At 48.5% G+C, this 228,305-nt stretch overlaps 1 protein-coding gene across 2 annotated transcripts; it reads left to right on the forward strand.

Annotated features, from left to right (window-relative positions):
* The first annotated feature begins 38,889 nt into the window (after positions 1-38,889).
* Positions 38,890-192,214, forward strand: STAT1 (signal transducer and activator of transcription 1). Of its 2 annotated transcripts, none has more exons than XM_063932754.1 (24): positions 38,890-39,051; positions 54,222-54,350; positions 58,982-59,126; positions 61,686-61,784; positions 63,010-63,099; positions 74,668-74,746; positions 76,673-76,764; positions 97,237-97,388; positions 118,083-118,241; positions 121,180-121,272; positions 121,493-121,552; positions 124,037-124,066; positions 126,389-126,482; positions 127,890-127,931; positions 130,985-131,068; positions 137,955-138,053; positions 140,192-140,327; positions 164,402-164,454; positions 178,289-178,383; positions 181,062-181,201; positions 183,319-183,531; positions 185,593-185,668; positions 185,754-185,856; positions 191,663-192,214. In XM_063932754.1, exons 2-24 carry the CDS (start codon positions 54,223-54,225, stop codon positions 191,681-191,683), a joined length of 2,283 nt encoding a protein of 760 aa, XP_063788824.1. In that variant the 5' UTR covers positions 38,890-39,051; position 54,222; the 3' UTR covers positions 191,684-192,214. The 2 variants fall into 2 exon arrangements, with proteins under 2 accessions (XP_063788824.1, XP_063788825.1); XM_063932755.1 differs by having other exon boundaries at positions 38,891-39,051; positions 183,346-183,531.
* Positions 192,215-228,305: the final 36,091 nt, after the last annotated feature.

The following is a 228,305-nucleotide window of genomic DNA, read 5'->3' on the forward strand; positions in this document are numbered from 1 at the left end:
CCCCTCCCTCTCTGTGTGGCACTGTAGCACAGTGGTGTGTATATGCTGATCCCCCTCCTCTCTGTGTGACACTGTTGCACAGTGGTGTGTATGTGCTGATCCCCCTCCTCTCTGTGTGGCACTGTTGCACAGTGGTGTGTATGCTGATCCCCCTCCTCTCTGTGTGACACTGTTGCACAGTGGTGTGTATATGCTGATCCCCCTCCTCTCTGTGTGGCACTGTTGCACAGTGGTGTGTATATGCTGATCCCCCTCCTCTCTGTGTGACACTGTTGCACAGTGGTGTGTATGTGCTGATCCCCCTCCTCTCTGTGTGGCACTGTAGCACAGTGGTGTGTATGTGCTGATCCCCCTCCTCTCTGTGTGACACTGTTGCACAGTGGTGTGTATATGCTGATCCCCCTCCTCTCTGTGTGACACTGTAGCACAGTGGTGTGTATATGCTGATCCCCCTCCTCTCTGTGTGGCACTGTTGCACAGTGGTGTGTATATGCTGACCCCCCCTCCTCTCTGTGTGACACTGTAGCACAGTGGTGTGTATGCTGATCCCCCTCCTCTCTGTGTGGCACTGTAGCACAGTGGTGTGTATATGCTGATCCCCCTCCTCTCTGTGTGGCACTGTTGCACAGTGGTGTGTATGCTGATCCCCTCCTCTCTCTGTGTGACACTGTAGCACAGTGGTGTGTATGTGCTGATCCCCCTCCTCTCTGTGTGACACTGTAGCACAGTGGTGTGTATGTGCTGATCCCCCTCCTCTCTGTGTGACACTGTTGCACAGTGGTGTGTATATGCTGATCCCCCTCCTCTCTGTGTGACACTGTAGCACAGTGGTGTGTATATGCTGATCCCCCTCCTCTCTGTGTGACACTGTTGCACAGTGGTGTGTATATGCTGACCCCCCTCCTCTCTGTGTGACACTGTAGCACAGTGGTGTGTATATGCTGATCCCCCTCCTCTCTGTGTGGCACTGTAGCACAGTGGTGTGTATATGCTGATCCCCCTCCTCTCTGTGTGACACTGTAGCACAGTGGTGTGTATATGCTGATCCCCCTCCTCTCTGTGTGACACTGTTGCACAGTGGTGTGTATGCTGATCCCCCTCCTCTCTGTGTGGCACTGTAGCACAGTGGTGTGTATATGCTGATCCCCCTCCTCTCTGTGTGACACTGTAGCACAGTGGTGTGTATATGCTGATCCCCCTCCTCTCTGTGTGGCACTGTAGCACAGTGGTGTGTATATGCTGATCCCCCTCCTCTCTGTGTGACACTGTAGCACAGTGGTGTGTATATGCTGATCCCCCTCCTCTCTGTGTGACACTGTTGCACAGTGGTGTGTATGCTGATCCCCCTCCTCTCTGTGTGGCACTGTAGCACAGTGGTGTGTATATGCTGACCCCCCTCCTCTCTGTGTGACACTGTTGCACAGTGGTGTGTATGTGCTGATCCCCCTCCTCTCTGTGTGACACTGTTGCACAGTGGTATGTATGTGCTGATCCCCCTCCTCTCTGTGTGGCACTGTAGCACAGTGGTGTGTATGTGCTGACCCCCCTCCTCTCTGTGTGACACTGTTGCACAGTGGTGTGTATGTGCTGATCCCCCTCCTCTCTGTGTGACACTGTTGCACAGTGGTGTGTATGTGCTGATCCCCCTCCTCTCTGTGTGACACTGTTGCACAGTGGTGTGTATATGCTGACCCCCCTCCTCTCTGTGTGACACTGTTGCACAGTGGTGTGTATATGCTGATCCCCCTCCTCTCTGTGTGACACTGTTGCACAGTGGTGTGTATATGCTGATCCCCCTCCTCTCTGTGTGACACTGTAGCACAGTGGTGTGTATATGCTGATCCCCCTCCTCTCTGTGTGACACTGTTGCACAGTGGTATGTATGTGCTGATCCCCCTCCTCTCTGTGTGGCACTGTTGCACAGTGGTGTGTATGTGCTGATCCCCCTCCTCTCTGTGTGACACTGTTGCACAGTGGTATGTATGTGCTGATCCCCCTCCTCTCTGTGTGGCACTGTTGCACAGTGGTGTGTATGTGCTGATCCCCCTCCTCTCTGTGTGGCACTGTAGCACAGTGGTGTGTATGTGCTGATCCCCCTCCTCTCTGTGTGACACTGTTGCACAGTGGTGTGTATGTGCTGATCCCCCTCCTCTCTGTGTGACACTGTTGCACAGTGGTGTGTATGTGCTGATCCCCCTCCTCTCTGTGTGACACTGTTGCACAGTGGTGTGTATATGCTGATCCCCCTCCTCTCTGTGTGACACTGTTGCACAGTGGTGTGTATGTGCTGATCCCCCTCCTCTCTGTGTGGCACTGTAGCACAGTGGTGTGTATATGCTGATCCCCCTCCTCTCTGTGTGACACTGTTGCACAGTGGTGTGTATGTGCTGATCCCCCTCCTCTCTGTGTGGCACTGTTGCACAGTGGTGTGTATGCTGATCCCCCTCCTCTCTGTGTGACACTGTTGCACAGTGGTATGTATATGCTGATCCCCCTCCTCTCTGTGTGACACTGTTGCACAGTGGTGTGTATATGCTGATCCCCCTCCTCTCTGTGTGGCACTGTTGCACAGTGGTGTGTATATGCTGATCCCCCTCCTCTCTGTGTGACACTGTTGCACAGTGGTGTGTATATGCTGATCCCCCTCCTCTCTGTGTGACACTGTTGCACAGTGGTGTGTATGTGCTGATCCCCCTCCTCTCTGTGTGACACTGTTGCACAGTGGTGTGTATATGCTGATCCCCCTCCTCTCTGTGTGGCACTGTTGCACAGTGGTGTGTATATGCTGATCCCCCTCCTCTCTGTGAGGCACTGTTGCACAGTGGTGTGTATGCTGATCCCCCTCCTCTCTGTGTGACACTGTAGCACAGTGGTATGTATATGCTGATCCCCCTCCTCTCTGTGTGACACTGTTGCACAGTGGTGTGTATATGCTGATCCCCCTCCTCTCTGTGTGGCACTGTTGCACAGTGGTGTGTATATGCTGATCCCCCTCCTCTCTGTGAGGCACTGTTGCACAGTGGTGTGTATGCTGATCCCCCTCCTCTCTGTGTGACACTGTAGCACAGTGGTGTGTATGTGCTGATCCCCCTCCTCTCTGTGTGACACTGAAGCACAGTGGTGTGTATGTGCTGATCCCCCTCCTCTCTGTGTGGCACTGTTGCACAGTGGTGTGTATATGCTGATCCCCCTCCTCTCTGTGTGACACTGTTGCACAGTGGTGTGTATGTGCTGATCCCCCTCCTCTCTGTGTGGCACTGTTGCACAGTGGTGTGTATATGCTGATCCCCCTCCTCTCTGTGTGGCACTGTTGCACAGTGGTGTGTATGTGCTGATCCCCCTCCTCTCTGTGTGGACACTGTTGCACAGTGGTGTGTATATGCTGATCCCCCCTCCTCTCTGTGTGGCACTGTTGCACAGTGGTGTGTATGCTGATCCCCCTCCTCTCTGTGTGGCACTGTAGCACAGTGGTGTGTATATGCTGATCCCCCTCCTCTCTGTGTGACACTGTTGCACAGTGGTGTGTATATGCTGATCCCCTCCTCTCTGTGTGGCACTGTAGCACAGTGGTGTGTATATGCTGATCCCCCTCCTCTCTGTGTGGCACTGTAGCACAGTGGTGTGTATGCTGATCCCCCCTCCTCTCTGTGTGGACACTGTAGCACAGTGGTGTGTATGCTGATCCCCCTCCTCTCTGTGTGGCACTGTTGCACAGTGGTGTGTATATGCTGATCCCCCTCCTCTCTGTGTGGCACTGTAGCACAGTGGTGTGTATGCTGATCCCCCTCCTCTCTGTGTGGCACTGTAGCACAGTGGTGTGTATGCTGACCCCCCTCCTCTCTGTGTGACACTGTTGCACAGTGGTGTGTATGTGCTGATCCCCCTCCTCTCTGTGTGGCACTGTTGCACAGTGGTGTGTATATGCTGATCCCCCTCCTCTCTGTGTGACACTGTAGCACAGTGGTGTGTATGTGCTGATCCCCCTCCTCTCTGTGTGACACTGTAGCACAGTGGTGTGTATGCTGATCCCCCTCCTCTCTGTGTGACACTGTTGCACAGTGGTGTGTATATGCTGATCCCCCTCCTCTCTGTGTGGCACTGTTGCACAGTGGTGTGTATGTGCTGATCCCCCTCCTCTCTGTGTGACACTGTTGCACAGTGGTGTGTATGTGCTGATCCCCCTCCTCTCTGTGTGACACTGTTGCACAGTGGTGTGTATGTGCTGATCCCCCTCCTCTCTGTGTGGCACTGTTGCACAGTGGTGTGTATGCTGATCCCCCTCCTCTCTGTGTGGCACTGTTGCACAGTGGTGTGTATGTGCTGATCCCCCTCCTCTCTGTGTGACACTGTTGCACAGTGGTGTGTATGTGCTGATCCCCCTCCTCTCTGTGTGGCACTGTAGCACAGTGGTGTGTATGTGCTGATCCCCTCCTCTCTGTGTGGCACTGTTGCACAGTGGTGTGTATGTGCTGATCCCCCTCCTCTCTGTGTGACACTGTTGCACAGTGGTGTGTATGCTGATCCCCCTCCTCTCTGTGTGGCACTGTAGCACAGTGGTGTGTATGTGCTGATCCCCCTCCTCTCTGTGTGGCACTGTAGCACAGTGGTGTGTATGTGCTGATCCCCCCTCCTCTCTGTGTGACACTGTTGCACAGTGGTGTGTATGCTGATCCCCCCTCCTCTCTGTGTGGCACTGTAGCACAGTGTGTGTATGTGCTGATCCCCCTCCTCTCTGTGTGGCACTGTAGCACAGTGGTGTGTATGTGCTGATCCCCCTCCTCTCTGTGTGACACTGTTGCACAGTGGTGTGTATATGCTGATCCCCCTCCTCTCTGTGTGGCACTGTTGCACAGTGGTGTGTATGCTGATCCCCCTCCTCTCTGTGTGGCACTGTTGCACAGTGGTGTGTATGCTGATCCCCCTCCTCTCTGTGTGGCACTGTTGCACAGTGGTGTGTATGTGCTGATCCCCCTCCTCTCTGTGTGACACTGTTGCACAGTGGTGTGTATGTGCTGATCCCCCTCCTCTCTGTGTGACACTGTTGCACAGTGGTGTGTATGTGCTGATCCCCCTCCTCTCTGTGTGGCACTGTTGCACAGTGGTGTGTATGTGCTGATCCCCCTCCTCTCTGTGTGCACTGTTGCACAGTGGTGTGTATGTGCTGATCCCCCTCCTCTCTGTGTGACACTGTTGCACAGTGGTGTGTATGTGCTGATCCCCCTCCTCTCTGTGTGACACTGTTGCACAGTGGTGTGTATGTGCTGATCCCCCTCCTCTCTGTGTGGCACTGTTGCACAGTGGTGTGTATGTGCTGATCCCCCTCCTCTCTGTGTGACACTGTTGCACAGTGGTGTGTGTATGCTGATCCCCCTCCTCTCTGTGTGACACTGTTGCACAGTGGTGTGTATATGCTGATCCCCCTCCTCTCTGTGTGACACTGTTGCACAGTGGTGTGTATGCTGATCCCCCTCCTCTCTGTGTGACACTGTAGCACAGTGGTGTGTATGTGCTGATCCCCCTCCTCTCTGTGTGACACTGTTGCACAGTGGTGTGTATATGCTGATCCCCCTCCTCTCTGTGTGACACTGTTGCACAGTGGTGTGTATATGCTGATCCCCCTCCTCTCTGTGTGACACTGTTGCACAGTGGTGTGTATATGCTGATCCCCCTCCTCTCTGTGTGACACTGTTGCACAGTGGTGTGTATATGCTGATCCCCCTCCTCTCTGTGTGACACTGTTGCACAGTGGTGTGTATGTGCTGATCCCCCTCCTCTCTGTGTGACACTGTTGCACAGTGGTGTGTATATGCTGATCCCCCTCCTCTCTGTGTGACACTGTTGCACAGTGGTGTGTATATGCTGATCCCCCTCCTCTCTGTGTGACACTGTTGCACAGTGGTGTGTATATGCTGATCCCCCTCCTCTCTGTGTGACACTGTTGCACAGTGGTGTGTATGCTGATCCCCCTCCTCTCTGTGTGGCACTGTTGCACAGTGGTGTGTATGTGCTGATCCCCCTCCTCTCTGTGTGACACTGTAGCACAGTGGTGTGTATGCTGATCCCCCTCCTCTCTGTGTGACACTGTTGCACAGTGGTGTGTATGTGCTGATCCCCCTCCTCTCTGTGTGACACTGTAGCACAGTGGTGTGTATGCTGATCCCCCTCCTCTCTGTGTGGCACTGTAGCACAGTGGTGTGTATGTGCTGATCCCCCTCCTCTCTGTGTGACACTGTTGCACAGTGGTGTGTATATGCTGATCCCCCTCCTCTCTGTGTGACACTGTTGCACAGTGGTGTGTATGCTGATCCCCCTCCTCTCTGTGTGGCACTGTTGCACAGTGGTGTGTATATGCTGATCCCCCTCCTCTCTGTGTGGCACTGTTGCACAGTGGTGTGTATGCTGATCCCCCTCCTCTCTGTGTGGCACTGTTGCACAGTGGTGTGTATATGCTGATCCCCCTCCTCTCTGTGTGACACTGTTGCACAGTGGTGTGTATATGCTGATCCCCCTCCTCTCTGTGTGACACTGTTGCACAGTGGTGTGTATATGCTGATCCCCCTCCTCTCTGTGTGACACTGTAGCACAGTGGTGTGTATGTGCTGATCCCCCTCCTCTCTGTGTGACACTGTTGCACAGTGGTGTGTATATGCTGATCCCCCTCCTCTCTGTGTGACACTGTAGCACAGTGGTGTGTATGTGCTGATCCCCCTCCTCTCTGTGTGGCACTGTTGCACAGTGGTGTGTATGTGCTGATCCCCCTCCTCTCTGTGTGACACTGTTGCACAGTGGTGTGTATGTGCTGATCCCCCTCCTCTCTGTGTGGCACTGTTGCACAGTGGTGTGTATGTGCTGATCCCCCTCCTCTCTGTGTGACACTGTTGCACAGTGGTGTGTATATGCTGATCCCCTCCTCTCTGTGTGACACTGTTGCACAGTGGTGTGTATGTGCTGATCCCCCTCCTCTCTGTGTGACACTGTAGCACAGTGGTGTGTATATGCTGATCCCCCTCCTCTCTGTGTGGCACTGTAGCACAGTGGTGTGTATATGCTGATCCCCCTCCTCTCTGTGTGGCACTGTTGCACAGTGGTGTGTATATGCTGATCCCCCTCCTCTCTGTGTGACACTGTAGCACAGTGGTGTGTATGCTGATCCCCCTCCTCTCTGTGTGGCACTGTAGCACAGTGGTGTGTATGTGCTGATCCCCCTCCTCTCTGTGTGACACTGTTGCACAGTGGTGTGTATGTGCTGATCCCCCTCCTCTCTGTGTGACACTGTAGCACAGTGGTGTGTATGTGCTGATCCCCCTCCTCTCTGTGTGACACTGTTGCACAGTGGTGTGTATATGCTGATCCCCCTCCTCTCTGTGTGACACTGTAGCACAGTGGTGTGTATATGCTGACCCCCCTCCTCTCTGTGTGACACTGTAGCACAGTGGTGTGTATATGCTGATCCCCCTCCTCTCTGTGTGACACTGTTGCACAGTGGTGTGTATGTGCTGATCCCCCTCCTCTCTGTGTGACACTGTTGCACAGTGGTGTGTATATGCTGACCCCCCTCCTCTCTGTGTGACACTGTTGCACAGTGGTGTGTATGTGCTGATCCCCCTCCTCTCTGTGTGACACTGTAGCACAGTGGTGTGTATGTGCTGATCCCCCTCCTCTCTGTGTGACACTGTAGCACAGTGGTGTGTATGTGCTGATCCCCCTCCTCTCTGTGTGACACTGTTGCACAGTGGTGTGTATATGCTGACCCCCCTCCTCTCTGTGTGACACTGTTGCACAGTGGTGTGTATATGCTGATCCCCCTCCTCTCTGTGTGACACTGTTGCACAGTGGTGTGTATGTGCTGATCCCCCTCCTCTCTGTGTGACACTGTTGCACAGTGGTGTGTATATGCTGACCCCCCTCCTCTCTGTGTGACACTGTTGCACAGTGGTGTGTATGTGCTGATCCCCCTCCTCTCTGTGTGACACTGTTGCACAGTGGTATGTATGTGCTGATCCCCCTCCTCTCTGTGTGGCACTGTTGCACAGTGGTGTGTATGTGCTGATCCCCCTCCTCTCTGTGTGACACTGTTGCACAGTGGTGTGTATATGCTGACCCCCCTCCTCTCTGTGTGACACTGTTGCACAGTGGTGTGTATATGCTGACCCCCCTCCTCTCTGTGTGACACTGTTGCACAGTGGTGTGTATGTGCTGATCCCCTCCTCTCTGTGTGACACTGTTGCACAGTGGTGTGTATATGCTGACCCCCCTCCTCTCTGTGTGACACTGTTGCACAGTGGTGTGTATATGCTGATCCCCCTCCTCTCTGTGTGGCACTGTTGCACAGTGGTGTGTATGTGCTGATCCCCCTCCTCTCTGTGTGACACTGTTGCACAGTGGTGTGTATGTGCTGATCCCCCTCCTCTCTGTGTGACACTGTTGCACAGTGGTGTGTATGTGCTGATCCCCCTCCTCTCTGTGTGACACTGTTGCACAGTGGTGTGTATATGCTGATCCCCCTCCTCTCTGTGTGGCACTGTTGCACAGTGGTGTGTATGTGCTGATCCCCCTCCTCTCTGTGTGGCACTGTTGCACAGTGGTGTGTATATGCTGATCCCCCTCCTCTCTGTGTGGCACTGTAGCACAGTGGTGTGTATATGCTGACCCCCCTCCTCTCTGTGTGACACTGTTGCACAGTGGTGTGTATGTGCTGATCCCCTCCTCTCTGTGTGACACTGTTGCACAGTGGTGTGTATATGCTGATCCCCCTCCTCTCTGTGTGGCACTGTAGCACAGTGGTGTGTATATGCTGATCCCCCTCCTCTCTGTGTGGCACTGTTGCACAGTGGTGTGTATGTGCTGATCACCCTCCTCTCTGTGTGACACTGTAGCACAGTGGTGTGTATGTGCTGATCCCCCTCCTCTCTGTGTGACACTGTAGCACAGTGGTGTGTATGTGCTGACCCCCCTCCTCTCTGTGTGGCACTGTTGCACAGTGGTGTGTATGTGCTGATGCCCCTCCTCTCTGTGTGACACTGTAGCACAGTGGTGTGTATATGCTGATCCCCCTCCTCTCTGTGTGACACTGTTGCACAGTGGTGTGTATATGCTGATCCCCCTCCTCTCTGTGTGACACTGTAGCACAGTGGTGTGTATGCTGACCCCCCTCCTCTCTGTGTGGCACTGTTGCACAGTGGTGTGTATGCTGATCCCCCTCCTCTCTGTGTGGCACTGTTGCACAGTGGTGTGTATGCTGATCCCCCTCCTCTCTGTGTGACACTGTAGCACAGTGGTGTGTATATGCTGATCCCCTCCTCTCTGTGTGACACTGTTGCACAGTGGTGTGTATGTGCTGATCCCCCTCCTCTCTGTGTGACACTGTTGCACAGTGGTGTGTATGTGCTGATCCCCCTCCTCTCTGTGTGGCACTGTAGCACAGTGGTGTGTATGTGCTGATCCCCCTCCTCTCTGTGTGGCACTGTAGCACAGTGGTGTGTATATGCTGATCCCCCTCCTCTCTGTGTGACACTGTAGCACAGTGGTGTGTATATGCTGATCCCCCTCCTCTCTGTGTGACACTGTTGCACAGTGGTGTGTATGTGCTGATCCCCCTCCTCTCTGTGTGACACTGTTGCACAGTGGTGTGTATGCTGATCCCCCTCCTCTCTGTGTGACACTGTTGCACAGTGGTGTGTATGTGCTGATCCCCCTCCTCTCTGTGTGACACTGTTGCACAGTGGTGTGTATATGCTGATCCCCCTCCTCTCTGTGTGACACTGTTGCACAGTGGTGTGTATATGCTGATCCCCCTCCTCTCTGTGTGGCACTGTTGCACAGTGGTGTGTATATGCTGATCCCCCTCCTCTCTGTGTGACACTGTTGCACAGTGGTGTGTATGTGCTGATCCCCCTCCTCTCTGTGTGACACTGTTGCACAGTGGTGTGTATGTGCTGATCCCCCTCCTCTCTGTGTGACACTGTTGCACAGTGGTGTGTATGCTGATCCCCCTCCTCTCTGTGTGACACTGTTGCACAGTGGTGTGTATGTGCTGATCCCCCTCCTCTCTGTGTGACACTGTTGCACAGTGGTGTGTATATGCTGATCCCCCTCCTCTCTGTGTGACACTGTAGCACAGTGGTGTGTATGTGCTGATCCCCCTCCTCTCTGTGTGGCACTGTTGCACAGTGGTGTGTATATGCTGATCCCCCTCCTCTCTGTGTGGCACTGTAGCACAGTGGTGTGTATATGCTGATCCCCCTCCTCTCTGTGTGGCACTGTAGCACAGTGGTGTGTATATGCTGATCCCCCTCCTCTCTGTGTGGCACTGTAGCACAGTGGTGTGTATGTGCTGATCCCCCTCCTCTCTGTGTGGCACTGTAGCACAGTGGTGTGTATGTGCTGATCCCCCTCCTCTCTGTGTGACACTGTTGCACAGTGGTGTGTATGTGCTGATCCCCCTCCTCTCTGTGTGACACTGTAGCACAGTGGTGTGTATGCTGACCCCCCTCCTCTCTGTGTGACACTGTAGCACAGTGGTGTGTATGCTGATCCCCCTCCTCTCTGTGTGACACTGTTGCACAGTGGTGTGTATATGCTGATCCCCCTCCTCTCTGTGTGACACTGTTGCACAGTGGTGTGTATATGCTGATCCCCCTCCTCTCTGTGTGGCACTGTAGCACAGTGGTGTGTATATGCTGACCCCCCTCCTCTCTGTGTGACACTGTTGCACAGTGGTGTGTATGTGCTGATCCCCCTCCTCTCTGTGTGACACTGTTGCACAGTGGTGTGTATATGCTGACCCCCCTCCTCTCTGTGTGACACTGTAGCACAGTGGTGTGTATATGCTGATCCCCCTCCTCTCTGTGTGGCACTGTTGCACAGTGGTGTGTATGCTGATCCCCCTCCTCTCTGTGTGACACTGTTGCACAGTGGTGTGTATGTGCTGATCCCCCTCCTCTCTGTGTGGCACTGTAGCACAGTGGTGTGTATATGCTGATCCCCCTCCTCTCTGTGTGACACTGTTGCACAGTGGTGTGTATATGCTGATCCCCCTCCTCTCTGTGTGACACTGTAGCACAGTGGTGTGTATGTGCTGATCCCCTCCTCTCTGTGTGACACTGTTGCACAGTGGTGTGTATATGCTGATGCCCCTCCTCTCTGTGTGGCACTGTTGCACAGTGGTGTGTATGTGCTGATCCCCCTCCTCTCTGTGTGACACTGTTGCACAGTGGTGTGTATGTGCTGATCCCCCTCCTCTCTGTGTGACACTGTTGCACAGTGGTGTGTATGCTGATCCCCCTCCTCTCTGTGTGGCACTGTAGCACAGTGGTGTGTATATGCTGATCCCCCTCCTCTCTGTGTGACACTGTAGCACAGTGGTGTGTATGTGCTGATCCCCCTCCTCTCTGTGTGACACTGTTGCACAGTGGTGTGTATGTGCTGATCCCCCTCCTCTCTGTGTGGCACTGTTGCACAGTGGTGTGTATGTGCTGATCCCCCTCCTCTCTGTGTGGCACTGTTGCACAGTGGTGTGTATGTGCTGATCCCCCTCCTCTCTGTGTGACACTGTTGCACAGTGGTGTGTATGTGCTGATCCCCCTCCTCTCTGTGTGACACTGTTGCACAGTGGTGTGTATGTGCTGATCCCCCTCCTCTCTGTGTGACACTGTAGCACAGTGGTGTGTATGTGCTGATCCCCCTCCTCTCTGTGTGACACTGTTGCACAGTGGTGTGTATGTGCTGATCCCCCTCCTCTCTGTGTGACACTGTTGCACAGTGGTGTGTATGTGCTGATCCCCTCCTCTCTGTGTGACACTGTTGCACAGTGGTGTGTATATGCTGATCCCCCTCCTCTCTGTGTGACACTGTTGCACAGTGGTGTGTATATGCTGATCCCCCTCCTCTCTGTGTGACACTGTTGCACAGTGGTGTGTATGTGCTGATCCCCCTCCTCTCTGTGTGACACTGTTGCACAGTGGTGTGTATGTGCTGATCCCCCTCCTCTCTGTGTGACACTGTTGCACAGTGGTGTGTATGTGCTGATCCCCCTCCTCTCTGTGTGACACTGTAGCACAGTGGTGTGTATGTGCTGATCCCCCTCCTCTCTGTGTGACACTGTTGCACAGTGGTGTGTATGTGCTGATCCCCCTCCTCTCTGTGTGACACTGTTGCACAGTGGTGTGTATGTGCTGATCCCCTCCTCTCTGTGTGACACTGTTGCACAGTGGTGTGTATATGCTGATCCCCCTCCTCTCTGTGTGACACTGTTGCACAGTGGTGTGTATATGCTGATCCCCCTCCTCTCTGTGTGGCACTGTAGCACAGTGGTGTGTATGTGCTGATCCCCCTCCTCTCTGTGTGACACTGTTGCACAGTGGTGTGTATGTGCTGATCCCCCTCCTCTCTGTGTGACACTGTAGCACAGTGGTGTGTATATGCTGACCCCCCTCCTCTCTGTGTGGCACTGTTGCACAGTGGTGTGTATATGCTGATCCCCCTCCTCTCTGTGTGACACTGTTGCACAGTGGTGTGTATATGCTGACCCCCCTCCTCTCTGTGTGGCACTGTAGCACAGTGGTGTGTATATGCTGATCCCCCTCCTCTCTGTGTGGCACTGTTGCACAGTGGTGTGTATATGCTGATCCCCCTCCTCTCTGTGTGACACTGTTGCACAGTGGTGTGTATATGCTGACCCCCCTCCTCTCTGTGTGGCACTGTTGCACAGTGGTGTGTATATGCTGACCCCCCTCCTCTCTGTGTGACACTGTAGCACAGTGGTGTGTATGCTGATCCCCCTCCTCTCTGTGTGACACTGTTGCACAGTGGTGTGTATGTGCTGATCCCCCTCCTCTCTGTGTGGCACTGTAGCACAGTGGTGTGTATATGCTGATCCCCCTCCTCTCTGTGTGACACTGTTGCACAGTGGTGTGTATATGCTGATCCCCCTCCTCTCTGTGTGGCACTGTTGCACAGTGGTGTGTATGCTGATCCCCCTCCTCTCTGTGTGGCACTGTTGCACAGTGGTGTGTATGTGCTGATCCCCCTCCTCTCTGTGTGACACTGTTGCACAGTGGTGTGTATGTGCTGATCCCCCTCCTCTCTGTGTGGCACTGTAGCACAGTGGTGTGTATATGCTGATCCCCCTCCTCTCTGTGTGACACTGTAGCACAGTGGTGTGTATGTGCTGATCCCCCTCCTCTCTGTGTGACACTGTTGCACAGTGGTGTGTATGTGCTGATCCCCCTCCTCTCTGTGTGGCACTGTTGCACAGTGGTGTGTATGTGCTGATCCCCCTCCTCTCTGTGTGGCACTGTTGCACAGTGGTGTGTATGTGCTGATCCCCCTCCTCTCTGTGTGACACTGTTGCACAGTGGTGTGTATGTGCTGATCCCCCTCCTCTCTGTGTGACACTGTTGCACAGTGGTGTGTATATGCTGATCCCCCTCCTCTCTGTGTGACACTGTTGCACAGTGGTGTGTATATGCTGATCCCCCTCCTCTCTGTGTGACACTGTTGCACAGTGGTGTGTATGTGCTGATCCCCCTCCTCTCTGTGTGACACTGTTGCACAGTGGTGTGTATGTGCTGATCCCCCTCCTCTCTGTGTGACACTGTTGCACAGTGGTGTGTATGTGCTGATCCCCCTCCTCTCTGTGTGACACTGTTGCACAGTGGTGTGTATGTGCTGATCCCCCTCCTCTCTGTGTGACACTGTTGCACAGTGGTGTGTATGTGCTGATCCCCCTCCTCTCTGTGTGACACTGTTGCACAGTGGTGTGTATGTGCTGATCCCCCTCCTCTCTGTGTGACACTGTTGCACAGTGGTGTGTATGTGCTGATCCCCCTCCTCTCTGTGTGACACTGTTGCACAGTGGTGTGTATATGCTGACCCCCCTCCTCTCTGTGTGGCACTGTTGCACAGTGGTGTGTATATGCTGACCCCCCTCCTCTCTGTGTGACACTGTAGCACAGTGGTGTGTATGCTGATCCCCCTCCTCTCTGTGTGACACTGTTGCAGGGTGGTGTGTATGCTGATCCCCCTCCTCTCTGTGTGGCACTGTTGCACAGTGGTGTGTATATGCTGACCCCCCTCCTCTCTGTGTGGCACTGTAGCACAGTGGTGTGTATGTGCTGATCCCCCTCCTCTCTGTGTGGCACTGTAGCACAGTGGTGTGTATATGCTGATCCCCCTCCTCTCTGTGTGACACTGTTGCACAGTGGTGTGTATGTGCTGATCCCCCTCCTCTCTGTGTGGCACTGTTGCACAGTGGTGTGTATGTGCTGATCCCCCTCCTCTCTGTGTGACACTGTTGCACAGTGGTGTGTATGTGCTGATCCCCTCCTCTCTGTGTGACACTGTAGCACAGTGGTGTGTATGTGCTGATCCCCCTCCTCTCTGTGTGGCACTGTTGCACAGTGGTGTGTATGCTGATCCCCCTCCTCTCTGTGTGACACTGTTGCACAGTGGTGTGTATGTGCTGATCCCCCTCCTCTCTGTGTGACACTGTTGCACAGTGGTGTGTATGTGCTGATCCCCCTCCTCTCTGTGTGGCACTGTAGCACAGTGGTGTGTATATGCTGATCCCCCTCCTCTCTGTGTGACACTGTTGCACAGTGGTGTGTATATGCTGATCCCCCTCCTCTCTGTGTGACACTGTAGCACAGTGGTGTGTATGTGCTGATCCCCCTCCTCTCTGTGTGACACTGTAGCACAGTGGTGTGTATGTGCTGATCCCCTCCTCTCTGTGTGACACTGTTGCACAGTGGTGTGTATATGCTGATGCCCCTCCTCTCTGTGTGGCACTGTTGCACAGTGGTGTGTATGTGCTGATCCCCCTCCTCTCTGTGTGACACTGTTGCACAGTGGTGTGTATGTGCTGATCCCCCTCCTCTCTGTGTGGCACTGTAGCACAGTGGTGTGTATATGCTGATCCCCCTCCTCTCTGTGTGACACTGTAGCACAGTGGTGTGTATGTGCTGATCCCCCTCCTCTCTGTGTGACACTGTTGCACAGTGGTGTGTATGTGCTGATCCCCCTCCTCTCTGTGTGACACTGTTGCACAGTGGTGTGTATATGCTGATCCCCCTCCTCTCTGTGTGACACTGTTGCACAGTGGTGTGTATGTGCTGATCCCCCTCCTCTCTGTGTGGCACTGTAGCACAGTGGTGTGTATGTGCTGATCCCCCTCCTCTCTGTGTGGCACTGTTGCACAGTGGTGTGTATATGCTGATCCCCCTCCTCTCTGTGTGACACTGTTGCACAGTGGTGTGTATGTGCTGATCCCCCTCCTCTCTGTGTGGCACTGTAGCACAGTGGTGTGTATGTGCTGATCCCCCTCCTCTCTGTGTGGCACTGTTGCACAGTGGTGTGTATATGCTGATCCCCCTCCTCTCTGTGTGACACTGTTGCACAGTGGTGTGTATGTGCTGACCCCCCTCCTCTCTGTGTGACACTGTTGCACAGTGGTGTGTATGTGCTGATCCCCCTCCTCTCTGTGTGACACTGTTGCACAGTGGTGTGTATATGCTGATCCCCCTCCTCTCTGTGTGGCACTGTAGCACAGTGGTGTGTATGCTGACCCCCCTCCTCTCTGTGTGACACTGTTGCACAGTGGTGTGTATGCTGATCCCCCTCCTCTCTGTGTGGCACTGTTGCACAGTGGTGTGTATATGCTGATCCCCCTCCTCTCTGTGTGACACTGTTGCACAGTGGTGTGTATATGCTGATCCCCCTCCTCTCTGTGTGGCACTGTAGCACAGTGGTGTGTATGCTGAACCCCCTCCTCTCTGTGTGGCACTGTAGCACAGTGGTGTGTATGCTGACCCCCCTCCTCTCTGTGTGACACTGTTGCACAGTGGTGTGTATATGCTGATCCCCCTCCTCTCTGTGTGGCACTGTTGCACAGTGGTGTGTATATGCTGATCCCCCTCCTCTCTGTGTGACACTGTTGCACAGTGGTGTGTATATGCTGATCCCCCTCCTCTCTGTGTGGCACTGTAGCACAGTGGTGTGTATGCTGAACCCCCTCCTCTCTGTGTGGCACTGTAGCACAGTGGTGTGTATGCTGACCCCCCTCCTCTCTGTGTGACACTGTTGCACAGTGGTGTGTATATGCTGATCCCCCTCCTCTCTGTGTGACACTGTAGCACAGTGGTGTGTATATGCTGACCCCCCTCCTCTCTGTGTGACACTGTTGCACAGTGGTGTGTATATGCTGACCCCCCTCCTCTCTGTGTGGCACTGTTGCACAGTGGTGTGTATGTGCTGATCCCCCTCCTCTCTGTGTGACACTGTAGCACAGTGGTGTGTATATGCTGACCCCCCTCCTCTCTGTGTGACACTGTTGCACAGTGGTGTGTATATGCTGACCCCCCTCCTCTCTGTGTGGCACTGTAGCACAGTGGTGTGTATGCTGACCCCCCTCCTCTCTGTGTGACACTGTTGCACAGTGGTGTGTGTATGCTGATCCCCCTCCTCTCTGTGTGGCACTGTTGCACAGTGGTGTGTATATGCTGATCCCCCTCCTCTCTGTGTGACACTGTTGCACAGTGGTGTGTATGCTGATCCCCTCCTCTCTGTGTGACACTGTAGCACAGTGGTGTGTATGCTGATCCCCTCCTCTCTGTGTGACACTGTTGCACAGTGGTGTGTATATGCTGATCCCCCTCCTCTCTGTGTGACACTGTTGCACAGTGGTGTGTATATGCTGATCCCCCTCCTCTCTGTGTGGCACTGTTGCACAGTGGTGTGTATGTGCTGATCCCCCTCCTCTCTGTGTGGCACTGTAGCACAGTGGTGTGTATGTGCTGATCCCCCTCCTCTCTGTGTGACACTGTTGCACAGTGGTGTGTATATGCTGATCCCCCTCCTCTCTGTGTGACACTGTAGCACAGTGGTGTGTATGTGCTGATCCCCCTCCTCTCTGTGTGGCACTGTAGCACAGTGGTGTGTATGTGCTGATCCCCCTCCTCTCTGTGTGACACTGTAGCACAGTGGTGTGTATATGCTGATCCCCCTCCTCTCTGTGTGACACTGTAGCACAGTGGTGTGTATATGCTGATCCCCCTCCTCTCTGTGTGACACTGTTGCACAGTGGTGTGTATGCTGATCCCCCTCCTCTCTGTGTGGCACTGTTGCACAGTGGTGTGTATGCTGATCCCCCTCCTCTCTGTGTGGTACTGTAGCAGGGTGGTGTGTATATGCTGATCCCCCTCCTCTCTGTGTGGCACTGTAGCACAGTGGTGTGTATATGCTGATCCCCCTCCTCTCTGTGTGGCACTGTTGCACAGTGGTGTGTATATGCTGATCCCCCTCCTCTCTGTGTGGCACTGTAGCACAGTGGTGTGTATATGCTGATCCCCCTCCTCTCTGTGTGGCACTGTTGCACAGTGGTGTGTATATGCTGATCCCCCTCCTCTCTGTGTGACACTGTTGCACAGTGGTGTGTATGTGCTGATCCCCCTCCTCTCTGTGTGACACTGTAGCACAGTGGTGTGTATGCTGATCCCCCTCCTCTCTGTGTGGCACTGTAGCACAGTGGTGTGTATATGCTGATCCCCCTCCTCTCTGTGTGGCACTGTTGCACAGTGGTGTGTATATGCTGATCCCCCTCCTCTCTGTGTGACACTGTTGCACAGTGGTGTGTATGTGCTGATCCCCCTCCTCTCTGTGTGGCACTGTAGCACAGTGGTGTGTATATGCTGACCCCCCTCCTCTCTGTGTGACACTGTTGCACAGTGGTGTGTATATGCTGATCCCCCTCCTCTCTGTGTGGCACTGTAGCACAGTGGTGTGTATGTGCTGATCCCCCTCCTCTCTGTGTGACACTGTTGCACAGTGGTGTGTATATGCTGATCCCCCTCCTCTCTGTGTGGCACTGTAGCACAGTGGTGTGTATGTGCTGATCCCCCTCCTCTCTGTGTGACACTGTTGCACAGTGGTGTGTATGTGCTGATCCCCCTCCTCTCTGTGTGGCACTGTAGCACAGTGGTGTGTATATGCTGATCCCCCTCCTCTCTGTGTGGCACTGTAGCACAGTGGTGTGTATGTGCTGATCCCCCTCCTCTCTGTGTGACACTGTTGCACAGTGGTATGTATGTGCTGATCCCCCTCCTCTCTGTGTGGCACTGTTGCACAGTGGTGTGTGTATGCTGATCCCCCTCCTCTCTGTGTGACACTGTTGCACAGTGGTGTGTATGTGCTGATCCCCCTCCTCTCTGTGTGACACTGTTGCACAGTGGTGTGTATATGCTGATCCCCCTCCTCTCTGTGTGGCACTGTTGCACAGTGGTGTGTGTATGCTGATCCCCCTCCTCTCTGTGTGACACTGTTGCACAGTGGTGTGTATGTGCTGATCCCCCTCCTCTCTGTGTGACACTGTTGCACAGTGGTGTGTATGTGCTGATCCCCCTCCTCTCTGTGTGACACTGTTGCACAGTGGTATGTATGTGCTGATCCCCCTCCTCTCTGTGTGGCACTGTTGCACAGTGGTGTGTGTATGCTGATCCCCCTCCTCTCTGTGTGACACTGTTGCACAGTGGTGTGTATATGCTGATCCCCTCCTCTCTGTGTGACACTGTTGCACAGTGGTGTGTATGTGCTGATCCCCCTCCTCTCTGTGTGACACTGTAGCACAGTGGTGTGTATATGCTGATCCCCCTCCTCTCTGTGTGGCACTGTTGCACAGTGGTGTGTATGTGCTGATCCCCTCCTCTCTGTGTGACACTGTTGCACAGTGGTGTGTATGTGCTGATCCCCCTCCTCTCTGTGTGGCACTGTTGCACAGTGGTGTGTATGTGCTGATCCCCCTCCTCTCTGTGTGACACTGTTGCACAGTGGTGTGTATGTGCTGATCCCCCTCCTCTCTGTGTGGCACTGTAGCACAGTGGTGTGTATGTGCTGATCCCCCTCCTCTCTGTGTGACACTGTTGCACAGTGGTGTGTATGCTGATCCCCCTCCTCTCTGTGTGGCACTGTTGCACAGTGGTGTGTATGCTGATCCCCTCCTCTCTGTGTGACACTGTTGCACAGTGGTGTGTATGCTGATCCCCCTCCTCTCTGTGTGGCACTGTTGCACAGTGGTGTGTATGCTGATCCCCCTCCTCTCTGTGTGGCACTGTAGCACAGTGGTATGTATATGCTGATCCCCCTCCTCTCTGTGTGGCACTGTTGCACAGTGGTGTGTATGCTGATCCCCCTCCTCTCTGTGTGGCACTGTTGCACAGTGGTGTGTATGCTGATCCCCCTCCTCTCTGTGTGACACTGTTGCACAGTGGTGTGTATGCTGATCCCCCTCCTCTCTGTGTGGCACTGTTGCACAGTGGTGTGTATGTGCTGATCCCCTCCTCTCTGTGTGACACTGTAGCACAGTGGTGTGTATATGCTGATCCCCCTCCTCTCTGTGTGGCACTGTTGCACAGTGGTGTGTATATGCTGATCCCCTCCTCTCTGTGTGACACTGTTGCACAGTGGTGTGTATATGCTGATCCCCCTCCTCTCTGTGTGGCACTGTTGCACAGTGGTGTGTATGTGCTGATCCCCCTCCTCTCTGTGTGACACTGTTGCACAGTGGTGTGTATGTGCTGATCCCCCTCCTCTCTGTGTGGCACTGTAGCACAGTGGTGTGTATATGCTGACCCCCCTCCTCTCTGTGTGGCACTGTTGCACAGTGGTGTGTATGCTGATCCCCCTCCTGTCTGTGTGGCACTGTTGCACAGTGGTGTGTATGTGCTGATCCCCCTCCTCTCTGTGTGACACTGTTGCACAGTGGTGTGTATATGCTGATCCCCCTCCTCTCTGTGTGGCACTGTTGCACAGTGGTGTGTATATGCTGACCCCCCTCCTCTCTGTGTGGCACTGTTGCACAGTGGTGTGTATGCTGATCCCCCTCCTCTCTGTGTGACACTGTAGCACAGTGGTGTGTATGCTGATCCCCCTCCTCTCTGTGTGGCACTGTAGCACAGTGGTGTGTATGTGCTGATGCCCCTCCTCTCTGTGTGACACTGTAGCACAGTGGTGTGTATATGCTGATCCCCCTCCTCTCTGTGTGACACTGTAGCACAGTGGTGTGTATGCTGATCCCCCTCCTCTCTGTGTGGCACTGTAGCACAGTGGTGTGTATGTGCTGATGCCCCTCCTCTCTGTGTGACACTGTAGCACAGTGGTGTGTATATGCTGATCCCCCTCCTCTCTGTGTGACACTGTAGCACAGTGGTGTGTATATGCTGATCCCCCTCCTCTCTGTGTGACACTGTAGCACAGTGGTGTGTATGCTGATCCCCCTCCTCTCTGTGTGGCACTGTTGCACAGTGGTGTGTATATGCTGATCCCCCTCCTCTCTGTGTGACACTGTTGCACAGTGGTGTGTATGTGCTGATCCCCCTCCTCTCTGTGTGACACTGTTGCACAGTGGTGTGTATATGCTGATCCCCCTCCTCTCTGTGTGGCACTGTTGCACAGTGGTGTGTATGTGCTGATCCCCCTCCTCTCTGTGTGGCACTGTTGCACAGTGGTGTGTATATGCTGATCCCCCTCCTCTCTGTGTGGCACTGTTGCACAGTGGTGTGTATGCTGATCCCCCTCCTCTCTGTGTGACACTGTTGCACAGTGGTGTGTATATGCTGATCCCCCTCCTCTCTGTGTGACACTGTAGCACAGTGGTGTGTATGTGCTGATCCCCCTCCTCTCTGTGTGACACTGTTGCACAGTGGTGTGTATGCTGATCCCCCTCCTCTCTGTGTGACACTGTAGCACAGTGGTGTGTATATGCTGATCCCCCTCCTCTCTGTGTGACACTGTAGCACAGTGGTGTGTATATGCTGATCCCCCTCCTCTCTGTGTGACACTGTTGCACAGTGGTGTGTATATGCTGATCCCCCTCCTCTCTGTGTGACACTGTTGCACAGTGGTGTGTATGCTGATCCCCCTCCTCTCTGTGTGACACTGTTGCACAGTGGTGTGTATGCTGATCCCCCTCCTCTCTGTGTGGCACTGTTGCACAGTGGTGTGTATATGCTGACCCCCCTCCTCTCTGTGTGGCACTGTTGCACAGTGGTGTGTATGTGCTGATCCCCCTCCTCTCTGTGTGACACTGTAGCACAGTGGTGTGTATGTGCTGATCCCCCTCCTCTCTGTGTGGCACTGTAGCACAGTGGTATGTATATGCTGATCCCCCTCCTCTCTGTGTGGCACTGTAGCACAGTGGTGTGTATATGCTGATCCCCCTCCTCTCTGTGTGACACTGTAGCACAGTGGTGTGTATATGCTGATCCCCCTCCTCTCTGTGTGGCACTGTAGCACAGTGGTGTGTATATGCTGATCCCCCTCCTCTCTGTGTGGCACTGTTGCACAGTGGTGTGTATATGCTGATCCCCCTCCTCTCTGTGTGGCACTGTTGCACAGTGGTGTGTATGCTGATCCCCCTCCTCTCTGTGTGGCACTGTTGCACAGTGGTGTGTATATGCTGATCCCCCTCCTCTCTGTGTGGCACTGTAGCACAGTGGTGTGTATATGCTGATCCCCCTCCTCTCTGTGTGGCACTGTTGCACAGTGGTGTGTATATGCTGATCCCCCTCCTCTCTGTGTGACACTGTTGCACAGTGGTGTGTATGTGCTGATCCCCCTCCTCTCTGTGTGACACTGTAGCACAGTGGTGTGTATGCTGATCCCCCTCCTCTCTGTGTGGCACTGTAGCACAGTGGTGTGTATATGCTGATCCCCCTCCTCTCTGTGTGGCACTGTTGCACAGTGGTGTGTATATGCTGATCCCCCTCCTCTCTGTGTGACACTGTTGCACAGTGGTGTGTATGTGCTGATCCCCCTCCTCTCTGTGTGGCACTGTAGCACAGTGGTGTGTATATGCTGACCCCCCTCCTCTCTGTGTGACACTGTTGCACAGTGGTGTGTATATGCTGATCCCCCTCCTCTCTGTGTGGCACTGTAGCACAGTGGTGTGTATGTGCTGATCCCCCTCCTCTCTGTGTGACACTGTTGCACAGTGGTGTGTATATGCTGATCCCCCTCCTCTCTGTGTGGCACTGTAGCACAGTGGTGTGTATGTGCTGATCCCCCTCCTCTCTGTGTGACACTGTTGCACAGTGGTGTGTATGTGCTGATCCCCCTCCTCTCTGTGTGGCACTGTAGCACAGTGGTGTGTATATGCTGATCCCCCTCCTCTCTGTGTGGCACTGTAGCACAGTGGTGTGTATGTGCTGATCCCCCTCCTCTCTGTGTGACACTGTTGCACAGTGGTATGTATGTGCTGATCCCCCTCCTCTCTGTGTGGCACTGTTGCACAGTGGTGTGTGTATGCTGATCCCCCTCCTCTCTGTGTGACACTGTTGCACAGTGGTGTGTATGTGCTGATCCCCCTCCTCTCTGTGTGACACTGTTGCACAGTGGTGTGTATATGCTGATCCCCCTCCTCTCTGTGTGGCACTGTTGCACAGTGGTGTGTATATGCTGATCCCCCTCCTCTCTGTGTGGCACTGTTGCACAGTGGTGTGTATGCTGATCCCCCTCCTCTCTGTGTGGTACTGTAGCAGGGTGGTGTGTATATGCTGATCCCCCTCCTCTCTGTGTGGCACTGTAGCACAGTGGTGTGTATATGCTGATCCCCCTCCTCTCTGTGTGGCACTGTTGCACAGTGGTGTGTATATGCTGATCCCCCTCCTCTCTGTGTGGCACTGTAGCACAGTGGTGTGTATATGCTGATCCCCCTCCTCTCTGTGTGGCACTGTTGCACAGTGGTGTGTATATGCTGATCCCCCTCCTCTCTGTGTGACACTGTTGCACAGTGGTGTGTATGTGCTGATCCCCCTCCTCTCTGTGTGACACTGTAGCACAGTGGTGTGTATGCTGATCCCCCTCCTCTCTGTGTGGCACTGTAGCACAGTGGTGTGTATATGCTGATCCCCCTCCTCTCTGTGTGGCACTGTTGCACAGTGGTGTGTATATGCTGATCCCCCTCCTCTCTGTGTGACACTGTTGCACAGTGGTGTGTATGTGCTGATCCCCCTCCTCTCTGTGTGGCACTGTAGCACAGTGGTGTGTATATGCTGACCCCCCTCCTCTCTGTGTGACACTGTTGCACAGTGGTGTGTATATGCTGATCCCCCTCCTCTCTGTGTGGCACTGTAGCACAGTGGTGTGTATGTGCTGATCCCCCTCCTCTCTGTGTGACACTGTTGCACAGTGGTGTGTATATGCTGATCCCCCTCCTCTCTGTGTGGCACTGTAGCACAGTGGTGTGTATGTGCTGATCCCCCTCCTCTCTGTGTGACACTGTTGCACAGTGGTGTGTATGTGCTGATCCCCCTCCTCTCTGTGTGGCACTGTAGCACAGTGGTGTGTATATGCTGATCCCCCTCCTCTCTGTGTGGCACTGTAGCACAGTGGTGTGTATGTGCTGATCCCCCTCCTCTCTGTGTGACACTGTTGCACAGTGGTATGTATGTGCTGATCCCCCTCCTCTCTGTGTGGCACTGTTGCACAGTGGTGTGTGTATGCTGATCCCCCTCCTCTCTGTGTGACACTGTTGCACAGTGGTGTGTATGTGCTGATCCCCCTCCTCTCTGTGTGACACTGTTGCACAGTGGTGTGTATATGCTGATCCCCCTCCTCTCTGTGTGGCACTGTTGCACAGTGGTGTGTGTATGCTGATCCCCCTCCTCTCTGTGTGACACTGTTGCACAGTGGTGTGTATGTGCTGATCCCCCTCCTCTCTGTGTGACACTGTTGCACAGTGGTGTGTATGTGCTGATCCCCCTCCTCTCTGTGTGACACTGTTGCACAGTGGTATGTATGTGCTGATCCCCCTCCTCTCTGTGTGGCACTGTTGCACAGTGGTGTGTGTATGCTGATCCCCCTCCTCTCTGTGTGACACTGTTGCACAGTGGTGTGTATGTGCTGATCCCCCTCCTCTCTGTGTGACACTGTTGCACAGTGGTGTGTATATGCTGATCCCCCTCCTCTCTGTGTGACACTGTTGCACAGTGGTGTGTATGTGCTGATCCCCCTCCTCTCTGTGTGACACTGTAGCACAGTGGTGTGTATGTGCTGATCCCCTCCTCTCTGTGTGACACTGTTGCACAGTGGTGTGTATGTGCTGATCCCCCTCCTCTCTGTGTGGCACTGTTGCACAGTGGTGTGTATGTGCTGATCCCCCTCCTCTCTGTGTGACACTGTTGCACAGTGGTGTGTATGCTGATCCCCCTCCTCTCTGTGTGACACTGTTGCACAGTGGTGTGTATGTGCTGATCCCCCTCCTCTCTGTGTGACACTGTAGCACAGTGGTGTGTATATGCTGATCCCCCTCCTCTCTGTGTGACACTGTTGCACAGTGGTGTGTATATGCTGATCCCCCTCCTCTCTGTGTGACACTGTTGCACAGTGGTGTGTATATGCTGATCCCCTCCTCTCTGTGTGGCACTGTAGCACAGTGGTGTGTATGTGCTGATCCCCCTCCTCTCTGTGTGACACTGTTGCACAGTGGTGTGTATATGCTGATCCCCCTCCTCTCTGTGTGACACTGTTGCACAGTGGTGTGTATGTGCTGATCCCCCTCCTCTCTGTGTGACACTGTTGCACAGTGGTGTGTATATGCTGATCCCCCTCCTCTCTGTGTGACACTGTTGCACAGTGGTGTGTATACTGATCCCCCTCCTCTCTGTGTGACACTGTTGCACAGTGGTGTGTATGTGCTGATCCCCCTCCTCTCTGTGTGGCACTGTAGCACAGTGGTGTGTATGTGCTGATCCCCCTCCTCTCTGTGTGGCACTGTTGCACAGTGGTGTGTATGTGCTGATCCCCCTCCTCTCTGTGTGACACTGTTGCACAGTGGTGTGTATGCTGATCCCCCTCCTCTCTGTGTGACACTGTTGCACAGTGGTGTGTATGTGCTGATCCCCCTCCTCTCTGTGTGGCACTGTTGCACAGTGGTGTGTATATGCTGATCCCCCTCCTCTCTGTGTGACACTGTAGCACAGTGGTGTGTATGTGCTGATCCCCTCCTCTCTGTGTGGCACTGTTGCACAGTGGTGTGTATATGCTGATCCCCCTCCTCTCTGTGTGACACTGTTGCACAGTGGTGTGTATGTGCTGATCCCCCTCCTCTCTGTGTGGCACTGTTGCACAGTGGTGTGTATGTGCTGATCCCCCTCCTCTCTGTGTGGCACTGTAGCACAGTGGTGTGTATATGCTGACCCCCCTCCTCTCTGTGTGACACTGTTGCACAGTGGTGTGTATGTGCTGATCCCCCTCCTCTCTGTGTGACACTGTAGCACAGTGGTGTGTATGCTGATCCCCCTCCTCTCTGTGTGGCACTGTAGCACAGTGGTGTGTATGCTGATCCCCCTCCTCTCTGTGTGGCACTGTTGCACAGTGGTGTGTATGCTGATCCCCCTCCTCTCTGTGTGACACTGTTGCACAGTGGTGTGTATATGCTGATCCCCCTCCTCTCTGTGTGGCACTGTAGCACAGTGGTGTGTATGTGCTGATCCCCTCCTCTCTGTGTGGCACTGTTGCACAGTGGTGTGTGTATGCTGATCCCCCTCCTGTCTGTGTGGCACTGTTGCACAGTGGTGTGTATGTGCTGATCCCCTCCTCTCTGTGTGGCACTGTTGCACAGTGGTGTGTGTATGCTGATCCCCCTCCTGTCTGTGTGGCACTGTTGCACAGTGGTGTGTATGTGCTGATCCCCCTCCTCTCTGTGTGACACTGTTGCACAGTGGTGTGTATGTGCTGATCCCCCTCCTCTCTGTGTGACACTGTTGCACAGTGGTGTGTATATGCTGACCCCCCTCCTCTCTGTGTGGCACTGTTGCACAGTGGTGTGTATGCTGATCCCCCTCCTCTCTGTGTGGCACTGTTGCACAGTGGTGTGTATGTGCTGACCCCCCTCCTCTCTGTGTGACACTGTTGCACAGTGGTGTGTATGTGCTGATCCCCCTCCTCTCTGTGTGGCACTGTAGCACAGTGGTGTGTATATGCTGATCCCCCTCCTCTCTGTGTGACACTGTTGCACAGTGGTGTGTATGTGCTGATCCCCCTCCTCTCTGTGTGACACTGTTGCACAGTGGTGTGTATGTGCTGATCCCCCTCCTCTCTGTGTGACACTGTAGCACAGTGGTGTGTATATGCTGATCCCCCTCCTCTCTGTGTGACACTGTTGCACAGTGGTGTGTATGTGCTGATCCCCCTCCTCTCTGTGTGACACTGTAGCACAGTGGTGTGTATATGCTGATCCCCCTCCTCTCTGTGTGACACTGTAGCACAGTGGTGTGTATATGCTGATCCCCCTCCTCTCTGTGTGACACTGTAGCACAGTGGTGTGTATATGCTGATCCCCCTCCTCTCTGTGTGGCACTGTTGCACAGTGGTGTGTATATGCTGATCCCCCTCCTCTCTGTGTGACACTGTTGCACAGTGGTGTGTATGTGCTGATCCCCCTCCTCTCTGTGTGACACTGTAGCACAGTGGTGTGTATATGCTGATCCCCCTCCTCTCTGTGTGACACTGTTGCACAGTGGTGTGTATATGCTGACCCCCCTCCTCTCTGTGTGACACTGTTGCACAGTGGTGTGTATGTGCTGATCCCCCTCCTCTCTGTGTGGCACTGTTGCACAGTGGTGTGTATGTGCTGATCCCCCTCCTCTCTGTGTGACACTGTAGCACAGTGGTGTGTATGTGCTGATCCCCCTCCTCTCTGTGTGGCACTGTAGCACAGTGGTGTGTATATGCTGATCCCCCTCCTCTCTGTGTGGCACTGTTGCACAGTGGTGTGTATGTGCTGATCCCCCTCCTCTCTGTGTGACACTGTTGCACAGTGGTGTGTATGTGCTGATCCCCTCCTCTCTGTGTGACACTGTTGCACAGTGGTATGTATATGCTGATCCCCCTCCTCTCTGTGTGACACTGTTGCACAGTGGTGTGTATGCTGATCCCCCTCCTCTCTGTGTGACACTGTTGCACAGTGGTGTGTATGTGCTGATCCCCCTCCTCTCTGTGTGACACTGTAGCACAGTGGTGTGTATGTGCTGATCCCCCTCCTCTCTGTGTGGCACTGTAGCACAGTGGTGTGTATATGCTGATCCCCCTCCTCTCTGTGTGACACTGTAGCACAGTGGTGTGTATATGCTGATCCCCCTCCTCTCTGTGTGACACTGTAGCACAGTGGTGTGTATATGCTGATCCCCCTCCTCTCTGTGTGACACTGTAGCACAGTGGTGTGTATATGCTGATCCCCCTCCTCTCTGTGTGACACTGTAGCACAGTGGTGTGTATATGCTGATCCCCCTCCTCTCTGTGTGACACTGTAGCACAGTGGTGTGTATATGCTGATCCCCCTCCTCTCTGTGTGACACTGTTGCACAGTGGTGTGTATATGCTGATCCCCCTCCTCTCTGTGTGACACTGTAGCACAGTGGTGTGTATATGCTGATCCCCCTCCTCTCTGTGTGACACTGTTGCACAGTGGTGTGTATGCTGATCCCCCTCCTCTCTGTGTGGCACTGTTGCACAGTGGTGTGTATATGCTGATCCCCCTCCTCTCTGTGTGACACTGTAGCACAGTGGTGTGTATATGCTGATCCCCTCCTCTCTGTGTGGCACTGTAGCACAGTGGTGTGTATGCTGATCCCCCTCCTCTCTGTGTGGCACTGTAGCACAGTGGTGTGTATGTGCTGATCCCCCTCCTCTCTGTGTGACACTGTTGCACAGTGGTGTGTATATGCTGATCCCCCTCCTCTCTGTGTGGCACTGTAGCACAGTGGTGTGTATATGCTGATCCCCCTCCTCTCTGTGTGGCACTGTTGCACAGTGGTGTGTATATGCTGATCCCCCTCCTCTCTGTGTGGCACTGTTGCACAGTGGTGTGTATGTGCTGATCCCCCTCCTCTCTGTGTGGCACTGTAGCACAGTGGTGTGTATGTGCTGATCCCCCTCCTCTCTGTGTGGCACTGTAGCACAGTGGTGTGTATATGCTGATCCCCCTCCTCTCTGTGTGACACTGTTGCACAGTGGTGTGTATATGCTGACCCCCCTCCTCTCTGTGTGACACTGTTGCACAGTGGTGTGTATGTGCTGATCCCCCTCCTCTCTGTGTGACACTGTAGCACAGTGGTGTGTATGTGCTGATCCCCCTCCTCTCTGTGTGGCACTGTTGCACAGTGGTGTGTATGCTGATCCCCCTCCTCTCTGTGTGACACTGTTGCACAGTGGTGTGTATGTGCTGATCCCCCTCCTCTCTGTGTGACACTGTTGCACAGTGGTGTGTATGTGCTGATCCCCCTCCTCTCTGTGTGACACTGTTGCACAGTGGTGTGTATATGCTGATCCCCCTCCTCTCTGTGTGGCACTGTAGCACAGTGGTGTGTATGTGCTGATCCCCCTCCTCTCTGTGTGGCACTGTAGCACAGTGGTGTGTATGTGCTGATCCCCCTCCTCTCTGTGTGGCACTGTTGCACAGTGGTGTGTATATGCTGATCCCCCTCCTCTCTGTGTGACACTGTAGCACAGTGGTGTGTATATGCTGATCCCCCTCCTCTCTGTGTGACACTGTTGCACAGTGGTGTGTATGTGCTGATCCCCCTCCTCTCTGTGTGACACTGTTGCACAGTGGTGTGTATGTGCTGATCCCCCTCCTCTCTGTGTGACACTGTTGCACAGTGGTGTGTATATGCTGATCCCCCTCCTCTCTGTGTGGCACTGTTGCACAGTGGTGTGTATATGCTGATCCCCCTCCTCTCTGTGTGACACTGTAGCACAGTGGTGTGTATGTGCTGATCCCCCTCCTCTCTGTGTGACACTGTTGCACAGTGGTGTGTATGTGCTGATCCCCCTCCTCTCTGTGTGGCACTGTAGCACAGTGGTGTGTATATGCTGACCCCCCTCCTCTCTGTGTGACACTGTTGCACAGTGGTGTGTATATGCTGATCCCCCTCCTCTCTGTGTGACACTGTTGCACAGTGGTGTGTATGTGCTGATCCCCCTCCTCTCTGTGTGGCACTGTAGCACAGTGGTGTGTATATGCTGACCCCCCTCCTCTCTGTGTGGCACTGTTGCACAGTGGTGTGTATATGCTGACCCCCCTCCTCTCTGTGTGACACTGTTGCACAGTGGTGTGTATATGCTGATCCCCCTCCTCTCTGTGTGACACTGTTGCACAGTGGTGTGTATGTGCTGATCCCCCTCCTCTCTGTGTGGCACTGTAGCACAGTGGTGTGTATATGCTGACCCCCCTCCTCTCTGTGTGACACTGTTGCACAGTGGTGTGTATGTGCTGATCCCCCTCCTCTCTGTGTGACACTGTAGCACAGTGGTGTGTATGTGCTGATCCCCCTCCTCTCTGTGTGACACTGTTGCACAGTGGTGTGTATATGCTGATCCCCCTCCTCTCTGTGTGACACTGTTGCACAGTGGTGTGTATGCTGATCCCCCTCCTCTCTGTGTGGCACTGTTGCACAGTGGTGTGTATGTGCTGACCCCCCTCCTCTCTGTGTGGCACTGTTGCACAGTGGTGTGTATATGCTGATCCCCCTCCTCTCTGTGTGACACTGTAGCACAGTGGTGTGTATGTGCTGATCCCCTCCTCTCTGTGTGGCACTGTTGCACAGTGGTGTGTATATGCTGATCCCCCTCCTCTCTGTGTGACACTGTTGCACAGTGGTGTGTATGCTGATCCCCCTCCTCTCTGTGTGGCACTGTTGCACAGTGGTGTGTATGTGCTGATCCCCCTCCTCTCTGTGTGACACTGTTGCACAGTGGTGTGTATGCTGATCCCCCTCCTCTCTGTGTGGCACTGTAGCACAGTGGTGTGTATGTGCTGATGCCCCTCCTCTCTGTGTGACACTGTTGCACAGTGGTGTGTATATGCTGATCCCCCTCCTCTCTCTGTGACACTGTTGCACAGTGGTGTGTATGTGCTGATCCCCCTCCTCTCTGTGTGGCACTGTAGCACAGTGGTGTGTATATGCTGACCCCCCTCCTCTCTGTGTGACACTGTTGCACAGTGGTGTGTATGCTGATCCCCCTCCTCTCTGTGTGGCACTGTAGCACAGTGGTGTGTATGCTGATCCCCCTCCTCTCTGTGTGGCACTGTTGCACAGTGGTGTGTATGCTGATCCCCCTCCTCTCTGTGTGACACTGTAGCACAGTGGTGTGTATGTGCTGATCCCCTCCTCTCTGTGTGGCACTGTAGCACAGTGGTGTGTATGTGCTGATCCCCCTCCTCTCTGTGTGGCACTGTAGCACAGTGGTGTGTATATGCTGACCCCCCTCCTCTCTGTGTGACACTGTTGCACAGTGGTGTGTATGCTGATCCCCCTCCTCTCTGTGTGGCACTGTAGCACAGTGGTGTGTATATGCTGACCCCCCTCCTCTCTGTGTGGCACTGTAGCACAGTGGTGTGTATGTGCTGATCCCCTCCTCTCTGTGTGGCACTGTTGCACAGTGGTGTGTGTATGCTGATCCCCCTCCTGTCTGTGTGGCACTGTTGCACAGTGGTGTGTATGTGCTGATCCCCTCCTCTCTGTGTGGCACTGTTGCACAGTGGTGTGTATGCTGACCCCCCTCCTCTCTGTGTGACACTGTTGCACAGTGGTGTGTATATGCTGATCCCCCTCCTCTCTGTGTGACACTGTAGCACAGTGGTGTGTATGTGCTGATCCCCCTCCTCTCTGTGTGACACTGTTGCACAGTGGTGTGTATGTGCTGATCCCCCTCCTCTCTGTGTGACACTGTAGCACAGTGGTATGTATGTGCTGATCCCCCTCCTCTCTGTGTGACACTGTAGCACAGTGGTGTGTATATGCTGACCCCCCTCCTCTCTGTGTGGCACTGTTGCACAGTGGTGTGTATATGCTGACCCCCCTCCTCTCTGTGTGGCACTGTTGCACAGTGGTGTGTATGCTGATCCCCCTCCTCTCTGTGTGGCACTGTTGCACAGTGGTGTGTATGTGCTGACCCCCCTCCTCTCTGTGTGACACTGTTGCACAGTGGTGTGTATGTGCTGATCCCCCTCCTCTCTGTGTGGCACTGTTGCACAGTGGTGTGTATGCTGATCCCCCTCCTCTCTGTGTGGCACTGTTGCACAGTGGTGTGTATGTGCTGACCCCCCTCCTCTCTGTGTGACACTGTTGCACAGTGGTGTGTATGTGCTGATCCCCCTCCTCTCTGTGTGACACTGTAGCACAGTGGTGTGTATATGCTGATCCCCCTCCTCTCTGTGTGACACTGTAGCACAGTGGTGTGTATGTGCTGATCCCCCTCCTCTCTGTGTGACACTGTAGCACAGTGGTGTGTATATGCTGATCCCCCTCCTCTCTGTGTGGCACTGTTGCACAGTGGTGTGTATATGCTGATCCCCCTCCTCTCTGTGTGACACTGTAGCACAGTGGTGTGTATATGCTGATCCCCCTCCTCTCTGTGTGACACTGTAGCACAGTGGTGTGTATGTGCTGATCCCCCTCCTCTCTGTGTGGCACTGTTGCACAGTGGTGTGTATGCTGATCCCCCTCCTCTCTGTGTGGCACTGTTGCACAGTGGTGTGTATGTGCTGACCCCCCTCCTCTCTGTGTGACACTGTTGCACAGTGGTGTGTATATGCTGATCCCCCTCCTCTCTGTGTGGCACTGTTGCACAGTGGTGTGTATGTGCTGACCCCCCTCCTCTCTGTGTGACACTGTTGCACAGTGGTGTGTATGTGCTGATCCCCCTCCTCTCTGTGTGGCACTGTAGCACAGTGGTGTGTATGCTGATCCCCCTCCTCTCTGTGTGACACTGTTGCACAGTGGTGTGTATGCTGATCCCCCTCCTCTCTCTGTGACACTGTTGCACAGTGGTGTGTATGTGCTGATCCCCCTCCTCTCTGTGTGACACTGTTGCACAGTGGTGTGTATGTGCTGACCCCCCTCCTCTCTGTGTGACACTGTTGCACAGTGGTGTGTATGTGCTGATCCCCCTCCTCTCTGTGTGGCACTGTAGCACAGTGGTGTGTATGCTGATCCCCCTCCTCTCTGTGTGGCACTGTTGCACAGTGGTGTGTATATGCTGACCCCCTCCTCTCTGTGTGACACTGTAGCACAGTGGTGTGTATGTGCTGATCCCCCTCCTCTCTGTGTGGCACTGTAGCACAGTGGTGTGTATGTGCTGACCCCCCTCCTCTCTGTGTGACACTGTTGCACAGTGGTGTGTATGTGCTGATCCCCCTCCTCTCTGTGTGGCACTGTAGCACAGTGGTGTGTATGCTGATCCCCCTCCTCTCTGTGTGACACTGTTGCACAGTGGTGTGTATATGCTGATCCCCCTCCTCTCTGTGTGGCACTGTAGCACAGTGGTGTGTATGTGCTGATCCCCCTCCTCTCTGTGTGACACTGTTGCACAGTGGTGTGTATATGCTGATCCCCCTCCTCTCTGTGTGACACTGTTGCACAGTGGTGTGTATATGCTGATCCCCCTCCTCTCTGTGTGACACTGTAGCACAGTGGTGTGTATGTGCTGATCCCCCTCCTCTCTGTGTGACACTGTTGCACAGTGGTGTGTATGTGCTGATCCCCCTCCTCTCTGTGTGACACTGTTGCACAGTGGTGTGTATGTGCTGATCCCCTCCTCTCTGTGTGACACTGTTGCACAGTGGTGTGTATATGCTGATCCCCCTCCTCTCTGTGTGACACTGTAGCACAGTGGTGTGTATGCTGATCCCCCTCCTCTCTGTGTGACACTGTTGCACAGTGGTGTGTATGTGCTGATCCCCCTCCTCTCTGTGTGGCACTGTTGCACAGTGGTGTGTATGTGCTGATCCCCCTCCTCTCTGTGTGACACTGTTGCACAGTGGTGTGTATGTGCTGATCCCCCTCCTCTCTGTGTGGCACTGTTGCACAGTGGTGTGTATGTGCTGATCCCCCTCCTCTCTGTGTGGCACTGTAGCACAGTGGTATGTATATGCTGATCCCCCTCCTCTCTGTGTGACACTGTTGCACAGTGGTGTGTATATGCTGATCCCCCTCCTCTCTGTGTGGCACTGTTGCACAGTGGTGTGTATGTGCTGATCCCCCTCCTCTCTGTGTGACACTGTTGCACAGTGGTGTGTATATGCTGATCCCCCTCCTCTCTGTGTGACACTGTTGCACAGTGGTGTGTATGTGCTGATCCCCCTCCTCTCTGTGTGACACTGTTGCACAGTGGTGTGTATGTGCTGATCCCCCTCCTCTCTGTGTGACACTGTTGCACAGTGGTGTGTATGTGCTGATCCCCCTCCTCTCTGTGTGGCACTGTTGCACAGTGGTGTGTATGTGCTGATCCCCCTCCTCTCTGTGTGACACTGTTGCACAGTGGTGTGTATATGCTGATGCCCCTCCTCTCTGTGTGACACTGTTGCACAGTGGTGTGTATGTGCTGATCCCCCTCCTCTCTGTGTGACACTGTTGCACAGTGGTGTGTATGTGCTGATCCCCCTCCTCTCTGTGTGACACTGTTGCACAGTGGTGTGTATATGCTGATCCCCCTCCTCTCTGTGTGGCACTGTTGCACAGTGGTGTGTATGTGCTGATCCCCCTCCTCTCTGTGTGACACTGTTGCACAGTGGTGTGTATGTGCTGATCCCCCTCCTCTCTGTGTGACACTGTTGCACAGTGGTGTGTATGTGCTGATCCCCCTCCTCTCTGTGTGACACTGTTGCACAGTGGTGTGTATGCTGATCCCCCTCCTCTCTGTGTGGCACTGTAGCACAGTGGTGTGTATGTGCTGATCCCCCTCCTCTCTGTGTGACACTGTTGCAGGGTGGTGTGTATGTGCTGATCCCCCTCCTCTCTGTGTGACACTGTTGCACAGTGGTGTGTATGCTGATCCCCCTCCTCTCTGTGTGACACTGTTGCACAGTGGTGTGTATGCTGACCCCCCTCCTCTCTGTGTGACACTGTTGCACAGTGGTGTGTATATGCTGATCCCCCTCCTCTCTGTGTGACACTGTTGCACAGTGGTGTGTATATGCTGATCCCCCTCCTCTCTGTGTGGCACTGTAGCACAGTGGTGTGTATATGCTGACCCCCCTCCTCTCTGTGTGACACTGTAGCACAGTGGTGTGTATGTGCTGATCCCCCTCCTCTCTGTGTGACACTGTAGCACAGTGGTGTGTATATGCTGATCCCCCTCCTCTCTGTGTGACACTGTAGCACAGTGGTGTGTATATGCTGATCCCCCTCCTCTCTGTGTGACACTGTAGCACAGTGGTGTGTATATGCTGATCCCCCTCCTCTCTGTGTGGCACTGTTGCACAGTGGTGTGTATATGCTGATCCCCCTCCTCTCTGTGTGACACTGTTGCACAGTGGTGTGTATGTGCTGATCCCCCTCCTCTCTGTGTGACACTGTTGCACAGTGGTGTGTATGTGCTGATCCCCCTCCTCTCTGTGTGACACTGTTGCACAGTGGTGTGTATGTGCTGATCCCCCTCCTCTCTGTGTGACACTGTTGCACAGTGGTGTGTATATGCTGACCCCCCTCCTCTCTGTGTGACACTGTAGCACAGTGGTGTGTATATGCTGATCCCCCTCCTCTCTGTGTGACACTGTAGCACAGTGGTGTGTATATGCTGATCCCCCTCCTCTCTGTGTGACACTGTAGCACAGTGGTGTGTATATGCTGATCCCCCTCCTCTCTGTGTGACACTGTAGCACAGTGGTGTGTATATGCTGATCCCCCTCCTCTCTGTGTGGCACTGTAGCACAGTAGTGTGTATATGCTGATCCCCCTCCTCTCTGTGTGACACTGTAGCACAGTGGTGTGTATATGCTGATCCCCCTCCTCTCTGTGTGGCACTGTTGCACAGTGGTGTGTATATGCTGATCCCCCTCCTCTCTGTGTGACACTGTAGCACAGTGGTGTGTATATGCTGATCCCCTCCTCTCTGTGTGGCACTGTAGCACAGTGGTGTGTATGCTGATCCCCCTCCTCTCTGTGTGGCACTGTAGCACAGTGGTGTGTATGTGCTGATCCCCCTCCTCTCTGTGTGGCACTGTAGCACAGTGGTGTGTATGTGCTGATCCCCCTCCTCTCTGTGTGGCACTGTAGCACAGTGGTGTGTATATGCTGATCCCCCTCCTCTCTGTGTGACACTGTAGCACAGTGGTGTGTATATGCTGATCCCCCTCCTCTCTGTGTGACACTGTTGCACAGTGGTGTGTATGTGCTGATCCCCCTCCTCTCTGTGTGGCACTGTAGCACAGTGGTGTGTATGTGCTGATCCCCCTCCTCTCTGTGTGGCACTGTAGCACAGTGGTGTGTATGTGCTGATCCCCCTCCTCTCTGTGTGACACTGTAGCACAGTGGTGTGTATGTGCTGATCCCCCTCCTCTCTGTGTGGCACTGTTGCACAGTGGTGTGTATGTGCTGATCCCCCTCCTCTCTGTGTGACACTGTTGCACAGTGGTGTGTATGCTGATCCCCCTCCTCTCTGTGTGACACTGTTGCACAGTGGTGTGTATGTGCTGATCCCCCTCCTCTCTGTGTGACACTGTTGCACAGTGGTGTGTATGTGCTGATCCCCCTCCTCTCTGTGTGACACTGTAGCACAGTGGTGTGTATGCTGACCCCCCTCCTCTCTGTGTGACACTGTTGCACAGTGGTGTGTATATGCTGATCCCCCTCCTCTCTGTGTGGCACTGTTGCACAGTGGTGTGTATGTGCTGATCCCCCTCCTCTCTGTGTGACACTGTTGCACAGTGGTGTGTATGTGCTGATCCCCCTCCTCTCTGTGTGACACTGTTGCACAGTGGTGTGTATATGCTGATCCCCCTCCTCTCTGTGTGGCACTGTTGCACAGTGGTGTGTATGTGCTGATCCCCCTCCTCTCTGTGTGACACTGTTGCACAGTGGTGTGTATGTGCTGATCCCCCTCCTCTCTGTGTGACACTGTTGCACAGTGGTGTGTATATGCTGATCCCCCTCCTCTCTGTGTGACACTGTTGCACAGTGGTGTGTATGTGCTGATCCCCCTCCTCTCTGTGTGGCACTGTAGCACAGTGGTGTGTATATGCTGACCCCCCTCCTCTCTGTGTGGCACTGTTGCACAGTGGTGTGTATATGCTGACCCCCCTCCTCTCTGTGTGACACTGTTGCACAGTGGTGTGTATATGCTGATCCCCCTCCTCTCTGTGTGACACTGTTGCACAGTGGTGTGTATGTGCTGATCCCCCTCCTCTCTGTGTGGCACTGTAGCACAGTGGTGTGTATATGCTGACCCCCCTCCTCTCTGTGTGACACTGTTGCACAGTGGTGTGTATGTGCTGATCCCCCTCCTCTCTGTGTGACACTGTTGCACAGTGGTGTGTATGCTGATCCCCCTCCTCTCTGTGTGGCACTGTTGCACAGTGGTGTGTATGTGCTGACCCCCCTCCTCTCTGTGTGACACTGTTGCACAGTGGTGTGTATATGCTGATCCCCCTCCTCTCTGTGTGACACTGTTGCACAGTGGTGTGTATGCTGATCCCCCTCCTCTCTGTGTGGCACTGTTGCACAGTGGTGTGTATGTGCTGACCCCCCTCCTCTCTGTGTGACACTGTTGCACAGTGGTGTGTATGCTGATCCCCCTCCTCTCTGTGTGACACTGTAGCACAGTGGTGTGTATATGCTGACCCCCCTCCTCTCTGTGTGGCACTGTAGCACAGTGGTGTGTATATGCTGATCCCCCTCCTCTCTGTGTGACACTGTTGCACAGTGGTGTGTATGTGCTGATCCCCCTCCTCTCTGTGTGACACTGTTGCACAGTGGTGTGTATGTGCTGATCCCCCTCCTCTCTGTGTGACACTGTTGCACAGTGGTGTGTATGTGCTGATCCCCCTCCTCTCTGTGTGACACTGTTGCACAGTGGTGTGTATATGCTGATCCCCCTCCTCTCTGTGTGGCACTGTTGCACAGTGGTGTGTATGTGCTGATCCCCCTCCTCTCTGTGTGGCACTGTAGCACAGTGGTGTGTATATGCTGACCCCCCTCCTCTCTGTGTGGCACTGTAGCACAGTGGTGTGTATATGCTGACCCCCCCTCTTCTCTGTGTGGCACTGTTGCACAGTGGTGTGTATATGCTGACCCCCCTCCTCTCTGTGTGGCACTGTAGCACAGTGGTGTGTATATGCTGATCCCCCTCCTCTCTGTGTGGCACTGTAGCACAGTGGTGTGTATATGCTGATCCCCCTCCTCTCTGTGTGACACTGTAGCACAGTGGTGTGTATATGCTGATCCCCCTCCTCTCTGTGTGGCACTGTAGCACAGTGGTGTGTATATGCTGACCCCCCTCCTCTCTGTGTGGCACTGTTGCACAGTGGTGTGTATGTGCTGATCCCCCTCCTCTCTGTGTGGCACTGTTGCACAGTGGTGTGTATGCTGATCCCCCTCCTCTCTGTGTGGCACTGTTGCACAGTGGTGTGTATATGCTGATCCCCCTCCTCTCTGTGTGGCACTGTAGCACAGTGGTGTGTATATGCTGATCCCCCTCCTCTCTGTGTGGCACTGTAGCACAGTGGTGTGTATATGCTGATCCCCCTCCTCTCTGTGTGGCACTGTAGCACAGTGGTGTGTATATGCTGACCCCCCTCCTCTCTGTGTGGCACTGTAGCACAGTGGTGTGTATATGCTGACCCCCCTCCTCTCTGTGTGGCACTGTTGCACAGTGGTGTGTATATGCTGATCCCCCTCCTCTCTGTGTGGCACTGTAGCACAGTGGTGTGTATATGCTGATCCCCCTCCTCTCTGTGTGGCACTGTAGCACAGTGGTGTGTATATGCTGATCCCCCTCCTCTCTGTGTGACACTGTAGCACAGTGGTGTGTATGCTGACCCCCCTCCTCTCTGTGTGGCACTGTTGCACAGTGGTGTGTATGCTGATCCCCTCCTCTCTGTGTGACACTGTTGCACAGTGGTGTGTATATGCTGATCCCCCTCCTCTCTGTGTGGCACTGTAGCACAGTGGTGTGTATATGCTGATCCCCCTCCTCTCTGTGTGGCACTGTAGCACAGTGGTGTGTATATGCTGATCCCCCTCCTCTCTGTGTGACACTGTAGCACAGTGGTGTGTATGCTGATCCCCCTCCTCTCTGTGTGGCACTGTAGCACAGTGGTGTGTATATGCTGATCCCCCTCCTCTCTGTGTGGCACTGTAGCACAGTGGTGTGTATGTGCTGATCCCCCTCCTCTCTGTGTGACACTGTTGCACAGTGGTGTGTATGTGCTGATCCCCCTCCTCTCTGTGTGGCACTGTAGCACAGTGGTGTGTATATGCTGACCCCCCTCCTCTCTGTGTGGCACTGTTGCACAGTGGTGTGTATGCTGATCCCCCTCCTCTCTGTGTGACACTGTTGCACAGTGGTGTGTATGTGCTGATCCCCCTCCTCTCTGTGTGGCACTGTAGCACAGTGGTGTGTATATGCTGATCCCCCTCCTCTCTGTGTGGCACTGTTGCACAGTGGTGTATATGCTGATCCCCCTCCTCTCTGTGTGGCACTGTAGCACAGTGGTGTGTATATGCTGATCCCCCTCCTCTCTGTGTGACACTGTTGCACAGTGGTGTGTATATGCTGACCCCCCTCCTCTCTGTGTGGCACTGTTGCACAGTGGTGTGTATGCTGATCCCCCTCCTCTCTGTGTGACACTGTTGCACAGTGGTGTGTATATGCTGATCCCCCTCCTCTCTGTGTGACACTGTAGCACAGTGGTGTGTATATGCTGATCCCTCTCTGTGTGGCACTGTAGCACAGTGGTGTGTATATGCTGATCCCTCCCTCCTCTATATGCACATGCACCATGTATCACCCAGATCTCCCATCTCCTCCTGCAGCATGCACTGTGCGCTCTGTATGTCCCCCGGCGGCGGCGGGCGGGTGAGCAGGGTGAGCTGCGCGGTGATTGGCGGCGGCGGCTGGGAAGGCCGGGCCTCCCGAGTTACTCTCACTTTCGGTTTCCAGTAATCGCAGCTCTATACATTGTATCACTGTGCTGTGTCCGGTGCTGGCCGGTCTGATTCCCCGGTGTTCCCCGTTCCTGCATTACCGGAGCCGCCGTCAGACCGGGACCCTGCTCAGTGACAGGTAATATACAATATAATATAGAATGCCCAGAGCCCCGCATTATGTGCAGCAGCCTCCAGCAATCCCCCTCCTCCTCCTGCTGAGGATCCTGGAATAGATGGGATCAGGTCAGGTCGACGACAACTATTGGTCGACATGATCACTAGGTCGACATGAGTTTTTCAGATTTTTTTTAATTTTTTTAACCTTTTCCATACTTAACGATCCATGCGGACTACGATTGGGAATAGTAACCTGCGCCGGGCGCAGCAGTAGTGCAGCGAGGAACCTTGCCCATACAAGGGGACACGGTGCACTAATTGGGGTTCCCGGTCACTGTATGGAGAAAACGACACCAATAAAACATTAAAAAGTCATGTTGACCTTTTAACCGGTTGACCTAGACCATGTCGACCTAGAGACCCTGTCTACCCAGTTACTGTCGACTAATAGTGGTCGACATAGTTACTGTCGACCTTGCATACCACACCCGGATAGATACATTATATTTATTTGCTTCCACAAATGGTGACCTGACCATATGACCGCTCGTTAGTGTCTGTCTTCTGGTTATTAGCTTGGGGTGGGGTGTATCACTTATCGCAGTGAGACCGCCCCTATTCGGCTGCACTGTACTTACCTGCCGCGACAGCTCTTCCAATATAGTGAAAAGTAAATGCATAAAGCGGTTAAGAAAAAAAAATCAAATTGATATTTTCATAGTGCTGGTAAAGCACTGCAGTCCCAACACGTTCAGTACGAGCCCGATTGCCCTGGTGGTCTCAGGCCGCACTGTCCTGTCACCGGCTCTGTACGGAGGGGGCTGCTATAGGTGCTTCCACGCTGTCCTGTCACCGGCACTGTACGGAGGGGGCTGCTATAGGTGCTTCCACGCTGTCCTGTCACCGGCACTGTACGGAGGGGGCTGCTATAGGTGCTTCCACGCTGTCCTGTCACCGGCACTGTACGGAAGGGGCTGCTATAGGTGCTTCCACGCTGTCCTGTCACCGGCACTGTACGGAGGGGGCTGCAATGGGTGCTTACACATAGCCGTGTGCAGTACTGAGATGTGTGATCAGTAACTCATCTGCCCCATAGGGTATCGGACAGCTGTAGGTTGGTCCTTTGCTAGTGCCTGGGCTGGAGCCCCGGGGGGAGTTTACCCGCTTCCATCTCCTGGAGATGTCAGGGCGCAGTTCCGGCTGCACTTACTAATGCTGCGGTAGCTCTAGAGCCCAGTTTTTAACCCTGCACCTCTGGACATTGGCCACCACACAATAAAAACACCTGAGTCCCACTCCTTACATTATTTGTCATTTTTACTCTTTATAGCAATGTCCCTTACACATTATGCCACACACTGTAATGCCCTTTACACATTATGCCACACACTGTAATGCCCTTTACACATTATGCCACACACTGTAATGCCCTTTACACATTATGCCACACACTGTAATGCCCTTTACACATTATGCCACACACTGTAATGCCCTGTACACATTATGCCACACACTGTAATGCCCAACACCATATCATGCCCCATAGTTATGCCTCTGACATCATATTATGCCCCACTCAGTAATGCACCTAACAAATTTTGTCCCACAGAGTAATGCCCCTTACAAATGATGCCCCCACAGTTATGCCCCTGACACAATATTATGCCCCACACAGTAATGCCTCTTACAAATTATGGCACACAGTGAGACTACCTATTTTTAAACTACCTTCTTGTTGTCAGGGGTTTCATGACCACCTTCCTGTCTGGTGCCAAAATGCAGCGATTTGCTAGTCTGCAATCGAGCGGTGTGGCTAAAATGGTGCGATTTGGCATAATTTTACCCCGTCCCTCAAAAAGGAGCCTGCTTCACTATGGAAGTGGGAGGGAGACGGGAGTTCAGCCACTACCCCAAAACTCGCGAGTCTCCCGCTGCTTTCCGGAGAGTTGGAAAGTATGGCTTACCGGCTATCCTGATTGGCGTAGTTCTTCGCTAATATCTTGATGGGACAGCTGCGCGATATCTCTGTTATCTACTGCAAATCCTAATAATGGGTACGGGTTTACTGCAATTTTACTAGTGCTACATTTTACACATAGACATGGAGTGTGAGATGGGGGGTAGTGCTGGGAGAGCACACAGGCAGGGCTGCCATTAGAAATTGTGGGGCCCGGACCTAACAAAAGAGACAGGGCTCCCCCCAAAAGAATGAAAAGATTCTGCCACACAGCTCCACCCCTATGTGATGTCATGCATTGTGACATTACATATAAGTGGAGCGCACTGCGGACCTACAGGAATGGATCACGGAGAGCTGATGCGCAGTTGAAGGCTTGTTTTAAGAAGTCCTCCCTGTGCATCAGCATGCTGTTGTTTCACAGCCTGGTGCAGCTCTCCAGGTATTGGTGGTAGGAGCCAGGGGCCCGGGACACCAGGCCCCACAGTCCCCCCCCCCCCCCACCCCCCCCTGAGGCTGCCCTGCACAAAGGGCATGGTGTAGCAGAAGGTGCAGTGTAGTCACGCTGTAGATCAGCCAGCACCTGACTGCTGCTTAACCATTCCAGAATGGAATACTGAGGTTTACTCAGGAGGCTCTGCCCACACCCAGCTAGCTGTTACCCAGGGTCTGTGTGGCGGCAGCCTCTAGGACAAGTACAGTTTGCAGATCATAGATTCATGCCACCTTCCCTTTGCAGTCTGTCAGCAGCAGCAGCTGTGGGAGCTAGCATGTCCTCGCAGAAGATAGGAGCAATAAGGAAGGGGGGGGGGGGGGGGTGTACAATCTCCTAATTATGTCATCTTAATAAGGGGGAGCTTAGGGGATGGATGGCGGGTACTAAATGCCCTGGCCAGTTGCCGAAAGGGGCAGATGTCTCCCCATGCAGCACACTATGCCTCAATTTAGCATAATTTTTTCTTTCTGGATGAGGCGTGGCCACGTGGGAAATCCGCACATCCAGCTTCGAGGACAGCACGGTGGCACAATGGTTAGCTTTGCTGCCTCTTAGCACTATGGTCACAAGTTACATTCCAGCCAGGTCCCCTAGCTGTGTGGAGTTTGTTCTATTTGCGTAAGTTTCCCCCAGGTACTCTGGTTTACCCCCACAATGCAATGTGGTAGGTGAACCCTAGTCTGTGTGTGTACATGTGATAGGGTATATAGTTTGTAAGCTCCGCTGGGTAAGGGCCAGATATGAATGGCCAACTATTCTGTAATTGCTGTATAGGTGTGCGCTATAGAAATAACTAATAATGGAATACATACGATTTACCGGCAGACGGGATGCAGGCTGTCAATATATCGACAGCGTCATCCTGTCTGTCTGAAGACCGGCAGCAAGTCCCCTTGCGGGCTTCCTGCGCTCGCCGTACTATAAGCCTGGCGTGGACCCTCCAACCGAATTTGAATACCCTGTGCTTGTCAGGATTTCCTCTGTCGGCATTTCACCGGCTGTTGGGATTCCGGTGTCGGTCTCCTGAACGCTGAGATCCCCCTCCATGACTCAGACTGATTTCGCCGGGACAGAGCTTGCTGAATATCTTGGCAGTGAGGCGATAGCCATCAGTTCACTGATATGACATAGTCCAAATGCGCAACAGTGTCATGTTCCGAAATATATCGGAGGAGGACGGAGGCTGCCGCAGAGGGGTGGCAAGAAATTCTAATTTTAGGGGAGAAAAAAAAAATTACTTTCTGAAAACCCGGCCCCTCCGTCATGCATTGCAAGATCATTCTAGCAGGAAGAACAAACCGTCTATGTACTAAGCCGTGGAAAGTGATAAAGTACCAGGCAATCAGCTCCTATCTGCCATGTTACAGGCTGTGTTTGAAAAATGACAGTTGGGAGCTGATTGGCTGGTACTTTCTCTCTCTCTCTCTCTCTCTCTCTCTCTCTCTCTCTCTCTCTCTCTCTCTCTCTCTCTCTCTCTCTCTCTCTCTCTCCAAACCTTAGTACATATGCCCCATAGTCTTAGAAACATCCTGTGCATTAAGTTACGGTTTCCCAAAAACTGAAATATTTTTTGTCAGATTGCAAAACAGGAAGTGGAGGAAGATTGCAACTGTATACTTTTGTTTCGGCACCCACAGACGGTTCTCCGTTCACCAGCCAAATTTCAGCTCAATGGGGTATATTTACTAAAATTCGTATTTTTCAGAATGAGGTTAAAGTTCAAACACGAATGACATCGAAAGTGTAAATTTGCAACTTTTTGAATTTATTACGACTAATTTACTAAACTGTCGTATTCTGCATTTTCGTGTTTTCCGATGTCGATGTCATTCGTATTTTTTGTCAGTGTTTTACAGGAGTGAATAGTAAAACACTGCCGACATTAACACAATGAATCTCGGCCGGATCTGTGAGATCCGTGCAGGGCTTCATTGTGCACCTTTCGTAAAAAAAAAAAAAAAAAAATTTTTTAAAAGCAACAAAAAAAAATGTGTGGGGTCCCCCCCCTAAGCAAAACCAGCCTCGGGCTCTTTGGGCCGGTCCTGGTTGACAAAATATGGGAAAAAAATGACAGGGGTTCCCCCATATTTCATCAACCAGCACCGGGCTCTGCGCCTGGTCCTGGTTCCAAAAATACGGGGGACAAAAAGCGTAGGGGTCCCCCGTATTTTTAAAATCAGCACCGGGCTCCACTAGCCAGGTACATAATGCCACAGCCGGTGGACACTTTTATAGTGGTCCCGGCGGCCCTGGCATTGCATACCCAACTAGTCACCCCTGGCCGGGGTACCCTGGAGGAGTGGGAACCCCTTAAATCAAGGGGTCCCTCCCCTCCAGCTACCCAAGGGCCAGGGGTGAAGCCCGAGCCTGTCCCCCCCCCCATCCAAGGGCGGCGGATGGGGGCTGATAGCCTTTTGAAAAAATTGGGAATATTGGTTTTAGTAGCAGTACTACAAGTCCCAGCAAGCCTCCCCCGCAAGCTGGTACTTGGAGAACCACAAGTACCAGCATGCGGTGGAAAACCGGGCCCGCTGGTACCTGTAGTACTACTACTAAAAAAAATACCCCCCAAAAAACAGGACACACACACCGTGACAGTATAAGTTTATTACATACATGCACACCTCCAAACATACATACTTACCTATGTTCACACGAGGCTCGGTCCTCTTCTCCATGTAGAATCCTCGGGGTACCTGTGAAAAAAATTATACTCACATAATCCAGTGTTGCTTGTCATCTTTGTATAATCCACGTACTTGACAAAACAAAAAAACGGAAACCCGACCACGCACTGAAAGGGGTCCCATGTTTACACATGGGACCCCTTTCCCCGACTGCCAGGACCCCCCCTGACTCCTGTCAAAGAGGGTCCCTTCAGCCAATCAGGGAGCGCCACGTCGTGGCACTCTCCTGATTGGCTGTGTGCTCCTGTAGTGTCTGTGAGGCAGCACACGGCAGAGATACAATGTAGCGCCTATGCGCTCCATTGTATCCAATGGTGGGAACTTTGCGGTCAGCGGTGAGGTTACTTTCGGTCAACCGCTGACCACAAAGTTCCCACCATTGGATACAATGGAGTGCATAGGCGCTACATTGTATCTCTGCCGTGTGCTGCCTCACAGACACTACAGGAGCACACAGCCAATCAGGAGAGTGCCACGACGTGGCGCTCCCTGATTGGCTGAAGGGACCCTCTTTGACAGGAGTCAGGGGGTGTCCTGGCAGTCGGGAAAGGGGTCCCATGTGTAAACATGGGACCCCTTTCAGTGTGTGGTCGGGTTTCCGTTTTTTTGTTTTGCCAAGTACGTGGATTATACAAAGAAAACAAGATACCCTGGATTATGTGGGTATAATTTTTTCACAGGTACCCCAAGGATTCTACATGGAGAAGAGGACCGACCCTCGTGTGAACATAGGTAAGTATGTATGTTTGGAGGTGTGCATGTATGTAATAAACTTATACTGTCACGGTGTGTGTGTCCTGTTTTTTGGGGGGTATTTATTTAGTAGTAGTACTACAGGTACCGGCGGGCCCGGTTTTCCACCGCATGCTGGTACTTGTGGTTCTCCAAGTACAAGCTTGCGGGGGAGGCTTGCTGGGACTTGTAGTACTGCTACTAAAAACAATATTCCCATTTCTCTGACGTCCTAGTGGATGCTGGGAACTCCGTAAGGACTATGGGGAATAGCGGGCTCCGCAGGAGACTGGGCACTCTAAAAGAAAGATTAGGTACTATCTGGTGTGCACTGGCTCCTCCCTCTATGCCCCTCCTCCAGACCTCAGTTAGAATCTGTGCCCGGCCCGAGCTGGTTGCACACTAGGGGCTCTCCTGAGCTCCTAGTAAAGAAAGTATTTGTTAGGTTTTTTATTTTCAGTGAGATCTGCTGGCAACAGACTCACTGCTACGAGGGACTAAGGGGAGAAGAAGCGAACCTACCTGCTTGCAGCTAGCTTGGGCTTCTTAGGCTACTGGACACCATTCGCTCCAGAGGGATCGAACACAGGCCCAGCCTCGGTCGTCTGGTCCCGGAGCCGCGCCGCCGTCCCCCTTACAGAGCCAGAAGCAAGAAGAACGTCGGCTGAAGACTGGTCTTCATTAAGGTAGCGCACAGCACTGCAGCTGTGCGCCATTGCTCCCTATGCACACCACATACTCCGGTCACTGATGGGTGCAGGGCGCTGGGGGGGGGGTTGCCCTGGGCTGCAATTAGAGTACCTTAACTTTGGCAAACAACACATAATATAGCCTAATAAGCTATATATGTGTAAAAATCCCCTGCCATAATACAATTATAAGAGCGGGAGAAGTCCGCCGAAAAAAAGGGGCGGGGCTATCTCCCTCAGCACACTGGCGCCATTTTCTCTTCACAGTGCAGCTGGAAGACAGCTCCCCAGGCTCTCCCCTGCAGTTTCCAGGCTCAAAGGGTAAAAAAGAGAGGGGGGGCACTAAATTTAGGCGCAAACTGTATATAAAAAGCAGCTATAGGGAAAAATCACTTTCTATTAGTGAAAATCCCTGATTAAATAGCGCTGTGGTGTGTGCTGGCATACTCTCTCTCTGTCTCCCCAAAGGACTTTGTGGGGTCCTGTCCTCAGTCAGAACATTCCCTGTGTGTGTGCGGTGTGTCGGTACGGCTGTGTCGACTTGTTTGATGAGGAGGCTTATGTGGAGGCGGAGCAGGTGCCGATAAATGTGATGTCACCCCCTGCGGGGCCGACACCAGAGTGGGTGGATATGTGGAAGGTATTAACCGACAGTGTCAACTCCTTACATAAAAGGCTGGATGACGTAACAGCCATGGGACAGCCGGCTTCTCAGCCCGCGCCTGCCCAGGCGTCTCAAAGGCCATCAGGGGCTCAAAAACGGCCGCTACCTCAGATGGCAGACAGATGTCGACACGGAGTCTGACTCCAGTGTCGACGAGGTTGAGACATATACACAATCCACTAGGGGCATCCGTTGCATGATTTCGACAATGAAAAATGCGTTACACATTTCTGACATTAACCCAAGTACCACTAAAAAGGGGTTTTATGTTTGGGGAGAAAAAGCAGCCAGTGTTTTGTTCCCCCATCAGATGAATTGAATGAAGTGTGTGAAGAAGCGTGGGTTTCCCCCGATAAGAAACTGGTAATTTCTAAAAAGTTACTGATGGTGTACCCTTTCCCGCCAGAGGATAGGTCACGTTGGGAGATATCCCCTAGGGTATATAAGGCGCTCACACGTTTGTCAAAAAAGGTGGCACTGCCGTCTCAGGATACGGCCACCTTGAAGGAGCCTGCTGATAGAAAGCAGGAGGAAATCCTGAAGTCTGTATATACACACTCAGGTACTATACTGAGACATGCAATTGCCTCAGCATGGAGGTGTAGTGCTGCTGCAGCGTGGTCTGATACCCTGTCAGATAATAGTGTTACCCTCGACAGGGATACTATTTTGCTAACCATAGAGCATATTAAAGCCGTCGTCTTATATATGAGGGATGCACAGAGGGATATTTGCCGGCTGGCATCCAGAATTAATGCAATGTCCATTTCTGCCAGGAGGGTATTATGGACCCGGCAGTGGACAGGTGATGCTGATTCTAAAAGGCACATGGAGATTCTGCCTTATAAGGGTGAGGAATTGTTTGGGGATGGTCTCTCGGACCTCGTATCCACAGCAACAGCTGGTAAGTCAAAATTTTTACCTCAGGTTCCCTCACAGCCTAAGAAAGCACCGTATTATCAGGTACAGTCCTTTCGGCCTCAGAAAAGCAAGCGGGTCAAAGGCGCTTCCTTTCTGCCAGAGGCAAGGGAAGAAGGAAAAAGGCTGCACCAGACAGCCAGTTCCCAGGATCAAAAATCTTCCCCCGCTTCCTCTAAGTCCACCGCATGACGCTGGGGCTCCACAGGCTGAGCCAGGTGCGGTGGGGGCGCGTCTCCGGAACTTCAGCGACCAGTGGGCTCGCTCACAGATGGATCCCTGGGTTCTGCAAGTAGTATTACAGGGATACAAGCTGGAGTTCGAGGCGACTCCCCCTCGCCGTTACCTCAAATCAGCCTTGCCTGCTGCCCTCAGAGAAAGGGAGGTAGTACTGGCGGCAATTCACAAGCTATATCTTCAGCAGGTGATAATCAAGGTACCCCTCCTTCAACAGGGACGGGGTTACTATTCCACAATGTTGTACCGAAACCAGACGGTTCGGTGAGACCCATTCTAAATTTAAAATCCTTGAACATTTATATAAAAACGTTCAAGTTCAAAGTACCTCAAGGGTGTGGTACAGGACTGTCATTACCAATTACAGCCGTTGCCGTCTGGTCTGTCCACGGCACCGTGGGTATTTACCAAGGTAATGGCCGAAATGATGATGCTCCTCCGAAAGAAGGGAGTCATGATTATTCCGTACTTGGACGATCTCCTTATAAAGGCGAGGTCCAAAGAGCAGTTGCTAGTCGGCGTGGCACTATCTCAGGAAGTGCTGCATCAGCACGGCTGGATTCTGAATATCCCAAAGTCGCAGCTGATTCCTGCGACGTGTCTGCTGTTCTTAGGCATGATTCTGGACACAGAACAGAAGAAGATATTTCTCCCGAAATAGAGAAGGCCCAGGAATTATCATCTCTGGTCAGGGTCCTCCTGAAACCAAAGCAGGTGTTGGTGCATCACTGCACGCGAGTCCTGGGAAAGATGGTAGCTTCTTACGAAGCAAGTCCCTTCGGCAGATTCCATGCAAGGATCTTCCAGTGGGATCTGTTGGACAAGTGGTCCGGATCGCATCTCCAGATGCATCGGTTAATCACCCTGTCCCCGAGGGCCAGGGTGTCTCTGCTGTGGTGGCTGCAGAGTGCTCATCTGCTCGAAGGCCGCAGATTCGGCATACAGGACTGGGTCCTGGTGACCACGGATGCAAGCCTCCGAGGTTGGGGGGCAGTCACCCAGGGAAGAAACTTCCAAGGACAATGGTCAAGTCAGGAAACTTCCCTACACATAAATATTCTGGAACTAAGGGACATTTACAACGCCCTGAGTCAAGCAGAACCCCTGCTTCAAAACCAACCGGTTCTGATTCAGTCAGACAACATCACAGCGGTCGCCCATGTAAACCGCCAGGGCGGCACAAGAAGCAGGGTGGCAATGGCAGAAGCCACAAGGATTCTTTGATGGCGGAGAATCACGTGATAGCACTGTCAGCAGTGTTCATTCCCGGAGTGGACAACTGGGAAGCAGACTTCCTCAGCAGGCACGACCTCCACCCGGGAGAGTGGGGACTTCATCCAGAGGTCTTCCAGCTGATTGTGAACCGTTGGGAACGGCCACAGGTGGACATGATGGCGTCCCGCCTCAACAAAAAGCTAAAAAGATATTGCGCCAGGTCAAGGGACCCTCAGGCGATAGCTGTGGACGCTCTAGTGACACCGTGGGTGTACCAGTCGGTTTATGTGTTCCCTCCTCTTCCTCTCATACCCAAGGTACTGAGAATAATAAGAAGGAGAGGAGTAAGAACTATACTCATTGTTCCGGATTGGCCAAGAAGAGCTTGGTACCTAGAACTTCAAGAAATTATCTCAGAGGACCCTTGGCCTCTGCCGCTCAGACAGGACCTGCTACTGCAGGGGCCCTGTCTGTTCCAAGACTTACCGCGGCTGCGTTTGACGGCATGGCGGTTGAACACCGGATCCTAAAGGAAAAGGGCATTCCGGAAGAAGTCATTCCTACGCTGATAAAAGCTAGGAAGGATGTGAACGCAAAACATTATCACCGCATGTGGCGGAAATATGTTGCTTGGTGTGAGGCCTGGAAGGCCCCAACGGAGGAATTTCAGCTGGGTCGATTTCTGCACTTCCTACAGTCAGGGGTGACTATGGGCCTCAACTTGGGTTCCATTAAGGTCCAGATTTTGGCTCTGTCGATTTTCTTCCAAAACGAACTGGCTTCACTGCCTGAAGTTCAGACTTTTGTTAAAGGAGTGCTGCATATTCAGCCCCTTTTGTGCCTCCAGTGGCACCTTGGGATCTCAACGTGGTGTTGGATTTCCTAAAGTCGCATTGGTTGAGCCACTTAAAACCGTGGAGCAAAAATATCTCACGCGGAAAGTGGTCATGCTGTTGGCCTTGGCTTCGGCCAGGCGTGTATCAGAATTGGCGGCTTTGTCATGTAAAAGCCCTTATCTGATTTTTCATATGGATAGGGCGGAATTGAGGACTCGTTCCCAATTTCTTCCTAAGGTGGTATCGGCGTTTCATTTGAACCAACCTATTGTGGTGCCTGCGGCTACTCGGGACTTGGAGGATTCCAAGTTGCTGGACGTAGTCAGGGCCCTGAAAATCTATGTTTCCAGGATGGCTAGAGTCAGGAAAACTGACTCGCTATTTATCCTGTATGCACCCAACAAGCTGGGTGCTCCTGCTTCAAAGCAGACTATTGCTCGCTGGATCTATAGCACGATTCAACTTGCACTTTCTGCGGCTGGACTGCCGCATCCTAAATCAGTAAAAGCCCATTCCACGAGGAAGGTGGGCTCTTCTTGGGCGGCTTCCCGAGGGATCTCGGCTTTACAGCTTTGCCGAGCTGCTACTTGGTCGGGGTCAAACAAGTTTGCTAAGTTCTACAAGTTTGTTACCCTGGCTGGGGAGGACCTTGAGTTTGCTCATTTGGTGCTGCAGAGTCATCCGCGCTCTCCCGCCCGTTTGGGAGCTTTGGTATAATCCCCATGGTCCTTACGGAGTTCCCAGCATCCACTAGGACGTCAGAGAAAATAAGAATTTACTCACCGGTAATTCTATTTCTCGTAGTCCGTAGTGGATGCTGGGCGCCCATCCCAAGTGCGGATTGTCTGCAATACTTGTATATAGTTATTGCCTAACTAAAGGGTTATTGTTATGAGCCATCTTTTCGTGAGGCTCAGTTGTTATTCATACTGTTAACTGGGTATAGTATCACGAGTTGTACGGTGTGATTGGTGTGGCTGGTATGAGTCTTACCCGGGATTCCAAATCCTTTCCTTATTGTGTCAGCTCTTCCGGGTACAGTTTCCCTAACTGAGGTCTGGAGGAGGGGCATAGAGGGAGGAGCCAGTGCACACCAGATAGTACCTAATCTTTCTTTTAGAGTGCCCAGTCTCCTGCGGAGCCCGCTATTCCCCATGGTCCTTACGGAGTTCCCAGCATCCACTACGGACTACGAGAAATAGAATTACCGGTGAGTAAATTCTTATTTTTTTTCAAAAGGCAATCAGCCCCCCATCCGCCGCCCTTGGAAGGGGGGGACAGCCTCGGGCTTCAGCCCTGGCCCTTGGGTGGCTGGAGGGGGGGAACCCCTTGATTTAAGGGGTTCCCACTCCTCCAGGGTACCCCGGCCAGGGGTGACTTGTTGGGTATGTAATGCCAGGGCCGCCGGGACCACTATAAATGTGTCCACCGGCTGTGACATTATGTACCTGGCTAGTGGAGCCCGGTGCTGGTTTTAAAAATACGGGGGACTCCTACGCTTTTTGTCCCCCGTATTTTTGGAACCAGGACCAGGCGCAGAGCCCGATGCTGGTTGATGAAATATGGGGGAACCCCTGTCATTTCCCCCCCCCCATATTTTGTCAACCAGGACCGGCTCAAAGAGCCCGAGGCTGCTTTTGCTTAGGAGGAGGGACCCCACGCATTTTAAAAAAAATAAATTTAACACTTTCCCACCCCTTACCACTGATAAACATGCACGGATCTCACGGATCCGTGCATGCCTATCAGAACACGGTAAAAAAAGCAGGTCTATTTTAAAACTGCTTTTTTTTACGATTTGTATTTATTCACGGCAGTGTTTGGCTATTGCCGGCAGTGTTTGTGAAACATAAATTTTAGTAAATGACCGAGTTCTATCAAATAACAGGCGTATTTGACAGATGGTGTATTCATTTGTTTTTGTTTTCTTTGACTTCAAAAAAAATATGAATGCACTCATCACTGCCGAGATTTGTTCTTAGTAAATTCCCGAGATGACACTTAGAAGAAAAAACGCAAAATCGGTCAAAATCGGGAGCTTAGTAAATATACCCCAATATCTCTGACACTTTTGAGGTGTAGCCCCTCCATCCAGGCCTCCACTGTACAATGCAGCGATTTATCGACCACCCACTTCGCTCAGGGAAATGGCCAGTGCCGGGAATCCGCAGGTAGGCTCCGAAAGACTTTGCTACTCTTCCGGTAGTCCGGAAGCGCCACCCAAGATTCAGAAGCCTCCCAGGCTTTCCATGAGCGTAGGAGAGTGTGCATGACATACCTAAAGGGTGTGTTTTGTAAATGCCGTTCCTATCCTTTATCATTAAGTAGTTCAGAAAGCTGCGTTCTTCGTAGGAAAGGGATTGTGGGGGTTCCTCTACATGTCACGTGGCATCCTCAACTGTTTATGACATCATGGAAAAGTGCGGCCCCCACGGCCCTTTCTCTACACCAATAAGCACCTCTTTATACCATGCGCCCCAGATACTGGCATGCGCGGCACTAAAGCGGCACCTACCAGTAGAACGTATTTCCCCACTGTCTCGGAATTGAGACGGAAGTTCTGAACTACAGGTCGCTGGAGATTATCTCCTTACTAGGGACATCTGGATGGTATGATGGCGGGCCATCATCGTTATGACCAGAAGATTGAATTCACTAATTAGCTGCATGATTATACAGTCCTGGCCTGGCACTCTTCTTACACAGGTTGTGCTTTTGGGTCTTTAATGTCCATTTTAAGTTAACAGGAAAATAAGTGCGCAAAGGTGGTCTGTGCCGTGTAGCCCACTACCACATGTATAGTCCCAATATTGGGTCACGTAATCTTTTATAAACTAAGAGTAAGATGGAGATGTATTAAGCCTTCTGGAGAGTGGAGAAGTTGCAGCCAATCATATTCTACCTGTCATTTTATAGAATGCACCCGAATGTTATCTAGAAGCTGATTGGTTTCTACTTATCCTCTCTACCACTTATTATGACTCTTGATGCATCTCCCCATTAAATTAGAGTGAGAGGTGTTTATATTTTGAGATGGGACCGCCGGTGGTCCCAGTGTTACGTCAGGATTTGGCCTGGCCCCAGTGTTACGGCAGGATTTGGCCTGGCCCCAGTGTTACGGCAGGATTTGGCTTGGCCCCAGTGTGACGGCAGGATTTGGCCTGGCCCCAGTGTTACGGCAGGATTTGGCCTGGCCCCAGTGTTACGGCAGGATTTGGCTTGGCCCCAGTGTTACGGCAGGATTTGGCCTGGCCCCAGTGTTACGGCAGGATTTGGCCTGGCCCCAGTGTTACGGCAGGATTTGGCCTGGCCCCAGTGTTACGACAGGATTTGGCCTGGCCCCAGTGTTACGGCAGGATTTGGCCTGGCCCCAGTGGTACGGCAGGATTTGGCCTGCTCCCAGTGTTACGGCAGGATTTGGCCTGGCCCCAGTGTTACGGCAGGATTTGGCCTGGCCCCAGTGTTACGGCAGGATTTGGCCTGGCCCCAGTGTTACGGCAGGATTTGGCCTGGCCCCAGTGTTACGGCAGGATTTGGCCTGCTCCCAGTGTTACGGCAGGATTTGGCCTGGCCCCAGTGTTACGGCAGGATTTGGCCTGGCCCCAGTGTTACGGCAGGATTTGGCCTGGCCCCAGTGTTACGGCAGGATTTGGCCTGGCCCCAGTGTTACGGCAGGATTTGGCCTGGCCCCAGTGGTACGGCAGGATTTGGCCTGGCCCCAGTGTTACGGCAGGATTTGGCCTGGCCCCAGTGTTACGGCAGGATTTGGCCTGCTCCCAGTGTTACGGCAGGATTTGGCTTGGCCCCAGTGTTACGGCAGGATTTGGCTTGGCCCCAGTGTTACGGCAGGATTTGGCTTGGCCCCAGTGTTACGGCAGGATTTGGCCTGGCCCCAGTGTAACGGCAGGATTTGGCCTGGCCCCAGTGTTACGGCAGGATTTGGCCTGGCCCCAGTGTTACGGCAGGATTTGGCCTGGCCCCAGTGTTACGGCATGATTTGGCCTGCTCCCAGTGTTACGGCATGATTTGGCCTGCTCCCAGTGTTACGGCATGATTTGGCCTGCTCCCAGTGTTACGGCAGGATTTGGCCTGCTCCCAGTGTTACGGCAGGATTTGGCTTGGCCCCAGTGTTACGGCAGGATTTGGCTTGGCCCCAGTGTTACGGCAGGATTTGGCCTGGCCCCAGTGTTACGGCAGGATTTGGCCTGCTCCCAGTGTTACGGCAAGATTTGGCCTGCTCCCAGTGTTACGGCAGGATTTGGCCTTAAACATGCATTTTCCGAACGTAAAATATACAGGGGAAATGTATCAAGCCTTGGAGAGAGATAAAATGGAGGATTTGATGATTGGTATTGTGTCGTGCCTGATGTTACAACCGGGCAGACATTTAAATGCCCGCCAAGTTGAGATGTCAGTCACCGGCCGGCGGTCCCTGCGGCAAGTATAGGCGCGGTCATAGGCAGGTGGTCCGATATATCTATAGCATGCTGCAGGGCCGGCGTCATTCAGAGAATTCGGTGATACACACCCATTGACGGGCTCACGATAAATCTGCTGTTCAATAGATCGCCCGATATATCGCTCAGTGTGTGCCCAGCTTAAGTGTCATTTATATAGAACAGACTTTGAAACTTTGGGTGGTACTTTATCTATCTCCCCGTTATCTCTCTCCACTGCTTAGTACATCTGCCCCCCAAGGCTTAGTAAATAGAACCCTTTGTCGCCCTCCAATAAGATTGATGTAGTTGTGTGTTTCAGGATGGCTCAGTGGTACGAGTTACAGCAAATCGATACCAAGTTCTTGGAACAAGTCCACCAGCTGTACGATGACAGCTTCCCCATGGAGATACGGCAGTACCTGGCTCAGTGGCTAGAAGCACAAGACTGGTAAGAGAGAAAGATGTTTCACGTATGTTGTGTATTATGGGACAGTTCATTGTGTCAGTATATGGCGGATGTCATGCTGTGAAGATACATAATAGATCACTGCCGCTGTCTAGCGTTTTTCCTGTAGAGCGTAAGCCTGCGAGCCGAGCCCTCTCACCACATTGCCTGTTTCTAGCCAGTCTTGTTTTTTCTTTTCATTTGTTCCCAATTGTAAAACGCCACGGAATATGCTGGCGCTATATTAGTAAATTATAATTAATGTTGGGATTTTATCTGCCCCTGCACCATCGCGTGATCTGCCCCTGCCCTCTGGCACAGTTACATTCTCTCATCAATGTGATTTAATAGTGGATTCCGGGGGTGATTCAGATCTGATCGGAGACGTGTTAAACTTAGCACATCTGCGATCATTTTCACAGACATGCGTAGTGTTCACTCTAGGCTGTTTTAGCAGGGCGCCGCGGCCTGCCCGTTTTTTAGCAGGCAAAACCCGCCCTGCCCCTTTTGCGGCACCCTGCTAGAACAGCCGCCCGCTTCATGCCCTCCTGGCGTGTATAGATGCCGTGCGCATGCGCGCGGCATCCATTCACGCATTGGGAGAGGGCTGGGGGAAGCCCAGCACCGACGGAGGTGCTGGGCACGCCCCCAACAGTGACGTCGCCGGCCACAGACGCTCTCTATAGTAGCGTCTGTGGGCCGCACCGCCCCCTAAAATGACGTAGGTGTGGTCACGCCCCCTAATTTGCGTGGTCACGCCCCCGTTTCGGGCACATGTGCCCCCGGAGTCCGGCGCCCTGCCCCTTTTCACTCCTAGAGTGAACACTACTGCGGGGTGTTGCCCAGCACAGGGATAGTCCACCCCGCAAGTCAGGCCCTGCCCCCGAACCCCCCCCCCCCTGCAAGGGGTGTAAAAGAATAGCACGGCGGTGATGCTTTCGCACCCGCTGAGTAGCTCCCCACCAGTGCAGCTCCTGCGTTCTGGCAGGCCGCTACTCGCCGCATCCTGGGTCGCAGCGGCTACATGTGACGTCACGCAGCCGTCGCAGCGCACCCCCGTAACGAGGGTCACAGCCCAGAGATGCTGTTAGCATGTCACTGCGCTCCCAAGGGATTCAGACGGCGATCGCTGCCGCTGTCTTGGCTATTCCATACCAGGTAGTAGAGAAACCACTATTATTAATAAACTGGTAACACGTATTGCCATGAGCAAACCTAATGCCGTGTAAAAGGATTCCTCCTGCGCCTCTTAGGATAATGTCTGTGTGCAGGTATTGGTATGTGAGCCCGCTGGACAGGATGCCGCATTTCAGTAGTCCGACATTGGCATCCCGGGCGCTAGAATGCCGTCCGGGGGGCGAGCGCAACAAAGCCCCTTGCGGGCTCACTACACTCGCCACGCTGCGGGCTCGGTAGACAAAACATATTTTTTTAATGATACATAATATCATTGAGGTTCTATTCTCCCTCAGTGGGTGTCGTGGACACCCATAGAGGGGGAATCGCCTACATCGTCGGTATTCCGGCGGCGGTATAGTACCCCTGTCGGGATCCCGGCGTCGGTATTGAAACAGCCGGGATCCTGATGGGCGGTATGTTAACCGCATACCCTTGTGCATAGGTGTTCTTTATAATGGGTGCAGGGAGTGCGGTGCACTTGGGCTTCTGAGTCCAGTTGGGCCCCCGCACTACACACTCTGCACCCAGGGTATACTTATCTTGTGCCGACAAGCGGGTATCTCCTCCTCTGTGGCGCCATCTTCCCAGTGACGGCTTCGGGAAGATGGCGCGGCGCAGTGAAAGCTCTGGAACTGTTCCAGGGCCTTTACTGTCTTTTGCGTTATCTTCCCGAAGCTGTCTGTGCAGGAGGAGGGACCTGCTTGCCGGTAAAAGGTAAGGTATGGGGCTGGGGGGCCTGCTGCTCAGGTGAGGGGCCCGCTGAGCTCTGGTTCCCTCAGGCAGTAATACGCCCCTGGACAGTGTCACTGAATGTGCAGCTTTTATAAGTTGCCCTTGTATGTGCTTTTTTTGTTGGGCGTCATCTAGTGGCCGGCAGTGCGCAAAACACTTGATTTCCCCCCATAGAGGTGAGGAGCAGCATTAGTCTTTTATTATATAGGATTTTTTCTCCTCTATAGTAGGGTGACGTCTCAGGATCTTAGCGTTAAACGTCAGCGGGGGCAACTCCAGGAAGCCGGGGCATGGGAGAGACTCCGAGCAGAGCAGACCGCCCCTCTTACAGACTGTGCGCAAAGCCATAGGTCCAGGAGAGGCTTGGGCTTTGGGCCTTTAGTTTTCTCAGGAAGCTCCGCAAGCTAAGTTTGGTATGGCTTGGCCAACATTTCTAATAGTAACAGCCATAATGTAGACTCCACAGTGTCGACAGGTACTCCGTGTCAACATCTTTCATGATATTAACTGGAAACAGATTGACGTTGACATAAAGTGTTGCAACTTTGACAAGGCACTCTAACACTAATATCTGCAATGCCGACACTGACCATACTACAATGTAATTGTAGACGGTTTGCCGACTGCCCACCCTGCAAGCTGAATATTTATTCCCTCTCGTCCTGTCCGCTCGGCCGCGTGACTGCAGTTGAATAACCTTTAGCTGATGTTGGCTCATATGTAAGAAAACAAGAATAGATCAGTCTTACCCTGCGTAAACAGCCCAAACAGAAAGTGAAAGGAGGAAAGCTATACTTAGGTTCTATTCTTGATTTGTTTGCATTAAAATTATGCAGGGATTTGTGGGCTGCAAAATGAAGAGACGTCTTACAGCTCAGAAGCCAGGCTTTGTCCCTGCACCTAAGCTGTAGCCTCAGTTTCTAGTCAGAACCTTGTGTCTCCTATCCATTTCTTAATCTGATTCATTTTCCCACAGCCGCAGGGTTTTGCTATTCAATTAGAGCACAGAAAATGACACACTGTGATGTTCTCTGTATTATATAGCCGTCATTGCATTGCTCTCTGTATTATAGGTGGTCATTCTGAGTTGATCGCTCGCTAGCAGTTTTTAGCTGCCGTGCAAACGCTATGCCGCCGCCCACTGGGAGTGTATTTTAGCTTAGCAGAAGTGCGAACGAATGGATCACAGAACGGCTACACATTTTTTTTGTGCAGTTTCAGAGTACAGTAACTCAAAACCTACTCAGCGCTTGCGATCACTTCAGACTATTCAGTTCCTGATTTGACGTCACGAACACGTCCTGCGTTCGCTCAGCCATGCCTGCGTTTTTCCTGGCACGCCTGCGTTTTTCCGAACACTCCCTGTAAACGGTCAGTTCACACCCAGAAACGCCCACTTCATGCCAATCACTCTGCGACCACCAGTGCGACTGAAATGCTTCGCTAGACCCTGTGCAAAACTACATCGTTCATTGTGCTCGTACGACATGCGTGCGCATTGCGTCGCATACACATGCGCAGAACAGCCGTTTTTTAGCCTGATTGCTGCGCTGCGAACAACTGCAGCTAGCGATCAACTTGGAATGACTCCCATAGAACTGTCACATTGATGCTCTCTGCATTCTATTGCAGTCTCTGTGATGGTCTCTGTATTATATGGTTGTCATTGATGCTCTCAGCTTTATATTGCAGTCACTTTAATGCTTTCTGTAATATATTGCTGTCACTCTACTATATATTGCAGTTACTGATGCTCTCTGTATTATATGGCAGTCACTGCGATGCTCACTGTATTATATGGCAGTCACTGCGATGCTCACTGTATTATATGGCAGTCACTGTGATGCTCACTGTATTATATGGCAGTCACTGTGATGCTCTGTATTATATAGCAGTCACTGTAATGCTTTCTGTAATATATGTGTGTTACTGTGATGCTCTCAGTATTATATGGCAGTCACTGTGATGTTCTTTGTATTATATGGTGGTCACTGTGATGCTCTCTGTATTATATACCTGTCACTGTGAGACTTTCTAATATATGGTTGTCACTGTGATGCTCGCTGTTTTATATGGCAGTCACTGTGATGCTCACTGTATTATATGGCAGTCACTGTGCTGCTGCTCTCTGTAATACATGTGTGTCACTGTTATGCTCACAGTGTTATATGGCAGTCACTGTGATGTTCTTCGCATTATATGGTGGTCACTGTGGTGCTCTCTATTATATGGCTGTCACTGATGCTCGCTGTATTATATGGCAGTCACTGTGATGCTCACTGTATTATATGGCAGTCACTGTGCTGCTGCTCTCTGTAATATATGTGTGTCACTGTGATGCTCTCAGTGTTATATGGCAGTCACTGTGATGCTCTTCACATTATAATGTGGTCACTGTGATCTCTGCATTATATGCCAGTCATATAGGTAGGGGTAGAGACACTGAGCTGAATCTTTGCCCTGGTTGGTAGAAAGCCTAGCTTCACTCCTGAGGAGGACTAGGCCCCTCTTTAAATATATCAGTGATGGGCATCTGGCAGCCCTTGGTCTGTATGAAGCCTTCACAGCAGCCTCCACCTCCTTACTACTTGTTTATTAAGATTAATGTGCTGCCCCTTTGTAGGTTAGAGGACAGGCCAGTGCGGCCCCAGAACTGTATCTTTGTATTGGCTGCCTTTGGAAAAGGAAATGGCAGTAAATATGATTCTGTTTTCCTATTTTAGGGACCATGCTTCAAGCAACGTGTCTCTTGCAACAATCCTGTTCCACGGTCTCCTGTCTCAGCTGGATGATCAGTACAGCAGGTTTTCCCTGGAGTGCAACTTCTTGTTGCAGCATAATATTCGGAAAAGCAAACGTAACCTACAGGTACTGTACATATGTGCTTTTATTACACTTGTCCATTGTGCAAACGTCACCTTTAGCCATGTCGTACATATCCGTTTATGCTGGTGGATAGAGGAGTGCTAAAGGGAATATCTATGTATGGACTCAGTATGAGATCCCAGCGGTCAGGAGACCGACGCCAGGATCCCGTCAGCCGGAAAACCGGCGGCAAGCGCAGCGTGTCTCCTTGTGTGGCGACCTTAGGTAGAGGAAGCCTATCTGAGTTTTGTTTTGTAGTCACATTTCGAAAATGTGTCTGTGAAACATGCTAAATAATGTAGCAAAATAACCCATATTATTCTATATTAAGATTTTTTTATTATTCAATTTTAAGGCCAGTGGTCTTCAGATCTGTTTTAGACGTGCAGAAATCCTTGCTGTGTTTCTTACCCCCTGAGCCAGTGGTTACATCCACCACGATGCAACCGCAAAAGGGATGATGGCTGGAAATTCCAAAGTGTGCGCTGTGCGCCTAGCAGATGACCGTCCGTTATTTTGTTGTTTTTATCTACAAAGACCAATCCTCCACGCGGGGCTGCCGCAGAGATGCACGCAAGTCTTGCCTGTTTCCGTGCTGCACACACTCCGCAGTTGGGTGATTCAGTAACTGTTGCATCTCTCCTTGTGGCTGAAGGGGCGTAACGGGGCGTTAGCACGTAGACTAAGTCTAGTGAAAGGGCGCGATGAGAGTTTTGTGGGCTACGAGTTGCGTACATGCAGAAATCCACCTGATCTCGTTCATCAGGCGATTTGTTACTACATATTTGAGGACCATATTGCGCTAAGCTGGGCGCTGTACTACATTTTCACACAGTAAATAATAAAGCAGGCAGTAACTTAAACTTACGCCCATTTTTTTTATTTATTTTTTAACCATTTGTTTTGCTTGCAAAATACACATCCACTACATAAATATGATTTCAGGGCCCTCGCTATACGTTGCCGCACACAAAAGTGTTTGATGTGCCGCAGCAATAAGGCACCAACCAGCGCCAGCGGTGCATGTGCAAGCGGCCAATCAGAAGTTGTAGTGCTGGCGACCATCACTGTCGTCACCCGGTCTCTGCACATGCCCCTAATGACTGCAGATGATACGGTATTCTCAGGTGTATATGCGCCAGCGTCCTGGACAGCTGTTGTGCGGCCACGCCTTTACAGCACTCGCTCAGAAAACACCCTGGAACAGCAGGCAATTATTCCGACGTTGGAACGAATGCCCTCGAGCCCAGATTCTGTGTATACACCGGCATGAGTTTAATGAAGGATGGAACAATCGTGTTCCGTCCTTCATTAGCTTAAACGAGGTCGCTAGCGATATCGTAAGGTTTGATGTGCAAAACATCAAACCTAGCGTCCGTCATTGGCGACTGCGAGAGCACGCAATCACGCGTACACACTGAGTGATGTAGGGGATTTGTTGTTACGAAACGGCAAATTAGCCGACATCGCTCCACTTCCTTTCCTCTAATCCCTTCTCCAAGAACAGGTGGGTGCTACTTCCAGAATGATGCTCTTACGGGTGCGTCTGCTTTTTGGGTACATGCGCAGTAACTGGGGGCACAATTAGCTGTACAAACCGGACTAGCAGTCACTCCAGGGTATCCGGACTATGGATCTACACTGAAAAGGTCTACAGTCAATAGGGCGACCACTTATGGTAGACATGCATTACGTTGAAAGGGGCAAAAGGTCAACATGTAAAAGGTAGACAGTTCAAAAGGTTGACATGATAATGGTCGACACACATATGGTAGACACACGTTTTTTATTTTTTTCCAACTTGTTCATACTTTACCATCCACGTGGACTACGATTGGGACTAGTAACCTGTGCCGATTGCAGTGAGGAACCTTTCGCTCACCATGCAAGGGGACGCAGCACACGAATGGGGCTTGTTTGTGGCAGAAAAGTGACCAAAAAAACCCCAAAAATAAAAAAAAGTGTCTACTTGCGTCTACCATTTCCACGCTGACCTTTTGACCATTAGTGGTAGACCTATTGACGGTAGACCTTTTTGGTGTAGATCTGATGATCCGCACCCTCACTCCACGCCAGCCCCAACAATAAATTACTGCCTTCAGAAACTTTATTTGGAGCACCCTTGAAACTCGTGGACCTCAGTTTGCGACCTGGTGGTAAAGATTCCCATCCTCCGAGCCCATATATCCTAGATCCCATTCTGAGACGTATAATTGGGTGATGAGACCAAAACGGGTCAAACACTTATCTGCAATCTCGTTTCACGCATCCTCGTCTTCAGTTTGTTCTTCACCTCTCCAAGAATCACGCTGGAAGATGAAGGCACTGCCATTTACTCTTACAGCTATGCGGATATATAACATCTAGGAGCCATCGTCGCTGTCACGTAGGCACTGCGCCTGAGGACTAGACTGTCGGGGAATAAAAGCAGCAGAATGTGAAGGATGAAGAGAAAAAGTTGCTTTAACTTTATTAAATTGCACCTTAATATCTTCACACCCGCGATCTGGTCTCTCTTTCTCGTTGGTTGATTAAGTAACATTTGCATGTTTTATTTTGTAGGATCTTTTCCAAGAAGACCCAGAACATATGGCCATGATCATAAACAACTGCCTACGAGAAGAAAGCAAGATCTTATCCAATGCCCACGTATATGCCAAGGTATTATGGTCACTCGGACATTATAAGAATTTCACACTATAATAACCCTATGCGTTTACTTTAATGCTTGGTTATGTTTTTCTTAGTGTAGAATATACTGTTTTCTCCCTTTTACCCAGATGACTAATCCGCATATGAACTGGGCTGTGCGCTAAGGTTACAAATCTAGGGATCTGCCGGCATCTGTGCGTCAGGAGTTGCTGAGATTGTCTGCAGTGGCCTCCAAAGTCTTACATGTAAAATGTGTCCAGTAAATAATACACAGTCGTGTGCCTACGTGAAGTTGCAAAGGTTGCAAAGATGCGCGCAGTTCTTCACCACGGGCGTAGGCGCTAGGCTTACATTGGACACATGTAACACTGATGGGTGATAGAATGATGTCATCACGTTTGCGCACCATAGAGGCGGGACAGACCACCCGGAGAAAAGGACTGGGATATGGGTAGTGGCGGCTCAAGAGGTGGGGGTGCAGCACAGTCCAAAATTCAAATAGGGGATCTGCACCAACTGTCATCCCAAAATGACACTGGCAGTTGGTGTGGCTCCCCTGTTTGCACTTTGGACTGCACCTCTGGAGCCACCACTGGGGTAAGTATAACGTGATAGGGCAAAGAAGGGACAGCTGGGACCGGTTACATTGTGCAGTGACTGTACGGTGCTTATTCTGTGGTACTGGAACGGCTAGGAACAGGTGAATGAGGGGGCCCCATGTACAACATTTCTGAGCCCAATGGGGCCCCTGGGCTATCTGTTGTACTCCACTAACTTACAATGGGCCTTATTCAGACCTGATCTCTGCTGTGCGTTTTCGCACAGCAGCCGATCAAGTCTGAACTGCGCATGCGCCGGCACCACAGTGCGCCGACACATGCCAGATAGCCGACGGCCATCTCAGCCCTGCGATCGCCTCTGCCTGTCAATCGGTTGCTGGGCGGGAGGGGGCGGGCCGTTTTAGGGGCAAGGTCTGGGCAACGCAGGCGTGCCCGGACCATGCAGGGTCACGCTGAGGCAACCCCCCCCCCCCCCCCCCCCCCCCCCAACATGTCTGAGTGCACGGCTACGATCAATTCTGAATTAGGCCCCATGTTCTGAGGCAAACTTGTGGCCTCTTCTTGTCACAGCATGGAAATACTGCCACAGTAGCTATCCTATCCTAGGACTGTCCTTCATGCACCCGATGTATGGACTGGTATAGGAGCTAAATGGTCATGTTCCTCCCTTGCAGAACCAGATGGGCAGCACGCAGACAACAGTAATGGTGGACAAGCACAGAGAGCTGGAGAAGAAAGTGACCGACATCAAGAACAGAGCTCTCGTAAGTTTCTGATACGTAGAACATAAAGTGCATTAGCTATGTTTTTAATAACTGAACCTTGAACACAGGCACAGCAGAGGTATCCCTGATATGGTGGGGGCGATGTATCAAGCCTCCGACAGTTCTTGGGGCAGTCACCTCTGCTGGCAATTGCCCTTCTTCAGGAGAAGTTGCAAAATCTGCCATGTAACCGTTCTATTCATTTTTTAATTATTATTATTTCTCTGACGTCCTAGTGGATGCTGGGAACTCTGTAAGGACCATGGGGAATAGCGGCTCCGCTGGAGACTGGGCACAAAAGAAAAGCTTTAGGACTACCTGGTGTGCACTGGCTCCTCCCCCTATGACCCTCCTCCAAGCCTCAGTTAGATTTTTGTGCCCGACCGAGCTGGGTGCAATCTAGGGGGCTCTCCTGAGCTTCTTAGAAAAAGTTAGTTTTAGGTTTTTTATTTTCAGTGAGACCTGCTGGCAACAGGCTCACTGCATCGAGGGACTAAGGGGAGAAGAAGCGAACCTGCCTGCTTGCAGCCAGCTTGGGCTTCTTAGGCTACTGGACACCATTAGCTCCAGAGGGACCGAACACAGGCCCAGCCTCGGAGTCCGGTCCCAGAGCCGCGCCGCCGTCCCCCTTACAAAGCCAGAAGCAAGAAGAGGTCCGGAAAATCGGCGGCAGAAGACATCAGTCTTCATCAAGGTAGCGCACAGCACTGCAGCTGTGGCCCATTGCTCCTCATGCACACCACACACTCCGGTCACTGATGGGTGCAGGGCGCTGGGGGGGGGGGGGGGGCGCCCTGAGCAGCAATATAAACACCTTGGCTGGCAAAAATACATCACATATAACCCCCAGGGCTATATGGATGTATATTAACCCCTGCCAGATTCCAGAAAAAAGCGGGAGAAAAGTCCGCCGAGAAGGGGGCGGAGCCTATCTCCTCAGCACACTGGCGCCATTTTCCCTCACAGCTCCGCTGGAAGGACGTCTCCCTGACTCTCCCCTGCACTACAGAAAAGGGTAAAACAAGAGAGGGGGGCACTAATTAGGCGCAGTATAATATAAACAGCAGCTATAAGGGGAAAAACACTCTGTATAGTGTTATCCCGGTATATATATATATATAGCGCTCTGGTGTGTGCTGGCATACTCTCCCTCTGTCTCCCCAAAGGGCTAGTGGGGTCCTGTCCTCTATCAGAGCATTCCCTGTGTGTGTGCTGTGTGTCGGTACGGCTGTGTCGACATGTATGAGGAGGAACATGATGTGGAGGCGGAGCAATTGCCTGTAGTGGAGATGTCACCCCCTAGGGGGTCGACACCTGAGTGGATGGGCTTATGGAAGGAATTACGTGACAGTGTCAGCTCTTTACAAAAGCAGTTTGATGACATGGGACAGCCGGCTACTCAGCTTGTGCCTGTCCAGGCGTCTCAAAGACCATCAGGGGCGCTTAAACGCCCGCTATCACAGATGGCAGATACAGACGCCGACACGGATACTGACTCCAGTGTCGACGATGAAGAGACGAATGTGACTTCCAGTAGGGCCACACGTTACATGATTGAGGCAATGAAAAATGTTTTACACATTTCTGATAGTACAAGTACCGTTAAAAAGGGGTATTATGTTTGGTGAGAAAAAATAGGATTTTGGTACTTACCAGGTAAATCCTTTTCTTTGAATCCATAGGGGGCACTGGAGTACTCTTGGGATATGGACGGCTTAGCAGAAACAAAGGCACTGAATATTTAAATTTAGAACTCTCCACCCCTCCATATCCCAGAGTACCTCAGTGTACGACCTCAGTGTTTTTTACTGAGCGAACAGGAACTATAGAGAGGTTGACAATGGAGAATTCCTATAACATAACGGACAACAACAAAGTTGACACATAACGTTACTGTCAACTAAACAGTTGACACCATAACCGATAGACCTTTATAATTTGAACCAATCGGTGAAAATGTGGTACCATAAGCTCCTCTGAGCTTAATACAACCCAGGTAAAACTGCTCTGGGTGGGCGTCCAGTGCCCCCTATGGATTCAAAGAAAAGGATTTACCTGGTAAGTACCAAAATCCTATTTTCTTTTTCATCCACTAGGGGTCACTGGAGTACTCTTGGGACGTACCAAAGCTTCCCTCGTGGGCGGGAGAGCTGTTTGACACCTGTAACAGTAGGCGGCCAAAGCTAGATGCTGATGCCGCAAACGTTTCAAAACTTGTAAACGCGCACAAACGTGTGCACTGAAGACTATGTAGCCGCGTCGTAGAAGCTCCACGACCAGCTGGTCATGACATTCCCACAGAACCTGTGGGATGAGCTATTACTGACGTAGGCGACTGTAACTTAGCCTTAAGGTAAGCCTGACGTGTAGTCAGTTTTATCCAACTGGATAATGTCTGCTGAGAAACTGGCTAACCCCAGTTGGCAGCATCATAGAGAACAAACAACGTATCCGTATTACGAACTGTAGACGTTCGGGACATATAAACGCGTAATGCGAGTACCACATTCAGAATTCTAGAATGTGCTGTCAACACAGGAAACACTATTGGTTTATTGATGTGAAAAATAAGAAATCGGAATTCGTCCGAAGTTCCGCTCTGTCATGAGGAAACCCAAATACGGTGGCTTGGAATACAAGGCACCCAAATTTGAAAACAAACCCCTTGCCGAAGCTAAGGCTAGAAGAAAAAACGTTTTCCAAGTGAGAAACTTAATCCCCATTTGTTGTAAGGGTTCAAAATATGAAAACTGTAAGAAATCTGAACCCAGCTTCAAGTCGCATGGCTCTGTAGGTGGGATAAATGGAGGCTGCACTCTGATGACACCTTGTAGAAAGGTGTGTACCGACGCAATAGAGTCAAACGTCTTTGAAAATAAATTGACAACACAGATACCTGCACCCTCAGTGTAGATAAACGCAGTTCTCCATCCCACCCCGTCTGTAAAATAACAGAATACGGGTAACTTGAAAGATGATGTCGGAAACTTCCGAGCTTCACACCAACCTATATAGGCACACCAAATTCTGTAATAATGAGCTGCCGTAACCGGCTTCCTAGCTCGTAACATGGTTGGTATAACCGATACTGTAATGCCCTCTCTCTCTTCTTAAGAGGGCGGTCTCAACAACCACCCCGTCCACCGCAGCCGCGGTACATAGGTAAATAGGGGTAAAAGAACGGTTTCTGTTGTAACAGGTTGGACGTAGTATGAGCAGGCAAGGATCGTGTGCGAGTATTCCTTGGAGATTCGAGAAGCAAGCTCTCCGAAACCCATGAGATATCACTAGTATGACTGTGACGAACTGTCTTATGATCCGTTAGAGCAGCGGAAAACGGTGGACCCAGATACACGAGGAAGTACGACCACGCGAATGTGAGAGCCTCCACCGCCACTGCCCTTGTGATCTGTCGTTCTGTACACATACTGAGCGTTTGTAATTGTGGCGAGATGCCATCATGTACATCTGAAGGTAACCCCACCTGTGGATCCACATGTGAACCACCTCTGGATTTAATGCCCAGTTTTCTGGATGAAAATCCCGACGGCTAAGATCATCTGTCTAACAGATGTCCACTCCCGGAATGAACCCCGTCGACAATATCACCTTGTGGTATTCTGGGCAATTGAGGATTCGAGCTACCTCCCGCATTGCCATGCGGCTTCTCGGTCCTCCCTGGATGTTGTGTATGCAACTCCCGTTGCGTTGTCTGACTGCACTTGGACAGACTGAAAGCGAAGCATGTAGTGCATTGTAAATTGCACGGAGTTCCAGGACATTTATAGACCGCAATCTGTCGTGATCCGTTTTAGAACCCCTGTCGCTGACCTTTTTAACTACAACTCCTCAACCTCTGAGACTCTCGCCCAGAGTATAGACACCCTCGCCCCCCTGTGGGAAACGCGAGTGAAACCCGGCAAACTAAAGCGCTTCGAAAACACATAATTGTTCCTAATAGGCGAATACACCAATGTATCGCTAGTGTGCGTGGCTTTTGCACTAATTGTACTAGATGGTATAATCTGTTCTTTCTGGTGTAGTAGGTAAATTCTTTGATTTACCGTATCTGGAATCATACCTAGGAATTGAAGTCGTTGAGACGGAATTAGATGCGATTGTTTTTGAACTTGACACTGCAACCGTGGTGTACGTTAGTAGCGCAAGTAAGAGGAACCTCTGTTGAGACAGAGCTCTTATGAGCAGATCGTCTAAGTATGGAACGATTGTCACTGCCAGGGCTCTGAGATGAGCTAACATCACACACATCACTTTGGTGAATACCCGAGGCGCTGACAAGAGGCCAAACGGTAGAGCCTGAAACGGTTAATGGTTGTGGCGTATTGCAAAACGCAAGAACCTCTGATGAGGTGACCAAACCGGAATGTGTAAGTACGCATCCTGGAGATCTAGCGCAATCATGCAATCTTGTGGCTCCAAATATGCAAATACTAACCGCAGAAATCCATTTTCAAACTGTAGTAAGTGACTTGCTGATTGAGACTGCGACGGAGCCCTCCGGCTTCTGTACCACAAACAGACGGGAATAATAACCCTGACTCTGTTGGTGTACCAGGCCTGGAAATAAAAACAGCTGAAACCAGCAGAGACTGAATGGCAACCTGCCAAAACGCCTAATTTCGTCCGACATAGGCAGTCTTGTCTTTTAACCTTTAAATAGCGGATACATCCATGAGTGGATGTCTGGAAACCCGGCAAATGTAACGTGTAAAGGCGCGCTCCCACAATTGGAAATTCGAGATGGCCTAAGAGGCCGTCAAGCCACTGGCTTGTTGACTTTAGCGCCCTGGCGTTACAAGGCGCGACTGTTTTTGTACCACAGCCTTGAAAAGACTGAAGTCTAAAGACTTTAAACGCCGGACCAAAGTATTTCCGTTTTGATACCGGAGGAGGCAATGGCTAGACTTTACCCCCGCCTTAGCCTGAATAACAAATTTAGTACCAAACAACTTCTGGCCTTGTCGTGCTGAAACTAGCGACGATAAAAAGCGAGAATTGAGGTAACAGGCGTCAGCAGAAGCTTTACAGAGATACTCAGCAGCTTCTTATTAACGATAAGTCTAACGTGATCGTCATTGTTTCCATACACAGAGCGCCCTAGTGACCCAAATGTATCTTGGGTATTTATAATGTTTGACACAGACGAATTCACCAATGGCGGATTCTCCCATTTAGATGTGGAAACGGGTAAATAGACTTAAATCTTAGTCAGATATTCTAAATAAGAAACTCATTGAAGATCTGTCGTTTATTAAATTCGACGGATTAGACGTTAGAGTCTCCTTAGTCTCTGTAAAATTGAGACATTGACTCACTGGTCATTAGCAATGTATGGTTGCCCAAACCCCACACTATCTGACTGCTGGTCTAATGTGCCCTCCTCACTCGTAGTTATCGCTGTGAGGTTTGACATAGAATTTGTCAGACTGCATTAAATGATAAGACCAGTTAAATTAACACCCTGGTACCCAAAGGGAAATTTGACCTTTGGAAAGTCTGAGACTCCTCCGTTAGAGCTGGCGGAGTAACTTCCGAGACTCCGATCTTACCACTCCTGTCGAACGGAGTCAATTTGAATTGCCAATGCTTAACATAGGATCTGGGAATGAACCGGCTTCCGGAGTGGAAACCTACAACGCAACTGAATCTGTGGTAGATTTATGTACAGACATTGTAGTAAACCTTGTTTTTAGTCTGTGTTGGAGCCTTACTCCTTATACACACAGACAACACAATAGCCAAAGGCCAGACACTTGCACAACCCAGTAAAGTCTTTACTTAAGGTGTGTAATATATATATATATATATATATATATATATATATATATATATATATTTATGTCGAAATACAGTTCACATGGCTAGCCTATGTGAAACCTGAACCAAAATTCCCACTAACACCCCTGCGCCTCCGTGTGGAGTAGAGATGTATGGCAGGAATGTTCTGGAATTACAAACTGGAAGAAACAGGAAACATGATTAAAATGGCCCCCATGCCATGCTTACACTGAAAATCACAGGACAGGTTACAATACCTGCTGCAGTGTTAATATAGGCTCCATAGCCTATTATACAGTGATAATCACTGTCTAGTAAACAGTAATAAACACATGCATGTTACAATACATGCCTTCAGTGTTAATATAGGCTCAATAGCCTATTATACCCTGCATAATCACAGGCAGGTCACAATCCAGTTAATATAAACACTGCCTGCAGTTAATTTTGTTTTAACATTCCTATAGATATGGCAGCCTGCTATTTCCCCTTGCAGCCGCGCTGTAATCAGCCAGGTCCCCCCCCCCTCTCTGTACTCCCTGTAGCTCTGTGTTAGCGGTGAGCCGGGAAGCTCATTGCAGGGAGGCGAGAGACACATTCAAAGTAGCGGAGGGCGGCTGGCCGGGGCGCGTAGCTGTCGCTAGCCGAGCTGCGGCGGGTCTCCCCCTCTGGGCGCTGCACTTTCCATACAGCGCTGACGGAGCGCCTGGCGGCAGACGGAGCGCTGGACGGAGCGGCTGGGCTAAGTGGCAGTGAGCGGTAGTGAGCAGGCGCACCCAACGGACCCCACACAGTGGGGCGGCAGCCTGCGCTGACCGCCCTGTTTCCCCAGCATACCTTTTGTAGGAGGTCTGCGACGGGCTTCTAAGCTCAGAGCTCTCCGGTCATAGCTGCGACGGGGCTTCTATCTGTAAGCTCCGTCCAGCTGTTTGATCACTTCTTCATGGCTGTGACGGGGCTTCTTTCTGTAAGCTCCGTCCAGCTCTTCTGCCATCTAATCACTCCTTCATGGCTGCGACGGAGCTTCTATTTGTAAGCTCCGTCCAGCTGTTGCAGGAGCAGTGGGCTGCCTGTGGCTGTGAGGGTGCTCTTTGTGAGGACCGACACGCCATGCGCTGCCCGTGCAGCGGCACTATCCCGGACCCATGTTTTTCAGAAACTGGGAAGGGAAGTGCTAAGTGTAAAAAGTAAAAAGTAAAAATGAAAAATTTATAAAAACTTCCACCAAGTGTGGGAAGTTCCCACAAGCCTTGTTATTGCTGTGAGCACGGAAAAAACACTGAGGTCGTACACTGAGGTACTCTCGGATATGGAGGGGTGGAGAGTTCTAAATTTAAATATTCAGTGCCTTTGTTTCTGCTAAGCCGTCCATATCCCAAGAGTACTCCAGTGACCCCTAGTGAATGAAAAAGAAAACTACCTGTAGTTTTTCCTGCATCTGAGGAATTATATGAAGTGTGTGATGAAGCGTGGGTTTCTCCCGATAAAAAACTGATAATTCCTAAAAGGTTATTGGCATCATACCCTTTCCCGCCAGAGGAAAGGGCACGTTGGGAAACACCCCCTAGGGTGGACAAAGCGCTCACACGCTTGTCTAAACAGGTGGCACTGCCGTCTCCTGATACGGCCGCCCTTAAGGAACCTGCTGACAGAAAGCAGGAGAATATCCTAAAATGTATATACACTCACACGGGTGTTATACTGCGACCAGCAATCGCCTCAGCCTGGATGTGCAGTGCTGGGGTGGCTTGGTCGGATTCCCTGACTGAAAATATTGATACCCTGGATAGGGACAGTATATTACTGACTATAGAGCATTTAAAAGATGCATTTTTATATATGCGTGATGCACAGAGGGATATTTGCCGACTGGCATCAAGAGTAAGTGCGCTGTCCATATCCGCCAGAAGAGGGTTATGGACGCAGCAGTGGTCAGGTGATGCTGATTCCAAAAGGCATATGGAAGTATTGCCTTATAAAGGGGAGGAGTTATTTGGGGTAGGTCTATCAGACCTGGTGTCCACGGCAACCGCTGGGAAATCCACATTTTTACCCCAGGTAGCCTCTCAACATAAGAAGACGCCGTATTATCAGGCGCAGTCCTTTCGGCCCCATAAGGGCAAGCGGGCAAAAGGCTCCTCATTTCTGCCCCGGGGCAGAGGGAGAGGAAAAAGGCTGCAGCAAACAGCCGGTTCCCAGGAACAGAAGTCCTCTCCCGCTTCTGCCAAGTCCTCAGCATGACGCTGGGGCTCTACAGGCGGACTCAGGCACGGTGGGGGCCCGTCTCAAGAATTTCAGCGCACAGTGGGCTCACTCACAAGTGGACCCCTGGATCCTTCAGGTAGTATCTCAGGGGTACAAATTGGAATTCGAGACGTCTCCCCCTCGCCGTTTCCTAAAGTCTGCCTTACCGACGTCTCCCTCCGACAGGGAGGCGGTATTGGAAGCCATTCACAAGCTGTATTCCCAGCAGGTGATAATCAAGGTACCCCTCCTGCAACAGGGAAAGGGGTATTATTCCACGCTGTTTGTGGTACCGAAGCCGGACGGCTCGGTGAGACCTATTTTAAATCTAAAATCTTTGAACACTTACATACAGAGGTTCAAATTCAAGATGGAATCACTCAGAGCGGTGATCGCGAACCTGGAAGAAGGGGATTATATGGTGTCTCTGGACATCAAGGATGCTTACCTCCATGTCCCAATTTACCCTTCTCACCAAGGGTACCTCAGGTTTGTGGTACAGAACTGCCACTATCAGTTTCAGACGCTGCCGTTTGGATTGTCCACGGCACCCCGGGTCTTTACCAAAGTAATGACCGGAATGATGATACTTCTTCGAAGGAAAGGAGTTTTAATTATCCCTTACTTGGACGATCTCCTGATAAGGGCAAGATCCAGGGAACAGTTGGTAGTCGGAGTAGCACTATCTCAAGTAGTGCTGCGGCAGCACGGTTGGATTCTCTATATCCCAAAATCGCAGCTGATCCCGACGACACGTCTTCTATTCCTAGGGATGATCCTGGACACGGTCCAGAAAAAGGTGTTTCTCCCAGAAGAGAAAGCCAGGGAGTTATCCGAGCTAGTCAGAAACCTCTTAAAACCAGGCCAAGTATCAGTGCATCAATGCACAAGGGTCCTGGGAAAAATGGTGGCTTCCTACGAAGCAATCCCATTCGGCAGATTCCACGCAAGAACATTCCAGTGGGACCTGCTGGACAAATGGTCCGGATCGCATCTTCAGATGCATCAGCGGATAACCCTGTCCCCAAGGACAAGGGTGTCTCTCCTGTGGTGGTTGCAGAGTGCTCATCTTCTAGAGGGCCGCAGATTCGGCATTCAGGACTGGGTCCTGGTGACCACAGATGCCAGCCTGCGAGGCTGGGGAGCAGTCACACAGGGAAAAAATTTCCAGGGCTTGTGGTCAAGCCTGGAGACATCACTTCACATAAATATCCTGGAGCTAAGGGCCATTTACAATGCTCTAAGCCAAGCAAGGCCTCTGCTTCAAGGTCAGCCGGTGCTGATCCAGTCGGACAACATCACGGCAGTCGCCCACGTAAACAGACAGGGCGGCACAAGAAACAGGAGGGCAATGGCAGAAGCTGCAAGGATTCTTCGCTGGGCGGAAATTCATGTGATAGCACTGTCAGCAGTGTTCATTCCGGGAGTGGACAACTGGGAAGCAGACTTCCTCAGCAGGCACGACCTCCACCCGGGAGAGTGGGGACTTCACCCAGAAGTCTTCCACATGATTGTAAACCGTTGGGAAAAACCAAAGGTGGACATGATGGCGTCCCGCCTCAACAAAAAACTGGACAGGTATTGCGCCAGGTCAAGGGACCCTCAAGCAATAGCTGTGGACGCTCTGGTAACACCGTGGGTGTACCAGTCAGTGTATGTGTTCCCTCCTCTGCCTCTCATACCCAAGGTGCTGAGAATTATACGGCGGGGAGGAGTAAGAACTATTCTCGTTGCTCCGGATTGGCCAAGAAGGACTTGGTACCCGGAACTTCAAGAAATGCTCACAGAGGACCCGTGGCCTTTACCTCTGAGAAGGGACCTGCTCCAGCAGGGACCCTGTCTGTTCCAAGACTTACCGCGGCTGCGTTTGACGGCATGGCGGTTGAACGCCGGATCCTAAACGAAAAAGGCATTCCAGACGAAGTCATCCCTACTTTGATAAAAGCAGAAAGGATGTAACCGCAAAGCATTATCACCGCATCTGGCGGAAATATGTTGCGTGGTGCGAGGCCAAAAAGGCCCCGACGGAGGAATTTCAACTGGGTCGATTCCTGCATTTCCTGCAAGCAGGAGTGTCTATGGGCCTAAAATTAGGATCCATTAAGGTCCAGATTTCGGCCCTGTCGATTTTCTTTCAAAGAGAACTGGCTTCAGTGCCTGAAGTCCAGACGTTTGTTAAGGGAGTGCTACATATACAGCCTCCTTTTGTGCCTCCAGTGGCACCCTGGGATCTGAATGTTGTTTTGGGTTTCCTAAAATCACATTGGTTTGAACCACTCAACACTGTGGACTTAAAATATCTCACATGGAAAGTGGTCATGCTGTTGGCCCTGGCTTCGGCCAGGCGTGTGTCAGATTTGGCGGCTTTATCCTGTAAAAGCCCTTACCTGATTTTTCATACGGACAGGGCAGAATTGAGGACTCGTCCTCAATTTCTCCCTAAGGTGGTTTCAGCGTTTCACCTGAACCAGCCTATTGTGGTACCTGCGGCTACTAGGGACTTGGAGGACTCCAAGTTGCTGGACGTAGTCAGGGCCCTGAAAATATATGTTTCCAGGACGGCTGGAGTCAGAAAATCTGACTCGCTGTTTATCCTGTACGCACCCAACAAGCTGGGTGCTCCTGCTTCTAAGCAGACTATTGCTCGCTGGATTTGTAGTACAATTCAGCTTGCACATTCGGTGGCAGGCCTGCCACAGCCAAAATCTGTAAAAGCCCATTCCACGAGGAAGGTGGGCTCATCTTGGGCGGCTGCCCGAGGGGTCTCGGCTTTACAACTTTGCCGAGCAGCTACTTGGTCAGGGGCAAACATGTTTGCTAAATTCTACAAATTTGATACCCTGGCTGAGGAGGACCTTGAGTTCTCTCATTCTGTGCTGCAGAGTCATCCGCACTCTCCCGCCCGTTTGGGAGCTTTGGTATAATCCCCATGGTCCTTACGGAGTTCCCAGCATTTACTAGGACGTCAGAGAAAATAAGAATTTACTTACCGATAATTCTATTTCTCGTAGTCCGTAGTGGATGCTGGGCGCCCATCCCAAGTGTGGATTATCTGCAATACTTGTACATAGTTATTGTTAACAAATCGGGTTATTGTTGTTGTGAGCCATCTATCCAGAGGCTGCTCTGTTATCATGCTGTTAACTGGGTTCAGATCACAAGTTGTACGGTGTGATTGGTGTGGCTGGTATGAGTCTTACCCGGGATTCATAAATCCTTCCTTATTGTGTACGCTCGTCCGGGCACAGTATCCTAACTGAGGCTTGGAGGAGGGTCATAGGGGGAGGAGCCAGTGCACACCAGGTAGTCCTAAAGCTTTTCTTTTGTGCCCAGTCTCCTGCGGAGCCGCTATTCCCCATGGTCCTTACGGAGTTCCCAGCATCCACTACGGACTACGAGAAATAGAATTATCGGTAAGTAAATTCTTATTTTATTTTGTACTGTGTAACCGTTGTACTGAAGCAGTGATTAATGTATTCTGTATGTCTGTGTAACGCTGCTTAAAAATGTGAAAATTTGTCGTAGGAGGTGGAACAGGATGTTAAAAACCTTGAGGACCTTCAAGATGAATATGACTTCAAATGCAAAACTATACAAAGCAGAGGTAAGGTGCTGGCTGGTGACAACAACACTTTCTCTATATAAGAGACCTCCATGGGATGATTTCAGTCATCGGCGGGTAGAGGGGTCTTCATCAGTGAAAGTTTTAGGAACCTTCTCCAGCATTCACCATTATCTTATACAGTCACCAAGACCAGTGAGTAATGATAGTAAGTAACCCTTTTGTGTGGTTTGGAGTAACTATGGGGGTAATTCAGACCTGATCGTTCGCTAGTGTTTTTTTGCAGTGCTACAATCAGGTCAGAACTGCGCATGCGTATGCACCGCAATGCGCAGGCGCGTCGCACAGGTACAAAGCGGAACGTTGCTGTGCGATGTGTTTTACGAAGAATCTATTCACACAGCCGATCGCAAGGAGATTGACAGGAAGAAGGCTCTTGTGGGTGGCAACTGACCGTTTTCTGGGAGTGGTTGGAAAAACGCAGGGGTGTCCAAGCGTTTGCAGGGTGGGTGTCTGACGTCAATTCCGGCCCCGGACAGGCTGAAGTGATCGCAGCGGCTGAGTAAGTTCAGGGCAACTCAGAAATTGCACAAAGTTTTTTTGTACCGCTTGGCTGCACATGCGATCGCATACTTGCACAGCTAAAATACACTCCCCGGTGGGCGGCGACTGTGCGAACGCAGGACTGAAAAAAACTGCGATCAGGTCTGAATTACCCCCCTATAGCCATCATTATAGGTAACGTAAAGCAGCTGTTGTTTAATAAAAAATCCTTGCTCAGGACACGCGGACACTCTCTCAGACTAGAAGAAAGGAAGTTTAATACCATACGAAGGAAAGGGTTCTTTACAGTAAGGGCAGTAAGGTTTTGGAATTCTCTGCCAGAGATGGTAGTAATGGTGGTCGATAAGTTTAAAAACGGATTAGATAAATTCCTAACTGAAAGAAATATCCAAGGGTACAGCATTTAAGATACTGTAGTTTAAATTAGAAAAAACATGAATTATAGTGGCTGTAAGACTAATAAACATAACTTCATCCGGGTCATTATAGTAAACTATAGTTATATTCAGATTATCGTAAGGCTTACATTACAGGTTGTACACAATGGACTTTTTGTCTTTTTTTAACCTCAGCTACTATGTTACTACTATGTTAGCTGCTGCAGCGCTGTATGCTAGTCAGCTTTGTGGGTGGATCTTACGTATTTCCGCGCGGCGCATGTTACGGAGCTTAGCGCATGCGACTACGGTCAGTTGGGAGTCACCGCAACTAAGACGCATCTCCACTTCCAGCTGACGGGACGTACCTGGATGACAGCGGGGTGTGTGCACGTTGGCCACGTGGACTGGAATGTGTGGTGGGAATGGAGCAGCAGAAGTGCGTCTCCTCTCAGGCGGGTCTCTTGCATCAGCTGTAGGGTGTACGGGTACAAGTGCGCACTGATTATGGCTAGAAAGCCAAGCACATCGACAGTTGCGGTCACATAAATGCGTACAACTCTGGATGCAAGGCAATTTCTGCATGGGGTTCCGTGCAGCATTGTGGGTGCAATTGTAGGACCCCTGGGCAGTGGTAGGAATACGTATGCCTGGACAGATCTAGCCAATGAATAATGATCGTAAGTAACCCTTTTGTGTAGTTAGGAGTAACTATGCTCAGACAGCGGTGGTGGCACTTGTCTAATGGCTACAACTGCTTGGCGCGAATTACTGTCTACCGCACGGCTTCAGGACCAGAGGCCGGAGCCTGAGCTGGCAGTGTCACTTACATGATCTTTATGCTCTGCTGCCGTGACTGTGGCGGCTAAGGGTTGTTCAGAAGGGGGGCGGGGGGGGGGGGGGGGGGGAAACTGTTGGGACGAGGGCTGCCTGATTACTAAGTGTGCCGCTATTGGACAATGCTAGTAAATCAGACTGTAATCTCTGCCGCCCTGTAATCTGCGTTTCATCTGTGTTCGCTCTACAGAAAACGAGCACAGTCTAATGGCACAAACTGAGCTGAAACAGGAAAAATTGCTTCTTACCAACATGTCCATCACAGTCACCATTAAACGAAAGGTATTTCTGTGTTGATGCATTATTGTGTCATTAGATTTCAGAATGTGCATTGAGTGGAATATTTGCTTTGATAAATGATAATCTCATTTGCATCTCTCTCTCAAACTCAAATCCTGTGCTCTATGGAATGCCAGAAGTGTGTGTAACTATATGGTCCCCAGCCATGACCTTTTCATCTCCAGCTCCCTGCATCTCCTGGGCATCCCAGAAACTTGGATTACTCTCTGACACCACTTCTCCTGCTGCTCTCTCTGCTGGGGGCCTCACATTCTCACACACACCCCGAACCGGGGGTCGCCAGGTTTGGATACTTTTACCCTCTAGCTACTTCTACCAACTCATCTCCCCAGAACCATCCCTTACATTCTCTACATTTGAGATCCATGCTATACACCTCTTCCAACCGGTCCATCTACGAGTAGCTGTCATTTACCGCCCCCATGGCATGCCCTCCAAATTCCTTGACAACTTTGCTTCCTGGCTTCCTCACTTCCTCTCTTCCGACATTCCCTCTATTATCTTAGGCGACTTCAACATCCCAATTGATATCCCCACAAAATCATCTGCCTCTAAACTCCTTAACCTTACTTCTTCTCTTGGTCTCTCCCAGTGGACCTCCTCACCCTCCCATGTGAATGGGAGCTCACTGGATCTGGTCTTCACTCACCGCTGTAATATTTCTGATTTCTCCAACTCCCCTCTTCCCCGTTCCAACCACCACCTGCTCTCCTTTAACTTGTCTCTCTCTGCTTCCCCATCTCTACCTCCTAAGGCTACCATCACTAAGTGTAACATTGAGGCTATTGACACCTTGGTGGTCATTCCGAGTTGTTTGCTCGCTGCCGTTTTTAGCAGAATTGCGATCAGGCTAAAAACCGCCATTTCTGCGCATGCGTATGGGCCGCAGGGCGCACGCGCTAAGTACTTTCACACAAAACTATGTAATTTTACACAGGGCCGAGCGACGCTTTTCAGTCGCTCTGCTGAGTGATTGACGGGAAGTGGGTGTTTCTGGGTGGTAACTGAGCGTTTTCCGGGAGTGTGCTAAAAAAACGCAGGCGTGCCAGACGAAAACGCAGGAGTGGCTGGGGAAACGGGGGAGTGGCTTGCCGAACGCAGGGCATGTTTGTGACGTCAAACCAGGAACCAAACAGTCTGCAGTGATCGCACTCTAGGAGTAGGTCTGGAGCTACTCAGAAACTGCAGGGAAAATTTTAATAGCAGAACTGCTAACCTTTCGTTAGCAATTCTGCTAAGCTAAGATACACTCCCAGAGGGCGGCGGTTTAGCGTGTGCAAAGCTGCTAAAAGCAGCTAGCGAGCGAACAACTCGGAATGAGGGCCCTTATCCCTATCCTCCCTGTCCAACTCACTTCTCTCTCTCTCATGTACTGAACAAGCCACTTCCCTATACAATGCCTCCCTTAATTCTGCTCTTGACTCTGTCGCCCCACCAACCACTGTTCACCCTCGCCGATCGACACCTTAAACCTTGCACACCAAACGCACCAGATATCTGCCATGTACTGCCGAGTGGCAATAGAGGAAATCACGTTCTAAAGCAAACTTCCTCCATTTCAATCTTATCTTTTCATCCTTCAGTGCTGCCCTTTCCCCCGCTAAACAATCATACTTTCTCTGACGTCCTAGTGGATGCTGGGAACTCCGTAAGGACCATGGGGAATAGCGGCTCCGCAGGAGACTGGGCACAAAAGTAAAGCTTTAGGACTACCTGGTGTGCACTGGCTCCTCCCCCTATGACCCTCCTCCAAGCCTCAGTTAGATTTTTGTGCCCGACCGAGCAGGGTGCAATCTAGGGGGCTCTCCTGAGCTTCTTAGAAAAAGTTAGTTTTAGGTTTCTTATTTTCAGTGAGACCTGCTGGCAACAGGCTCACTGCATCGAGGGACTAAGGGGAGAATAAGCGAACCTGCCTGCTTGCAGCCAGCTTGGGCTTCTTAGGCTACTGGACACCATTAGCTCCAGAGGGACCGAACACAGGCCCAGCCTCGGAGTCCGGTCCCAGAGCCGCGCCGCCGGCCCCCTTACAGAGCCAGAAGCAAGAAGAGGTCCGGAAAATCGGTGGCAGAAGACATCAGTCTTCAACAAGGTAGCGCACAGCACTGCAGCTGTGCGCCATTGCTCCTCAGGCACACTTCACACTCCGGTCACTGAGGGTGCAGGGCGCTAGGGGGGGGCGCCCTGAGCAGCAATAAAAACACCTTGGCTGGCGAAAATACATCACATATAACCCCCAGGGCTATATGGATGTATTTTAACCCCTGCCAGAATACAGCAAAACGCGGGAGAAAAGTCCGCCGAGAAGGGTGCGGAGCCTATCTCCTCAGCACACAGGCGCCATTTTCCCTCACAGCTCCGCTGGAAGGACGTCTCCCTGACTCTCCCCTGCAGTCCTGCACTACAGAAAAGGGTAAAAAAGAGAGGGGGTGCACTAATTTGGCGCAGTTTGATAATATCAGCAGCTATAAGGGGAAAACACATTTTCTCTATCGTCCTAGTGGATGCTGGGGTTCCTGAAAGGACCATGGGGAATAGCGGCTCCGCAGGAGACAGGGCACAAAAAGTAAAGCTTTCCGATCAGGTGGTGTGCACTGGCTCCTCCCCCTATGACCCTCCTCCAAGCCTTAGTTAGATTTTTGTGCCCGGCCGAGAAGGGTGCAATCTAGGTGGCTCTCCTAAAGAGCTGCTTAGAGAAAGTTTAGCTTAGGTTTTTTATTTTACAGTGAGTCCTGCTGGCAACAGGATCACTGCAACGAGGGACTTAGGGGAGAAGAAGTGAACTCACCTGCGTGCAGGATGGATTGGCTTCTTGGCTACTGGACATCAGCTCCAGAGGGACGATCACAGGTACAGCCTGGATGGTCACCGGAGCCTCGCCGCCGGCCCCCTTGCAGATGCTGAAACATGAAGAGGTCCAGAATCGGCGGCAGAAGACTCCTCAGTCTTCTAAAGGTAGCGCACAGCACTGCAGCTGTGCGCCATTTTCCTCTCAGCACACTTCACACGGCAGTCACTGAGGGTGCAGGGCGCTGGGAGGGGAGCGCCCTGGGAGGCAAATGAAAACCTATTTGGCTAAAAAATACCTCACATATAGCCTCCGGGGGCTATATGGAGATATTTAACCCCTGCCAGAATACACTAAAGAGCGGGAGACGAGCCCGCCGGAAAAGGGGCGGGGCCTATCTCCTCAGCACACAGCGCCATTTTCCTTACACAGCTCCGCTGGTCAGGACGGCTCCCAGGTCTCTCCCCTGCACTGCACTACAGAAACAGGGTAAAACAAGAGAGGGGGGGCAAAATAGTGGCAAAAATTATATTATAAAAGCAGCTATACAGGGAGCACTTATTATAAGGCTATCCCTGTCATATATAGCGCTTTTGGTGTGTGCTGGCAAACTCTCCCTCTGTCTCCCCAAAGGGCTAGTGGGGTCCTGTCTTCGTTAAGAGCATTCCCTGTGTGTCTGCTGTGTGTCGGTACGTGTGTGTCGACATGTATGAGGACGATATTGGTGTGGAGGCGGAGCAATTGCCAAATATGGGGATGTCACCTCCTAGGGGGTCGACACCAGAATGGATGCCTTTATTTATGGAATTACGGGATAGTGTCAACACGCTAAAGCAGTCGTTTGACGACATGAGACGGCCGGACAATCAGTTAGTGCCTGTCCAGGCGCCTCAAACACCGTCAGGGGCTGTAAAACGCCCTTTGCCTCAGTCGGTCGACACAGACCCAGACACAGGCACTGATTCCAGTGGCGACGGTGACGAATCAACCGTATTTTCCAGTAGGGCCACACGTTATATGATTTTGGCAATGAAGGAGGCGTTACATTTAGCTGATACTACAGGTACCACTAAACAGGGTATTATGTGGGGTGTGAAAAAACTACCTATAGTTTTTCCTGAATCAGAAGAACTAAATGATGTATGTGATGAAGCGTGGGTTGCCCCCGATAAAAAGATGCTAATTTCAAAGAAGTTATTAGCTTTATACCCTTTCCCGTCAGAGGTTAGGGCGCGCTGGGAAACACCTCCTAGGGTGGACAAGGCGCTCACACGCTTATCTAAACAAGTGGCGTTACCCTCTCCTGAGACGGCCGCACTTAAAGATCCAGCAGATAGGAGGATGGAAAATATCCAAAAAAGTATATACACACATACAGGTGTTATAATACGACCAGCTATAGCGACAGCCTGGATGTGCAGTGCTGGAGTAGCTTGGTCAGAGTCCCTGATTGAAAATATTGATACCCTGGATAGGGACAATGTTTTACTGTCTTTAGAGCAAATAAAGGATGCATTTCTTTATATGCGTGATGCACAGAGGGATATCTGCACACTGGCATCACGGGTAAGTGCTATGTCCATTTCGGCCAGAAGAAGTTTATGGACGCGACAGTGGTCAGGCGATGCGGACTCAAAACGGCATATGGAAGTTTTGCCGTATAAAGGGGAGGAGTTATTTGGAGTCGGTCTATCAGATTTGGTGGCCACGGCTACAGCCGGGAAATCCACCTTTTTACCTCAAGCTACTCCCCAACAGAAAAAGACACCGACTTTTCAACCGCAGCCCTTTCGTTCCTTTAAAAACAAGAGAGCAAAGGGATATTCATATCTGCCACGAGGCAGAGGAAGGGGGAAGAGACACCAACAGGCAGCTCCTTCCCAGGAACAGAAGCCCTCCCCCGCTTCTACAAAAGCCTCAGCATGACGCTGGGGCTTCTCAAGCGGACTCGGGGGCGGTGGGCGGTCGTCTCAAGAATTTCAGCGCGCAGTGGGCTCACTCGCAGGTAGATCCCTGGATCCTGCAGATAATATCTCAGGGGTACAGGTTGGAACTAGAGACAGATCCGCCTCGCCGTTTCCTGAAGTCTGCTTTACCAACGTCCCCCTCAGAAAGGGAGACGGTTTTGGAAGCCATTCACAAGCTGTACTCTCAGCAGGTGATAGTCAAGGTACCTCTTCTACAACAGGGAAAGGGGTATTATTCCACTCTATTTGTGGTACCGAAGCCGGACGGCTCGGTAAGACCTATTCTAAATCTGAAGTCCTTGAACCTGTACATAAAGAAGTTCAAGTTCAAAATGGAGTCACTCAGAGCAGTGATAGCGAACCTGGAAGAAGGGGACTTTATGGTGTCCTTGGACATCAAGGATGCGTACCTCCACGTTCCAATTTACCCCTCACACCAGGGGTACCTCAGGTTCGTTGTACAAAACTGTCACTATCAGTTTCAGACGCTGCCGTTCGGATTGTCCACGGCACCTCGGGTCTTTACAAAGGTAATGGCCGAGATGATGATTCTTCTTCGAAGAAAAGGCGTATTAATTATCCCATACTTGGACGATCTCCTAATAAGGGCAAGGTCCAGAGAACAGCTAGAGAGGGGATTAGCACTGTCTCAAGAAGTGCTAAAACAGCACGGCTGGATTCTGAATATTCCAAAATCCCAGTTAATGCCGACAACTCGTCTGCTGTTCCTAGGGATGATTCTGGACACGGTTCAGAAAAAGGTTTTTCTCCCGGAGGAAAAAGCCAAGGAGTTATCCGAGCTTGTCAGGAACCTCCTAAAACCAGGAAAGGTGTCTGTACATCAATGCACAAGAGTCCTGGGAAAAATGGTGGCTTCTTACGAAGCAATTCCATTCGGCAGATTCCATGCACGAATTTTCCAGAGGGATCTGTTGGACAAATGGTCAGGGTCGCATCTTCAGATGCACCAGCGGATAACCCTGTCTCCAAGGACAAGGGTATCTCTTCTGTGGTGGTTGCAGAGTGCTCATCTATTGGAGGGCCGCAGATTCGGCATACAGGATTGGATCCTGGTGACCACGGACGCCAGCCTGAGAGGCTGGGGAGCAGTCACACAAGGAAGAAACTTCCAGGGAGTGTGGACGAGCCTGGAAACGTCTCTTCACATAAACATTCTGGAACTAAGAGCAATCTACAATGCTCTAAGCCAGGCAGAACCTCTGCTTCAAGGAAAACCGGTGTTGATCCAGTCGGACAACATCACGGCAGTCGCCCATGTAAACAGACAGGGCGGCACAAGAAGCAGGAGTGCAATGGCAGAAGCTGCAAGGATTCTTCGCTGGGCAGAGAATCATGTGATAGCACTGTCAGCAGTGTTCATCCCGGGAGTGGACAACTGGGAAGCAGACTTCCTCAGCAGACACGACCTTCACCCGGGAGAGTGGGGACTTCATCCGGAAGTCTTCCACATGCTGGTAACCCGTTGGGAAAGACCAATGGTGGACATGATGGCGTCTCGCCTCAACAAAAAACTGGACAGGTATTGCGCCAGGTCAAGAGATCCGCAGGCAATAGCTGTGGACGCGCTGGTAACGCCTTGGGTGTACCAGTCGGTGTATGTGTTTCCTCCTCTGCCTCTCATACCAAAAGTATTGAGAATTATACGGCAAAGAGGCGTAAGAACGATACTAGTGGTTCCGGATTGGCCAAGAAGGACTTGGTACCCGGAACTTCAAGAGATGATCACGGAAGATCCGTGGCCTCTACCTCTAAGGAGGGACTTGCTTCAGCAGGGTCCCTGTCTGTTTCAAGACTTACCGCGGCTGCGTTTGACGGCATGGCGGTTGAACGCCGGATCCTAAAGGAAAAAGGCATGCCGGAAGAAGTCATTCCTACTTTGATTAAAGCAAGGAAGGAAGTAACCGTGCAACACTATCACCGCATTTGGCGAAGATATGTTGCGTGGTGCGAGGATCGGAGTGCTCCGACGGAGGAATTTCAACTGGGTCGATTCCTACATTTCCTGCAATCAGGATTGTCTATGGGTCTCAAATTGGGATCTATTAAGGTTCAAATTTCGGCCCTGTCGATTTTCTTTCAAAAAGAATTGGCTTCAGTTCCTGAAGTCCAGACTTTTGTTAAGGGAGTGCTGCATATACAGCCTCCTGTGGTGCCTCCAGTGGCACCGTGGGATCTCAATGTGGTTTTGGAATTTCTAAAATCTCATTGGTTTGAACCACTAAAAAAGGTGGATTTAAAATATCTCACATGGAAAGTGACCATGTTACTAGCCCTGGCTTCGGCCAGGAGAGTGTCAGAACTGGCAGCTTTATCTTACAAAAGCCCATATCTGATTTTCCATTCGGACAGGGCAGAACTGCGGACTCGTCCGCATTTTCTCCCTAAGGTGGTGTCAGCATTTCATCTGAACCAGCCTATTGTAGTGCCTGCGGCTACAAGTGACTTGGAGGACTCCAAGTTACTGGACGTTGTCAGAGCATTAAAAATATATATTGCAAGGACAGCTGGAGTCAGAAAATCTGACTCGTTGTTTATATTGTATGCACCCAACAAGATGGGTGCTCCTGCGTCTAAGCAGACGATTGCTCGTTGGATCTGTAGCACAATCCAACTTGCACATTCTGTGGCAGGCCTGCCACAGCCTAAATCTGTAAAGGCCCACTCCACAAGGAAGGTGGGCTCATCTTGGGCGGCTGCCCGAGGGGTCTCGGCATTACAACTTTGCCGAGCAGCTACGTGGTCAGGGGAGAACACGTTTGTAAAATTTTACAAATTTGATACTCTGGCTAAGGAGGACCTGGAGTTCTCTCATTCGGTGCTACAGAGTCATCCGCACTCTCCCGCCCGTTTGGGAGCTTTGGTATAATCCCCATGGTCCTTTCAGGAACCCCAGCATCCACTAGGACGATAGAGAAAATAAGAATTTACTTACCGATAATTCTATTTCTCGGAGTCCGTAGTGGATGCTGGGCGCCCATCCCAAGTGCGGATTATCTGCAATAATTGTACATAGTTATTGTTAACTAATTCGGGTTATTGTTAAGAAGCCATCTTTCAGAGGCTCCTCTGTTATCATACTGTTAACTGGGTTTGATCACAAGTTGTACGGTGTGATTGGTGTGGCTGGTATGAGTCTTACCCGGGATTCAAAATTCCTCCCTTATTGTGTACGCTCGTCCGGGCACAGTACCTAACTGAGGCTTGGAGGAGGGTCATAGGGGGAGGAGCCAGTGCACACCACCTGATCGGAAAGCTTTACTTTTTGTGCCCTGTCTCCTGCGGAGCCGCTATTCCCCATGGTCCTTTCAGGAACCCCAGCATCCACTACGGACTCCGAGAAATAGAATTATCGGTAAGTAAATTCTTATTATATAGTGGTATCCCTATATATATACCCTATATATATATATATATAACGCTCTGGTGTGTGCTGGCATACTCTCCCTCTGTCTCCCCAAAGGGCTAGTGGGGTCCTGTCCTCTATCAGAGCATTCCCTGTGTGTGTGCTGTGTGTCGGTACGATTGTGTCGACATGTTTGAGGAGGAAAATTATGTGGAGGCGGAGCAATTGCCTGTAATAGAGATGTTACCTCCTAGGGAGTCGACACCTGAGTGGATGGGCTTATGGAAGGACTTACGTGACAGTGTCAGCTCTTTACAAAAGACGGTTGATGACATGAGGCAGCCGGCTACTCAGCTTGTGCCTGTCCAGGCGTCTCAAAGGCCATCAGGGGCTCTAAAACGCCCGTTACCTCAGATGGCAGACACAGATGCCGAAACGGATACTGACTCCAGTGTCGACGATGAAGAGACGAATGTGACTTCCAGTAGGGCCACACGTTACATGATTGAGGCAATGAAAAATGTTTTACATATTTCTGATAATACAAGTACCACTAAAAAGGGTATTATGTTTGGTGAGAAAAAACTGCCTGTAGTTTTTCCTGCATCTGAGGAATTAAATGAAGTGTGTGATGAAGCGTGGGTTTCCCCCGATAAAAAACTGATAATTCCTAAAAGGTTATTGGCATCATACCCTTTCCCGCCAGAGGATAGGGCACGTTGGGAAACACCCCCTAGGGTGGATAAAGCGCTCACACGCTTGTCTAAACAGGTGGCACTACCCTCTCCTGAGACGGCCGCCCTTAAGGAACCTGCTGACAGAAAGCAGGAGAATATCCTAAAATGTATATACACTCACACGGGAGTTATACTGCGACCAGCAATCGCCTCAGCCTGGATGTGCAGTGCTGGGGTGGCTTGGTCGGATTCCCTGACTGACAATATTGATACCCTAGACAGGGACAGTATATTACTGACTATAGAGCATTTAAAAGATGCACTTCTATATATGCGTGATGCACAGAGGGATATCTGCCGTCTGGCATCAAGAGTTAGTGCGCTGTCCATTTCTGCCAGAAGAGGGTTATGGACGCGGCAGTGGTCAGGTGATGCGGATTCCAAAAGGCATATGGAAGTATTGCCTTATAAAGGGGAGGAGTTATTTGGGGTAGGTCTATCAGACCTGGTAGCCACGGCAACTGCTGGGAAATCCACATTTTTACCCCAGGTAGCCTCTCAACATAAGAAGACTCCGTATTATCAGGCGCAATCCTTTTGGCCCCATAAGGGCAAGCGAGCAAAAGGCTCCTCATTTCTGCCCCGTGGCAGGGGGAGAGGGAAAAGGCTGCAGCAAACAGCCAGTTCCCAGGAACAGAAGCCCTCTCCCGCCTCTGCCAAGTCCTCAGCTGACGCTGGGGCTTTACAAGCGGACTCAGGCACGGTGGGGGCCCGTCTCAAGAATTTCAGCGCGCAGTGGGCTCACTCACAAGTGGACCCCTGGATCCTTCAGGTGGTATCTCAGGGGTACAAATTGGAATTCGAGACGTCTCCCCCTCGCCGTTTCCTAAAGTCTGCTTTACCGACGTCTCCCTCCGACAGGGAGGCGGTATTGGAAGCCATTCACAAGCTGTATTCCCAGCAGGTGATAATCAAGGTACCCCTCCTGCAACAGGGAAAGGGGTATTATTCCACGCTGTTTGTGGTACCGAAGCCGGACGGCTCGGTGAGACCTATTTTAAATCTAAAATCCTTGAACACTTACATACAGAGGTTCAAATTCAAGATGGAGTCACTCAGAGCGGTGATTGCGAACCTGGAAGAAGGGGATTATATGGTGTCTCTGGACATCAAGGATGCTTACCTCCATGTCCCAATTTACCCTTCTCACCAAGGGTACCTCAGGTTTGTGGTACAGAACTGTCACTATCAGTTTCAGACGCTGCCGTTTGGATTGTCCACGGCACCCGGGTCTTTACCAAAGTAATGGCCGAAATGATGATACTCCTTCGAAGGAAGGGAGTTTTAGTTATCCCTTACTTGGACGATCTCCTGATAAGGGCAAGATCCAGGGAACAGTTAGAAGTCGGGGTAGCACTATCTCAAGTAGTGTTGCGGCAGCACGGTTGGATTCTCAATATTCCAAAATCGCAGCTGATCCCGACGACGCGTCTTCTATTCCTAGGGATGATCCTGGACACAGTCCAGAAAAAGGTGTTTCTCCCGGAGGAGAAAGCCAGGGAGTTATCCGAGCTAGTCAGAAACCTCCTAAAACCAGGCCAAGTCTCAGTGCATCAATGCACAAGGGTCCTGGGAAAAATGGTGGCTTCCTACGAAGCAATCCCATTCGGCAGATTCCACGCAAGAACTTTCCAGTGGGACCTGCTGGACAAATGGTCCGGATCGCATCTTCAGATGCATCAGCGGATAACCCTGTCACCAAAGACAAGGGTGTTTCTCCTGTGGTGGTTACAGAGTGCTCATCTTCTAGAGGGCCGCAGATTCTGCATTCAGGACTGGGTCCTGGTGACCACGGATGCCAGCCTGCGAGGCTGGGGAGCAGTCACACAGGGAAGGAATTTCCAGGGCTTGTGGTCAAGCCTGGAGACATCACTTCACATAAATATCCTGGAGCTAAGGGCCATTTACAATGCTCTAAGCCTAGCAAGACCGCTGCTTCAGGGTCAGCCGGTGCTGATCCAGTCAGACAACATCACGGCAGTCGCCCACGTAAACAGACAGGGCGGCACAAGAAGCAGGAGGGCAATGGCAGAAGCTGCAAGGATTCTTCGCTGGGCGGAAAATCATGTGATAGCACTGTCAGCAGTGTTCATTCCGGGAGTGGACAACTGGGAAGCAGACTTCCTCAGCAGGCACGACCTCCACCCGGGAGAGTGGGGACTTCACCCAGAAGTCTTCCACATGATTGTGAACCGTTGGGAAAAACCAAAGGTGGACATGATGGCGTCCCGCCTCAACAAAAAACTAGACAGGTATTGCGCCAGGTCAAGGGACCCTCAGGCAATAGCTGTGGACGCTCTGGTAACACCGTGGGTGTACCAGTCAGTGTATGTGTTCCCCCCTCTGCCTCTCATACCCAAGGTACTGAGAATTATAAGACGGAGAGGAGTAAGAACTATACTCGTGGCTCCGGATTGGCCAAGAAGGACTTGGTACCCGGAACTTCAAGAGATGCTCACAGAGGACCCGTGGCCTCTACCTCTAAGAAGGGACCTGCTCCAGCAAGGACCCTGTCTGTTCCAAGACTTACCGCGGCTGCGTTTGACGGCATGGCGGTTGAACGCCGGATCCTGAAGGAAAAAGGCATTCCAGATGAAGTCATCCCTACTTTGATTAAAGCCAGAAAGGATGTAACCGCAAAGCATTATCATCGCATTTGGCGTAAATATGTTGCGTGGTGCGAGGCCAGGAAGGCCCCTACAGAGGAATTTCAACGGGGTCGATTCCTGCATTTCCTGCAAACAGGAGTGTCTATGGGCCTACAATTGGGGTCCATTAAGGTTCAAATTTCGGCCCTGTCGATTTTCTTCCAGAAAGAACTGGCTTCAGTTCCTGAAGTTCAGACGTTTGTCAAGGGGGTACTGCATATACAGCCTCCTTTTGTGCCTCCAGTGGCACCTTGGGATCTCAATGTAGTTTTGGGGTTCCTAAAATCACATTGGTTTGAATACGGACAGGGCAGAATTGAGGACTCGTCCTCAATTTCTCCCTAAGGTGGTTTCAGCGTTTCACCTGAACCAGCCTATTGTGGTACCTGCGGCTACTAGGGACTTGGAGGACTCCAAGTTGCTGGACGTAGTCAGGGCCCTGAAAATATATGTTTCCAGGACGGCTGGAGTCAGAAAATCTGACTCGCTGTTTATCCTGTATGCACCCAACAAGCTGGGTGCTCCTGCTTCTAAGCAGACTATTGCTCGTTGGATTTGTAGTACAATTCAGCTTGCACATTCTGTGGCAGGCCTGCCACAGCCAAAATCTGTAAAAGCCCATTCCACAAGGAAGGTGGGCTCATCTTGGGCGGCTGCCCGAGGGGTCTCGGCTTTACAACTTTGCCGAGCAGCTACTTGGTCAGGGGCAAACACGTTTGCTAAATTCTACAAATTTGATACCCTGGCTGAGGAGGACCTGGAGTTCTCTCATTCGGTGCTGCAGAGTCATCCGCACTCTCCCGCCCGTTTGGGAGCTTTGGTATAATCCCCATGGTCCTTACGGAGTTCCCAGCATCCACTAGGACGTCAGAGAAAATAAGAATTTACTTACCGATAATTCTATTTCTCGTAGTCCGTAGTGGATGCTGGGCGCCCATCCCAAGTGCGGATTGTCTGCAATACTTGTACATAGTTATTGTTAACTAAATCGGGTTATTGTTGTTGTGAGCCATCTATTCAGAGGCTCCTCTATTATCATGCTGTTAACTGGGTTCATATCACAAGTTGTACGGTGTGGCTGGTATGAGTCTTCCCCGGGATTCATGAATCCTTCCTTATTGTGTACGCTCGTCCGGGCACAGTATCCTAACTGAGGCTTGGAGGAGGGTCATAGGGGGAGGAGCCAGTGCACACCAGGTAGTCCTAAAGCTTTTCTTTTGTGCCCAGTCTCCTGCGGAGCCGCTATTCCCCATGGTCCTTACAGAGTTCCCAGCATCCACTACGGACTACGAGAAATAGAATTATCGGTAAGTAAATTCTTATTTCAAAAACCTAATCTCCTCCCAGTCTTCCAACCCCCGGCTCACCCTCAACTCCCTTCTCTGCCCACCCCTATCTCCTCTCCCCCCCCTCACTCTCTGATCTTGACTTTGCCACTTATTTCACATCCATAATTGACTCCATATGTCAGGACATCACACCAGACCATCAGCAACCAACCACCTCCTATCCCTTATCACCCCCTCCCCATCCCTCTCACCAACTCTGACATCTTTCTTCCCTGTATCTGAAGAGGAAGTCATGGTCCTCATCTGGTTATCAACCCCCTCCACCTCCCCACTTGTCCCTATCCCCTCCAGCCTCCTCCACTAACTCTCTCTTTCTGCCTGCTCCCATCTTGCCCACCTCCTCAATCTCTCCCTCTCATCAGGTACTGTCCCCCCTGCCTTCAAGCATGCACTCATCTCTCCTATTCTTAAGAAACCTACCCTTGATCCAGACACCCTCTCCAACTACTGACCCATCTCTCTCCTCCGTTTTGCCTCCAAACTCCTTGAGCGTATTGTCTACAACCGCCTTACTTCCTTTCTTTCCTCACACTATTACTTGACCCATTCTAGTCTGGCTTCTGTCCTCTCCACTCCACTGAGACTGCCCTCACAAAAGTCTGCAATAACCTCCTATCTGCTAAATCTAAGGGACACTACTCTCTGCTTATTCTACTTGACCTCTCTGCTGCTTTTGACACTGTGGACCACCCTCTCCTCCTGCAAATTCATCACTCCCTTGGTCTGCGTGATACTGCCCTCTCCTGGCTGTCCTCCTACCTCTCTGATCGTTCCTTCTCTGTCTCCTCTCATGATGCTACCTCCACCCCCACTTCCACTAACTGTAGGTGTCCCCCAAGGCTCTGTTCTTGGTCCTCTCCTTTTCTCTCTCTATACATCCTCTTTAGGTGAACTCATTAGCTCTTTTGACTTCCAATATCATCTCTATGCTAATCACAATCAAATCTTCCTTTCCTCCCCTGATCTCTCCCCGGCTCTCCTCACTCGTATCTCCAACTGTCTCTCTGCTACCTTTTCCTGGATGTTCCAGCGCATTCGTAAACTTAAAATGTCTAACACAGAGCTGATCGTCTTCCCTCCCTCCTGCATAACCTCACCTCCCACAATCTTATTATCTATAGATGCCGATGGCACGACTATCTCCTCTAGCCCCCAAGTGCGCTGTCTTGGAGTAATCCTTAACTCCTCCCTCTCCTTCAAACCACACATTCAGCACCTCTCACAACCCTGTCATTTTCATCTCAAAAACATTTCCAGATCAGACCCTTTCTCACCCAGGATGCCACCAAGACCCTCATCCACTCACTGGTCATCTCCAGACTGGACTACTGTAATCTCTTCCTGGCATCCCTCTCTCCACTCCAGTCTATCCTCAATGCTGCAGCCCAGCTCATCCTCCTCACCAAACGCACTACATCCACCTCCCCTCTCCTACAAGCCCTTCACTGGCTTCCCTTCCCTTTCAGAATCCAATTCAAATTTCTCACACTCAATTAGAAAGCCCTCACCCACTCCTCTCCCATTTACATCTCTGACCTTATCTCCCTTTACACTCCCACCCGTCCTCTTCGCTCTGCTAATGCACGCCGCCTCTCCTGTCTTCTGATTGCTTCCTCCCACTCCTATCTCCAAGATTTTTCACATGCTGCTCCCTTTCTCTGGAATTCCCTCCCTCTCCCCCTCAGACTCTCCACCTCTCTACAAAACTTCAAACGGGCTCTCAAGATCCATTTCTTTACCAAACCCAGCCAACTCCTATCCTAACCCTCTGTCCCATACTCACTGTCTACCATGTGTCATCCCTGTCTGTCTGCCCCTCACCTTTAGAATGTAAGCTCTCACGAGCAGGGTCCTCTTCCCTCATGTGCTTTTACGTCTCTTGCTTAACTTATCTTCTTTTCAATACTCCCTTTGATGGCACCAAATCCTTCAGTTTTCTGCCACCCTGATCCTTATTTCAGTGCTGTTTACTGACGCAGCTATGTTTATATACCCTGTACTTGTCCTATATTGTATTGAGCTGTAAGTCACTGTCTTCACGTTTTGCTTATTTGTTTACTCTGTAATTGGGCGCTGCGGATCCCATGTGTCACCATATAAATAAATGATAATAATGATAGTAATAACATGATACTATTACACAGTCCACTTGCGAGCTGCGCGTTGTTTTAAAAAATAAATGATAAAGCTGTAACTAGGTTGTGAACAAGGATAAGGAAGAAATAACTAAAAAGCTCCTTGAGAAGGTCTCAGCCTGTGTCTGCAGGTCTCAGCCTGTGTCTGCAGGTCTCAGCCTGTGTCTGCAGGTCTCAGCCTATGTCTGAAGGACTCAGCCTGTGTCTGCAGGTCTCAGCCTGTGTCTGCAGGTCTCAGCCTGTGTCTGAAGGTCTCAGCTTGTGTCTGAAGGTCTCAGCCTGTGTCTGAAGGTCTCGGTGCATGTGTCTGAAGGTCTCGGTGCATGTGTCTGAAGGTCTCGGTGCATGTGTCTGAAGGTCTCGGTGCATGTGTCTGAAGGTCTCGGTGCCTGTGTCTGCAGGTCTCAGCTTGTGTCTGAAGGTCTCAGCTTGTGTCTAAAGGTCTCAGCTTGTGTCTGAAGGTCTCAGCCTGTGTCTGAAGGTCTCGGTGCATGTGTCTGAAGGTCTCGGTGCATGTGTCTGAAGGTCTCGGTGCATGTGTCTGAAGGTCTCGGTGCATGTGTCTGAAGGTCTCGGTGCAGGTCTCAGCCTGTGTCTGCAGGTCTCGGTGCATGTGTCTGCAGGTCTCGGTGCATGTGTCTGCAGGTCTCGGTGCATGTGTCTGCAGGTCTCGGTGCATGTGTCTGCAGGTCTCGGTGCATGTGTCTGAAGGTCTCGGTGCATGTGTCTGAAGGTCTCGGTGCATGTGTCTGAAGGTCTCGGTGCATGTGTCTGAAGGTCTCTGTGCCTGTGTCTGCAGGTCTCAGCTTGTGTCTGCAGGTCTCAGCTTGTGTCTGAAGGTCACAGCTTGTGTCTAAAGGTCTCAGCTTGTGTCTAAAGGTCTCAGCTTGTGTCTGAAGGTCTCTGTGCATGTGTCTGAGGGTCTCTGTGCATGTGTCTGAAGGTCTCTGTGCATGTGTCTGAAGGTCTCTGTGCATGTGTCTGAAGGTCTCGGTGCATGTGTCTGCAGGTCTCGGTGCATGTGTCTGCAGGTCTCGGTGCATGTGTCTGCAGGTCTCGGTGCATGTGTCTGCAGGTCTCGGTGCATGTGTCTGCAGGTCTCGGTGCATGTGTCTGCAGGTCTCGGTGCATGTGTCTGCAGGTCTCGGTGCATGTGTCTGCAGGTCTCGGTGCATGTGTCTGCAGGTCTCGGTGCATGTGTCTGCAGGTCTCAGCCTGTGTCTGCAGGTCTCAGCCTGTGTCTGAAGGTCTCAGCCTGTGTCTGAAGGTCTCAGCCTGTGTCTGAAGGTCTCAGCCTGTGTCTGAAGGTCTCAGCCTGTGTCTGAAGGTCTCAGCCTGTGTCTGAAGGTCTCGGTGCATGTGTCGAATGTTTCGGCACTAGTAATCTGCAATTTAAAAAAAAACACGTTTGTCTTTTTGACTTTAATAAGGAAATTGTAATCCCATGGTTGGATAGAAAATAGTCCACCTCCTCTGCACTGTTGTGGTCAAAAATAACCAGAACGGAGATTTGTGAGTAGATTACAAGCTAGGTGCTATGTCTGCCCAGCCCCCTGCTCTCGTCATTGCACATCTTAAGGCCACTGGCATTCCGAGTCCCCAGGATCTCCGACGTACTGGCTCCATTGTGCCAGTGTCCTGCAGTGTTGCAGTGTCCTGAGAAGGACGTGCCGCCAGCGGGTGTCCTGGCGTATACCTGTATATAGCATTACTGTGACTTTCAGTTATGGGGGTTGTTTTGATTCAGAGATGGAATGTGCATTTATTATGTTGTTGTAAAAATACCAGTTTACCCTCCAATACTCTATGGCAGCCATTACTATGGGTAGCTTGCCCTCTACGTATGTACGGATAGACAGGTAGATATTAGAATGAATGCAAGAAAAGGTAATAAATAATACCCAAAAATATTCAGGCGCTGTGAGGTGAGGTGCTCCGCTAAGTAGCAGCCAGTATATAGAGGGAAGTCACTCCCAATGTACAACAAGAAAAAGATAGGAGGGAAGGCTGCGCTCCAAGAGGAAAGAACAATGTGATTACACTAAATGTGTTAATTTAAAACAATTTATTAAAAATCAATTCATTAAAAACAGTGTTCTGTGCAATGATTATTATGCCACATAAATTCATAAAAAAGAAAAATAAGTTACCCTAGATACTGGGTCAGGACATATAACATAGTGCAATATGGGGGATCCGTTCCAAATAGTGCCCTTGAGTGATGTAAAAGTCCAGTAAAAGTCCAATTTAGAGAGTCTTTTTCTTATATATGAAATTAGAGAGTCCAATATTATGTCCATACACCACTAGAGGATTGAATAGCGTGTCCCATAAATAGGTGAGTACCTCATGCAATGCAGTGATTAGATGGTGCCTCTCTGTGACTCCTCTGGATGACTGGTAGATGGTGAGGGCTGGTTCGGATCCAAGTGAAGATTGTCCTGTTCCAATGGGTAATTTCTGACGCGTTTCGCTGCATAGAGCTTGCAGCTTTTTCAAAGGTATCAGAATATTAGAATTAATCAGGATTGTGTATAATGTAGCTCCCCCTCTTCCCCTGTGTCTTTTCCTGTGTGTAGTAATATATAGGTCAAGCAGGGTTCTGCTGTTTCCTGTAGTGCAGGGGCTTATTGTATATTGTTGCTCCCCCTCTTCCCCTGTGTCTTTCTTGTCTCTAGTAATAGGTCAGGCAGTGTTGTATTTTCTGTAGTGCATGGGGTTTATTGTATAATGTTGCTCCCCCTCTTCCCCTGTGTCTTTCTTGTCTCTAGTAATAGGCGTTGCAGGGTTCTGTTTTCTGTAGTGCAGGGGCTTATTGTATAATGTTGCTCCACCTCTTCCCCTGTGTCTTTCTTGTCTCTAGTAATAGGTCAGGCAGTGTTCTGTTTTCTGTAGTGCAGGGGCTTATTGTATAATGTTGCTCCCCCTCTTCCCCTGTGTCTTTCTTGTCTCTAGTAATAGGTCAGGCAGTGTTCTGTTTTCTGTACTGCAGGGGCTTATTGTATAATGTAGCTCCTCCTCTTCCCCTGTGTCTTTCTTGTCTCTAGTAATAGACGTTGCAGGGTTCTGTTTTCTGTAGTGCAGGGGCTTATTGTATAATGTACCTCCTCCTTTTCCCCTGTGTCTTTCTTGTGTCTAGTAATAGGTCAGGCAGCGTTCTGTTTTCTGTAGTGCAGGGGCTTGTTCTATAATGTTGCTCCCCCTCTTCCCCTGTGTCTTTCTTGTCTCTAGTAATAGGTCATGCAGCGTTCTGTTTTCTGTAGTGCAGAGGCTTGTTGTATAATGTTGCTCCCCCTCTTCCCCTGTGTCTTTCTTGTCTCTAGTAATAGGCGTTGCAGGGTTCTGCTTTCTGTAGTGCAGGGGCTTATTGTATAATGTACCTCCTCCTTTTCCCCTGTGTCTTTCTTGTCTCTAGTAATAGGTCAGGCAGTGTTCTGTTTTCTGTAGTGCAGGGGCTTATTGTATAATGTAGCTCCTCCTCTTCCCCTGTGTCTTTCTTGTCTCTAGTAATAGGCGTTGCAGGGTTCTGCTTTCTGTAGTGCAGGGGCTTATTGTATAATGTTGCTCCTCCTTTTCCCCTGTGTCTTTCTTGTCTCTAGTAATAGGTCAGGCAGTGTTCTGTTTTCTGTAGTGCAGGGGCTTATTGTATAATGTTGCTCCCCCTCTTCCCCTGTGTCTTTCTTGTCTCTAGTAATAGGTCAGGCAGTGTTCTGTTTTCTGTAGTGCAGGGGCTTATTGTATAATGTCGCTCCACCTCTTCCCCTGTGTCTTTCTTGTCTCTAGTAATAGGCGTTGCAGGGTTCTGCTTTCTGTAGTGCAGGGGCTTATTGTATAATGTACCTCCTCCTTTTCCCCTGTGTCTTTCTTGTCTCTAGTAATAGGTCAGGCAGTGTTCTGTTTTCTGTAGTGCAGGGGCTTATTGTATAATGTACCTCCTCCTTTTCCCCTGTGTCTTTCTTGTCTCTAGTAATAGGTCAGGCAGTGTTCTGTTTTCTGTAGTGCAGGGGCTTATTGTATAATGTAGCTCCTCCTCTTCCCCTGTGTCTTTCTTGTCTCTAGTAATAGGCGTTGCAGGGTTCTGCTTTCTGTAGTGCAGGGGCTTATTGTATAATGTTGCTCCTCCTTTTCCCCTGTGTCTTTCTTGTCTCTAGTAATAGGTCAGGCAGTGTTCTGTTTTCTGTAGTGCAGGGGCTTATTGTATAATGTTGCTCCCCCTCTTCCCCTGTGTCTTTCTTGTCTCTAGTAATAGGTCAGGCAGTGTTCTGTTTTCTGTAGTGCAGGGGCTTATTGTATAATGTTGCTCCACCTCTTCCCCTGTGTCTTTCTTGTCTCTAGTAATAGGTCAGGCAGTGATCTGTTTTCTGTAGTGCAGGGGCTTATTGTATAATGTTGCTCCACCTCTTCCCCTGTGTCTTTCTTGTCTCGAGTAATAGGTCAGGCAGTGATCTGTTTTCTGTAGTGCAGGGGCTTATTGTATAATGTTGCTCCACCTCTTCCCCTGTGTCTTTCTTGTCTCGAGTAATAGGTCAGGCAGTGATCTGTTTTCTGTACTGCAGGGGTTTATTGTATAATGTTGCTCCACCTCTTCCCCTGTGTCTTTCTTGTCTCTAGTAATAGGTCAGGCAGTGTTCTGTTTTCTGTAGTGCAGGGGCTTATTGTATAATGTAGCTCCTCCTCTTCCCCTGTGTCTTTCTTGTCTCTAGTAATAGGCGTTGCAGGGTTCTGCTTTCTGTAGTGCAGGGGCTTATTGTATAATGTTGCTCCTCCTTTTCCCCTGTGTCTTTCTTGTCTCTAGTAATAGGTCAGGCAGTGTTCTGTTTTCTGTAGTGCAGGGGCTTATTGTATAATGTTGCTCCCCCTCTTCCCCTGTGTCTTTCTTGTCTCTAGTAATAGGTCAGGCAGTGTTCTGTTTTCTGTAGTGCAGGGGCTTATTGTATAATGTTGCTCCACCTCTTCCCCTGTGTCTTTCTTGTCTCTAGTAATAGGTCAGGCAGTGATCTGTTTTCTGTAGTGCAGGGGCTTATTGTATAATGTTGCTCCACCTCTTCCCCTGTGTCTTTCTTGTCTCGAGTAATAGGTCAGGCAGTGATCTGTTTTCTGTAGTGCAGGGGCTTATTGTATAATGTTGCTCCACCTCTTCCCCTGTGTCTTTCTTGTCTCGAGTAATAGGTCAGGCAGTGATCTGTTTTCTGTACTGCAGGGGTTTATTGTATAATGTTGCTCCACCTCTTCCCCTGTGTCTTTCTTGTCTCTAGTAATAGGTCAGGCAGTGATCTGTTTTCTGTAGTGCAGGGGCTTACCTCCTCATCTCTCCCAGCGACGCACATTCCGACACCTAAGCTAGAAGGATATCCACCCGTTATCAGCGAGTTCTTCAAAGAATAGGAATGATCAGTAATTATAATTTTCTGTTTTCTTTTTGGAGTGTAGCTTGTGATCATTATTAAACTTATTACTTGACTCCACCAGGAAATTGTTCACAAAATATCGGAACTGCTAAATATCACAGAGCATATACAGAGAGCCCTCATTAGTGAAGAACTGGTTGAGTGGAAATGCAGACAGCAAATGGCCTGCATCGGCGGTCCACCAAACGCTTGCCTCGATCAACTGCAGAGCTGGTAAGTGATTGGCTCCATTCCGGGTATTCGCACCTTCCGTAACCGGATCAATATTGAATGGGATTGTTTTTAAGTTTGTTTCGTGACTATTTTGTATAAACAGGAAATTCATAAAAACTCTGCGGAGCTATATAGAAACCACTTCAATCCATTTATATATGTGCGTTCAGGCACAAACTGTGCATGCGTATGCACCGCAGTGCGCAGGCGCGTCACACGGGTATAAAGTGGATCGCCGCTCAGCGATGGGTTTGTGCGACGGATCCGTTCGCACGGTCGATCGCAAGGAGATTGACAGGAAGAGGGCGTTTGTGGGTGTAAACTGACCGTTTTCAGGGAGTGGTTGGAGAAACGCAGGCGTGTCCAAGCGTTAGCAGGGAAGGTTCCTGACATCAATTCCGGACCAGGACAGGCTGATGTGATCGCAGCGGCTGAGTAAGTCCTGGGCTACGCAGAGACTGCACAAGATCTGTTTGTACAGCTCGGCTACACATGCGATCGCACACTTGCACAGCTAAAATACACTCCCCTGTAGGCGGTGACTATCTGATTGCAGCAGTGCAAAAATCGCTGCCCAGCGATCAGGTCTGAATTAGGCCCCTAGAACCCTCTGTACTGAGGCAGACACATAATCCTGCGCACATGGGGATGCTTGGTTGGGCCAAGATAATAGCAAACACAGTGGTGCAATACGTATGTAGGTCACTATACAGGGTGCCCAGTGTATAGGGTGCCCACTATACAGGATGCTCAGTATACAGGGTGCCCACTATGCAGGGTGCGGTGAATTTCAAATTATTTCTAAATAAACATTTCAGTGCCAGCGTTAATATATACTTTGGACGCAAGGCGCATCTTATAAACATATACGATAAAAGTACGCTGAACGTCGCAACACTATATCCCTTAGGAGAAAGCAAGCAGTCGCACACATTGTAAGCTGAGGTCCAACGCTCAGATATATATATATATATATTTCTATTTCGTCTTAGAGGATGTTGGGCCGCTCAAAGAACCTTGGGGTATAGACGGGATCCGCAGGAGACATGGGCACTTTAAGACTTTCAAAGGGGCGTGACCTGGCTCCTCCCTCTATATCCCCCACCAGACTCAGTTTTAGAAATGTGCCCGGATGAGACACAGGGCACTAGGAGGAGCTCCTAGAGTTTCTCTGAAAGACTTAATGTTAGGTTTTTTATTTTGGGGAGATCTGCTGGCTACAGACTCTCTGCTTCGTGGGCAAGAGGGGAGAGCAGTCTAGACCCACTTCTGATGAGTTCCAGGGCTCTGCTGCTGCTGACAGGATGCCTTCAGCTCCTGAGGGGAGACGAACGCCGGGCTCTCCTGGATGCTCCCTCCCACAGCTTGCCGTCCCCCCACTTCAAGCCAGAAGACAGGTGAGTATAAGAGGAAAAGACTTCTCTTCATCTAAAGACGGCATATAAGAGGTACCGCGCACCGGCTTTGCTCAGTGCGCGCCTGGCTCCCAGACAGTACACATCGTGGGTGCAGGGCGCTGGGGTGGGGTGGGGGGGGCGCCCTGGGGAGCAAGTATATACCTCAAATAAGGCTGGCATAGGTCTACAGTGCCCGGGCACTGCCCGCAAACCCCCGCCAGGATAAAAAAATATAACAAAAAATGCGGGAAGAAGCGCGCCATGTTGGGGGCGGAGCTTCTTCCTCACTGCTTACTCGGCGCCATTTCCTCCTCCTCACAGCAGCGCTGGTCCTTCCTCACAGCAGCACGGACCAGAGGGGCTAAAAACGAGGGGGGGGGGCAGTTTTTATTAAATATAAAAATGTATTGTCGCTGAGGTGTGGGCTGGATTGTCCCTCTGTGTTCCCTGACAGACTTTTCTTTAGGTGCTGTCTTATATATGGCTGTATATGATGTGTATGTACATAATGTTTATAACTATATATGTATATATGTTCAATGGGGAAATGTTGGTGCTTGTGTGTCAACCTATCTGAAGCCGAAGTTCCTCTCAGGAGGAAAATATAGTAGGGACACAATAATGTTATGAGGGTAGCCGGGTCGGCACCGCCGATGGCTCAGGGGTTAACTACTTGCAAAGTGTGACTCTCCCATAGTCAGATTTTAATTATGAGATCTATAAAAGATTAGTTTTCTTGCAGATCCAGGACCCCACGGGGTCTCAATAATGTAGTTGCCCAGTTGACTGACACAGGTACCGACACGGGCTCTGTTCATGTGTCTACTATGCTGATTCCAGATTAGATGCTAAAATGGCAGTGCGATTTCAGTACATTGTTGTAATAAAACTGTGTTATATGATAAGGAAAGGAAACCGGTGTTTACATTTCCTCACTCTTCTATACTGAACGCTGTTTTTGCAGTAGTCTGGGACAGCCCTGACAGAATAATCTCCACTCCTCGTAGGATTACAGTGAAGTCCCCATTTTTCCCCTGCTGAGGGAAAACGTGGGGATTGCCCCCCAAAGGAGGACAAAAGTCTATCTCATTGTAAAATCAAGTGGCTCGGCCAGCCTCTGGTACAGCAGCCCCCAAAGACGCTACGTTACTATACATTATAACGGTATACAACTCAGTCTGATTATACTTTCTGTGTGGGTGGGTAGCGCCATTGAGACGCAGACAGAGAACTGGTTCTCTGATTTGGGATGCCCTGGATAGGGATAGCATCCTCTTGACGCTCAGTTATCTGGGACGCTACAGCGTTCCAATTGAAAACTGCGAGGGACATTGCCCTTTTATTAAAAGGTGCCATGTCAGTCGCTGTTAGGCGTGATTTGGGGGTTCACCAGTAGAATACTGTTGCTACCTCTAGGAATTATAGGGACTTTCTACCATATGAAGGTGGTGTTTTTTGTTTAGATACAAAGGCCGCAGGTAAGCCGTCCCCTGTTTGTTTACGGTAGGTTCCTACGCTACTACAGATGACATACCACTATCATCTACAGTCCGATATATGCTAGAGAGGACAAAGTTTTTTCCTTCCTTACTTCTAGGGTAGGAGAAAGAAAATAAAAATAAATAAATACATTAAAAAAAAAAAAAAAGAGAACCCGCCTCCTCGGGTTCCCTGGAGCAGAAGTCCTCCCCGGCTTCTGCCAAATCCACCTCATGACGCCGGGCCCCCCTTTTAGGGGCCCGCACCGGTGGGGACACGTCTACAGCTTTTTCAGTTAGGTCTGGGTTCGCTCGGGTCTAGACCCTTGGGTATTGAGTATTGTGTCCCAAGGGTACAAACTGGTGTTTCAAGACGTGCCCCCTCAACGTTTTTCATATCAACCTTACCTGCTTCGCTGCAGGATAGGGCGCTGATCTGCGGTGCAGTACAAAATCGGGTTGTGGTCCCGGTACCCCTAGCGCAACAGGGGCAGGGCTTTTATTCATGCCTGTTTGTGGTGCCGAAGCCGGACAGCTCGGTAAGACCAATCCTCAACCTGAAATCTCTCAATTTCTTTCTGAGGAAATTCAAATTCAAGATGGAGTCTCTCAGAGCGGTGATTTCCAGTCTGGAGGAGGGGGAATTTATGGTTTCATTGGACATAAAGGACGCTTACCTTCATGTACCCATTTATCCTCCTCACCAGAGTTTCCTGAGGTTTGCAATCCAGGATACACATTACCAATTTAAGACGTTGCCGTTTGGTCTATCCGCAGCTCCGAGGATTTTCACCAAAGTAATGGTAGAAATGATGGTTCTCCTGCGCAAGCAGGGTGTTACAATTATCCCGTACTTGGACGATCTCCTGATAAAGGCGAGGTCCAAAGACAAATTGTTACAGGACATTGCAATGTCCCTGTCCGTTCTGCAACAGCACAGCTGGCTCCTAAACTTGCCGAAATCACAGTTAGTCCCGACAACACGCTTGGCGTTTTTGGGCATGATACTGGACACGGTCCAGCAGAGGGTGCCTCCCTATGGAGAAAGCTCGGGAAATTCAGAGTTTGGTAAAACTCTTGCTGATACCGAAAACGGTATCCATCCATCAATGCATTCGATTGCTGGGAAAGATGGTAGCGGCATACGAGGCCCTCCAGTTCGGGAGGTTCCATGTCAGGGTGTTTCAGTGAGACCTGTTGGACAAGTGGTCCTGATCCCACCTGAATATGCACCGGAAGATAATTCTAGCTCCCAACACCAGGATTTCCCTCCTGTGGTGGCTCAACAGCTCTCACCTCCTTGCAGGACGTCGGTTCAGGATCCAGGACTGGATCTTGGTGACCACGGATGCAAGTCTCCGAGGTTGGGGGGCAGTCACTCTGGGGTGACCTTCCAGGGAAGATGGTCAAGTCAAGAAACTCATCTTCACATCAACGTTCTGGAACTGAGGGCCATTTACAACGGCCTTCTACAAGCGGAACATCTTCTTCGAAATCTGCTGGTTCTGATCCAATCGGACAATGTCACGGCAGTAGCTTACATAAACCGCCAAGGCGGCACAAGAAGCAGAGCGGCAATGGCGGAAGCCACAAAGATTCTTCGCTGGGTGGAGAGGCATACAAGCGCTCTGTCGGCAATATTCATTCCGGGAGTGGACAACTGGGAAGCAGACTTCCTCAGCAGACCTGAATCCAGGAGAGTGGAGCCTCCATCAGGAGGTCTACACGCTGCTAACAAATCGATGGGGGGGTTCCCCATATAGACATGATGGCGTCTCGCCTCAACAAGAAACTTCCGAGGTATTGTTCCTGGTCCAGGGACCCTCAGGCGGACACGGTGGATGCACTGACAACACCCTGGGTGTTCCCCTCAGTGTATGTGTTCCCTCCGGTTTCTCTCATCCCAAAGGTGCTGAGGCTTCTAAAAAGAACAAGCATACCGGCGATCCTTGTGGTCCCGGACTGGCCAAGGAGAACTTGGTACCCGGATCTTCTGACGTTACTGGTCGACGATCCCTGGCCTCTTCCTCTGCGCGAGGACCTGCTGCGGCAGGGGCCGTTCGTCTATCAAGGCTTACAGCGGCTACATTTGACGGCATCGCGATTGAATGCCAGATTTTAGCCCAAAAGGGTATTCCCAGTGAAGTCATACCTACTCTTATCCTTGCCAGGAAGGGTGTGACGTCGAAGCACTATCACCGTATTTGGAGGAAATATATTTCCTGGTGCGAGTCCAAGAAAGCTCCTTTGGAGATATTTGACCTTGGACGTTTTTCTCCATTTTCTACAAAATGGTGTGGATGCGGGCCTTAAATTGGGCTCCATTAAAAGTGCAGATTTCTGCTTTGTCCATTTTCTTTCAGAAACAATTGGCCTCACTTCCTGAGGTGCAGACCTTTGTGAAAGGGGTGTTGCATATCCAACCTCCTTTTGTGGCACCTTGGGACCTTAACGTGGTGTTATCGTTCCTTCAGTCACATTGGTTTGAACCTTTACGTAAAGTGGAGTTGAAATTCCTCACTTGGAAGGTTGTCATTTTATTGGCATTGGCATCCGCTAGGCGGGTGTCAGAGTTGGCGGCCTTGTCTCACAAGAGCCCTTATTTGATCTTCCATGAAGATCGTGCTGAGTTAAGAACTCGGCAACAATTTCTGCCAAAGGTGTTTTCCTCTTTTCATATTAACCAACCTATTGTGGTGCCAGTGGCTACTGGCGCTTTGGCTGAGGATAAGTCTCTGGATATGGTCAGAGCTTTGAAAATCTATGTAGCCAGAACGGCTCCATTGCGGAAAACAGAGGTTCTGTTTATTTTATACGCTCCCAATAAGATTGGATGTCCTGCTTCCAAGCAGACCATTGCCCGCTGGATTTGTCAAATAATTCAGCAGGCTCATTCCAAGGCAGGCTTGCCGTTACCGAAATCGGTGAATGCCCATTCCACTAGGAAGGTGGGCTCCTCCTGGGCGGCTGCTACTTGGTCGGGGTCAAACACGTTTGCTAAGTTTTACAAGTTTGATACCTTGGCAGATGAAGACCTTAGTTTTGGTCTATCGGTGCTGCAGAGTCATCCGCACTCTCCCGCCCGTTTTTAGAGCTTTGGTATAATCCCCATGGTTTTTTGAGCGGCCCAACATCCTCTAGGACGAAATAGAAAATAGGATTTTGAATACCTACCGGTAAATCCTTTTCTATGAGTCCGTAGAGGATGTTGGGCGCCCGTCCCAGTGCGTACTGTATCTGCAGTGTAGTTCTGGTTAAACACAGTTGGTGTTATGGTTTTTTTTCAGCTTCTTGCTGAATCTTGTTCATGTCCGTTGACATGTGTTCAGTTATCTGCCTTGTTGTACGGCATGCTTATGGCGTGAGCTGGTGTTGTGCTCACCTTTGTTGTTAAATCCTTTCCTCGAAATGTCCGTCTCGCCGGGCACAGTTCCAAACTGAGTCTGGTGGGGGATATAGAGGGAGGAGCCAGGTCACGCCCCTTTGAAAGTCTTAAAGTGCCCATGTCTCCTGCGGATCCCGTCTATACCCCATGGTTCTTTGAGCGGCCCAACATCCTCTACGGACTCATAGAAAAGGATTTACCGGTAGGTATTCAAAATCCTATTATATATATATATATATATATATATATATATATATATATATATATATATATATATATATATATATATATATATATATATAAATTCAAGGATGGCTGGCACTCCGTAAAACTTGTCCAATATTTGCCCAGGTGCCTTCCTTACCACTCAAAGTGGAAATAAATACATAGAAGATGCTGGCGGCACTCATAGGACTTATATATGCAGTAATAATCAAAGGCTAGCACGCCTATGTAGATCAACGTTTCAGTTTTATTATAAAAACTTTCGTCAGGATACAAAACAAAGGGGAAACACATACCTTTATAGAAAGAGATCTCACAGTGTTAACTCGTGGTTCCAGAGCCGCGGTCGGCGGCTGTTGACGTCACATGCAATGCGACGGGTGCCTGGTCTGCACCACCTGACCGCCAGCCGTTGCCTGGAGACTGGTATAAACAAAAGTGTGTAAAGAAAAAAACCCAAACATACAAACGATAATCAAAAGAAAGTATTTGTTAATCAAACAAAGTTAAATAGCAAAGAATCCAGGACATTCCACATATGAACACTTGTGCCAATGAACTAATTAGTAAGCTTAGTTATAAAGATACGTGGAAAGCATCAAAAAATGGGATCCTAAAGCGCTATGTAAGCATACGGACTCTACTACAAGCAAATGGACAATTTACTTATTCATGTCACATAAGAGAACAAAGGAAAAAACGAAAAAAAACAGCAATATGAGATCAAATCCAGTCCACATGTATTATAGGTAAATGGACGCTGCAAAGGCGTCACAGGTATAGGTAGCGCCATTTCATGTCACAGTCTAGTGCAACCTGTCCGTGAATATACACCATCAGAACGCTGGAAAGAAAGGATGGCAAAATGATCTGATGGGTGTAAAGGACATCACAAATAACAGTTCCAGGAGTTATATTCATTAAGTCCCGCTGGAGACACCGTGTTAAGTTTGTGTATCCAGCGTGTTTCCAAGCGTAGCAGTTGTTTGGCTCTTTCTCCCCCCCTGATGCTGATCGGAACATGGTCAATGATCTTGTATTTGAGTGTGGATAGGTTGTGCTGGAAGGTCTTGAAATGTCTAGCGACTGGCTGATCTTGATTGCCTCCTTCGAGGGCTTGTCTGATGGCCATTCTGTGTGTGGCCATTCTCTCCTTGAACATGCAGGTGGTCTTACCTATATAGAGCAGACCACAAGGGCATCTGATATAGTAGATGACAAATCTGGTACTACAGGTCAAGACATGTTTGATGGAAATGCGTCTGCCAGTATGTGGATGACAAAAGTCCCTTCCAGTTTCCATATAGCTGCAAGTTATGCAGCCAGTGCATTTGTAATAACCCGGCTTACGGGTAAGGAAATGTGTCGGTCCAGCATTGGAAGCACCAGTTATGTAATTTCTTACCAATAAATCTTTAAGATTTTTGTTTCTGGTGAAGCTGGGGAGAATTTTGGTCTTTCTAGCAAATTTCAGGTCAGGATCTAGGGCTACAACTGGCCAGAGCTCTTTGGCTGTTTTGTTGATAGTGCGACTGAATGGATGATATTCCTGCACAAATACTTGTTTATTGAGAAGTGCGGACTTGGGGACTGCTGGTGCTAGTAGCTGTGTTCTAGGAATGGCTAATGCTTTAGTCTTAGCCTTAAGTAGTTCTTCATAATTGTAGCCACGTTGTAAGAATTGTACAATCAAGGAATCAATGTCAGTGATGGTATTTTCGTGTGTGTCAGAAATTCTGCAAACACGGAAAAACTGTGAATAGGGCAGACCTCTGATACACGCCGGAGGATGCTGACTTTGTGCGTGTAAATAGGTATTTCTGTCTGTTCCCTTTTTGTAAAGGCTGGTATGTAGTACACCGTTAGTAAGGGAGATATTGACATCAAGATAATGTACCTGTGTGTCACTGATGTTTCATGTGAACTTGATGGTGGGGTCAAGGGTATTGATCCTTTGTATTTGTAACTCTAGCTGTTGCTCGGAGCCAGTCCAGATCAGCAACAGATCATCTATATATCTGGTAATCCAAAGTAAGTCCCCAGATATACAGCTATTGGAAAGTAATAATTCCTGTTCTACTTTGAACATGTATATATTTGCGAACGACAGAGCTACGCAAGAACCCATTGCGCAGCCCCGTCGCTGGCGGTACCATTTACCGTTGAAAAGAAAGTAATTACGTGTCAAGGTAAGAGTCAGAAGTTCTAAAAAGAAGTCAAGATCTGGCCCCTCATAAGCAGCATTATTGGTCAAAAACATTTTAACGGCATGAATGCCAGCATCATGTGGAATGTTGGTGTATAGAGATATGACATCTAAAGTACACAGTTTGCTATTGTCTGGGACAGGTGTGATAGATATCAGTTTATTGATTAAGGTGGTGGTATCTTTTAGAAACATGTGGTGTTTTTGTATCAATGGCTGTAAATAGAAATCCAGGTATTGTGAGATTTTGTAGTATATAGAATCTCTTGCCGCTATGATGGGGCGACCTGGAGGGCGTGTGGGATTTTTATGAAGTTTGGGTATGGTGTAGAGTATGGGTGACACAGGACATTCTTGAGTCAGGTTGTGACTTAATTGTTCCGAGATGATGCCATTGGAAACTGCTTGCGTCAAGATGGTGGTTAATTCACTTTTATAACTCTGAGTGGGGTCATCAGGCAATTCCTCATATACTTGCACATCCTGTAGTTGAGAATAAATCTCTTGTTTGTAATCCGACAGATTTTGTAGCACAATGCCACCTCCTTTGTCTACGGTCCGTATAATTAAGTCTTTATCAGCTCTCAGATCATGCAGTGCCTGTCGTTCTGCAGATGTTAAATTGTTGGAAATGGAGCGTGTTTTTTGTGTCTGAGAGACTACTGCTCTATCCAGAGTTTTAGAAAAGCTCTTGATGGACGCATTGTTAGAGATGGGGTCAAATCTGGATTTAGTTTTAATACACACTGGAACAGGGGCACTGTTGGATGGCACTGGGGGGGAGATTTTTCAAAATATTCTTTGATCCTTAGGGAACGTGCGAATTTGTAAGAATCAATTTTCCATTGAACGTCATTAAATGATGTAGAAGGAACAAAGGAAAGACCTTTGCTCAAAATCGACATTTCGGCTGTACTTAAAGTCCTATTGGACAAATTAAAGACAGCTGTCACTTGCGACTCTTTGGCGTTTTTGACTTGGTCCCTCTGCCTCTGCCCGCCGCGCCTCGTGCGGATCCTCCGGTGTCCTCTCTTTGTGCTCGTGTACGAACCCCTAAAGGGGGTTTACCTGATGCGGTGGATCTATTCCCTTCTACTTCGCTTTGGGAGCTGTATTCCGCACTTGATGAGTCCGTGTCTCTGGAACGGAACCTTCTTTGTGGTGGCCGGAATCGTGTTCTGGAACTGCCACCTGGATTTTGTGCCCACGTGTATACGTTATTTTCTTGATAATCGCGTTGTACCTTAGTCAGTTTATCTCTCTTGTATTTAACAAGATTCCGTTTATACGAATCAACTTGCTCACTCAGTTTGGTAAGCCAATCAGTCTCAGAGTCCTGTGTAAAGGAATCCTTATGCAAGGATTCAAATGAGTTGATTTTAGTTTTAATAGAATTCAATTCCCTGGCGGATTCTTCAATAACCAATAAAATCAGGTCGTAGCTGCACTTGTTAAGCACAGCTACCCATCTCCTACAAAATTCAGGATTGTGTTTACCTATCGTGGGGATGTTTTTGACCCGGAATCCTCTGGGTATTTGCTTGGTCCGGTGATAGTCCGTTAAAGTTATGCCGTGCAAGAGGTAATCTACCTCTTTTTTCTTTAGGCGCAATAATTCATGGTACAGCTGTTCAGTGGAAATGTCCCCTCCTGTGGTTTGGAAATTCTCTTTGAAGTAGATGGAGTTAGCTTCTGCGTCCGAGAAGCTGAGAGTTTCTCCTGGCGGTAAAAAAATGTTTCTGAAGCCGCTCACTTGTGGATTAATACTTTCTTCTGACATTACACCCGAAGTGCAGAATAAAAAAGTGTCAGATTCTTCAGACAAAAATTGTCAGAGGAACAAAGTCTTGACTGTGGTAGTATAAAGATGAAGGGTGCCTTGCCGTGTAGCTGGAATCAGAACTGGTCCACACCAATCCGGATACAGGAACAAATATATAATTCAAGGATGGCTGGCACTCCGTAAAACTTGTCCAATATTTGCCCAGGTGCCTTCCTTACCACTCAAAGTGGAAATAAATACATAGAAGATGCTGGCGGCACTCATAGGACTTATATATGCAGTAATAATCAAAGGCTAGCACGCCTCTGTAGATCAACGTTTCAGTTTTATTATAAAAACTTTCGTCAGGATACAAAACAAAGGGGAAACACATACCTTTATAGAAAGAGACCTCACAGTGTTAACTCGTGGTTCCAGAGCCGCGGTCGGCGGCTGTTGACGTCACATGCAATGCGACGGGTGCCCGGTCTGCACCACCTGACCGCCAGCCGTTGAATTATTGCGCCTAAAGAAAAAAGAGGTAGATTACCTCTTGCACGGCATAACTTTAACGGACTATCACCGGACCAAGCAAATACCCAGAGGATTCCGGGTCAAAAACATCCCCACGATAGGTAAACACAATCCTGAATTTTGTAGGAGATGGGTAGCTGTGCTTAACAAGTGCAGCTACGACCTGATTTTATTGGTTATTGAAGAATCCGCCAGGGAATTGAATTCTATTAAAACTAAAATCAACTCATTTGAATCCTTGCATAAGGATTCCTTTACACAGGACTCTGAGACTGATTGGCTTACCAAACTGAGTGAGCAAGTTGATTCGTATAAACGGAATCTTGTTAAATACAAGAGAGATAAACTGACTAAGGTACAACGCGATTATCAAGAAAATAACGTATACACGTGGGCACAAAATCCAGGTGGCAGTTCCAGAACACGATTCCGGCCACCACAAAGAAGGTTCCGTTCCAGAGACACGGACTCATCAAGTGCGGAATACAGCTCCCAAAGCGAAGTAGAAGGGAATAGATCCACCGCATCAGGTAAACCCCCTTTAGGGGTTCGTACACGAGCACAAAGAGAGGACACCGGAGGATCCGCACAAGGCGCGGCGGGCAGAGGCAGAGGGACCAAGTCAAAAACGCCAAAGAGTCGCAAGTGACAGCTGTCTTTAATTTGTCCAATAGGACTTTAAGTACAGCCGAAATGTCGGTTTTGAGCAAAGGTCTTTCCTTTGTTCCTTCTACATCATTTAATGACGTTCAATGGAAAATTGATTCTTACAAATTCGCACGTTCCCTAAGGATCAAAGAATATTTTGAAAAATCTCCCCCCCCAGTGCCATCCAACAGTGCCCCTGTTCCAGTGTGTATTAAAACTAAATCCAGATTTGACCCCATCTCTAACAATGCGTCCATCAAGAGCTTTTCTAAAACTCTGGATAGAGCAGTAGTCTCTCAGACACAAAAAACACGCTCCATTTCCAACAATTTAACATCTGCAGAACGACAGGCACTGCATGATCTGAGAGCTGATAAAGACTTAATTATACGGACCGCAGACAAAGGAGGTGGCATTGTGCTACAAAATCTGTCGGATTACAAACAAGAGATTTATTCTCAACTACAGGATGTGCAAGTATATGAGGAATTGCCTGATGACCCCACTCAGAGTTATAAAAGTGAATTAACCACCATCTTGACGCAAGCAGTTTCCAATGGCATCATCTCGGAACAATTAAGTCACAACCTGACTCAAGAATGTCCTGTGTCACCCATACTCTACACCATACCCAAACTTCATAAAAATCCCACACGCCCTCCAGGTCGCCCCATCATAGCGGCAAGAGATTCTATATACTACAAAATCTCACAATACCTGGATTTCTATTTACAGCCATTGATACAAAAACACCACATGTTTCTAAAAGATACCACCACCTTAATCAATAAACTGATATCTATCACACCTGTCCCAGACAATAGCAAACTGTGTACTTTAGATGTCATATCTCTATACACCAACATTCCACATGATGCTGGCATTCATGCCGTTAAAATGTTTTTGACCAATAATGCTGCTTATGAGGGGCCAGATCTTGACTTCTTTTTAGAACTTCTGACTCTTACCTTGACACGTAATTACTTTCTTTTCAACGGTAAATGGTACCGCCAGCGACGGGGCTGCGCAATGGGTTCTTGCGTAGCTCTGTCGTTCGCAAATATATACATGTTCAAAGTAGAACAGGAATTATTACTTTCCAATAGCTGTATATCTGGGGACTTACTTTGGATTACCAGATATATAGATGATCTGTTGCTGATCTGGACTAGCTCCGAGCAACAGCTAGAGTTACAATTACAAAGGATCAATACCCTTGACCCCACCATCAAGTTCACATGGGACATCAGTGACACACAGGTACATTATCTTGATGTCAATATCTCCCTTACTAACGGTGTACTACATACCAGCCTTTACAAAAAGGGAACAGACAGAAATACCTATTTACACGCACAAAGTCAGCATCCTCCGGCGTGTATCAGAGGTCTGCCCTATTCACAGTTTCTCCGTGTTTGCAGAATTTTTGACACACACGAAAATACCATCACTGACATTGATTCCTTGATTGTACAATTCTTACAACGTGGCTACAATTATGAAGAACTACTTAAGGCTAAGACTAAAGCATTAGCCATTCCTAGAACACAGCTACTAGCACCAGCAGTCCCCAAGTCCGCACTTCTCAATAAACAAGTATTTGTGCAGGAATACCATCCATTCAGTCGCACTATCAACAAAACAGCCAAAGAGCTCTGGCCAGTTGTAGCCCTAGATCCTGACCTGAAATTTGCTAGAAAGACCAAAATTCTCCCCAGCTTCACCAGAAACAAAAATCTTAAAGATTTATTGGTAAGAAATGACATAACTGGTGCTTCCAATGCTGGACCGACACATTTCCTTACCCGTAAGCCGGGTTATTACAAATGCACTGGCTGCATAACTTGCAGCTATATGGAAACTGGAAGGGACTTTTGTCATCCACATACTGGCAGACGCATTTCCATCAAACATTTCTTGACCTGTAGTACCAGATTTGTCATCTACTATATCAGATGCCCTTGTGGTCTGCTCTATATAGGTAAGACCACCTGCATGTTCAAGGAGAGAATGGCCACACACAGAATGGCCATCAGACAAGCCCTCGAAGGAGGCAATCAAGATCAGCCAGTCGCTAGACATTTCAAGACCTTCCAGCACAACCTATCCACACTCAAATACAAGATCATTGACCATGTTCCGATCAGCATCACGGGGGGAGAAAGAGCCAAACAACTGCTACGCTTGGAAACACGCTGGATACACAAACTTAACACGGTGTCTCCAGCGGGACTTAATGAATATAACTCCTGGAACTGTTATTTGTGATGTCCTTTACACCCATCAGATCATTTTGCCATCCTTTCTTTCCAGCGTTCTGATGGTGTATATTCACGGACAGGTTGCACTAGACTGTGACATGAAATGGCGCTACCTATACCTGTGACGCCTTTGCAGCGTCCATTTACCTATAATACATGTGGACTGGATTTGATCTCATATTGCTGTTTTTTTTCGTTTTTTCCTTTGTTCTCTTATGTGACATGAATAAGTAAATTGTCCATTTGCTTGTAGTAGAGTCCGTATGCTTACATAGCGCTTTAGGATCCCATTTTTTTATGCTTTCCACGTATCTTTATAACTAAGCTTACTAATTAGTTCATTGGCACAAGTGTTCATATGTGGAATGTCCTGGATTCTTTGCTATTTAACTTTGTTTGATTAACAAATACTTTCTTTTGATTATCGTTTGTATGTTTGGGTTTTTTTCTTTACACACTTTTGTTTATACAAGTCTCCAGGCAACGGCTGGCGGTCAGGTGGTGCAGACCAGGCACCCGTCGCATTGCATGTGACGTCAACAGCCGCCGACCGCGGCTCTGGAACCACGAGTTAACACTGTGAGATCTCTTTCTATAAAGGTATGTGTTTCCCCTTTGTTTTGTATCCTGACGAAAGTTTTTATAATAAAACTGAAACGTTGATCTACATAGGCGTGCTAGCCTTTGATTATTACTGCATATATAAGTCCTATGAGTGCCGCCAGCATCTTCTATGTATATATATATATATATATATATATATATATTTGATATTAAAAGGGTATGCATACAATATAACATAGGTACAGTATATCATTCAGTTATAATGTAAATAAATATGGTTACAGAATTATAGTTACATAAGAAGCAGATACAGCCAACGTACATCACCCTGTCCCATAGAACTTTCCTCCATCTCAGCAAGCAACTAACAGAGCTTCCTGGGTGAGGGGAAATACCTATAATACTGTGTATTGGGGGAGGTACATGTCTGGGACTGAGTCTTCTGCTATTGGTCCATGGGAGGGAGGTCTCTCATTCATGATGTGTTATTGGTCAGTTCATATGCAAGCAACGTCAGGTTTGATGATGCATTTATAGGGGTTAGCCACTGGTTTTTGCTGCATACATGCTGTCTTCAGGAAGTTCCTTTGTATTCATACATTTGGTCATAAATAATCGTTGCAATGTGCTACAATCTACCCATAGCTATCAAATTAACACACGTTCTCCTGATCATTTTGACACTAAGCATGATATGTTTAACTTGTTCCGTTCCAATAATACATATATATCTGATGTTACACTCTATTATATAATGTAATACAAAATGATGCTAAACATGTTTTGTCTATGTGTTGTATGAATATGTTGTATATGTCTTTGTGGCTTCTCTGTGCGAATGCGTATTCTACTGTATATGCGCAAAACGCACGAACAGAGACCCATCTGTTTGGAGTTTGTATGTGGTGTGTATGTAATATTATTGGCTTCTACAGTCCACCCTTTGCCAGTAGACAATAACTGTCATAACTGTCACACTAAACATAATTACAAAAAAAAATTTCAAACAATAATCGGTGACCTAGACACACGTATGTATTAATTTCGCAAATCAGACATTGACTATATTTGGGGAAGACAGGGATGAGGACGGAACATCCTCTATATGCACTCGGCGGTCACGGGACCACTGGTTGGGTGTGGGATGACATTCAACCTATAGAGTATGCTGGGACAGTGCTATGGCCTATGATGTCTGATTCGAACGAAAGTTGCATACATACATGTACCTACGGCTTTGTACACTGATGTTCGGATTCAATAGAGTTTTTGCTGGGTAGAGGGAGAAAACATAAATCGTGAAAGAGACATATAAAATTTTCATGGTATATATTCCTATCACTCCCTGAATATTTGTTTCCATTCCTGGATCGTATGCTAGGTCTGTTTCATCATTGAACAAGGGTTATTATTTCAGGTAGTGTCCTTCCTAGATAACATAAACCTTCGGAGTTCGGGGAGAGCCATTCGTAAACTTTTCTTCCACATATATTAATGAGCTCTTTATCTGCTATGTTTGAATAGCCATTGTCTGATTGTTCCTGCTTACCAATTTCAGGAAATCAGGAAATTGGGAGGTGAGATTTAAACATACCAGGGATTTATCTATGGTACTGGTGGATCTTAAGACTAGGGGGTCTAGTTATATTCCTTGTCCACCTGTCCCCCCCCCCCCCCCCTTTCCGTGTCATTTAAGTACCTCAGCTAATTCTAAAGAATATGGCGTTAATCCTTAATATTTTGTCTTAGAGGTACCTGTGAGCACATCCAACATTCCGTTTAGTTTAAGACCTTACCCACTAGTGAGTGGTAATCACTCAAGGGATGTCTGTCAAATGCTGCCTTATTGCTAGACTGACATCTCTGGATGCAATCATCTCAATTATAGGGTCACAAGAACTACAAAATACAGTATTCCTCAGACAATAGCCTATCGCGTTACCTCCGAACTCCGTAATTACTAGACTTTTGATTTTCTCTGGCTTTAACAAAGTGATAGGCTGATCCTGGGATCCTATAAAGACATCACTCCTTTCTCCAGAACCACTTCCAGTCCCACACTCGACTCCCCATGAAACCTCACAAAAATAGAATGTCCTGGAAAAAAAATGTTTGTCAACGGGAAAAAAGAAAGATAGAACAAAACAAATCTTGCTTATAGCAAATCCATTACTACGACTGGTCTTTCTGTCCTTTAGTACGCTCAGGTAGTGTTCAACAGTGCCGCCTCTCAGTCTTCACGGAACAGACTCTCGAGTCATATTTCTGCGATTTCACTCCCTTTATGAGTTCCTTCTGGACTAACGACTTTCTTGCGATGGGAATTCGTGGACCCAAGTCTCTCTCTCGGCTACTTTCACTGGGATCGTGCTGTCAACAAAACTTGGTATGGTCCTTCCCACCTGTCTATTAGGCAACCTGGGCGTAAGAACAATCACACAGTCTCTTGATTCACAATCAAGACAGTTAGTAGTTGGCATATCAGGAATCAATAATTTCAAGTTCTTTTGTTAAGTTCTCAAATGCTGGCTCATCTCGATAAGGTACTCTACTGTCACCTCATTGGTGTATTTCTGATCATGGTGCGGATCGATCATGACATGAGGTTGTCTTCCAAAACCAAAAAAAAATAAAAATTTTCAAAGAGGGTGATTCATTAAGTGGGGATCTGGGAGTGGTTCCGATGCTACATAACACTATTGGCAGTGTCTATGACCACAATAGTCCAGTTTCAAGCTATCACTTTGCTCCTAATCCTAGGGGTACCATATCTACACACAAATTCCTGCACAATTTTCTTTGCGGTAAACACAGCAGCATCTGTGGCGACAGGAAATGCCTCTACCCGGTTTGAGAAAACATCAGTGCACACCAATACATATTTCAAATTCCTACAGGGTGTTAACTGTACGAAGTCGATTTGTATTACCTGAAAAGGTCCATCTGCAGGAGGGATATGGGATGGCTCTGTCAATGCTACCTTACCAATATTCTTCCTCATGCAAGTAAGACAGGTCATTGCTTTCCTGCTTGCCTGAGAAGAGAACCCTGGTACACGCCAGTAAGTACTTACCAATTTGGACATACCTTCCTTACCCTAGGTGAGTCAGACCATGTGCCTCCTCAGCTAGGCCTAGGAGATACGTCCTGGGGGGCTTCTGGCTTACCTTGTCCATCTCTACAGAGTCCTGAGGACTCCTGACCATACCCCTTCGCCTTCCAGACCTCCTTTTCTTGTTGGGAACACAAATTTGCATCTTAATTTAACTGTAGTGTGTTTGCAATGTAGAGTAAAAACATCTCTAGAGTAGAAAAAAAAAATATCAGGTCTGCGTTCACCAACGGGCTGTCACTTATGTCTGGTCTCGTAGTAAAGGTCTGATTCAGATATTCCATACCATCATGCATATCAGTGTCTATGCAAAATTTCCCTTGACCAGTATTCTCATCCTCCACCCTTTGTGCATGACAAGGCACACTGCAGTAATATACTGGTGTCATTCTGCTGATGAGACATACCGGGTTCGGGCAGAACTTTGAAGGACCAATACGGCATGTGGTGTATGAACTGTCAAACCATGTACCAGTACTACGTCCTAAGTATTTGCCCCTTGTCCTACACAACTGCGGTTTATCCCTTGAGACCATGTGTCCTGTATGGAAGAGACGAAACAGAAACTGTTTCGTATCTGCCAGGGATGACTCAAATGAATCAGCGCACAACAACAAGTCATCAACATATTGTATCAGCACTGACCCATTCTCAGGCTGAAAGGACTGTAAACAGTCATGTAGGGCTTGGGAGAAAATACTCAGGCTGTCACTGAAACCTTGGGAGAGTCGGGTCCATGTATTGTACCCCCTTTGTGAACGCAAAGATGAAGAGGAAACTGTGAAGAAACAGAATAGAGGTTGGTGACAGTAAAGTTTGTAGAGAGGGAGAGGATTTTATTAAAATGACAACTGGATTGGGCACTACGGGGAATTGATTAACTACTTGGTCTACCCCCCTTAAATCTTGTGCTTGCTGTGTCACTACTGGGACTACCTCAGCCATCAATCCAGTGTCCTATCCATCCTAAGTTCATAGGGAACCCAGTATCTGCAAGATAATTTAATCTACCTGTGATGGACATGACTTTAGAACAGTGGAATGCAACATCAGTCTTTGAGGAGTATCTAACATACCTTGTACTTCCTGAGCGGGAGTACAATATATGTATTTCACATTTCAATTTACACAACAAATTCTCTGTCGATTAAGTTAGTCAGGAGCCACTGCTACTAGGAGAAAAGAAAAGAGTTTAGCATCATAGAGGCCCAATCGTAACTTCAGCAGGTTTTGTCAAAGGGTAATGTTGCACTTCTCTTGTTACTCCCATTTGCCGAATTAGTGTTTACCAGTGATCTTATCCTGATGGTGAATTTTCTAGTACTACAAAAAAAACAAGCTTCTAGGTCATGCAAAGTATTCATTCAATCCTTCTCATCCCATATTAAGGGTCTGTACATGGTCTTCAGACGTCATTCAACCAAGGGCCTAATCTCCCTTTTATATACTACTCTCATTGGGGAAACTTCCTCTCAGCGTGATCCTCATGAGAAAGCATGGGAACTGGACCTAGGCTCGGCCTTAGATGACGAGGAATGGTCTGAAGCCTGGGGTAACGCGGCAGTTAGCTCCATCTGCGTTAGAATCAAGGAGAATGTTTATAAATTATTATATAGATGGTTAGATGGTATTATGTACCGTCTCGTTTGACCAAAATGTACCCTGATACATCGGATAGGTGTTGGAGAGGATGTGGAGCAGAGGGCTCTTTTCTACACATATGGTGGTCATGCCCTAAAATAGTAAACATATGGAGGGAGGTGATTAATTTTATTTCCAGCTTATTGCAGACTCCTATTCCTTTTGACCCTAAATACATTCTTCTCCCCTTAAACCTGCCAACGCTGACAACATGACATGTCAATTGGCTGCAGATTGGAAAAACCCTATCCCGCCTTCCATGCAATCTATAATTACCCGTATCTGGTATGTTTACCGCATGGACTACATGACTAGCATTATAAATTTTTCCTCTAAGTCATTCGAGAAAATATGGAGCCCATGGCTGACTACCCAACATGCCCCTTCACCTTTTAATTAGTGATGCCTCGCACTATATTTGATGGGACTCCCCCGGGGACTCTGCCCTACCTTATTTTGTCTCTCTCTTTCTCACTCCTTTTCTCTGTCTTTCTTTCTTCTCGACCTCTTTCTACTTTTACTTTTCAGTCTCGGTCGGTTAGCTTCTCTGCTGACTGCCATTCTATCTATTTTATACTACCCGCTTTATGGGTCAAAAATGGATCACTGGTTTTTGGTTTTTTTTTTGGTCATCTTTATAGTCACCAACTGTTAAGCTGTATTTGCAATGTACTATGCTATAACCACTATTTGTTGGTTTCTGTTCGCTTTTGTGATCCCACGAATAAAAATTATGTTTAAAAAAAAAAAAAAAAGGGTCTGTACATGGTCCAACAAACATTTCCGAGCTTATCTAGACTAGGGGCATTACTAGAAATGAATACTTCTTATGTGGTAATTAAAAAGAAATACCCGGGGGTTACCCTATCTCTGTCCGCTTTCCTACTGTAAAATACTAATCTGCGGACAGGATATTCTCCATTTATGACATTACTTTCTTGATTTTTATTTTATTTTTGGGTTTTACTATATATGTACTTGAATGGCTCCATACTTACCAGTTCCACTGGTCTCAGCCACTTCCCCTGCAGGCTACTGCTCCTTTTTTACCGGTTGGATACTCCTCTGAGTGCATGAGAAATGGCTGAAACCAGTCAGGTCGCCTTCTCCTCCTAAATAAAACTTTGACATTCATTAGTACATATATAGGTTACATTCATAATTTTCATAATTTTATTATTTTCTATAGTTCGTATACTGGCTGTAACTGCTTCCACATCCACATATGGCGGTGTACTTGCTTTCTCTTTTTACTTACTTATTGTTGCTACGAGTTCAAACAGTTATGTTTTCGTTCTTGTCTTATATGACTTTGGTTAAACATGCTACCTGCAATACCTCAGGATCAAAACCACCAATCACTGGAAATGATATTTCACCATTCATACGTACTCAATCATTACAAAAAGCCTCCGTGTGTAAGGACCATACGTTTGAATTATAGACGAGACATTGTCTCTTTCCATTACTCCATCTCGCAGGTTCACCTCTATTGCCAAGAGTCTACAGCAGGTGCGGCAACAGCTGAAGAAACTGGAGGAGTTGGAGCAGAAGCTGACGTACGACGGCGACCCCATAACAAACAACAAGCAGGCGTTGCAGGAGCGCACACAGGGTTTATTTAAGCAGCTCTTACAAAGGTATCGCCCTATTCCTTCCAGTGAGCAGATTAATATTATTCTTTCTCAATGTTTTGTTGGAAAGAAAAATAAAACTGATACAATTGGGCTGATAAACTGAGGAACTGGGGAAATAGAAACTACAGACGGTAAAGAGAAGCCGAGTATTCTCCTGTATTCACAAACCAGGACAAATGTCAGGAAATAGGGAGTGTACCAATGGTGTCCCCCCAATGCTATGTGTTACTTGTATAACGCAGCACCCCCCTCCACAGTGCTATATGTTACCTGTATAACGCAGCCCCCTCCACAGAGCTCTATGTTACCTGTATAACGCAGCCCCCTCCACAGTGCTCTGTTACCTGTATAACGCAGCCCCCTCCACAGTGCTATATGTTACCTGTATAACACAGCCCCCTCCACAGTGCTATATGTTACCTGTATAACGCAGCCCCCTCCACAGTGCTATATGTTACCTGTATAACACAGCACCCTCCACAGTGCTCTGTTACCTGTATAACGCAGCCCCCTCAACAGTGCTCTGTTACCTGTATAACGCAGCCCCCTCCACAGTGCTATATGTTACCTGTATAACACAGCCCCCTCCACAGTGCTATATGTTACCTGTATAACGCAGCCCCCCCCCCTCCACAGTGCTATATGTTACCTGTATAACGCAGCCCCCTCCACAGTGCTCTATGTTACCTGTATAACGCAGCCCCCTCCACAGTGCTATATGTTACCTGTATAACACAGCCCCCTCCACAGTGCTATATGTTACCTGTATAACACAGCCCCCTCCACAGTGCTATATGTTACCTGTATAACGCAGCCCCCCCCCTCCACAGTGCTATATGTTACCTGTATAACGCAGCCCCCTCCACAGTGCTCTATGTTACCTGTATAACGCAGCTCCCTCCACAGTGCTCGGTTACCTGTATAACGCAGCCCCCTCAACAGTGCTCTGTTACCTGTATAACGCAGACCCCTCCACAGTGCTCTGTTACCTGTATAACGCAGCTCCCTCCACAGTGCTATATGTTACCTGTATAACACAGCCCCCTCCACAGTGCAATATGTTACCTGTATAACGCAGCCCCCTCCACCACAGTGCTATATGTTACCTGTATAATGCAGGCCCCTCCACAGTGCTATATATTACCTGTATAACGCAGACCACCCCCCCTCCAAAGTGCTCTGTTACCTGTATAACACAGCCCCCTCCGCAGTGCTATATTTTACCTGTATAACGCAGCCCCCTCCACAGTGCTCTGTTACCTGTATAACGCAGCCCCCTCCACAGTGCTCTGTTACCTGTATAACGCAGCCCCCTCCACAGTGCTATATATTACCTGTATAACACAGCACCCTCCACAGTGCAATATGTTACCTGTATAACGCAGCCCCCCCCCCTCCACAGTGCTATATGTTACCTGTATAACGCAGCCCCCCCCCCTCCACAGTGCTATATGTTACCTGTATAATGCAGCCCCCACCACAGTGCTATATGTTACCTGTATAACGCAGCCCCCTCCACAGTGCTATATGTTACCTGTATAACACAGCCCCCTCCACAGTGCTATATGTTACCTGTATAACGCAGCACCTCCTCCACAGTGCTCTGTTACCTGTATAACGCAGCCCCCCCTCCACAGTGCTATATATTACCTGTATAATGCAGCCCCCTCCACAGTGCTATATGTTACCTGTATAACGCAGCCCCCTCCACAGTGCTATATGTTACCTGTATAACGCAGCCCCCCCTCCACAGTGCTATATATTACCTGTATAACGCAGCCCCCTCCACAGTGCTATATGTTACCTGTATAACACAGCACCTCCTCCACAGTGCTCTGTTACCTGTATAACGCAGCCCCCCCTCCACAGTGCTATATATTACCTGTATAACGCAGCCCCCTCCACAGTGCTATATGTTACCTGTATAACACAGCCCCCTCCACAGTGCTATATGTTACCTGTATAACGCAGCCCCCTCCACAGTGCTATATGTTACCTGTATAACACAGCCCCCTCCGCAGTGCTCTTTTACCTGTATAACGCAGCCCCCTCCACAGTGCTTTATGTTACCTGTATAACACAGCCCCCTCCACAGTGCAATATGTTACCTGTATAACACAGCCCCCTCCACAGTGCAATATGTTACCTGTATAACGCAGCCCCCCCCACAGTGCAATATGTTACCTGTATAACGCAGCCCCCCCCTCCACAGTGCAATATGTTACCTGTATAACGCAGCCCCCCCCCTCCACAGTGCAATATGTTACCTGTATAACGCATCCCCCTCCACAGTGCTATATGTTACCTGTATAATGCAGCCCCCTCCACAGTGCTATATATTACCTGTATAACGCAGACCACCCCCCCTCCAAAGTGCTCTATGTTACCTGTATAACACAGCCCCCTCCACAGTGCTATATGTTACCTGTATAACACAGCCCCCTCCACAGTGCTATATGTTACCTGTATAACACAGCCCCCTCCACAGTGCTATATGTTACCTGTATAACACAGCACCTCCTCCACAGTGCTATATGTTACCTGTATAACACAGCCCCCTCCACAGTGCTATATGTTACCTGTATAACACAGCACCTCCTCCACAGTGCTATATGTTACCTGTATAACGCAGCCCCCTCCACAGTGCTATATGTTACCTGTATAACGCAGCCCCCTTCACAATGCTATACGTTACCTGTCTTCCGCACCTGTTTAGCACAGCCTCATCCCCCACACACACACACACACACACAGTGCTATATGTTACCTGTCTAGCACAGGCTCTTTTATTATTATTATTATTATTTATTATTAAAGGCAGCGCCACACTGTTTATAACTCATAAAAACATAATCAGGATTCAGCAAATCAGAACGTATTACATTTACAAATGTTATAATGTATTACATCACTCTAAAGATATTATATATTTGTTCAACAGCTCTTTTGTGGTTGAAAGGCAACCGTGCATGCCCACCCACCCACAGCGGCCCCTGGTCCTGAAAACTGGCGTCCAGTTCACTGTGAAACTCAGGTACCGATCACACGTGTGTCCAGCCATTCTGATCTGCATGTATGTGACTGCGCCACGGCGAGATATCACTGATTGTAAAGCACCGAGTATGTCCTCATGTTCCAGATCTCTAGTTGTGTATATTCTGGGGACGCATCATCTGATTATTGTAATAAGCGTCTGTTCCAGGGTAACGTGTCGGGAAATGTTGCGTTATAAGTATTTATTCTGTATTTTACAGACTTCTGGTCAAACTACAGGAGCTCAACTACCAGCTAAAAGTAAAAGCCGTTTTTGATAAGTAAGTATATGTTTGATAGTGAAATATATATATATTGATGAAGTCCAAGTGATGAAACCCGTTGGGAGACCTATACTTACCTCATACCAAAGATAAGGAAAATCTGCTTATTTTGATCTTATTGTAGTTTTATATTTTCATTTTAAGTGTTTTAGTCCAGTTGTGATTGTATTGTTGTCCCATTTTATATATATGTAATTTTAATTTATTTTTACGGTAATAAATAGTTTTATTATATTTATTATTGGCAATCGTACTTAATTGACACCGTTGGTCGCTATACATCCCTCATCCCCCCATTCCATATATATATATATATATATATATATATATATAGCAAAGTCACTTTAAAAGTGTAAGCTTAATTATAAGTGCTACCATTTAGGGGTCTATTTATGAAGCAGTGAAAAGTGTAGAGAAATGAGGAAGTGAGCCTGTGGAGAAGTTGCCCATGGCAACCAATCAGCACTGAAGTAACATTTATAATTTGCATACTATAGAATTGTACGGAGCAGCTCATTGGTTGCCATGGGCAACTTCTCCACTGGCTCACTACTCCACTATTTTCACTGCTTCATGAATAGACCCCTTAGACCAGGGGCAAAAAAAGGGGCGTGGTATAACAAAAAAGTGGGTGTGGTATAACAAAAAGTGGGCGTGGTATAACAAATAAACGGACGTAGCCTTGCTGCACAGAGTGTAATGACTGCCTCGCACGAAATAACACATTGGCCCCCACAGGTAAAACCCTCAAACACATATGCCCCCACAGTGCCAGATACACATATGCCCCCACAGTGCCATGTGCCCACAGTGCCAGATATGCCCCCACAGTACCAGATACAGATATGCCCCCACAGTGCCATGTGCCCACACTGCTAGATATGCCCCCACAGTGCCAGATTACAGATATGCCCCCACAGTGCCATGTGCCCGCAGTGCCAGATATGCCCCCATAGTGCCAGATATGCCCCCACAGTACCAGATTACAGATATACCCCCACAGTGCCATGTGGCCCCAGTGCCAGATATGCCCCCACAGTGCCAGATACAGATATGCCCCCACAGTGCCATGTGCGCACACTGCTAGATATGCCCCCACGGTGCCAGATTACAGATATGCCCCCACAGTGCCATGTGCCCGCAGTGCCAGATATGCCCCCACAGTGCCAGATGTGCCCCCACAATGCCAGATTACAGATATGTCCCCCACAGTGCCATGTGCCCGCAGTTCCAGATATGCCCCCAGTGCCAGATATGCCCCCACAGTGCCAGATTACAGATATGCCCCCCACAGTGCCATGTGCCCGCAGTGCCAGATATGCCCCCACAGTGCCAGATTACAGATATACCCCCACAGTGCCATGTGGCCGCAGTTCCAGATATGCCCCCACAGTGCCAGATATGCCCCCACAGTGCCAGATTACAGATATGCCCCCACAGTGCCATATGCCCCCAAAGTGCCAGATATGCCCCCACAGTGCCAGATTACAGATATACCCCCACATGTGGCCGCAGTTCCAGATATGCCCCCACAGTGCCAGATATGCCCCCACAGTGCCGGATATGCCCCCACAGTGCCAGATACAGATATGCCCCCACAGTGCCATGTGCCCACGCTGCTAGATATGCCCCCACAGTGCCAGATTACAGATATGCCCCCATAGTGCCATGTGCCCGCAGTGCCAGATATGCCCCCACAGTGCCAGATTACAGATATGCCCCCACAGTGCCATGTGCCCGCAGTGCCAGATATGCCCCCACAGTGCCATGTGCCCGCAGTGCCAGATATGACCCCACAGTGCCAGATATGACCCCACAGTGCCAGATATGACCCCACAGTGCCAGATATGACCCCACAGTGCCAGATATGACCCCACAGTGCCAGATATGACCCCACAGTGCCACATATGCCCCACAGTGCCACATATGCCCCACAGTGCCACATATGCCCCACAGTGCCACATATGCCCCACAGTGCCACATTTGCCGCCACTGTGCCATGTGCCCGCAGTGCCAGATATGCCCCCACAGTGCCAGATATGCCCCACATTGCCAGATATGCCCCCATAGTGCTCACCGTGCTGTGTGGAGAGTGCAGCGCGCGCTTCTCCTGCCTGCCGTCCTGCCCCTCAGTCTGGTCTCCGGCGGTGGCGGCAGCGTGTATGGCTCAAATCAGGCGCCGGTTCGCGAGCTCTGATTGGCTAACGAACCGGCGCCTGATTTGAGCTATACACTCCGCCGTCACTGCCGGAGACCAGACTGAGGGGCAGGACGGCAGGCAGGAGAGGCGCGGCTTCAGGTGGATGGGCAGCGGATCGCGATCGACTGGTCGCATGTCCGCGATCGACCAGTCGATCGCGATCGACTGTTTGGCCACCCCTGCCTTAGACTGTAATCACTTCCTGTGTTTTATGATGCACAGTATATGGAATATGTATTATTTTATTTGAAAATAAAGGTTTGCTTTTTTTTTTTTTTTAGAGATGTTAATGAGAAGAACACGGTTAAAGGGTAAGTGCGTGTGTGTATTTATGTGTGTAGGTGTGTGTGTATTTATATATGTGTGGTGTGTATGTATGTGTGTGTGTGTGTGTGTGTGTGTAGCGAGCTGTAGGATTGTATGTTTTTCAATACCAGTCCATCATTTTGTTTTTTTAATGCAGTCAAGCAAACAAATCAATTAAAATCATTTAAAGCCGTGATATGTTTTGTAGACATTTAAGCACATTTTCAGTGGCTATAAAGTGCTTAAAAGGATACACTTGTGGAAACTAGGCCCCTAAATCACTTTAAAAACGCATCTGTACAATTTCCACCCCTGTTAGCAACAATGAAATCGTAATCCGTACGTAAAACACATGAAACAAAAATGCACTAAACAGGCTTTAAAAATAGAAGATTTTAGAATTTAAGAGGTATTAACAACACAATAAAAATTCAAAAATGTAAATAGGGGAGTCACCCCCACTGTCAGTGAGTCCCGGCTGGTGATGTTGGCAGCGTTGGGGGGCAGTGGGTGTGGCTCCCCATCTGAATTTCGGGGCGGTGCTACAGCCCCACCTCCGGACCCCCCACTGGTTGCTTGGCTTCCATTTTTGGCCTATTTTGTATCCTGTATATTGTACTCGCATGCAACAAGGAACAATAATGTTTATCATTATTATAAGTTATATATAATATATATATATATATATATATATATATATATATATTAAATCAAAACGTTAGCAGTGCATTCTTCATTTTACATTTGCTAAATTACATCCAGCGCCGGATACAGTCATCCTGCACTAAGAGGCAATGGACCCTGTCACAGACTTTGCGACTTACGCCGCGCTGAGCACCTTATTCGCATGACTAATACAACAGAAGCGCAATGATCGGGTTCTCCCGGGCACTGCCATTGCATGCAGCTGCTGCCTCAGACGCTAACCTGGGCAAAAACGTACTTTTGCCGTAAAGGAATGTGTGTAATCTAGTGCGCCTGGTACACGGTGAGTGACTGTGTGCGCAGGTATGATGTGAATAAGATATAAAAGTCAGGAGAGTACAGGAATCGCTACCGGTGGATTGTCTAAGTTGCGCCAAGCGTCTTGCGCCATATGCTGCGAAACGCTAGGGGGCGTTAAAGGTAGCAGGCTGCGGGCGACGGATCAGAAGCGTCTTTATTGTAACGAGAGTGGCGCTGTTTCCAGAAGGATCTCTCGCACAGGGCCGCGCTAGTGCGCACTGATAATGATGACGATGAAACCGAGCGTATGGATAGAATATCTGCATGTGATTCCGCGCATGCAATGCGGGAATGGTCACGGCCAATGTGCATTCAACCAGTTGGCTGGTCAAGAGAGCGGAGAGCCCGTGTGCAGCCTGGTGCCGATCGCATATGCCGGTCTCTGGGCCCTATTTCCTCAGTGACTCCTGCGCATGCGTAGATCTCCATGCTCCATGTTTACAGTGATATTTGCGACGTCAACGGAGAGGTAATTATTGTGAGTGGGTGCAGGCAGGGGCAATCGCAGGATTAGTAGAGGGGGGTTTCCAAATGCAGTCCACAGTCTCCCGCTCTGCGAAACATTGGAGCAAGCGCGGGGAGTGGTAGAAGAACCTAGTTTCGACCCTGGGCATTAATGTAACATTGGTCTTTTTATACACTGGATACTGTATGGAATACAGTATCAATATTTTACACTATAGATGGTTTATAGTATAGGCTGTATCAAACATATTTATCTAATATAAAGAAAATAAGTGGTCAGGAAAAGGTTAAACATCCCATAATGAATAAATACACAAACATAATAGAACCTGTAGGAGACAGAACTGCACTTTCTAAGCACACATTCTCCCACCTCATGGTAAGGCTCCTGTCTCTTCTTCCTGGCAGCTACTCTCTGGCCCTGTGCACTGACTGAAAGCTCAGATCCACACACACAGCAAAGTGGGTAGAAGAAGCTGCTTCCACTGGGCATATGCAGCAGCTCTGCTCTGTTCCTTTACACTGCATGATGTGACGGTAGCTCTAGTAATCGTAATTTATACTATTGCTAACATGGTCGTAATCTGAGTCGATGGCCAAGAGGAGGGGGTTTCCAGGCAACCGGAAACATCCCTGTGTTTGCCTGTGGCAGGGGCATGCACTGTGGGTCTCCCTGGGTATTCAACTCTGCATCCGCCCACCCTTTCCTTAACGTCTTCTGTCCTAGAATGTCAGCCTTGTGTGTCAGACGTGGCCGCACATTGTCCTGCACCACACCTGTCCGTATACCTACCAGTTCCATGTCATGCACTGTGTGTAGAACATTCTGCACTGACCCTTCTCCTTCTATCTGGCAGGTTCCGCAAATTCAATATTCTAGGTACAAACACAAAAGTGATGAACATGGAGGAATCCACCAATGGATGTCTGGCCGCGGAATTCAGGCATCTGGTAAATGATGTTCCAGTCTGTGGGCTCATGGTGGGACTCGTACGCAGCAGCGTCACTTGTCTGACGCTCTAGTATAGATGGAATGTAGTCTGGAAGGAAGAGAGGGGGTCATTCCGAGTTGTTCGCTCGTTGCCGATTTTCGCAACGGAGCGATTAAGGCAAAAATGCGCATGTGCATGGTACGCAGCGCGCATGCGCTTAGTATTTTAGCACAAAACTTAGTAGATTTACTCACGTCCGAACGAAGAATTTTCATCGCTGAAGTGATCGGAGTGTGATTGGCAGGAAGTGGGTGTTTCTGGGCGGAAACTGGCCGTTTCTTGGGAGAGTGCGGAAAAACGCAGGCGTGCCAGGATAAAATGCGGGAGTGTCTGGAGAAACGGGGGAGTGGCTGGCCGAACGCAGGACGTGTGTGTGACGTCAAACCAGGAACGAAACTGACTGAACTGATCGCAGTGTAGGAGTAAGTTTCGGAGCTACTCAGAAACTGCTAAGAAATTTCTATTCGCAATTCTGCTAATCTTTCGTTCGCAATTCTGCTAAGCTAAGATACACTCCCAGAGGGCGGCGGCCTAGCGTGTGCAATGCTGCTAAAAGCAGCTAGCGAGCGAACAACTCGGAATGAGGGCCAGAATCCGGAGCTGCTGCTATTTTATCTCTGTAATTCGGAAACTGATGTTTTTTCCCTGAAAGCCGGTTCTATCAGGCCGCAGTGTTAGGCATATGAGCCCCTCTTATAGGACAGTGCTTGGAGGGGATATGTCTCGTGCAGCTAAGCAATACAGACAGGACAGACAGAAGAGACCTTTTATTAAAACTGTTGCTTTTTTTCCTAATAATATATATTCATTATCTTTACAATAACGTCATCTACCAGTGACGTATTATACAATAATTCTCGGTTTGTGCTCTAAAGAAAGTGTGATTCCCAATGACACAGGAGTCCTGTGATATCACTGCTGTCAGGGACCAGTTATTGTATATCTGTCCCTTATTGGTCCCTGTATCCTTTTACGTCCGGTTCTTCTCTGATTTAGCCTTCCATGTTACAGCGGTCACTCTGTATGAGATCCCCATATTATCAGTTGTGCTCTGGGATATGCTCCCCCCGTCTCCATGTCACGCGGATTACCGCTGTGCTACAGTTAGATCCCTAATCCCTCAGTGTTATAATAAGTATAATTGTGTGCTGCAGTGTTGCAGATTCGCCCGTATACAGTAACTTTATATCCTCTCGGATTATACAAGGAAATGACTGTGTTGTCCCCATGTACCCTCTGGAAATGTGATTCTAGTTCTGTTTCACTCCTAGCTGCAGAGTTTATTATTCCATAATCAATTCTTCATTATCATGAAATTCTTTCCTTACTGTATGTCTATAATGGGGTTTTTATTCTTGCCTTATAGCAATTAAAAGAACAGAAAAGTGCCGGCAACAGAACCAATGAGGTTAGTGTACAGTATGTGTAATAATTCCGCTACAAATACATCAGATGCAAGTGGAGTACAAAACATCTCAAACTGTGTGGGGTTTATATGTTCTCCCTGTGCTTGTGTGGGTTTTCTCCGGGTGCTCCGGTTTCCAGAAATATACTGGTAGGTTAACTGGCTACTGACAGAAATGAACCCTAGTGTAGGTGTATAAGTGTGGCAGGGAAAGTAGAGTGTAAGCTCCACTGGGGCGGGGGCTGATGTGACTCTTAAGGCGGGTACACACTGGCCGATATATCGGCCGTTCTCTTGAGTAGCCAATATATCACGGGTCTGTCGGCCAGTGTGTACGGGCGATATGTCTGTGAACTCCGTATTTCACAGACCTATCGCGTCGGCCCCGCAGCACAGCTGACGGCCAGTATACCTACCGATATATTGGCGCGTCGCTGTCTGTGTACGGGTGGTCGACCGACCGCCCGTACACATGCTGTGGCAGCCGGCAGTGATTGACAGCGGAACTGGGCAGCCGGGTGTACACGCCCGCCCAGTTCATGACGTCAGTCCCCGACGGATCGGGCAGTGTGTATGCACAGCACACTGCCTGATCCGTCCATAGATATATCTGCCGATCAATTGATCGGCAGATATATCTATCAGTGTGTACCCACCTTTACACTCTCTGTACAGCACTGCAGAATATGTATGTGCTATATAAATAACCGGTAAATAATAATATGTAAAGGGATTGTCCTCTTGTTGGATCTAGTGGTGAGGATCCTGGTGATCATCCAAACCAAGTAACTGAACCGCAACATTTTTTTTTATCCCTTTTGTTTACGATCAGATAGAAAAATAAAAACATTGGGTGTGAACAACGATCTCCGCGTCCAGTATGGGAGAATTTCATTATTTGGTTTAATACTGAGCTCAGTACGAACAACACAAGCATTAAACATACCTCTCTGCCCACCAGCCGGCCCGTACGTCGTGCAGCCACCCCACTTCGTGAATCAGGGTCACTGGGTGTAAGTCCCGGAGGAAAGTCTGTCTTATTGAGTGAGGGTTAAGAGAGTCGAGAGGACCCAACTCCAACTCTCTGTAGTGGGTCCCGTTGTGAGATGTGTAAGTCTAAAGAATTTAGAATCCCTAGGTAAGATGTAACCAGTGGCCTGGGCCGGGGGGGGTGCAGGGGCCACGACCGCTATTCCTGTTGAGTGCTGCTGCCTAACTCGGCCCTGGCAAACGTTTTTATTTTTTCCCAATCTGCGCCACCGCTAATGGTACATCCCCTGTAATTAAAAAAATCACATTTCTCACCAGTCATACCTATTATGGCACCACAGCTCTTCTGGATTGCCCCCTGCTTGGATCTCATGCAGGCCAGGTTACAAAGTTGGTAAGTGTGGTTCTTCCAGCGCCAGCATGCAAGAACACTTCATGGCTTTCGGTGTTACAAGAGGTTCCACTATGATTTTACAGTATTTTTACAGGGCTAACAAGAGACCCCCAGTGCTGCTTACTTTTGGCACAGTACTCTCTAGTTGAAGGGACCTGATATTTTTTTTTCCTGTGGGGGCCCATTGTGTTTAGTTTTTTTTCAGTGGAGACCAGAGTGGGTGTGTGTGGTGGTGTTGTTGTTATTGTTGTTGTATTTTTCCGCCTGTGTCGTTTTATTCCTGTTGGGGCCAATGTGTATTATTTTTCTCCAGTGAGGGCCAATGTGTGAGTTGTTGTTTACATTTTTTTTTTTAGTAATAAAAATACTAGTATTAATTATAGATAATAGATATAGCTGTGTGTGCGTAGGGGGGGGGGGGGGGGGGGCTATATAATTTCTCATACAGGGTGCTAATACATTTTGGTTCGTTCAAACCAAGTGGTGTTGACAATGGGTGGACACCAGCCCACAAATAAGGGGAGCCGGTGCCTGTTCCACCCACCCTGCACCAGCATGAGGAGTAAAAAGGGTAGATTAGGAGTGCTGTCCATCATTCAGCTTTGCGCTCCAGCCCCTCTCCCCCCCCCCCCCCCCCCCCCCCCCCTACACACCTCCCCCTGTCACTCCAGTTGTCTCTTCCAACTCTGTGATCTAGAGAAAGTATTTTGGAGACTTACTGTAAAAGGCTTGTCAGGCTTTAGTGTTGTTCTACCTCATGCAGAAGGGGGTGTTGTGTTAGTGGGCCTTGCACTCTGGCCCACTAGCTTCTTGCAGTGCCCCTGGCTTAACGGCATGGAGGTTCCAAACCTTCCAGTTTTCAGACCCTGATAGTAATTTTAGATATGAATACCAGCTCAAACATTTGGCAGTTTGAAAACCTCATACAAAACCAAATTTTAGTGAATTTCCTCAAAATATTGACAAATGGTGGCTTTTGGGGGCCTTCCGAGTTGATCGCTAGTTGCATTTGTTCGCAGCGCAGTGATCAGGCTAAAAAACGGCAGTTCTGCGCATGCGGCGCAATGCGCACGCGCGACTTACGGGCACAACGAGCGATGCAGTTTTGCACAGGGTCTATCGATGCATTTCAGTCGCATTGGTTGCCGTAGAGTGATTGACTTGAAGTGGGCGTTTCTGGGTGGCAGCTGACCGTTTTCAGAGAGTGTTTGTAAAAACGCAGGCGTGACTGGGCAAACGCAGGGTGTGTTTGTGACGGCAAATCCGGAACTGAATAGTCTGAAGTGATCGCAAACGCTGAGTAGGTTTTGAGCTACTCTGAAACTACACAAAAATTTTTGCAGGCGCTCTGCGATACAACCGTTCGCACTTCTGCTAAGATAAAATACACTCCCAGTGGGCGGCGGCATAGCGTTTGCACGGCTGCTAAAAACTGCTAGAGAGTGATCAACTCGGAATGACCCCCTTTGTCTCTTCCCAGCTTTGACTAGCTGATTTGATTTATGTTAAAGTTGCTTACACTGCCTGGGTGTAGAGTTAGTTTATGTTCAGTACAGATCTGCTGCCTTGTAAACGTTACGGATGACCTGACATATATCTCCATTTTGTGCACTATACATATATTTTTTTATCTTTATCCTAATGTGCTATTCTTCATCTTCTCTCCGTTTAGGGACCTCTGATTGTCACGGAAGAGCTGCACTCCTTGAGTTTTGAGACACAACTTTGTCAGCCAGGAGTTGTGGTGGATTTAGAGGTACACTTGCTGAATGATAAAATGGATGTACTGTAGCAATCACAGCTACAGATGGGGAAGACTTTCATATCCTGTCGCTCCTTTACTTTCACATAACCTATTGTGAAAACGTGCGACGGGGCTGCGACCATTTTGCTTCAGTGATAAAGGGATATTGAACTAGATGCAAGAGTATTGCTGGTACTTGTATAATACACAAGTGATGTCTTATGGCTGAGTCTCAGATAATCGTGTTCTACCGTGTTCAGTTTCAAAAATATCTCAAAAATATTGGAGATTTCATGCTACAGTAAATTGTTGCAAGTTTCCCACTCATTTCTTCAGTCTGGTTATTAGGCAATTAATACTTACACTGTTTAACCAGCTACACGTGTATGGCTCATGGAATTGGTATGTGTTAGTGGACTAACTGGAATGGGTGTGTGTTAGTGGACTAACTGGAATGGGTGCGTGTGTTAGTGGACTAACTGGAATGGGCGTGTGTTAGTGGACTAACTGGAATGGGCGTGTGTTAGTGGACTAACTGGAATGGGCGTGTGTTAGTGGACTAACTGGAATGGGCGTGTGTTAGTGGACTAACTGGACTGGGCGTGTGTTAGTGGAGTAACTGGACTGGGCGTGTGCTAGTGGAGTAACTGGACTGGGCGTGTGTTAGTGGACTGACTGGACTGGGCGTGTGTTGGTGGAGTGACTGGACTGGGCGTGTGTTGGTGGAGTGACTGGACTGGGCGTGTGTTGGTGGAGTGACTGGACTGGGCGTGTGTTGGTGGACTGACTGGACTGGGCGTGTGTTGGTGGACTGACTGGACTGGGCGTGTGTTAGTGGAGTGACTGGACTGGGCGTGTGTTAGTGGAGTGACTGGACTGGGCGTGTGTTAGTGGAGTGACTGGACTGGGCGTGTGTTAGGGGAGTGACTGGACTGGGCGTGTGTTGGTGGAGTGACTGGACTGGGCGTGTGTTGGTGGAGTGACTGGACTGGGCGTGTGTTGGTGGAGTGACTGGACTGGGCGTGTGTTGGTGGAGTGACTGGACTGGGCGTGTGTTGGTGGACTAACTGGAATGGGCGTGTGTTGGTGGACTAACTGGAATGGGCGTGTGCTACTGGATAAACCTGCCCCCTCCATGTAGCAGCCTCTACCGTTATAGGAGTCATATGGAACAGAACCTCAGCTCCTCTTTTTCTTGAATCAAGTCGGCTAAAAGGCCGCAGCCCTGTGGAAAATAGGATTTTAATACCTACCGGTAAATCCTTTTCTCTTAGTCCGTAGAGGATGCTGGGGACTCCGTAAGGACCATGGGGTATAGACTGGATCTGCAGGAGACATGGGCACACTATAAGACTTTGAATGGGTGTGAACTGGCTCCTCCCTCTATGCCCCTCCTCCAGACCTCAGTTAGAAAACTGTGCCCAGGGAGACGGACATTTCGAGGAAAGAATTTTTTGTTTAAACACGGTGAGTGTCATACCAGCTCACACCACGAATATACCGCAGAACGTGGCATTCAATAGAATACCAGCCAACGGCATGAAAAATACACAGCCACATGCTGAGAGAATATGCAACACAACCAGTGTGTCAACACCACCAATAAAAAAGACACCGCCTGCCATGGCATGCACAACGTCAGCAACAGCCTGACAGAAAAGAAACACCACAAGAGTGTAACCATAACCAATTACTGCAGATACAGTACGCACTGGGACGGGCGCCCAACATCCTCTACGGACTAAGAGAAAAGGATTTACCGGTAGGTATTAAAATCCTGTTTTCTCCTACGCCCTGGAGGATGCTGGGGACTCCGTAAGGACTATGGGGTTTATACCAAAGCTCCAGACCGGGCGGGAGAGTGCGGACGACTCTGCAGCACCAATTGAGCAACATGAGGACCCCATCAGCCAGGGTATCAAACTTGTAGAGCATAGCAAAAGTGTTTGAACCCGAGCAAGTATCTGCTCGGCAAAGATGAATCGCCGAGACTTCTCGGGCATCCGCCCAAGAAAACCCACTTTCCAAGTAGAATGGGTCACCACCGAATTCGGTAACGGCAATCCAGCCGTAGAACGAGCACGCAGAATCGGATCACAGATCTAGCGTGTAACCCACTACAGAGACGCAGACGCCCCAATCACGCTGGGAGCAAACCGGACAAACAGAACCTGTTTCCACAATCTGAGCCAAATTGGCGACCTAAATATTCAAAGCTCTGACTACATCGAGAGACCTTGAAGCAGCTCAAGTAACCACAGGCATCAAATAGGCTGGTTTCTGCGAAACACCTAAACCACTGCTGGCAGAACTATTATCTGAGTTCTCAATTTCGCTCTGTCCACCTGGAAGATCAAACAGGGGCTCTTGTGAGACCCAGCCTCCACTTCCGACACCCGCCTTGCGGACGCCAAAGCCAAAAGCATGACCACTCTCCAAGAGAGAAAATTTAACACAACCTTTCAGAAAGGTTCCAATCATTGTGACACAAGAAAACTCAACACCACGTCAAGGTCCCACGGTGCCAATGGGGGCACAAACGGAGGGTGGATGTGTAGTACTCCTTCCACGAAGGTCCGAACTTCCGGAAAGGTCGCCAATTCTTTCTTGAAAGAAAATCAATAATGCCAAAACCGCTCTTGAATGGAGCCTAACTTTAGGCCTGCACCCACACCTGCTTGCAAAGAATGGAGAAAAACGACCCAGCTGAAAGTCTTCCGTAGTAGCCTTCTTGGATTCACACCAAGACACATATTTTCTCCAAACACGGTGGTAAGGCTTTGCCGTTACTTCTGTTCTAGCCTGAAGAAAAGTGGAAATTACTTCACTGGAAATACCCTCTCTGGCTAGGATATGGCGTTCAACCGCCACGCCGCCTAACGCAGCCGCGGTAAGTCTTGACACATGCCCGGATCTAGCTGTAACAGTTCCTCACATAGAGGAAGAGGCCAGGGATCCGCTATGAGTAAATCTTGAAGAACTGGATACCAAGCCTTCCATGTTCAGTCCGGAACAATGAGGATCACCTGAACCTCTGTTCATCTTACGTTTATCACCTTCAGCAGAGTGAAAACGGAGGGGACACATAGACCGACTGAAAACACGCAAGGTGTCCCGAGGACGTCCACTGCTATAGCTGGAGTGTCCCCTGACCTGGAACAATATCCCTGAGATCTCTTGTTGAGGCGAGACACCAATATGTCGAATTCAGGCACACCTCAAAGACCTGTCGCTTCAGTGAAACTTCTCGATGACGACTGTATATCTCCCGGATGGAGATCGCATCTGCAGAGGAATCTATTTCTCCGTCGTTCACATCCGGCCCGAAGAATGCTAATATAGCATTTACCAGTCCTTTCGCCCCGCGGAACACCTTTACGGCATCTGCCATTGCCGCTTTGCTCCATGTTCCGCCCTAGCGGCTTACTTACACCACTGCTGTCAAGTCGTCCGACAGAATTAACACGGGCAGATCACGAAGCATATGTTCACTGAACATAGCTCTTAATTCAAGAAAGCTTATTGCAGACAAGCTTCCCAGCTTGACCCTTTCCTCTGGAAATACTTCCCTTGCAAGGACTGCTCCCCAGTCTCGGAGATCTGCATGCATGGACACCAAGATCTCATCCTGGATTCAAACCTTCTTCCCTCTAGGAGGTGAGAACTGAGCAGACACCACAGGAGCGATATCCTGGCCATTAGGATTATATTCCGGCGCATGTGCAGGTGAGACCCGGACCACATTTTCAACTGGCCCCGTGAAAACCAGTCTGCCATTTGAACTGCTAACTGAAAAGCCTCTTAGGCCACACCGATCTTCTTCATCAACGGAACATATTGATGGATTGTCACCGCAAATCTGATCAGACTCTGGATCCTCAGACCTCTTTCCACAGGAACACACAGAACTTCAACCGTTTCGTATCTACTCTGATACCCACCTCCGACGCCTGCGTCGTTGGGAACAACAGCCTTCCCCTGTGTTGAAGTCAGAGAGAAACAACGATTTGCACCACTTGTTTCTTGACCTCGCTTTAATCAGGAGAGCGTCTCAGTACAGAATGACAATAGCTCTTATTATTGAAAGAACCCATCATACTGCCATCACCCCAGTGAAATGGCAAAGACAATCCTGGATATCACCCCAGGTAAGGCGAAAGCGGAGAAACACGCATTTAACCCCTTTTCTACCTTTTACGTGCTGGAGCTCTCTGGTCTGAGAGAATCCATCCTGTAGGACAACCACGTAAAGAGAAATCTTTTTTTTTTTACACAGGGACAGCAGGACAACGCCCTGAACCTGACGCAACACTGGTATGGCGTCGCGTACTACCTCCCCTTCCAGAGGGGAAACGGCAAGAAATCAGTGAGGGGAAAACATCTGCAAACGCCAGAATGTCCCCCTTTGTAATCTATACTTAACTCACAGGTCCTAGTCCATTCCCGGACTGATTGAAAAGTAGTAGACGAGCTCCCACCGGAGTAGGCTCCAGCCAGTTAGACCCAGCGACATGCGGTGGATGTGGTAGAAACATAAAACGACATCCACTTCTGCAAACCTAAAAAGGCTGCAGAACTCTGACCTTTTCACCTTCCACTATCTGCACCGAAAGGGGAAAAAAAACGGACTCGAACCGGTTAAAATGATTGTAGCCCACAACAGAATGTGTCACCAACAGTTATGAAGGAGTCTAACTCACGAAGTCAAATTTACCAGTACTATCCGCCGAGACTGACTGAACAGGGGCATATCCCTCAGCATTCCCCCGGCCACACCTCCTGTGTTCGCACGGTAGCCTGCCGCAATGTTATAGAGAAGAACCAACATAAGGAACATCCCCTCTCTTTTTAGGGTAATACTATCGGATGCCTTTCCGAATATAAACACTCCCTCATGTGCATGTAATGCAAATAAGCCCAAAGCATAGAAATAAAATATCACTTAGCTTCCTGTGTACGATCCTTTGTGACAGGGCTCCGTGTCGACCAGGAGTTGACTTTCACAGTATTCTATCCACGTCGTGAAAAGAATAAACCTTCGGACTCCTTGAGAGGATCTGAGACCAACTCGTCACAGCCAACCTAGAGCTTTATCAACAGAGCGACCAGCACATGAGAAGGAATACCTTTACTTCAGCATTCATTATAAATCATAATATGAATATACATAACGTAATACACAAATACACACATATCCTCTATATATATATATATATATATATATATGTATGTATGTATGTATGTGTGTATGTATATATATATATATATATATATATATATATATATATAACATACATATAAGCGGATTGTCCGGAACCATCGGGTCCCTAGTGACATTAATGTGTTCTGAATGCGTATGACCATGTACTGAATGCACCAGTTGTGGATCTAACAGGAAACCTTATGGTCGACAGAAAACCTAGTATTCGTCGACAGCAGGGAGTAGTAACCAGGCAAAATAACATTCTTGCGACCCCGAGGGGTCCGAGGGAAGTTTACATAAATAATTTTAATAACACTGCCCCACACATACTTCCGTGCTACAGCATGTTAATTTACACCCAGTAATAACAGTTGGTGCCGACAGGGTCACCCACATACTACTGTGTCTCCCATACAGTGTTTACTTTTGACAAGCATACAACTACCGACCTGCTGATACTGCATCTACTGAATCAAGTACCAACAGGCGTCGGCGATGCCGACAGTGATCCCCACAGCTGCTTGTGACAGAGCACTCACTCATGTCGACATATGTTGACTAAAAGCTATAGTGGATAAATCTGATAGGAACTCACAGAGATGTATGCACAACAACAATGATTATACACCCATTATCTAAAATAGTGCTACATTTCTCTATATAGCACTAAAACACTGTGCCCCCCTCGTTTGCTGCTTTGGCAGGGGCATGGAGAAAAATGGCGCTGAATCTGTTGAGGGCTAAGCTCCGCCCCTTCCCGGCGCGCTTCAGCCCCGCTAATAAAATATCCTTTAAGCTGGGGGGGGGTCCATATATAGTACATACATACTGTATACCTGCTTTTAGCCACACTCAAAGATGCATATATAGCTGCCCAGGGCGCCCCCCCCCCTGCACCCTCGTAACGCCGTTGGTGTGTGGGAGCAATGGCGCGCAGCGCAACTGCTACTTTACACTGGCGGGGGTATCGCACACGGTGCCCGGGCATCGAATATGCCTCTCTTGCCAGCGGTTTTGACCCTCTGTAACTTGCTGCCCAGGGCGCTCCCCCCCAGCGCCCTGCACCCTATAAGTGCCGTTGGTGTGTGGAAGCATGGAGCGCAGCGCGACCGCTGCACTGTACCTCCGTTACTGAAGTCTTCTGCCGTCACTGAAGTCTTCTGTTCTTCTAATACTCACACGGCTTCTGTCTTCTGGCTTCTGTGAGGGGGGTGACGGCGTGGCTCCGGGAACAAGCAGCTAGGCGCACCAAGTGATCGAACCCTCTGGAGCTAATGGTGTCCAGTAGCCTAAGAAGCAGAGCCTTGAACTAAGCAGAAGTAGGTCTGACTTCTCTCCCCTCACTCCCACGATGCAGAGAGCCTGTAGTAGCCAGCAGGTCTCCCTGAAAATAAAAAACCTAACAATAAAGTCTTTCCAGAGAAACTCAGTAGAGCTCCCCTAGTGTGTGTCCAGTCACTCCTGGGCACAGAATCTAACTGAGGTCTGGAGGAGGGGCTTAGAGGGAGGAGCCAGTTCACACCCAGTTTAAGTCTTATAGTGTGCCCATGTCTCCTGCGGATCCCGTCTATACCCCATGGTCCTTACATAGTCCCCAGCATCCTCTTGGACGTAGGAGAAAAAAGTTTTATGAAACCTTTACACTGGAACAATGGTCGTATTATAAATCTCTTTACTCTTTCCTTTTTCCAACAGACCGCGTCACTTCCCATTGTAGTGATTTCCAATGTGAGCCAGCTTCCTGCCGGCTGGGCCTCTATTCTGTGGTACAACATGCTGACCTCGGAGACAAAGGTATGTGCCCATAGATATTACATTCTGCCTCTACATTGGCGCTTGGTTAAAGCCTACGTCACGGTATTGGTGGTGAGCTGACAGGGCTCATGAGGCATTATGGAAGGGGTATGACTACATCAGGTTGGGGGTGGGGGGATCTTTATCAGAGGGGCTGTGACCACATCATGAGGTGTTATCGAGAGGACGTGGCTATGTCAGGGAGGGGCATGTCTGCACCACAGAGGGGGTGTGACCACATTATGAGGTGTTTTTTCAAGAGGGTGTAGCAATGTCAGAGAGGGGGCATGTCTGCACCACAGAGGGGGCGTGACCACTTGAGGTATTATGGAGAGGACGTGGCTATGTCAGGGAGGGGCATGTCTGCACCACAGAGGGGGTGTGACCACATTATGAGGTGTTTTTTCAAGAGGGTGTAGCAATGTCAGAGAGGGGGCATGTCTGCACCACATAGGGGGCGTGACCACATCATGAGGTATTATGGAGAGGGTGTGGCTATGTCAGAGAAGGGGCATGTCTGCACCACTGAGGCAGCGTGACCACATCATGAGGTATTATGGAGAGGGCGTGGCTGTGTCAGGGAGGGGGCATGTCTGCACCACTGAGGCGGCGTGACCACATCATGAGGTATTATGGAGAGGGCGTGGCTGTGTCAGGGAGGGGGCATGTCTGCACCACTGAGGCGGCGTGACCACATCATGAGGTATTATGGAGAGGGCGTGGCTGTGTCAGGGAGGGGGCATGTCTGCACCACTGAGGCGGCGTGACCACATCATGAGGTATTATGGAGAGGGTGTGGCTATGTCAGAGAAGGGGCATGTCTGCACCACTGAGGCAGCGTGACCACATCATGAGGTATTATGGAGAGGGCGTGGCTGTGTCAGGGAGGGGGCATGTCTGCACCACTGGGGCGGCGTGACCACATCATGAGGTATTATGGAGAGGGCGTGGCTGTGTCAGGGAGGGGGCATGTCTGCACCACTGAGGCGGCGTGACCACATCATGAGGTATTATGGAGAGGGCGTGGCTGTGTCAGGGAGGGGACATGTCTGTACCACTGAGGGTATGACCGCATGAGGGGTGTAGTATGGTATGCCGTCGGTCGGGCCACCGGCGACCACCATACCGGCGCCGGGAGCCCGACCGCCGGCATACCGACAGTGTGGCGAGCGCAAATGAGCCCCTTGCGGGCTCGCTGCGCTCGCCACGCTGCGGGCACGGTGGCGCGCTTACGCTATTTTATTCTCCCTCCAGGGGTGTCGTGGACCCCCACAAGGGAGAATAAGTGTCGGTATGCCGGCTGTCGGGCTCCCGGCGCCGGTATACTGTGTGCCGGGATCTCGACAGCCGACATACTGAAGACCACCCCCATCATGAGGTAGTATGGAGAGGGCGTGTCTGTCAGGGAGGGTGCATGTCTGTACCGCATAGGGGGCGTGACCACATCATGAGGTATTATGGAGAGGATGTGGCTATGTCAGAGAGTGGGCATGTCTGCACCACATAGGGGGCGTGACCACATCATGAGGTATTATGGAGAGGGCGTACCTGTGTCAGGGAGGGAGCATGTCTGCACCACAGATGGGGGCGTGACCACATCATGAGGTATTATGGAGAGGGCGTGGCTGTGTCAGGGAGGGGGCATGTCTGTACCACTGAGGGGGTATAACCACATGAGGCATTGTTAAGAGGGTGTGGCTATGTCGGGGAGGGGGCATGTCTGCACCACAGAGGGGGCATAACCACATCATGAGGTATTATGGAGAGGGCATGGCTGTATCAAGGAAGGGGCATGTATGTACCACCCAGGGGGCATGGCCATATCATGAGGCATTATGGAAAAGGCGTGGCTATGTCCGGGAGGGGGCGTGTCTGCACCACAGAGGGGCATGCAAAGTGCTAAAGCTGCATGTTAATTCTCCCTTATCCTCCTCTAAACACCCTTTCTATACCACATGCACCAACTCCTGATGATGAATACCGTATTTCAAATAATAATAACCCAAATCTAAGGTGTTACTCTCATCCCTTCCTATAGTGCGTAAACCGTATCTCCTGTAACCATGCTAAACATATATAATGCAATAACCCCCCAGTATTGTGGCGCGATCAGTAATGCTGCTGTGTTTCTTCCCCAGAATTTGTCCTTTTTCCTGAATCCCCCGGCCGCCAGGTGGCCGCAGTTGTCTGAGGTGCTGAGCTGGCAGTTCTCCTCCGTAACCAAACGCGGCCTTAACGCAGATCAGCTGAGCATGCTGGAAGAGAAGCTGCTGGGTAAGACGCTGATAAATGTGGCATGTTATTATACAGCTGTAGCCAAAGGTTTGGACACCCCTGGTCATATTGCATGTTTCCCTGAAATCCCTAAGCGAAGAGGACTAAAATTATTCAGAGTATAGTCTTATACGTGACATATATAGGCACAATCCAGTGCACAATATAATACAATTTATTAGCTGAATGTGACACATTTAAATAGAACAATGAATGTGGCGTGTGTATAATTTGGGCACCCTTAAAGTTGATTTGTGATGTGTTTTCTTTTTAAAGTCTCTTTATTGCAGCATTAAATTTGTCGACTGAAATTTTGACTAAAAGTAGTCGTCAGCGACAGTTTATTTCAGGACTACAATTAGACTAAAATGAAAACGGAGATCCACTGACTAAAATCTTTACTTAAATAAAGCAAAAAAAACGCGACTAAAACTAAATTTGAAATCCTTGTTAAAAATGAACACTGGAAGTAGAGTTTTAAATTTTGAAAGAACAATGATGTATTCTAGATATTTGCAGGAAATAAATATGACATGCTGTGAAGGAAATAAGATTGTAGGGCATTCATTTCTATTTCTAAGATTGTAGGGCATTCATTTTTATATGATATATGGGAGTACTAGGGTAAGTCAGGCTCAGTATGTAACACATTCTCAGCCTAGTGAACCTAGATGATTAAACACATAGTTAAAGGTATGCAGACTTCTCAAGGAAATTTTATAGATATGTACTTCACCAAAATCCATTAGCGTATCATGCAACTGTTTGCAAAAGTTATGACTAAAACATTGACAAAAATTAGACTAAAATGAAAACTGAGATCCATTGACTAAATCTTCACTAAAACTAAGCAAAAGAAAAAGACTAAAATGTAACTATAAACAAATTACAATTTTAAGCAAGCGACTAAGACTAAAACTACATTGAAAATCCTTATCAAAATTGACACTGCTTTGTTGATACATTAGCCCTTGAATAAAGCCAGGCTAAAGAGAAAATATTGTTTTGGTGGAAGGATGAATGTAGTGAAAAACATTTCAGCAATTCCTAGAGCCTAATATCTAAGAGCCCTTCAAGAAAGTGTCAGCCAGATGATGACCCAAAACATACCTGAGTCACAATATACCTCCTAGCTATTATACTTACAGGAATGAAATAATAATGTTTCACGATGGACTTCAGAGTTCCCAGGCTTAAATATTGTTGAAAACCTGATGCATTTTATTCATGAGGTTCCGTCACATTGTTGCTTTCAACTCCAGCCGAAGAATATCCGCATTTATTTCATGCACACAGTACAGGTGTACGTCTGATTTGCCCTCTACATGCAGATATTTGCCCGTGCGTTGGATGTTTCCCTGCAGCTTCCTTGCCCATATCCATATGCATCTTCAGATAGCTGTCTCCATTATTCGTGTGATCTTATGCTGAGAGTCCCAGGCCGGTGGGAGGTGTTACCAATCCTGGCTGTCTTCAGATACAGCAAACTGAAACAGCTGGCCGCGAACTGTGAGCACTCAGGTCATTTACCAATAAATACACAATTTCTCTGTCACTACAAAAGATTAGTATGGAGCATTTACGTTCTCTGGACAAATAATACGATTTTAAACCTACCAGTAAATCTTTTTCTCCTAGTCCGTAGAGGATGCTGGGCACTCCGTAAGGACCATGGGGTATAGACGGGCTCCGCAGGAGACATGGGCACTCTAAAGACTTTAGAATGGGTGTGCACTGGCTCCTCCCTCTATACCCCTCCTCCAGACCTCAATTAGAGAAACTGTGCCCAGAGGAGACTGACAGTACGAGGAAAGGATTTTTGTTAATCTAAGGGCAAGATTCATACCAGCCCACACCATCCACACCGTATAACAGGGAACATACGCAACCAGTTAACAGTATGAACAAAACAGTATCAGCCAAAGACTGATCTTAACTGTAACATAACCCTCGTGTAAGCAACAACTATATACAAGCCTTGCAGAAATATGTCCGCACTGGGACGGGCGCCCAGCATCCTCTACGGACTAGGAGAAAAAGATTTACCGGTAGCTTAAAATCTTATTTTCTCTTACGTCCTAGAGGATGCTGGGGACTCCGTAAGGACCATGGGGATTATACCAAAGCTCCAGACCGGGCGGGAGAGTGCGGATGACTCTGCAGCACCGATTGAGCAAACATGAGGTCCTCATCAGCCAGGGTATCAAACTTGTAGAATTTTGCAAAGGTGTTTGAACCTGACCAAGTAGCTGCTCGGCAAAGCTGTAAAGTCGAGACACCTCGGGCAGCCGCCCAAGAAGAGCCCACCTTCCTAGTGGAATGGGCCTTTACCGAATATGGTAACGGCAATCCAGCCGTAGAATGAGCCTGCTGAATCGTGTTACAGATCCAGAGAGCAATAGTCTGCTTAGAAGCAGGAGCGCCAACCTTGTTGGCTGCATACAGGACAAACAGTGCCTCTGTTTTCCTAACCCGAGCCCTCCTGGCTACGTAAATTTTTAAGGCCCTGACTACATCAAGGGACTTGGAATCCTCCAAGTCACCCGTAGCCACAGGGACCACAATAGGTTGGTTCATATGAAACGATTAAACCACCTTAGGTAACAATTGAGGACGAGTCCTCAACTCTGCTCTATCCACATGGAAAATCAGATAGGAGCTTTTGTGAGACAAAGCCGCTAATTCGGACACCCGCCTTGCAGATGCCAAGGCCAACAACATGACCACCTTCCAAGTGAGACATTTTAATTCAATCGTTTGAAGAGGTTCAAACCAGTGAGATTTTAGGAACCATAACACCACGTTAAGGTCCCATGGTGCCACTGAAGAGAAGCCAATTCCTTCTGAAAGAAAATAGACAGGGCCGAAATCTGTACCTTAATGGAGCCTAACTTTAGGCCTATATCCACTCCTGTTTGTAGAAAATGGAGAAAACGGCCCAGATGGAAATCTTCCGTAGGAGCATTCTTGGCTTCACACCAAGATACATACTTCCTCCAGATACGGTGATAATGTTTCTCCGTCACCTCCTTCCTAGCCTTTATCAGAGTAGGGATGACTTCCTCCGGAATACCTTTCCCAGCTATGATTCGGTGTTCAACTGCCATGCCGTCAAACGTAACTGCGGTAAGTCTTGGAACACGCAGGGCCCCTGCTGCAACAGGTCCTCCCTGAGAGGAAGAGGCCAAGGATCTTCTGTGAGCATCTCCTGAAGATCTGAATACCAGGCCCTTCGAGGCCAATGTGGAACAATGAGTATTGTCTGCACTCTTTTTCGTCTTATGATTCTCAATATTTTTGAGATGAGAGGAAGAGGAGGGAACTCATAGACCGACTGAAACACCCATGGTGTCACCAGGGCGTCTACCGCTACTGCCTGAGGGTCCCTTGACCTGGCACAATACCTCCGAAGCTTCTTGTTGAGGCGTGACGCCATCATGTCTATTTGAGGAAGTTCCCAATGACTTGTTACCTCTGCAAAAACTTCTTGATGAAGTCCCCACTCTCCTGGATGGAGATCGTGTCTGCTGTGGAAGTCAGCTTCCCAGTTGTCCACTCCAGGAATGAAGACTGCTGACAGAGCGCTTACATGATTTTCCGCCCAGCGAAGAATCCTGGTGGCTTCTGCCATTGCCACTCTGCTCCTTGTCCCGCCTTGGCGGTTTACATGAGCCACGGCTGTGACGTTGTCTGATTGAATCAGAACCTGTAGGTCGCGAAGAAGATTCTCCGCTTGTCGTAGGCCGTTGTATATGGCTGTCAATTCCAGTACGTTGATGTGTAGACAAGCCTCCTGGCTTGACCATAGTCCCTGAAAATTTCTTCCTTGTGTGACTGCACCCCATCCTCGGAGGCTCGCGTCCGTGGTTACCAGAACCCAGTCTTGAATGCCGAACCTGCGACCCTCTAGAAGGTGAGCACTCTGCAGCCACCACAGGAGAGAGACCCTGGTCCTGGGGGACAGGCTTATTTTCTGATGTATTTGAAGATGGGACCCGGACCACTTGTCCAGAAGGTCCCACTGAAAAGTCCTCGCATGGAACCTGCCGAAGTGGATGGCCTCGTAGGCCGCCACCATTTTTCCCAGAACTCGAGTGCATTGATGAACAGACACTCTTTTTGGTTTTAGCAGGCCTCTGTCCATGTTCTGGAGTTCCTGGGCTTTTTCCATTGGGAGAAAAACCCTCCTCTGTTCCGTGTCCAGAATCATGCCTAAGAATGATAGTCGAGTCATTGGAATCAATTGTGACTTTGGTAGATTTAGAATCCAACCGTGCTGCTGCAGCACTCTCAGGGAGAGCGACACGCTTTTCAACAATTGATCTCTCGATCTCGCTTTTATCAGGAGATCGTCCAAGTACGGGATAATTGTGACTCCCTGCCTGCGCAGGAGCACCATCATTTCCGCCATTACCTTGGTGAAAATCCTCGGGGCCGTGGAAAGCCCAAACGGCAATGTATGAAACTGGTAATGACAGTCCTGTACAGCGAATCTCAGTTACGCCTGATGAGGAGGATATATGGGGACATGAAGGTATGCATCCTTTATGTCTAGTAACACCATAAAATCCCCCCCTTCCAGGCTGGAGATCACTGCCCGGAGCGATTCCATCTTGAATTTGAACTTTTTCAAGTATAGGTTTAGGGATTTTAGATTCAGAATGGGTCTGACCGAGCCATCCGGTTTCGGGACCACAAACAGGGTTGAATAGTACCCTTTCCCCTGTTGGACTAGGGGAACCTTGATAATCACTTGCTGTTGACACAGCTTTTGAATTGCAGCCAAAACTATTTCCCTCTCTGGGGGAGATGCTGGCAAAGCCGACTTGAAAAATCGGCGAGGGGGCACCTCTTCGAATTCCAGTTTGTAGCCTTGGGATACAATTTCCATCGCCCAAGGATCCACGTCTGACAGAACCCAGACCTGGCTGAAGAGTCGAAGACGTGCCCCCACCGGCGCGGACTCCCTCAGTGGAGCCCCAGCGTCATGCGGTGGATTTAGTAGAAGCCGGGGAGGACTTCTGCTCCTGGGAACTAGCCGTAGCAGGCATTCTTTTCCCTCTACCCTTACCTCTGACGAGGAAGGAAGAGCCCCGACCTCTTCTGGACTTGTGCGACCGAAAGGACTGCATCTGATATTGTGGAGTTTTCTTTTGCTGTGGGAGAACATAAGGCAAAAAAGTAGATTTACCCGCGGTAGCTGTGGAAACCAGGTCCGCGAGACCTTCCCCAAATAAAACCTCACCCTTGTATGGCAAAACTTCCATATGCCTCTTTGAGTCGGCATCACCCGTCCATTGGCGGGTCCACAGGGCTCGCCTAGCAGAAATCGCCATGGCGTTGGCTCTCGAACCTAGCAGCCCGACGTCTCTCTGAGCATCTCTCATATATAAGACTGCGTCTTTAATGTGACCTAAGGTCAATAAAATGGTATCCCTATCTAGGGTATCAATGTCAGCTGACAAGGTACCTGTCCAAGCTGCTACCGCGCTACACACACCAAGCCGATGCTATTGCCGGTCTGAGCAAAGTACCCGTATGTGTATAAATTGATTTTAATGTAGTCTCCTGTCTGCGATCAGCAGGATCCTTGAGGGCTGCCGTATCTGGAGACGGTAGCCCCACCTTCTTGGACAAGCGCGTCAAAGCCTTGTCCACCCTGGGCGAGGATTCCCACCGTACCCTGTCCTGTGCAGGGAAAGTATATGCCATCAGAAACCTCTTAGGAATCTGCAGTTTTATGTCTGGAGTTTCCCATGCTTTTTCAAATAACGCGTTGGATGGGGGAAAGGTTACCTCAGGTTTATTTTCCTTAAACATGCATACCCTCGTGTCAGGGACAGAGGGGTCATCTGTGATATGCAAAACATCTTTTATTGCAATAATCATATAATGAATACTTTTGGCCACCCTTGGGTGTAACCTTGCATCATCGTAGTCGACACTGGAGTCAGAATCCGTGTCGCTATCAGTGTCTGCTATTTGGGAAAGGGGACGTTTTTGAGACCCTGAAGGGCCCTGTTACACAGTCAAAGCCATGGATTGACTCCCTGCTTTTTCCCTGGACTCTGCTTTGTCCAATCTTTTATGTAATAAAGTCACATTTGCATTTAAAACATTCCACATGTCCAACCAATCAGGTGTCGGCGTTGCCGACGGAGACACCACAATCATCTGCTCCACCTCCTCCTTAGATGAGCCTTCCGCTTCAGACATGCCGACACACACGTACCGACACCCCCACACACTCAGGGATATATCTATATGGAGACCAGTCCCCCAATAAGGCCCTTTGGAGAGACAGAGAGAGAGTGTGCCAGCACACACCCAGCGCCACTGGACACTGGATTAAAATCCCAGTTAGTACAGCGCTTTTATATAAATATGTATAAATACACTCACTGCGCCAATGAAATGTGCCCCCCCCCCCCCCCCCTCTTTTTATGCCCTCTGTAACCGTGTTCAGCAGGGGAGAGTCTGGGGAGCCAGCTTCTCTGCAGTGTGCTGTGGAGAAAATGGCGCTGGTTAGTGCTGGAGGATCAAGCCCCACCCCCTCACCGGCGAGCTTAGGTCCCGCTCAAATTATTTATACTGGCGGGGGTTTATTAATATATTGCCTCCGCAGTATCTACTTTATATGCCAGTGTCCCTAGAGGTTCATATTGCTGCCCAAGGCGCCCCCCCTGCACCCTTACAGTGCCCGCTGTGTGTGAATGTGTGGGAGCAATGGCGCGCAGCGTTACCTCAGTGAAGATCTCTAGGACGTAAGAGAAATTAATATTTCACACTTAATTGCACATAGGCTTGCAGGTCCATTAAGAATCACAGAGAATATACTTGATTAAATGTGTTTAATCTGAAAATTATTTCCAAGGCTTAGTTACAAAAACACTTAAAAATGGCATACGGGTTATAAATGAAAATTAGTTTCCACTGCCACCTGATCCCGCTTGCTGCTGTATATGCCTAGACACGCTGCTGCCACCACTTCTAATTGGCAGCGGCTGATTCCCACTGGTCACTCACCTTGAACCAGGCCCTGAGCGGTAGCTGGTAGAGAGCGGAGCTCACTCCAGGACAGAGGGAAAAGGGAGTAAAGTTTTGGCAATTCTGTCAGTTGCAGGATAGTCTTAAAAAAGACTAAGGGGGTCATTCCGAGTTGATCGCTCACTTCCGATTTTCGCAGCGCAGCGATCAGGTAAAAAAACAGCAAAACTGCGCATGCGTATGCACTGAAATGCGCAGGCGGGTCGTACGAGTACAAAGAGGATAGTTGGTGGGCGATGTATTTAGCGAAGATTCCATTCGCACAGCCGAACGCAAGGTGATTGACAGAAAGAGGGCGTTTATGGGTGTCAACTGACCGTTTCTGGAATTGTTTGGGAAAACGCAGGCGTGTCCTGGCGTTTGCGGGACGGGTGTTTGACGTCAATTCCGGCACCAAAAAGACTGAAGTGATTGCAAGAGCTGAGTAAGTCCAGGCCTACTCAGAGACTGCACAAAATGTTTTTGCTGCGCTCGGCTGCAAAGGCGTTCGCACACTTGCAAAGCAAAAATACACTCCCCCGTGGGCAGCGACTATGCGTTTGTATGGCTGCTAAAAGTAGCTAGCGAGCGATCAACTCGGACTGACCCCCTAAGTCCGTTGCTAGAGGTGCTAAGGACCATTCACTGCATGCGAGATGTTTACAGCAGCATTCTCCTCTTCAGTCAGAGGATGTCTCTCTCTACAGGGCTCACAGGCCTGTTATTCACCTACAGTAGGTTTTTACCCAGTCATGCAGTCATGCTAACTCATAAATACTGCTTGCATTTTCAAAGGAGCTAACAACTGGATAAATCGATTTACTCCCTCCTTTCATATACCAGTGTGCTTTTCTAAAATACACCTTGATTTAGCGCCAATGCAGTAAATTCCTGAAAACAAACAAAAAAACTATTTTCTCCAAATCTGGTGGGACATTTTACGCAAAGACACACAGGAGAGCCCTTAGTTTGCAATTTCAAAGAAAGTGCTTATCCACAAAGGACTCGGTCAGTCACAGTAGGAGAATATAATTAGCATGTGACGTCCTATGTAAGAATGTCCCATGAACTGTTTCCAAATGCTAATGCTTTTTAAAACCAAAATACCTTATACATTTCTCATAAGTGCTTCATCCATGCGTTTTAAATGTGCAATTCTACAACCATGCATACAGCACTACATATAACATGTTAAAACACCTCATTAAACAAACATTTACAGTATACAGCACCTAGCGACGATTCGTTAATTAAAAAAAAAAAAAAAAAAATGACGAATGCGCCATGACTTTACCTTTTGGGACTGGTCTCAGCCCACACCCTCAAACAGGTGCAAAGCTGCTGAGGAGTGGTCCGATGGCATATGTGAAAGCTTTCATTTTTAATTTTTTTTTTTTTTTAAATGTTGTTCTTTTTTTTCCCTTTTTTTAAGATAACAGAAGTAGGCAGTATCCTATGCCTGTGTTGTAATAATTATTCATTTGGAGAGAAGTTTATGATGATATAGTTGTTTAGTGTATGAAACCAACTTAATGATCTTTGAGTTGGTCATATAATCTTTCAGTTGGTGAGATGTGTGGCCAGGTTAACTAGTATTTGCCGGCCCCCCCTAGTGATATTGTTTTATTTTTATGAGGGGAGTGTTGGTCAAGTGGCCAGTAATGAATAGAATAAAAAGCCCATACAGTGCTCCACTGGAAATGCAAAACTCGTCTGCAGTGCACTATAATTTCTCTGACGTCCTAAGTGGATGCTGGGGACTCCGTCAGGACCATGGGGATTAGCGGCTCCGCAGGAGACAGGGCACAAAACTAAAGCTTTAGGATCAGGTGGTGTGTACTGGCTCCTCCCCCTATGACCCTCCTCCAAGCCTCAGTTAGGTTTTTGTGCCCGTCCGAGCAGGGTGCAATCTAGGTGGCTCTCTTGGAGCTGCTTAGAAAAAGTTTTTAGGTTTCTTATTTTCAGTAAGTCCTGCTGGCAACAGGCTCACTGCATCGAGGGACTTAGGGGAGAGAAGTTCAACTCACCTGCGTGCAGGATGGATTGGCTTCTTAGGCTACTGGACACCATTAGCTCCAGAGGGAGTCGGAACACAGGTCTCACCCTGGGGTTCGTCCCGGAGCCGCGCCGCCGACCCCCCTTGCAGATGCTGAAGATTGAAGGTCCAGAAACCGGCGGCAGAAGGCTTTTCAGTCTTCATGAAGGTAGCGCACAGCACTGCAGCTGTGCGCCATTGTTGTCACACACTTCACACCAACGGTCACGGAGGGTGCAGGGCGTTGCTGGGGGCGCCCTGGGCAGCAATGTATAATACCTTATTCTGGCTAAAAATACATCACATATAGCCCCTGGAGGCTATATGGATGTATTTAACCCCTGCCAGGTCTCAGAAAAACGGGAGAAGAAGCCCGCCGAAAAGGGGGCGGCGCCTATTCTCCTCAGCACACAGCGCCATTTTCCCTCACAGAAATGCTGGTGGGAAGGCTCCCAGGCTCTCCCCTGCACTGCACTACAGAAACAGGGTTAAAACAGAGAGGGGGGGCACTTATTTGGCGATATGTATATATATATTAAAATGCTATAAGGGAAAAACACTTATATAAAGGTTGTCCCTGTATAATTATAGCGTTTTTGGTGTGTGCTGGCAAACTCTCCCTCTGTCTCCCCAAAGGGCTAGTGGGGTCCTGTCCTCTATCAGAGCATTCCCTGTGTGTGTGCTGTGTGTCGGTACTTGTGTGTCGACATGAATGAGGACGATGTTGGTGAGGAGGCGGAGCAATTGCCGGTAATGGTGATGTCACTCTCTAGGGAGTCGACACCGGAATGGATGGCTTATTTAAGGAATTACGTGATAATGTCAACACGCTGCAAGGTCGGTTGACGACATGAGACGGCCGGCAAACCAATTAGTACCTGTTCAGGCGTCTAAAACACCGTCAGGGGCGTTAAAACGTCCTTTTTACCTCAGTCGGTCGACACAGACACGGACACTGACTCCAGTGTCGACGGTGAAGAAACAAAGTATTTTCCTTTAGGGCCACACGTTACTTGTTAAGGGCAATGAAGGAGATGTTACATATTTCTGATACTACAAGTACCACAAAAAAGGGTATTATGTGGAGTGTGAAAAAACTACATGTGGTTTTTCCTGAATCAGATAAATTAAATGAAGTGTGTGATGATGCGTGGGTTTCCCCCGATAGAAAATTATTGGCGGTATACCCTTTCCCGCCAGAAGTTATGGCGCGTTGGGAAACACACCTTAGGGTGGATAAGGCGCTCACACGCTTATAAAAACAAGTGGCGTTACCGTCTCCAGATACGGACGCCCTCAAGGAGCCTACTGATAGGAGGTTGGAAAATATCCTAAAAAGTATATACACACATACTGGTGTTATACTGCGACCAGCGATCGCCTCAGCCTGGATGGGCAGCGCTGGGGTGGCTTGGTCGGATTCCCTGACTGGAAATATTGATACCCTTGACAGGGACAGTATTTTATTGACTATAGAGCATTTAAAAGATGCATTTCTATATATGCGAAACTCTGGCATCAAGAGTAAGTGCGATGTCCATATCTGCCAGACGATGTTTATGGACACGACAGTGGTCAGGTGATGCAGATTCCAAACGGCACATGGAAGTATTGCCGTATAAAGGGGAGGAGTTATTTGGGGTCGGTCCATCGGACCTGGTGGCCACGGCAACAGCTAGAAAATCCACCTTTTTTACCCCAAGTCACATCTCAGCAGAAAAAGACATAGTCTTTTCAGCCTCAGTCCTTTCGTCCCCATAATATCTGCCCAGGGATAGAGGTAAGGGAAGAAGACTGCAGCAGGCAGCCCATTCCCAGGAACAGAAGCCTTCCACCGCTTCTGCCAAGTCCTCAGCATGACGCTGGGGCCGTACAAACAGGTGCGGTGGGGGGTCGTCTCAAGAGTTTCAGCACGCAGTGGGCTCACTCGCAAGTGGACCCCTGGATCCTACAAGTAGTATCCCAGGGGTACAGATTGGAAATTCGAGACGTCTCCCCCTCGCAAGTTCCTGAAGTTTGCTTTACCAACGTCTACCTCCGACAGGGAGGCAGTATTGGAAACAATTCACAAGCTGTATTCCCAGCAGGTGATAATCAAAGTACCCCTCCTACAACAAGGAAAGGGGTATTATTCCACACTATATTGTGGTACTGAAGCCAGACGGCTCGGTGAGACCTATTCTAAATGGAGTCACTCAGAGCAGTGATAGCGAACCAGGAAGAAGGGGACTATATGGTGTCCCTGGACATCAAGGATGCTTACCTCCATGTCCAAATTTGCCCTTCTCACAAAGGGTACCTCAGGTTCGTGGTACAAAACTGTCACTATCAGTTTCAGACGCTGCCGTTTGGATTGTCCACGGCACCCCGGGTCTTTACCAAGGTAATGGCCGAAATGATGATTCTTCTTCAAAGAAAAGGCGTCTTAATTATCCCTTACTTGGACGATCTCCTGATAAGGGCAAGGTCCAGAGAACAGTTGGAGGTCTGAGTAGCACTATCTCAAGTAGTTCTACGACAGCACGGGTGGATTCTAAATATTCCAAAATCGCAGCTGTCTCCGACGACACGTCTGCTGTCCCTAGGGATGATTCTGGACACAGTCCAGAAAAAGGTGTTTCTCCCGGAGGAGAAAGCCAGGGAGTTATCCGAGCTAGTCAGGAACCTCCAAAAACCAGGAAAAGTGTCAGTGCATCATTGCACAAGGGTCCTGGGAAAAATGGTGGCTTCTTACGAAGCGATTCCATTCGGCAGATTTCACGCAAGAACTTTTCAGTGGGATCTGCTGGACAAATGGTCCGGATCGCATCTTCAGATGCATCAGCGGATAACCCTGTCTCCAAGGACAAGGGTGTCTCTTCTGTGGTGGCTGCAGAGTGCTCATCTACTAAAGGGCCACAGTTATGCATTCAGGACTGGGTCCTGGTGACCACGGATTCCAGCTTGAAAGGCTGGGGAGCAGTCACACAGGGAAAAAAATTCCAGGGAGTGTGATCAAGTCTGGGGACTTCTCTCCGCATAAATATACTGGAGCTAAGAGCAATTTACAATGCTCTAAGCTTAGCAAGACCTCTGCTTCAAGGTCAGCCGGTATTGATCCAGTGGGACAACATCACGGCAGTCGCCCACGTAAACAGACAGGGCGGCACAAGAAGCAGGAGGACAATGGCAGAAACTGCAAGGATTCTTCGCTGGGCGGAAAATCATGTGATAGCACTGTCAGCAGTTTTTCATTCCGGGAGTGGACAACTGGGAAGCAGACTTCCTCAGCACGACCTCCACCCGGGAGAGTGGGGACTTCATCGAGAAGATTTTTCCACATGATTGTGCACTGTTGGGAAAGACCAAAGGTGGACATGATGGCGTCCCGCCTGAACAAAAAACTGGACAGGTATTGCGCCAGGTCAAGAGACCCTCAGGCAATAGCTGTGGACGTTCTGGTAACACCAGGGGTGTACCAGTCGGTGTATGTGTTCCCTCCTCTGCTTCTCATACCAAAGGTACTGAGAATTATAAGACGTAGAGGAGTAAGAACTATACTCGTGGCTCCGGATGGGCCAAGAAGGACTTGGTACCCGGAACTTCAAGAGATGCTCACAGAGGACTAAGGGCCTCTGCCGATAAGAAGGGACTTGTTTCAGCAAGTACCATGTCTGTTCCAAGACTTACCGCGGCTGCGTTTGACGGCATGGCGGTTGAACGCCGGATCCTAAGGGAAAAAGGCATTCCGGAAGAGGTCATTCCTACCCTGGTCAAAGCCAGGAAGGAGGTGACCGCACAACATTATCACCACATGTGGCGAAAATATGTTGCGTGGTGTGAGGCCAGGAAGGCCCCACGAAGAAATTTCAACTCGGTCGAATTCCTGCATTTCCTGCAAACAGGAGTGTCTATGGGCCTCAAATTGGGGTCCATTAAGGTTCAAATTTCGGCCCTGTCGATTTTCTTCCAGAAAGAATTGGCTTCAGTTCCTGAAGTCCAGAAATTTGACAAGGGAGTACTGCATATACAACCCCCTTTTGTGCCTCCAGTGGCACTGTGGGATCTCAACGTAGTCCTGGGATTCCTCAAATCACGTTGGTTTAAACCGCTCAAATCTGTGGATTTGAAATATCTCACATGGAAAGTGACCATGATGTTGGCCCTGGCCTCGGCCAGGCGAGTGTCAGAATTGGCGGCTTTGTCTCACAAAAGCCCATATCTGATTGTCCATTCGGACAGGGCAGAGCTGCGGACTCGTCCCCAGTTTCTCCCTAAGTTGGTGTCAGCGTTTCATCTGAACCAGCTTATTGTGGTACCTGCGGCTACTAGAGACTTGGAGGACTCCAAGTTGCTAGATGTTGTCAGGGCCCTGAAAATATAGATTTCCAGGACGGCTGGAGTCAGGAAAACTGACTTGCTGTTATCCTGTATGCACCCAAAAAACTGGGTGCTCTTGCTTCTAAGCAGACGATTGCTAGTTGAATGTGTAGTACAATTCAGCTTGCACATTCTGTGGCAGGACTGCCACAGCCAAAATATATATAAATGCCCATTCCACAAGGAAGGTGGGCTCATCTTGGGCGACTGCCCGAGGGGTCTCGGCTTTACAACTTTGCCGAGCTGCTACTTGGTCAGGGGCACACCCTGGCTGAGGAGGACCTGGAGTTCTCTCACTCGGTGCTGCAGAGTCATCCGCACTCTCCCGCCCGTTTGGGAGCTTTGGTATAATCCCCATGGTCCTGACGGAGTCCCCAGCATCCACTTAGGACGTCAGAGAAAATAAGATTTTACTTACCGATAAATCTATTTCTCGTAGTCCGTAGTGGATGCTGGGCGCCCATCCCAAGTGCGGATTAACACACTGACTACAGGGGTGTGACACCCTGTAGAAAATCAAGAGCGCTGTCCGCACTGATAAAGGAGACTATTTACTATACAATTAAAATATTTGACAATAACAAATTGTTAACAGTTTTTATTAAAAATGAATAAAATTTATTAAGTAGTACAACCTGACTGGCCTTCAATCAGCCTATATAATGCGTAATTAATATCATGATATAGACAATTCATATACAACCATTATTATGGCTATGTGTTACTGAAATTATGAGGCTTAGAATTTGATGCAACTAAAATTCATAATGTCCACTTGTTGGAAGATGGAAAGGCTATAAATGGCGTTCCAAACACTGAGTGTGTTTGGAGGTCCTCAGTTCTTTAAATGTTCCGATTTGAACATGTGTGCACACATATAGCAATTTAATGAATAGTTACCATCCACGGATAGTATGGGTTCACCTCCAGGATAATGAATTAATGCTGTGACAGTCCCGAATTCAGAAAACTCCCTCTGCTGGTGCTTGACCGTCAGTTGCAGAATATCTGGAGAAGATGTCAGTGGGGACTCATCCACAGTGCTCGGGCTCCCTCTGCTGGCAGTCAGCCCAAATTGCAGGTGCACTGATAGGTATCAAACCACACGACGGTGTTTCAGTCGGTGATTGGAGATGAATATCCTGGATACCGGTCACTCAAAAACGCGTTTCTCCGCCTTCTAAGTCCTCTCAGCGGCTTCCTCAGTTTGAAATGACCGAGCTCGTCGGGCTGTGTTTATATAGCCTCTCTGATTTGTAATTCCCGCGGCCGTCCGCGCATGCGCACTCCGGCGTGCGTTCCAAGCCTCATTTTCACTTGGCTTCTTAAATAGACTCCAGTGGCCATTTTGGAATTGCCTGTCAAGCCTCACTCTCATATGGAATAGGATGTTCCTACCATACAATCCAAGCCTCGTTTATGAGTCAGGAAGTTTACATCAAGCCTCTCTTTCATAAACTCTTAGATCTTAATCGTAATATATCTAAGCCTCATTTTTAGCCAAATTCGGTTGTCGTGCCTCACATGATTGCTGCAGTTAATTATTAATCTCAATTCTATCACATGTTTACATGTTTTCTTATATTTTAGCAAGAAATCATAATAAATCATGCTCATAAAAAACGCATTGTAATTTATTTCATATATATATACACATATCTCTCCCGACCACAGGCAGGAGTACTATTTTCAAAACACTTCATATTTATAGTACATCTGCCTGACCATATAAGATACATAAAATTCATAGTCTCCATCTCCATCTTTCGGTGCCACAAGGAACCGTGCACTAACTGTATATATATATATATATATATATATATATAGATAATAGTATAATTTTATACTCATATAATTCGAAACGAGAAAAAGGGTGGAGTTAAATTTTATTTAGCTCGACTGAATCGTTTAGACCCTGGGGAATCAGAGTCTTGAGGTTAAAAATCCAAAATGCCTCCTTTTTGCACAGCCTCCTAAACCTATCCCCCCCCCCTATTGGTTACTGCTATCTGTTCAATAGCCGTAATATTTAATTTCTCACTTAACCCCTCCCCACATTCCAATATGTGACGATAAAGGTGAGTATTCCCTACTCTTTTATTTATCTGTCGTAGGTGCTCCATAAACCTAACGTGGAGCGCCCGGGTGGTACGCCCCACGTACTGTGCTCCACAACCGCACTGCAATACATAAATCACGTATGTGGACCTGCAGTTCAAAAATCCTTTTATATTGAATTTTTCACCTGAAACATTTGAGGAGAATTGTGTCGTTTTTTTGGCTGTGTGTTTACATGTTACACAATTTATTCTACCACACTTATGAAATCCACTCGGTGGTTTAGGTAACCATGTATCAATTTGTCCCCCTTGTGTTCCTAATAATACGGGCTTCTCACATGGTCTATTGAAAAAACTAGGTGCTAGTGCAGATTTTAAACTATCCGACTTTCGGAAAATGACCTGTTCGCTGAGCTCTAGGTTGGCATTCAGTACTTCATCCAATTTTAAAAAGGAGGAGTTCTTTTTTATGATCTTTTTTATCTCATATGCACTCGTATTGTATTTTGTTACAAACCTTGTTGTCCTATCTATCTTCATTTTATTCAGATTTTTCCTGACATTGGATCCGGTAGTATCCAATAAGGTGTCCCTCTTTAGCCCTTCTACTTCCTTCAAGGCTTTGTCCAACACATATTTTGGATAGCCCTGAGTCAAAAATGCCCCATACATGGATTCCATCTGTTCTTTCGCCCCTTCATTGGAGGAGCAGTTCCTTTTTATACGAAGGAACTGGCCCTTGGGTATGTTATCTTTCCATCGCTGTAAATGACTACTTTTATAGTGTAAATACCGATTCTGGTCTACTTCCTTAATATACGTGCTGGTTACTATATTCTCATTTTCAATTTTTAGCGCTATATCCAAAAAAGTCATCTGTGTGGGGTGACAGTGTCCCGTAAATTTAATCCCAAATTTATTTTGATTAAGACTGACAATAAATGACTCCGCTGACTCTGTGCTCCCCTCCCAAACAAAAAACAAATCATCTATGAAACGGCCATAGAGGACCAGACTCGCCCCGAGACCGCCGCCCCATACATGTTTTTCCTCGAACCGCCCCATGAACAGGTTGGCGAAACTCGGAGCAAATCTGGTCCCCATGGCCGTCCCCCTCAACTGTAAATAATACCGTTTATCAAAAATAAAATAATTGTGTTGTAATATGAATCTGATACCTTCCAAAATCAACCCTCTCAATTCCTCCCCTATGTTGGGATCTCTTGCCAAATAAAATTCTACAGCTTCGATCCCTAATTGGTGTTCAATATTTGAATAAAGTGATTCTACATCACATGTGATAAAACAATAATTAGTCTGCCATTTAATAGTTTTAATTAAATTTAAGAAAAAAGTAGTGTCTTTAATGTGTGATTTAAGTTGACTAACATAACCCTGTAAAAAACTATCTATAAAAAATGATAAATTACTTGTCAGTGAGTCCACACCCGCGATGATAGGGCGTCCGGGCGGGTTCACTAACGTTTTATGCACCTTAGGCAAACAATAATATGTAGGAACCACCGGGTTCTCACAAAACAAAAAACGTTGTGTTTCCCTGGATATAGCACCTGCATCCAATGCCTTTTTTAACAAAATTTTCAGTTCTTCCTGGAACTGGGCGGTGGGGTTGTGGGTTAACCTAGAATACAGGCTGGCATCACCCAGTTGTCTATTTGCCTCTGCCAAATACATGACTGTGTCCATTACCACAACCCCACCGCCCTTGTCAGCTTGTTTGATAGTCAAGGAAGAATCTCCCTTCAACGTTTTTAGTGCTGATCGTTCCTGTCTATTTAGATTGTCCTTCAGCGATTGTTTGTCAGATTTATCAGTGCGGACAGCGCTCTTGATTTTCTACAGGGTGTCACACCCCTGTAGTCAGTGTGTTTTTCTTTTGGTTTTTGTGAGGATTGCAATTATCCTTTATTAGGAGCAGCAGTCCGCATTGATATTTGATCTCCATCTTCCCGGTAGGAACCAGCGCCCAGGGGTATACACACCAGTCCACACACGGTGGTGTGGGGGTGGTTGTGTATACATTTAGAACGTTAGTAGGTGATTCCATTTAGTTAATTGCATCTTGGGCAGCAAGGAACGCTGGGAACTGTGCAATATGGCAGCTTTAAAATGTATAGCTGAACGGTTAGAAAGACGTAGCGCATATCTGAAGGGATCAGATGAAGTATTACCCATGGAAAGGGATGAGAATTCAGATGATATGCACGGTCTGTTCAATAGATTGGAAAATCTCTGTATTGAGGAAACGAGGCATTGGTGGGATCAGGTATCATTGCAGAAATACCTGGATCAAGGCTTGATTCCTAGAGGACTGAGGATTTTAAAAACCTCCACTTTTAAAGAGGATAAACAGTTTTCAGATGAATGGAATGCGATATTGGATAACTGTTCCATAAATCTGATGAAGCTGTTGGTCAAATATAGGGAGGAAAAAGTCAATGGGATACAAAAAGAGATTGAGAAAACCCATGACTTATTAAAACCATTCTCTGAGGATAAGGGGTTTAATGATAGAGACCTTAGAGTCAATCGTAAAGTGGAGGATTTTGAAAAAACCCTGGTCCTCAGGAAAAATAATAAATTAAATCGGGATAAGTTGGATTACCAAAAGGGTGAGATACATACCTTTAATAGAAAAAGGGAGAATATGTTTGAATATAGGCCTTCTCAAAGAGAGCTGGGAGCCATTAAAAAGGATACACAAAAGTTTGATTATAGGCCACACCAGTATAGGGAAGCAAGAACCCATTCAGGTCATAGAGAGTCAAGGGGTTATAGGAGTCAGGGTGAGGAGAATTGTGAATTTCTGGCAAATAGGAATAGATACGGTATTCTATCACGACCCAACAATATTAGATCCCCAGCCATACATCCCAAATGGAATAGAAGAGACCCAGGGAATGATGAGCGGATAGATGTGGGAGTTAGAAATAGACCATCCTATAATGCTCACGTAAGTACGGATAATTTTTTGGAGGACAGCCACAGATTTCAAAACCGTCCATACAAAAAGTACGAAGGAGTAGGGTGGTCAGGGAAAAGACAAAGAGAGCAAGAGTTAGAGGAAAGAGAGGGGGAAAGAACAGGTCAAGTAAAAAACATGAAACTGAAGTAAAAGGAAAAGGGGTGTTTAATTTATCTTCAAAAAAACTGAATGATGATCAGCTAAGACTATTGGAAAAGGGTCTAAATTTTGCCCCCGCCCAAAAGCCCAACTTGTTCGAATTGTTCGTTGATTTGAATAGATACATCAGGACCCTAAGTAGGAAGCGATATTTCGCGATAAAAAACATGAAGAAAAGAGGTGATGAAGGGATCCCGATTATATTGGATCAAGAGGACCATTTAATGGTCAATATACTTGAATCACTGGCGGAGGAATCAATGAATAATTCGAATGAGGGGGCTTATATTAAAATATATGATGCGAGTGAAACTACTAAGTTCAAAAATAAGTCTGAGTTTTATCCGTTGGCATACAGAGGACCATACATTGAGAGTTTTTACAAATCTACTTTAGAACAGTTTAGGGTGATGTGTTATAAATCTGACAAACAATCGCTGAAGGACAATCTAAATAGACAGGAACGATCAGCACTAAAAACGTTGAAGGGAGATTCTTCCTTGACTATCAAACAAGCTGACAAGGGCGGTGGGGTTGTGGTAATGGACACAGTCATGTATTTGGCAGAGGCAAATAGACAACTGGGTGATGCCAGCCTGTATTCTAGGTTAACCCACAACCCCACCGCCCAGTTCCAGGAAGAACTGAAAATTTTGTTAAAAAAGGCATTGGATGCAGGTGCTATATCCAGGGAAACACAACGTTTTTTGTTTTGTGAGAACCCGGTGGTTCCTACATATTATTGTTTGCCTAAGGTGCATAAAACGTTAGTGAACCCGCCCGGACGCCCTATCATCGCGGGTGTGGACTCACTGACAAGTAATTTATCATTTTTTATAGATAGTTTTTTACAGGGTTATGTTAGTCAACTTAAATCACACATTAAAGACACTACTTTTTTCTTAAATTTAATTAAAACTATTAAATGGCAGACTAATTATTGTTTTATCACATGTGATGTAGAATCACTTTATTCAAATATTGAACACCAATTAGGGATCGAAGCTGTAGAATTTTATTTGGCAAGAGATCCCAACATAGGGGAGGAATTGAGAGGGTTGATTTTGGAAGGTATCAGATTCATATTACAACACAATTATTTTATTTTTGATAAACGGTATTATTTACAGTTGAGGGGGACGGCCATGGGGACCAGATTTGCTCCGAGTTTCGCCAACCTGTTCATGGGGCGGTTCGAGGAAAAACATGTATGGGGCGGCGGTCTCGGGGCGAGTCTGGTCCTCTATGGCCGTTTCATAGATGATTTGTTTTTTGTTTGGGAGGGGAGCACAGAGTCAGCGGAGTCATTTATTGTCAGTCTTAATCAAAATAAATTTGGGATTAAATTTACGGGACACTGTCACCCCACACAGATGACTTTTTTGGATATAGCGCTAAAAATTGAAAATGAGAATATAGTAACCAGCACGTATATTAAGGAAGTAGACCAGAATCGGTATTTACACTATAAAAGTAGTCATTTACAGCGATGGAAAGATAACATACCCAAGGGCCAGTTCCTTCGTATAAAAAGGAACTGCTCCTCCAATGAAGGGGCGAAAGAACAGATGGAATCCATGTATGGGGCATTTTTGACTCAGGGCTATCCAAAATATGTGTTGGACAAAGCCTTGAAGGAAGTAGAAGGGCTAAAGAGGGACACCTTATTGGATACTACCGGATCCAATGTCAGGAAAAATCTGAATAAAATGAAGATAGATAGGACAACAAGGTTTGTAACAAAATACAATACGAGTGCATATGAGATAAAAAAGATCATAAAAAAGAACTCCTCCTTTTTAAAATTGGATGAAGTACTGAATGCCAACCTAGAGCTCAGCGAACAGGTCATTTTCCGAAAGTCGGATAGTTTAAAATCTGCACTAGCACCTAGTTTTTTCAATAGACCATGTGAGAAGCCCGTATTATTAGGAACACAAGGGGGACAAATTGATACATGGTTACCTAAACCACCGAGTGGATTTCATAAGTGTGGTAGAATAAATTGTGTAACATGTAAACACACAGCCAAAAAAACGACACAATTCTCCTCAAATGTTTCAGGTGAAAAATTCAATATAAAAGGATTTTTGAACTGCAGGTCCACATACGTGATTTATGTATTGCAGTGCGGTTGTGGAGCACAGTACGTGGGGCGTACCACCCGGGCGCTCCACGTTAGGTTTATGGAGCACCTACGACAGATAAATAAAAGAGTAGGGAATACTCACCTTTATCGTCACATATTGGAATGTGGGGAGGGGTTAAGTGAGAAATTAAATATTACGGCTATTGAACAGATAGCAGTAACCAATAGGGGGGGGGGATAGGTTTAGGAGGCTGTGCAAAAAGGAGGCATTTTGGATTTTTAACCTCAAGACTCTGATTCCCCAGGGTCTAAACGATTCAGTCGAGCTAAATAAAATTTAACTCCACCCTTTTTCTCGTTTCGAATTATATGAGTATAAAATTATACTATTATCTATATATATATATATATATATATATATATATACAGTTAGTGCACGGTTCCTTGTGGCACCGAAAGATGGAGATGGAGACTATGAATTTTATGTATCTTATATGGTCAGGCAGATGTACTATAAATATGAAGTGTTTTGAAAATAGTACTCCTGCCTGCGGTCGGGAGAGATATGTGTATATATATATGAAATAAATTACAATGCGTTTTTTATGAGCATGATTTATTATGATTTCTTGCTAAAATATAAGAAAACATGTAAACATGTGATAGAATTGAGATTAATAATTAACTGCAGCAATCATGTGAGGCACGACAACCGAATTTGGCTAAAAATGAGGCTTAGATATATTACGATTAAGATCTAAGAGTTTATGAAAGAGAGGCTTGATGTAAACTTCCTGACTCATAAACGAGGCTTGGATTGTATGGTAGGAACATCCTATTCCATATGAGAGTGAGGCTTGACAGGCAATTCCAAAATGGCCACTGGAGTCTATTTAAGAAGCCAAGTGAAAATGAGGCTTGGAACGCACGCCGGAGTGCGCATGCGCGGACGGCCGCGGGAATTACAAATCAGAGAGGCTATATAAACACAGCCCGACGAGCTCGGTCATTTCAAACTGAGGAAGCCGCTGAGAGGACTTAGAAGGCGGAGAAACGCGTTTTTGAGTGACCGGTATCCAGGATATTCATCTCCAATCACCGACTGAAACACCGTCGTGTGGTTTGATACCTATCAGTGCACCTGCAATTTGGGCTGACTGCCAGCAGAGGGAGCCCGAGCACTGTGGATGAGTCCCCACTGACATCTTCTCCAGATATTCTGCAACTGACGGTCAAGCACCAGCAGAGGGAGTTTTCTGAATTCGGGACTGTCACAGCATTAATTCATTATCCTGGAGGTGAACCCATACTATCCGTGGATGGTAACTATTCATTAAATTGCTATATGTGTGCACACATGTTCAAATCGGAACATTTAAAGAACTGAGGACCTCCAAACACACTCAGTGTTTGGAACGCCATTTATAGCCTTTCCATCTTCCAACAAGTGGACATTATGAATTTTAGTTGCATCAAATTCTAAGCCTCATAATTTCAGTAACACATAGCCATAATAATGGTTGTATATGAATTGTCTATATCATGATATTAATTACGCATTATATAGGCTGATTGAAGGCCAGTCAGGTTGTACTACTTAATAAATTTTATTCATTTTTAATAAAAACTGTTAACAATTTGTTATTGTCAAATATTTTAATTGTATAGTAAATAGTCTCCTTTATCAGTGCGGACAGCGCTCTTGATTTTCTACAGGGTGTCACACCCCTGTAGTCAGTGTGTTTTTCTTTTGGTTTTTGTGAGGATTGCAATTATCCTTTATTAGGAGCAGCAGTCCGCATTGATATTTGATCTCCATCTTCCCGGTAGGAACCAGCGCCCAGGGGTATACACACCAGTCCACACACGGTGGTGTGGGGGTGGTTGTGTATACATTTAGAACGTTAGTAGGTGATTCCAAGTGCGGATTGTCTGCAATACTTGTACATAGTTGTTGTTACAAAAAAATCGGGTTGTTATTGTTGTGAGCCGTCTGTTCAGAGGCTCCTACGTTTGTCATACTGTTAACTGGGTTCAGATCACAGGTTGTACAGTGTGATTGGTGTGGCTGGTATGAGTCTTACCCGGGATTCAATATCCTTCCTTATTGTGTACGCTCGTCCGGGCACAGTATCCTAACTGAGGCTTGGAGGAGGGTCATAGGGGGAGGAGCCAGTACACACCACTTGATCCTAAAGCTTTAGTTTTGTGCCCTGTCTCCTGCGGAGCCGCTAATCCCCATGGTCCTGACGGAGTCCCCAGCATCCACTACGGACTACGAGAAATAGATTTATCGGTAAGTAAAATCTTATTTATATGCATAAAGTATTTACAGAAACCTCTATTTCCAATGTATACAGTTTAAGAAAAACAAAAAACAAAATGGAAAATAAAACATAAAAATTTTGTAGAAAAACACATTATAGTGTAGTATGGATTGGGGCAGCACGGATGGTGTAGTGGTTAGCATTACTGGAGTTTGTATATTCTCCCCATACTTGCGTGGGTTTCCTCCGGGTACTCCGGTTTCCCCCCACAATCCAAAAATATACTGGTAGGTCAATTGGCTCCCAACAAAATTAACCCTAGTGTGAATGTTTCTGTGTGTACATGTGATAGGGAATATAGGGGCAGATGTATTAACCTGGAGAAGGCATAAGGAAGTGATAAACCAGTGATAAATTCATGGTGAAAAACACACCAGCCAATCAGCTCCAATATGTTAATTAATAGTTAACAGCTGATTGGCTGTTCCATTTATCACCTTGTACTTATCACTGGTTTATCACTTCCTTATGCCTTCTTCAGGTTAATACATCTGCCCCATAGATTGTTTGCTCCACTGGGGCAGGGACTGATGTGAATGGACAAATATTGTCTTCGCTGCAGAATATGTGTGCGCTATATAAATAACTGGTAATAAATAAAGAATTACAGGAAGCAAGGTTAGGCTAGTCTCCCTTAACCCAAAAGCCCTTTTTTCCCATGCCAGCAGTATGTGTAAGGACCAGTGTGGTATTACTCAGATATTATATCTCTAATGAAGTCACAGATAACAGTGATGAAACGAGTAAGGTTTCTGGATAAATCAATCTTCATGGTGATGTAGGCAGTCCTCTGTCTGACCACGCCCATTGCGGCGATTTCACTTAGTTGGATTCCACAAATACCTTGTCAGAAAGATCCGCTCAGTGCTAAGAACCTGTCTGCCCCACAAAGGTGGGTTTTATCCCGACTTACATAATTGGAAAGTAAATGGACAGAATCTTTGATGCGCTTCAGACAAAGAGCACCAATAAATAAATATGTCATTATTATCGTATTGTATAATATAGACCCCGTGCGTTTTCCCATCTGCAGGTACCAACACAAATAATATGGAGGACTTTATTCCATGGACTAGATTCTGCAAGGTAAAAAAAACTGTTTCACTGTTATATATGTATACACTTTAACACAAACGTGCAAACTGATAAGAACACAACATAGTATGATTGGGCTGTTTATGCAGATCACGGGGGATACACAGTAGGAGTGGGAATCAATTCTGAAAATATCAGTCTGATCGATATTTTGCAACAGATTTCAAATCATTCCACCATCGATATTTGCTATTCCTTCCAGCACAACACTGAATGGGCAGACCACACACACACACACACACACACACACACACACACACACACACACTATGTGTAGTAGCAGCATTGTGTGTGGTCCGTGTGACACTACATGCTATACCATTTTCTAGATGATTTGGGGGGGGACTTGCAAAAAAATAGATTTTTCGAGTATGTAAAAATCTATGTTCAGTAACCAATATTTTTACTTAATGAATATTTTTTAATCAATGGTGGAAATATCAAAACAATCAGTATTTTATTTTTGATCCCCATCCCTAACACGCAGAATGAGAATCAGCTGACAGCAGCCGGGGCTGGTGAGCCCACAGCGCTGTATTCCTCATAGATAGACACCCCGGGGTGAGCCCACAGCGCTGTATTCCTCATAGATACACACCCCGGGGAGAGCCCACAGCGCTGTATTCCTCATAGATACACACCCCGGGGAGAGTCCACAGCGCTGCATTCCTCATAGATAAACACCCCGGGGATAGCCCACAGCGCTGTATTCCTCATAGATAGACACCCCGGGGTGAGCCCACAGTGCTGTATTCCTCATAGATAGACACCCCGGGGAGAGTCCACAGCGCTGTATTCCTCATAGATAGACACCCCGGGGAGAGCACACAGCGCTGTATTCCTCATACATAGACACCCCGGGGTGAGCCCACAGCGCTGTATTCCTCATAGATAGACACCCAGGGGAGAGCCCACAGCGCTGTATTCCTCATAGATAGACACCCCGGGGAGAGTCCACAGCGCTGTATTCCTCATAGATAGACACCCCGGGGAGAGCACACAGCGCTGTATTCCTCATAGATAGACACCCCGGGGAGAGACCACAGCGCTGTATTCCTCATACATAGACACCCCGGGGTGAGCCCACAGCGCTGTATTCCTCATAGATAGACACCCCGGGGAGAGTCCACAGCGCTGTATTCCTCAAAGATACACACCCCGGGGAGAGCCCACAGCGCTGTATTCCTCATAGCTAGACACCCCGGGGAGAGCCCACAGCGCTGTATTCCTCATAGATAGACACCCCGGGGAGAGTCCACAGCGCTGTATTCCTCATATATAGACACCCCGGGGAGAGCCCACAGCGCTGTATTCCTCATAGATAGACACCCCGGGGAGAGTCCACAGCGCTGTATTCCTCATAGATAGACACCCCGGGGAGAGCCCACAGCGCTGTATTCCTCATAGATAGACACCCCGGGGAGAGTCCACAGCGCTGTATTCCTCATATATAGACACCCCGGGGAGAGCCCACAGCGCTGTATTCCTCATAGATAGACACCCCGGGGAGAGCACACAGCGCTGTATTCCTCATAGATACACACCCCGGGGAGAGTCCACAGCGCTGTATTCCTCATAGATAGACACCCCGGGGAGAGCACACAGCGCTGTATTCCTCATAGATAGACACCCCGGGGAGAGACCACAGCGCTGTATTCCTCATACATAGACACCCCGGGGTGAGCCCACAGCGCTGTATTCCTCATAGATAGACACCCCGGGGAGAGTCCACAGCGCTGTATTCCTCATAGATACACACCCCGGGGAGAGCCCACAGCGCTGTATTCCTCATAGCTAGACACCCCGGGGAGAGCCCACAGCGCTGTATTCCTCATAGATAGACACCCCGGGGAGAGTCCACAGCGCTGTATTCCTCATAGATAGACACCCCGGGGAGAGCCCACAGCGCTGTATTCCTCATAGATTGACACCCCGGGGAGAGTCCACAGCGCTGTATTCCTCATATATAGACACCCCGGGGAGAGCACACAGCGCTGTATTCCTCATAGATAGACACCCCGGGGAGAGCACACAGCGCTGTATTCCTCATAGATACACACCCCGGGGAGAGTCCACAGCGCTGTATTCCTCATATATAGACACCCCGGGGAGAGCCCACAGCGCTGTATTCCTCATAGATAGACACCCCGGGGAGAGCCCACAGTGCTGTATTCCTCATAGATATACACCCCGGGGAGAGTCCACAGCGCTGTATTCCTCATAGATATACACCCCGGGGAGAGTCCACAGCGCTGTATTCCTCATATATAGACACCCCAGGGAGAGCACACAGCGCTGTATTCCTCATAGATACACACCCCGGGGAGAGTCCACAGCGCTGTATTCCGCATAGATAGAAACCCCGGGGAGAGCCCACAGCGCTGCATTCCTCATATATATACACCCCGGGGAGAGTCCACAGCGCTGTATTCCTCATATATAGACACCCCAGGGAGAGCACACAGCGCTGTATTCCTCATAGATATACACCCCGGGGAGAGTCCACAGCGCTGTATTCCTCATAGATAGACACCCCGGGGAGAGCACACAGCGCTGTATTCCTCATAGATAGACACCCCGGGGAGAGTCCACAGCGCTGTATTCCTCATAGATAGACACCCCGGGGAGAGCACACAGCGCTGTATTCCTCATAGATAGACACCCCGGGGAGAGACCACAGCGCTGTATTCCTCATACATAGACACCCCGGGGAGAGCCCACAGCGCTGTATTCCTCATAGATAGACACCCCGGGGAGAGTCCACAGCGCTGTATTCCTCATAGATACACACCCCGGGGAGAGCCCACAGCGCTGTATTCCTCATAGCTAGACACCCCGGGGAGAGCCCACAGCGCTGTATTCCTCATAGATAGACACCCCGGGGAGAGTCCACAGCGCTGTATTCCTCATAGATAGACACCCCGGGGAGAGCCCACAGCGCTGTATTCCTCATAGATAGACACCCCGGGGAGAGTCCACAGCGCTGTATTCCTCATATATAGACACCCCGGGGAGAGCACACAGCGCTGTATTCCTCATAGATAGACACCCCGGGGAGAGCACACAGCGCTGTATTCCTCATAGATACACACCCCGGGGAGAGTCCACAGCGCTGTATTCCTCATATATAGACACCCCAGGGAGAGCACACAGCGCTGTATTCCTCATAGATACACACCCCGGGGAGAGTCCACAGCGCTGTATTCCGCATAGATAGAAACCCCGGGGAGAGCCCACAGCGCTGCATTCCTCATACATATACACCCCGGGGAGAGTCCACAGCGCTGTATTCCTCATATATAGACACCCCAGGGAGAGCACACAGCGCTGTATTCCTCATAGATATACACCCCGGGGAGAGTCCACAGCGCTGTATTCCTCATAGATAGACACCCCGGGGAGAGCACACAGCGCTGTATTCCTCATAGATACACACCCCGGGGAGAGCCCACAGCGCTGTATTCCTCATAGATACACACCCCGGGGAGAGCCCACAGCGCTGTATTCCTCATAGCTAGACACCCCGGGGAGAGCCCACAGCGCTGTATTCCTCATAGATAGACACCCCGGGGAGAGTCCACAGCGCTGTATTCCTCATAGATAGACACCCCGGGGAGAGCCCACAGCGCTGTATTCCTCATAGATACACACCACGGGGAGAGCACACCGCGCTGTATTCCTCATAGATAGACACCCCGGGGTGAGCCCACAGCGCTGTATTCCTCATATATAGACACCCCGGGGAGAGCCCACAGCGCTGTATTCCTCATAGATAGACACCCCGGGGTGAGCCCACAGTGCTGTATTCCTCATATATAGACACCCCAGGGAGAGCACACAGCGCTGTATTCCTCATAGATACACACCCCGGGGAGAGTCCACAGCGCTGTATTCCGCATAGATAGAAACCCCGGGGAGAGCCCACAGCGCTGCATTCCTCATAGATAGACACCCCGGGGTGAGCCCACAGCGCTGTATTCCTCATAGATAGACACCCCGGGGAGAGCCAACAGCGGTGTATTCCTCATAGATAGACACCCCGGGGAGAGTCCACAGCGCTGTATTCCTCATAGATAGACACCCCGGGGAGAGTCCACATCGCTGTATTCCTCATACATAGACACCCCGGGGAGAGTCCACAGCGCTGTATTCCTCATAGATAGACACCCCGGGGAGAGCCCACAACGCTGTATTCCTCATAGATAGACACCCCGGGGAGAGCCCACAGCGCTGTATTCCTCATAGATAGACACCCCGGGGAGAGCCCACAGCGCTGTATTCCTCATAGATAGACACCCCGGGGAGAGCCCACAGCGCTGTATTCCTCATAGATAGACACCCCGGGGAGAGTCTACAGCGCTGCATTCCTCATAGATAGACACCCCGGGGAGAGTCCACAGCGCTGCATTCCTCATAGATATACACCCCGGGGAGAGCCCACAGCGCTGTATTCCTCATAGATATACACCCCGGGGAGAGCCCACAGCGCTGTATTCCTCATAGATAGACACCCCGGGGAGAGCCCACAGCGCTGTATTCCTCATAGATAGACACCCCGGGGAGAGTCCACAGCGCTGTATTCCTCATAGATAGACACCCCGGGGACACTCCACAGCGCTGTATTCCTCATAGATAGACACCCCGGGGAGAGCCCACAGCGCTGTATTCCTCATAGATAGACACCCCGGGGAGAGTCCACAGCGCTGTATTCCTCATAGATAGACACCCCGGGGAGAGTCCACAGCGCTGTATTCCTCATAGATAGACACCCCGGAGAGAGTCCACAGCGCTGTATTCCTCATAGATACACACCCCGGGGAGAGTCCACAGCGCTGTATTCTTCATAGATAGACACCCCGGGGAGAGTCCACAGCGCTGTATTCCTCATAGATAGACACCCCGGGGACACTCCACAGCGCTGTATTCCTCATAGATAGACACCCCGGGGAGAGTCCACAGCGCTGTATTCCTCATAGATAGACACCCCGGGGACACTCCACAGCGCTGTATTCCTCATAGATAGACACCCCGGGGAGAGTCCACAGCGCTGTATTCCTCATAGAGACACACCCCGGGGTGAGCCCACAGCGCTGTATTCCTCATAGATAGACACCCCGGGGAGAGTCCACAGCGCTGTATTCCTCATAGATAGACACCCCGGGGACACTCCACAGCGCTGTATTCCTCATAGATAGACACCCCGGGGAGAGTCCACAGCGCTGTATTCCTCATAGATAGACACCCCGGGGACACTCCACAGCGCTGTATTCCTCATAGATAGACACCCCGGGGAGAGTCCACAGCGCTGTATTCCTCATAGAGACACACCCCGGGGTGAGCCCACAGCGCTGTATTCCTCATAGATAGACACCCCGGGGAGAGCCCACAGCGCTGTATTCCTCATAGATACACACCCCGGGGAGAGTCCACAGCGCTGTATTCCTCATAGATACACACCCCGGGGAGAGTCCACAGCGCTGTATTCCTCATAGATACACACCCCGGGGAGAGTCCACAGCGCTGTATTCCTCATAGATACACACCCCGGGGAGAGTCCACAGCGCTGTATTCCTCATATATAGACACCCAGGGCTTAAAGTGGTCCTGGAGAGGTGGGGGAACAACGCAGCAGAAAGGGGTGTGGCCTCACAAGGAAGGGGCGTGGCCACACAAAAGTACCACCAATTCAAAATAATGCTTCACAGTAGGACAATCTTATTCACATTTCCCGCCCCACATACTAGTGCCCTTTACACACACAATGCCCACAATAGCAGAGTCCCCCTTTTACACAGTACGGCAGACAGAGCCCCCTTTTACACAGTACGGCAGACAGAGCCCCATTTTACACAGTACGGCAGGTAGAGCCCCCTCCAAGGGCAAACGCAGGATTTTATGAGGGGGTTTTCCAGATAGATATACGTATATACACTGCTCAAAAAAATAAAGGGAATACTAAAATAACACATCCTAGATCTGAATGAATGAAATATTCTTATTAAATACTTTGTTCTTTACATAGTTGAATGTGCTGACAACAAAATCACACAAAAATTATCAATGGAAATCAAATTTATTAACCCATGGAGGTCTGGATTTGGAGTCACCCTCAAAATTAAAGTGGAAAAACACACTACAGGCTGATCCAACTTTGATGTAATGTCCTTAAAACAAGTCAAAATGAGGTTCAGTAGTGTCTGTGGCCTCCACGTGCCTGTATGACCTCCCCACAAGGCCTGGGCATGCTGCTGATGAGGTGGCGGATGGTCTCCTGAGGGATCTCCTTCCAGACCTGGACTAAAGCATCCGCCAACTCCTGGACAGTCTGCGGTGCAACGTGGCATTGGTGGATGGAGCAAGACATGATGTCCCAGATGTGCTCAATTGGATTCAGGTCTGGGGAACGGGTGGGCGAGTCCATAGCATCAATGCCTTCGTCTTGCAGGAACTGCTGACACACTCCAGCCACATGAGGTCTAGCATTGTCTTGCATTAAGAGGAACCCAGGGCCAACCGCACCAGCATGAGGATCTCATCTCGGTACCTAATGGCAGTCAGGCTACCTCTGGCGAGCACATGGAGGGCTGTGCGGCCCCCCAAAGAAATGCCACCCCACACCATTACTGACCCACTGCCAAACCGGTCATGCTGGAGGATGTTGCAGGCAGCAGAACGTTCTCCTTGGCGTCTCCAGACTCTGTCACGTCTGTCACATGTGCTCAGTGAGAACCTGCTTTCATCTGTGAAGAGCACAGGGTGCCAGTGGCGAATTTGCCAATCTTGGTGTTCTCTGGCAAATGCCAAACGTCCTGCACGGTGTTGGGCTGTAAGCACAACCCCCACCTGTGGGCGTCGGGCCCTCATACCACCCTCATGGAGTCTGTTTCTGATCGTTTGAGTAGACACATGCACATTTGTGGCTTGCTGGAGGTCATTTTGCAGGGCTCTGGCATTGCTCCTCCTGGTCCTCCTTGCACAAAGGCGGAGGTAGCGGCCCTGCTGCTGGGTTGTTGCCCTCCTACGGCCTCCTCCACGTCTCCTGATGTACTGGCCTGTCTCCTGGTAGCGCCTCCATGCTCTGGACACTACGCTGACTGACACAGCAAACTTTCTTGTCACAGCTCGCATTGATGTGCCATCCTGGATGAGCTGCACTACCTGAGCCACTTGTGTGGGTTGTAGGGAGGTCATACAGGCACGTGGAGGCCACACACACTACTGAGCCTCATTTTGACTTGTTTTAAGGACATTACATCAAAGTTGGATCAGCCTGTAGTGTGTTTTTCCACTTTAATTTTGAGGGTGACTCCAAATCCAGACCTCCATGGGTTAATACATTTGATTTCCATTGATAATTTTTGTGTGATTTTGTTGTCGGCACATTCAACTATGTAAAAAACAAAGTATTTAATAAGAATATTTCATTCATTCAGATCTAGGATGTGTTATTTTAGTGTTCCCTTTATTTTTTTGAGCAGTGTATATAGGCACTCAGAGGGGCAGATGTATTAACCTGGAGAAGGCATAAGGAAGTGATAAACCAGTGATATGTGCAAGGTGATAAAGGCACCAGCCAATCAGCTCCAATATGTAAACTAACAGTTAGGATCTGATTGGCTGGTGCCTTTATCACCTTGCACATATCACTGGTTTATCACTTCCTTATGCCTTCTCCAGTTTAATACATCTGCCCCAGAGTTTTGAAAAAGTGCAAAAACAGACAAAAAGAGAGAGAGAGAGAGAGAATTAAAATATCACCAGCAGCAGCAGCAGCAGAAAGACTGGGCACCCAGAGCTGTGATATGTAGCAGCAGGTACCTGGAGGTCTTCATGTGGAGGGCGAGTTGTCTCTCCTGCCAGACGCCATGGGGTGTGCCACGGTTAGGGCCTCGGACTGTAATGCACAATCACTTGCAGACAGCGCTCCGGTGGAGGTGGGGAGAGCATTATAGGCCGCGGGTCACTAAGCCTAGGGGTGGGGTGGACTTTAAGTTGCTGCGCTGGGAGGGAGATGTGGAGTGGGCACGGACATTACTTCCCGTCGCGCAGCCTCACAGTAAACTCCGGCTGCGGGGGGGATCGGGCATTACAGGCCGCGGCTCACACTCCGGAGGCTGCGGCGGGGGGGGGGGGGGAGGGCACTTTGAATCTGGCGCCGACTGTGCGCCATTCACGGCTCCTGGACCGCCAGCTAATAAGAAGCTGCCACTTGGCAGCTTCTCATTGGCTGGCGGTCTGCGAGCCGTGATTGGCTCACGGCAGATTTTAAAAAAACTTCCCGTCTTCTGATTGGTGCTGCAGCCGGTCCGCGAGCCGTGATTGGCTGGCGGCCGTTGCCACCTTTACAATGGAACAGGGACATGATGCTGTGGCCGGGCGGAGGCGGAACTGGTTCCGCCTGCAATTAGAGGTGACGGAACGCAGTTCCGCCCCGTTCCGGCCCACTTTAACCACTGACACCCCGGGGAGAGCCCACAGCGCTGTATTCCTCATAGATACACACCCCGGGGAGAGCCCACAGCGCTGTATTCCTCATAGATACACACCCCGGGGAGAGCCCACAGCGCTGTATTCCTCATAGATACACACCCTGGTGAGAGTCCACAGGGCTGTATTCCTCATAGATAGACACCCCGGGGAGAGACCACAGCGCTGTATTCCTCATAGATAGACACCCCGGGGAGAGACCACAGCGCTGTATTCCTCATAGATAGACACCCCGGTGAGAGTCCACAGGGCTGTATTCCTCATAGATAGACACCCAGGGGAGAATCCACAGCGCTGTATTCCTCATAGATAGACACCCCGGGGTGAGCCCACAGCGCTGTATTCCTCATAGATAGACACCCCGGGGAGAGCCCACAGCGCTGTATTCCAGACACCCCGGGGAGAGTCCACAGCGCTGTATTCCTCATAGATAGACACCCCGGGGAGAGTCCACAGCGGTATATTCCTCATAGATAGACACCCCGGGGAGAGCACACAGCGGTGTATTCCTCATAGATAGACACCCCGGGGAGAGTCCACAGCGCTGTATTCCTCATAGATAGACACCCCGGGGAGAGTCCACAGCGCTGTATTCCTCAGAGATAGACACCCCGGGGAGAGCCCACAGCGCTGTATTCCTCATAGATAGACACCCCGGGGAGAGCCCACAGCGCTGTATTCCTCATAGATACACACCCCGGGGAGAGCCCACAGCGCTGTATTCCTCATAGATACACACCCCGGGGAGAGCCCACAGCGCTGTATTCCTCATAGATACACACCCTGGTGAGAGTCCACAGGGCTGTATTCCTCATAGATAGACACCCCGGGGAGAGACCACAGCGCTGTATTCCTCATAGATAGACACCCCGGGGAGAGACCACAGCGCTGTATTCCTCATAGATAGACACCCCGGTGAGAGTCCACAGGGCTGTATTCCTCATAGATAGACACCCCGGGGTGAGCCCACAGCGCTGTATTCCTCATAGATAGACACCCCGGGGTGAGCCCACAGCGCTGTATTCCTCATAGATAGACACCCCGGGGAGAGCCCACAGCGCTGTATTCCAGACACCCCGGGGAGAGTCCACAGCGCTGTATTCCTCATAGATAGACACCCCGGGGAGAGTCCACAGCGGTATATTCCTCATAGATAGACACCCCGGGGAGAGCCCACAGCGCTGTATTCCTCATAGATAGACACCCCGGGGAGAGTCCACAGCGCTGTATTCCTCATAGATACACACCCCGGGGAGAGTCCACAGCGCTGCATTCCTCATAGATAGACACCCCGGGGAGAGCCTTCAGCGCTGTATTCCTCATAGATAGACACCCCGGGGAGAGTCCACAGCGCTGTATTCCTCATAGATAGACACCCCGGGGAGAGACCACAGCGCTGTATTCCTCATAGATAGACACCCCGGGGAGAGCACACAGCGGTGTATTCCTCATAGATAGACACCCCGGGGAGAGTCCACAGCGCTGTATTCCTCAGAGATAGACACCCCGGGGAGAACCCACAGCGCTGTATTCCTCATAGATAGACACCCCGGGGAGAGTCCACAGCGCTGTATTCCTCATAGATAGACACCCCGGGGAGAGCCCACAGCGCTGTATTCCTCATAGATAGACACCCCGGGGAGAGCCCACAGCGCTGTATTCCTCATAGATACACACCCCGGGGAGAGCCTTCAGCACTGTATTCCTCATAGATAGACACCCCGGGGAGAGTCCACAGCGCTGTATTCCTCATAGATAGACACCCCGGGGAGAGTCCACAGCGCTGTATTCCTCATAGATAGACACCCCGGGGAGAGACCACAGCACTGTATTCCTCATAGATAGACACCCCGGGGAGAGTCCACAGCGCTGTATTCCTCATAGATAGACACCCCGGGGAGAGTCCACAGCGCTGTATTCCTCATAGACACCCCGGGGAGAGCCCACAGCGCTGTATTCCTCATAGATAGACACCCCGGGGAGAGTCCACAGCGCTGTATTCCTCATAGACACCCCGGGGAGAGTCCACAGCGCTGTATTCCTCATAGATAGACACCCCGGGGAGAGTCCACAGCGCTGTATTCCTCATAGATAGACACCCCGGGGAGAGCCCACAGCGCTGTATTCCTCATAGATACACACCCCGGGGAGAGACCACAGCGCTGTATTCCTCATAGATAGACACCCCGGGGAGAGTCCACAGCGCTGTATTCCTCATAGATAGACACCCCGGGGAGAGTCCACAGCGCTGTATTCCTCATAGATAGACACCCCGGGGAGAGTCCGCAATGCAGCGGAAATGCTCATTTTGGCATTTTATCATTAATATTTCAGGCAGTGGATGAAAATGATGCCAGATTGGCTTGCGGCCAGTACCAATTTCAAAATATACCCACTTGTGCAGCTGGTGGCCCACCACCAATACAGGGCCAGAACCGCTCACTGTCTGCGCCCAGGATTGGAGTCCCGGCAGTTTCCCCCTGATGGTGGCCCTGTACATTTCACAGGCAGATCCCTACATGTTTGCATGTCACAGGCAGATCCCTACATATGTACATGTCACAGGCAGATCCCTACATGTATGCATGTCACAGGCAGATCCCTACATGTGTGCATGTCAGAGGCAGATCCTTACATGTATGCATGCCACAGGCAGATCACTACATATGTGCATGCCACGGGCAGATCCGTACGTGTGTGGATGCCACGGGCAGATCCGTACATGTGTGGATGCCACGAGCAAATCCCTACATTTGTGCATGCCACAGGCAGATCCCTACATGTGTGGATGCCACGGGCAGATCCCTACATGTGTGCATGCCACAGGCAGATCCCTACTTGTATGCATGTCACAGGCAGATCCCTATATGTGTGCATGCCACAGGCAGATCCTTACATGTGTGCATGCCACAGGCAGATCCCTACATGTATGCATGTCACAGGCAGATCCCTACGTGTTTGCATGTCACAGGCAGATCCTTACATGTATGCATGTCACAGGCAGATCCTTACATGTATGCATGTCACAGGCAGATCCCTACATGTGTGCATGTCACAGGCAGATCCCTAAGTGTTTGCATGTCAGAGGCAGATCCCTACATGTATGCATGTCACAGGCAGATCCCTACATGTATGCATGCCACAGGCAGATCACTACATATGTGCATGCCACGGGCAGATCCCTACATGTATGCATGTCACAGGCAGATCCCTACATGTATGCATGTCACAGGCAGATCCTTACATGTGTGCGTCACAGGCAGATCCTTACATGTATGCATGTCACAGGCAGATCCCTACATGTATGCATGTCACAGGCAGATCCTTACATGTGTGCATGTCACAGGCAGATCCTTACATGTGTGCATGTCACAGGCAGATCCCTACATGTGTGCATGTCACAGGCAGATCCTTACATGTATGCATGTCACAGGCAGATCCCTACATGTATGCATGTCACAGGCAGATCCTTACATGTGTGCATGTCACAGGCAGATCCCTACATGTGTGCATGTCACAGGCAGATCCTTACATGTATGCATGTCACAGGCAGATCCCTACATGTGTGCATGTCACAGGCAGATCCTTACATGTGTGCATGTCACAGGCAGATCCCTACATGTGTGCATGTCGCAGGCAGATCCTTACATGTATGCATGTCACAGGCAGATTCCTACATGTATGCATGTCACAGGCAGATCCTTACATGTGTGCATGTCACAGGCAGATCCTTACATGTATGCATGTCACAGGCAGATCCCTACATGTGTGCATGTCACAGGCAGATCCCTACGTGTTTGCATGTCAGAGGCAGATCCCTACATGTATGCATGTCACAGGCAGATCCCTACATGTATGCATGTCACAGGCAGATCCTTACATGTGTGCATATCACAGGCAGATCCTTACATGTATGCATGTCACAGGCAGATCCTTACATGTGTGCATGTCACAGGCAGATCCTTACATGTATGCATGTCACAGGCAGATCCTTACATGTATGCATGACACAGGCAGATTCCTACATGTGTGCATGCCACAGGCAGATCCTTACATGTATGCATGCCACAGGCAGATCACTACATATGTGCATGCCACGGGCAGATCCGTACATGTGTGGATGCCACGGGCAGATCCGTACATGTGTGGATGCCACGGGCAGATCCGTACATGTGTGGATGCCACGAGCAAATCCCTACATTTGTGCATGCCACAGGCAGATCCCTACATGTGTGGATGCCACGGGCAGATCCCTACATGTGTGCATGCCACAGGCAGATCCCTACTTGTATGCATGTCACAGGCAGATCCCTATATGTGTGCATGCCACAGGCAGATCCCTACATGTGTGCATGCCACAGGCAGATCCTTACATGTGTGCATGCCACAGGCAGATCCCTACGTGTGTGCATGTCACAGGCAGATCCCTACGTGTTTGCATGTCACAGGCAGATCCCTACATGTATGCATGTCACAGGCAGATCCTTACATGTGTGCATGTCACAGGCAGATCCTTACATGTATGCATGTCACAGGCAGATCCCTACATGTGTGCATGTCACAGGCAGATCCCTACGTGTTTGCATGTCAGAGGCAGATCCCTACATGTATGCATGTCACAGGCAGATCCCTACATGTATGCATGTCACAGGCAGATCCTTACATGTGTGCATATCACAGGCAGATCCTTACATGTATGCATGTCACAGGCAGATCCTTACATGTGTGCATGTCACAGGCAGATCCTTACATGTATGCATGTCACAGGCAGATCCTTACATGTGTGCATGTCACAGGCAGATCCTTACATGTGTGCATGTCACAGGCAGATCCCTACATGTGTGCATGTCACAGGCAGATCCCTACATGTGTGCATGTCACAGGCAGATCCTTACATGTATGCATGTCACAGGCAGATCCCTACATGTATGCATGTCACAGGCAGATCCTTACATGTGTGCATGTCACAGGCAGATCCCTACATGTGTGCATGTCACAGGCAGATCCTTACATGTATGCATGTCACAGGCAGATCCCTACATGTGTGCATGTCACAGGCAGATCCTTACATGTATGCATGTCACAGGCAGATCCCTACATGTATGGTGCCCGGTAACCTCTCCCCTTTGTGCTGTTGTGATGCCTCAGTACAGACACCTGTAGCTTCCGCTGTGTCGCTAGTGCATGTGCTAATGATGGACAGCTGCGCGCAGGACGCGTGTTTTCATTGGGGCCTTTTCCTGCTTAGCATCCAGCGCTACATGACCCATCGCGTGTCCGAGCCAATAACCATTTATAGAGAATCCCGCAAATTCGCTTCATGTTTTTTCTCTTTCAGGAAAATCTGAATGAGAAGAATTTCCCGTTTTGGCTTTGGATTGAGGGCGTCTTAGAGCTGATAAAAAAGCATCTCTTGTGTCTTTGGAATGATGGGTGAGTAATTACTCACGTTGTTTACAATGAGGGTCATTCCGAGTTGATCGCTCGTTGCCGATTTTCGCAACGGAGCGATTAAGGCGAAAATGCGCATGGTACGCAGTGCGCATACGCTAAGTATTTTAGCACAAAACTTAGTAGATTTATTCACGTCCGAATGAAGAATTTTCATCGTTGTAGTGATCGGAGTGTGATTGACAGGAAGTGGGTGTTTCTGGGCGGAAACTGGCCGTTTTCTGGGAGTGTGCGGAAAAACGCAGGCGTGTCAGGGAAAAACGCGGGAGTGTCTGGAGAAACGGGGGAGTGGCTGGCCGAACGCAGGGCGTGTTTGTGACGTCAAACCAGGAACGAAACGGGCTGAACTGATCGCAGTGTAGGAGTAAGTCTCGAGCTGCTCAGAAACTGCTAAGAAATTTCTATTCGCAATTCTGCTAATCTTTCGTTCGCAATTCTGCTAAGCTAAGATACACTCCCAGAGGGCGGCGGCCTAGCGTGTGCAATGCTGCTAAAATCTGCTAGTGAGCGAACAACTCGGAATGACCCCCAATATACTGTGTTCTTGTAACTGCCGGTATGTTTCTTGGGGAATATCGGCTGACATGCGATGGACTGCATCCCTGTAACATTCCCCCGCCGGCCTGTGACTATGAAGAAGGATCCAGGCCTCCGTGTTGCTGTCTCCATATCCCCCCCCCCTTCCCCGCCATCTGCAAGGTGTACATGAAAACAGAATTGATCAGGACCACATGACCCGATTTAGATTATCCGTAACGCTTTGCACTGTTGCCCGTCTGTGGGACTGGACACGTCTCCCATTCTCCGTTCCGCTCGAGGATCCAGTAGCCGTTCACTACCGCAGGCCTCGTGCTCAGACCCAGCTTCCTCTCTGCTGGTCACTGTGTGTGCGCTGTAACGCCCGCCGTCCAGCAGCCATTTGCTAATGCCTACACCGCTGTTACGAGCGCCAACAATCATTCCTTACCGCAGTAGTCACCATTGAACCCTGTACAAGCTCCGCCGTCCCGACTGGGGAGTATAGCTGCAGGCGGCCCAGGAATCCTTCATCATTTATTTATTTGTTAGTTCATTTGTTTTGCTTCAGTTTGCTTTGGCTGCACATGTGATGCTGCAACTGTAGCATGGTTGGTGTAGTGGCTGGTATTGCTGCTTCAAAGCACTGAGATCATTAATTTAATTTGAGATCAACGTACTGCGGGTGCTCAGGTTTCCTCCAATAATCCAAAAGCGTATTGGGTTTTGACAGTTCATTAACCCTAGTGTGTATGGGGCAGATGTACTAAGCCCTCGAGAATGATAAAGTGGAGAGAGATAAAGTACCAACCAATCAGCTCCTGTCGGTTTTTTTTTAAACACAGACTGTAATATGATAGTTAGACGTTGCTTGCCGGTACTTTATCTCTCACCACTTAATTACTCTCTAAGGCTTAGTACATGGGTGGGGAATGTTAGGTAGATAAGACTTAGGTCGACAGTGTCTAGGTCGACAGTAATTAGGTCGACATGGTTTCTGGGACGGTAGGGAATGTAGGTCGACATGAGAAAAGGTCGACGTGAGTTTTTTGACTGTTTTTGGTGTCGTTTTGTCCGTACAGTGGGGGTCATTCCGAGTTGATCGTAGCTGTGCTAAATTTACATTCACATTGACATGCGGGGGGACGCCCAGCACAGGACTAGTCCGCCCCGCATGTCAGTGCCGCCCCCCCCAGCAGAAGTGCAAAGGCATCACACAGCGGCGATGCCTTTGCACTTCAAGAGTAGCTCCCGGCCAGTGCAGCTTTAGCGTGCTGGCCGGGGAGCTACTTGTCGCTCCCCGGCCTGCAGCCGCTGCAGGCCGCTCCCCGCACGGTCCAGCCACGCCTGCTTTGGCCGGACCGCGCCCACGAAACGGCGGCCAAACGCCGCCGTTCCACCCCCTCCTGCCCAGTGACCACCTCTGCCTGTCAATCACTACGGCGCCGGCGCATGCGCAGTGGGTCCCCTTTCGCTCGGCTGCAAAAAAAAGCAGCGAGCGAACCGGTCAGAATGACCCCCAGTGACAGGGAACCCCAATTAGTGCACGGTGTCCCCTCGCATGGCTCGGCACAGGTTTCCGTTCCCAATTGTAGTCCATGTGGATCGTAAAGTATGAAAAAGTTCTAAAAATTAAATTTTTGTTTTGAAAAACTCATGTCGACCGTATGTCATGTTGACCTAGAACATGTTGATCTAGAGTCCCTGTCGACCTACTTACTGTCGATCAATAGTGGTCGACCTAGACAGTGTCTACCTACTTACTGTCGACCTAAAGACCGGATCCCTAGCACATCACCCCCTATGTGTGGTCGTGTGTCAGAGAATATAAAGTGTAAGCTCCTGTGCTGTGAACGAGTGAAATATTCTCTGTACTTCTCTGCGTGATATGTGTCCTATATACATAACTGGTAATAAATACAAGGGTATTACAGATGTATATAATAAAGCAGCCACTATACATACTAGGAGTAAACTCTTAGTAAATATCAGGCCGACCTCTTTACATTCTAGGTTATTAATGTTTTATTATGTAAAAGGATATTTCTCTGAGCTGTATACAGCCCTGTAGCGAGAGTCTGCCCATTGAATTTGTTTTATCCACCGGAACGCAGCTGTAATATAATTTTCTTCCAATCTGACAGGTGTATTGTGGGTTTCATAAGCAAGGAGAGGGAGCGCGTGCTGCTGAAGGACAAACCTCCGGGGACATTTCTGCTAAGGTTCAGTGAAAGCAGCAGGGAAGGAGCCATCACCTTTACCTGGGTGGAAAGATTGCAGAATGGTAAGGGAATAATACACTAATAAGGGGGACATTTACTAAGCAGTGATAAGAGCGGAGAAGTGAGCCAGTGGGGAAATTGCCCCATCAACCAATCAGCAGCTCTGTATCATTTTATAGTATGCAAATCATAGATGTTACTTCAGTGCGGATTGGTTGCCATGGGCAACTTCTCCACTGGCTCACTTCTCTGCTCTTATCACTGCTTAGTAAATGTCCCCCTAACTCCATTAAATAAACATATAATGTGGTCAATGTTTCACTGTGTGCCCCAGAGCTTTGTGTGCACGGGGACCTCCGGAGTTAGGAACGCTTTGCTTGTTCCCCACTGGGAATTATGGGGGTCATTCTGAGTTGATCGCTCACTGCTGTTTTTCCCAGCGCAGCGAACAGGTCACTACTGCGCATGCATATGCACCGCAATGCTCAGGTGCGTCGTACGGGTACAAAGCGGATCGTTGCTGGGCGATGGATTTAGCGAAGAATCCATTCGCACAGCCGATCGCAAGGAGATTGACAGGAAGAGGGCGTTTGTGGGTGTCAACTGACCGTTTTCAGAGAGCGTTTGGAAAAACGCAGGCATGTCCAGGTGTTTGCAGGGCGGGTGTCTGACGTCAATTCCGGGCCCGGACAGGCTGAAGTGATCGCAGCGGCTGAGTAAGTTCTGAGCTACTCAGAAACTGCAAAAAACGTTTTTGTTCCCGCTTGGCTGCACATGCGATCGCATACTTGCAAAGCGAAATTACACTCCCGCGTGGGCGGCGACTATGCGTTTGCACGGCTGCTAAAAGTAGCTAGCGAGCGATCAACTCGGAATGACCCTCTATGTTGTACATTTATTACAATCTTTCATTTTGAGGTTATAGTTTCTTTAAAAAAAAAAAGTGATTGTAATTTAACTATAAACATATGCACAGCATTCACAATCCCCCAAACTGACCCACGCAATTCATTAAATTACTCCCCTTCCCCCAAAAAAATCACCCTCTGTCCATCCACTACTTCATATCACCAAGCTAATACATTGCACACTTTTCTCTCCCCCTACCAAACCCACCAAAGATTGACTCTTTAGCACTTAAATTGCTTTTTACTTATGTAGTAATTTTGAACACCTTAATTACTACTTCTCTCCTATGTAACACTTGTCGCACTCAAATATGGAATTTGGAGTAACTCGTTGGGCGCTGAAAGTTTTTTGGTGCTGCCTTGGACACACTGAGGGGTTTCCCTTACCCCCAAATGAAACAGATATGAGAATGTATGATAGAGTGACCTGGGCGCCCCCTTTCAGTGGCTGGGTGCAGAAGTAATTACTGATGATTCACTTTTTTAACCCGTATAATCAGTAAATATCTCAAAATGAATGTCATCCAATTATATAAAAAAATGACAATAAATTTAATAATTGTATTAAATTTATTGTCATTTTTTTATATAATTGGATGACATTCATTTTGAGATATTTACTGATTATACGGGTTAAAAAAGTGAATCATCAGTAATTACTTCTGCACCCAGCCACTGAAAGGGGGCGCCCAGGTCACTCTATCATACATTCTCACTTCTCACACTCAGCTGCTTCTTCTTATTAATGTAATACTTTCTACCACCTAAACTGCTACTTCTTGCTGGTGTGATGCCTTGGGGCAGTTGGGTTGCGCTGGCCTGGAGGGGTCCCAAGAACTGTACTTGAACCTTAGGAATGTTAGGGACCCACCAGATGAGGTCATCTAGTCATGGTAGGTAGGCCCATATTTTTGGCCAAAATTGTGCTAAGAACCTCAATTTTACTCCATGTTAAATTGCAGATTTTATTATAATTGTTCTGATTAGCAGTGTTTTTAGTAATTAGAGCGTGCACCGGCAATATTTCTTTGACCTGAAGGCCAGATTCAGTTGTAAGCGTCTTTCATCCACGAGTAAGTGTGGCTACAGTATGCGCCCCTCTTACAGAATTGCTGGACTTGCAGATTTGTTCACAGCTCCATAGAGCCGCGTACAGAAGAGCCACAAGCGATGTGAGAGTTGTGGGGCCATTGGTACCGTTTTTTTTAATTGACTCCTTAAAGGGATGATGCCTAATGCATATATTACATATAGTCCATCCTCCATTTCAGATCCATCATACCGTTGTGTCATTGCAGAGCCCATTTTCCATTCTGTGGAGCCTTATACAAAGAAGGAGCTATCCGCAGTTACCCTTCCAGATATTATCCGCAGCTATAAAGTAATGGCAGCTGAGAATATTCCGGAGAATCCACTGAAGTTCTTATATCCAAGCACGCTAAAGGATACGGCATTTGGGAAGTTCTACTCTAAGCCTAAGGATGGTAAGTAATGCAGCGGCTAGTGGACCTAATATATTGATTCAGTGGCGGAACTAGCGAGCGGTGGGCCTGGGGGCTAGGGAGCGGTGGGCCTGGGGGCTAGCGAGCGGTGGCCCTGTGGGCTAGGGAGCGGTGTTTCTGGGGACTAGTGAGTGCCTCTCTTCCCTCTTTTCCTTACTTTTCCTTGGAACAGACTGCACAACCCTGACCACAAGTCCTTTGTGATAAGCAGAAGACATCGTACTCCTCGAGTATTGTGCAGTAAACTTCTGATTTCTCCTAACACAATGTTCCCTTTAGCCTTATCTATGTGTAAGTAACCATGACAGTTGGGTGACACTGGAATTATTATTTCACGTGTCCGTTATGTGCGCATAAAAGTTTTCTGTCATGTTGGTCTGAGTGTACCTAGTGATGTGCTTCTCCACTGAAATGCAACATCAAGGCATGAAGCAGATTATATTAAAAGTATAGAGCGAGAAGCAAAGACCATCAGTGCTGTGCTATTTGCAGAAATAAAATACCGGACTGCGGGAGGGTTAGGATTAGGCACTGGGGGGGGGGGGATGATAGGGTTATGCTGCGGGAGGGTTAGGCTGCAGGTGGGGGTAGTTAGGATTAGGCTGCATGTGGGGAGGGTTTGGGTTAGGCTGCAGGAGGGGAGGTTTAGGCTGCAGGTGGGGGGAGTGGTTAGGTTTAGGCTGCGGGAGGGGAGGGTTAGGCTGCGGGAGGGGAGGGTTAGGGTTAGGCTGCGGGAGGGGAGGGTTAGGCTGCGGGAGGGGAGGGTTAGGCTGTGGAAGGAGAGGGATAGGGTTAGGCTGAGGTAGGGGAGGGTTAGGCTGCGGGAGGGTTAGGCTGTGGAAGGAGAGGGATAGGGTTAGGTTGCGGGAGGGGACGGTTAGGGTTAGGCTGTGGAGGAGGAGGGATAGGGTTAGGCTGTGGAAGGAGAGGGTTAGGGTTAGGCTACGGGAGGGGAGGGTTAGGGTTAGGCTGCAGGAGGGGAGGGATAGGGTTAGGCTGCTGGAGGGGAGGGTTAGGCTGCAGGAGGGGAGGGATAGGATTAGGCTGCGGGAGGGGAGGGATAGGGTTAGGCTGCGGGAGGGGAGGGATAGGGTTAGGCTGCGGGAGGGGAGGGTTGGGCTGTGAAAGGAGAGGGTTAGGGTTAGGCTGCGGGAGGGGAGGGTTGGGCTGTGAAAGGAGAGGGATAGGGTTAGGCTGCGGGGGGGGGGTTGGGTTGTGAAAGGAGAGGGTTAGGGTTAGGCTGCGGGAGGGGAGGGTTGGGCTGTGAAAGGAGAGGGATAGGGTTAGGCTGCGGGAGGGGAGGGTTGGGCTGTGAAAGGAGAGGGTTAGGGTTAGGTTGCGGGAGGGGAGGGTTAGGGTTAGGCTGTGGAAGGGGAGGGATATGGTTAGGCTGCTGGAGGGGAGGTTGGGGTTAGGCACTAGGGAGAGATTAGGGTTGGGCTGCTGGAGGGGAGGTTGAGGTTAGGCACTAGGGAGAGATTAGGGTTGGGCTGCTGGAGGGGAGGTTGAGGTTAGGCACTAGGAGAGATTAGGGTTAGGCTGCTGGAGGGGAGGGTTAGGGTTATGCACTAGGGGGAGATAAGGGTTAGGCTGCGGGAGGTGAGGGTTAGAGTTATGCACTAGGGGGAAGTTACGGTTATGCACTAGGGGGAGATTAGGGTTAGGCTGTGGGTGGGGAGGCGGTTAGGTTTGAGCTGCGGGTGATGAAGATTAGGGTGGGGGGGGGGAGGCAGTTAGAGTTAGGCTGCGAGTGGTTTAGGGTTAGTACCCCGTTAGGGTAAGGCTGTTTAGTAGTCTCTCTGTGCACTGAGCCCCTGTCTTTTTGTTAGATCATTATTGTCCTATGTGTTTTAGATCTAATTTTAGTGATTCCAGACTGGTAGAGGTTCTGGGTTCCCTTACCCGGCACTTGAGGCTGCGTTTGAGCTGACCAGCTAGCGTTGAGTTGATAACGGAGCTATACCTAAGTCCCGATATCCTCAAGGACGCTTTATGAAACAAAGATCATATACTGTACCCAACCTATTATTTGTTGTGCTCTAGCTCCGGAACCGATGGATCTTGATGGCCCAAAAGGAACAGGATACATCAAAACTGAACTCATTTCAGTATCTGAAGTGTGAGTATCCCGAGCAATAATCTTATGCCCAAAACTGTTATTTGTATTGTTTTATCAGTGAACTGTTTCTGCTGGTTGGTTGTAGACATCCTTCTAGACTTCAGAATCCAGAGTCCCTGCTGCCAATGTCTGACGCCGAGTACGACGACCTGGCCAGGCTTGTAGGACCTGCTGAATTTGACACTGTGGTGAGCGTTTGATGCATTATGATGGTAGATGTATTGTGTATCTGTAGCAGTGGTTCTCCACTCCAACCCTCAGGAACCCCCAACAAGTCACGTTTTCAGGATTTCTGTCTGTGCAAGCTGGCGGAATAATTACTGAACCAGCACAAAATAGAGTAACTCACTTGTGCATGATCAAAGAAATCCACAAAACATGGCCTGCTGGGTGGTGTTTGACTGTAGTTGAGAACCTCAGTCCTATATAATGTAGTCTGTTGGGGTGTGAGCCACCTGCCCCCACCTCAGTGACTGGAATGGGACAGATCACCAGGAGATGACGGAGGGTGTGGGGGGGGGGGGGGGGCACAGATGAGGTTGATATGTCTGGTTAATTTTACCAGTCATTCATATTTGCAGCCATTCCTGTAACTTTATGTAATTTAGCCTTCTCAATGCCTTCCCTGCACCCTCTGCTACTTTATCTTCTTTATATATCCCACGAATGAGAAGGCGACTTTATTCTCATCTACCTACTCTTCTACCTCGCCTCTTGATCCAGCACATCACAGACAGTTGATCCTTGTCTCCTGAGCTCATCCCACACTAAAATATGTAATCTCTCTTTACTGATATCATTTGTCAGTGTGCAGTGATTGCTCCTTTACTGATATCATTTGTCAGTGTTCCAGTGTGCGGTGATTACTCCTTAACTGATATCATTTGTCAGTGTTCCAGTGTGCAGTGATTACTCCTTTACTGATATCATTTGTCAGTATTCCAGTGTGCGGTGATTACTCCTTTACTGATATAATTTGTCAGTATTCCAGTGTGTGGTGGTTACTCCTTTACTGATATCATTTGTCAGTATTCCAGTGTGCGGTGATTACTCCTTTACTGATATCATTTGTTAGTGTTCCAGTGTGTAGTGATTACTCCTTTACTGATATCATTTGTCAGTGTTCCAGTGTGCAGTGATTACTCCTTTACTGATATCATTTGTCAGTATACCAGTGTGTGATGATTACTCTTTTACTGATATCATTTGTCAGTATTCCAGTATGCAGTGATTACTCCTTTACTGATATCATTTGTCAGTATTCCCGTGTGTGGTGATTACTTCTTTACTGATATCATTTGTCAGTATTCCAGTGTGTAGTGATTACTCCTTTACTGATATCATTTGTCAGTATTCCCGTGTGTGGTGATTACTTCTTTACTGATATCATTTGTCAGTATTCCAGTGTGCCGTGATTACTCCTTTACTGATATCATTTGTCAGTATTCCAGTGTGCAGTGATTACTCCTTTACTGATATCATTTGTCAGTGTTCCAGTGTGCAGTGATTACTCCTTTACTGATATCATTTGTCAGTGTTCCAGTGTGTAGTGATTGCTCCTTTACTGATATCATTTGTCAGTATTCCAGTGTGCGGTGATTGCTCCTTTACTGATATCATTTGTCAGTATTCCAGTGTGCAGTGATTGCTCCTTTACTGATATCATTTGTTAGTATTCCAGTGTGTAGTGATTACTCCTTTACTGATATCATTTGTCATTATTCCAGTGTGCAGTGATTACTCCTTTACTGATATCATTTGTCAGTATTCCAGTGTGCAGTGATTACTCCTTTACTGATATCAGAGTATTCCAGTGTGCAGTGATTGCTCCTTTACTGATATCATTTGTTAGTATTCCAGTGTGTAGTGATTACTCCTTTACTGATATCATTTGTCAGTATTCCAGTGTGTGGTGATTACTCCTTTACTGATATCATTTGTCAGTATTCCAGTGTGCAGTGATTGCTCCTTTACTGATATCATTTGTTAGTATTCCAGTGTGTAGTGATTACTCCTTTACTGATATCATTTGTCATTATTCCAGTGTGCAGTGATTACTCCTTTACTGATATCATTTGTCAGTATTCCAGTGTGCAGTGATTACTCCTTTACTGATATCAGAGTATTCCAGTGTGCAGTGATTGCTCCTTTACTGATATCATTGTTAGTATTCCAGTGTGTAGTGATTACTCCTTTACTGATATCATTTGTCAGTATTCCAGTGTGCAGTGATTGCTCCTTTACTGATATCATTTGTCAGTATTCCAGTGTGCAGTGATTGCTCCTTTACTGATATCATTTGTCAGTGTTCCAGTGTGTGGTGATTACTCCTTTACTGATATAATTTGTCAGTGTTCCAGTGTGCGGTGATTACTCTTTTACTGATATAATTTGTCAGTATTCTAGTGATTACTCCTTTACTGATATCATTTGTCAGTGTTCCAGTGTGCGGTGATTACTCCTTTACTGATATCATTTGTCAGTATTCCAGTGATTACTCCTTTACTGATATCATTTGTCAGTATTCCAGTGATTACTCCTTTACTGATATCATTTGTCAGTATTCCAGTGATTACTCCTTTACTGATATCATTTGTCAGTATTCCAGTGTGTGGTGATTACTCTTTTACTGATATCATTTGTCAGTATTCCAGTGATTACTCCTTTACTGAAATCATTTGTCAGTATTCCAGTGATTGCTCCTTTACTGATATCATTTGTCAGTATTCCAGTGTGTGGTGATTACTCCTTTACTGATATCATTTGTCAGTGTTCCAGTGTGCAGTGATTGCTCCTTTACTGATATCATTTGTCAGTATTCCAGTGTGTGGTGATTACTCCTTTACTGATATCATTTGTCAGTATTCCAGTGTGCAGTGATTGCTCCTTTACTGATATCATTTGTCAGTATTCCAGTGTGTGGTGATTACTCCTTTACTGATATCATTTGTCAGTGTTCCAGTGTGCAGTGATTGCTCCTTTACTGATATCATTTGTCAGTATTCCAGTGTGTGGTGATTACTCCTTTACTGATATCATTTGTCAGTATTCCAGTGTGCAGTGATTACTCCTTTACTGATATCATTTGTCAGTATTCCAGTGTGTGATGATTACTCCCTTTACTGATATCATTTGTCAGTATTCCAGTGTGCAGTGATTACTCCTTTACTGATATCATTTGTCAGTATTCCAGTGTGCAGTGATTGTTCCTTTACTGATATCATTTGTCAGTATTCCAGTGTGCAGTGATTACTCCTTTACTGATATCATTTGTCAGTATTCCAGTGTGTGATGATTACTCCTTTACTGATATCATTTGTCAGTGTTCCAATGTGCAGTGATTACTCCTTTACTGATATAATTTGTCTGGCATTGACTATACTCTCCCCTGCCACGCTGGTAATAGAGCCTGGGTCACTTGCTTGTTTTTACCCTAAAGTTGTCAGCCACCCGCCCCCCACCCCCGATGTGACACACATATGTTAATTCAATCTATAAGAAAGTGCCGAATGAAGTGTGTGTTGTGTTCGATATCCCATAGGTTGAATTAATTGTGTATAACACACTTACCTACTTCTAAGTTATTCTGTCTGGGGGGACGCAGTCACCATGGCACACTCATAGCGCCCATTTCAGAGTTGTGGATTAGGGTTAGCCTGTAGAAGGGGATGGTTAGGTTTAGACTGTGGGAGGGTTAGGATTAGGCTGCGGGAGTGGAGGGTTAGGGTTAGGCTGCGGGAGGGTTAGGGTTAGGCTACGGGAGGGTTAGGGTTAGGCTACGGGAGGGGAGGTTTAGGATTGGGCTGTGGGAGTGGAGGGTTAGCGTGAGGCTGTAGGAGTGAAGGGTTAGGGTGAAGCTGTGAGAGGGGAGAGTTAGGGCAAGGCTGTGAGAGGGAAGTGTTAGGGCGAGGCTGTGGGAGGGGAGGGTTAGGCTGCAGGAGGTGATGGTTAGGGTTAGGCTGCGGGAGTGGAGGGTTAGGGTGAGGCTGCTGGCATGGAGGGTTAGGGAGAGGCTGTGAGAGGGGAGAATTAGGGTGAGGTTGTGAGAGGGAAGGATTAGGGCGAGGCTGCAGGAGGGGACGGTTAGGGTAATGCCGTGGGAGGGGAAGATTGGGGTTAGGCTGCGGGATTGGAGGTTTAAGGTTAGGCTCCGGGAGGTTTAGGGTTGGGCTGAGAGAGTGGAGGGTTAGGTTGAGGCTGCGGGAGTGGAGGGTTAGGGTGAGGCTGCGGGAGTGGAGGGTTAGGCTGCGGGAGGCGAGGGTTGGGATGCGGGAGTGGAGGGTTAGGGTGAGGCTGTGAGAGGGAAGGGTTAGGGTGAGGCTGCAGGAGTGGAGGGTTAGGGTGAGGCTGTGAGAGGGGAGGGTTAGGGTGAGACTGCGGTTGGGGAGGGTTAGGGTTAGGCTGCGGTAGGGTTAGGCTGAGATAAGGGAGGGTTAGGGCTATACTGAGGGAGAGAAGGATTAAGGCTGCAGTAACGGGGGTTAGGGTTCGGCTGAGGTAGGGGAGGGTTAGGGTTGGGCTGCGGGAGGGGAGGGTTATGGTGAGGCTGTGAGAGGGAAGGGTTAGGGTGAGGCTGCAGGAGTGGAGGCTTAGGGTGAGGCTGCGGGAGGGTTAGGCTGAGGTTGGGGAGGGTTACGGTGAGGTTGCGGGAGGGGAGGGATAGGGTTAGGCTGAGGTAGGGGAGGGTTAGGGCTATACTGAGGGAAAGGGTTAAGGCTGTAGTAATGGAGGGTTAGGCTGAGGTAGGGGAGGGATAGGATGAGGCTGCGGGAGGGGAGGGATAGAGTTAGGGTTAGGCTGAGGGTAGGGGAGGGTTAGGGTGAGGCTGCGGGAGGGGAGGGATAGGGTTAGGCTAAGGTAGGGGAGGGTTAGGGTTAGGCTGAGGTAGGGGAATGTTAGGGTTAGGCTGAGGTAGGGGAGGGTTAGGGTGAGGCTGCGGGAGGGTTAGGGTGAGGCTATGGGAGGGGAGGGATAGGGTTAGGCTGAGCTAGGGGAGGGTTAGGGTGAGGCTGCGGGAGGGGAGGGATAGAGTTAGGGTGAGGCTGAGGTAGTGGAGGGTTAGGGTGAGGCTGCGGGACGGATAGGGTTAGGCTGCGGGAGGGTTAGGCTGAGGTAGGAGGGCAGGGATAGGGTTAGGCTGAGGTAGGGGAGGGTTAGGGTTAGGCTGAGGTAGGGGAGGGTTAGGGTGAGGCTGTGAGAGGGAAGGGTTAGGGTGAGGCTGCAGGAGTGGAGGGTTAGGGTGAGGCTGCGGGAGGGATAGGGTTAGGCTGCGGGAGGTTTAGGCTGAGGTAGGGGAGGGTTAGCGTGAGGCTGCGGGAGGGCAGGGATAGGGTTAGGCTGAGGTAGGGGAGGGTTAGGGTGAGGCTGCGGGAGGGATAGGGTTAGGCTGAGGTAGGGGAGGGTTAGGGTGAGGCTGCGGGAGGGGAAGGATAGGGTTAGGCTGAGGTAGGGGAGGGTTAGGGCTATACTGAGGGAGAGAAGGATTAAGGCTGCGGTAACGGAGGGTTAGGGGTCAGTATTAGTGTTATTTACAGCCAGAGCCGCTGAATGATAACTGCAGGTCAACATCACCTGACCACTGAACCCAGAAGACACCACTCAAGCCAACGGAGATCCGCTAGCAGCTAAGTTTCACTGGAGCGGGAAACACTTTTGTCTGCATTCTGATCATGGCCACATGTCAGCAGTGTTGACGTGGTGAATGTTGGCGTTCTCATGACATTGTTATTGTGCACAAAACATACCCAACCCCTTTCTGGGAGGTAGAGGTGAGAGGTGCAGGGACGTGGGGGCAGGGAATCACAGCCCTGGAGGGGTTATGTAACTTGCAGTCTAACATCTATTAATTACAAGTATACTTTAGGACGCCTGTTATTACTGAGGGAGGGATAGTGGGGTGAAACGCGTTGTTATCAGTTCTTGTACAGGATATGAATATGAAAAGCGCTTCATTTAATGTAATCCACTCATTTTATAATGTTTTGCATTCAACAGATGTCATCTTACAGCAATTAAACAGCTGCAATATTTTCTCAGAACATCATAAGAACAGCAACATCCATCAATCACATCGTTACAGATTAGCTCTGCAAGTATTCCGGAAGCTTCTCTCACTGTCTGTCGTATCTCCTGCTGTAGAGACTGGCGATTATGCCGCGTACATCAGACGCATGTTATTTGCTAGAAGCTGTGTGTGTTTAATGCCTTAAGTACATGTGTTATAGGGGTAAATGTATGAAGCAGTGATAAGAGTGGAGAAGTGAGCCAGTGGAGAAGTTGCCCATGGCAACCAATCAGCATTGAAGTAACATTTAAAATTTGCATACTATACAATTGTACGGAACAGCTGATTGGTTGCCGTGGGCAACTTCTCCACAGGCTCACTTCTCCATTCTTATCACTGCTTCATACATTTACCCCATGGAGTGTTGCTGACTAGGATATAAAAATCACATCATTACTGCTTCAACCTAAACAATAATAATAACATTCAGTATGAGTACTGTGCCCTGACCTATAATAAAACATGCTACCTGTATGTACAGAGCTCTAATGGTTTAAATTACGTGATTCATTTAGCTTTATTAGCAACACAACCAAGATAAGGCTGCAACACATTTATTTGTTTTGGAGAGTATCTGCTGCAATGGATGAGCATCTGCTGCATTGGATGAGCATCTGCTGCATTGGATGAGCTGCAATGGATGAACATCTGCTGCATTGGATGAGCATCTGCTGCATTGGATGAGCTGCAATGGATGAGCATCTGCTGCAATGGATGAGCATCTGCTGCAATGGATGAGCTGCAATGGATGAGCATCTGCTGCAATGGATGAGCTGCAATGGATGAGCATCAGCTGCAATGGATGAGCTGCAATGGATGAGCATCTGCTGCAATGGATGAGCATCTGCTGCAATGGATGAGCATCTGCTGCAATGGATGAGCATCTGCTGCAATGGATGAGCTGCAATGGATGAGCTCCTGCTGCAATGGATGAGCTGCACTGGATGAGCTGCAATGAATGAGCTGCAATGGATGAGCTGCAATGAATGAGCTGCACTGGATGAGCTGCAATGAATGAGCTGCAATGGATGAGCTGCAATGGATGAGCTGCAATGGATGAGCTGCAATGGATGAGCTGCAATGGATGAGCATCTGCTGCAATGGATGAAGAACAAATAAAGAGACATTTCACAGGTGCTATATCCAGTATTCTGTGTGGAGATTCAGGTACATTATAGTGATGTATTACAGATAAATACCCGATGGAAGGGCAGAACATTAAACAGTAACACTTTAGCTTTGCGCAGCTGGGGAGCGCGGCTTGTGTGTGGCGGGCAGCGTTGTTAGCATCATGTGATACTGTTGTGTCCACTGTACTTTGTGTGTTCTAGCTCATCCAATGATCTGCATTTCAACACTTGGCAAAAGCAAGAGTCTGGTCCATAAATAAAGGTCATCTCCCACCGGACGCGGGTCCTGATTCAGACGTGGGCGCAGCGTGTGTCGGCGGTCTCATGTCTGCAATACAGCTACAACGTCCTTCCCTTATGTTCGCTTGTGTACATCTGTGCGTCTGTATTTACAAGGACCGAGACGGTATCCGGTATCCTTTAGGTCGACAGCACTTAGCTTGACACTCATTAGGTTGACCACTATTGGTCGACATGCATTAGGTTTATATGGTCTATAGGTCAACATGGGAAAAGGGCGACATAGGTTTTTCAATTTATTTTTTTATTTTCTCTATCGTCCTAGTGGATGCTGGGGTTCCTGAAAGGACCATGGGGAATAGCAGCTCCGCAGGAGACAGGGCACAAAAAGTAAAGCTTTAGGATCAGGTGGTGTGCACTGGCTCCTCCCCCTATGACCCTCCTCCAAGCCTCAGTTAGATTTTTGTGCCCGGCCGAGAAGGGTGCAATCTAGGTGGCTCTCCTAAAGAGCTGCTTAGAAAAGTTTAGCTTAGGTTTTTTATTTTACAGTGAGTCCTGCTGGCAACAGGATCACTGCAACGAGGGACTTAGGGGAGAAAAAGTGAACTCACCTGCGTGCAGGATGGATTGGCTTCTTGGCTACTGGACATCAGCTCCAGAGGGACGATCACAGGTACAGCCTGGATGGTCACCGGAGCCGTGCCGCCGGCCCCCTTGCAGATGCTGAAGTAAGAAGAGGTCCAGAATCGGCGGCAGAAGACTCCTCAGTCTTCTAAAGGTAGCGCACAGCACTGCAGCTGTGCGCCATTTTCCTCTCAGCACACTTCACACGGCAGTCACTGAGGGTGCAGGGCGCTGGGAGGGGGGCGCCCTGGGAGGCAAATGAAAACCTATTTGGCTAAAAAATACCTCACATATAGCCTCCGGGGGCTATATGGAGATATTTAACCCCTGCCAGAATCCACTAAAGAGCGGGAGACGAGCCCGCCGAAAAAGGGGCGGGGCCTATCTCCTCAGCACACAGCGCCATTTTCCTTACACAGCTCCGCTGGTCAGGACGGCTCCCAGGTCTCTCCCCTGCACTGCACTACAGAAACAGGGTAAAACAAGAGAGGGGGGGCAAAATAGTGGCAAAAATTATATTATAAAAGCAGCTATACAGGGAGCACTTATTATAAGGCTATCCCTGTCATATATAGCGCTTTGGTGTGTGCTGGCAAACTCTCCCTCTGTCTCCCCAAAGGGCTAGTGGGGTCCTGTCTTCGTTAAGAGCATTCCCTGTGTGTCTGCTGTGTGTCGGTACGTGTGTGTCGACATGTATGAGGACGATATTGGTGTGGAGGCGGAGCAATTGCCAAATATGGGGATGTCACCTCCTAGGGGGTCGACACCAGAATGGATGCCTTTATTTTTGGAATTACGGGATAGTGTCAACACGCTAAAGCAGTCGTTTGACGACATGAGACGGCCGGACAATCAATTAGTGCCTGTCCAGGCGCCTCAAACACCGTCAGGGGCTGTAAAACGCCCTTTGCCTCAGTCGGTCGACACAGACCCAGACACAGGCACTGATTCCAGTGGCGACGGTGACGAATCAACCGTATTTTCCAGTAGGGCCACACGTTATATGATTTTGGCAATGAAGGAGGCGTTACATTTAGCTGATACTACAGGTACCACTAAACAGGGTATTATGTGGGGTGTGAAAAAACTACCTATAGTTTTTCCTGAATCAGAAGAACTAAATGAGGTGTGTGATGAAGCGTGGGTTGCCCCCGATAAAAAGATGCTAATTTCAAAGAAGTTATTGGCTTTATACCCTTTCCCGCCAGAGGTTAGGGCGCGCTGGGAAACACCTCCTAGGGTGGACAAGGCGCTCACACGCTTATCTAAACAAGTGGCGTTACCCTCTCCTGAGACGGCCGCACTTAAAGATCCAGCAGATAGGAGGATGGAAAATATCCAAAAAAGTATATACACACATACAGGTGTTATACTACGACCAGCTATAGCGACAGCCTGGATGTGCAGTGCTGGGGTAGCTTGGTCAGAGTCCCTGATTGAAAATATTGATACCCTGGATAGGGACAATGTTTTACTGTCTTTAGAGCAAATAAAGGATGCATTTCTTTATATGCGTGATGCACAGAGGGATATCTGCACACTGGCATCACGGGTAAGTGCTATGTCCATTTCAGCCAGAAGAAGTTTATGGACGCGACAGTGGTCAGGCGATGCGGACTCAAAACGGCATATGGAAGTTTTGCCGTATAAAGGGGAGGAGTTATTTGGAGTCGGTCTATCAGATTTGGTGGCCACGGCTACAGCCGGGAAATCCACCTTTTTACCACAAGTTACTCCCCAACAGAAAAAGACACCGACTTTTCAACCGCAGCCCTTTCGTTCCTTTAAAAACAAGAGAGCAAAGGGATATTCATATCTGCCACGAGGCAGAGGAAGGGGGAAGAGACAGCAACAGGCAGCTCCTTCCCAGGAACAGAAGCCCTCCCCCGCTTCTACAAAAGCCTCAGCATGACGCTGGGGCTTCTCAAGCGGACTCGGGGGCGGTGGGCGGTCGTCTCAAGAATTTCAGCGCGCAGTGGGCTCACTCGCAGGTAGATCCCTGGATCCTGCAGATAATATCTCAGGGATACAGGTTGGAACTAGAGACAGATCCACCTCGCCGTTTCCTGAAGTCTGCTTTACCAACGTCCCCCTCCGAAAGGGAGACGGTCTTGGAAGCCATTCACAAGCTGTACTCTCAGCAGGTGATAGTCAAGGTACCTCTTCTACAACAAGGAAAGGGGTATTATTCCACTCTATTTGTGGTACCGAAGCCGGATGGCTCGGTAAGACCTATTCTAAATCTGAAGTCCTTGAACCTGTACATAAAGAAGTTCAAGTTCAAGATGGAGTCACTCAGAGCAGTGATAGCGAACCTGGAAGAAGGGGACTTTTATGGTATCCTTGGACATCAAGGATGCGTACCTCCACGTTCCAATTTACCCCTCACACCAGGGGTACCTCAGGTTCGTCGTACAAAACTGTCACTATCAGTTTCAGACGCTGCCGTTCGGATTGTCCACGGCACCTCGGGTCTTTACAAAGGTAATGGCCGAGATGATGATTCTTCTTCGAAGAAAAGGCGTATTAATTATCCCATACTTGGACGATCTCCTGATAAGGGCAAGGTCCAGAGAACAGCTAGAGATGGGATTAGCACTGTCTCAAGAAGTGCTAAAACAGCACGGGTGGATTCTGAATATTCCAAAATCCCAGTTAATGCCAACAACTCGTCTGCTGTTCCTAGGGATGATTCTGGACACGGTTCAGAAAAAGGTTTTTCTCCCGGAGGAAAAAGCCAAGGAGTTATCCGAGCTTGTCAGGAACCTCCTAAAACCAGGAAAGGTGTCTGTACATCAATGCACAAGAGTCCTGGGAAAAATGGTGGCTTCTTACGAAGCAATTCCATTCGGCAGATTCCACGCAAGAATTTTCCAGAGGGATCTGTTGGACAAATGGTCAGGGTCGCATCTTCAGATGCACCAGTGGATAACCCTGTCTCCAAGGACAAGGGTATCTCTTCTGTGGTGGTTGCAGAGTGCTCATCTATTGGAGGGCCGCAGATTCGGCATACAGGATTGGATCCTGGTGACCACGGACGCCAGCCTGAGAGGCTGGGGAGCAGTCACACAAGGAAGAAACTTCCAGGGAGTGTGGACGAGCCTGGAAACGTCTCTTCACATAAACATTCTGGAACTAAGAGCAATCTACAATGCTCTAAGCCAGGCAGAACCTCTGCTTCAGGGAAAACCGGTGTTGATCCAGTCGGACAACATCACGGCAGTCGCCCATGTGAACAGACAGGGCGGCACAAGAAGCAGGAGTGCAATGGCAGAAGCTGCAAGGATTCTTCGCTGGGCAGAGAATCATGTGATAGCACTGTCAGCAGTGTTCATCCCGGGAGTGGACAACTGGGAAGCAGACTTCCTCAGCAGACACGACCTTCACCCGGGAGAGTGGGGACTTCATCCAGAAGTCGTCCACATGCTGGTAACCCGTTGGGAAAGACCAATGGTGGACATGATGGCGTCTCGCCTCAACAAAAAACTGGACAGGTATTGCGCCAGGTCAAGAGATCCGCAGGCAATAGCTGTGGACGCGCTGGTAACGCCTTGGGTGTACCAGTCGGTGTATGTGTTTCCTCCTCTGCCTCTCATACCAAAAGTATTGAGAATTATACGGCAAAGAGGCATAAGAACGATACTAGTGGTTCCGGATTGGCCAAGAAGGACTTGGTACCCGGAACTTCAAGAGATGATCACGGAAGATCCGTGGCCTCTACCTCTAAGGAGGGACTTGCTTCAGCAGGGTCCCTGTCTGTTTCAAGACTTACCGCGGCTGCGTTTGACGGCATGGCGGTTGAACGCCGGATCCTAAAGGAAAAAGGCATGCCGGAAGAAGTCATTCCTACTTTGATTAAAGCAAGGAAGGAAGTAACCGTGCAACATTATCACCGCATTTGGCGAAAATATGTTGCGTGGTGCGAGGATCGGAGTGCTCCGACGGAGGAATTTCAACTGGGTCGATTCCTACATTTCCTGCAATCAGGATTGTCTATGGGTCTCAAATTGGGATCTATTAAGGTTCAAATTTCGGCCCTGTCGATTTTCTTCCAGAAAGAATTGGCTTCAGTCCCTGAAGTCCAGACTTTTGTTAAGGGAGTGCTGCATATACAGCCTCCTGTGGTGCCTCCAGTGGCACCGTGGGATCTCAATGTGGTTTTGGACTTTCTAAAATCTCATTGGTTTGAACCACTAAAAAATGTGGATTCGAAATATCTCACATGGAAAGTGACCATGCTACTAGCCCTGGCTTCGGCCAGGAGAGTGTCAGAACTGGCAGCTTTATCTTACAAAAGCCCATATCTGATTTTCCATTCGGACAGGGCGGAACTGCGGACTCGTCCGCATTTTCTCCCTAAGGTGGTGTCAGCATTTCATCTGAACCAGCCTATTGTAGTGCCTGCGGCTACAAGTGACTTGGAGGACTCCAAGTTACTGGACGTTGTCAGAGCATTGAAAATATATATTGCAAGGACAGCTGGAGTCAGAAAATCTGACTCGTTGTTTATATTGTATGCACCCAACAAGATGGGTGCTCCTGCGTCTAAGCAGACGATTGCTCGTTGGATCTGTAGCACAATCCAACTTGCACATTCTGTGGCAGGCCTGCCACAGCCTAAATCTGTAAAGGCCCACTCCACAAGGAAGGTGGGCTCATCTTGGGCGGCTGCCCGAGGGGTCTCGGCATTACAACTTTGCCGAGCAGCTACGTGGTCAGGGGAGAACACGTTTGTAAAATTTTACAAATTTGATACTCTGGCTAAGGAGGACCTGGAGTTCTCTCATTCGGTGCTGCAGAGTCATCCGCACTCTCCCGCCCGTTTGGGAGCTTTGGTATAATCCCCATGGTCCTTTCAGGAACCCCAGCATCCACTAGGACGATAGAGAAAATAAGAATTTACTTACCGATAATTCTATTTCTCGGAGTCCGTAGTGGATGCTGGGCGCCCATCCCAAGTGTGGATTATCTGCAATAATTGTACATAGTTATTGTTAACTAATTCGGGTTATTGTTGTAGGGAGCCATCTTTCAGAGGCTCCTCTGTTATCATACTGTTAACTGGGTTTAGATCACAAGTTGTACGGTGTGATTGGTGTGGCTGGTATGAGTCTTACCCGGGATTCAAAATTCCTCCCTTATTGTGTACGCTCGTCCGGGCACAGTACCTAACTGAGGCTTGGAGGAGGGTCATAGGGGGAGGAGCCAGTGCACACCACCTGATCGGAAAGCTTTACTTTTTGTGCCCTGTCTCCTGCGGAGCCGCTATTCCCCATGGTCCTTTCAGGAACCCCAGCATCCACTACGGACTCCGAGAAATAGAATTATCGGTAAGTAAATTCTTATTTTTTTAACTTTTAAATACTTTACAATCCACGTGGACTACAATTGGGAATAGTAACCTGTGCCGAGCGCAGAGGTAGCGGAGCGAGGCACCTTGACCAAAACATGTCGAGCGAAGCGAGCCATGCGAGGGGACGCGGTGCGCTAATTGGGATTCCCCGTCACTTTACAAATAAAATTACACAATTTTTTTTTCTAAAACCTCATGTCGATCTTTTCCCATGTCGACCTATTTCAGGCGTCGACCTAGTCACTGTCGACCTAATGAATGTCGGCCTTTGATCCACACCCGACCGAGCCACCCACTGTCCGCGTCCGTACATGCAGTAATAACGATTGGTGCGTCCTTGGACAGCTGCAGTTTCTCCATCCATGTATGGCGGCCTAAGTGGAACATCTGTGTATGTAACAATCGTTCCACTGCGCCCGACGGCAGCGCGCCCACCTCTGAATCACACTCTCTTGCTCTTCAGGCTGGTAGGGGCAATGGGAAGAGACTGTGTGACCTTGTGTTCAATGTACTCTTACTGTTACCTTGTGTATTTGTTGCATTATGTATGACTTTGTAATGATCTGTTCGTAAATGTGGCCAGGGGAGCTCTGGTAATTACCGAGGGGGTCCCTGCTCATGTGTCACGTGGACTACAGTACCGTGTCCCACCAGGAGATAGGCTGGGCTGAGCAGCTAGCAGCCAGATTCTGTGTTAATGTCATTGACTCTAATTCAGTGGTGCAAGTAGACATGTTTTCTTTCTGGTATGGATAGTAAAAATGGGTGTGGTCACACAAAACTAGGGGAGTGGCTACATAACAGTAGGGGCACGGCCACATTATGCCAGACACCGTAATGCCCCTTACACATTATGCCACACATCGTAATGCCCATTACACATTATGGCTGACACCATAACACCCATTACACATTATGCAACACACCGTAATGCCCATTACACATTATGCCACACACCGTAATGCCCCTTACACATTTTGCCAAATACTGTAATGCCCATTACACATTATGCCACACATCGTAATGCCCATTACACATTATGCCAGACACCATAACACCCATTACAGATTATGCCACACACCGTAATGCCCATTAAACATTATGCCACACACTGTAATCCCTTACATATTATACTGCACACCGTAAGTAATGCCTATTACATATTATGCCACACACAATTTTGCCACTGACACCATTTTATGACCCACACACAAAACCACCACCATATTTCTTAATGGTATTCCGTACCACCCTACGTTCAGCACTGCTCCTATTTCACCTTGTTCTGTTCTGCAGGGCAGTAGACCGTTCACTGTAGTACCAGCAGGGGCCGTGGGTGTGTGTTTGGTGGAAGACAGCTTTGTAACCACCCTTATCGAAAACCTCCCTGGCACAGCCCCAATAGCGTACAAACCAAACAAGTGATAAAAAGGAGAGGTCCGGACTGTGAGTTCCTACCATTGCTGGTAGATTATGGGCCAAGTGGTTGGGGCATAAGAACTAAGGTGACTACTGGTCATTGGGTTAGTGGCCTTTATGTAATACTGTATATCCAGTGTTTGTACTTGTGCACAATAAAAGTATCTTTAGTCCTTTAAAATATTGTTTCCTGATTAATTTTTGAACCCATAAGGCACTGGGGGGCAGATGTATTAACCTGGAGAAGTGATAAAGTAGTGATAAATTCAAGGTGATAAAACACCAGCCAATCAGCTCCAATATGTAAATTGACAATTAGGAACTGATTGGCTGGTGCGTTATCACCTTGCAGTTATCACTGCTTTATCACTTCTCCAGGCTTAATACAGCTGCCCCTGGACACCATGTCATTCAATGTAAAGTACCTATGGGTGACAAGTGAGCCAAAACTGTATCCAGTATTTCTTTTTCATCCACTAGGGGTCACTGGAGTACTCTTGGGATATGGACGGCTTCCGTAGGAAACAGCACTGAATATTTAAATTTAGCACACTCCACCCCTCCATATCCCCGAGTACCTCAGTGTTTTTTCTGTGCTCGACGTAGTAACAGCTCTGTGGCTGAGTCCACAATTACTTTGAATTTTTTCTTTTTTTTAGGATATTTTTTTTAGGTTCACCACGGTTGGATTGTCAACTTCAAGAAATCACATCTAATTCCGTCTCAACGCCTTCAATTCCTAGGTATGATTTTCGATACAGTCAATCAAAGAATTTACCTACCACAACAGAAAGTACAGATTCTACGACATCTGGTACAATTAGTGCTCAAGCCACGCACAGTCTCGGTACATTTGTGCATTCGCCTCTTAGGCACAATGGTGGCGGCTTTCGAAGCGCTTCAGTTCGGAAGATTTCACTCGCGTCCATTTCAACTGAATGTGCTCGCACAGTGCTCAGGCTCGCATCTGCAGATTCACCACAGGGTGAGGTTGTCGCCAAGGACAAGGGTGTCTCTGCTCTGGTGGCTCAAGGAACACAATCTAACCACAGGGAGACTGTTCGGCGGCTGGAATTGGATAATTCTAACGACGGACACCAGTCTCAGAGGTTGGGGAGCTGTACTTCAAAATTGTCAGCTCCAGGGTCTCTGGGCGGATCACGAAAGATTGTTGTCTATAAATGTCCTGGAACTCCGCGCAATTTACAATGCGCTACGACAAGCAGTGCACATGCTTCGGTCTCGCACTGTCCAGGTGCAATCAGACAACGCGACGGCGGTCGCATACATAAACAAACAAGGAGGAACGAGAAGCCGCATGGCAATGCGGGAAGTAGCTCGAATCCTCAATTGGGCGGAATACCACCAGGTGATATTGTCGGCAGTGTTCATTCCGGGAGTGGACAACTGGGAAGCGGATTATCTCAGTCGTCGGGATTTTCATCCAGGAGAATGGGCATTAAATCCAGAAGTGTTTCACATGTTGGTTCAGCGATGGGGTTATCCTCAGGTGGACCTGATGGCGTCTCGACACAATCACCAGACGCTCCAGTATGTGTCCAGAACGAGAGATCCAAAGGCAGTGGCGGTGGATGCTCTCACCGTCGCGTGGCCGTACAGCCTCGTGTATCTGTTTCCACCGTTTCCGTTGCTCCCTCTGGTGCTAAAACGGATCAAAAGAGAGACTGTCACAGTCGCCTCATTGGTCTCGGAGAGCTTGGTTCTCGGATCTCCGCGGACTACTTGCAGACGAACCTTGGCCGCTCCCTCTGCGTCCGGACTTGTTACAACAGGGTCCGTTCCTTTACCCCGATTTAGCGCGGCTGCGTTTGACGGGGTGGCTGTTGAGACCGCCCTCTTAAGAAGAGAGGGCATTCCAGAATCGGTTATACCAACCATGTTACGAGCTAGGAAGCCGGTTACGGCAGCTCATTATTACAGAACACTAAAAAAGGAAAGGCGCCTGTGATAGAACCTGTGTTGAGATGCTATTTGCTGCTCTCAGAATAGGGTATTAGCGTCCCTATATAGAGTAAACAAGCAAAAAAGGAAAGAGAGCGCAAATAGACTTGAATTATTCCATATTTATTATATCTAAAATTGCACATACACCAAAATTAGTTTAAACTATACCAATTGGCAACTGGATTTAAAACAACTTAGTACTTTAAAAATATATTTCATAGCATAGGATCCCTAACACTCGAATGTCCTTATGGTTCCACTCAAGTAATACCCTACTGATTACCAGATAATTTTCACAGGTGTCCTTTAGTGAAATCAATGTAGAAAGAGTCCAAGAATGGTGAAAGACCCTTATTTATATCCACCAGTCACGTCCTGTGTGATAATACATGTATTTATACCGTAATCATGGTTATTGTTTCTTTTAAGAAAGAATTAAAACAGTTAATGTAGCAAATATACTGATGCTTCAGGTAGCTAAAAGTCAGTTTGTAAAGCAGGCTTTATCTCATATTGCAGCCTCTCTAGAGCGTCTCCGTCTGCCGCTCTCTACCTTAATCACTTATTGTGTTCAGAGCGGTTAGGCTTACCGCTTCCCGAGAGTTTTGGTCCACGGTGCCGGGATTGCGCGCACCGCCTGGCGTGTCCAAGGTGATTGTAGCTGCGGCGCCTGTGTTCACCTCTCAGTGCCCGACTGGACCGCTGGCTCCAGGCACGTGATCGGCAGCCACGGTCCCTGCTTTGCAAAGGGACCAATGCAGGTGGCTCCAGACCCAGGACCGGACTGTCCAATAAAGTGATTGATGCTGAAATCGGTGGCAACCAAATCCGTGAAGAGTGTTTGGATCCTAAAACACCCTGATGCGTTTCTCGACCGTTATAAGCTGGTCGTTTCTTCAGAGGGAAGCATCAGTATATTTGCTACATTAACTGTTTCAATTCTTTCTTAAAAGAAACAATAACCATGATTACGGTATAAATACATGTATTATCACACAGGACGTGACTGGTGGATATAAATAAGGGTCTTTCACCATTCTTGGACTCTTTCTACATTGATTTCACTAAAGGACACCTGCGAAAATTATCTGGTAATCAGTAGGGTATTACTTGAGTGGAACCATAAGGACATTCGAGTGTTAGGGATCCTATGCTATGAAATATATTTTTAAAGTACTAAGTTGTTTTAAATCCAGTTGCCAATTGGTATAGTTTAAACTAATTTTGGTGTATGTGCAATTTTAGATATAATAAATATGGAATAATTCAAGTCTATTTGCGCTCTCTTTCCTTTTTTGCTCATTATTACAGAATATGGCGTACCTATATAGGTTGGTGTGAAGCTCGGAAGTTTCCGACATCATCTTTCAAGTTATCCCGCCTTTTGTTATTTCTACAGATGGGTTTAGATGCAGGACTGCGTTTATCTACACTAAAGGTGCAGGTATCTGCTTTGTCAATTTACTTTCAAAGACGATTGGCTCTATTGCCGTCTATACACACTTTTTTCCAAGGTGTCCTCAGAGTTCAGCCTCCATTCATTCCACCTACAGCGCCATGGGACTTGAATCTGGTTTTAGATTTCTTACAGTCTTCATATTTTGAACCCTTACAGCAAGTGGATATAAAGTTTCTCACTTGGAAAACAATTTTTCTTCTAGCCTTAGCTTCGGCAAGGCGTGTTTCAGATTTGGGTGCCTTGTCATGCAAGCCACCGTATTTGGTGTTTCATGATGACAGAGCGGAACTTCGGACGAATCCCGCTTTCTTACCAAAGGTAGTGTCATCTTTTCACATCAATCAACCAATAGTAGTTCCTGTGTTGACAGCACATTCTGGAACTCTGGATGTGGTACGCGCATTACGCGTTTATGTATCCCGAACGTCTTCAGTTCGTAAAACGGATACGTTGTTTGTACTCTATGATGCTGCCAAGATGGGTTGGCCAGCGTCTAAACAAACCTTATCCAGATGGATAAAACTGACCATACGTCAGGCTTACCTTCATGCTAGGTTACAGCCGCCTACATCAGTAACCGCTCATTCCACAGGTTCTGTGGGAACTTCATGGGCAGCTGGTCGGGGAGCTTCTACGACGCAGCTTTGCCGTGCGGCTACATGGTCTTCAGTGCAAACGTTTGTGCGCTTTTACAAGTTTGATACGTTTGCGGCATCAGCATCTAGCTTTGGCCGCCTAGTGTTACAGGTGCCAAACAGCTCTCCCGCCCACGGGGGAAGCTTTGTTACGTCCCAAGAGTACTCCAGTGACCCCTAGTGGATGAAAAAGAAAATAGGATTTTGGTACTTACCAGGTAAATTATTTTCTTTGAATCCATAGGGGGCACTGGACGCCCACCCAGAGCAGTTTTACCTGGTTTGTGGTAAGTTCTGAGGATCTTATGGTAACACACTCTGACCGACTGGTTCAAATTATCAAGTGCTGGTTATGGTGTCAACTGTTTAGTTGTCAGTAACGTTATGTGTCAACTCCGTTGTTGTCCGTTATGTTATATGTAATACTCCATTGTCAACCTCTCTATAGTTCCTGTTCGGCTCAGTAAAAAACACTGAGGTACTCGGGGTTATGGAGGGGTGGAGTGTGCTAAATTTAAATATTCAGTGCTGTTTCCTACGGAAGCCGTCCATATCCCAAGAGTACTCCAGTGCCCCCTATGGATTCAAAGAAAAGGATTTACCTGGTAAGTACCAAAATCCTATTTTTGATATTTGATGGGAGACAGTGGAATCACTCAATCCTGTGAAAGCTTCCAAGCCCAGAGCACCCTGGTTTGCAGGGTGTATTCCAAGGTTAAGATATTACTGGCCAGATTATAGGTTATGCTGGTCTATTCCAAGGGGAACATATGGTGATCTATCCCAAAGGGGGAAGCGGAGAAACATACCGGTAACAATTCATCAGTCTATCCCAAAGGGGAAGCGGAGAAACATACCGGTAACAATTCATCAGTCTATCCCGAGGGTGAAGCAGAGAAACATACCAGTAACAATTCATCAATCTATCCCAAGGGGGAAGCGGAGAAACATACCGGTAACAATTCATCAATCTATCCCAAGGGGGAAGCGGAGAAACATACCGGTAACAATTCATCAGTCTATCCCAAGGGTGAAGCTGAGAAACATACCGGTAACAATTCATCAGTCTATCCCGAGGGTGAAGCAGAGAAACATACCAGTAACAATTCATCAATCTATCCCAAGGGGGAAGCTGGGAAACATACCGTTAACAATTCATCAATCTATCCCAAGGGGGAAGCGGGGAAACATACCGGTAACAATTCATCAATCTATCCCAAGGGGGAAGCGGGGAAACATACCGGTAACAATTCATCAATCTATCCCAAGCGGGAAGCGGGGAAACATACCAGCAATAATTCATCAGTCTATCCAAAGGGGGAAGCGGAGAAACATAACGGTAACAATTGTAAATGCCAAATTGTTTCCTTAAAAATATTAAAAATGCCTGCTCTAATATATATTGTAAACGCCTGCACCTCTTATTACCATGTGCCATGAATGTGCGCTATACACAGCAAAACACTGCATCCCATAAGAGAAAACAATACACCCACACATTATCTGAGTTCCAAAGCTCATTGATGTATTTATTTGTTATTAAAAGGATATGGATTCAATATATTACAATGTACAGTATACACATAATTACATGATTACAATTTATACAGTAAGCAGTTAATACATACAGTTACAGGCCAGCATACAATACCATTATCTTTCTCATATAAATTTGTCTCTCCATATCACTCTCTCTCTCTATCTGTAAAATCATGCAGTAACTCCATCATCGTCTGAGACAAAACAGTAACTGAACTCCTGTGTGATCAGCAATGTGTTATCTAGTTTTTTGGGGGAGGGGACTTTCTCATTCATGATGAGTCACAGGTTTGTTTGTATATGCTCAACAGGTTCAGCCTTGAAGACATCCAAAGGGGCTGGCCTGAGCTTCCTGTCCACTACCTGTTTGGAATATCTATTGTTCTAATAAAAGTGATTTTAGCTTTCATACATTTAATAATAACTATTTGTTGCAATGTCCTACAACTTAATAACAAGTATCAAATGAATCTACACATTAATCTGGTTGCTTTAATAGTAAATATGACAGGTCTATTTTGCTTCGTTCAGATAATACACATACATGACATTACTTCATTATATAATTTTAAATCATCATGATGTCTGGCGCTTGATATTATTATAATTATGTACTGTATGAAATAAGTGTCGAATCCATCTCTGTGGCATGTCCGTGTAAATGCGTGTGTTACCATATATTGCTGTGCTCGCTGCGCGTATTTGCAAGTATAGCGACGTATATGTGTGTAGAGTTTGTATGTTCTTTCTATGTAATATTTTTGACTTCGACAGTCCACCCTTTGGCAGTAAACAATAACTGCCATCAATTATTAACATAAGAAAAAAATATTTCATACAATAATCGGTGACCTAGACACAAGTATGTATTCATTTCGCAAATCAGACACTTGACTATATTTGGGGAAGACAAGGAGGAGGACGAGACATCCTCTATATGCACTCGGCGGTCACGGGACCACTGGTTGGGTGTGGGACAACATTCAACCTATAGAGTATGCTGGAACAGTGCTTTGGCCTATAATGTCTGATTTGCGACGAACATTTCACACATACATGTACCTACGTCCTTGTACACTGATGTTTGGATTCGATTGAGGTTCTGCTGGGTAGATGAAGGAGACACAAACAAATCGTGCAAGTGACATATAAAATTTTCATGATCTACATATTCCTATCATTTTCAGAACATTGTTTCCATTTCTGGAACGTATGCTAGGTCTGTTTAATAAATGAACAAGGGTTATAAGTAGTGTCCTTCCTAAATAACATAAACCTTCGTAGTTCGGGGAGAGCCACTCATAAACCTTTCTTCCACATATATTAATGAGCTCTTTATCTGCAATGTGTGAATAGCCATTGTCTGATTTTTCCTGATTACCTCTGAACTCCATAACTACTAGACCTTTGATTTTTCTCTGACTTTAACAAACTGATCGGCTAATCCTGGGATCCTATAAGGAAATCACTCCTTCCTCCAGAACCAGTTCCAGTCCCACACTCGACTCCTCATAAAAAAACCTCGCAAAAATAGAATATCCTGAAAAAAAAATGTTTGTCAGCGGAAAAGAGAGAAAAGAGAAATAGAACAAAACAACTCTTGTTCATAACAAATCAATTACAATGACTGGTCTTTCTGCAATCCTTTAATGCGCTCAGGTAGTGTTCAACAGTGCCGCCTCTCAGTCTTCACGGAACAGATTCTCTGGTGATACTTTTGCGATCTCACTCCATTTACGAGTTCCTTACGGACTACCGACTTTCCTGCAATGGGAATCATGGGCCCAAGTCTCTCTCTCAGCTACTTTCACTGGGATAGTGCTGTCAACAAAACTTGGTATGGCCCTTCCCACCTGTCTATTAGGCAACCTGAGCGTAAGAACAATCACACAGTCTCTTGGTTCACAATAAGACAGTTAGTATTTGGCATACCAGCAATCAACAGTTTCCAGTTCTTTTGTCAAGTTCTCAAATGCTAGCTCATCTCAATAAGGTACTGTACTGTCACCTCATTGGTGTATTTCTGATCATTGTGCGGATCAATCATGACATGAGGTTGTCTTCCAAAAACAACCAAAAAAAAAATACAAATACCAAAAGAAAAACAAATTTTGAAGAGGGTGATTCGTTGAGTGAAGATCTGGGAGTGGTTCCGATGCTACATAATACTAGTGGCAGTATCTATGATCACAATGGTACAATTTCAAGCTTTGCTCCTACTTCTAGGGGTACCATTATCTACACACAAATTTCTGCGCAATTTTTCTTTGCGGTAAACACAGCAGCATCCGTGGCGGCAGGAAATGTCTCTACCCAGTTTGAGAAAACATCAGTGCACACCAATACATAACAATAATTCCTAAAGGGTGTTAACTGTACGAAGTCGATCTGTATTTCCTGAAAAGATCCGTCTGCAGGAGGGATATGGGATGGCTCTGTTGGTATTGCTTTACCAATATTCTTCCTCAAGCAAGCAAGACAGGTCATTGCTCTCTTACCTGCATGAGAATAGAATCCTGGCGCACACCAGTAGGCTCTCATCAGCCTGCACATACCCTCTTTGCCTAGATGAGTCAGACCGTGTGCCACCTCAGCTAGACTTGGAAGGTATGCTCTGGGGGCGACTGGCTTACCGTGTCCACAGTCCTGAGGACTCCTGGCCATACCCCTTTGTCCTCCAGACTGCCTTTTCCTGTAGGGAACACAAATTTTTCATTTTAATTTACTATTGTGTGTTTGCAATGTAGAGTACCATGAGCATAACTCAAAAGAAAAAAGAAACATCTCTAGAGGAGAGAAGGAAGAAGAATATGAAAAAGAAAATGTCAGGTTTGCCATTCACCAACAGGCATATCAGTGTCTATACAAAATTGCCCTTCACCAGTATTCCCATTCTCCACCCTTTGTGCATGACAAGGCACACTGCAGTAATACTGGTGTTATCGTGCTGTTGAGATATACTGGGTTTGGGCAGAACTCTGAAGGACCTAGGCATGTGGAGTTTGAACTGTACTTGGGTCCATGTATTGTACCACCCTGTGTGAACGCAAAAGATGAAGAGGAAAACTAGAGAAACAGAATAGAGGTTGGTGACAGATGAGTTTGTAGAGGTGAAGAAGATTTTATAAAAATTTGACAACTGGATTGGGCACTACGGGGAAGTGATTCTCTACTTGGTCTACTCCCCTTAAAAAAAAATTCTGTGTTTGTCGTATCGCTATTGGGATTATCCCAGCCATCAATCCAGTGTCCTGTCCATCCTAAATTCATAGGGAACCCGGTATCTGTGAGATAATTTCCTCTACCTGTGATGGACATGCATCTAGAACAGTAGAATGCGACATTAGTTTTCGTGGGTGTGTAACATACTTTGTACTTCCTGAGCGGGATCACAGTATATGTATATCATATCTAACAAAATTAAGTTAATCAGGGGCCATTTCTACTAGGAAAAAGAAGCAAAAGTTTAGAGGCCCCATCTTAATCCCAGCAAGTTTTGTCAAAGGGTAATGTTGCATTTATTTTGTTCTTCCCATTAGCTGAATCTGTGTTTTCTGTATGGCTTATGATTCCTTACTATATGTCCCTTGGTCCCGTCTATGTGTTTAATAATGTGGCTTGTGTTTTCTGTCTAGGGGGTCTATATTGACTATGTGTCCTACTACTCCAAGACACATAATGCCGTTCCTTCCTACAAGTGTAACATATTATTGACCATTAGGGATCTGGGGTTTGGACTGATGGGTCTTTCCTGTATGTGCCAGTATACTTACCGTCCTCAACCTCTCCACCTGTTGTTCTCTGCGCCTAGCACTATTCTTGTGATGTTCAATAGCACACTATCTAAGATTAGCTACTGTGACCCCTTTCCAATTTTGCAAAGAAGTCTGCACCCTGACACTCAATGCCTTATTGAGCCCGTCCATTTGCACAGAGACAGCCACCTCCCATTTGCCGAATTAGTGTTTACCAGTGGTCTTATCCAGACGGAGAGTTTTCTATTATTGCAAAACACAAAAAAAAAAAAAAAGTTTAACAAGCTTCTAGGTCATGCGAAGTATTCATTCAATCCTTCTCATCCCGTATTAAGGGTCTGTACATGATCCAACAAACATTTCCGAGCTCATCTTGACTAGGCATTACTAGGAATGAATACTTCTTATATGGTAACTGAAAGAAATACCCGGGGGTTACCTTGTCTCAGCCACTTCCCCCACAGGCTACTGCTCTTCTTTTACCGGTTGGATACTCCTCTGCGTGCATGAGAAATGGCTGAAAACAATCAGGTCACCTTCTCCTCCTAAATAAACTTCAACATTCATTAGTACATATATAGGTTACAGTCATATTTTTCATATTTTTATTCTTTTCTACAGTATGTATGCTGGCCGTAACTGCTTCCACATCTACATATGGCGGTCTACTTGCATTCTTTTTCTTTTTCTTCCTACTTGTTTATTGTTGCTACAAGTTCAAACAGTTCTTATATTTCCATTCTTGTCTTATATGACTTTGGTAAGACATACCACCTGCAATACCTTAGGATCAAACTCACCAACCCCTCTTGCTGCCACAGGTTTAAACAATTTGTATGTCTGACCCTTTGTTTTCGGGATTTTATCAGACATATTCTTATCCTTAAGTTCTGCAATACCTCTGGTTCAAAGCTGCCCACCTATCTTTGTCAGTCATACGTACCCATTCATTGCATAAAACTTCTGTGTGTGAACCATATTTTTCACACATGATAAACCTTGCTGACCTTCTCGGTCCCGAGTCTGACCTTCTCGTTCCCAACTCTTCTGCCTGAACCCTGGCTACCATACGTCCCTTACTTGAGCAACTGGCTCCCATAATTTGCGGGTCTTGCCTTCTCGGCTAATCCCACAAATACCAAAATACTCAATATAAGGCGACGGTGAAAGTTCTCCGAGCGCTTTCACCCACTCGCCCACGCTGGCCAGTACTACCATACACTGTCGATAGCGAAGGCAATGTACCCAACTTAGGGCCCCTAATTGACCTATATTTACTGGAAGTTTTTAGGAATAACTTACCCTTTCCAGTAAAGTATCTGCCATTGGAGATTTTCCTGAGAGAGACCAACGAAAACTCCCTATACACTTTTTATACACAAATCATGCTTGCGTATGCTGTATACAGCGCTAATGATACCGCGATTTTACGCAAAAGACTCATATCAAGTTGCGCTATATATTGCACCCACAAACGCGCGGCCCAATCGCACAGCGTATAGGTACTTCTTACTTATCTGCCGTACGACCACTGGAATCGAATCACAAGCTGCGAAACCTCAGCCGGTGCGTATCAAAAAACTACATGGGTCACAACACAATTCCCTACCAAGCTCCTGTGTAAGTCTCCTCTCGACTTACGGATTTCAATCTATACTAACGTGAGTCAGCCACCTTACGCCACCAAGCCTCCACTCACTTGGTGTACCACACTACAGGATCCCGAATTCCCGGGGTTCAATACGTTCACTCTTACGTTCGCTCACTCAAATACACTTTGGTTTTTCTGTACAGAAAATTTTAATTCATTCAGATAGGCAGATCTACCCTGAGGCAATACAGTTTAAACAAAAGTTTTATACTAATCTGCTTTAGAAACCGAGTAGTTTTGTGCTATTGTAGCATAGCTACTGTCCCGCCTTTGAACTAAACGACACTATTGTGTAATTTGTACTTAGCGCCCGCACTCTTACGCAATTTGAATAAGCACGTGACCGTGCGTATCTTTTACGCTGCATGCGCAGTCCTGTACTTTGTCTGAGACACGTGTACAAAACCCTGCGTCTGCAATAAAACAAATCACAGCTCTATAAATGTGAACAATACTAATTACTATTGCCCACTAGACACAACTTGTTCTGTATAAACTTTTATGCAGACCTGCGTTTGTGTCTTTTACACTTCCTTAAAAAAAATGTTATTTTAGTTTTAACTATATAGCAACAAATGTATCCGGTTTCACACAGATCTAAATGAATGCAATAATCTATAATTTAAATGATATGATTCAGATTGGATAGCTATCCTGCAGAACATACACTGATATAAATATACACATAATTATAATATTATATATATATATATATATATATATATATATATATATATGTACCATTCACTGGTCTCCTATGAGACACCTTACCTCTTATTTGCATATCAAAGCTATTTGGTTTTTACTGCTTAAAAAAAAAAAAACACAGTTACACAGGTTAATTTGCATTTCAATGGCTATCTTCCCTAGTAAGCAGATTCTACAAGTCTTGGAAGGAAAAACAAAAGAAAACCAACTCTTTCTTTCCTTTTTCTATCTGTGTGCAACCCCCCACTTGATGTAAAGTAATTACGCACAGACAAGAAGAACAGGAAAAAAAAAAACTTATCTCACCATTTACTCTCACTAGGCCCAACTGAAACTATTTGTAATTTACTATGGCATGGGTTAAATAAATGCATTGGTAACTCATAAATGGTGTTTGATGTGACCAAGGAAACTGATTGTTCTGAGCATAATGAAAATCAACTATTTAGAAAATGACCTTCCTAAAATGGTCATCGTCTGAGACAAAACAGCAACTGAACTCCTGTGTGATCAGCAATGTGTTATCTTATTTTTTTGGGGAGGGGACTTTCTCATTCATGATGAGTCACTGGTTTGTTTGTATATGCTCAACAGGTTCAGCCTTGAAGACATCCAAAGGGGCTGGCCTGAGCTTCCTGTCCACTACCTGTTTGGAATATCTATTGTTCTAATAAAAGTGATTTTAGCTTACATACATTTAATCATAACTATTTGTTGCAGTGTCCTACAACTTAATAACAAGTATCAAATTAATCTACACATTAATCTGGTTGCTTTAATAGTAAATATGACAGGTCTATCTTGCTTCGTTCAAATAATACACATACATGACATTACTTCATTATATAATTTTAAATCATCATGATGTCTGGCGCTTGATATTATTATAATTATGTACTGTATGAAATAAGTGTCGAATCCATCTCTGTGGCATGTCCATGTAAATGCGTGTGTTACCATATATTGCTGTGCTCGCTGCGCGTATTTGCAAGTATAGCGACATATGTGTGTAGAGTTTGTATGTTCTATGTAATATTTTTGACTTCGACACAATTCATCAATCTATCCCAAGGGGGAAGCGGGGGAAACATACCGGCAACAATTCATCAATCTATCCCAAGGGGGATGTGGGGAAACATACCGGTAACAATTCATCAATCTATCCCAAGGGGGAAGCGGGGAAACATACCAGTAACAATTCATCAATCTATCTCAAGGGGGAAGCAGGGAAACATACTGGTAACAATTCATCTATCTCAAGGGGGAAGTGGGGAAACATACCGGTAACAATTCATCAATCTTTCCCAAGGGGGAAGCGTAGAAACATACCAGTAACAATTCATCAATCTATCCCAAGGGGGAAGCGGGGAAACATACCGGTAACAATTCATCAATCTATCCCAAAGGGGAAGCGGGGAAACATACTGCAATAATTCATCAGTCTATCCAAAGGGGGAAGTGGAGAAACATAATGGTAACAATTCATCAATCTATCCTAAGGGGAAAGCAGAGAAACATACCGGTAACAATTAATCTATCCCAAGGGGGAAGCGGAGAAACATAACTGTAACAATTCATCAATCTATTCCAAGGGAGAAGCGGGGAAACATACCGGTAACAATTCATCAATCTATCTCATGGTGGAAGTGGGGAAACATACCGGTAACAATTCATCAATATATCCCAAGGGAGAAGCAGGGAAACATACCGGTAACAATTCATCAATCTATCCCAAGGGGGAAGCGGGGAAACATACCGGTAACAATTCATCAATCTATCAAAAGCGGAGAAACATACCGGTAACAATTCATCAGTCTATCCCAAGGTGGAAGCGGGGAAACATGCCCATAACAATTCATCAATCTATCCCAAGGGGGAAGCGGAGAAACATACCAGTAACAATTCATCAATCTATCCCAAGGTGGAAGCGGAAAAACATACCGGTAACCATTCATCAATCCCAAGGGGGAAGCGGGGGAAACATACCAGCAACAATTCATCAATCTATCAAAAAGGGGAAGCGTGGAAACATACCGGTAACAATTCATCAATCAAAAGGGGAAAGCGGGGAAACATACTGGTAACAATTCATCAATCTATCCCAAGGGGAAAGCGGAGAAACATACCGGCAATAATTCATCAATCTATCCCAAGGGGGAAGCAGAGAAATATATCATCAATAATTCATCAATCTGTCAAAAGGGGGAAGCGGAGAAACATAGCTGTAACAATTCATCAATCTATACCAAGGGGGAAGCGGAGAAACATACCGGTAACAATTCAGCAATCTATCGCAAGGGAGAAGCGGGGAAACATACCGGTAACAATTCATCAATCTATCCCAATGGGGAAGCGGAGAAACATACCGGCTAGAATTCATCAATTTATCCCAAGGGGGAAGCAGAGAAATATACCAGCAATAATTCATCAATCTGTCAAAAGGGGGAAGCGGAGAAACATAACTGTAACAATTCATCAATCTATCCCAAGGGGGAAGCGGAAACATACCGATAACAATTCATCAATCTATCCCAAGGGGGAAGCAGCCAGCAGGGAAACATAACATAGAATTTGCCGGCAGATAACAACCACTTTGCCCTTCTAGTGGAATCGGTATGTAATACCTGTTGATGGTTGACGGCTGACAGTATGCCGACAGCGGCATCCCGTCTGTAATTTCTTATCATTGACCTCAGCTATATAACCAGAATTACGCCACGTTCTGGGATATAACCTGGCTGCTGCCTGTCCTGAGCTATGTAACTGGAATTACGCTACATTTCCGGATATACCCTGTCTGCTACCTGTCCTGACCTCAGCTATATAACTAGAATTACACTACATTCCTGGATATATCCTGTCTGCTGCCTGTCTTGACCTCTGCTATGTAACTTGAATTACACTACATTCCTGGATATAGCCTGTTTGCTGCCTGTCTTGACCTCTGCTATGTAACTTGAATTAAGCTACATTCCTGGATATATCCTGTCTGCTGCCTGTCCTGACCTCCGCTATGTAACTGGAATTACACTACATTCCTGGATATAACCTGGCTGCTGCCTGTTCTGCGCAATGTAACTGAAATTACGCTACATTTCCGGATATACCGTCTGCTACCTGTCCAGACCCCCACTATGTAACTGGAATACATTACGGTCTTGGATATATCCTGTCTGCTGCCTGTCCTGACCACTACTATGTAACCAGAATTTTGCTGTCTGCTATCTGTCCTAGCCTCAACTATATGCCTGCATATACACTGGGTGAGATGTACTAAGACTTAAAGAGTGATAAAGTGGATGGAGATAAAGTACCAGCCAATCAGCACCTAACTGCCATGTTACAGACTGTGTTTGAAAAAATGTCAGGAGCTGGTTGGCTGGCATTTTATCTCTCTCCACTTTATGTGTCTCCAAGGCTTAGTACACCTGCCCAGTCTGCTACACAGGCCCTGAAATAGGGTCTGTCCTGCCAGAATCTGAATAGTTGGGAAGGTATTTAAGAGAACACCCAGTACGGGGGAAGGGGGGGGAGATTGTCATTATGGATAATGTATTACTTAATACCATTCCTGTTAATCCCTGCCTTTGAATAACTAGTGTTATGCGCGACCTAAATCTATCATCGAGATGTGTTCAAATATGCAGACTACGGCAGCTGGATATTATTTATTTATTAACAGTTTCGTATATAGCGCAGCATATTCCGTTGCGCTTTACAATTAGAACAACAGTAATAGAACACAACTGGGTAAAAACAGACACACATAGAGGTAGGAAGGCTATGGATATGTAAAACGTCATTAAACCACAATTGTAAATTTGCTTAGAATCAAAATTATTCACAATCATAAGAGTAAAAACTCAGGATCATCTGAGCTTAAGCTATTATAATGATGTGTGATAACAGCTAACTATGGTGGTCATTCCGAGTTGTTCGTTCGCTAGCTGTTTTTAGCAGCAGTGCAAACGCTATGCCGCCTCCCACTGGGAGTGTATTTTAGCTTAGCAGAAGTGCGAACGAAAGGATCGCAGAGCGGCTACAAAGTGTTTTTGTGCAGTTTCAGAGTAGCTCAAAACCTGCTCAGCGCTTGCGATCACTTCAGACTGTTCAGTTCCTGTTTTGACGTCACAAACACGCCCTGCGTTCGCCCAGCCACGCCTGCGTTTTTCCTGGCACGCCTGCATTTTTCGGAACACTCTCTGAAAACGATCAGTTTACACTCAGAAACGCCCACTTCATGTCAATCACTCTGCGGCCAGCAGTGCGACTGAAAAGCTTCGCTAGACCTTGTGTGAAACTACATAGTTCGTTGTAATAGTACGTCGCGCGTGAGCATTGCGCCGCATACTCATGCGCAGAACTGCTGGTTTTTAGCCTCATCGCTGCACAGTGAACAACTCAGAATGACCACCTATATACCTGACTCGGTGTACCTACCATAGGCGCAAGGGGTGCAGCTGCAATGGCACCTATAGCTGGCGGGGCTCATCTTTCCTGGTAAAGTTCCATTTGTAAAATAGGGTTCTATGGGCCTAATTCAGCATGGATTGCAGTTGTGCGAAAAATTTCACAACTACAACTCTTTACACTAGCATGTGAGGTTCCTGCCCCCCCCCTGCTAAAACACGAGAACTTCGCTACACAGTGAATCGCTCGCATGTTTAAGGTAGCCCCCTGCCTCCGCAGCCTAGCTGCAAAGGCAGACGCTGGGCCGCTATGGCTGCGTGTGACATCACGCAGCTGCCGCGGCCTGCCCCGCGAAAGGTCCAGACACGCTTGTGTTGTTTGGACTGCACCCCAACGCTGCCACAAAAATGCTGTGCCGACGCCTCCAGCACCGTGAATGTGAGACGACAACAGTTAGTAGCCACAAACACCACATTCTCATGACAGGAGAAGTGTCAGCAGCTAATGCCATACCAACCAAAAGAAGCTAACTGCGTCAGGGTGGGCACCTTGTGGAGCCCAGTGTACCTCGCAGAAAGAGTTTTAACAAAGGTAAGTTCTTACCATAAAACTCGTTTTCTGCTGCGGGGTACACTGAGCTCTACAAGGATAGACATTGGGGATGTCCTAAAGCAGTGCCTTATGGGTGGGGACGCACTGTAGCGGGCACAAGAACCCGGCGTCCAAAGGAAGCATCCGGGGATGCGGCAGTATCGAAGGCATAGAACCTTATGAATGTGTTCACTGAGGACCATGTAGCCGCCTTGCACAATTGTTCAAGGGTCGCACCACGGCGGGCCGCCCAAGAAGGTCCAACAGACCGAGTAGAATGGGCCGTAATGTGAGCAGGAGCTGACAGTCCAGCCTTCACATAAGCATGTGCATGTGCAATCACCATTCTAATCCATCTGGCCAAAGTCTGCTTGTGAGCAGGTCAGCCACGTTAGTAAAAACTTGTCTTGGAAGGAAAAACAAAAGAAAACCAACTCTTTCTTTCCTTTTTCTATCTGTGTGCAACCCCCCACTTGATGTAAAGTAATTACGCACAGACAAGAAGAACAGGAAAAAAAAAACTTATCTCACCATTTACTCTCACTAGGCCCAACTGAAACTATTTGTAATTTACTATGGCATGGGTTAAATAAATGCATTGGTAACTCATAAATGGTGTTTGATGTGACCAAGGAAACTGATTGTTCTGAGCATAATGAAAATCAACTATTTAGAAAATGACCTTCCTAAAATGGTCATCGTCTGAGACAAAACAGCAACTGAACTCCTGTGTGATCAGCAATGTGTTATCTTATTTTTTTGGGGAGGGGACTTTCTCATTCATGATGAGTCACTGGTTTGTTTGTATATGCTCAACAGGTTCAGCCTTGAAGACATCCAAAGGGGCTGGCCTGAGCTTCCTGTCCACTACCTGTTTGGAATATCTATTGTTCTAATAAAAGTGATTTTAGCTTACATACATTTAATCATAACTATTTGTTGCAGTGTCCTACAACTTAATAACAAGTATCAAATTAATCTACACATTAATCTGGTTGCTTTAATAGTAAATATGACAGGTCTATCTTGCTTCGTTCAAATAATACACATACATGACATTACTTCATTATATAATTTTAAATCATCATGATGTCTGGCGCTTGATATTATTATAATTATGTACTGTATGAAATAAGTGTCGAATCCATCTCTGTGGCATGTCCATGTAAATGCGTGTGTTACCATATATTGCTGTGCTCGCTGCGCGTATTTGCAAGTATAGCGACATATGTGTGTAGAGTTTGTATGTTCTATGTAATATTTTTGACTTCGACACAATTCATCAATCTATCCCAAGGGGGAAGCGGGGGAAACATACCGGCAACAATTCATCAATCTATCCCAAGGGGGATGCGGGGAAACATACCGGTAACAATTCATCAATCTATCCCAAGGGGGAAGCGGGGAAACATACCAGTAACAATTCATCAATCTATCTCAAGGGGGAAGCAGGGAAACATACTGGTAACAATTCATCTATCTCAAGGGGGAAGTGGGGAAACATACCGGTAACAATTCATCAATCTTTCCCAAGGGGGAAGCGTAGAAACATACCAGTAACAATTCATCAATCTATCCCAAGGGGGAAGCGGGGAAACATACCGGTAACAATTCATCAATCTATCCCAAAGGGGAAGCGGGGAAACATACTGCAATAATTCATCAGTCTATCCAAAGGGGGAAGTGGAGAAACATAATGGTAACAATTCATCAATCTATCCTAAGGGGAAAGCAGAGAAACATACCGGTAACAATTAATCTATCCCAAGGGGGAAGCGGAGAAACATAACTGTAACAATTCATCAATCTATTCCAAGGGAGAAGCGGGGAAACATACCGGTAACAATTCATCAATCTATCTCATGGTGGAAGTGGGGAAACATACCGGTAACAATTCATCAATATATCCCAAGGGAGAAGCAGGGAAACATACCGGTAACAATTCATCAATCTATCCCAAGGGGGAAGCGGGGAAACATACCGGTAACAATTCATCAATCTATCAAAAGCGGAGAAACATACCGGTAACAATTCATCAGTCTATCCCAAGGTGGAAGCGGGGAAACATGCCCATAACAATTCATCAATCTATCCCAAGGGGGAAGCGGAGAAACATACCAGTAACAATTCATCAATCTATCCCAAGGTGGAAGCGGAAAAACATACCGGTAACCATTCATCAATCCCAAGGGGGAAGCGGGGGAAACATACCAGCAACAATTCATCAATCTATCAAAAAGGGGAAGCGTGGAAACATACCGGTAACAATTCATCAATCAAAAGGGGAAAGCGGGGAAACATACTGGTAACAATTCATCAATCTATCCCAAGGGGAAAGCGGAGAAACATACCGGCAATAATTCATCAATCTATCCCAAGGGGGAAGCAGAGAAATATATCATCAATAATTCATCAATCTGTCAAAAGGGGGAAGCGGAGAAACATAGCTGTAACAATTCATCAATCTATACCAAGGGGGAAGCGGAGAAACATACCGGTAACAATTCAGCAATCTATCGCAAGGGAGAAGCGGGGAAACATACCGGTAACAATTCATCAATCTATCCCAATGGGGAAGCGGAGAAACATACCGGCAAGAATTCATCAATTTATCCCAAGGGGGAAGCAGAGAAATATACCAGCAATAATTCATCAATCTGTCAAAAGGGGGAAGCGGAGAAACATAACTGTAACAATTCATCAATCTATCCCAAGGGGGAAGCGGAAACATACCGATAACAATTCATCAATCTATCCCAAGGGGGAAGCAGCCAGCAGGGAAACATAACATAGAATTTGCCGGCAGATAACAACCACTTTGCCCTTCTAGTGGAATCGGTATGTAATACCTGTTGATGGTTGACGGCTGACAGTATGCCGACAGCGGCATCCCGTCTGTAATTTCTTATCATTGACCTCAGCTATATAACCAGAATTACGCCACGTTCTGGGATATAACCTGGCTGCTGCCTGTCCTGAGCTATGTAACTGGAATTACGCTACATTTCCGGATATACCCTGTCTGCTACCTGTCCTGACCTCAGCTATATAACTAGAATTACACTACATTCCTGGATATATCCTGTCTGCTGCCTGTCTTGACCTCTGCTATGTAACTTGAATTACACTACATTCCTGGATATAGCCTGTTTGCTGCCTGTCTTGACCTCTGCTATGTAACTTGAATTAAGCTACATTCCTGGATATATCCTGTCTGCTGCCTGTCCTGACCTCCGCTATGTAACTGGAATTACACTACATTCCTGGATATAACCTGGCTGCTGCCTGTTCTGCGCAATGTAACTGAAATTACGCTACATTTCCGGATATACCGTCTGCTACCTGTCCAGACCCCCACTATGTAACTGGAATACATTACGGTCTTGGATATATCCTGTCTGCTGCCTGTCCTGACCACTACTATGTAACCAGAATTTTGCTGTCTGCTATCTGTCCTAGCCTCAACTATATGCCTGCATATACACTGGGTGAGATGTACTAAGACTTAAAGAGTGATAAAGTGGATGGAGATAAAGTACCAGCCAATCAGCACCTAACTGCCATGTTACAGACTGTGTTTGAAAAAATGTCAGGAGCTGGTTGGCTGGCAACCACTTTATGTCTCTCCACTTTATGTGTCTCCAAGGCTTAGTACACCTGCCCAGTCTGCTACACAGGCCCTGAAATAGGGTCTGTCCTGCCAGAATCTAAATAGTTGGGAAGGTATTTAAGAGAACACCCAGTACGGGGGAAGGGGGGGGAGATTGTCATTATGGATAATGTATTACTTAATACCATTCCTGTTAATCCCTGCCTTTGAATAACTAGTGTTATGCGCGACCTAAATCTATCATCGAGATGTGTTCAAATATGCAGACTACGGCAGCTGGATATTATTTATTTATTAACAGTTTCGTATATAGCGCAGCATATTCCGTTGCGCTTTACAATTAGAACAACAGTAATAGAACACAACTGGGTAAAAACAGACACACATAGAGGTAGGAAGGCTATGGATATGTAAAACGTCATTAAACCACAATTGTAAATTTGCTTAGAATCAAAATTATTCACAATCATAAGAGTAAAAACTCAGGATCATCTGAGCTTAAGCTATTATAATGATGTGTGATAACAGCTAACTATGGTGGTCATTCCGAGTTGTTCGTTCGCTAGCTGTTTTTAGCAGCAGTGCAAACGCTATGCCGCCTCCCACTGGGAGTGTATTTTAGCTTAGCAGAAGTGCGAACGAAAGGATCGCAGAGCGGCTACAAAGTGTTTTTGTGCAGTTTCAGAGTAGCTCAAAACCTGCTCAGCGCTTGCGATCACTTCAGACTGTTCAGTTCCTGTTTTGACGTCACAAACACGCCCTGCGTTCGCCCAGCCACACCTGCGTTTTTCCTGGCACGCCTGCATTTTTCGGAACACTCTCTGAAAACGATCAGTTTACACTCAGAAACGCCCACTTCATGTCAATCACTCTGCGGCCAGCAGTGCGACTGAAAAGCTTCGCTAGACCTTGTGTGAAACTACATAGTTCGTTGTAATAGTACGTCGCGCGTGAGCATTGCGCCGCATACTCATGCGCAGAACTGCTGGTTTTTAGCCTCATCGCTGCACAGTGAACAACTCAGAATGACCACCTATATACCTGACTCGGTGTACCTACCATAGGCGCAAGGGGTGCAGCTGCAATGGCACCTATAGCTGGCGGGGCTCATCTTTCCTGGTAAAGTTCCATTTGTAAAATAGGGTTCTATGGGCCTAATTCAGCATGGATTGCAGTTGTGCGAAAAATTTCACAACTACAACTCTTTACACTAGCATGTGAGGGGCTGCCCATCACAGGGCAAGGTCGCCCCGCAGGCCGGGTCCTGCCCCCCCCCTGCTAAAACACGAGAACTTCGCTACACAGTGAATCGCTCGCATGTTTAAGGTAGCCCCCTGCCTCCGCAGCCTAGCTGCAAAGGCAGACGCTGGGCCGCTATGGCTGCGTGTGACATCACGCAGCTGCCGCGGCCTGCCCCGCGAAAGGTCCAGACACGCTTGTGTTGTTTGGACTGCACCCCAACGCTGCCACAAAAATGCTGTGCCGACGCCTCCAGCACCGTGAATGTGAGACGACAACAGTTAGTAGCCACAAACACCACATTCTCATGACAGAGAAGTGTCAGCAGCTAATGCCATACCAACCCAAAGAAGCTAACTGCGTCAGGGTGGGCACCTTGTGGAGCCCAGTGTACCTCGCAGAAAGAGTTTTAACAAAGGTAAGTTCTTACCATAAAACTCGTTTTCTGCTGCGGGGTACACTGAGCTCTACAAGGATAGACATTGGGGATGTCCTAAAGCAGTGCCTTATGGGTGGAGACGCACTGTAGCGGGCACAAGAACCCGGCGTCCAAAGGAAGCATCCTGGGATGCGGCAGTATCGAAGGCATAGAACCTTATGAATGTGTTCACTGAGGACCATGTAGCCGCCTTGCACAATTGTTCAAGGGTCGCACCACGGCGGGCCGCCCAAGAAGGTCCAACAGACCGAGTAGAATGGGCCGTAATGTGAGCAGGAGCTGACAGTCCAGCCTTCACATAAGCATGTGCAATCACCATTCTAATCCATCTGGCCAAAGTCTGCTTGTGAGCAGGTCAGCCACGTTAGTAAAAACTAAACAGAACAAAGAGAATCAGATTTCCTAATAGAAGCAGTTCTCTTCACATAGATACGGAGAGCCCGTACCACATCCAAAGACCGCTCTTTGGGTGACAAGTCAGGAGAGACCAGGGCCGGAACCACAATCTCCTGGTTAAGGTGGAACGAAGATACCACCTTAGGTAAATATCCGGGACGAGTTCGAAGAACCACCCGGTCACGGTAAAAAATCAGATATGGGGAACTACAGGACAAGGCACCCAGATCCGACACTCTTCTAGCGGAGTCAATAGCCAGCAAAAACAATAGCCAGCTGCCACTTAAGGTCAGCTGAGCCCAGAGATTCAAATGGAAACTCTTGCAACGCCTCCAACACCACCGACAAGTCCCAAGGAGCCACAGGCGGGACATAAGGAGGTTGGATACGCAACACACCCTGAGTAAAGGTATGAACATCAGGCAAGGTCGCAATTTTTCTCTGAAACCACACCGACAAGGCAGAAATATGAACCTTGAGGGATGCCAGACGCAGGCCTAAGTCTAGGCCCTGCTGAAGAAAAGCCAAAAGTTTGGCTGTACTAAACTTGGAAGCGTCATAATTGTTAGATGCGCACCAAACAAGGTAAGAATGCCAGACCCTATGGTAAATCCGAGCAGAAGCCGGTTTCCGGGCCCGCAACAAAGTTTTAATGACCGCCTCAGAAAAACCTTTAACCCTTCAAGAGCCATGCCGTCAAAGACAGTCAGGCCAGGTCATGGTAGACACAGGGGCCCTGAACGAGGAGATCTGGGCGTTGTGGAAGTAGAATCGGATGCTCTGACGATAGGCCTTGCAGGTCTGAGAACCAATGCCGTCTGAGCCACGCTGGAGCTATGAGAAGCAGGATTCCTCCTTCTTGCTTGAACTTCCGAATTACCCTGGGCAGGAGTGACACCGGAGGGAACATCCCTTGTCCTTGCTCCGAAGACCGGAACCTTGTGATTGTGTCGAGACGCCATCAGATCCATGTCTGGAAGGCCCCACCTTTCCACTATGAGTTGAAACACTTCTGGATGGAGGCCCCACTCTCCGGCGTGTATGTCCTGACGACTGAGAAAGTCTGCTTCCCAATTCAGGACTCCCGAAATGAATATTGCCGATATGGCCGGTAGATGGCGTTCCGCCCATTGAAGAATCCGTGAGACTTCCTTCATTGCCAAGCGGCTGCGAGTGCCGCCTTGATGATTTATGTAAGCCACTGTTGTGGCGTTGTGCGACTGTACTTGAACAGGACGGTTCTGTATTAAATGCTGGACCAGGTTCAAAGAGTTGAAGAAAGCCCGCAATTCCAGAATGTTGATCGGGAGGAGAGAATCCTCCTTGGTCCACCGACCCTGAAGGGAGTGTTGCTCCAACACCGCGCCCCAACCCGTTAGACTGGCATCCGTCATCAACAGGACCCAGTCGGATATCCAGAAGGGACGGTCCCTGCACAATCGTTGGTCCTGGAGCCACCAGTACAGCGACAGACGGACCTCAGGAGTCAAAGAGATCATGTGAGACCTGATCCAGTGAGGCAGGCCGTCCCACTTGACCAGAATCAGCCTCTGGAGGGGGCGAGAATGGAATTGAGCATACTCCACCATGTCGAATGCTGACACCATGAGGCCCAGCACCTGCATCGTTGAATGTATCGACACTTGCGGACGAGAGAGGAAGCAACGAATCCTGTCCTGCAGCTTCAGGACTTTCTCCTGAGACAAGAACAACCGCTGGTTGTGAGTGTCAAATAGTGCTCCCAGGTGCAACATGCTCTGAGCAGGGACCAGGGAGGATTTCTTTCAGTTGATGAGCCACCCGTGGGCTTGCAGAAACCGGACAGTCAGATCCAAGTGACGTAGGAGAATTTCTGGGGAATTTGCCAGGATCAACGAGTTGTCCAGATACGGTAGGATCCTGACCGTTTGACGGCGGAGTTCCGCCGTCATCACCGCCATAACTTTGGTGAAGACTCGCAAGCCGTGGTTAAACCAAAAGGTAACGCCCGAAACTGGTAATGGAGGTTGCCAACCGCAAACCTCAGGTATTGCTGATGCGACGCTGCTATAGGAATATGCAGGTAAGCATCCTGTATATCCAGGGAGATCATATAATCCCCAGGTTCCAAGGCCAGAACAATAGAGCGAAGGGTTTCAATATGGAATTTGGAGATTCTCACAAACTTGTTCAATACCTTGAGGTTGAGAATGGGCCGGGAGGACCCATTCGGTTTCGGGACTAGAAACAGCGGAGAATAGTACCCCTGGCCCCTCTGAGCAAGAGGCACCTGTACTACCACTCCTGTGTCCAGGAGGGTCTGTAGCACCGAATGTAGAGTCTTTGCCTTCACCTGATCCGAAGGGACGTCTGTCAGGCAAAATCGACGAGGGGGACGGTTTTTGAAGGCTATGGCGTAACCTCGAGTGACGACTTCCCGTACCCAGACATCTGAAGTGGTCTTCAACCATTCCTGGGTATACCCTAGTATACTCTAGAAGCCGGCCCCCACCCTGGGGTCCCCCAGGGGGAGGCCCGCCCCGTCATGCGGCAGGCTTATCGGTCTTGGAAGCTGGCTGACGGGCAGCCCAGGCTCTTTTGGGCATCGGCTTACCAGGTTTGGAAGTGCGGGCCTGTTTGTGGTACGCCTGACCTTTTGCTTTACCTGAAGGACGAAAGGAAGTACTTTTAGCCTTCGGCACAGAAGGAGCTGTACTTGGCAGACAGGAAGTTTTGGCAGTAGCCAAATCAGCCACTATCTTTTTTAAGTCCTCCCCAAATAGAATATCTCCCTTAAAAGGTAGTACCTCCAGGGTTTTTCTAGAATCCAGATCCACGGACCAGGATCTCAGCCACAATATCCGGCGGGCCAGGACTGACGTAGTAGAATTATGTATTGGTAGATGCTCAATTAGCTTAGTGATATCATTCAGGTGCTCGAAAGGGAGGGGTATTTCTGAGCAAGAAAAAAATAAGAATTTACTTACCGATAATTCTATTTCTCGTAGTCCGTAGTGGATGCTGGGGACTCCGTCAGGACCATGGGGTTTAGCGGCTCCGCAGGAGACAGGGCACAATAATAAAAGCTTTAGGATCAGGTGGTGTGCACTGGCTCCTCCCCCTATGACCCTCCTCCAAGCCTCAGTTAGGATACTGTGCCCGGACGAGCGTGCATAATAAGGAAGGATATTGAATCCCGGGTAAGACTCATACCAGCCACACCAATCACACCGTACAACCTGTGATCTGAACCCAGTTAACAGTATGATAACAACGAAGGAGCCTCTGAAAAGATGGCTCACAACAAGAATAACCCGATTTTTGTAACAATAACTATGTACAAGTATTGCAGACAATCCGCACTTGGGATGGGCGCCCAGCATCCACTACGGACTACGAGAAATAGAATTATCGGTAAGTAAATTCTTATTTTCTCTAACGTCCTAAGTGGATGCTGGGGACTCCGTCAGGACCATGGGGATTATACCAAAGCTCCCAAACGGGCGGGAGAGTGCGGATGACTCTGCAGCACCGAATGAGAGAATTCCAGGTCCTCCTCAGTCAGGGTGTGCCCCTGACCAAGTAGCAGCTCGGCAAAGTTGTAAAGCCGAGACCCCTCGGGCAGCCGCCCAAGATGAGCCCACTTCCTTGTGGAATGGGCTTTTACTGATTTTGGCTGTGGCAAGCCTGCCACAGAATGTGCAAGCTGAATTGTACTACAAATCCAGCGAGCAATCGTCTGCTTAGAAGCAGGAACACCCATCTTGTTGGGTGCATACAGGCTAAACAGCGAGTCAGATTTTCTGACTCCAGTCGTCCTGGAAACATATATTTTCAGGGCCCTGACAACGTCAAGTAACTTGGAGTCCTCCAAGTCCCTAGTAGCCGCAGGTACCACAATAGGTTGGTTCATGTGAAAAACAGAAAACACCTTAAGGAGAAATTGAGGACGAGTCCTCAATTCTGCCCTGTCAGAATGAAAAATTAAGTAAGGGCTTTTATATGATAAAGCCGCCCATTCTGACACACGCCTGGCTGAAGCCAGGGCTAATAGAATCTTCACCATCCATGTGAAATATTTTAATTCCACAGTGGTGAGTGGATCAAACCAATGTGACTTTAGGAAACTCAAAACAACATTGAGATCCCAAGGTGCCACTGGGGGCACAAAAGGAGGCTGTATATGCAGTACCCCTTTTACAAACGTCTGAACTTCAGGCACTGAAGCCAGTTCTTTCTGGAAGAAATTCGACAGGGTCGAAATTTGAACCTTAATGGACCCTAATTTTAGGCCCATAGACAGTCCTGTTTTCAGGAAATGTAGGAACGACCCAGTTGGAATTCCTCTGTAGGGACCTTCTTGGCCTCACACCACGCAACATATTTTCGCCAAATGCGGTGAAAATGTTTTGCGGTTACATCCTTCCTGGCTTCGACCAGGGTAGGGATGACTTCATCTGGAATGCCCTTTCAGGATCCGGCGTTCAACTGCCATGCCGTCAAACGCAGCCGCGGTAAGTCTTGGAACAGACAAGGCCCCTGCTGGAGCAGGTCCTTTCTTAAAGGTAGAGGCCACGGTTCTTCCGTGAGCATCTCTTGAAGTTCCGGGTACCAAGTCCTTCTTGACCCATCCGGAACCACGAGTATCGTTCTTACTCATCTCCTTCTTATGATTCTCAGTACTTTTGGTATGAGATGCATAGGAGGGAACACATACCCTGACTGGTACACCCACAGTGTTACCAGAGCGTCCACCGCTATTGCCTGAGGGTCCCTTGACCTGGCGCAATATTTGTCTAGTTTTTTGTTCAGGCGGGACGCCATCATGTCCACCTTTGGTTTTTCCCAACGGTTTACAATCATGTGGAAGACTTCCCGCTGAAGTCCCCACTCTCCCGGGTGGAGGTTATGCCTGCTGAGGAAGTCTGCTTCCCAGTTTTCCACTCCCGGAATTAACACTGCTGAGAGTGTTATCACATGATTTTTCGCCCAGCGAAGAATCCTTGCAGTTTCTGCCATTTCCCTCCTGCTTCATGTGCCGCCCTGTCTGTTTACGTGGGCGACTGCCGTGATGTTGTCCCACTGGATCAATACCGGCTGACCTTGAAGCAGAGGTCTTGCTAAGCTTAGAGCCTTGTAAATTGCCCTTAGCTCCAGTATATTTATGTGGAGAGAAGTCTCCAGACTTGATCACACTCCCTGGAAATTTTTTCCTTGTGTGACTGCTCCCCAGCCACTCAGGCTGGCATCCGTGGTCACCAGGACCCAGTCCTGAATGTCGAATCTGCTGCCCTTTCATAGATGAGCACTCTGCAGCCACCGCAGAAGAAAACACCCTTGTCCTTGGAGACAGGGTTATCCGCTGATGCATCTGAAGATGCGATCCGGACCATTTTCCCAGCAGATTCCACTGAAAGGTTCTTGCGTGAAA

Source organism: Pseudophryne corroboree, chromosome 7 (assembly GCF_028390025.1).
Source record: "Pseudophryne corroboree isolate aPseCor3 chromosome 7, aPseCor3.hap2, whole genome shotgun sequence".
Taxonomy (NCBI): Eukaryota; Metazoa; Chordata; class Amphibia; order Anura; family Myobatrachidae; genus Pseudophryne; species Pseudophryne corroboree.

Bases quoted from the DNA above. Each gene is read 5' to 3' on its own strand.
- STAT1 (XM_063932754.1), top strand. From the start codon at position 54,223: ATGGCTCAGTGGTACGAGTTACAGCAAATCGATACCAAGTTCTTGGAA. The intron at 181,202-183,318 runs GTAAGGGAATAA...CCTCCATTTCAG, and splicing joins GGTGGAAAGATTGCAGAATG to ATCCATCATACCGTTGTGTC. The intron at 185,857-191,662 runs GTGAGCGTTTGA...TGCATTCAACAG, and splicing joins CTGCTGAATTTGACACTGTG to ATGTCATCTTACAGCAATTA.